At 46.2% G+C, this 288358-nt stretch overlaps 4 protein-coding genes and 1 pseudogene across 7 annotated transcripts; 1 reads left to right on the top strand and 4 right to left on the bottom strand.

The window, feature by feature from the left end:
* Positions 1-30474: 30474 nt before the first annotated feature.
* On the bottom strand, positions 30475-42351 carry LEPROT (leptin receptor overlapping transcript). Its single transcript, XM_053590321.1, has 4 exons — positions 42198-42351; positions 38721-38796; positions 34660-34846; positions 30475-32935 (listed from the first exon to the last, which is right to left on the bottom strand). Exons 1-4 carry the CDS (start codon positions 42211-42213, stop codon positions 32822-32824), a joined length of 393 nt encoding a protein of 130 aa, XP_053446296.1. The 5' UTR covers positions 42214-42351; the 3' UTR covers positions 30475-32821.
* A 4913-nt stretch (positions 42352-47264) lies between these two features.
* On the bottom strand, positions 47265-47430 carry LOC128586832 (uncharacterized; annotated as a pseudogene).
* A 547-nt stretch (positions 47431-47977) lies between these two features.
* DNAJC6 (DnaJ heat shock protein family (Hsp40) member C6) lies at positions 47978-203832 on the bottom strand. Of its 3 annotated transcripts, none has more exons than XM_053590316.1 (19): positions 203638-203832; positions 105809-105959; positions 102971-103020; positions 102716-102864; positions 94785-94907; positions 90312-90445; positions 86910-87104; positions 85293-85410; positions 83493-83572; positions 81928-82121; positions 81760-81840; positions 79126-79560; positions 72131-72265; positions 69930-69998; positions 66956-67075; positions 62087-62350; positions 55813-55955; positions 53272-53448; positions 47978-50276 (listed from the first exon to the last, which is right to left on the bottom strand). In XM_053590316.1, the coding sequence occupies exons 1-19, from the start codon at positions 203750-203752 to the stop codon at positions 50175-50177; spliced, it is 2835 nt and encodes a 944-aa protein (XP_053446291.1). In that variant the 5' UTR covers positions 203753-203832; the 3' UTR covers positions 47978-50174. The 3 variants fall into 3 exon arrangements, with proteins under 3 accessions (XP_053446291.1, XP_053446292.1, XP_053446290.1); XM_053590317.1 differs by lacking the exon at positions 203638-203832 and adding an exon at positions 194439-194629; XM_053590315.1 differs by lacking the exon at positions 203638-203832 and adding an exon at positions 157845-158058.
* Positions 98646-99062, top strand: LOC128585343 (60S ribosomal protein L23a-like). Its single transcript, XM_053590320.1, has one exon. It carries the CDS (start codon positions 98646-98648, stop codon positions 99060-99062), a length of 417 nt encoding a protein of 138 aa, XP_053446295.1.
* Positions 203833-214538: 10706 nt separating the features above from the next.
* Positions 214539-283904, bottom strand: AK4 (adenylate kinase 4). 2 transcript variants are annotated; one of them, XM_053590318.1, is made up of 6 exons: positions 283396-283904; positions 282955-283199; positions 244103-244222; positions 224821-224993; positions 221276-221394; positions 214539-220122 (listed from the first exon to the last, which is right to left on the bottom strand). In XM_053590318.1, the coding sequence occupies exons 2-6, from the start codon at positions 283097-283099 to the stop codon at positions 220008-220010; spliced, it is 672 nt and encodes a 223-aa protein (XP_053446293.1). In that variant the 5' UTR covers positions 283100-283199; positions 283396-283904; the 3' UTR covers positions 214539-220007. The 2 variants fall into 2 exon arrangements, with proteins under 2 accessions (XP_053446293.1, XP_053446294.1); XM_053590319.1 differs by having other exon boundaries at positions 283745-283839.
* Positions 283905-288358: the final 4454 nt, after the last annotated feature.

Raw genomic sequence — 288358 nt, 5'->3', positions numbered from 1 at the left:
TATCTGGTAAGTGAACAATAAATGTTTTTTTTAATTAGTAGATCAATGCATAATAAAGAAACATTTGGTGAAAGAAGAGAGACGGAGCTAAGATAATGACAAGGGTGATGGAAAATGAGGAACAAACCGAAAAACATAGTTGAGACAAAAATCAATGTGATTTAAAATTAAATTAGAAGTGGAGAAAGAATCTCTGATTTTGAGGTTTGGAGCCTGGCTGCTTCCACTCCAACCTGTGCACAGGAAAGGGATTGTTATTTTTAATCTTTCCAGTGCAGGTATAAATACCCACAGTACCGGAGCACAATAAATTAATAATAATTTGACATGAAAATGAATGTACAGAATGTAAGTGTCTTGGCACAGTAACTGAGAGAATGCCAGGAAGGCTGTGTTAACCAGTGTGATGAAAGTGTGTCAAACGGTCTGTGAAGCTAGTGTATGAAGCCCCATGATCATATCAATGTACACAGCTATGATTTAATAAAAAAAAAAGAAAGAAAATGAACGTACAAATTATCTGCCTATATTTTAGAAATGGCTTTTAAAATAGTCTAAGCGCTCTGGATGCTTCAATGATTGAGCAGCTTAGGTCTCACCCAGTTGTTCTCAGCAGAAAATATAAAAAGAAAAAACACTAATTAAGTAGAAAAGCTGCCCTGTTGCTCCCCTTGCAATGTTAGGAGCAGCCCCTTTTACTTTAAGTGCTCCTAACAGGTACCTTCTAAAAGGCCGGGGCTCTGGTGAAAACAAAACTCAATGTTCCCAGCTCACTGTGTTTGGTGTTTCTGTCTCTGCCCTGGCGGATGGGAATAGAATCAAGATGATCTACATACTTCCTGCTGTGACATCTGGCCATTTGCTAAAACAGATATTTGCTTTTTACACCATAGATATCTTGAGTTTCCCCTGGGCATAAAATCATAGGAGAAAGAGTTCTCTCCTAAGTGACAGAAACTTAGAGCGTGAATTCCATTGACAAATCTGATCACACTTCTCTTTGAAACCTTAAACTAAAGTTCAGACAAGGGATGATGATGACTGGCTACCTTAATAGTAAGGTGTTACTAAGATTGTCTTTCTTTTTCAGAGTAACACAAGCATGTGAGATTTCTCTAAAGTAGAGGGAGGCACAAATAGACACAGACCTGCTGGCTGGAAATGGGGCCTCTTCTAAGAGCTCTTTAATCTCCTTGGTACGTTCTGTGTATGTAGGAAAATAAAGGCCTGGACCCTGACCATAGGAGATTTTAAGTATAGGACAAACTTGGACCACTTCACATCTGACCTGGCAGGAACAAATTCTCAAGGCCAGGAGATCTCTCTGCCAGCAACAAGAACTTAGTGGGCATAGTCAGGACATAGCCATGCAGACAACTGCACACAGTTCTCTTCTGGGGTTGTAATCTCACAGTCAGAACCAGCCCAAGATCCATCCAAGCCCCTGCTTTCCCAGTAACATTGCCCACTGTTGTCAGATTCCTCAGCCTTCCCTGCGAGTTTGATCCGATGTCCCACAAACATGACAAATTATTGACACTTCTGAAATCATCGACATAGTCACAGCCCTTTCTAATTGTTGGTTTCAATCTGAGAAGACTCAATTGGGAAGGAGCCTGGCAGACAATTCCCTGGGTCATCCAGGAGGGCGGAGACCAAAACACCAGCTCTTCAGCTTCGAAGCCTACGACAGCTGGCAGCTAACAACTCTTTCTTAGGGCCAAGGATAAAAATACACAGGGTAGGACATTTTCCATAAAATGGCTAAGAAGGAATGAAAAATCACTGGAGAATTATTGGAGGTCTTAAAACACCTTGTTCATCTTGAAGAGCTTCCATTTCTAATATGTCTTCTCCCTAAATACTATTCCTGCCATAGCCCGGATGGAATCTGGTATGATTGAAAAGGGAAAAGTTCAGAAACCTCAGTAAATTAGGAAAAACAGACTCTACACCAAGAAAACAGAAACGTAAGAAACACAAGGGAATTTGCTTTCATAGGAAAAAAAAAAAAAAAAAGCCGGGTATAGTCCTCATAGGGAAATTCATATTATCCCCAGGATAGGGCTGTAAGTAAATTGCTGTTACCACCATCACATTTTTCAGATTTTTAAAGCTAACCTCAGGCCTGCCAGAAACATGCCCTATGCTCTTATAAAATGCTATTCTGCTTGGCAAGTTGTTTTCTGTGCTTCTCTTGGGGGACATGGGCCATGGAACCCCCAGGAACATTCTCATCTGTTGATCATGTGACGGGGTGCCAGGGACTTCAAAGTGTTTTACCAACATGAAGTCTTTTAGCCCTCACAACGACTACTATAGCTTGGTGGTATTTTTCTTAAAAATAAGGAATTAAAAGAACTTTGCAAAGGTTATGTGAGCTGAAAGGCAGCAGAAGCAGGACTCAACCCCTGATCCTGGCCTGGGGTGGTTTCTCTACTGACAGAGCTGGAGGATGCTCTGGGCTTGAATCTGGCTTATCACCCTGCATTTGGGCGATGGAAATAAATGTGCCTTCTTTATAATATCCCATCATATCCCTGAATCCGAATCTACAATGATGGGGACTAGGGGAGCCCATGGAAATTGAAATTGCAGAAAAGTCACTTGAAACTGGGGGTTTGAATGTTGGGTAATTTGGTTCCCATGAAGAGTGAGCTGGTGGAGCTGAATTAAAAGCCCAATGAGAGGACAAATTTAACTTTCAGTTTTATTCAAGATTTGTGAACAGAGAGCAGCGTCTCAGTCACGTCCACTGGCCTGTAAATGTTACCATGTTTGTTTATTGAAGTGTGGTCAACCCTTCCTTATTGTTGGATTCTGGGTGGAACTCGGGTTTTCTCCAGCTATATGTATGTATCTGGGTACAAATGTCTATGAGATGTGTTTATATGTAAGTATGTACAGAGCCACACAGAACACTCCAGTATCTCATATTTATTTATTGCACCGTCAACAGCCTAGAATCTAAGAGGGAGACAAAGAGTGGGCAAAATGTTCTCTGCGCTCAGAATAGCTACGACGAACATCATGTGCTCGGAGTTCACCACCCTACATTTCACTCATTATTGCTTACAAGCTCGGTATTTTGCAGACTGCTTATGTTTTTGTTCCACTGCTGATAAAAAGTAAATAGAAAGAAAAGATTGTTAGAGATCACCAGTCCTCAGCAGCCCCCAAAATGACAGTTGACAGATATATAATAAAACCATTGAAAAGTACATTCAGAGACAGTAGCTACTGATTAAACACCTACTGTGGACTGAATGGGTGAATGAGCAAACCTTTCCGAATAAATCTCAGATACAGTTGGTTTATAGAAGTTCATGTGAAAAGGCCCAGTGCTGTAGTCAACTGTGTGTAGAATATTAGTCAAGAATCAGTGCTATGTGTGGCTGAGCAAGCTGTTTTATTCAGCGATAGTTTGATTGCAAGACACAGAATTAACCTAGGCAAGCTTCAGTAAAGACATGTGCATGCGTGTCCCCATCTGTCCGTCCTTCAGAGTGGGACAGTCATTACCAGAAGGATTCAAAGATCTCACAGAAATAAAGACCAGCTGACTGTCATGGAAACTGGAGCCATGGGCAGGGCAGCTACAGCCACCTTGCCTTCCCCTGGGCTAGGTGTCTCTCATCCGCGTTGGTTCGGCCTCCATGGGGCTGTTACCTAGTCACACCCTCACTCGCAGCCTCAGTGTTACACCTGTTAGCTCGTCTCCCCAGAGAGAGATCTGAATTCCAAATTCCTAGGAGAGGAATTTGATTGGCCCCAATGCTACCCGTAGTCAACCTGGTATAGCCAACTGTAGCAGGGTCAGACGTCGCATCCCTTCCCGCCTAGAGTGTCCATTCAGCATTTATCCAGACAACCACCTGCTTAGCTGTTTACATGTAACACATGGAACCACGTGGAGCTCACATTCAAGAAGAGTGAATGGGTCGATCATGTTTTAGGCTTCACGTGTGAAAGAAACAGAATGCTTCATTTCAGTCACTTTAGTGCAGAAAAAATTATCCAGTTATCCATCAAAAAATGTAATGAGTATCTGCTATATTGCCCTACAGCACATGCCCTACAGCATTTATGGGGCTGTGGGGGAGTACAAAATGAGAGCTAACTCTTGCTAATGAAGGAATGTCCGTTGCAATCTTCAAATGTTTGTCATGTATACAGCATGTATTTTAGTCTATGCTGCTTCAGAAGGCAGAATTCAGATCAGAGAAGGAAAGCTACATAAGGGAAGGGGAAGAATGATCTATCTAACGCTAGTGGGGTCCAGAAATGGAGTGGGAAAACTCCAGGAGATTGCACACACACCCCCACCATGGCAAGTCGTGTTAATAGAAGGAATACTGTCAAGTGATTCTGAGATGGCAGAAAGGGTTTAACTTAGACTAAAGTCTCTTTTAATTCTAAAATCCAAAATGAAGCTTCAGAGAGTGCAGTCTAGAAGCATGATAACACCGTCTGACACTAGGTGACCCCAGAGAGGGGCTTCCCAATAGCTAACTGCATCACTCCCACCCTTGTTCCTCGTGGATGTACTCTGTATACAGACGGCATCGCAGAAATGCCAGAGACCCACAGTCCAAAAGAACATCATATGAGCAAAGTAGCAGGCTGACTACACAAATGGATGGCAGAGGCCCTGCAGGGTCTGTTATGACTAATCTGTTTCCAGAACAATACTTAAAAGGCACAGAAGTTCTAGCAGAAAGAGAAACAGGCTGACGTCTCTGGATGTGTGTATGAGTGTGTGTGTCCGCCTGTGGTGGCAATAAAGCATTTATGTCCAGGAGCTCGAAGATCCTCCGTATCCCAACCCCCAAATAAGATGCAGTGCTGGCCACAGAGAGACACATGAGAGCCGAGGGTGTCACATGCGCCTGGGCCCCACGGGGCTGAGGGTTTGCATCCTGGCTCCCTCTTTTCACTCTACGCTTTATTCTCACTTGTGAAGGAGAAGCAATCCCACCACCTGCACCACACGGTGATTATAAGGAGAAAAGAAAGCGCACAGCACAGCACGTGACCTAGTGCAGCGCCCAGGCCGTAGTGGGCACCCAAAGTCACTGTTATAAATTCACATAAGAATAAGTATGTGTTGGCTGCTCTGCCTGAATTTTCCCATTATTTTTTCCTGTTTTACAGATGAAGCAAAGTTTTATGGATGAAGAAGTTGAAACTTAGATAAGTTAAGTGAATTGTTAAGTCAAATAATGAGTGTTAGGGCTGGAATTTGAACCCAGGTAGTTTTAATCCAAGAATTTAAATCCGACTAAATGCACCCTGCCTGCGCGGAGTTTCACACAAGCAATCTGGGAGAATGACCTCTCCAGGCCTTCAAAATCCCTCTTCCTGCCACCCCGCCAATCATCTCCAGTATTGCAGGAAATCAGGCGGCCTTTTAGCCGTCACCTCACATCGCATTTTTCCCCATGTCTCTGGTCAATACAGTTCCCCATAAGGGAGCTGAGTCAGGATGGGCGGCCGCATGGCCCAGCCAAACGGAGGACCCACAGGGCCAATGACTGCAGAGACCTCGGTGGGACCCAGGTCTCCTGAGTCATGACCCTGGCGCTTCTCCATGAAACTTGGCCCCCCCTTAGCTTTTATAAGAAGCCCTCATGCTCTTCTGCATATTTACTTCCAAATTTTTATTTTTAGATCTACTGTTTCATTTGGAAAGAAACCCCAACATTAAAGAACGACTTCAAAACAATCTGCAGGTGAATAATGCTTTGAGCACTAATGATACCAAGAAGCCTTCAGTGTATTCAGCTGAACAAAAACAGTCATCCAGTGTTCTCTACCCCAAATGGCCCAAGTAACTTTAAAAGCTACTCTGAGGTGTGGATTGCTCTGAGAAATGACTAAACAGCCCTGAAAGCTGCACTCCGCTGCTCTTTATAACAGATTAGGCAATCGGGGTGGCAGGAAGATGCTGGCTGGAGGGGCCCGGATACAGCCCCAAGCCAGCTCCAGACTTGTGATGGGGTCGAGGCACGAGCTCAAGTGCTGGAGCGATAGCCGGGCACCAGCTAAAAAGATTCCTGTTGGACCCTTGTGAGAGCAGGTGGTCCCCTCAGCCGTCTCCTGTGGGTGGCACCTGCTGCTACCCGGGTGTGCCCTGCTTTAGTGGCACAAGGCCCCTGCTCCCTATAACTCCCCCAAGATCCTTGGGGGTGAAAGGTAAATGGTGATGCCCAGAGATGAGACAGCAGAGGAATGTTCAGGCAGGTTTATTGAAAGAGGAGGATGATCCACCTAGGCCGTGCAAAGATGGCTTCTGTGCCCGGGGGCAGTTAGAGGCCCCTTGTACAGGGGGGCTGTGGGGGGTTGCCTGTCAGGTTAAGGTCTTTGGGTGGAACTTCTGGGGGTGGGGCTAGCCAGAGCCCTGTGTCCTTGTCTTAGGAGGAGAGGAGGGGGAGGGGAAAAGTTTGCATATGGCTGTGTTAGGACCCCCAACAGGAAGCATGTAAGCGAAGTCTCAAATCCACCTGTCAAACATAATTCTCTGAGACTGCACCGCCTCACACTTCCTGTGGGATGGAAAGCAGCACGGTTTCCTGGAGTGTTTCTGTGACAGTTGCACACACACACACACACACGTGTCCATCACTGCACAAAGAAGCATCCAAGTGCCTCTCCACGACCGGTTCTCTGCTGCAGGCCCCAACCCCTGGACTGCAGACAAGGGCCAGTCTGCAACTGTCAGGAGCCGAGTCTAGGGCAGCTCCTTATGAGAATTTAACATCTGATGGTCTGAGGTAGAGCCATGATGCACTTCAGTCATCCTCAAATCACTCTCTTCTCCCCATTCGTGGAAAAATTGTCTTCCATTAAACCAGTCCCTGATGCTGAAAAGGTTGGGGACCACTGCCTTAGGGAACAAGACGACGAAACTCTCTGGCCTTCTGGGGTATTCTGGTGTCAGGAAGGTGGGAGGCGGGTGGGAAATAAGTACAGCGGTCTGATGATGCAGTTCTCGAACTCATCCTAGAAAAGGTGATTTGAGGGGGGGTCTGGGAAGTAGGCACACAGCTTCCCAGGGAGTGGGGAGAGGGCACTCGAAGGTCACCGAGGTGACGTCCGGCAGTGAGGGCTAGCGTGCTTTGTCTTGGGTGAGTTTGTGAACTTAATTTTCAGACCTCTTAAGTATCTCTGAGGGAGAAAAATAAGTTAATTAAGAGGTCACTAATAAATACAAACAAGGCATTCTATGACGAAATCTTATACAGTGAAGGGGATGGGAGCGGAGGTGGGTATAATTTAAAATTAGGTGACCAGGGAAGATCTCCAGATAAAGCACATTTACCTGACATATTTAAAGGGAGACTAGACAGATTTTCAGGGATCATTTCTATAGTTTGTTACTACTATATTTAAAAGTTTGTAGCTGTAAGGTGGTGCCTGTGGCTCGAGGAGTAGGGCGCTAGTCCCATATACCAGGGGTGGTGGGTTCAAACTCAGCCCCAGCCAAAAACTGCAAAAAAAAAAAAAAAAAAGTTTGTAGCTGCAAAAACAGAAAAGTGCATGCAATCAACATAAAGTGGTATTTGTAATCATCTTTAGAGGATTTGGTTTGCAGTGATTTTGTGTGTGCTGGGTCCCGTGTGCCTGTGTGTTTATAATTAATTGGACTTTTTTGAGGACATACTCAAGCATCTCTATTTTTTGAAAGATATTCCAAGCAATTCTGATACATAATCAGATATAAAACTGTTTCCATCCCACCTTACATTTTCGATTCTATGCTCAGAAAGACCCTGATAATTCTGGGTGTATTGAATTTAGTATTTTAAGTTATGTATTATTTTTAAAAATTTTTGAAATTCTCAACAATTAGATTATTAGAGTCACACATCAACACCTTGTGAGAAATACTAGTGAGAGCTGAGTGATGTGAACAAGTGAAGAGGTCAGCATTGTGCTCTGTGAACCTTATTTATTGTGAGAGGAACCTGGACAACATGCTGTTTGGTCTTGTCCTCCAGAGGGACAAGGATACAGGGAAAGGCGGTGGATGGAGGTCGGACGGCAGATCGGTGGTGAGGGGGAAAGCCCAGGGCATGAGCTCGTCTACCGGCCCACTGGCCCTGTCCGCTCCATGAGTTCTGAGACCCCAGCCCCTGCTGAGATTGTGTTCACTGCTCTGTCCCCGCACACGGAACTACACGTTCCACAAAAAGAGACGCCTATGTCTATTGAGTGGTCCAAGTGTTTTAACCACAGCTAAAAGCATGTTCATTCTAGATGAGTCCTCAGGCAGCTTCTGTAACATCAGCTGCAATTTTAAAGAAGAGGTACCCAGAGCCATGTTGAGAAAATGAGGTGACCAAGAAATATTCAAGCTATAAAAATAAAATGCCATAATTTGTTGGATTTGTATTCAATAACAACCCATTCATCTGGTGGGGTTAAGAAATGAGTAGATTCTAAGAATGAAAATATCCTTTTGGGCGGCACCTGTGGCTCAGTCGGTAAGGCGCCTGCCCCATATACCGAGGGTGGTGGGTTCAAACCCGGCCCCGGCGAACTGCAACAACAACAACAACAACAAAAAATAGCCGGGTGTTGTGGTGGGCGCCTGTAGTCCCAGCTGCTCGGGAGGCTGAGGCAAGAGAATCACTTAAGCCCAGGAGTTGGAGGTTGCTGTGAGCTGTGTGATGCCACGGCACTCTACCGAGGGCCATAAAGTGAAACTCTGTCTCTACAAAAAAAAAAAAAAAAAAGAAAGAAAATATCCTTTTAACAATAAAGTTTTTTATTTTAATAAAGTAGGATGGAAATTTTTTTAATTTTATTATTTATTTATTTTAGACTATTGAGGGAGTAGGTATGTCTTGTTTACACACTTTGTACAGATTGAGTCAAAGTTATAAATGTACCCTTCACCCAGAGAGTGTACTCTACCTGACAGGTGTGAATAGTTGTAATTTTTATTACAAACACCTGTGGCTTGTCAAGTACTGCCTACATAGCAATGATCACACCACTTGCCTTTAATGAAATTACGTTGGTTATGAAGCAAAAGTTGTAAGCAGACAAAAAATATCTTTGTCTAACTCAAGCAAACAAATAAATACCTTATTAGAATGTTTTTAGAGTAACGCCCCAAATTAACTGATAATTGGACAACCAATCTTAAAAAGATCAGGGACCGTGTGGTTCCAAGGTTGCCTGTGGAAGGGAAGAATCCAGACCCGTAAAGGACAAATTAGCCCCACAGTTTGTGTCACTGTCTCACCACCCAAATCCCTGCAAGAAGGTGACTGGCTAGCTGGGATCGTCCACCCTCAACAACCCAGGGGAGGGATGGCAGCTTATGTGAAAGTCCCTCTGGAACCAAAAGCAACTTGGGCAAGGTGGTTTCCAAAGGAAAGTCACAGTGCTGCCTCCAGAAGAGAGCAGGAGGGACCCTGAGTGTGTGGAAACAGAGTCCTGCGTGAGAATCAGCCATCACCTGAACGCCAATGCCTTCAGCACTAAGTTCCAATTCAAGGTGTTCCCGGAACCTTCTCAACTGTTCAGGGCTAATTTTCCCCTTTACTTCATGGTCTCGGCTTCTGTACATTTTCAGTTTGTAATGTTTATAATTCTTTTGTTTCTCTTCCCCTTTTAAAAGGATGGTGTTCTTGCCACTTTCAGCCCTACACGAGGCAGCCTCTGTCACGCTCCTCCTTCATGGGGTGGTGGGTTGGAGACGAAGGAACCAGCCTGTTAGGTGGGTGTGCATCACTGTAGGTCCCTGACCAAGGCGTGTGACACACACATAGATTTGTGTTGTCTACATTGGCTGCTCAGAGACTGCTGCTAATGTTTAGTTGTTTGGCTACTTAGTGACTAGACAGGGAGCTTCTCTGCAAATGATAGGCCTCCAATTATAAGAACACAGTGTTCTTTTATAATTATTATTAAATGCATTTTCCCCATTTCAATGAAAAGAAGAAAGGAGTAAACATTTTCTCAGTTTTAAAAGAGTAAAAATGAAGCCACAGAGATCTTGGGTGCGTTGGTAGAAAGATTAACACTGCACCCAGGGGTCCTGGTTTCTATTCTAGAAGTTAGTCACAGAGTCAGCTATGTCAATATCAGGAGATCTACAGAATTATAGATAAGAGGAAGCTTAAAACTCAAGGGATTAGGGTCGGATACAGCTGGTGTTTGGCACAGACAGAAAAGCACACACGGAATCTGCTAGGTACCTGCTGAACACACGCGGCCCCGGATACCTGCTAAACACACACGGCCCTGGTAACGGCATCCACGGATGGAACAAACACTGATTTCCTTGTTCAATCACTTTTAGCAACAACTTGATTGAAGATACTTAAAATATGCTTGCTATTTTGCAAGTGACACAAAACTGGAAAAGATTGCTAATATATAGAATGACAGAACCAAGACTCTGGCTGGAACTATTGGCTAAAATTTAATCTTGGTAAAACTTAACATGGATTGTCCCATGTTGATTTTAAAAGACTTACTGAACAGACCATTGCATAATTAGGATTATTAGATGAGGACTTTTTGCTTATCTGTGATGGCGGAAACCACAAAAATTATCCATGAACTTTTTTTTGCTCACCAGCTCTCCTTCGCGTTTGTGTATTACTGTGTGGCCCAAGACAACGTTGCTTCTTCCAGTGTGGTCCAGAGAAGCCAGCAGGTTGGACACACTGAATTGGCCCCTCTCTAAGGTCCCTTTCAGAAACAAGTATCTGTATGAAACCGATGTGCTTTCCTGTCTACGTTCTGGCTGACAGCAGGAGGCCTATGTTTTGCTGCAGATGGTAGAAAGCAGAGAAATGCCCCCACCAGCTTATTCCTCCCGTGGGGCTCAGGATCACCTTTTTCATACGTCTGCCTGATGTAGTGAAGGACTCTGCAATCCCAGGTCCGGGGCACTCTCCCAGGAGTTAAGCAGTCCTTACCAGGGAAAGTGACTTTGGCATTGATCACACTCTCAAAAGAAAGGAAAGAAAGAAATATAGCCACAGGTAAATGACCCAGAGAAATAGGGTTAATTGAATAACAAAAAAATAGGGAAAGACTGCTTATTAAAAAAAGAAGAAGTCTCCTTATTAACGTCTTTAGGCACCCCACCTTTTCTCCTGAATGACAGTCCCGTTTAAGAATTACAGTTCTAGGCTCTGGCGCCTGTGGCTCAAGCAGCTGAGGTGCCAGCCACATACGCCTGAGCTGGTGGGTTTGAGTCCAGCCCAGGCCCACCAAACAACAATGACGGCTGCCACCAAAAAATAGCCAGGCATTGTGGCGGGTGCCTGTGGTCCAGCTACTTGGGAGGCGGAGGCAGAAGAATTGCTTGAGCCCAGGAGTTGAAGGTTGCTGTGAGCTGTGACGCCATGGCACTCTATCCAGGGCGACAGCTTGAGGCTCTGTCTCAAAAAAAAAAAAAAAAAAGAATTACAGCTCTGATCTGGGTTGCATCATTTTAATGCCTCACAATAGCAGGCCCTGGGTGGGCTTTCCCCCTTTGCTTCCTATTTTAAATGGATGTTTGGTAGTACTTCACAGCTACGTGAGGTTTTAAAGACCCAAGTTGCTCTTTGTCTTATCTTTTGAACTAGATTTACAGTAGTGTATTTATTTACGAAGGTGGGGAAAGAAAGTTCTACTGTGTTACTAAAGTTTGGAAATTCATCTGGGACAATAAACAAAAGTAATTACAAACTCCCTGCCAAGTCTTAGGGAAGTGTTTTCAGCACTTTGTTTATGGGCCAGAGAGATGAAACACGCCTCTTTGTTCTCCTTGACGTATTTCTGGCCAGACTAAAGTGATGAGGATTTCTAATATCAAAGGATGTTCCATTTCTATTTTGGACTTTGGAAAGTTTTCACAGCATGAAATTTACTAAAATCAAAGTATACTCTGTCCTGCCTGTAATCTCTTTCCCTCATCCTGGACCACTTTCCTCTCATAGTTCAGATCTTTGCTTTAAAATATTATTTCTTCATAGAGCCTTCCTGAATACACTATAGATTGTGTTTGTGAGTAGCTCTTTCCTGAAAACATGATTCTCTGTTTGTCTATCAAAGATTTGGTCAAAGGTCTATTGGAAAAGCAAGTCAAAAAGATCATTATTTTGACTGGCCATGTGGGCAGAAACACAGAGGTCAGCAGCCTTGCAAACACTGCAGACGTGAGCACTGACCCAGCCCCGCTGCCGTGGTCCCCAAAACTTCTCAGGATGACAATGTCGTCAAGATAATGTTTTGGGAAATAGTAAAAATTTAACTCAAAACATGGGCATATTTGGCCACTAGTAGTGGTTTCTAATCAGTTTGCCTCAAAAATGTGCCCTTTTTCCCATACCCTGAACCCCACAACCTGTTAATGTGCATTCCTGGGGGCAAGGACCGAGTCTGTGGCAGTCCTCAGCTGGTGTCTGCTCAGAGAAGGCACTTGGGAAAAGTCATCAGGTGAATGAAGGGACTCCACCTCAAGTCTGGCTGTCCTCCATGACAGCCAATCAGGAGTCACCAAACTCAGAATGAATGAAAACTGACTCCTGCAGGGGAAGTTTGAGTATGAAACTAGTAACTTTGGAGTCCAGCATGTCCTGATTTCCTGGCATCTTGAGTATTGTCTTTCTTTCCTGCTATTTATAAGAATACCTTGGAGCGTCCTGTGGGAACTGCCCTCAGGGGCTGTGTTGTAAACCACAGGAGAGGGACTGGCTCATTAATTTCCCACTCCACTGCCCCTGAATAATCATCAATCATCTACTGGATTCACCATATTTGACTTCAGATAATTCTTGATGAGCATTTAACATTATCTAATCATTATGAAATATTCTGGACACTTTTGGAATAAGGGTAAGGTGTCCCCACACATTGAGTTCTTGGACAGAGTAAACATCCATTCATTATCAAGGATTTTTTCATTGCTTAACTTTTCATGTAGAGTTTCATTCCCATCACATAAACATAAAAAAGTGATGGTGCAGTGGGAGTAGTTATGTCAGCCGCTCTTGATCTATTAAAATGACAACATTTTATAATTTTTTTCTTTCTTTTTTTTTTTAGAGACAGAGTTTTACTCTGTCGCCCTGAGTAGAGTGCTGTGGCGTCATAGCTCACAGCAACCGCCAGCTCTTGGGCTTAGGTGATTCTCTCGCCTCAGTCTCCCAAGCAGCTGGGACCACAACACCTGGCTATATTTTTGTTGCAGTTTGGCCGGGGCCGGGCCCAAACCCACCACCCTCAGTATATGGGGCCAGCCCCCCACTCACTGAGCCACAGGCGCCGCCCCCAACATTTTATAATTTCCTTATAAATCTCAACAGCAAAGTCTTAAGTGACATTGGGTATCAGTGGTGCGACTAATGTCAGAAATGTCCCCCTCTTTGCTTATTTGCGAGAGAGCCAAGTTTTGGGAAGGGCCCACTGGGGATTTACTGTTTTCGCTTACAACTTTGTCAAGGTTGTTGGTAGTAACTCTGATTAATACGTGTTCTTTCGTTCAGTGATACTGAGACAAAGCGGCACACCGGGCGGGACCAGAGCCAAAAGCTGGAGGTCACAAAACACTACCCTTCAACTCAGTGTTGAGCAAGCCCAGCCAACAATTAGCAAATTCCTGCTTCAAATGTGTGGCTGCCAATTTCTTGGCCTCTGATAACTTGTGTTTCACCCCAGGGCTTGCCAGACGCCCTGGAGATGATATCTGATCTCCCAGTGAGGTGGGAGCAGTTATTTCAGCCTCTCTTGAGCTATTAAAATGCAACATCAGCACAGTAAGGTTTGAAACATGCTATTGTTTAGGGAGGAATGTGTTCATCTAGTGGCCCAGTGGAATTTGAGTTTCAGATAAAAACCAGACTAGAATTTAGGGAAAGGATGCCTGAAAGCCAACCAGACAGGGAGGGAAAAATTTCCCACCAAAATAAACCGTTTTCACTTTGTTGGCCCCATGCCATGCTTCAGAAGCTTTCTGCCTGAGTCTGGCCTAATCTCACATCAAATGTCACTGCTGTGTGCTGTGTGCAGGGCAGCAGCTCCAGATCAGTGCGATAATCCGCAAAGGGCCAAGAGGTGCTGACAGAGGAAGGAGAATGGGGTGCAGGTGCCCACAGCCTGTGCACATCGTGTAAAGCCAGTGCCCACGGGAGCTTCCTGGGCCCAGACAGGCCGACTCAGCCTGGTTAGAGAGAGTGTACGTGTGTCTCAGATGACTACCTGGGCATGTGTGTACACACTCTGGCTAATTGTGGTCTGCGGCCACTCTCTCCTGAATCTGATCATTCTAACTAGACTCAGGGAGTTGATTTTCTCTGCCTTGATTTTTCTGGCTGGAAAGTTCAGGTGCAAACATCAAATGTCTCATTATACCTTCTGCTTTCCACCCTGTGCTCCCTCTGGAGAACTGGGGATCAGCCCAGTGCTCCCTGCAGCACATATTCTAGGCCTGTCATAACCCGGCTCCAGCCTCACTCTCTGGCCCGGTAGCCACTTCTCCTGTGCATGCATCAACTCTAATCACCCACCTCAAACACAAGTTGTGACGTCCCACTGTGGACCTTTGTTCATGCCACTTGCCCTGATGTCCCCGCCTGCTCCTCTCCACGTGGCCTCGGCTCCCAACTCCTGAGGACACGCTCAGGCCCTTGCTCTCGCAGACTGATCAATTTTGTCATCGCTCAGGCCAACCCCACGCTGGTTCCACTCCTGCGTTTACTGTTTACTACACTAAGTTCACAAGTACACAGAAGTGGAGTCCATCCAATTCCCATAAGCACAGAGGGGATGGATTAGTGAAATGGGTGTGTGTGCCACACAGAGAAATGGAACTGGAGACCACAATCTTAACTGAAGTATCTAAAGAACGGAAAAACAAATGGCACATGTACCCACATCACCGGTGAGCACAAACCTGCACGGAGGGAGTGAGACTTGCAGGGAACAAGCTGGGGAGGGCTGATGGGAGGGGCGGAACCCACCTGACAGGTACGGAGAGCACCATGTCGGTTGTGGCCACACTCACAGCCGTGACTCAAGCACTACAACCTCAACCTACATCACAAAAAACATTTGTACTCCTGTAATATTTGAAATTAAAAGAAAAAAAGAGCAGGGAATTACGCTCTGCCTCTTAGAGGACAGAGCATCTGTGTGGATTATTTGGAATTCTTCTGTACAGGAGATCTGTGTGTTCTCCCTTCTTCACTATTGAATCAATCATCTTGTATCAGCAGGTATGTGGTTATAGGCATCTGCCTTACACTCTGGGTCACGTCCAGTGCAACTGTGCTGGTCTTGTTGCTCACACGGTCCCCTCTGGCCATAAGGGACAATCTCCGTTACCATCTCCGTTGCTGCCCGGGGCTCTCTTGCTGGGCTTGCTCTGCTCCCCCCTCCCACGTCAGGATTATCTTCACATCTCCTGCCCTGTGCTAGAATTGGCCATTTCTCCTGGAAGCCCTGGGGAATGGCATTGGGATGCAGGATCTAGGTGTCTGTCTTCCATTTTATTTATTTTTACTTTCTCAGTACCCACTTTGTAATTTTCCAAAGTATTTCAAAAGATATCTTTTCTGTGCAGAGTCCCATGACTAACTTCTCCAGTAAATCTCTCTGTTACATAGTGTATTGTTTTAACACATTATTTTTGGGGAGCAGGGGGAGAGTGTCTGCACACAGCAGGGATCCAGATCCACAGAGAGATGACACATCCTTTTTTTGTTTTGTTTGGAGACAGAGTCTCACTCTGTTGCCCTGGCTAGAGTGCCTAGTGTCAGCCCAGCTCACAGAAACCTCAGACTCCTGGGTTCAAGCGATCCTCCTGCCTAAGCCTCAGCCTCAGCCTACCAAGGAGCTGGCTCTACAAGTGCCCACCACAACGCCCGGCTAATTTTTTTCTATTTTTTTAGTAGAGATGGGGATCTTGCTCTTGCTCAGGTAGGTTTCAAACTCCTGAGCTCAAGCAATCCACCTGCCTTGGCCTCCCAGAGTGCTGGGATTATAGACGTGAGACACCGCGCCCGGCCAGGAAAAAGAAAATTTTTAAAGAAAGCACAGGAGGCAGGTGAAAACCTTACCTATAGAGAAGCAAGGGCAAGGATCACGTGGGGGTTCTCCTCAAAAACCACGCACACGAGAATGCTGCAAGAAAAAAATACCACCAACCTAAAATTCTGTATTCGGTGAGGTGACTCTTCAAAAGAGACATGAAGACTTTATCAGACCAGAAGGGACTTTGTGGCCAGTGCACCTGCCTCAAAGGAAGTATTAAAAGATATTCTTCAGAGATAAGGAAAATAATATAGGGTGGAAACTCCAACCTACATAAAGATGGGAAAAATATTTGAGGAGAAATAAATGAAGATGCTAGGAAGCAGGAGGCTACAGGAACCTCCTGGATCTCACAGAGACCGCACTCCCCCCCTCACCCTGATGTGTTCCTCAGTAGGGATTAAGTTTTTAAATTTTCTCATTTAGACTTGAGCTTGGGGATTACTTACAGCCATCAAAGCCGTTCTTAGCCCTGTGGCTGCTCTAGGGGAAGGGTCCCACTCACCCCCGTCTCCACCTCGTGAGTCAGTAAGGCCGCTTGGAGTCATCTCTGCAGTCGTGACGCTGGCAAGTGTGTGCTGCGCACCATTCAGGCTGCTCGCCGTGTGAGTGGTGTGGCCCCCAATTCACCAGGCATTCATGTGCGTATTACATGCTGCCTGAGCCTACTGAAGCCACTGGAAGGGAAAGGAAGTTACAGACCTTTCAAAACAAATTTATGCCACAGACTTCCCAGACCAGGAACAAACATACCATCAGCTGCAGTGTTGAAACTAGAGTCGTTTTCTTTACCTGTGATTTGGACTCTGCTATACTAGTGATGCTGAAAAGAAAGAAAAAAGATACCTAAAATAAACGAAAATAAATGTATACGGAAACAAAAGGACATTTCCTATAAAAAGATTTAAAATTAAGCGTAGAAACATTGAAGAGACTCAACCCCATGTTGTTTTGGTATTAAATCTACATATTTTATACTTTACACCCTCATGTGAAGAGAGTTTCACCTGTGGCTGTGAGCAGGCTAAAGGTTTACATGTAACTGAGAACTCATTAAGTGTTCTAGTTTAAGTTGAAATTTCCTTAAGTTTATTTACAGAAATGGAACATGTAAAAAAAGGACTCTAAATTCAATATTTTTATGAATTAGGAATCTTTAATTAAAATTGGTAATATATTGAAAGATTTGCTATTAAAGAAAACCTTTTCTTTTTTTCCTTTTGCAATTTTTGGCCAGGGCTGGGTTTGAACCCACCAACTCTAGTATACGGGGCTGGCACCCTACTCCTTGAGCCACAGGCGCTGCCCTAAAGAAAACCCTCTTTACTTAATGTGATCACCAGAGGCTCCAGAGAAAAACAAGTATTAATTGATCCTGGCAGCAAGTTTGACATGGTTCCACTCATTCATTATCTTGATATTATAAAAGACTTTAAGAAGGAAGATAAAATTATAGCCATAGGACATACGAACAAGAGATGCTATTTGGGGTTAAAAAGACAAAAAGAGGTGGGCTTTCCTTTTATATAAAGAAAACTCTAACTCTTAGTTGTTTTCATGTTTTTAAATTTCCCATTAATGTGAAGATCCGAATGATTAGGTTACATTGCTTGTGTTTCTAAGGTAAAGATCAAGTTCTAGTTGAGCCCTTCTCCAAGGGTGTGTGCTGCACACCCCCACCCTGTGCCCTTTAGGTGAGAGCTCACCAGCCCCTCCCTCCCCCCTCCCCCACTTGAACATACTTGTGTTTATCTATTGGCTTCATATTAGTATTAAGCACATTGGACACTTGCTTTTCCATTCTTGTGATACTTTACTAGGAAGAATGTGTTTCAACTCCATCCAGGTAAATACAAAAGATGTGAAGTCTCCATCTTTTTATGGCTGAGTAGTATTCCATGGTGTACATATAGCACAGTTAATCCACTCATGGGTTGATGGACCCTTGGGTTGCTTCCATGTCGTGGCTTAGTTGACCTTCATTAAATTAATTACTACTGATTTTGTTCCAAAATAAAATTAGCACAGCCAAGAGCAGCATTGACTTTCTCCACAGGTTGGTAAAGGACTTTTTGACTTAGGCTGCCCAGCGAACCAACAGTTTGTTCTCACAAGTCTTCCTGCCCTGTGACCAAAGGAACATGGCCCCGCCTTCTTTGCTGCAGGCCTGGGGTGGCCAGGCTCCCCATTCCCTCCAACTCCTCCTGCAGCCTCACTCTCCCCAGCCCCCTGGCCCTATGTCATAGTATCTTCACTTTATTGTGTAAAACCTTCCAAACCCCTTCCTCTGTCCCAAGTCCCTACTCTTAACACTCAAGTGGTTTATCTGAGTTTAAATAAACAAAAACCATTTCTTCTTTAGCCATTAAATGGCAACATTCCATCTGCTCCATGAAATAAATTCAATAAATTTAGTCCAAGGGCTGACACTTATAAATCACTTTTTTGTTATGGATAGCTGAAACTTAAGAAAGGGTGAGTCTTGGCAGCAAATTATGCCTAAATTGCCCCACAGTCAGCTCCCAGGTTGTACACAGGGCAGTCCCTGTGCCTGTCAGGCCCCAGCCCAAGGCACCGCTCAACCCTCTCTCCACACCAGCTGCTGACATCCTCTCTGCCAGACCCCGGCCCAGGGCACCGCTCCACCCTCCCGCCACACCAGCTGCTGACATCCTCTCTGCCAGACCCCGGCCCAGGGCACCGCTCCACCCTCCCGCCACACCAGCTGCTGACATCCTCTCTGCCAGACCCCGGCCCAGGGCACCGCTCAACCCTCTCTCCACACCAGCTGCTGACATCCTCTCTGCCAGACCCCGGCCCAGGGCACAGCTCCACCCTCTCCCCACACCAGCTGCTGGCATCCTCTCTGCCAGACCCCGGCCCAGGGCACCGCTCCACCCTCTCCCCACACCAGCTGCTGACATCCTCTCTGCCAGACCCCGGCCCAGGGCACCGCTCCACCCTCCCGCCACACCAGCTGCTGACATCCTCTCTGCCAGACCCCGGCCCAGGGCACCGCTCCACCCTCTCCCCACACCAGCTGCTGACATCCTCTCTGCCAGACCCCGGCCCAGGGCACCGCTCCACCCTCCCGCCACACCAGCTGCTGACATCCTCTCTGCCAGACCCCGGCCCAGGGCACCGCTCCACCCTCTCCCCACACCAGCTGCTGGCATCCTCTCTGCCAGACCCCGGCCCAGGGCACAGCTCCACCCTCTCCCCACACCAGCTGCTGACATCCTCTCTGCCAGACCCCGGCCCAGGGCACAGCTCCACCCTCTCCCCACACCAGCTGCTGGCATCCTCTCTGCCAGACCCCGGCCCAGGGCACCGCTCCACCCTCTCCCCACACCAGCTGCTGACATCCTCTCTGCCAGACCCCGGCCCAGGGCACCGCTCCACCCTCCCGCCACACCAGCTGCTGACATCCTCTCTGCCAGACCCCGGCCCAGGGCACCGCTCCACCCTCTCGTCACACCAGCTGCTGACATCCTCTCTGCCAGGCCCCAGGGACAGACCCATCATCATTGCTGGGCGTTGTCGGTGTGTCACGGGAAAGCAGTGCTATTAGGACATAGTTTGTTGTTTGGAGCTTACACACATTCTTTGCCACTTCATTGAAAATATGTTTTCATGAGACCTCATCCCATTCCACCTACTGCCAGCTAAATTTATCTCCAGAGTTTAACGATATAAAGTGATTAATTAGGGGGCGAGCTATTTCCTGAGTGCTCTGGACATGACTGTGCTTCCCCGACTCTGACTCACACGCTGCTTCAATCGTCTGTCCCTGAACAAAATGCATTTATTTATGTTTTCTGTGGTTTGTTGTTCTCCCTTATTTTTTCATCCTTTCAGAGACCTAATCACAACTGATTTAGAAAAGCAAAATTGTTTTTTCCTCTCTTTATAAAATAGTTTTAATTAAAACACAACCAGAGCAATTCCAGTAAGACCCTAAATCATGCCACTCCCCCTCAATTCCCTCTTGTGGTCCCCCTCTCTAAGTAAACGCCAAGGTCCTGAGAAGACCAATGATACTTATTTGCCATCAACAAGCTGCGGTGTATGTATACCATGGAATACTATTCAGCTATTAAAAAAGTTGGAGACTTCACATCTTTTACATTCACCTGAATGGAGTTGAAATATATTCTTCTTAGTAAAGTATTGCAAGAATGGAAAAATAAATACCCAGTGCACTCCATACTAACATAAAATCAATATATAAATAATTACATGCTCCTAAGAACAACAAAACATGAATATAGTCCAGTTTGGGGGTAGAGGGAAGCGGGAGGGGGGAGAGGGAGGGTGTACAGCAGAAGGAGGGAGGGTGTGAGGCGGGACCTCACCTAATGCGCACACTGTGAGGGTGTGTAACACGCCCCCCAGGTGAGGGGCTCTTCTACAAATGGAACTTTACCATGGAAGTGAGAACAAGGTAACCTAAAAATTTGCACCCTCATATTAATTTGAAAAAGATAATAATAAAAATAAAAAGACCAATAACGCCCCAGAGGATCTGCCCAATCCCCTCCACACCACCCCACCTCCCTCCGTGCCCGCCCTGAAAGCTCGCTGCAACCAGCAGGCAAGCTCCAGCCTGCACTGGATTCCTCTCTGGGGAATCATCTCCCACTGCCTAGGTAACTGGTACCACAGCCTTCAAACACCCTCTCTCGGCAGGGCTCCTGAGGATTGTGCTCTACACAGAAGCCACTGTCACACGTGTGCATGTTCTAGGCCCCCTTCTTCCTTCTTTTTGCCTTAGTATTCCCACCAACATATCACACAGATTAAATACTTATGCAGTTTATTCTTGGCTTCCCTACAAAAAAGAGGGAATCTCAGGGCGGTGCCTGTGGCTCAGTGAGTAGGGCGCTGGCCCCATATACCAAGGGTGGTGGATTCGAACACAGCCCTGGCCAAACTGCAACAACAAAAAAATAACCGGGTGTTGTGGTGGGCGCCTGTAGTCCCAGCTACTCGGGAGGTTGAGGCAAGAGAATGGGCTAAGCCCAAGAACTGGAGGCTGCTGTGAGCTGTGACGCCACAGCACTCTACCGAGGGTGACAAAGTAAGACTCTGTCTCTAAAAAAAAAAAAAAAAAGGAAATCTGCATGGAGTGGGGTGTGTCTGTTTTATTTTATTTTATTTTTTTTATTTTTATTTGGTGTGTCTGTTTTACTCACCGCTATATCTCCAGCACCTAGAGTAATATCTAGTGTGTGCTCAATGAATTATTCTTGAAAAAATGAATACATTTTTTTAAAGAGTTGAAAGAATAAATCTACGAACAGTCTCCCCGTGTCTGTTCCATCTCACAGTGCACATCTCTGCTCAAGAACCTTCACCTCTGCGCACCTGTTCTAGCTGCGTCCGCAGCTCAGTCTTGTGCCTCTATCCTCACCCAGTTCTGCACAGCATTCCCCATTGTCAATGTTCATTACTCAAATATTTTTTGCTTTCAAGAACTATTTGCCTTGCCCATTTGAAGGTAAGCTCCATGAGGGTAAAGAACTTGTCCCCAGTCTCCTCAGCTTAGAATATGTTGGGTTTTTTCTAGTTAGAAATCACCTGGCTGTGATGTGTGGGTCTGTTTCTGGCCTCCTGATTCTCTCCCATGGATCTGTATGAGGCTCCTTTCCTTCCACATAACTAACATGCAGCTTCATAAGAAGCCAAAATCAGGGAGTACATTAATCTTTCCTAAAAATTTTGCTGGGATTTTGATTGTGATTGCATTAAAACTATACCTCACTTTCAGAAAAAAAAAAAAAAAGGATGCTCAGTCTTTTTTTTTTTTTTTTTTGTAGAGACAGAGTCTCACTTTACCGCCCTTGGGTAGAGTGCCGTGGCGTCACAGGACTCACAGCAACCTCTAACTCTTGGGCTTACGTGATTCTCTTGCCTCAGCCTCCCAAGTAGCTGGGACTACAGGCGCCCGCCACAACGGCCGGCTATTTTTTTGTTGCAGTTTGGCCGGGGCTGGGTTTGAACCTGCCACCCTCGGCATATGGGGCCGGCACCCTACTCACTGAGGATGCTCAGTCTTAATAGTGAAATAACAGAAAAATTATTAACTCATAGTTTTCAGCAAGGGCTGAAATCAATCATGAATCTCTCTCTGTTCTCTGCTCTTTCCCTCCCCGACTTGCCAGCAGGCTCCCTGCCGGAACTCTGCTTTTACAACATGTCAAAAGAGCAGACAGAAAGGAAATGGGAATCTTTCTCTTTCAAAACTGCTTTTAGAATCTATTTTATAGCCTCAAGTATTCCTGAGTCATCCTGGATGAACAACAGACTGTGAGTGTCAGGCCTCAGACCCTGCCTCAAATCCTATCTCACACAGTAGAAAGATCCCCGTGATAACGGCAAGTCAGCTGTTCATCGTGCAACCACTAAGAAAGTGGCTTTTCCTTTTTTCTCTCTCTCTTTCCCCCCTCTCTGTCACTCTTTCCTTCCTTCCTTCAAAGAAGACAAAATAAATTTGATACTTTTATATCCTAATCTTGGTCTCGAGAACTTGTTCCTCAACCCATGGACTGTGTAGTGAGCTTTCCACCCTAACGAGGCCAACGTCTTAACAATAAATAGTCCTTGAGGGGGACATGTATCTGAAGATCCCAGAAGCAATGGGGACCATGTCCTATTCCCAGGTAGCACCTTGAGAAGGTGGCAAGGTCCCAAAGGGGAGTGTCTTTGTGGTGTCACATCTCAGCAGAGACGCCCTGCCGAGATCATGAGGTCACAGCAGTAACATGATACATCGCAGCCAGAGCTGAAAGGTTGAAAACTTGCTCCTTGGATCAAGAATTGCATTACCCTAGGTTTCAACAGCAAGAAAAATAGAGTTGAATTTCTCATCAGTTCAATGAGATGGGTGGCGAGGAGACAAAGTACTAGTTTGGGTCCTCCATAGAAATAGGGCCAGCAGGGTATATGACAGATGGACAGACAGACAGATGGATGGATGGAGAGACAGGCAGAAAAATGGACAGATGGATGGACAGACAGAAAGATGGATGGATGGATAGACAGATGGGAAGACAGACAGTAGGATGGACAGATGGACAGACAGATGGATGGATAGATAGGAAGACAGACAGACAGAAAGATGGATGGATGGATAGACAGATGGGAAGACAGACAGTAGGATGGACAGATGGACAGACAGACAGATGGATGGATAGATAGAAAGACAGACAGGCAGAAAGATGGATGGATGGACAGACAGATGGACAGAAAGACAGACAGATGGACAGACAGACAGACAGATGGACAGACAGAAAGATGGATGGATGGACAGACAGATAATGGACAGACAGATGGACAGACAGCCATGTCAAACCAAACAAGCCACAGAGGAAGAATTTCTCCTTGGGTAAGAAGACACACACTTGAAAACGAATTAAAGGACACTTTAATAAGAAATCACATGGCCCTAAATTGCCAAGAACTAAAAAGCAGAAGGAAAACTATATAGGTCACAACCTAATCTTTTTAATCTAAACAAAATAGCTTTTTAGTTAACACTATTTAATCTTACTACAGTAACTCTTCTCTGAGAAACTCTATACCAGTTAAATTCCTATTTGATAGGAGGCTGAGGCAAGAGAATCGCCTAAGCCCAAGAGCTGGAGGTTGCTGTGAGCTGTAACGCCACAGCACTCTACTGAGGGCAACAAAGTAAAAATAAATAAAAATATTCTGATTCCCTAATATATGTTAGCTGTATTTATCCTGATTAAAATATTTCTCAGTCCAAATTAAGAAATACAAACCCAAATCAATTTGACCTGTGAAAACACATGAAATTAAACTCTTTTAATTGCTTGTACTGCCCAGAAGCATATGAGGCTTGGCAGTCTCGACAAGCTTTCAAGCACTTAAATAATCACTTGGGTTATTTTAAATACAACAGAGTTTGTAATCTGACTGATTGGCTTTACAGAATAAAAGAGCCCCTAACAATGGACTGCAGTTTCAAAGAGTAGAAAAAAGCAGAGAGAAAAGAAAAATTTCCTGGCTTTCCTGGCTTTCCTGGTCCTCAAAGTTGGGACCCCATCGGAGCCTGCGTCAGGCCATCAGGGCCCTGCACTCACTCTGCCTCCATCCTCTCTCCTTTACCACAATGTGACCCGGCCAACATCCCAGCTATTGCATTACTTCACCTCCTAAATCAATAGCTATTTTATTTATACTTTTCTCAACTATAGATGTCAAGGTTAGTTTTTGAACTAGTTTTTGAATAAAACTAGATGTGGTGTGACAGCAGTTCAGAGGGGCACTTAAGTCAAAGGGAAAGAATAGAAAATCCAGAAGGAAGCCCTGGGAGTATAAACTTTACTATGTGGTCATATCTGAAATTTAACCAATCATTTCACAAGCTGGCATACTTAGCTAAAGATAGTGGTGATACAGGATTCCACCACTCAGGGCTGGACAGGCACCCCACCATTCTCTAGGCCCAAGTGAGCTCAGAGGTCAGACCCGCATTTCCAGGCACAAACAGTTTGCCTTTTTCAGGACACCCGTTGGGCTCTAACAAGATCACGAACAAAGCAGCCTGAGATGGTTTTTTGGGTGGTTCCACCTTGAGTAGGGAGCGCACACCCTAATCCCTTCTCACAGACAAAAACTGTAAAGGACCTGACAACCTTGCCCTAGTGGAGGAAAAACTACATTCATCCATTTGTTAATGCACTCATTAACTCTGAAAAGATGTTTTTCCACCTACCAAGTCCTGACCAAGTGTAATTCTCAAGACCTAATACCCCTAGATAAAAGAGCCCATCTAGAGACTCCTCAGTTCTTTCCCCTTCCAGAAGCTCTGGTGCTTTTTACTTCTGTATTCCTTTCTGTCTAATAAAAATCCCATCTTACCATATGGAGGTGTATAGCCAGTACTGCAATCAGTTTGGAACTCTTCCATCACTCATAAATCTGTACTACATTTTATCAGCTGACAAACATTTGAGTTGTGTCTGCTTTTTCTATTAATTTTGGGGGGATTGGTTGTTTAACATGAAATTCACATACTACACAACCCACCCTTTCTGTGTACAGTGTGATGGATTTAGTGTATTCAAGGAGCTCAGCTCTGATTCCAGAGCATCTTCAAGCCCAGAGAAGCCCCCCACCCAGTCCCTCTTCATCTCCTTCCCAGGCCCTGGCATCCATGGACCTGCATCCTGACCCTATGGGTTTGCTTGTTCTGGGCATCTCACGTAAATGGATCATACAATACAACCTTGTGTGCTGACCTGTGTTCAAGGCTTGACGTGCTGTAGCCTGTATCCGAGCTCCGTTCCTGTTCGTGGTTGAACAGCCCCCTTGTAAGCACACACCACGTCAGCTGTTCGTTAATTAATGGACGCTTGTGTTGTTTCTGCTGTTGGGCTGCTGTGATATTTGTCTCTCTTGAATGTATGCCTGGGGAGGGGACTGTGTCATAATAACTCAATGTTTCACATTTTAAGGGACAGACAGACTTCCTCCAAATGGTTGAGCTATTTCACATTCCCACCAGCAATTTACAAGGGTTCCAAGGTCTCCTACCCTGGCCACCACTTGTTTTGTCTTTGGTGACAGCCGTGGTGGTGGGTGTGCTGTGCTGCCCTATGTGGGTCTTTTTCTTTCTCTTCCCTCAGGTCTCCAACTTGCATCTCCCTGATGGGTGATCATGTTGAACACTTTTTTCTGTGCTTACTGGCCATTTTCACCTCTTCTTTGGAGAAATACCTGTGCAGATCCTTTGCCCTTTTTCAACTGGGTAATTTGCCTTTTTATTATTGAAGATGGGAAACCACTGAGCAGAGAAGGGACATGCTCTGACCTGCATCTTCCAGGCTCACCCTGACTGTTGAGGGGGGTCTGAGGAGAGACAGGGCAAGGCAGGGCGAGCAGCGAGGAGGCCAGTGCAGCCAGCTGGACACAGCGGTGTCCTGAACCACAGTGGTGGCAGTGGACGGTAAGCGTTTTCACTGTGAATACATTTTGGAGCTGGAGGCGGCAAGATCTCCTGATGGGCTGTGTGTGGCAATGACCACTGCAAGGCCTTGGGCCTGAGAAACTGGACAGACTGGGGCATGATCACCATGATGCTTAGGAGGCATCCTGGCAGCTGGAGAATAGTTCTGGGCACAGAGAAGTCCAGGCCAGAGGTTAAAATGCAGGCGTCAGCTGCCTACAAAAGGCCTCTGCAGCCAGGAGAGATGGGGGAGTTCACCGAGACAGTGAGTGAAGAGCAGGAAATGCTTTTGTTGAACAAAGGAGTTTACTCCCTAACGCATATTCTTCTATTAGGTAAATTTCAAGTTAAATCTGTGGGAAATACGTTAATACTGCAGCTACTCGGTCATCACTCACAGTCATTTCTTACTCCTGTGTCTCAGGTCAAAAAAGGCCCATCTCAACACCACGCAGGTGTCTGCCCTGCCACCTCCACCGTCCCCTCATTGACATGAGCTGTGGGGAAAGAAGAGATGAATGTCGGCGCCTGTGTTTGGTGGGGGGGACCCTCTGCTTCAGAGGCTGTGCCTAGATGGTCCCACTATGACAGAAACACCAGGCCAGGCAAAGTGACATGGTCTACACCATACACTGGTGGGACTCGGGCATCAGTGCCCAGGATCAGGTGCTTCTGACTTGCTGCAGATCCCAGCCTGGTATCTTGAATAAATCAAGCGTCTCGTTAAACCCAAGTTTAAAGCTTGACTCACCTCCATCTGTGGTGAGGCACACAAGTAGCAGGGCTGTGGCAGAAGCTGGAAGTGCGGAGAGGGCCTGGGCCGTGGGCGGGGGGACCAGCGCACAGTTTGGGGGGTGGGCTGTAAGAATCACAGAACTTCACAGCATATGGTGACATTGTTTGTTTCTCATGGAAGTGTGGGAGAGTTCTGGGCATGTCAGGGGACCAGCGCACAGTTTGGGGGGCGGGCTGTAAGAATCACAGAACTTCACAGCATATAGGGATGTAATTTGTTTCTCAACTGCAGAAGAAACAGGAGTGTTGAGGCAGAGGCATGGGGGGCACTTATGCTTTAAATTAGTAAGTGGAATGATTATCTAGCTAAAGTTGAACTGATGATTTTATTATTTAATTATTCTAAGGGGAAAAATGAACATACAAGTCTAAGTAAATATCTAGTAATTAATTTGGAAGTGTGTAAACAGATATAATTATCTAATTTTGACAGAGACATAATGATCTGTCTCCGAGCGTGGTCTTCTCCAGACAAGCACTCGGGAGGCCACTCTGCCTACACGGCTACTGTGGGGAACACGAGTGATTGTTTCAAAATAGATCATCTGTTAATTTTCCTTGGAAATTGTTTTCTCTTATGGTCATTTCTTAGTTATGTTGGTATTTACCAAATTTCTATTTCTATTAAAAATTCAACTTTAAAAAATTTAACTTTACACTTAGCTGGACAACACAAGCAAAAAACCCTCAATTCCCTAATCATCTGTCTAAATCCACCTGTGACCCATCTGGCCTACTCCAAATGTTTCATGCATGAGGAGGACGTATTATTATTCCTTAAGTATTATTTTCTACTACTGTGTTATGCTCTTCAGAATACATAGAGCACTTTATTTTTTGAGACGGAGTCTTTAGGCCATGGCATCACAGCTCACAGCAACCTGAAACTCTTGGGCTTAAGTGATTCTCTTGCCTCAGCCTCCCAAGTAGCTGGGACTACAGGTGCCCATCACAAGCCTGGCCAGGCTATTTTTTTGTTGCAGTTGTCATTGTTGCTCTAGCTGGTCCGGGCTGGGTTCGAACCTGCCATTCTTGGTATATGTGGTCAGCGCCCTACCCACTGAGTTTCTACAGCACTGCCCTAGAGTGCTTTTTTATTTTTTATTTTATTTATTTATTATTTATTCTTTTGAGACAGTTTCACTGTCGCCCTGGGTACAGTACCATGGGGTCACAGCTCACAGCAACCTCAAACTCCTAGGCTGAAGCGATTCTCTTGCCTCAGCCTCCCAAGTAGCTGGACTACAGACACCTGCCACAATGCCTGGCTGTTTTTTGGTTGTAGTTGTCATTGTTGTTTGGTGGACCTGGGCTAGATTCGAACCTGCCAGGTCCGGTGTATGTGGCGGCGCCCAAGCTGCTTAAGCTACAGGTGCCGAGCCTAGAGCGCTTTTTTAGAGCATCAGGTTTCCCTCTGTTTCCAGTCATTCTCTGCCCCACGAGCGTCAGGCACAGCCAGGTCTGAGGGGGCCTCTGGTGTGTGTGACGACATCCCCCGACTCTCCCCTTCAAGCATAGTAAGCCGAGGCGCAGAAGTAGCCAAATTCACATTAGGACTGTCCAGGCAACACTGGCCAAACAAGTCTCTCGGTCTCCTTTCCAAATTTAATGTATCTCAAGAAAAATAAAAACATTTTCGTTTAACAATGTACATAAAAGCCTTGGTTAGGGTGTAAATGGCAAGTTTCATTGGAGGAGTGGTCGTCACCACACACACGCGCGCGCGCGCGCGCGTACACACACACATACACACACGTCACACATAGAGCCCCTGCCGCAGCCTCAGGTACCTTTCCCATCACACTTGACTTGGGGTCGTGCATGTCACTCTTTCACCCGGACAGCTCGGCTACTTGAAGGCAGATTATAATTCAATCCTATTACACTCTAGGATTTTTGCAAATAAAATATATCATGAGGCAGAATGGAAACAGGAGAACTAAGGATTACAACTGACGTTCAGGTCAGTTATCACAGGACTGATAATTTCCCACATGTGTGCGCCTTACTATGCTTGGAAAGTGCCAGCATCCTCATAAACACTTTGGTTCTATAAGAGTACAAAATCCAAATTTTGCAATCTTTGAAAAGGCACATTTTAGTGGCACTGCCTTAGGATTTCCCTGAAAGCATAAGCAATGCTTTTAATATAATGAACCATTTCAGTTTGCAGAAGAGTCTTCATCAAGGAGATTATCTCAGAGGTGAAGATTTCCTGAGGACTGTGAGAAAACTGTGTGGGTTCCTAGGTGGAGGAAAAGTACAAATCACAAGACCAGCTAAGAACTCGCACTGGGCAGGTGACGAGATGTGACAGGGCTGCCATGTCCCCAAATATTTCTATCCTTTTATAAACTGCTGAAATGTTTTCATTGTACTTGGAAACACTGCCCTTCTTAGTGATCAGCAGGTTACGAGGATGGCTCTTAAAAGATGGGTGGAGGGAGGGTGATTGGTAGGACCACACCTACGGTGCATCTTACAAGGGTACATGCGAAATTCACTAAAGGTGGAATATAAATGTCTTAACACAATAACTAAGAAAATGCCGTGAAAGCTATGTTAACCAGTTTGATGAAAATATTTCAAATTGTATATAAAACCAGCACATGTACCCTGTGACTGCACTGATGTACACAGCTATGATTTAATTAAAAAAAAAAAAAAGTGTCAAGAGTTTCAGACCTTTCTCAGGGATGAGAATCACCAGTCATTATTTCTCTCCATGAAAAAGTCTGGTGGCTTTGCTTCTCAGCATCACATGGTAGTGGCTACTTAGAAGACCCCACCTGGGAGAGGAGGTAGTGACACTCACAGGCACACACAGGGGCATTCAAGGTGGAGGATGGTGCAAAAACTGAAGAGAGAAATCTTGTTCTTAGGGGAAGAGGTGGAAAGCTGCACTGGCCTTCCTCCAACCTGCTCACGTGACCCCGTTCCAAGAACCCAAACTGAGGCAGGTACCTTCAGTATTAGGGCAGCTACATTAAGGTTTAGCCTGCAGTGGGAGGCCGGGCCTGGGAACTCAGTCACCAACCCAGACTGTCCTTTCTGTGGGAAAAAGTGTTTTCAAGTCTGCCTGTTCTCCGGGTGTTTGGAACATGCTAACAAATTGCTTCAAGACCAACTACTAACACACACAACTGGATGGGTCTCCAGCGCATTATGCCAAGTGAAAAAAGGCAATCTCAAAAATGTCACGTGCTGTATTATTCCATTTATATAACATTTTTGAAGTGGCAAAATAATAAGACACAAAAACAAACCAGTGTTGGCAGGGGCTGGGCCTGGTGGTGGACGGGCAGGTGTGGTGGCTACATGGATTTACACTTGTCACAAAATCATAGAGAAACAGACATGTTTACCAGTGTTAGTTCCCTAGTGTTGACACTGCACCTTATCTAAGAGGTAACCGGAGACGCTGGGTAAGCCCCTCTCTACTGTCTTAGCAACTTCCTGTGAACCTACTTCAGTTACTGACTTACTTATTTCAATTAAGTTATTTCTGTTAAAAAGAGAACACCTTCATAAGATTACTTACTTGCAGACAGTATGTGAGGTATTTTCTCAGTTTTAAAACATAATCAACATGCTTTGACTCTCTCAATACATCTATGGAAGAAACTGAATCTTTACATAAAGAAAAAAAAATGCCCAGCCTTTGTATCACCAGGAAGAAACTTTTGTATTGCACACTCACATGTAATAATGTTTCCTACTGACATTTATTATTTAAATGATACTTAGGCACCACAGAGTAAATGTCTCCCAGCAAAAATCTAATAATCTTCAAATCTAACATCCCTTCATGTAAGTGCAGGGATATAACTCTGAAAATACAATCAAGAGTTAATGCTTTAAGGCCATATATTGAGGATATTTTAGTTATTTGAAATGTGTATAAGCAACAAAGACACTTTTGAAAAATGTAGCATAAATTAATCACAACTGGAACCTTAGAAAAGTTATTACACACCAACCAGACATTTAAACTGGCACCTTAAAACTTATTGCTGTGATTCTGTTGCAGGCTAGGTTATTGCTCAAAACTGCCCATTTCAAAACATCAACAAATTCTCACTCTTTTGTTATCTTTTGAGCAAGGTGACATCACGATAAAACTTTTCAATTAAACTTTTCTTCTATGTTAAAAGTGAAATTTATTACAATACAATAAGGGCAATTGCCATTATTAAAAATGCTGGTTAAAATTACGAAGTATCTGAATAATGTTTCTAATATAAATATTGGAAATAACAGCTCTGACAATTTGATATGTACACAGAACACTGAGAACATAAAATCCCGTACAAGGCCACATATCCGCTTAGGTATCACTTTTACCTTCTGGTCCCGGGGTCACAGTAGCTAACTACTCAGATCACCAGGTCACAAACCTGGAGGTTGGAGCATTCTGAATGTGTTTAATCATCATGCTGGTCTAAAAATGTTTAAAAACCACTGGTTATATTCAGATCCAGTGGTTCTACTTCTAATTCTTCTCTTTTTCAATAGGGGGCTGGACAAAAAGATGAGTTAGAAAAACTGTGACTACAGGACCGGACATGACACGTAATCCCTATGACGGCTCAGAAGGTGGCATAAAGTCACAGATGAATGTCCAGGACGTGAGAGACAACGGCTACGTCTACGTGCGTGCTCGTTGAGCCGGCCCGCCCCCTGCTGTGCGCTCACTTGGCTCTTCCTCTTTGGGATGGAGAGTCCAGGGCACATAGGAACTGCCGAGGGTGGCCCGGGCAACGAGCTGCGGAGAAGGGCCAGATTATAAGGGGACATTTGAAAGTTTCACCTCTCTATCCTCCCAACCCCTGTTAAAGCAGGAGCTGGTGCCAGCTCAGCCCCTTCCCCTCCTCCCACAGCAGGCCTGCACAAACAGCTGCTGCCTTCAGAGGACGTCTACCGTCACCATCCCTGCTGGGGACACCCACGCCTGCTGGGGACACCTCTGGGGGTATGCTGTGGTATGTCTTGCTTTGTTTTTTTAACTTATTTTTTATTATGTATTGACAAATGATATTTATGTATATTTATAAGGTACAAAGTGGTGTTACGGTTTTTGAATAAAATGTGGAATGATTAAGTCAAGCTCATTAACATAAACATCACTTGAAATATTGAACATTATTTGTGATGAGAACATTAGAAATTTACTCTTAGCAATACTGGACACGTACAGTACCGTTGCCTCCTGTACTCGGCATGCTAGGTGGCTGGCCTCACAGAGATCAGACTATTCCTCCCATCTAACCAAGGTGTGGTGCCCTTCCAGGACCATCTCCCCACTCCGAGAGCAGTTTTCACAGATTGGTGGAACAGCCCCTATTTTGTAGATCTGAACACTTCATAACACAGGAGTTTAACCCCACCCTCAACATGAGGGCAGGTGAGACATTTCTTACGAGCAAGCAGGTGACATGGAGAGGTCTGCGGTGCAGTAGGGACAGGGAAATGCTGCTGCCTCCTCGGTGATGGCGTCCACATGCAGGGCTCACCGACACGCCAGTGCGAGCTGTTGACTCTGTGTCTCTGACACACTCTGGGAAAGATCTGTGCTCCTGGTCCAGGATCCCGCTCGGAGAAACAAAGGTCTATGGCGCAGAGGGAGCCGCCTCCACCTTTCCAGCCTGACACCTGCCTCCCGTCACCTGCCACTTGTCACTTGCCTCCCATCACCTGCCTTCTGGAGCACATCCCCTGCGAATTCTGGCCTGCCGCAGCATCTGTGAGTCTGTGTTAATACACTTCTGAGAGCACCAAGACTACACGAACAGCAAAAAGTAACATAATTCAACTTTAGTAACACAATCTAAACTCCAGAGGTCTATTTACGGAGAATAAAACTGATCTTTTACTTATAAAGTATTCCTTAAAGAGAACATGATATAAAGATATAAAAAAACCAGCATATTAAATTTCATAGTAAAATGCCACATGTGCACACGTACACCTAAGAAACTCAATGCATTCTGTCAAACTAAGGTACTACTACCAGTCCCAGCTGAAATCATCTTCTCTTCCAAATACAAGGAAAAAACCTTGAATTGTAAGGAAAATGACTGCATTCCCCGCCAGCACAAGGCCACAGGCTCCCCATTTGATCTGAAACACAAGAAAAGAAGGATTAAATCCTTACTTCCTTCACATTGCACTATTTGCAAATCTCTGTTATTTTCTGCATTAGAAATATCCAATGAAATATCACACAAAGCTGCTAAAAGGCTTAATAATGTAACAGGCAGAAACAGTAAATTGTTCAGTAATTAGACTAATTACTTCTGTGATGCTTGTTAATTAGGTCTGGTATAACCACTAACATTTTCCTTATTAGCCATATTTCTCTTGTTATTTTTAATTGACCGTGATTGCCTTAAGTAAAATACAAGTAGTAAGGTTACAAAACAGTCCAGATATAATATTGGGTACGGAAAGTTCTGCATATATCAACTTCTTTCATAGAAAATACAAACTGGAGAGTTAGGGATTCACTTGTTTCTTTTTTAGACAAGAAAATGACTTTAAATAATATTCTGCATACCAATGAAAGTAGTTTTCCAGCTGGGCTGAGGGTTCTGCAGAGGCTCAGCTGGGAGTGAGAGTACCCTCTAGTGGGCATTTCTGTTTTAATTTAACCAGCAGAAAGACCAAAGTTTCTTTACAAAAGAAGATGGCAGTATCAAAGGGAAAGAAATTCTGTATAAATATTTACAGTAGCACTTAAGAAGTGTTATAATAAAGAACAGAATTCATGACACGGAAGAATAAAGTCACGACAATCTTGTGTTCAAAACCTTCGATGCTTCCTCCCTGTGTAAATAGAGCTCGCCCCGGCGGTGTCCAAGTCCCTGTGAATCAGGCTTCAGTCTTTCTAGTTGTGATTGTAACTGCTTGCTTCTGGCCCATCGTAGCAGCCTGTCCTTCATTCCACGTACTGCATTTTCACACCGGGGTGTCATTCTACATAATGCCTTCCCCACTTTAATCCAAATACCCTCATCCCTCCAGGCCCACATCCAGGGCCACCAGAACGTCTCTGCATTCTGATTGTGTTTCAGTGACTCCGAGAGGGTACTGACCATCGAACTATTTTTATGTTCCTTAGGAGCAGAGCTAGTACCTGGCTTTTATTTCTGGTGTTTTACAAACAGCAGATGTTCTGAAGATGTTCATGAATAAACAAGGTCTGTGCATATCTCATCTCCAATGCCCCAAATAAGAGTCCCATAAAATTAAAACAGAATGTAACTTAGTTAGGGGGATTAAAAACAGATAGTGTAAAGGCAGTGAGCATCAAAGAACTGAATAAACTGTAACAAAATACATTGCAATGTATTTTGGAGAAAAAAAAGAAAATTTTTCTATTGGATGTGAAGATGTCATCTCATTCATCACACCTCCCAGCTGCTACACAGTTGTCCTTGAACATATAACTACTGCACTGAGTTGAGAATTGAGTCCAGGATCCCATTTGCAGAATAAGATTTTGATAAGACCTTCATTTGGTAACTAGAAAAGTATTGCCAGTGTGGTCCCTGTGTTATGCTATTAGAGTTAAGAGGCAGGGATTTACTTGAGAACAATTCCAGAGAACAGATTAAAGTAGAAAGAGCAAGAAATGACGATGGTTGTAAGAGAAACAAGAAAGCATTCTGCCAACATGGCTGAGATGGCGACAGGCAGATCTAAGTGGAGGAAGTGAGGAGACCAAAGGGACAGCCAGCTCCTCGCAGAGACTGTAAGCAATGAAAATGGAACTGAGGTCTAGACGGAGGCCTTGCAAGTAAACTCAGCAACCAGTTGAGCAAACAATAGAAAACAGAACTTACCACGGCCACACGAGCAAGAATAACAGGAAACCCAAAGGCAGAAACAACAATTCCAGTAGTGAAGAAATACGCCAGTTCCCGGCAGGCGCTGCTGGTTGCATCAGAGTCATATGTGACTCTTTTGGCAATGAAATAGGGAAGGGGGGAGATGGCGTGGAAAATCAGGACGAACAGGGGCCAGTACACGCTGTCAGGCGGATCCAGGCAAGACCCAAAGAGAAAAGGTACATTTTAAACAGTTATATTTTAAATGAAATATTACTATTTCAAAATCACTGTAATTTTAAATGTCTAGGTCAGAAAATTAGTCATGAATATTAGAACGTAAGATGATTTCTACCAGGAATAAGTAAGTAGTGATAATTTAAATTACTAGTCCCTTAACATGTCGGTAGATCACGGTGTAAGAAACAACCATATGACGTAGAATTTAGAAACTTCACTGTTGTTTATATTACTAAGTGGCAATTTCTTTAAAGACAGAATTTTAACTTTGTCATCCCTGCTTTCCCTCTAGAACACAGCCCTGCTGTGGGTTTGCACAGACTCAGTCAATCAAGACCTTTTTGGTACACGCACTCTGAACACCTTCCCATGGCTTAGAATTAAACCCAAAGTCCTGCCCTGGCCTACACAGACTCACACAATGTGGTACTGTCTGTTTCTTCCCTTCATTTGTTTAATCTGTAGCCACCCAGCCTCCTGTCTGTTCCTGGAACGCTCTGAGCCCATCACTGCTTTCGGGGCCTTTGCACAGCTGTGCCCTCTGTTCAGAATGCTCTTCCCCAAACTTACGTTCGCCAGCTCCTGCCTACCATGTGGTCTGCACAGACAGCCACCCACCTAACAGTGGCTTTCCTGACTGCTGCTCGAAGGTACCCCAGGTCACCCTCAAACCCCGTTTTAACTTTATGCACAGGGCTTGTTCCCATATGAGATTTCCCTGCTTATGAGAATAGGATCTGACCAATCTTGGGTGTCACCTCTTCTCTCCAGGGCCAGAATGGGTAAGGGACTGTATTGATTCTTGTTGAATGAATGAAATAATAAATGGATTCTAGGAGGAATACATGAAGATAAGTATGCTCACTAGCAAAAACTTTAGATGCATGCACTCTGAATTTTATTATAACAGATAACAATACTCTAATGCAAAGATAAAACAAAACTCAAATGTCAATGATTAGCATTCCTAAAAAATTGCCATCTGACGTCCAATCATGTTTTCCCTAAGTATTTCAAAAATAATTTATATATTTTTTCCTCTATTGGCTACACATATTTTTTTTTTTTTTGAGACAGAGTCTCTCTTTGTTGCCCTCAGTAGAGTGCCGTGCTGTCACAGCTCACAGCAACCCCAAACTCTTAGGCTTAAGCGAGTCTGTTGTCTCAGCCTCCCAAGTAGCTGGGGCTATAGGCGGCTGCCACAACACCTGGCTGTTTTTTTTGTTGCAGTTGTCATTGTTGTTTAGCTGGCCCAGGCTGGGTTCAAACCCGCCAGGCTTGGTGCATGTGGCCGGCGCCGTAACCACTATGGGTGCCGAGCCTATCAGCTACATATTTTTTATGCTTCATTTCTTAAGAAAAAAAAATATTCTCTCCTCATTTCTATGTATACCACAGTGATTCCTATCACCACAGTATTAGGATAATCCAGACCAACACAAATACTGGTAACTACAAGGAGGACTTGGGGTTGGGCGTCCCATTTCAGATGCAGATCTAGGTAACCAAAAAGAAGAAAGGAAAGTCTCCTTCATCCCAAGGATTTAGGATGGAGACACTGAGTTTGGATTCCTAATTTTAAACTACAGGGATTATGACACGTTCAAGAATCACCAAAGGATGCTATGGAGGAGGCCCTAGAGCAGTGGTTCTCAACCTTCCTAATGCCCTGGACCTTTAACACAGTCCAAAGGGGTCACGACCCACAGGTTGAGAACCGCTGCCCTAGAGGCTCTCCAGTTCAAAGCTAACTTTTACCCCTGAGGACAGGAGATGCAGAGAAGGGGAGAGGCCTGGAACAGGCCCAGAGGTCACCGGGAACGCCCACAGCCAAGCGTTCTTAATTCTCCCTGGAACACAATGACACTTTCCCAAGAAACAATCTGCGGGGCTCTATGTTCCTGCTTAGAGTAAGCCACTGAATGTGTACCATGCAGTGGACACGGAGGCCAGGGTTGGAAAACTTTCTGGAAAGGGCCAGAAGTAAACATTTAGGATTTGCAAGCCATAAACTCTTTGTTTCAACTGCTCAACTCTGCCTTTTTAGTTCAAAAGCAGACAAAGACAATTCATTAGCAAATCAGCAGGGCTGCGTCCCAGTAAAACTTTCCTTACAAAAACAGGAAGCAGGCCGCTAGGCCAGTGTGCTGGCTTCTGACACAGATGATGATCCTGGGTCACTGGCATTCTGTACACGATTAATTTCTATTAGCAGTAATGGGCCATTTCCTTACCTTACAGAGACACGGAGTGTAAGAGATAGTTTTAAACATCTAGATTCAGAGTTGGTTGTAGAATAATGGAGAAACCTTTGGTCAAGACACTCAGATCAAGCCCACTTCCATCCTTGCCACTCACTGCTGAGCGGTCAGTGACGTCTCCACCTGCTCTGGCTTTGGCTTCCCAGGTAGAAGTGAGGACACTGACAGCTCAAACCCACGGCACTAGCTGTGGAGGCTCTGGGCAGATGGACGCTGGGCCCAGGAGGGCCCCTCTCATGCCTAAGCAGGTCTGAGTGCCTGGCCAGGACTGGAGGGGAGTCTGAATGCAGCAGTGTGGTGAAGGCTGCTGCAAGCCCCAGTAGTTGACCATGTCAGTCACCTTTACCCAGCCCACCCCCGGGGAGACATCCATACCACTTTATTGAACCCTGGCATCAACTATAAAACCCGACCGAAGGCAGTCGGTCCTGCCTTCCCATCACTCTCCTTCCCTTTCCTCTGCCACAGCCTGAACTTTGCGTGACGTGTGTCCACAGCCCCGAACCTTCTCCCTGACAGCACCTTCCTGTCTTGTCCCACATTTTGGCCAGAATCACTTTTTAACATGACCCCTCCTCCCAAGCCTGTTCTAAGACTCTCAACCTGCTCCTACCCTACAGCCTGAGTGGAAAACCGAACAACCCCCATGCAGGGCACATAGGGCCTGGGACAGCTCTCTGTGCAGGGCAAGCAGGGCCCAGGACAGCTCCCCTCCCCCTGCAAAGCACCAGGGCTCCCCTCCCCGTGCAGAGCACATAGGGCCTGGGACAGCTCTCTGTGCAGGGCCAGTCCTAAACCCCCCACGCCCAACTACAGTTTATCTCTGCCAGCAGGAGCCACGTGTGGCTTCAACAGAGCTCCATGTGTTTTCAGGTCCCAGCCTCAGCACATGCCTGTCCTCTGCCCGATGCCTCCTTCCCTGAGAGCTGCACGGCACCTTCTGTTACGTTTACAGTCTGTCTTCACCACTGAAGTACCGGCTCTGAGAACAGGATCATCATCCTCTCCTTTCTTAATCCCCAGTTCCCACACCGTGGCTGGCACAGGTAGAGCTCAAATGACAACTGTGGAATAAACAACTTGCTGAATATTCCATCTGCCTGGAATGCCCTCCCCAGACTCATAAGCCTAAGAACTCCTATCTATCCACCAAGTCTCAACTCAAACACAACCTCTGCAAGGCAGCACCTGAGTGTCCCCAAGGCCCAGGGGCACCTGCCGACTCTGGGGGCTCACATGTCTCCCCGTACCTGCCGACTCACTACAGACCACCTGCCTCCCTCCCACCCACACCCAGAGCTGTAGCTCCTGCAAGACAGGACTTGTTCCTTCATCCTTGCACCTCAGCTGGTCCTGAGTAGGTGTCACACTAATGCTTATTAAATAAATCAGTCAATTTTTAGAAGAGCTTTTTTCTGCACAAATATAACTGACCCAGGAAAGGACACTGTTCATAATCCCAGCTTCACTATCTCATTGTTCAGTACTTAGTGCTAATTTGACCAAGTCTTCAACACCCACACCAGTTGTGACAAAGAAACAAAAAGAATAGTTCCTTTTGAAAAGATAACTTACCCATAATTCTCCAAGGCACAGCCCAGCAAAAGAAAAGTCAGCCCTATGGCCCCGCTGAAGGATAACGCCACAAGAGCTGTGAAAACAAAAACAACATTTGAAGGTCCCAGACAAGTGGTCACCAGGGGCTGTAGGCTGCAGAGAAAATGGAGAATGACTAATAACAGGTGCAAGGTCTCTTACGGGGCTGAGGAAGGGTACTGTAGGAATACAGCACCGATGGTTTCACGACCTTGTGAATACACATATACTAAAAACCAAGAAATGTTACACTTCAAAAAGGTTAATTTTATGGCGTACAAATTCTATCTCAAAAATTATTTTTACTAAAAAAAAGTCCTCAAATTGAAGCAAATGTAGCAATTTATTATTATTTCATTAATTGATGTTACCTTTGACTAGCAAATGACTGCTGCTCTGAACTACCTGTCTGTCCCCACATTCAAGTGCTGAAACACTACGCCCCACTAGAAGATGCCATTAGGAGGTGGAGCCTCCAGGAGGCAATTAGGTTTAGAAGAGGTCTTGAGGCTGGAGTCTCTTTCACTGGACAGGGGTTCTCAAAAGAAGAGGAGACCAGAGCTCTTTTTGTGTTCCACCAGGTGAGGACAAAAAGGGACCGTGGCCATCTGCATACCAGGAAGCAGATGCTCAGGACACCAGGTCCCCAGACACTTTGATCACGGCCTTCCCAGCCGCCCAAGCTGTGAGAAATAAACTTTACTGTTTAAGCCACCCAGTCTATAGTCACCCAAACTGACTGAGACAACTACCTATTTGTACTACTTTAAAATCACAAGATAGAGAAAGATCTGAAGTGATCCCACCCCCAGCTAATGTGGGAGTTCCCCTGTGCACCTGACAGAGGCCAGCTGGCCAGTCCAAGCAACTCCTGTGAAGGGACGCACACTCTACCTGGGACAGGTCATTTCACTGTGACTGTGATGGTCTCTCAGTGTTGGAACCTCCTTCCTTACCTTACATGCAGAACTGCCACTCTATAAACACGCCTTTGCCTCCCAAACTGCAGCACTTCAAATATTTGAAGATTGCCTTCATCGACTACAATTCCCAATTAATCAATATTTATTCCCTGCATCTGCTGGACACTCATTTCTGAGAGGGTAGGGACATATCTGTCTTGCTGCAGAGTAAGACACAGGCAGAACATCAGGGCTGTGAAAAAATCTTGACCTGAATCACAAACATGGATCAAATCTTAACTTTGCCACCAACTGCTTGTGTAACTCTGGGCTGAAGCTGAACCTCTTTAAACCTGAGTTCTCACCTGTAAGATGGGAATAAGGGTGCTACTGTATTGAGTTTATGGGAATTAAATAATCACATTAAGTGCTTGGCAAAAGGAGGTGATCAGTAAATAAACAGGAACTGATGTAGGGACCTCCGTGCAACATTCTTTGATAAAAGAGTAAATATATACTTTGCTATAAAGTACAGATCAAAAGCACAGGACACTATATTATCCAAATTTTCTTTTGAAAAAATCCATAATACAATGAATCATCAATAAAACTAATGAACACATTGTACTGCTTCCTTTTACTTTGAGAGGAAATGTAGGGGAACTTTTGTAGAAAGAAATCAAAGAGCTCTTAAGAAAACCTCTGGGGCGAGGCATGGTGACTCATGCCTGTAATCCTAGCACTCTGGGAGGCCGAGGCAGGAGGGCCGCTGGAGGCCAGGAGTTTGAGAGGCTGCAGCCACACCTGGCTGTGTCACCGCCTGCAGCTGCTTCACAGCCTATGAGCTGTTCTGGCACGGAGGCTCACCAGCTCTGCCTCCTAAACTGCTCATCAACTTCAACCACGGCCACTAACCTAAGGGCGCTTAAATTCCTGCCCAGAACAAGGCATGTTCTTTGACGCTCCCTGCCCAGGGTCAGCATTATTATTCTCTCCACTTGGAATACACTCCACCTTCACCCCACGCCTTGCCAGGTGAAGCCTTATTGATCCCTTCAGGTTTAGTTGAGAATCGCCTCTTCCATGAAAACAGTTCCTCTTTCTCCCTGTGCCAGGGTCAAGCAAACCCATCTGTATTAGTCTCCTAAGGCTGTGGTTATAAAGCACCACAAACTGGGCAGCTCAGAATAACAGAAACTTGTTCTCTCCTGGTTCTGGTAACCAGATTCCCGAAATACAGGTGTCAGCACCCATACTCCCCTGAAGGCTGTAGGGACCACCTTTCCTCGCCTCTCCCTGACTCCTGATGGTTGCCAGACATCCTTGTGCTCTCAGCACCTGCATCCCTCCAATTTCTGCCTCAATCTGCACATGGGGTTCCCCGGGTATCTCCATGTCCCACTTTCCCTCTTATTCTTGTAGAGACACCAGTCACTGGACTAGAGCCTACCCTATGCCACTATCTACCATTTTAACATCTGCAAAGAACCTATTTCCAAGTAAGGGCACATTCACAGGTCGTAGCAAATTAAACTTGAACATAAGACACAGGGGAAACCAAATTACTTTGAACTCTGTCGTCCAACAATAATATCTTCCTTACCTTTTTATCCCATGTCTCTACCATGCAACAGTTGGAAGCTGAATTATTTGCAAAATGCTCCCTTCCCTTAGTCCTTTTCCATTTCATACACTATCTTCCTTTTAGGACATAACAATTTCGAACACATTTTGTAGTTTCTAGTCATGCAGAACGAAGGTGCTACTTCCATCTGTTTTCTGCACTGGCTTCAAAGGCTGTTACACAGTGGACACCGTCCAAGTAAGCCACGTGCGTTAAACTGATGTCAAATATAAGAGCCAGTCAGGAATAAGATACTGCTTATCTACTGCTCAAGGCTCCTGCCCGCAGATAAATTCACAGTGAGCACACAGGTACACACGCGCATGTACACGCACACCGTACACACGTTTACAGCCGATGTTGATTAATTGTGGGTGCACAGTTTAAGGATGATAGAAACGCCAAGGCAAAACACAAGTTATGTACTCTGTTGGAAAGACAAGAAAGGGTACAGCGCCCTCTGCAAAACGGGCTGCACACACACACATCGCACACTCACCGCACGCACGCACTGCGCAGCCTTCGGCACAAAGGTACAGTGGGTACAGGGGGAGAGTGGACACCGAGGTCAGCAGGGTTGAAGCCCCGCCCACTCCAGCGCCACGTCGCGGGGACAAGACACTTCCGGGCGTGTTTGTCCCACGGCTGCCAGCCGGAAACCTCCCGAACAGGGGGGATGCGGCCCCAAACCTGAAAGGACCGCAGACAAAGCGCCTCCAGAGACCGGGCCCTGCGGGCAGGGCCAGGAGGAAGGGCGGAAGGGACGCAGGACGGAGCGGAGACCCGGTTAGACGCGCGGGGCGGGAACCGTGGAGGCCGGGGGCTGAGGCTCCCCCGCGCCGCAAGGAACAAGGAGGGACTGTGGGAACCGCTCCCGCCGGCGTCCAGGACGCAGCCCAGGCTGACCCGGAGCGTACGGCCGGGATGTACCTTTCACTCCCGCCATGTCTCCCGCGCTGGGCCGCGGCTGCTTCCGGCTCCCACCGCAGCCAAGCCAAGCCCGCGGGCGCCGGGTGGACCCGGTGCCCTCCCTGGTCACGCGGAGTCCCGCCCTGCCGGCATTGAGCCCGCCCACCTCGGTTCTAGCCGCGTCTCCGCCACTCAGAGCCCGCCCCTGCCGACCCAGAACTCCTCCCCCAACACGCAGAACCCCGCCTTTGCCGATCCCAACTCCACCCGCGCCACTCAGAGCCCCGCCTCTGCCGGCATTGAGCCCGCCCATTCTGGGCCTAGTCCCGCCCCTGCCACGGAGAGCCCCCGCCCCTGCCGGCCCATAACTCCGCCCCTGGCATGAAGAGCCCCGCCCCTGCCGGCTCATGACTCCACCTCCGGCACGCAGAGCCCCACCCCTGCCTGCCCAGAACTCCGTCTCCCGCCCGCAGACCTCTGCCCCTGGCGGCTCAGAACTCCGCCTCCGGCACGCATAGCCCCGCCCCTGCCTCCCCAGAACTCCGCCCCCGGAACTCAGAGCCTCGTTCTTATTGGTCGTGATCCCCGCCACTCAGAGCCCACTGATCTGGTCTGGGCCTCGCTACTCTAGCCCGGTCCTGGCTGGTTTAGAACTATACCCGGGTTGTAGAACTTGTCACCCGAGTTCACCCAGCGAGTTCCAGCGTGCGCGGCTCTCTGTGTCTGGAGCGTCCGGCGGTCCCGAACCCTTCCAGCTCGGCCCTGCTGTCTGCGAGGACCTCGGCACTGGCCCAGAGTCGGAGGAGGGGCAGCATGATCTGCCCGGCGGGCGCCTTCCGGGCCTGTGGGGCGTCTGCGGGGCGGGGGTCGGACCCAGGGAAAAGCATCCCAGGCGCCTCGTTACCGCTCCGACCCTGCCCCCTGGCGTCGGCTCTCTGCTGAAAGGAGCGGTTTTTCCTTGGTGCCCTGATCTATTTGCAGAGACAAAGACCACAAAAGCCTTTCTATGGCTTTCCTGAGCCTTATAGTGACCACTTTTTGTACGTTGGGCCTCAAAGCCTGCAGGTAGCCATGGCCGGCGGCCGGCCCCAGAGCCCCTGCGCTCGCCTTCCTGCGGGGTGCGCACCTGATTGGGCAGCGTACCTGAGTGGGGCGCGCACCTGTCTGTCCGGGGAGCTCACCTGTCTGGGGAGCAATCCGAAGGCTCCGTCCTCGGGGAAGGCTGCAGAGAGGGCCGGACTTGACCGTCGCAGCTGTCTGGGGCCATTCCCTCGGTCCAGCTGAGAACTGCTCCGAGGTGTGCCACGGTCCCTTACTCTAGTTTTTTCTCAGTTTTCATCAGGACTGAAAGAGAAAGAGGTCTGTGGGAGGTCTCTTTAAAGTGCAAATTCTCACCACCGCCACCTCGCCGGCTCTTTGCTCAGTTCACTGTTTCAAAAATTGCACACTGAGCATTTGAGTCTGTTCCTGTCCCAATAAGTGAGTAATTATGTGTCCTAACTCTCCTCACAGCGAAGGGGGCACTCACTAAAACATGACGCTGTGCACACCTGACTCCCCGCGGAAGCTCGGCGACCTGGGTCTCCACTGCAGGGCGCTCTGTGGCCTCAGTCTGCACAAGGTCATTACAGCGCGTGCCCCTTTGGCTTAAGGATTATTTTGAGCTAAAAGCAATTGAGAAGCAGATGGTACAAGAAAAGCCCCGTGCCTTCCCCTTACCTGCCAAAAAACAGGACCTAAATATACAAAGATGTCCCCGCAGCCGACTGGACCAGGAAGGGCAAAGGACTACTGGACACAGCCTTAGACCCAAGGAGCTGACACAACGAATTTTACTACTTAGCCTTTGTCTACCGCTGGTTTCCACATGTTTATCTTCCTACAACTTGCTGCTCCTGCAGATTGAAGGTCCTTTTTCTATATCTTGCAATTTCTTTCTTTCTTTCTTTCTTTCCTTCTTTCTTTCTTTTTCTTGAGATATGGTCTCACTTTATCGCCCTGGGTAGAGTGCCGTGGCCCCACACAGCCCACAGCAACCTCCAACTCCTGGGCTTAGGCGATTCTCTTGCCTCAGCCTCCAGATTAGCTGGGACTACAGGCGCCCTCACAGCAACCTCCAACTCCTGGGACTACAGGCGCCCGCCACAATGCCCTGCTAATCTTGTAATTTCTTTAAAAACGTATCTATCATTCCTCTGTCAGGAATGTAAGCCCCACCGCTAACCTGACTTCTGAGTTGTCTCTGGGTATTCTTGCGTGTTGCCTGCACTGCTCTCACGTCCATACACTTCTGTTTTTCTCTTGGAAAGCAGATTTTTCCCTCCCCTACAAGAGCTTATTGCCCTGTTTTGAATATCATATTCCAGTACCTGTTAAAGCACATTAACTAACTGCTGGGAGCTAATCCCTAATTTTAGCTCCCTGAGTACTACACAGCCAGCTCACCAGGAAGGACTTTCCTCACCTTAATTGATAAGGCCATTCTATAAGGTTAATTTCCCCGTTTTCCCTCCCATTCCCAAGCAGCCAGTTTGTCTCCAGATGGTGTAAACAGGGTTTACTGGAACCTTCCATGTTAGCCAGTCCCACTGAAGAGAAATGATTTTGGAAAAAACTGACAGCACATCAGAGACAGAGCTTGGCTGAAGTGCCCCAGGCTTAGCAGTAGAACGCTGAGGAACCACAAGAATGCTTGCCTCTGCCCACACTAGCCATCCTTCCCAGGTCGCAAACACTTTGGAGAGAGAGTCAGCTATCTTCCCAGGGGCTTCAACCGTCTAAGAAAATCTGCTTTTCATTTGCCAGATGTTGCACTGAAAATATTTTTCTTCCACTTACTCATTCCACATGTTCTCAAGAATAAGTCATCAGAAACAGAAATTAAAACCCTAGAATCAGATCCCCTCTCCCCAGCTTGCCTTTACTGTGCTGTTTGGATACATTAGACCTGTAGCCTCTGTCACGCTGCCCAGAATAACAGTGGACTTCTGAGGATGAATTCTAATGGCCTCTTTTTGCTTTGGATAATCTCACACTATGAGCTAGGTTTTACTGGTCTCTGTTTTACAGATGGGAAAACTAGGTCTCAGATAGTGACTAGTGAGTGTGGAAGCTGAAGTTAAACCCCTGTGGCAGCCCATATAGCCTATGGCTAGGAGGAGTGAGAGTTGTAAGAAATACCTGTATAGCTCAATAATGGAACACTGGTAGAAAGGGTATGGAGAGGGATTTAGCTCCTAACAAGCATGAGAGCTCGCGAGATGAGAGCAGTGGTGAATCGGCAATCTCTACACCTGTGGTGTTGAGAGGCACGAGATCAGCCTTATATTAGGCTGGAGGAGCAGGCAGTCAGGAGCATGTGCATTCTATTACGGACCCGCTTACTCTGACTCTGTCTCCTCTTCTGCCTGCAGAACACCAGCACGGGGTCTCTCTGCTGAAAATTACCAAGCTCTGCTAAAGACTAAGATCTATCTTTGTAAGAAGACTGCTTTACTCTCGACACTGTCTCTCTCTCCAGCTAAAGTAGAGAGCCCTCAGGCACTTAACAGACCTGAGCAAGGTAATTTAGCAGTCTGCGTCCGGAACCTAGTTAAGCCTGGCCAGAGATCTGGCCAGTCCTGGGCCCTGGCAAACCCCAAACTGTTCAAGTCTAAAGTCGGCTGGTCAGCCTTTGTACTATTCTCCACAGCGGGCCTTATGCAGGAAGAAGGCAAGAATTCTCAGAGTAACTAGAAGTAACAGTGACCTCTTAATAGGACATCAAATCCACTTGTTGATATGATTTTCTCCTTCTTATCTATTCATATCTTGCATACAGTATATTTAAAATATTGGCTGAATTAACAAATATTAATTAGCTTACCATAATAGAATCACCTTTCTCTATCCCAAGGACAAGATCTAGCCTCAGACCTCAGGGCTGGATAAATGTATCCATGTTTCCATTTTCTTAGGTAGGATTTACAAAGCCTGCCTCTGAAAGCTTTATTTTCTAATTGAGTGAGAACATATATATGTATATAGATACAGTAGCTGCCAGGGACATACACACATCTCCACTGGGCGGGCTGTCAGTCAGCACAGCAAGGGGCAGCCCCTTAGTGCAGCAGAGGGCGGGCTGCCGGTCCGCACAGCACTGGTTGAAATCAGCAGGGTTAGTTTTCCTTCCTAACTCTCCATCGCCCTTTCCTTTCCCACAGTTCTTCCCTTTACAAAACATACGCTGCGAGTTTCTTTGCCATTTTATGCAGACAGTTCTGTCAGGTCAAGGAGACAGGACCACGAGCCGAGCCACAAGGTCCCTGGGCTGCCTTTTCCCGCTCCCGGATTCACTCCCCACAGGAGGTTTCAATGTGACTCCAGCCCCAACACTGACCTGCAGTGATACACTTTATCTTATTTACTATCTGTAACAATAGTTACTACTTACTGAGTACCCCCTTGGTAAGAGTTTATTTAGACAATCTCTAATCCCTCCCTTGCAAAGTTGTTAGAATTCTACTTTAAAGGTGATAAAATTAAATTTGCTAGGCATGGTGGCCAGGAGGCTGAGGTGGGAGGACTTCTTGAAAAAAGGAGTTTGAGACTGGCCTGAGCAACACAGTAAGAGCCTGTCTCTAAATAGATAAATATTTAAAAATTAGCTGGGCACGATGGTGCACAACTATACTCCCAGCTACTCAGGAGGCTGAGGCAGGAGGATCACTTGCCAGTAGACTGAGGCTTCAGTGAGTTGTGATCATGCCACTGCACTCCAGTCTGGGAGACAGAAAGAGACCTCATATCTTAAAAAAAAAGAAAAAAAAATCAAAAAAGGACTCAGTTATGAAACTTGTCCAATGTAATAGTCTATAAATTAAAGAAACAGGATTCAAACACACTCTTTTGCAAACCAATAGGTAAACTACACCCAAATACCTGGTTTATCTTTAGAATAATCAAAACCTGTTTAAGCTTGACTTACATTCCCTGATGGGTGTTTCTAGCAGAGAAGCTGATCTGTGCTGAGATAACTGTTTCTGGAAATTCAACTTTTTTCTTGTTTTGTTTTTGGTTTGTTTGTTGGGGGGGAGGGGGCATTATTCCTGAAGGTGCTGAGTCCCAAGTGGCAGCAAAGCCAGCTCCTCTGCTCTCTCCCTTCTCCAGAAATCCACTTAGCGTGCATACTGTCTTTGGATAGAGGACATGTCAGACATTAAACTGATAAGAACAGATATTACATTTGGTGTTAGCTAAAAGGCAGGGAAGCTACTGAAACACAACTTTTGCATTCATTCCTTACACACGGTTTCACTGGCAGCATGAGGGCCCAGATTGAGTCCTCTGGCAGATGGGGACAGCACAGTGACGGCTCAAATGCTTTTGATCTGCAGCTTTTGTTTCCAAGTGAACATGCTGCTCTGTCCTCAGAAAATGAAAATATCTGGGACTTTGTTTCTAATAAAATCTCAGATTCCTGGGATCAATCCCTTTGATATGACATATAAGTACACTTTCAAAAATCCATCAACATTCTAGCTGGGAGACTGGGATTCTATGTCCATTCTTCTTGAAACATAATATTCACACAGCATAATCAAAAGTGCATGGGTGCAGAAGTGTGTGTGTGTATGTCAGGGCAGAAATGATGAGTATATGAACCCAGAATCCTGTCAGACTACATTTCAATACAGATGTTATTACACACTTTTCACATTCTCCCCTTACAACTTTCTATAAATGTGAATCCCGTTGGAAGATGTAATTCAAGCTTATCATCATATTCCTACAGGTACAAAAATGACAGAGGCTTCTACAAATATTTTTGAGCCTTTTAATATACATTACAAATATTTTAGACCAATCACATTTTGTTGTAACATATTTACAAAACAAAAAATATATTACAATAAATATGAATGAAACGGTGGATCTGACCAACAACAAGCTCTGTCACAACCAGATATTTAAAAGGAATGCAAAAACCTGTTGGTCTGCATGTATTAAGAGTTTTGAGATAAAGAGGAGTCCAGATTTATAATGTATCCGGAAAAGAGATGTGGGGAACCCCCAAATTTAAGTTAAGTAAGATTCTTTCTCATTACTAATTACATAATGTCTAATGATGTTTTACACTGTGAACATTGATGAATGTTTCAAACATGATACAAAGCTAATGCGGTGCTATCATTTCAGAATGTACATGACACCCACAGAATATCCTCTTAATAATTATCATTATATACTGTAGTTCACACAGTATCTACAAGTGTGAACGAGAAAAAAAAACAGGTCACAGCAACATGTCTCACATTCCAATTTTAAATAAGACAAGCATATACTGGATCAAACATTATTTTATAATACGTTAATAAATACAGTTTGTTATGGTTACCTTGAACAGTTACAACTATATATTTCAAAAGAGAACATGTTATGCAAGTTTCAGATTGCCAGTAAAATAAATAAGGAAACTTTATAACAAAAAAAGAGAGACCGAGAAAGATCTATCTGGAACCTAAATTATTTTTGACATGCCGCTTTTCCGGTGCTATTTGCCACAAGAAAATTAAAACAGAAACAAAAAAAAAAACTGATCAGTCTTTAAAAACAACTTTTCACAATATTGAGCATGGACCTTTTAAGATTAGCATGGAAATCTCCTTACCCCCTCTGCTTTGCATATATGTATGTATACAGCGCACACTGTGTGTGTGTGCACCAGAATCTACCAAAGTCACAGGACAGCAAACTGCTCACCCCTCCAAATGAGAACCAGATGAAACACTCATGTCAAATCCAACCAGGGTAAGGTCTGGAAAGCTTTCATTCTTGCTTTGCAAACACAAATGTCCCTGTATGAATGTTGCTCCTGTGAATCCCCAATGACTTTAAACACAATAAACCACACTGTAATAATCCCAGGGGTCTAGATATACATGTGGGGAGATGAGACCTGGTTCCTCGAACCATCTGATGAGCTCTGAGGTGAGCACAGCTCCCTCGCCGCAACCCAGCCTTTCTTAGACTCAAGTTCCATATCACTGTCTTCTGCTCTCTAACCACAACCACTCAGAGAACCTGAGAAGGCCAAGTCCTGACTCCCTACCAGTCCTGAGAATTGTAAATGGACTGAACTGCTTCGCAACCTGTTTCCAGCTAAGAACGTTTTCTTGGCTAAACAAAAGGAAGAGCAGTGAGCTTTATGGCAAAATCAGAAGTTTCTTCCAAATCATGTTTAGAGTTGTTATGGTATGAAGACTTCTTCTCTAAGCAACCATAGTTTTCCAAAGGGTAAGAAAGATAGCCCAACATCTTGACCAGGGATAGAGGTTTCCACATCTTCAGGATGCCTATTTTCTTTAGCCAACATTTTCACTATTTTTTTGCTCATCTAGAAGGAGTTGGTGGTAATCACTGTACTGTAGTGTAATCACTTTCCACGATTCAAATTCTTTTACGTTTTTTGTCCTCTTGACCAAAAAATGTACACAGTATTATGCTAAAAGCCTTAGTAAATTTCCCCTAAAAAAAAAAAAAAAAAATCCTTGGTGGCTATGTTCCTAGAGCCTGCATAAAGCCACTGCTGAGATTACATCTTTCCAAGAAAATCTAAAAAGCATTATTTTAAACCATCGTATCATTCCATTATCATAACTTTTGCTCATTAATCCTATCCTCAGACAATGAGATGGGTGTTACACCTTCCAGGTGGAGCCTGCTGCTCTCCATCTCCCCCAGACAGAATGCTGAACGGCTCCCCAGGACCAGCGTGGATGCCGCCACTCGGCACGGCCATCTCACTGAAAGGTCCTCTCCTGTTTTGGATATTTTATGGCAGGGACTTGGAGAAACCAGACATCCACACTGTTCGTCAATGAGAAATTAATTCACAAGATATTTTACAGCTTAGTGCTGAAAACACGTTACTGAAGTTTAGGTTCATCTTCAAAAACCTCAGAACTGTGACACACACAGCGTCAGCAAAGTCTGCAGCACAGGTGACGAGCTCATGGTTTAATACAAGGGCTTCTGGCCTTGGTTTTCAAATTCAGACCAGGCATCGTTTAGTTCCATGAAAATCATCTTTGCATACTGTTCATAGGGCTGCCCGGTAGCCTATGGAGAGAATAAAAACACACATTAGATACCACAGAACGAAATTTTATTTATGTTAAAATTTTCATCGCTAATATGTGCCGTGGTTGAAATGCTTTTCTATTTGGCCATTTCTCTTTTTACTGCCTAATCCATATGGCCCTGTGACGGCCCTAAAATGTGCTCACCCTAGATGTTCACACAGGGCAGTAGAGCATTCAGGGGGCAGCAGATGACGCCTCTCTGTTCTTCAGAAGTATCTATCGAATGACAAACTTTACCACAGCCTATCTCCACTGACTGTATTTCTAAACCCCTGTCTTCTCATTTCTAAAAAAAGTTAAGTTCTTTGTGATCCACAACAAAGGCATAGAGTTTGTAGATTTTTCTGGGTTCTTGTTTCTCATTTGATTCATCAAAATTCAAGGACTAACATTACTTCTCATTAACTCATCCATTCAGACTAGTCACAACAGTGTGAAGGGATGAAATCAAATTCAAGTGTGTGCCCCCAGGTGGTACTTCCCTCCAAGCTTTAAGTCACATGATTGGGACAGTCTCTATGACACAGAGACGACTCGCTTCCATCGGAGCTGTTTCTATGTATTGAAACTGTCGATATTAAAGTAATGCAGAGCTACAATGTATAAATAATAATCAAAAATCTAATTTCTTGCTAATAATATTGCCTATACTTGAATGAATTAAAGGTAGGAAAAGAGAGTGGGTGTAGAGGAAATAACATGTCACCCTGCCCACAAGATAATCATCCAGGGGGCAGGTCACAGGTCCAGAGATGCAGGGAAGCAACTTATTCCAAGAGTCCTGGCTGATTATGTGTGTAGCATACAGACCTCTATGGGAGAAAGAACTTCTGACCTTCGTTTTTCTTGATGCGAGATGTTCACTTAATGTTCTTACAAGCTAAAATGGATGACCTAAAATATTCATTCCCCCACAACTTGTCCATTCACATAAATTATATTAACATTTCAGTGCCAGGGAGATTCTGCCCTTGAGGCTTTTATCTCTGTCCACACAGCTGTCCACAGCTCTCATGTGCACACTCGGTGTCACTGGAGTTTCTCTGTCATGTGCACACTTGGCGTCTCCGGGGTCTCTTGTCATGTGCACACTCGGCATCTCCGGGGTCTCTTGTCACGTGCACACTCGGTGTCTCTGGGGTCTCTCCATCCTGTGCACACTCGGTGTCTCCGGGGTCTCTTGTCATGTGCACACTCGGCGTCTCCGGGGTTTTCTGTCATGTGCACACTCGGCGTAACTGGAGTCTCTCCATCCTGTGCACACTCGACGTCTCTGGGGTTTTTCCATCCTGTGCACACTCGGCGTCTCCGGGGTTTTTCTGTCATGTGCACACTCGGCATCTCTGGAGTTTCTCCATCCTGTGCACACTTGGCATCTCTGGAGTCTCTCCATCCAGTGCACACTCAGCATCTCCGGGGTCTCTCCATCCTGTGCACACTCGGCATCTCTGGGGTCTCTCCGTCATGTGCACACTCAGCATCTCTGGGGTTTTTCCATCCTGTGCACACTCGGTGTCTCCGGGGTCTCTCCATCCTGTGCACACTCAGCGTCTCTGGGGTTTTTTCCATCCTGTGCACACTCGGCATCTCCGGGTTTTTTTCTGTCATGTGCACACTTGGCATCTCTGGAGTCTCTCCATCCTGTGCACACTCGGGGTCTCTGGAGTCTCTCTGTCATGTGCACACTTGGCGTCCCTAGGGTTTTTCTGTCATGTGCACACTCGGCGTCTCTGGAGTCTCTCCGTCATGTGCACACTCGGCGTCTCTGGGGTCTCTCCGTCATGTGCACACTTGGTGTCTCTGGGGTTTTTCCATCCTGTGCACACTCAGCGTCTCCGGGATCTCTCCATCCTGTGCATACTCGGTGTCTCTGGGGTCTCTCCATCATGTGCACACCCAGCATCTCTGGGGTTTTTCCATCCTGTGCACACTCGGCGTCTCTGGGGTCTCTCCGTCATGTGCACACTCAGCATCTCTGGGGTTTTTCCATCCTGTGCACACTCGGTGTCTCCGGGGTTTTTCTGTCATGTGCACACTCAGCGTCTCTGGGGTCTCTCCATCCTGTGCACAATCAGCGTCTCCGGGTTCTCTCCGTCATGTGCACAATGGCCACGTCTCTAGGGCCTCCATGAGGACCCTCTGATGCACAGCCAGTCCAGATTTCTGGTGGGGGTGTCCTTCCTGAGTTCTTCACATTGGGTTCTGGAATGTTTCCTTGCTAAGTGGAAGGTTTCTTTGTTGAGTGGAAACCGTCTCACTAATGTCACCAACCGCAAAGTTTTTTCATACTAATCCCAGCTATACTTACTGTTGTATCAACTAAAGTGAAAAGTTATCTTCTGTCCAGCTCTTTGCTCATCCTTACTGTCATAAATCAGGGCACAATTCACTCCTAAGCCTTAAAAGTTAGTCACTTAGTGAATCTCCCACCTCTCTAAATAAAGCCCCTAATAACATATAAATTATTTTTGCCCACTTCATAAAGTATAACTATTTGTTTAAATATCTGATTTTAGCCCATGGACTTAATTTTATTAAGTAAATGGCTTAATCCTATGGTCCCCAACCCCCAGGCGGCAGACTGGCATGGTCCATGGCCTGTTGGGAACGGGGTGGCACAGCAGGAGGTGAGCAGCAGGCGAGCAAGTGACTCTCACAGTATTCACAGCTCTGCACCACTCACGTCACTGCCTGAGCGCCGCCTCTTGTCACATCAGTGGAGGCATTAGATTATCGTAGGCCTGGATACCCCACTGTAAACCACACATGTGAGGGACCTAAGGCGTGCCTCCTTATCAGAATCTAATCCCTACCCTGCACTGTCCATGAAAAATGTCTTCCATGAAACCAATTCTAGGCGCCAAAAAAGTTGGGGCCACTGGCTTAATCAACCAGCAAATTGTAAGTAAGATGTGTGCTCCTAAGTAATAAAGTGGGGGCCAGACAAGCCATGGGGCAGGTGGCGCACTCACCTTGTCGGGGTGCACCACCAGGACGGCCCTCCTGTACACCCTCTTCACCTGCTCCGGCGTGACCAGGTCCGCCATGCCGACCGGCTTCCACTTGGTTTCCCCTGCCCACAGCACTGTGTGCATTGTGGAAAGGAGAGCTCTGATATTTCTCTCTTTGCCTTCAATCCATTCCAGAATCTGTAAATGCAGGGAGAATTAAGAATTTCAAATGCCTTCTAGTGACGCTGGAAACCCTACCTGCTCCAGCAACTACAAAATACTTGGGGCACGGTGAACATTCCAGGCTGTTTCCTGCTCCTGGAAGGCTTTTCCACCCCCACATCCTCTACCTGGTTGTTCTGGTTAACTCTGCTGAGGAATTTCACAGTTAGACTCTGAGAGTCTGAATCCCTTCCTCTTTGGGCCCTCAGAGTTGATGTCTCCCTCCCAGAGTATAAACACCAGGAGGGTGCGCACTGCATCTGTTCCCTGCACCAAATTAATATCCTTCATGGAAAAGCCTTGCATGTGTGGTATCACAACAGGAGCCACACTTTACTGTGCTGTCTGTTGTCCATCCTTCCCTGCATCAGGCACAGCTGTGCACAGAAGGTGCCATTCCCTGTCTATCTATTGTTTCTGGGAAACCGGATAATACACCTGATCCAGAGTGGAACTCAGAAAGGCTGAAATGAATCCATCCGTCCAGTCGTGCATCCACCCTTTGACCATTCATGGTTTGAATCTTCACCATCTGAATGAATGAGGTAATAAGCTAAAGGATCTAACACCACGTGGGCATCTAGCCCCTAACAGTAGTGCAGTGAGCATCTGTTGTGGGGTGAGTGGGTTACTCAGGGTTCAGGACAGCTCCTCCCCTAAACCCTTAAATGCCCTGCATCAATTAATTAACCAAACCAGGTTTAAAGGAATAAGTAACTTTCTTTATGGAAAACTTTCATATTTCACCCCCAAACAAAGGCTGGCAAGATGGAGTGCAAACTTTTTGGAAGGAATATTCAGCCTCTGTGATGTTTTATGAAGTGAAAATAAGCAAATGAAGGATCTTAACGTTGTACTGAAAAATGTATCAAAGATTCTGTATATCTCAACAAACATGGGAGTCTGTCAGGAAATTATGGAGAACAGTGATGTATTTTTTCAACATGTGTAAGACTGGCTTACTGTGCAAGTCACCCTGCTTTCCAGAAATTTTCATGCAAAGACAGAGCTGGTCTGCTTTCCTCAAATTGCCAGGTCACCATACTTGGTGTTTCGGTGTGCAGGAATCCACCCTTCCATCTGTGAAGAGCATTCCCATCCCATCAATCTTTACAAACTCTACAAGACCTTACACCATCTGTCCACATAACCTCTGTTTCTAAGTGAGTCCATGCTCACCTGTCCACGTCACATCCTCAGCTATGAAATAATGTTTGTTTCCTCAGCTATGAAATGACTGGGTTGGACTTGCTGACTTGCAAACTTAAAAAAAAAATGCAGAAACATAATTCCCCCTCCCCAAATCAAATCTTCTGTAGGCTTCTAGAATCAAAGACAGATTAAAAATAATAGAACTAATCTGGTTAAGAGTGGAGAGGCAGTGGGGAAGCCCTCAGGCTTCTTCTCCACTTTCCCAAAGTCCAGGTCTCATGTTACAATTCCTGGGGACATAAATATGTGTCCATCAGCACACAAAAGATCATGGTGGCTTCTTTCAGTCTGACCTGACAAAAAGCTCTCAAGGCAGAAAGAGAAAATCTTTTTTTGTTGTTGTTGTTGTTGCAGTTTGGCCAGGGCCAGGTTCAAACCTGCCATTCTTGGGATATGGGGCTGGCGCCCTACTCGCTGAGCCACAGGCGCCACCCAGAAAGAGAAAAATTCTAATGACTTATCATTAGAATACAAATACCATTTGAATAACAAACTCATTACTCACATGAACAGCAAACACGGGAGTCTATATTGCTATGCCACAGAATAAAATTTATTTCATTAGAGAAATGAAATGGCAGGTGCCACTGTCTCCAAAGCTACTTTGCCATTAAAGGACATTACTGTATTCCAGTCGTAGCTTCAGGGATCAGTCGTAATATAGCAATTGCCAAAAATCTAAAACAGTACTTCTGTAAGTGCTGTGGTCTGAATGTGTGTGTCCCTGTGGAAATCGTAGGCTGAAACTCTAACCCCCTCGGTGGTAGTATGAGGAGGCTGGGCCTTTAGAAGGTGGTAGGGCATGAGGGCACAGTCCTCATAAACGGGATCTCGTCCTCAGGAGAGAAGCCTGAGAGCTCTCCTCTGCCCTGCGGGGCACGATGAAGGGACCACAGTCTAAACAAACAAGAGGCCCTCACAGACCCTGAGCTGCTGACACTCAACCCTGGACTTCCCAACCTCCAGAATCAGGAGGAGTGAATATCCGCTGATCATAGGCTGCCCGGTTCATTTTGTCACAGCCTGGATGCACTATGACACAGGTGAGTCTCATGTTGATGGCGCCACACACAGAACTTTGCCACAAGACCTTGTCACAGAATAATCACTGAGTCAGGGCTCACTCACTTTGAGTTTCTCAGGGTCCATTTCCTTAGCCATTTCCTCCTTTCTCATCTCAGCGATTGTTCGAGGCCCCTTTTTGTCTTTGTGAGCATTGAAACCCTGGCCAGATAGCAAGTCTTCAAAGTCAGCTGCTTTTTGTTTCCCTTCTGCAATATAATTTTGAAAATCGTTATAGTTTTCATCCTTAAACATAATATAGCATCAACTTTTCATAGCACTTAGAGTGTTCAAGGTGCTTTCACATAGGCTGAAACCTCCACACCTAGACTGTGAGTAGGGTGAGAGACTCTTGTATCCACTTTACAGATGAGGAAAACTAAGTCTGGAAGCCCTAAGAGATCTACCCAGAGTCCTATAATGTGAACACAGCAAGGCCAGGACTGCAGGCTGGATCATGAAGCTAAATCTGATTCCATTTCCAAGGTACCTTCCTTCCAGATGGAGGTGTTCATGACAGCCCCACTGTAAATAGTGAGTATCTGAGATGGAAGTTCCTGCCCCTCTGTAAATAGTGAGTATCTGAGGAGGAGGTTCCTGCCCCACTGTAAATAGTGAGTATCTGAGGTGGAAGTTCCTGCCCCACTGTAAATAGTGAGTATCTGAGGAGGAGGTTCCTGCCCCACTGTAAATAGTGAGTATCTCAGGTGGAGGTTCCTGCCCCACTGTAAATAGTGAGTATCTCAGGTGGAGGTTCCTGCCCCACTGTAAATAATGAGTATCTGAGGAGGAGGTTCCTGCCCCACCGTAAATAGTGAGTATCTCAGGTGGAGGTTCCTGCCCCACTGTAAATAGTGAGTATCTGAGGAGGAGGTTCCTGCCCCACTGTAAATAGTGAGTATCTGAGGAGGAGGTTCCTGCCCCACTGTAAATAGTGAGTATCTGAGGAGGAGGTTCCTGCCCCACTGTAAATAGTGAGTATCTGAGGAGGAGGTTCCTGCCCCACCGTAAATAGTGAGTATCTCAGGTGGAGGTTCCTGCCCCACCGTAAATAGTGAGTATCTCAGGTGGAGGTTCCTGCCCCACTGTAAATAGTGAGTATCTGAGGAGGAGGTTCCTGCCCCACTGTAAATAATGAGTATCTGAGGAGGAGGTTCCTGCCCCACCGTAAATAGTGAGTATCTGAGGAGGAGGTTCCTGCCCCACCATAAATAGTGAGTATCTGAGGAGGAGGTTCCTGCCCCACCGTAAATAGTGAGTATCTCAGGTGGAGGTTCCTGCCCCACTGTAAATAGTGAGTATCTGAGGAGGAGGTTCCTGCCCCACTGTAAATAGTGAGTATCTGAGGAGGAGGTTCCTGCCCCACTGTAAATAGTGAGTATCTGAGGAGGAGGTTCCTGCCCCACTGTAAATAGTGAGTATCTGAGGAGGAGGTTCCTGCCCCACTGTAAATAGTGAGTATCTCAGGTGGAGGTTCCTGCCCCACTGTAAATAGTGAGTATCTGAGGAGGACGTTCCTGCCCCACTGTAAATAGTGAGTATCTGAGGAGGAGGTTCCTGCCCCACCGTAAATAGTGAGTATCTGAGGAGGAGGTTCCTGCCCCACTGTAAATAGTGAGTATCTGAGGAGGAGGTTCCTGCCCCACTGTAAATAGTGAGTATCTGAGGAGGAGGTTCCTGCCCCACTGTAAATAGTGAGTATCTGAGGAGGAGGTTCCTGCCCCACTGTAAATAGTGAGTATCTCAGGTGGAGGTTCCTGCCCCACTGTAAATAGTGAGTATCTGAGGAGGAGGTTCCTGCCCCACTGTAAATAGTGAGTATCTGAAGAGGAGGTTCCTGCCCCACTGTAAATAGTGAGTATCTGAGGAGGAGGTTCCTGCCCCACTGTAAATAGTGAGTATCTGAGGAGGAGGTTCCTGCCCCACTGTAAATAGTGAGTATCTCAGGTGGAGGTTCCTGCCCCACTGTAAATAGTGAGTATCTGAGGAGGAGGTTCCTGCCCCTCTGTAAATAGTGAGTATCTGAGGAGGAGGTTCCTGCCCCACCGTAAATAGTGAGTATCTGAAGAGGAGGTTCCTGCCCCACCGTAAATAGTGAGTATCTCAGGTGGAGGTTCCTGCCCCACTGTAAATAGTGAGTATCTGAGGTGGAGGTTCCTGCTCCAATGTAAATAGTGAGTATCTGAGGTGGAGGTTCCTGCCCCACTGTAAATAGTGAGTATCTGAGGAAGAGGTTCCTGCCCCACCGTAAATAGTGAGTATCTGAGGTGGAGGTTCCTGCCCCACTGTAAATAGTGAGTATCTGAGGTGGAGGTTCCTGCTCCAATGTAAATAGTGAGTATCTGAGGTGGAGGTTCCTGCCCCACTGTAAATAGTGAGTATCTGAGGAGGAGGTTCCTGCCCCACTGTAAATAGTGAGTATCTGAGGTGGAGGTTCCTGCCCCACTGTAAATAGTGAGTATCTGAGGTGGAGGTTCCTGCCCCACTGTAAATAGTGAGTATCTGAGGTGGAAGTTCCTGCCCCACTGTAAATAGTGAGTATCTCAGGTGGAGGTTCCTGCCCCACCGTAAATAGTGAGTATCTCAGGTGGAAGTTCCTGCCCCACCGTAAATAGTGAGTATCTCAGGTGGAGGTTCCTGCCCCACTGTAAATAGTGAGTATCTGAGGAGGAGGTTCCTGCCCCACTGTAAATATTGAGTATCTGAGGAGGAGGTTCCTGCCCCACTGTAAATAGTGAGTGTCTGAGGAGGAGGTTCCTGCCCCACTGTAAATAGTGAGTGTCTGAGGAGGAGGTTCCTGCCCCACTGTAAATAGTGAGTGTCTGAGGTGGAGGTTCCTGCCCCACTGTAAATAGTGAGTATCTCAGGTGGAGGTTCCTGCCCCACCGTAAATAGTGAGTATCTGAGGAGGAGGTTCCTGCCCCACCGTAAATAGTGAGTATCTGAGGAGGAGGTTCCTGCCCCACCGTAAATAGTGAGTATCTGAGGAGGAGGTTCCTGCCCCACTGTAAATAGTGAGTATCTGAGGTGGAAGTTCCTGCCCCACTGTAAATAGTGAGTATCTGAGGTGGAAGTTCCTGCCCCACTGTAAATAGTGAGTATCTGAGGTGGAGGTTCCTGCCCCACTGTAAATAGTGAGTATCTCAGGTGGAAGTTCCTGCCCCACTGTAAATAGTGAGTATCTGAGGTGGAGGTTCCTGCCCCACTGTAAATAGTGAGTATCTGAGGTGGAAGTTCCTGCCCCACTGTAAATAGTGAGTATCTGAGGTGGAAGTTCCTGCCCCACTGTAAATAGTGAGTATCTGAGGTGGAGGTTCCTGCCCCACTGTAAATAGTGAGTATCTGAGGTGGAAGTTCCTGCCCCACTGTAAATAGTGAGTATCTGAGGTGGAAGTTCCTGCCCCACTGTAAATAGTGAGTATCTGAGGTGGAAGTTCCTGCCCCACTGTAAATAGTGAGTATCTGAGGTGGAGGTTCCTGCCCCACTGTAAATAGTGAGTATCTCAGGTGGAAGTTCCTGCCCCACTGTAAATAGTGAGTATCTGAGGTGGAGGTTCCTGCCCCACTGTAAATAGTGAGTATCTGAGGTGGAGGTTCCTGCCCCACTGTAAATAGTGAGTATCTGAGGAGGAGGTTCCTGCCCCACTGTAAATAGTGAGTATCTGAGGTGGAAGTTCCTGCCCCACTGTAAATAGTGAGTATCTGAGGTGGAAGTTCCTGCCCCACTGTAAATAGTGAGTATCTGAGGTGGAGGTTCCTGCCCCACCGTAAATAGTGAGTATCTCAGGTGGAAGTTCCTGCCCCACTGTAAATAGTGAGTATCTGAGGTGGAGGTTCCTGCCCCACCGTAAATAGTGAGTATCTGAGGAGGAGGTTCCTGCCCCACTGTAAATAGTGAGTATCTGAGGAGGAGGTTCCTGCCCCACTGTAAATAGTGAGTATCTGAGGAGGAGGTTCCTGCCCCACTGTAAATAGTGAGTGTCTGAGGAGGAGGTTCCTGCCCCACTGTAAATAGTGAGTATCTGAGGAGGAGGTTCCTGCCCCACTGTAAATAGTGAGTATCTGTGGAGGAGGTTCCTGCCCCACTGTAAATAGTGAGTATCTGAGGAGGAGGTTCCTGCCCCACTGTAAATAGTGAGTATCTGAGGTGGAGGTTCCTGCCCCACTGTAAATAGTGAGTATCTCAGGTGGAGGTTCCTGCCCCACTGTAAATAGTGAGTATCTCAGGTGGAAGTTCCTGCCCCACTTTAAATAGTGAGTATCTCAGGTGGAGGTTCCTCCCCACTGTAAATAGTGAGTATCTCAGGTGGAAGTGCCTGCCCCTCTGTAAATAGTGCGTATCTGAGGTGGAGGTTCCTGTCCCACTGTAAATAGTATCTGAGGTGGAAGTTCTTGCGCCACTATAAATAGTCAATATCTAAGGAGGAAGTGGAACCTGGGTTGGTACTGAAATCTGTGCATGCTACCACTTCCCTGCCCACACCTGGCTGGGGGTCTCAGTTAATCCCAGAATCTTTTCCTCCAAGTTCTCCTGCCCCCTCACAGTCTTCTCTCCCTGCCTCAGCATGGGGACGAAGAGCAGAGACTGTGGATCCAGACTCTCCAGGTTTGAATCCCATCTCTGCCACTTAGAGACATGACTTTAGGCAAGTTGCTCACCATCTCTATGCCTCAATTTCCTCATCAGTAAAATGAGGATGGAGTGAATAACATTACCTTCTAAAGTGGTTTTGAGAATAAATGAATGAACATCTTAAGTGCACAGAATGGTGGCTGCCTAGCTCAATGTCTGTTAAATTAAAACAAAATAGATGGACAACAGAGTCATCTGTACAGTCAATGCCAATTAACCAAAAACCATTTCTGAGATGAAATTCATCTGTAGTCTCTGTACTAAGACGTTCTGAACACACACTTGAAGAGGCTTTGGAAATATTTGCTGATTAAACTCATTCCCTGCACACCTTGAAATAAAAATGGGAGATGGGGATTCTGTGAATTGTGCAGGGAACACCCCTGCTTTCGAGTAACAAAGAGGACATTGCATGTTCCTGACAACAGAATTCCTGCATGCAGGTGCTGAGAGATGGCACCTGTGTCACAACCATCAGTGTGTAGCAGCTAAGAGCAGGGTTGAGGCCAGATTGCCAGGGCTCAAACCTCACTCTGTTGCCTACAAGCCACATGAACTTAGGAAATTACTTCTTTGACCGGTGCCACAGATCCCCATCCACAACATGGGGCTGGTTTTGAAGAGATGCACGAGATGATACAGGTCCCCTTAGTCACGGAGGACACATTCTAAGACCTAGTGGTGCTTGACACTGCAGATAATGCTGGACCCTACACATATCACAGCTACTGAGTGACTAACAGTGGGGGGCAGATGCAACAGATCCTCTGGACACAGGGATGACTTGCATCCAGGCAGGACAGAGTAGGATGGCGGGAAATTTCACAAGATTTCATCATTGACCAAGGGTAACTGCAGAAGATAAAACCTTAGATGAGGGGGTTTCACTGAAAAACACTCAGCAGAGCACTCAGTACATGTCAGCTCCTCTACCAGGAAGAGGAGAAGTGCTTCCTCCACATTTCCTCCTTGTGTTCCTGTATATTTCACTGTCAGGAGCGGATTAATCAACTAAAGTGTAAAATGCATAAATGGGCTTTTAATAAACTCAATTCTAACCATCCCTGTTATGCAAACACATGTGCAATTTTTTTTGCTCATTGTCAAGAATCCCATCCAGAGTGTCCTGCAGCCCCAGGTGATGGCACTTCACAGGTGCCACCAACCAAAGCCTACAAAAGACCAAATGTCCAAACACGTGTTCTGCTCACTGGGATATGAGGGCAAATCTGAGCACAGTGCTTGAAAGGTCCTCACCATTCTTCTCCCACACCCTCTCCCAAAGGAATCACAGCTCTGCCTTCTCTGCACCTCCCTACCCACATCCCTTCAAAGTTCACATAGTGCCTACTCTGGACCAAGCACTGTGCTTGGCGCTAATAATGAAGTGCCAGGCAGGCCGCAGCCCTGCTAATGATGACGTGCCAAGGCAGAACACAGCCCCTGCCTTCCACCTGGTTCCAGTCTGGAGAGAAAGTAACACGTGAGCCAGTAGTCACAGAATAGGACAAATGTCAGGAGTACAGTCAGCCCAGGATGCTCCAGCGACAGCACAGAGGGACAGAGGTCATGGTGCATCCCTACAGTGGTAAAACTGCCTCAAAACCACTGGGATTGTTTTCTGCCTTCTTCAGACGGTTAAACATGGGCAGAGAGACAGCACTGCCGGAGGCCACCCTATAGCCAGCCCCCTCCCTGCATCCTCACCTGAATTGGCTGATCCTTTTCCACGCTCGCTCTGGCCCCCAGGCGCAGCTGAGAAACTCACATTGTAGTTGGGACGGTTCTGGGGAGAGGCGTGGGGTGCGCCAGGCTGCGGCTTTGACTGTGGCTGCTGCCAAGCATAGCCACCTCCCTGCTGCCACCCGCCACCCCCAGGCTGGGGAGATGCTTTCTGCGGTGAGCTGAGAGGTGGGAATCCTCCACCCAGTGCAGTTGGCGTGGTGGGTTTGCTGGCAAATGAAGAACTACCTACAGAAAAAAAAAAAAAGGAGAAAGAAGGTGAGGTGACTTTGGCCCCTAACTCTCGTGTCTCAAGATACTGTTTGCAGTGACTTTGGTGGAAATTTCCTTGACCACAGCACAGTTACCCTTCCTGATAGGCAAAGAAACTGCAGGCATATTTCCCTGAGGCATATTTGCCTGATGCCCACACTGACATTTTAGGGTGTATGTTAACAGCGGTCTTATCTTTTCTTCAAATGAACACACTGCAGGTCAGAATCATTATGTATCTTCCTAAAGGCAAATGGCAGAGCTGGGACTTGAGCCCAGACCTTGCTAGGCAGTTTCTATTTCTTCACTGGGACAAAAACTACTACCTGGCAAGAATGGGAACAGGACAAAGTAAGCTGGCTCACTAACGTGCCCCTGTAACTTTAGGATTAATCCTAGTGTGCCGTAAGGACAGGCATGTTTAGTGACCAGGGTGAACAAAGATGTGAAATTTCTAAAGTTCCAATTTCACGCTATTAGTTCTTCCCTCTCATTGCAGGAGAGCAAAAACAGCCACATCCTGACAACTTTGAACAGGACCAAGGATTTCATTCAAACTTAAAAAGAACCATGTTACTTCGTCCCAGGAATGTAAGTAGAATCCTCATTTCACGATCCCCTAATTTTTAAGCACTCACTGCGTATGTGCCAGGATGTTTCAAAAATATGAACACCAGCTGTGGCTTATGTTTCATGAGGCAAAATGTGACTTCCAAGGCCCCTTTCATGCAATCACTCCAGAGTAATAGTGTTAATAAAAATACTGGCATTTATACAGCTTATTGGAGTTTACAAAATATGCTTATGCACATTACTGTTGACCTACCAGGGGGCGATCACTGTGAAGAGGCGACGAAGGCCCAGAGAGGTTTGCTGATGTGCTTGTGATCACACAGCCAGTCAGCAGAGCTGACACAGCCATCCTCCCTCCAAACAGCACACACAATCCCCAATTCCTCTGAAATCTCTGTGTCTTTCCCTACAACTCACACCCTCCTGTCCTCTCTTCTTATTCTGATCCTGGAGCTCCTCTCTCTATCCCTTAGGGGAACATTTCATCATGATCACGGGACGTGGAGTCCACGTGAGCTGGGGTCAGCGCTGTCCTCACTCTCCATTCCGTCACGGTGCTGGCTGAGCACCTACTATGAGCTCCGGGAACAGAGCTGAGGAAAGGATGTGGAGAATCTCAGCTCTTCCACAGCCGGCTGACAAAATTCCCTTCTTTCAGCCTCAATTTCCTCATCTGTGAAACCAAAACTACGTCTATGTGACAAATACACCACACAGACACTGCAGCTACACCAAAGTCCTGCTCAGCCAGGTCACAGCAGCTAAGGGACATTGTGTGTTATGAAGTAATGCCCACTCATACACCGTCACACTTCTCGGCCCTGATCACACCAGCTAAGGGGCACCGTGTATTATGAAATAACACACGGTCATACGTAAGCATGGCCGGGTACACCATAGTGGCTCAATAGATACTTGGCAATAGGAAAAGGGAGTGACAGGCTTGTGCTCAGCTCGGCACTGCCCCCTCCTTCTGTCACTCGTACCCTGAAGCCCTTCTTTGTGTGTCCCTGAGAACGTCCTCCCAAGAGCACATCAACTCACACCTGAGGTTGGGCACTCATTCTGCTCTGAGGTTTCATTCTATTTTTAAGGATGCTTACTTTGTTCTAAATATACATATTTATTATTTTAAAATTTAGCAAACATAAAAAAGGCTAATGAACTAAAAAAAACCTACCTTCCATACTCCTGCCACACCCTCATGTGTTCATTCACTCATGGAACACCGTGCCACCTGCCAGGCTGCAGACAGGGTGGTGGCGAGGCCCACCCTGACCCTGCTTTCGTGCCCTCTACGACACTGGAGGGCTTTCTGACGTCTACACTCCAGCGCACTTTCTACTCGTCATCAGCAATTCTAATCGTTCCTGCTGTCGAAGCAGAGAACTGACAGCAATGGGAGGCAGCAGCTAAGTCCAGAGGCCACTGCTGTCCTCGTTAGAAGCTGAAGCTGCTTCCCAACCTGCGCTGCGCAGGATTACCTGTGAGCTCTTTGTTTTCAGGGCCTTCTCTCTGTAGCTCCTGCAGTAGCAGGCGTTTTAGGTTTGATTAAGGCTGCTCTCTCCCGTTATGTCTGTAAGTTCCAAGGAGCAGGAATGCTATCTGCCTTGATGTTTTTAATTACATCCTAAAAGCCTACAGTGTAGTAAATACTCAAAAATGCCTACTAAATGGGGGCGTTAATGATCAAGGGTGGGAAACCATTGCCTGGAGGGACTGAATGATCCCCCTTTCCACCCTTAGCCCCACCAACCTCTAGGAGTTTCTAAGAACTCATGTCTGGGAGAGATCAAATTCCCTCCCCCACTTCCCTTTTGACCCATTTATAGGTTCTACTGGTTTCCTCTGTTAAACATCAGGTGGCTCTTCCACCATCACTAAGTTCAGACAGTCACCCTCTTAGCCCAGCAGGAGGGTGTGGTGGCTCAGGTCTGTAATCCCAGCATTTTGGGGAGGCCAAGGCGGGAGCATGGTTTGAGCCCAGAAGTTTGAGGTTGTAGTGAGCTATGCTGATGCCTCTGCACTCTAGCCAGGGAGAGAGAACGGTGAGGGGGAGGGAAGAAGGAGGGAAGAAATCATCATTTTGCAAGCAGCATAGTAATAACTACTTAGCATTAATGAATGCTAAAACTATTGGGTAAAAGCTAGATGGAAAATAGAATATTCTCAAATAGGATTTTCTCAAACAGGATAGTCTCAAAATATCTACCTTAGATTACTTACTTACAAAAGGAAAATGGTAACTTTACAGTGAAGAAACTTAACAGATACCACCTTAACCAAGTGATTCAAGTTAACACCAAACTCAAACTGAGACTTGTCAACTGGCCTGTCCCCTTTGAATATCAGTACCTTGAAAGACAAAGAAAGACTGAAGAGTGACTCCAAGTTAAAGGAGTTCAAAAGACAGCTAAGTGCAACATGAGATGCTGAGTTCTAAAAACGAGCTTCCTATAAGGTCCCTCTTCCAAGAGGACTTCCCTCTCCCCTGCTATCCACAATAACACCCCTGCCTGTCCCTATTCGCCATCTCCTCTTCTCCCTAAGTTCTCCTTTTCCTCCTTGTTTCCTCTGAGCATGAGGGCTGTGAGTGTAACCCCCAGAGCTGGACTGCCTGGTGTTGGAAACCTTGGGCGTATCACTCAACCCTCTGTGTCCTGGTGTCCACATCTATAAAATGAGGATTGTAACAGGACCTACTTCAAGAGATGACGAAGAAGATGAAACGAAATATAAAACACTTAAAATAGTGCCTGGCACACTCTAAGGCCCCAGTAAACAGTAGCTGCTATTTTATTGTTTGACCTTAGATGACATATTTATTCATTTACTGTTTGTTTCTCCTCCTAGAACGTATACTTTATTAAGGCAGGAGTTTTGTTGTGGTTTATTTGTTTGGTTGGTTTTTATTAAAACAGTACCAGCTAATAGAAGGGTCTTATTAAGTATTTGTTGGGTGAATAAATGCATAAAATACAAAACAGCGAATGAGATTATATTGAAGTAAAATTTAACCTGATGTTATGTGTTACTTTAAAATTTGACACTTCCATTAAGACACAGAGAAGGGTGGGGAAGAAGATTGCCAGGTAAAAGCATTTGAGAGTTCCTAAAAGGGGCGGGGGGTTTAAAGAGTGCAGAAAGGAAAGTTAAGGCTCTGACAGTGTTCCTGGAAGCAGCGGCACCTGTGCTCATGTTCCCGCTGCCAGCCTGGCTCTCCACTCCTCTCAGGGGTTTCTGAGAGCACACATGGCCAACATGGCCAACGGGAATCTCAGGCTAACCCATCCTTACTTAACAGCTCTGGACTGCCCTAGAGGAGGGAGGAAAGGATTTTAGAACACAGCAGTCCAATGAACTCCTCCTTAAAAAGACTCCTTGGAGAAATAGGTTTGGGAAGCCTGGTTACTGTATCCTTGTTAAAAGTAATTAAAACTGCTGAACCCAGGGTTTCCCTAAGCCCCCTGCTCACAGAACCCTTATCTGATAACAACTATTAACACATGATGAGAACATTCAGGAATTACTATACAAAGACTCTGTTTTCTGTACAGAATTTTACAGAGTGGCCAGAGAGCACAGCGCTGGATGAGGCACAGGAAGGTGACGGGGTAGGGTCGCAGAGGCGCTGGCAGGGACAGGCCTGCGGCTTGACATCATGTGGCAAAGCCCTGTCATGACAGCCTGTCTCAAGCCGTTTCCCTACAAATCGCCTTAGTTGTAACCAAACTGCGTGCACGTGCTCCTGGAAGCTCTAATGTTACTCGAGCTACTAATCTAAAGTTGGGCTTTGGGGAAACAATCAATGTAGGTGATATATCTGATGCTTCTCTCTCTCTTTCTTTTTTTTAAAGCCAATCTTAGGTTTGGCTGAGGACAGCTTAAGAACACATGCTATTTTAAGTCCCAAGTAACAATACTAGTATGTAATAACATCCAAGATTTAGATTTGAGGCTTTGTAGCTACAAATAAATGTTACTTATATCAGTCTGCTGAGTTTGTACCTAGAGTTCCAAGGTCGGCAAAGGGGTCCAGCGTCTGGGGTTTGTTTTGGTGGGTGGGAGTCCCATGTGAGGACCCCGTGGGGCTGGTGGCAGCTGACTTGCTTCCCATCCCAAAGCCTCCTGAAAAGGAAAAAGGTCATTGAAAACAAGAGTCATTTGTCTGAAGCTGAGTTCTGAAATTAAGAATTCCAGAGCTATTGCTTATCTGTCTCCAAGGCAAATTAGGACAGGGTTTGGCAAGGTGTAAGAAGTTGCTAGCCCCTGTTTCTCTGACCTGGGTGAATAGTGGCCTGGAGCAAGGACAAGACACGGAAGGGACACACGCTGTTTCCTGGCCACACTTTAAACTGTTATTTCCAGTCTTTAACTCTCAAGTCACCTTCCTGTGGGACCTGCTAGTTCCTGAGTAACTTTGCAAATCTCACTTTACATCTTTGAGCTTCAACATTTTATCCCTGATTTAAAAAAAAAAAAGGAAACAATATTAAACTGAAATTTAAGGCAACAAATGAAAAATAGATATGACTATATCAAACTAAACACCTTTTGCAGCAAAGGTGACAATCAACAGAGAAAAAAAGCAGCAGAGTAAGAAGTCCCTACCTCCCCCCACAACTCAATCAACTCAGACTAACTGCCCCCAAAGGTAAAATCAACTCAAACTATCCTCTCACCACACATAAAAATCAACTCAGAATGGACTGAAGATCTAAACATAAAATCCCAAACAAAGAAGCTCCTAGAAGCAAACATAACGGAAAATGCTGTGCCGTTGGTCTGGGCAATCATTTCTGAATCGGACTTCAAAGGTACAGATAACAAACACAAAAACTGACAGAGTAGATTACGGGAAAGTAAAAAGCTTCTGCACAGAGCAAACCATCCACAGAGTGAAGAGACAGCCCACAGGATGAGAGGAAATATCCTCACACTGTCACGTGAGAAGGGGCGACATTCAAAATATAAGGAACTCAACTCAGCAGCAAAAAAAAAAAACAAACCAAAAACAACAACAAAAAACTCAATTAAAAAATGGGCAAAGACCTAAATAGACATTGCTTTATAAAAGATACACCAATGGACAACAGATATATGAAAAAATGCTGACATCACTAATTGCCAGGGAAATGCACATCAAAAGCACCATGACGTTTTACCTCACTCCTGTAAGAAAGTCTGTGACAAAAAGACACAACACGCCAAGTGCTGGCGAGGCTGTGGGGACAGGGGGCCTTCCACATGGTGGCGGGAAGGTGAGCTAGGGCAGCCTGTATGGAAACAGCGTAGAGTTCCCTTAAAATACAGAAAACAGAGCTGCCAGATGAGGCAGTAGCCCCACTCCTGGAGGATGTACATGTAAATCTAAAATCTCCAAAGGAGAGGAGTTGGAGCAGCGTCTCAGTGTTGGAGCAGCGTCTGAGCAGACACCGGCACCCCATGTTCACTTGGGCGCAGTCACAGTAGCCGACACATGGAGTGAACTTAAGTGTCCATCGGCGGAACAGGGGTAAAGAAAAGGGGAATACACACAAAGGAAGTATTCCTGACATCTGCAACTTTGCGGGTGAGCCTGGAGGACGTTATGTTACTTAAACATGCCAGGCAGGGAAGACAAACAGCCCATGACCTCAGTCACAGGTGGGAGTGAGAAAAGTCAATCTTACAGAAGCAGAGAGCAAAGAGACGGTCACCAGAGGATGGAGGGCGGGACGGGGTGTGACAGATGGTGGCTAAGGGATGCATAATCATAGCCAGCCAGGAGGAGCAAGCTCACGAGATCGGCTGTACAGCACAGTGACTACAATTACCAACGACATACCGTACTCCTGAAAAATGCTAGGAGAGGGGATGTTAACTGTTCTTACCACAATTGTAACTACATAAGGTAATGCACTTGTAAACTGGCTAGTTTAACCTCTCTGCAATGTATGTACGCTCTGAAATATCAAGTTGTACATGCTAAATACATACAATTCTGTCAATCGAAAAACATTTTCAATCAAAAAAGGAAGGAAATCCTGAGATGTGTTACAACTTGGATGAAACTGGAGGACAGCACGCTAATTAAACAAGCCAGTCACTAGAAGGGAAATACTGCACGACTTTTGTCAGACTGGAAGACGCAGCAAGCAGTGCAGGGCTGCCCAGCTGGAGGAGGCAGGGGGGGGGCTGCTGTGTGGCCAGCCCGTGTGACTGCAGCTCTGCAGCTGGCTGGTCACTGACTACTACGGGGGAAGGGTCTGCTGAGAGCCCATCACACTGCAGAGGGCCTCAGCTGACAGTGAACTTCCTAGAGTGCCGTGGTGGGGGGCATAATCTTTTAAAAAAGCAAATAGTAGCTGCTTCAGAAAGTAGCTGTTCTAAGCGGGTGTGTGTGTGTGTGTGTGTGTGTGCGCGCGCACCCGCTCACTACTCTTCCCTTCCTCCTCTCCTTCCCTCCTCTTCCCTCAGTGGTGTGAAGACAGCACTCAGCAAGCACCATAAACCCACGAGAAAGACCTTATTACTGACAAATCCAGCTCCTAGTCAGTCCTCTGTGAAGAAGGAAGAATATTCACACATATTCAGGATCCACAGATATAAGAAATTCTCATATAAGTTACTTTACTTAAACTTACACAACTATGTGGGATAAAAGATATTATCCCCGTTTTTCAGAGATAGATTTGCCAAAAAAAATCCAAGAGTTTCTCAGTAGTAGCAAGATATTTATATATATATATATATCTATATCTGATTCTGTTGTCAAGAGATTCATTCAGGAAATGAGACTTAGCAGATAACAGGGTGGCATGAGTGGTGCCATGGCACGTGGCGAGCACGGGGCCACACCCCTCCAGCTTAGGAGTCGGCAGGGATGACACAAATGACACGGAGGGCTACACTACCCTGCAGGTAGTTCACTTTACCTTGGCTGAAGATTATGCTTTGGCAATTGGTTAAATGTACACAAAACATAACCTGCTGACCTTACCTGGTTTGGCGTGCCAGTCCCAGCCTCCTGAAACATCTGGCTGAATGTTCACAGCAGGTGTACTAGAAGCTGCAGGTGAGAAGAAAAAGAGTGAGAACAGGAAAGCTTAGGACCAGCTTCCTTAGTCCACACAGGATAAAGCTAGCCCTCCGTGAGGCCTGTGGGGCCTCCCATGACCCACACGGCTTCATTCCTCTTTCTGAGTCCTCCCCACTCGTCTGCTTCCTCCTGTGGTTACTCATGTGCAGTTTGGGAGAAACCCTGGATTATTTGCCTCTGCTCCTGCTCACCTTTATTCTACCTCCATGTCCACATACTTTGAATTATAACTGAGCAATTGGGAGTCCCTTGAAAACAAGAACCATCTTACATGTGTCCCACCCTCCTACTTAGCACAGAGTCGGTGGCAATAAGAAAAGAGGGAAAACTTAAACTGCATTCACCTTAGCTCAGCATCCACAAGCTTCCTAGAGGCAGGACCCACTGAGACTGAAATTTTGTCTCCTCTGCTGTGGCATGAATTGAGAATGATGAGTTACTCAGAAAAGTTCTGGGCACCAACCGTGCACCACCCACTAAGCAATGTGTCTGTTGTTACTCAAAATAAACTAGCTACAGCTTCAAAACAGGTCATTCTGACCCCTCTCAAAATTCCAAACATCTAATTCAATAGAATGTTCAGCTTCAGAGAATCAGGTGTACCAGAGGAATATTGGTAAGTAAGTATTCTCTACATCTATAAAATCTACATAAGAAATAAGATGCTGTAAGAAAGAATTCCATTCTAAGGCACCTCTAAGTTTTGCCCATAAAAACCAGTAAGTGAAATACAAATACTGAACTGACTTTCCAAGTGGGATTTAAAACACCCCCTACCCCCACCAGAAGAATTACAAAAGTGCCAAGATTAGCCTTCTGAGCCAGTGCAGCAGAAAAAAGGTCAGTGTGGCCAGACTGGAGAACATGGGGCAGAGGAGGACACTGGCACAGGCCCTGGCCATTCTCAGAAAAACAACATTTTCAGTGAGGGAGCAGATGCAGCTCCTAGAGACATCCTCATCCTGCATCTTCCTCCCCCAGGTAACCAACGCACAATCCGGAGACTCCTGTAAGTGGGTGCCACTCATTGGGGGAGGGTTCCCGTTTGTTGTCCTGTGGACCCACTCAGAATGGCTTGGGATTAGAGACCAGGTGAAATTCACCCCAGTGGGCTGCTCCTGGTCAGACCACTTTTTCTCAGCAAGCTGCAGTTTGCCCCAGGGCTATACAGCTCACCTCCCTCTGCACGGTCATGGCTGCCTGAGGTTGGGGCAGCCTAACCACAGTCTCCCAACAAGCTCAGGCTGTCGGAAGCAACACATCACCTGCTAGTGTGGCCAACAATGTGCAGCCATTTCCAACATCGGGATGAGCCACCGTTCTCCGGCTCAAAGCCACATATCCCTCCCTGAAGCTCTGGTCTCAACCAACATGACTGAAGTGACACACATTGGTAGTTACAGATGGACATGATGACTGCTCTTCATACAACCTAAGTCTCCACACAGGCATGTAATTTGGGCTACAGGTGTAATTTTAAATTTACTAACAATCACATTTTAAGAAGTAATATGATACCAATGAAATTAATTTCAATAATGTATTTTATTTAACCCAATATATTCAAAATGTTACTTCAACAAGTAACGAACGTTAGTGAGAAACTTACGTTCTGTTTTGTATTGAGTGTTGAAATCAGCTGTGTATTCTCTACTTGGAGGGCACCTCCAGACAGACCAGCCACATCTGCCCTGTTAACAGCCACATATGACTTGTGGCTGGTAATTTTGTGGAATACAAATATATTTTGTTAATTTAAAAGCTATATTCTCCACATTTCAAAGATTTCTTCAAGGATGAATCCACCTTCCAATCATTTACAAGTGGAAGTGTTTTTTTCTTTCTTATTGATATACATGCCGTAACCAATAGTGATTTAAGATTATGTTCATGCAGCTGTAATGCAAAGTGTTCCAGTCAAACAAACAAATAAATAAGCAGGATGAAGTTAAGCAGGCATCTTTTTTGTAAGACACCCAGAGGTTTTACTGTGTTCATGTGAAGTATTAATTTCCAAAAGAAAAAGGCAAATTTTCCATGATGGTCTCCTCTCTGAGCACCTGCTCATATTTTGTGGGAACTGGTATAAAGCACTTCCTCACCATGCAGTGTAGGGGAGGGGCTCCTGGTTGGCTGGAGAAGGGGATCACTGGAAGCCTCGGCCGTGCTCAGGAAGGAGCCCAGCAAGTCCTGGCCTGACGGTCTGGGAGGTGCTGCAAATGGGTCGAAGGCGCCACCTGGAAAACAATGGCGACAATGTACTTATTTGTCCTAAGAATTCATTCATTCACCAAATACTAAAGAACCGTCAGTATCGCCTGTCCCTCCCCCAAACACATGAAAAATCAGGATGACACCTGCCTCCTGCTTTGGGCCTATCCTGGGCTTGAAACTTCCTGCACAAGTCATAATGACCCACGGGATTCCTGACCACATAGGAATAGCCCACCTCTGTAGACGAAGGAGTGGTCTGTATTTATCTGCTGGATAAACCACATCCAAAACTTCTCACTGGTCAGCAGATGTAAGAAAGCATTATGCAGAGAAACCATAGCTGGAAACATATCAAATCCTGTATCCTGTCTGAGTCTTAAAGTGGGATTTATCTGCTAACTAGCTTTCTCCCTTCTCACCATCACTGAGAGCACATTATAAATATAAATTTATATTAAATTAGAGGAATTCTGCAGTAACAAACTATTCAATACCATAAGACCGGAGCTCGAAATGCAGTATTTAAAACAATACTGAGAAGAAATGATCCTTACTTTACAATCTCAGAGATTAATATCTTTCAGTAAGTTTATATGATAGTTAAGAGTTGGTCCTGGGATTCGAATCCAGGCCTTTAACTCTAGACTTGGCATCCTTTCTGCTTCCTCCTGGGGAGCACTGAGGTCTTCTGCTAGCCTTCTGGGTACCTAGGACAGGCCAATTGATGTATCTGAGCCTGTGCCCTGTGGCATAGAGGTGACTGGTACAGATGCCCCTTTGTGATCTGGCACTAGGACATAGCCTGGAACTGTGATGAGCAAAATCAGTGGTCACATGAGTCACATAGTTTTAAAATGCGAACAACAGAATGGAGCAGGCAGAAGAAAGGATCTCTGACATTGAAGACAAAGATTTTGAACACTCCCAAATGCTCAAAAAGGAAAAGAAGTGGAGAGCAAAAATGGATCATTCTCTCAGAGAGCTCTGAAATAATTCGAAGAAAACTAATATTCACCTTATAGGAATTCCTGAAGGCAAAGAGGTTACTTTGAAAGGCCCAGATGCTCTACTCCATGAGATAATCAAGGAGAACTTCCCAGACATGCCAAGAGATTCTGAAATTCATATAGCAGACAGTTCAAAAGCCCAGCGAGACTCAGTCTGAATAAGACATCTCTGAGACACATTATAGTTAACTTTGCCAAAGTTAATATGAAGGAGAAAATTCTGCAAGCAGCCAGATGTAAGAAAACCATAACCTACAAGGGGAAGAATAATAGAATGACTGCAGATGTCTCTGCTGAAACCTTTCAAGCTAGAAGAGGGTGGTCATCAATTTTTAATCTCCTAAAACAAAATAACTTTCAACCCAGGATCCTGAATCCAGCTAAACTGAGTTTCATTTATGATGGAGAAATTAAATACTTTAATGATATTCACATGTTGAAGAAATTTGCCATAACTAAACCAACTCTCCAGGATATTCTCACACCTATCCTCCATAATAACTAGAACAATTCTCTACCACCAAAGTAAACTCACTCTGAAACTTTTGATCAAATTAAAACTTTCATAGTGGTGAAAGGATTAAAAATATCCTCTGGACCTTCAAAAAACTCAATACCCAAAATTCTACCAGGCTTATCAGTATTCTCGATTAATGTGAATGGCTTAAATTGTCCTCCAAACAGGCACAGGTTGGCTGACTGGATACAAAAACTTAGGCCAGACATCTGGTGCATATAATAATCTCATCTTACCTGAAAAGATAGATATAGACTCAGGGTGAAGGGATGATCATCTATATTTCAGGCAAATGGAATTCAGAAAAAAGCAGGTGTTGCAATTTTATTCACAGATACAATAGGTTTTAAACCAAAAAAAGTAAGGAAAGATAAGGATGGTCACTTCATATTTGTTAAGGGTAATACTCAACATGATGAGATTTCAATTATTAATATTTATGCACCCAACCAGAAAGCACCTCAATTTATAAGAGAGACTCTAACAGACATGAGCAACTTGATTTCCTCCAGCACCATAATAGTCAGAGATTTTAACACTCCTTTGGCAGTATTGGATAGATCCTCCAATAAGAAGCTAAGCAAAGAAATTTTAGACTTAACCATTCAACAATTCAATTTAACAGACATCTACAGAACATTTCATCCTAAGAAAAATGAATACACATTTTTCTCATCAGCCCATGGAACATCCTCCAAAATTGGTCACATCTTAGGTCACAAGGCTAACCTCAGCAAATTTAAAAAAATAGAAATTATTCCTTGCATCTTCTTGGACCATTGTGGAATAAAAGTTGAACTCAGTAACAAAAGAAATCTGCATACTCATAGAAAAACATGGAAACTAAATAACCTTATGCTGAATGATAGCTGGGTCATAGCTGGGTCATAGATTAAGAAGGAAATTACCAAATTTTTGGAACAAAATGATAATGAAGACACAATTTTTCAGGATCTCTTGGATACCACAAAGGCAGTCCTAAGAGGAAAATTTATAGCACTGAAAGCCTTCCTCAAGAGAACAGAAAGAGAGGAAGTTAACAACTTAGTGAGACAGCTCAAGCAACTGGAAAAGGAAGAACATTCCAACCCCAAACCCAGCAGAAGAAAAGAAATAACCAAAATTAGACAGAATTAAATGAAATTGAAAACAAAAGAATTATACAACAGATCAATAAATCAAAAAGTTGGTTTTTTGAAAAGGTCAATAAAATAGATGCACCTTTGGCTAACCTAACCAGAAAAAAAAGAGTGAAATCTCTAATTTCATCAATCAGAAATGGTAATGATGAAATAACAACAGACTCCTCAGAAATTCAAAAAATCCTTAATGAATATAACAAGAAACTCTATTCTCAAAAATATGAAAATATGAAGGAAATAGACCAATACTTGGGAGCACATCACCTTCCTAGACTTAGCCAGAATGAAGTAGAAATGTTGAACAGGCCTATATCAAGTTCTGAAATAGCATCAACTATACAAAAATCTTCCTAAAAAGAAAAGCCCAGGACCAGATGGCTTCACATCAGAATTCTATCAAACCTTTAAAGAGGAACTAGTATCTATATTACTTAACCTTTTCCAAAACACAGAAAAAGAAGGAATACTACCCAACACATTCTATGAAGCAAACATCACCTTGATCCCTAAACCAGGAAAAGACCCAACAAGAAAAGAAAATTATAGACCAATATTACTAATGAACATTGATGCAAAAATATTCAACAAAATCCTAGCAAACAGAATCCAGCAACACATCAAACAAATTATACACCATGACCAAATGGGATTTATCCCAGGGTCTCAAGGCTGATTCAATATAAGTAAATCTATAAATATAATTCAGCACATAAACAAATTAAAAAACAAAGATCATATGATTCTCTCAATCGATGCAGAAAAAGCTTTTGATAATATCCAGCATCCCTTCATGATCAGAACACTTAAGAAAATGGGTATAGAAGGGACATTTCTTAAACTGATAGAGGCCATCTACAGCAAATCCACAGCCAATATTGTATGAATGGAGTTAAATTGAAATCATTTCCACTCAGATCAGGAGCCAGACAAGGCTGCCCATTGTCTTCACGGCTCTTTAACATTGTAATGGAAGTCTTAGCCACCTCAATTAAGTGAGAAAAGTTGATCAAGGGTATCCATGTAGGGTCAGAAGAGATTAAACTTTCAATCTTCACAAATGATATGATTGTATATCTGGAGAACTCCAAGGATTCAACTACAAAACTCTTATAAGTGATCAAGGAATACAGCAGTGTTTCAGGTTACAAAATCAACACTCATAAATCTATAGCCTTCATATATACCAACAATAGTCAAGCTGAAAAAACAGTCAAGGGCTCTATTCTTTTCACAGTAGTACCAAAGAAGATGAAATATGTGTGAGTTTACCTAACAAAGGATGTGAAAAATCTCTATAAAGAGAACTATGAAACTCTAAGAAAAGAAATAGCTGAAGATATTAACAAATGGAAAAACATACCATGCTCATGGCTGGGAAGAATCAACATTGTTAAAATGTCTATACTACCCAAAGCAATATACAATTTTAATGCAATCCCTATTAAAGCTCTACTGTCATACTTTAAAGATCTCGAAAAAAATAATACTTTGTTTCATATGGAATCAGAACAAACCTTGAATATCCAAGACATTACTCAGAAATAAAAACAAAGCAGGAGGAATCACACTACCAGACCTCAGACTGTACTATAAATTGATAGTGATCTAAACAGCATGGTACTGGCACAAAAACAGAGAGGTAGATGTATGGAACAGAATAGAGAACCAAGAGATGAACCCTGATACTTACCATTATTTGATCTTTGATAAGCCAATTAAAAACATTCAGTGGGGAAAAGATTCCCTATTTAACAAATGGTGCTGAGTGAACTGGCTGGCGACCTGTAGAAGACTGAAACTGGACCCACACCTTTCACCATTAACTAAGATAGACTCTCACTGCATTAAAGATTTAAACTTAAGACACGAAAGTATAAAAATACTAGAAGAAAGTTCAGGGAAAACTCTTGAAGAAATCAGCCTGGGTGAGTATTTTATAAGGAGCCCTCCCCCCCTCCCGGCAATTGAAGCAACACCAAAAATACACAACTGGGACCTGATCAAACTAAAAAGCTTCTGCACAGCCAAGACACAGTAAGTAAAGCAAGCAGACAGCCCTCAGAATGGGAGAAGATATTTGCAGGTTATGTCTCCAACAAAGGTTTAATAACAAGAATCCACAGAGAACTCAAACATATTAGCAAGAAAAGAACAAGTGATCCCATCTCAGGCTGGGCAAGGGACTTGTAGAGAATCTTCTCTGAAGAAGACAGGTGCACAGCCTATAGACACATGAAAAAATGCTCATCACCCTTAATCATCAGAGAAATGCAAATCAAAACCACTTTGAGATATCATCTAACTCCAGTAAGATTAGCCCATATCACAAAATCCCAAAACCATAGATGTTGGCGTGGATGTGGAGAAAAGGGAACACTTCTGCATTGCTGGTGGGAATGCAAACTAATACTTTCCTTTTGGAAAGATGTTTGGAGATCACTTGGGGATCTAAAAATAGACCTGCCATTCGATCCTACAATTCCTCTACTAGGTACATACCCAGAAGACCAAAAATCACTTTATAACAAAGGTATTTGCACAGAATGTTTATTGCAGCCCAATTCATAATTGCTAAGTCATGGAAGAAGCCCAAGTGCCCATCAACCCATGAATGGATTAATAAATTGTGATATATATATACACCATGGAATATTATGCAGCTTTAAAAAAAAGATGGAGACTTTACCTCTTTCATGTTTACATGGATGGAGCTGGAACATATTCTTCTTAGCAAAGTATCTCAAGAATGGAATAAAAAGTATCCAATGTACTCAGCCCTACTATGAAACTAATTTATAGCTTTCACATGAAAACTATAACCCAACTATAGCCCAAGAAGAAGGGGAAAGGGAAGAGGGAGGGGAGGAGGGGGGGAGAATGGGTGGATGGAGGGTAATTGGTGGGACCACACCTACGTGCATCTTACAAGGGTACAAGTTACATTTACTAAGTGTAGAATATAAATGTCTTAACACAATAACTAAGAAAATGCAATGAAGGCTATGTTAACCAGTTTGATGGAAATATTTCAAATTGTATATAAAACCAGCACATTGTACTCCACGATTGCATTAATATACACAAGCTATGATTTAATAAAAAATAAAATAAAAATAAAGCATGAACGTCCACTATGATGCTATCTTGAATCCAGGGGACTTTTTTGTCCCTGACAGAGTTTTTTTCAGTTGGGTGAGGTGGGCAGAAGGCAGCCCTGGTGCAGGGTTCAGGGCACCTGAGCTCACGTCCAGGCTTCACAGCAGCTAACGCAGGAGCTTGAGTGGCCGCACCTGTGCCCTAACTGTGAGCCCCTCATACACAAGGATGCCTCGGAGCGGCCTAGAGCCTTCCGTGAAGGGGTCATTGCTCTTAACCTCCCTAATGTGCTGTCCTCGGCTAGTGGTGACAGCAGCCTGGGGCAGCTGATTCGAGGGGGTTCTTTGGAAGCTGCAATGGATTTCTGTTGACCTAGCTACACTGTCTTGCAAATGTCACATCACCGTGGCTGGACAGTGCAGAAATGGTGAGCCTGTGGTGATGGGCAGAGAGACTATCGGAGCCCAGGGTGCCAGCTCCCAGGCTGAGGCCACTGCTCTGTTCCAGGAAGCTGCACTGATGTTGAAAGTCACTGAAATAGCCAAGTGCCTCTCTGCACAGCCAATGCACACTCAGAAGACTACAGCTGCAGGAAGGCACTCGGGAAACTGAGGGAAGCTCTGGACCCCAGGGGCCTGGTTTTGAGCCTAAGCCCCATCAACTTCTGGTCACATACACTTGTGCTTCTAATTTAACTTAAGCCCCTATTTCCTCAAATACAGTGGGGGATGAGATAGCACTTATTTATTGGGTTTTTATAAAAATTGAATCATGTTTAGTGTTAAATTGCATGCCTGGCAAAGTCCCCCATAGATGTCAGCTGCTATTATAGATAATAATTCATTGATGTGTGTCTCCAAGCAGAAGAAAGTGAAGCAACTCAACTGACATCCTGAAAAAGAGGAAAATCACGAAGAGTGTGGAGCTCAAACGTCCAGGCTCACACAGCCTTACTGCTGTTTCTCTGTTCTGGACAGTGTTTCTATTTTCTCTTGCACTCTCTGTTTAAACGGAGACACAGACCTCTCAGAAGTTTTCAGGGAAACCAGGAAAGTCTGGCTTATTAGAAAAATTTAAACCTGTTTAGCCCAAAGGCTAAAATTCAATATGGAAGCCATTACCTTCTCCCACATGTAAAGTCGGGGACGCGGAGGCAGAGGCAGCGGAGCGGCGTGGCGTTGACTGGGTGGAAGCCGGTCTGCTGGGATGGAACACATCTTCCAGCCCTGACTGTCCAGCCTGGGCAGGGCCGGCTGCACCTGCGCCCCCAAACAGGTCACTCAGTAGTTCAGAATTGGTGGGAGGAGCCGCCGGTGCAGAGAAGTTCGTACTCACTCCAGAGGCTTCCAGGCCCAGCAGGTCCACGTCCTCAAGGGAGGGAGGGGCAGCTGGCTCTGGCTGCTTTTTGCTGGGCTTCTTGGCTCCATGAGGCTTGTCACCATTGGCATTGCCATGAGGACTGGAAAGGGTCAGAAGCTCATCGTCTGATTGCTCGCTCTCCTGATTCACCAGGGCAGCGTGGTCTTCCTCACAGAACGACTTGTCTGATTTCTGATCTGAGGAAAGCCAGCATGCCCTACATGGTTAGTTACTGACCACAGCACTGCAGGGCCTCAATATGAGTAGTAAAATACACTTGCAGAAAGAGAGAGACTGGCTCAGCCTGAGCAATGAGAAACCAGAGGTGTTTCCCAAGGTGCTGAGAATCCGAGACGCAGTCTAGCATGGTGGTAAAGAGCAGGGGACAGGAGCGAGGCAGCCTGGACTGGCCGCAGCTCTGAGCCTCAGTTTCCTTGCCAGCAAAATGAGGTCATAACTAGTACCTAACTCATGGGCTACTAAGAATTATATAAGATTATTATAAAGTGCTCAGGCCAATAGTAAGTGGTGCCTACAAGTTGACTTTCACTATTTTTTTCAGGCTCTATCCTAGGTTTTAGGGAAAGCATTACCTGCTAGTCCTCTGCTGAGACCTCTCACTGCCCTTTACTCTCCAGGTGTCCCACAGCCAAAAGAGCAGCCTTTCCTCCACCGTCTGCAGCAGAAATGACCACACCCAGGGACTGCAGAGTGTGACTGTGCTGATGTCCTCACCCAGCCTGAGTGTGACCTCGGCAGCAGGAGGGGAGGCCTCTGCAGGAGACAGGGATGCCCAGCCCTGCCTTGGTGCAGACCTTTCCATGAAAATTGGTTATTTAATGTCTGGGAAAGGCTTTCCTAAGTTTAGCATCAACCCAGTTGGCATAAAACTGATCAGAACAGATGTGAACGTGCTTAGAATCTTCATTTCTCTCTCTCAGGGTTATTCTTTATATGTCCACTGCAGAAATATTAATATATCTGATTATAAGTTGTTGTCTGAGATACTACTGAGGATATTAAGATAGGATTTACGTACTGTATTACCTTTTTAAAATCCAAAAATTTCTGCATTCTTAAACACAGCAGTGCTGAGAGTTTCAGATAAGAGACTGCATCTGTGCTAAAACCTACTTCAGGCTGAGAGTGGAACTTTGGGAGACTGAGGTAGAAGGATTGCCTAAGGCCAGGCGTTCAAGACCAGCCTAGGCAACATAGTAAGACTTTGTCTCTGAAGAAAAAACAAGTTTAGCCAGGCATGCTGGTGGGTACCTTTAGCTCCTGCTACTGGGGAGGCTGAGGCAGGAGGATTGCTTGAGCCCAGGAGTTGGAGGCTGCAGTGAGCTATGACTGCACCACTGCACTCCAGCCTGGGCGACAGAGCAAGACTCTGTTTCAAAACAAAAAGCCAATCTCAGACCTAAAATGGCAGTGGAAAGGTAAGAGTGAAGTTTTATTAAAACCCTTTACTGTGAGAAAGATAAGCGGTAAGGGAGACCAAGAGGGGCTGCTGCCTTCCAGATAGCACTGGGTTCTCAAGTTTGAGAAGCTGCTAATTCTACTTCTCAAAAGAAAATTATGACAGTAAGCCTTTCGATTCAGAGAAATTTTACGAGCAATTATTTCACCAAACACTGGGAACTTCTGGAGTGAACAGGAATACCACCTCACATTCAGACATCAGAGGAAAGCCTACTGGGAGATTTCAAATAAAACATCTCCAAAGCGAGCTTCCCACCCATTCCATTCAGAAAGTTCCAACAACTCAATTCTACATTGAACCTCAGAGTTAACCTCCAACAATGCTAAGGCAAAGATGGCCGATGGATGTTGATTGGGGTGTACCCAGTACACCAACGGTAGCAGCTGAAGTGTCACCGTGAGAAGTCTGAAAACATCTCATCCAGTGAGAGCCCTGATTCTGCTGTGGTTGTTCTGGCAGGTGGCAGAGACATTCAGGCCAAGCCTGTGCCCCGCTCACCTGTCCTGTTACTCTCTCAAGAAACACCAAGTTTTACATTTTAGAATACTCAGTTAAGGCCAGGAGACAGACTCCTTTGTCAATCTCTCTGCATTGTCAAGAGCCTAAAGGAAATCCTAGAAAATGCGTTTATTTGTCAGTCTAGGAAAAAACGCGACCCCAAACACAGTGTAGAGAGCAAAGCTACAACTCAGCGCACTGTGGCTTCTGCATGAGCATCAGGGTGCCCATGAGACTACAGTGCGTAAACGGCCTGATTTGAAAAAGGAACAAGTGGGGAGGGTGTGAGATGAGCACCGACTTATTGGGATGCCCTGCTCCAGGCTGCTTCCAGGGCTAGCCATTTTTACAGCAGAACCATGCAATTTAACCATCAAACCATGTACAGGTAACTTAAAGAAAAGCTTGTAAGTACCTTGCCAACAGAGAGAGGCAAAGAAACCGCTTTGCCCGAAATGCCTGGGGTTGTCTGGAGGGATGTCTATTGGAGCCTGTCCTGGAAGAGAAAAGGCCGAGCAGCGTCCATGAAACACAGAGGTGGGTCAGCGTGGCAGGAGCAGGGGCCCGTCCTGACGGAGCCTACCTCCTAGGGCCACCGTGTCCTGGTGCTCCTGGTGAGAGGAGAAGAGGACGCTGGGGTTGACGTCCTTAGCACAGTGATGCTCCCAGGGCGGTGTCAGGTCTGTGACTTTGTCGTGTGGCTGCAGCTCCACGTCCAGTGTCACCTGAAACAGCTGAGGGTATTTTTCTGGTACGTCACAAGCATCTAACTCCGGCCTACAGAGGGATTTAAAAATAACAAGGTTAGTGAAAAACAGTGACATCAGCAGGGTGTTCAGCACAGAAGGTGCTGTAGGCTCACTCTTAGGGCAATGCTGAGACAGGCTCTCAGGAAGACTCACTCGTACCCAGGTAAGTTACTTTACTTTTCTGCGCTTCAGATTCCTCATCTGAAAAAAAAGGAGACTAATCCTTGCTCAAAGAATTAGTCAAGTTGAAAAGTGAGGGGAGAAAATAAATAAAAATAAATGATAAAAGAAATAATTTGGATGCTACTCCATCTAGAAAGCAGGGTTGACCAGACCTGGTGGGCCACGTCTATGATCCCTGCACTTTGGGAAGCTGAGGCAGGAAAATCCTTTGAACTCAGGAGTTCAAGACCAGCCTGAACAAGAGCAAGACCCCATCTCTACTAAAAATAGAAAAACTAGCCCAGCCGTGTGGTGGGTGCTTGTAGTCCCAGCTACTTGGGAGGCTGAGGCAGCAGGATCACTTGAACCCAAGAGTTTGAGGTTGCTGTGAGCTATGATGACACGGCACTCTACTGAGAGTGACAGAGTAAGACCTTATCCTAAAAGAGAAAGACAGAGAGAGAGGAGGAAAGAGGGAAGGGGGGAGGAGAAAGGTGGTGGGAAAAGAAAAGAAAATAAAAAAAGAAAGAAGCGGGCGGCGCCTGTGGCTCTACAGAGTAAAGTACAGGCCCCATATGCCGAACGTGGCGGTTTCAAACCCAGCCAGGTCCAAAAACTGCAAAAAAAAAAATTCAGTGAGGCAAAGATTCCTTATTAAAAAAAAAAAAGAAAGAAAGAAAGAAAGAAGCAAGCTTGGCTGATGGGTTAACTGGTATGCACTGGCATGGTCCAATTGGTTGTCAAAATAGTGAAAAAGGACCACAGCTACCATCTTGAGCCCTTGACCATCTCTCCCCCCATTCTGGTCCCAGCAGCCTTCACTATGTCCCCAGCTCCAGCCACCCCCAAGTTCCTAGACCACACATCTGGCAAATGGGTCCTCCAGACCCTGCTTTAGTGCCATGGCCGGGCATCCAGTCTGGTGGTCACTTCTCCTGCCATAGCACTGGCCGCACTGCCGTCCCTGCTGGAAAGACAGGGAAAACCAGATGTGCAGTGTGCTGGGTCCTCTCTGTCCACTCTCATCTACTCACATGGAATTTCAGACCTTTCTATTACAAGTCTGTGATCTGTTTATGCTTCTAAAGACAAGCCAAACCCAGCTGATTCTATGCATCCAGCCAGTCTGCAGCCCATCCTGTGGGCAGGACGGGGTCTTGGGACAGCACAGCACATCCATGGCTCCGCATGTCCCACTGCATTGGGAGAGCCAGACCCCGGCCCACACGGCACTTACTTGGTGAACTTTAACACAGTGGTATCCGGGGGTATGAAGCCAGTGTGGAACTGGAGCTGTAATATCTGCGTGTTGGTCACCTGGAAACACACGGGAAGCACATCAGCGCTGAGCAGGGCAAAGGGAATCTGACCAGAAGATGAGGTCTAGGGAGGCAGGCCCCTTCCTGTTTCTACATCCGAATCTTTGTTTACCAAAGATCAGGTCTGGGGAGGCAGGCCCCTTTCGCTGTTTCTACATCCAAATCTTTGTTTACCAGAAGACCAGGTCTGGGGAGGCAGGCCCCTTGCGCTGTTTCTACATCTGAATCTTTGTTTACCACGAATATGAAACAATCTCCCACCTAGAATGGGCTCAGCTCCATCTCCAACCTCCGCCTGGGCAAGCCATGTCCTCGTCCCCAACTGTCCCTTGCCTTTGCACGTTGCTGGACTTTGGCTCATTACATTCCTCTACGTGGAAGGCCCTGCCGGCCCAAGGAGCTCACCCTTCGAATCCCATTTGGAAAGGCCACATCCTCCCTGGAGCCCTCTGGGCCACGTCGGCTAAAACAAACGGCCCTCATCCCCCCTGTGACAGTATCATGCATATCTGTGCCTGTGTGATTCTGCTCACGAGAATGAATTTCTTCATGGCAAAAAGTCTTATTCCAGTCAACCCCCAACACTTAGACAATGGCTGGCACAAAGCACATACTTAGCAAATATTTGATGAATTAAAATACAGTCACTTGCAACATTACTTCTAACAGTCAAAAAGTGGCAAAGTTCAAATGTCCACCCACTGAAGGAGAGATTAATACTATGCGATGCTGCCGTGTGATGGAAAGTGACTTGTCCACATACGGGTCACACACGGGCACATGCCACCCCATGCTGAGCCTCAAAAACGTCCTGCTGAGAGAGAGAAGCCAGCCACAGATGACCACGTATTGTGTGATTCCACAAAGCAAATCCACAGAGACAGAAAATGCACAAGCAGTGGGTGGGGGCAGGAGGAGCGGGCAGGGACTGCTGACCAGTACCAGGCTCTCGTGGGGGTCACGAAAATGCTTGGAAAATAGATAGCGGTGACCACTGCAAAACTATCTGAATATACTAAGAACTATGCATCATATACTTTAAAAGGGGGACTTTTATGTTATGTGGGTTTTATCTCAACAAAATATTGAACAGAAATCATTTAATTTCCCATTTCCCATTCTTAGTAGAACTCTGACCCCTTACGCTGACCCAGCAGGACAGGATGAGAAAGGCTGGAGCTTCTGAGGAACAGGGTTTGCTGAAGGTCAAGGGCTGCCACCTGCTGGCAGTCACCATGCCAAGGACTTTGGGAAATCACGGGCTCCCTGGGTCTCAGTTCCTCTCATGTAAGATAAAGGAGTTGACCATAGCAATCTGTAACGGCTCTTTCTCCTTCTTTTTTTTTTTTTTTTTTTTTGTAGAGACAGAGTCTCACTTTATCACCCTCGGTAGAGTGCCGTGGCATCACACAGCTCACAGCAACCTCCAACTCCTGGGCTTAAGCGATTCTCTTGCCTCAGCCTCCCGAGTAGCTGGGACTACAGGCGCCCGCCACAACGCCCAGCTATTTTTTGGTTTGCAGTTCAGCCGGGGCAGGGTTTGAACCTGCCACCCTCGGTATGTGGGGCCGGCGCCCTACCAACTAAGCCACAGGCGCCGCCCTCTTTCTCCTTCTAAAACCAAAGTCACTCAAGCCCACAGTGATTTGGAGGGAAGATTCAGAAATATCCCTTCTAAAGACTCAGACGCGTTTACCCCGTGACTACTAAGATCATACCTTCGCCTGCAGCCGGCTCCCGATGGTCGACCTCAGATGGTACATGGCAACAACCACGTCACCCTGCACGGTGATGCTCAAGGGAATGAAGATTTTTCCATCTTGGACACGGTATTCTCTTTAAACAGAGACCAAAGTGTGCATTGAAGAGAGTCCAGTCTGGCACAATCACACAGGCACAGTTCTCTGTGGCTCTGGCTAAGGGACCCACTGGTCAGGCCTGGACCCAGAGACCACTTCCTCCCCTGAGCACTGGCCACAGCTCATGCCCTGGCCCTGCAGTGGGACACTGTGGGTCTCACACCCATTGCTCGCTCTGCGTCACACCTGGACTTCCAGACAGTGCAATTTCCCGTGCCTGGTTCACAGACCCCTTGTCCTCCTCACATGCACCTAGCCCGGTATATTTGCCTTTTCGTAACCTTAAATTAATAGGAAAAGTAGCCAGGGACAGTGGCTCATGCCTATAATCTCAGCACTCAGGGAGGCTGTGGCGGGTGGATTGCCTGAGCTCACAAGTTTAAGACCAGCCTGAGCCAGAGTGAGACCCCGTCTCTAAAAATAGCTGGGCATTGTGGGGGCACTTGTAGTGATCAAGAAGGATCATTTGAGCTTAAGAGTTTCAGGGTGTGATGAGCTGTCTACCAAGGATGACAGAGTGAGACTATGCCCCCCTCCCCAAAAAATTTTAAAATTAGTAAAAGCAGAGGTGAAGGGAAGAAAGAAATCCAGTCAAGATCAGTACAGAAACAGAAACATGCTCTGTGAGAGTCTCAGATACATCCTCAATCTCAATCTGTTCCAACTAGTTCCACATTAGGTCACACCCACTGCTTTCTCTCCACACCCACAGCTCCCCGGCACTGCTCTTTATTATGGAGTGGGCACCTTCTTCTTCTTCTTTTTTTTTTTTTTTTTTTTTGTAGTTTTTGGCCAGGGGTGGGTAGGAACCCGCCACCTCCGGCATATGGGGCCGGTGGCCTACCCCTTTGAGCCACAGGCACCGTCCTCGGCACCTTCTTTAAATACATCACCACCTTTGCAACAGCTTACTCGAAACCTCACTCATCACCAACCATGCCCATCTCCATCTTTAAGGATCAGGTCCTTTGAGCCCTACCTCTGTCTTACCTCTCATACTTAACAGATACTTCGTGAATTAAAATATAATTACTTGCAACATTATTCCTAACAGTCAAAAAGTGGCAAAGTCCAAATGACCCTCAGTCTATACTAACAGTTGACTTGAAAGGGGGCTGTGGGAGATTTAGTTGTACTTTTCTATGATTACGAGTGATATTGAACTCTTTAAATATCCAGAGGATGCCAAAAAAATGTATGCACATTTTAAGCGATGGTATCTCTGTATTACCTTTCAAAGTTGCACTGAAGGTTCCCTCGCTGGTCAAGTGTGCCTAGACATGCTACCACATCCACCTTCCCTGCGATTACGCTTTTGGGGAATGACTGATTTTACTTCTTTTACCATGAGCATACACTTCTCAGCACCCCCAGATATATCAGCCGTTTCTCAGTGCCACAGTCTTGCAGGCAGAAAAGTGAATGACCCAGGAGGTGAGCTGTGCACCAGAAGGGAAGGAAAGTGTCCTGACTTACTTCATCCGCTCAAAATCTGTGCAGGTTGTATAGATCTTGGTTTCTCCAATCAGTACATCACAGTAAGGGCGACATCCGTTTCTCTGTTTGTTGAAAAATGGTATTGGGCTGACAGTGATGGACTTAATGGTGAGAGGCTTGAAGTGAGGGTGGTAGGGCTTGTCCGAGAGCAGGTCACACATGTAGCCCAGGTACCTGGAACAGAAGGTTGCCAGCCAGTTGGGGCCACCACACGCAGAGAAAGAGCGATCTTTTCAATAAAGACAGTGACTGTTTGTTCATATACACTTAGGTTACAATAAAAATTTACCCTGTTAAATTCTCAAACACTGGCTAGCAAAAGAGAATGCAGTCAACAATGTCTGAAAGATTTTACCTCCCGAGGTGGCTGTACTTCCCCAAAGAACTCATAATGGGTGTATTTGTTAAATCAAAAAGCTGATGGGAGTTTTACCCTAGCTCAATATTTGAACATTTATTCCTGTTTTATCTAGGATGTTAAATTTATCAGGTAAAACCCAACCTTGGATACATCTTAGAATCTTCTCATCAGAAACACTTTTAGTTCAAAAAAGTGAGACACTATAATTTAAATAAGAAAAGAGCTGAGTGTGGCAGTACCCGCATGATCCCAGGCTGAGTGTGGCGGTTGGTACCCCATGATCCCGGCTGAGTGTGACGGGACCCCGAGGATCCCAGCTGAGTATGGCAGTAGGTACCCCCATGATCCTGGCTGAGTGTGGTTGTACCCCGAGGACCCCAGCTGAGTGTGGTGGTAGGTACCCCATGATCCTGGCTGAGTGTGACGGGACCCCGAGGATCCCAGCTGAGTGTGGTGGTAGGTACCCCCATGATCCTGGCTGAGTGTGATGGTAGGTACACCAAGGATCCCAGCTGAATGTGTCAGTAGGGATCCCAGCTGAGTGTGAGGGAGTAGGTACCCTGAGAATCCAGTCGAGTGTGGTGGTAGGTATCCCCATGATCCTACCTGAGTGTGGTGGTACCCCGAGGATCCCAGCTGAGTATGGCGGTAGGTACCCCCATGATCCTGGCTGATTGTGGTGGTACCCCGAGGATCCTGCCTACTGGGAATGGGAGGAGGGGACATTGCTGAGCCTGGAGTTCAGGACCAGCCTGAGCAACACAATGAAACAAATCCACAGACAAGAAAACTCTGAAGAGGTCATCAGTGAACAAACGAGATTCTGAAGTGCTGGTGGACCCTCAGGTTGGTGTCCTTGGGAAGTCATGTGGTAAAAGACTGGAGTTTAAAGAATCAAGTCTTTAGTTTAAAAAAAAAAAAATAGATGTTGGGTGGCGCCTGTGGCTCAAGGAGTAGGGCACTGGCACCATATACCGGGAGTGGTGGGTTCGAACCCAGCCCCAGCCAAAAACTGCCAAAAAAAAAAAGATGTTGGGACTCTCCCCCATAATTGCATATGAAATTTTGTGAATCAAGCCTTCCTTCAAAGGTGATTATGCTTAATTTGAAAATGTGTAGGAAAACTGAAAATGGGAGACCATATTTTGAACACTGGTGCTGTGGTGCAGTTTGAATAAAATTTAGAAACGGCATTGTTCACTCAGCTTCACGATAACAGAGCATTCTTACCTGTACCCCGTCAGAAGCAGTTTAATACCAAAAGAAAGATTTCCACCAAGAGTAACACGGGCCCCTGTTGTTTTGTGCCTCAAATTCCTTCAGTGATTTAAACTTAAATTTCTCCATTAAAAAGGGTAATAAAAATGCATGGTGCTATTTCCACGTCTATTGTTACAGTTACCTCCTAAGATAATATTAAGATTCTGTTATGATTCTTGGTCCCATCATATATAGCCCTTATCTCATCTAAATTGATATTACCAGACATTTCAGTGAAAAAAAAAATAAGTTTATCCTGTGCACACAAGCTGTGTCTGACAGAACAGGTGGGGCTAGGTAAGTCAGTTTTCTAAAAGCGTTCCACTGCTTGTGATAGGGTAAGTTTCCTTTTTTAAAAGAAATCAGTAAGAGAAAAGCTAATGCTGCACTCCTGAGCATCTCCAGACAATTAAGAGCAAACCAATTCCATTTCATCCCTTCTCATGTTTTAAAGACTTCCTGCTTCATCAGGAGAGCAAACCCGTACCTTCTGGATCAAGCATTCTGTCTCTAAAATGATTGTCTTTATTTTAATTCGCATTCTAATTTATTTTAAATATCAGCCAACCCATGAGTGATTACCCTTCAGAGTCATACATATTTGTCTTATTATGAGTTCCAGGGGGAAATAATCAGCTGCCCGTATTGACACAGCAGCAGTGAGGGACAGCACTGCTCTCAACTTGGGGTGCGTTCCCCCTCTGATCCTGACAACCTTGTGAGGGCAGGTACCAGACCCCTGTGTTACCGGTGAAGAGACTGAGGCGCAGCCAAGGAAGCAACTTGCCAGGGCTCACACAGCGAGAGACAGAGCAGAACGTGAACCTGGGAAGCCCAGCTCCAGAACCAACTGCCCTCCACCTTGGGTTTCTGCTTCCTGGCCTGGCTGTTGCCCTTCAGCAGCAGCTTTTGACATTTAGCATTTATCCAACAAATGATTAGAGCCTACTGAGTCGGATCCTGACCTGTGAAGGTGAGTGGGACTGCCCTTGAAGCCCCGGTGTGCAGGGTGCAGCAATGAACTCTGGTGCAGGGAACGCCCAGTGCTGCATCCAGCCTCAAAAATTCGCTTTTCCTAGCCTTCCCATACACCTCTTTTTTTTTGTTGTCTTTCTTTAGCTTTTTTGTAAAAGGAAAAGGAAGAAATTGTGACCAAAAGAAAGAAAATGTAAAAGTTATCTAAAAAGATTTTCTTTATGAAGGCCACTTTTCAGATTATCTTTCAGAATCTATTTCCTTTTTCCTTTGAGTAAGAAGAGTGGATTTTAAAACTCTTTATTCTCTCTACATGTTTTCATTTCTTCTTATTAATTATGCCCCCACAGGGCAGACACGTCTGGCAAGTCTGTCTTCTGTCTGTATTTCAGTAAAGCCCCTGTCCAGGGGAACAGAAAGGGACTGGTCTTAGTGGTGAGGGTCAAGGATGATGTCCCAGCTATATCGCGGGGAATTGGGGGGCAAATCATGCCCTGTCCACGTCTCCACGTTTAATTTTTTTTAAATTAAAAAAAAAGAGTTTCTTCACCAGCAAAGTGAGGGAAGTAGACTAAAGTATTCTTCAAGGTTTTCTTGTAATTTCAAAACCACAGATTCTCATACAGGGGCTTATGGAACTGTATAAAAACCCAAGGTCCTATTCAATTCAATTTTTTCCCCATAATTCAGGATAATGCCAGCCAAGTTAAAAGTCATGAAATCATCTACGAGGCAAATTTCCAGCAGTGCATGACAGAAACCGGTGTCTGCCCTGATCACTTTACCTCCTGTGGGAAGGCGAGAGTCCAATTCCTGGTCGCTTTGCATACAGCAATCGAATCGCTGGGCCAGGAGAGGAGTAGAGATTACAGAAAATGAACATAGCACCAACCAGAATTGACGACGCTGCTCGTCCGTCCTGTCGAAGAAAGTGCATAAACCCATCCTGAGCATGATCAAACTGGCACTCTCCACTGACAACGGCTGTCTACACAATCAGGGAAAGAGGAGAGACCCTCTAACTAGGAGGAGCCTTTCACTTAAAAACTGTGTGGACTTGCAACCCAGAATCTGTTCCAGCTACATCAATCACAAAGCAACAAGCAAAGACTCATTATTAGGATAAAACACACTGTATTAACGTATGAAGCATACGTAAATTGATTTGCATATATTCACTAAAAAAAAATGTAATCTTCAAAGTAACTTTGAACTTGTAGCACCAAAAACAATAGCTGAGATTTCCCGGTTTAGGACCAGAAGTAAAGACCTCACAGGTGAGTAAGTGTTGCTTGTTGGGATATGCTCTGTGCGTGTTTCTCCCAAAGCAGGTTCCTAGAGTCATAAAATGAAAGTGTTGTGCCAGGAACAGTGGCTCACACCTGTCCCACAGCACTTTGGGAGGCCAAGGCAGAAGGATGGCTGCAGACCAGAAGTTTAAAACCAGCCCGGGCAACATCATAAGATCCCGTCTCTATAAAAACTTAAAGATTAGCCAGGTGTGGTGGTGTGTGAACATCGTCCTAACTACTCAGGAGGCTGAGGCAGGAGAATCACTTGAGTCCAGGAGTTCAAGGTTGCACTCCAGCCTGAGCAACAAAGTGAGACCCTGTCTCAGAAAAAAAAAAAAAAGAGAGAGAGAGAGAAAGAAAGTTTCACCTGATTCAGTCTTATTCAGTGTAGGAATAAATCTGTTATGAACTGAATGTTTGTGTCGCCTAACATTCGTATGTTGGAACCCTAGCCCCAGTGTGAGGGTATCAGGAGGCGGGGATTTGGGGAGATGAGTAGGTCATGAGTGGGGCTCTCATGAACGCAGTTAGGGCTCTCGTAGAAGAGACTGGAGAGCTCTCACCTACTTCTGCTTGTGGGCTGTGTAAGAACCCAAGAAGGCAATCAGGACGCAGCCCTCCCCAGACACCACGTCTATAGTCGCCTCGATCCTGGACTTTGAGCCTTCAGAACAGGGAAGAATGATGGTGTATATTGCAAGGGTACATGTCAAATCTATTATGAGTAGAGAATAAATGTCTTAACACAATAATTAAGTGAGGTGAAGGCTATGTTAACCAGCTTGATATAAGCATTCCAAATTGTATATAAAATCAGCACACTGTACCCCATAAATACATTGATGTATACAGTTATGATTTAATTAAAATTAAAAAAAAAAGAATCTCTGCTGTTTAAGCCACCCATGCTACGGCATTTTGTTAAAGCAGCTCAATAAAAGACAGCGTCCAAGAACACTTCTCACAGAGTGACCCTGCTCTTCCAGGGCACTGCCAGTGACACGGAGACCACTGGTGCTTAAGGGGCTGTCTCAGCCTCTTCCCTGCCCTAAGCATGCAGAGTTGAATCCTGCTCCTCCACAGCTTCCCTCAATGGCCCTCATCCTTTCCTTATACGAGAATAAAAAATGAACCTATTCCTGTCTCCCGGTGCCAGTCCATCACATACATGAAAGACCCTCCTTTGCATCAACACTTCTATTTCCCATTTAAAACAAACTCAGTCCCTCAGCTCTTCCTCATCTGATGTCCCGTTTTAACAGATAACGCTTAGCACACTTCTAAACTGACTCAGCTTGAAAACATCCACCTTGCAGGAAGGCCAAGATGTGAGGCGTGATGCATTCTGACCAAACTAGAGAGAAACTTCAGACCAAACTAGAGAGAAAATCTGATTTCCCTCAGTCTGGACTGTGATTTTGTTAATATAACCCCAGCCCAAACTAGCATGAACACAGCCCAATCACTCCATAACCTCTTACTCATCTCTCTACCCACCAAAACCCGGAGATTTCTTTTTTTCAGAGGATCTGTTAAGCTAAGAGACAAATATGTTTAATCTTTTAGAATCAGAATTCAGGACTTTACATTTATCTTGTATTTAATTTCACATTGTTAGTTTTTTTTTAAATGAAAGCCTACAAGAGCTCTTTAAATCCATATGTGACCCTGACAATTCTAAGAGTGCTGACAAGCTTGATTCCCCATCTTCATCAAAGTTGTTGATTAAAAGGCGACTAAGTTAAACCTTTTCCCAGCAGCTTGATCCATTAATCGCCTAACTTTGGAAGCAGACAGGCAGCCATAACTCAACCAAATGTATTAACAACCTAGCTCAAATTTCTCCATCCTGACCACAAGCAACTGAGAAATACCTTTCAGGACTCCAACAGACTCTCTCCACCACCTGTCAGGCCTGTTATGAAATGTTCTGCTGGTTTGATGTGTTTGTTCACAGTGAACCAATAGGGACTCTTGTTTTTTTCTAAGAGTTTAAAATAATCCGTACAAAAATTCGCTAGAGTTTTGCCTTGAATTACCATCAGACTCAGCAGCCTACAACTTTCCAGGACCAACCCCGTCCATCTCAGAAGGGTGTCTCCTTCCTTCATTTGCCTGGCTCCTCTTCCCATTTTTTTTTTTTTCTGCAGTTTTTGGCCGGGGCTGGGTTTGAACCTGCCACCTCTGGCATAGGGGGCTAGCGCCCTACTCCTTTGAGCCACAGGTGCTGCCCTCTTCTTCCCATTTTTTCAGAGTAAATAGCAAATCCATAAATGCTTCTTCCAGTGCTGGAGGCACCTGTCACATAATTTACATCTAAGGAGTGAATTAATTTTAAGGCTATGGGGGTGCCATGCCGTCTCACTCCCTATCAGCTCTGTCTTCATTATTGTGTTTACACTCTCTCTGGCTTGACACTATTCCTTCTGATAAAAGAAATAGAATAAAGGAGGGAAGATTATACTCTCTTCCTCGAGAATTTGTTGTCATCCATAGCCAAACATCATTTTCTTTAAAAAGATATTTTTCTTACTCTTAATTCTTTTTTGAATTTAGGCTTCCTCAACTGCTTTTAACAAATCTGTGTCTCTTGAATATGTGTCCTCTCCTTTCCTCTGTCATGCAGATCTTTTTAAAAGTTTCATTTTTGGGTTGGGCAGGGTGGCTCATGCCTGTAATCCCAGTACTCTGGGAGGCCAAGGTGGGTGGATTGCTTGAGGAGTTTGAGACCAGCCTGAGCAAGAGCAAGATGGCCTGTCTCTACCAAAAAATAGAGAAAAAAAAAAAAAAGCAGCAATCTAGCTGGGTGTTGTGGTGGGCACCTGTAGTTCCAGCAACTTGGGAGGCTGAGGCAGGAGGATCACTTGGGCCCAGGAGTTTAAGGTTGCTGTGAGCTGTGATGCCACAGAACTCTACTGAGGGTGATAGAGTGAGACGTGTCTCAGACTAGTACATGCTTGTTATTTTTCGTAACCTACTGGTATATTAACATATACGCATAAGAGCCCCTGCCCCCAGCTTCCATCCCGCTTCCCAACGGCGTGGCGTAGACATCCACCATGCCAGTCCTCTGTGAGCCTGTGGAGCTTGTACCTTGTGGAACCATAATCCTTTGTTTGCCTCTTTATTTCCTCTTCTTGGCTAGATTTTCATTCCTTGTAACCGAGTCATCATAGGTCTCTATCAAGCTGTCTTCCTTACCTGGCCATCAGGCATATGATAGGCTCCCTGAACTTTTAATACATTTTTGAGTGAAGAGAAAAATCACCAAGGTGCTCAAGGCTGCTGAGTCCCTGAAGTGCTCTGCTCCACTACACAATCTGTGTGGCTTAGAAAAGAAAGCTGCCTGGTCTTAACAATAGATTCCTATAAATACCAAGTGGTTTTACCTTATTGCCAAGAGTTTGGGGGGTATAACGTGGAAAGAAATAAAAATGTACTTCAACTTCTTCCCTGTTTTTACCAACTATCTCTCATGAAAAGACGGGTGGAATCATCACATAATATTATAGCAAAAACAAACAAACAACAACAACAACAAAAAAAAAACACCATGGTGTAAGGAGGGCTGGGAGGGACTCTCAGAGGTCCGTGCCAATCCCATCACAAACTGCTCAGAGTATCTCTATGACCTCTTATAAGGGCATCATTGTCTTTTTCTTTTTATTCAAAAAATAAACACGCCAATATATTTCCTTCAGTTTTGCTCACACAGAACTCAGGGAATTGTCCCTGTGCAGCCACCACTTCTACTCCTGTGCCTTTTATGACGCCACATTCTGGAGTCCCCACACCGTGTGTGGGCTGTGTACACATCTGTCCCTCAAGCTGGGCTCGAGCTCTCAGCCCAGAACAGGGAGCACCTTATGTGTGTGAGCCCAGCGAGTCCTACTGAGCTCAAACACGACCTGCCCCATTCTGTACAGGGCCACCCACACTTGGCCATCAACAAGAAAGGTTACTCACCAAGCAGTGGACGACACAGACATTTTTGGGATTCTGCAGCAGCCAGTTGTACATATTCCGACACACAGCAAAGAGGTTGTGCAGACTTGGGGCCTGTCTGATGGGCCAGCTGCATTCTGAGACCTGTGGGAACACAGCGAAAGGAAATGAATCCTCCCACCGACTTTCCCTTGCAAGCAGCTGGATGATTTCTTCTGGAAGTGACATATCCTCTTTTAATTCAGCCAGGGAGAGTTGGGATCAGAGTCCAATGTAAAAAGAAAAAGTGTTTAACACAACAATTTTTTTAAGTAAAGAATTCTGTTTCAGTAAAGGTATGAAAACAGGTTTTGAAATACACTTTAAATTAGACCATTTCAACTACATACTTGGATTCTTTCTATTATATATATAATTATATATAATCTATTACATACAATCTAATTTCTACTAAGCATAAAATACTTCGATCTCCTTAATACATGCTTAATTATAGGATTACAAATCTTGCACCATCCCTAATTTTATCCCAGCTCTCACGATGACACAAGAAGTCACACAGCATGAAGCAGAGGCCGACTCAGGCGTGGGTCTTGCGTTTTCCACTTTTCATGAAGGGACGCAGTTCATAGGGCAGACTTCAGCATTGCTGTTCCTTTACACACACATTTGCTTAACACACCATGGGGTGCCAGCTACGTCCTAGGAATGCTGGCTGGCCCTGATTCATGCAATGTTCATTCAGATGACTGTGGGGCAAGAGCAGCAGGGGACCTCCAGGTCTTGGGGACTGTGACAGGTCTGGCTCATTAAACAGTCTGATGTGCTTGGCATAGCTACTCAACAATGTAGGTGACCCAGCCACGGACGTCTGTCCATGCAGACTCCAGGACACCTTCCCCTTTTATCCAACTCAATTTAGAGATGTTTCTGGCCTAATCTTTATCCCCAGATACATTTCTTATTGATGTGCTCTCCAGAAATGGAAATGACATGTTGACTAAATATATAAAATAACATGGAAGATAAAATTTGCTGTTCAAAGAATCACAAAATATACATTTGTAGAAGCTGAGTTCTGTTTGTGTTGTTTTTTCTTCCCTTGGTAAACTTCTATTCATCCTTCAAAACCCTGGTCAAGTGCTCTCTTGTCTCTGACGGTTTCTCTAATATCCAAAGATAAAAATACTTAGTCATCTTTGCACTCTTGGCCATGTCCGTTTTTATCTATTACAACTTTTATCAGTAGATCAACATGGTCAGGGCCACATCCCAAATTCACCACTTGCTACCTGATAAACTTTAGGCTTCTGCTCCAAGCCTCAATTCTGTCAAATATAAGGTGTAAGAACCAAGTAGCACCACATAACAATGGTGAGTGCCACCTTCTCAGTGAGCTGCACTAAATCGACTGTTATATCTGTCCCTCCGTCCAGACAGAGGGACAGGGTTCATGAGAAGATGGACCATAACTGATTCGCTCTGTCGTCCACGGTCACGACCATTCACATGGCAGGTGCTTACGAGACATCTGTTAAGTTACTGAATGAGCAAAAGAATAAAGCTATGAACCTGTGCGGCAATCTCTTTTTATGAGGAGCTCTGTCTACATGTACAATATCTTGAGAAAGGAACAGGTGTGTCAATTTTGTTGGTGTTTTAGAGTCTAACAGAGTAAAAGCATAGGAAATTTGTTTCCCCAGGCAAATTTTTTTATTAATATTAAATCATAGCTGTGTACATTAATGCGATCATGGGGCACCATACATTGGTTTTATAACATGTTTACATGGATGGAGCTGGAACATATTCTTCTTAGTAAAGTATCTCAAGAATGGAAGAAAAAGTATCCAATGTACTCAGCCCTACTATGAAACTAATTTTTGGCTTTCCTATGAAAGCTATAACCCAGGCAAATATTTTTAAAGATTTCATAAACTGTGTGTGTATTATCCACACACACCCTAAATGTCAATATCTGTAATGAGTCTTAGCTAAAAGTTGGCTAAATTATTCTTATCACAATAGGATAATAGCTCCAGAATCATTAAATCAATCAAGTAAATAATATTAATTTAAAGGACTCCATAATTATACATTTACTTGATAATTATATGCCTTAAGCAAATATATAATTAGAATTTTTTAAAAAGCATGTGCTCTGTCTAAAAGGGGAAAACATGAAAGCATAAACAAAACCCCCCAAAAAAAACCTAAAGAGGAATTCATCAGAGCAGGCTGTTTTCACAGCTCTCCAGGGTTCCAGGATCATGCTGCATACACAGCACACACACACCACAGACATGCCACAGACACACCAGGCCCACGCCACACACTACACACACGCCAGGCCCACCCACCACACACTACACACACGCCATGCACACATCACACACACGCCACACACAACCACACACACGCCAGGCCCACCCACTACACACTACACACACGCCACACATAACCACACACACGCCAGGCCCACCCACCACACACTACACACACACCATGCACACATCACACACACCACACACACCACACACAACCACACACATGCAGGCCCACCCACCACACACTACACACACGCCATGCACACATCACACACACACCACACACAACCACACACATGCCAGGCCCACCCACCACACACTGCACACATCACACACACACCACATACAACTACACACACGCCATGCACACATCACACACACACCAGGCCCACCCACCACACACTACACACACGCCACACACAACTCACACACGCCAGGCCCACCCACCACACACTACACACACGCCATGCACACACAGACACACTACACACAACCACACACACACCATGCACACATCACACACACGCCATACACAACTACACACACACCATGCACACATCACACACACATCAGGCCCACCCACCACACACGCCATGCACACATCACACACACCACACACAACTACACACACGCCAGGCCCACCTACCACACACTACACACACGCCATGCACACATCACACACACGCCACACACAACTACACACATGCCAGGCCCACCTACCACACACTACACACACGCCATGCACACATCACACACACCACACACAACTACACACACGCCTGGCCCACCCACCACACACTACACACACGCACGCCACACACAACTACACACACGCCAGGCCCACCTACCACACACTACACACACGCCATGCACACATCACACACACCACACACAACTACACACACGCCTGGCCCACCCACCACACACTACACACACGCACACCACACACAACTACACACACGCCAGGCCCACCCACCGCACACTACATACACGCCATGCACACATCACACACACCACACACAACTACACACACGCCAGGCCCACCCACCACACACTACACACACGCACACCACACACAACTACACACATGCCAGGCCCACCCACCACACACTACATACACGCCATGCACACATCACACACACCACACACAACTACACACACGCCAGGCCCACCCACCACACACTACACACATGCCATGCACATACCACACACGTGGTACACACATGCCAGGCCCACAAGCCATACACACATCACACACACACCACACACAACCACACATGCCACACAGAGAGGGTGTGAGGGGGGATAGCAGGAAGGTCTGGGTGTGGACAGTGTGATGGTCACACAGCTCCGTGAGTATGATTAATGTCACTGAATTGCACGCTTACAAGCGGTTAAAATGATGCTCATGTTATGTGTGTTTTACCACAGGCATCTGTGACAGGAGAGGAAGCAGACGGCTGAACTCCCCAAAGCCCACCCAGATCTCATTGCACAGCGGAGCCACAGCCCCAAACGCAGGCTAAGAAGGTGCGACTCAGGCTCTTTTCACAAGATGGCGCCGAAAGCGAAGAAGGAAGCTCCTGCCCCTCCCACAGCCGCAGCCAAAGCAAAGGCACTGAAGGCCAAGAAGGCAATGCTAAAAGGCACCCACAGCCACAAAAAAACGAAGATCCGTACATCACCCACCTTCCAGCGGCCAAAGACTCTGAGGCTCCAGAGGCAGCCCAAATATCCTCAGAAGAGCGCCCCCAGGAGAAACAAGCTTGACCACTATGCCATCATCAAGTTCCCCCTGACCACTGAGTCTGCCGTGAAGAAGACAGAAGACAACAACACACTTGTGTTCATTGTGGATGTCAAAGCCAACAAGCACCAGATTAAACAGCCTGTAAAGAAGCTCTATGACATTGATGTAGCCAAGGTCAACACCCTGATCAAGCCTGACGGCGAGAAGAAGGCATATGTTTGACTGGCTCCTGATTATGATGCTTTGGATGTTGCCAACAAAATTGGGATTATCTACACCTAGTCCAGCTGGCCAATTCTAAATATATAACTTTTCACCATAAAAAAAAAAAAAAGAAAGTGTGACTCAGACACTGCACCTGGTGCCAGGACATCACTGTCAGCGCCGTACTTTTACTTCCTCATGGGGGACTGTGGCCGTGAAAAGCCCGAACCCTGAGGCTAACACTCCCGCAGCCCACATGGACCTCACTTTGGTGAGGCAACATCTCTGCTGCGCTGAGACCACACACGGCCCATCCTAGCCTCTTCTGCAAACATGGGGGAATGTGTCACCCAGAAAGGTTCTAAACACAAAAGCTAATCAAAACCCAGAATGATGACCCTCAGCAAAGTAAATCTTCCTGGACACAGCCTGTCTCTGCCACCACCACCCACCAACGTCCCCAAATACGCCAACAATCCCATAAAACATAAAGTGACAGAGCTCAGGTTTCCAGCCCAGAAATGTGCACTGCAGACAGAGCCAGACGCTTGCTCATCTGTAAGTAAACAGTCCCCACTTCTGGTCCTCACCAACACCAGTATTGGTGGAAGACTCTGCCCTCCACACCCATCAAAGTCAGGCCAAGTGCAGTCCTAGCACGCCGCTAAATGGAGGAGGAAGGAGTGCTTCCTGTCCTCCTGGACTGGAAGGTGGAGACAAAAGAAACCTTTCTAATCCTGCACCAGTGACTGACGTGCTGAGGGACTCACGGTGTGAGTGCCCCAGACAGAAAGGCCTCGGGGTCGCAGAGAGCTGAGGCCACACCAGAACGGACTGACATGAGACGTAGACTGTGGGGCTGTGGTCCTGGAAAGGAACGAGGGCTGAGGGGGACATGTCCGAGGACCCAGGTCCATTCTGCCAAATTCTGGGGTGACCTAGAAAGGGCTAGGGGTGCAGTGCAATCTTTTGTTTCAGGGGAAGGAAATGGAAAAGTCTGTGCAGGTGGAAATTCTCCCTCAGCAAAGTCGGGCTAACAGAGAAGGGGCCAGAGGGTATGGGGCTTTCTAGGGAGAAGCTGAGACAAGGAGATGGCGTGTGAAGGCCAGGTAGGGGTGGGGTGGGGGTCAGGGGTCAGAGGTGGAGAGGTAGAAGGGTAGGGGTCAGGGGTGGGAGGGTCAGGGGCCGAGACGTGGGGGTGCACCCCTGGGGTGGAGGGGTCAGTGGTAGGAGGTAGGAGGGTAGGAGTCAGGGATGGGAGGGTAGCAAGGTAGGAGTGGGGTGGGGGTCAGAGGTGGAGAGGGGCTCAGGGATAGGAGTCAGGGGTGGGAGGGTCAGGGGCCGGGATGTGGGCATGCACCCCTGGTGGCAGCTGGGGTCTCGGACAGTGAAGACAGCAGCAGATGAAGCCAGAGCAGCAGGCCAAGGCCAGTCACGAGGAGCCTCACAGGTCACATTCTACGATTTGCAGATGAGAAATGACAGAGTCACGCAGGCTTTGACACTCAACTGTTCCCTTTACCACTCCCCTGAGCAGGTGTTAATAATAATTTGTATTCACCCCTAGAATGCCGGGGGATACTCTACCCAACCAGGCTTAAGTGCCTTGAGAACACAAGCCAAACATTTATTTTATATCAATAGTGTTCAACAATTCTTGGTGTATTTATGCTTTTAAGAAGCATGGTTAGCCACATAGGGCACTGTTTTAGGAATCCAATAAAATAAACACGTTCCTGCTCTTCAAGAGCACTTGAGAGCAGCCTGGGTGAATGTTTCACATGCAATTCCTGATTCCTTTGATAAAGCGTTAAGTCTAATCGCAAAATCTACAGTTACACTAATAACTTTGAAGATATCTTCATAGAAATTGTTTTTTATAAATACTTTACAAAGAGACATTATCATATGTATGAGTGCTTCCATGATGATATTATATCTTTATTTACTTTCAGAGGGAAAATGTTTCAGAATACCATAGATCTTTGAAGATCAAATAAAACTTCCATACAACATTGTACAGGAGATCTCTCAGTCCTTCAGTAATGCAAATTATGGCACTGCCTTAGTCTTCAAACAAGAAAAATCAATTCAAAAGATTTGCATTGAGTTGGCGAAAAAAAAAAAAATCCACATTCTTGTTTGATGTTAATTCACTTGCTCTGAACTAGGTAATAGATGGAATAAGAGTTGGAAGGTTAGTTTATTACAGTGGATTTTAAGGAGCTGCATTTAAAGTCTCCATTACAGAGTGGCAATTTAGATCAAGCCGGCTCAGGACGGTTTACCAGCACCTCTGAAAAAGTAGTGCCCGCAGCAGCAGCAGCAGCAGCTCCCAGGAAGGTGAAGGAGAAGTGGGGTCCCCTCCTTCCTGCCCCTCCTGAATCACAAGTCTGCATGTAACAAGCCTGGCAGATGATTCCCACCCACATGAAAATTCAAGGCTGCTCTGAGAACATGCTGAACAACCAGCCTCTAACCTCATCTCCCACATCATGTGGCGTGTGGGCAGGAAGGGGGCTCAGAGCACATGGGCCACCTTCCCGCGTGCCCTGCAGACCTGCACACTGAGGCTCAGAGATCACCAACAGGAATGGACTTCAGAGCAGATGCTCCAGTGTCAAAGCTGAACCCCAGATACAGCTCACCGTCACCGGCACCGTTCTGCACAAGTGAAAACAAGTTTCACCTTCAAAGGGTCCACCTTCAAACAGGTAGTAAGCACGGTTCACTGACAGACCCAGATCGAAACTGCAAGTCAATTATATCTAAAGGCTACATTAAAAATATTTGAAGATGCTCTTAAGAGAAAAAAAGCCTGAATTTAGAAAAAGCCAAGAATTGAGTGGCTGCAATATCAGGCTTGATATCAGATACAAGATGCAAACCTAAGCCAGCTCAAATAGTTTCTTCACCAGATTGAAACTAGGAATATTTCTCTGCCTAGTTCAAAAATCTCTTTAAAAAGATCTTCCAGTTTTCCCAAGTAACACTGTCAGCCCAGGGTGATGGTTAATAACACAAGCCTCATGCCACTTGGACAAGTCACCGTATGCGTCTGTGCCTCAGTTTCTCCATCGACTTCCAAGGACTGAGACTAAGTGTGCACGGCACGGTCTCAGCAGGGTGGGACACTCTAAGAGCCTCTGTACTCACTGCTGTTACCAGGGATGGTGTCACCAAAGCTGCAGTGTGCACTGCTCAGGCCCCACCGAGGAGAGAGGCCCAGACACTGAATGTCAGAAGTATATTTCCATTAATACCAGTGTTGCTGTACCAGTTCCTGCCCCACCTGGATGCTCCCGTGACAGTAAGAGAAGGTCAGAGCATGACTACGTCAGGGTACAAGGTCAGCCAGCTGCCCCGTTCTCATCTCCACCTTGAGCCTCACAAATCTGTGCCAAGGAGCCACCAGCCAACCACAGCCCTGAGACCCCAACTCCTCTCACTAACAGACACATTTTCCTATAAATGTCCTCACCCAGGAAAACCTTCAGAACATCTCCTAACAGCCTAATGAATACTCAGTGCGTAGAAGGGTCCAGAGTTTAAGGGTTTTTCTTAGCTTCACAGGCCTCAGGGAAAAGCTCCGAGGATCTTCTGCAGGTGGGAAAAAGCTGTTAGGCCTTCCACCCCGTGGCCCCAGGGCTACCCAGGAATCAGCTTCTTACCCGGCTGTGAAACTTGGCAGTTCGGTAAGATTTGGGTGACAGATTGTACACCGTGTAGTGGTCAAGATGTCTGGAATCCAGAAAGCTCCGGATGTCGTCAACCTGATTCCGGAATCCTATGTCGACACTGTCCAGTGGGCAGGACATCACTAGGAGAGGCCACACAGAGAGAGCGGCCACGCAGGCCAGCGGCCGTCAGGGGCAGCAGTTGAAAGTTGAACCAAAGAAGAATTAATATAAAAGGAAGATGCTTACCAATAATTCTGGAGGTAATGTAAGTGAAGTCTAAATCTCCCTTAGTGTAGCTAAAATCAAGACAAAAAAGAGCATTCAATAAAATGATCCAAACATGCCAGCCGGCTCTCTCCCTCACCTGCACGTCTCACAGGGACACTCCTCACTGGCCTGGTGGGCAGCCGGCTCTCTCCCTCACCCGCAGGTCTCACAGGGACACTCCTCGTTGGCCTGGCGGGCAGCCGGCTCTCTCCCTCACCCGCACAGCTCACAGGGACACTCCTCGCTGGCCTGGCGGGCAGCCAGCTCTCTCCCTCACCCGCACGTCTCACAGGGACACTCCTTGCTGGCCTGGCGGGCACCCGGCGCTCTCCCTCACCCACAGGTCTCACAGGGACACTCCTCGCTGGCCTGGTGGGCAGCCAGCTCTCTCTCTCACCCGCAGGTCTGATAGGGACATTCCTTGCTGGCCTGGTGGGCAGCCAGTTCTCTCCCTCACCCGCACGTCTCACAGGGACACTCCTCGTTGGTAGGCATATTTGCTGCCTCCACCCTTCACTCTGAAAGGACTCATCACCGAGAGGAGACTACCCACGGGCTTGGGGACTAAATGCACATCCACATGGTGCATCCCTCTGCCCTTGCAGAGGAAAAAATTGCTCTCCCCCAATGAAAGGTTCTGAACCCAAGGAAGAAAGAGTGCAAAACAAAGGAAAATGGAATCCCCATTCTGTAGAAATCATGTGGTCTTTACTTCCACCTGGATGCAGGTGGGGTGAAACCAAGAAAAGAATTCCACACGTGGGTTATGGGGATCGGGGACGTAAAGGGTCAGGGAGGGCAGCAGTCGGCGGCCTTCCTATTTCCTGGGGGGACATGAACCTGACCCTGCCTGGGTGGGGCAGGTACACCTTTTTCTATCACCCAAACACTGCTTATTGTTAACACTGATAGTTCCCAATGTTTCTTTTTTTTCTTTTTTTGCAGAGACAGTATCTCACTCTAACCCTCGGTAGAGTGTGGTGGCATCACACAGCTCACAGCAACCTCCAGCTCCTGGGCTTAGGTGATTCTCTTGCCTCAGCCTCCGAAGTAGTTGGGACTACAGGCGCCCACCACAACACCTGGCTGTTTTTTTTTTGTTGTTCTTGCAGTTTGGCTGGAGCCGGGTTTGGACGACCACCCTTGGTATGTGGGGCCGGTGCCCTACCCACTGAGCCACAGGCACTGCCCATTTCCCAATGTTTTGCCTACGTGGAAATATCTCCCATAATTGTAAGAGGCTAAGGGGCCAGGAAGAAGAGATTGAGAAAGAATGAACAATTCTATTCTGCCACCAGGCAGGCCTGGGTGGAAATCCAAGATGAGATTTGATCAACACACCAGACTTGACTTTTGAATTCATGATTTAGAACAGCATATTGTAAATTAAAGTGACCCTAGATTTTCTAATATCCAAGAATATAAAATAATTCATATCAAAATAGCCGGGTGTTGTGGCGGGCGCCTGTAGTCCCAGCTACTTGGGAGGCTGAGGCAAGAGAATTGCTTAAGCCCAGGAGTTGAAGATTGCTGTGAGCTGTGTGAGGCCACGGCACTCTACTGAGGGCCATAAAGTGAGACTCTGTCTCTACAAAAAAAAAAAATTCATATCGCCTGCTTTTAGGAATGTTCATACAGTGAAAGCACAGAAAACTTCTCCCACTAAATAAATTCTAAAGGGCTGGTAGGTTGGAAAACAGCATTCTGCCCTGACCCTAAGCCACAGGTAGTGCTTACTGACACCTGCACACTAGCTCATTACTCTTCAAACCACCCAAAGACAAAAATCCTGTCACATCTAAAACTCAGAGAAACTAATTAACCTGCCTTAGGCCAAAAACTTAACAAGGGAGGATTTTGTTAGAACTCAGGATATTTGATTCAACACCCAGGGAGAGCAGCCACGGCCCTCTCCTACAGTAGTGAACTGGGTCCTGCCAATGGACTCAACTTGATGGCTGTCCTGACAGTGCTGAGCTATCAGAACCTACACAATTATGTCATAAAACTGATTCTTAGACCACATCAGCACTTGGCAGGTAACCAGACCCTTCCAGGGCCTGGTGAAAAGGTGTGCGAACCTGGTGACAGACCGTGTAACTCTGGAGGATGTGTCTGTGTCCACACCTGGTGACAGACTGTGTGACTCTGGAGGACACGTCTTTGTGCATAGCTGGTGACAGACCATATGACTCTGGAGGATGCATCTGTCTGTATACCTGGCGACAGACCGTGTGACTCTGGAGGGCAAGTCTGTGTGCACACCTGGTGACAGACTGTGTGACTCTGGAGGATGTGTCTGTGTCCACACTTGATGACAGACCGTGTGACTCTGGAGGGTGAGTTTGTGTCCACACCTGGTGACAGAACATGTGACTCTGGAGGGTGAGTCTGTGTCCACACCTGGTGACAGACCATGTGACTCTGGAGGATGTGTCTGTGTCCACACCTAGTGACAGACCATGTGACTCTGGAGGACACGTCTTTGTGCATAGCTGGTGACAGACCATATGACTCTGGAGGATGCATCTGTCTGTGTACCTGGTGACAGACCATGTGACTCTGGAGGGTGAGTCTGTGTCCACACCTGGTGACAGACCGTGTGACTCTGGAGGGCGAGTCTGTGTGCACACCTGGTGACAGATCGTGTGACTCTGGAGGGCGAGTCTGTGTGCACACCTGGTGACAGACCATGTGACTCTGGAGGATGTGTCTGTGTCCACACTTGATGACAGACCGTGTGACTCTGGAGGATGTGTCTGTGTCCATACCTGGTGACAGACTGCGTGACTCTGGAGGACATGTCTTTGTGCATACCTGGTGACAGACTGTATGACTCTCGAGGACGTGTCTTTGAGGGTGTCTTTCAAGTTGTCCTTCAAGTTACTGAAGAGCCTCCCTGCACCTCCCTTCACCATGTCGAACAGACCTCCCCCATAGCTGGGCTCCATGTCTGGAGACGAGGCACCTGCCAAGAGAAAAGAGAAATGGGGTGAAGGCCCCCGATACACCGAGCAGCTACGCCCTTCATCCCTGCACCAGGTAGATGTCTGAATAAGTCTGGGACATTGTTCCTGCAAGTCAGGCCCTGCTTCAGGCCTGAGAGGCTTTTGGTCCTGAGAGGAGACTGAAGTCAGTTCTTACTGAGCTCCAGGGACAGAAACCTCTGGAGCTACCCAGCCCAACACCGTCACCACCAGCCACAGCAGCAAGTGAGTGCCTGACGTAAGGCTGGTCCAGACTGGAAAGGGCTGTGCGTGTAAAACACAACAAATTTCAGATTTGGTGCAAAAAATGAACAAACAAAAGAATGTAAAATACTTTGGTCTTTTGATATTGATTACATGTTGATAGTATTTTAGATTTACTAAATTACATAAATCATACCATTAAAATTAAATTCCCCTATTCCTATTAACTTTCTCAGTGCGGACCCTAGGGAATTTGGCACTGGACATGTGGCCTGCATTGTGGGGCTCTCCGACCACTTCCGCAGCAGGGAGGGCAGAGGTCAGCACCAGCGAGGCTAGGGCCTCGGTGCCCTCCATGCAGCCCACTGTGCCAGGAGCCCCGTTCCACGGCTGCACCTCAAAGCCACAGTTCGCTCCCTCATGAAGACTTCTTCTGAAGGAGCATAACAGCTTTTAGGTCTTGGGATGCACCATGGTCACCGGTGTTACTTGCCAAGTATCCCTGGCCTCTTCCCGACAGCCTCATGACCTTGCACCCTCTGGGCCTGTGCTCAGCTCCCATCCTGGTTTTTCTGTCCCACCAGGCTGTTTGGGGCCCAACATTGCTGGGTGAGCTTTGAGAGGCATCCTGTGCACCTCGGGACTTGAGAGCAACCCTGACTCTACCCATCTCTACTCACTGGACACTGGTAGTACCTGCCCCTACCCTATGCCACCACCCCACCCCCAGAGTCATAACAACCACAGACATCTCCAGATATTGGCAAATAGCCCCAGGTGGGGCCGATCCCTCATAGGAAACCATCACTCCAGCCTCTGCTGTGCAGGTGGTGGGTGCACACTTCCAGGTACAACGCTGACCGTGTGAGTGAGTGCGAGACTCTGCATCCTTCTCTCCTCTCCTCCTCTCCTCCCCTCTCTCTCCCCTGCGCTCTCCTCCCCTCCTCCCTCTCTCCCTCTCTCTTTCTCCCTTTCTCTTACCCATAACAAACAGGAAGGTTCGAGACTGGCTGTTCTGCCCAGGACTCCCGGGTCCTTGAGCACGGAGCCATGTGGCAGAGCTCCCAGCTGACCTCTGATGAATATTCAGTATGACAGAGAAACACCCCTCTGTTCCTAGAATCCACCAGTATTTTGAGACCATTCATTGTCATGGTCTGTAAAGGCCAATGCCAGCCTGAGGGGATGGACACCCCAATTACCACAACTGAAGTAATTCAAATTGTTGTGTCTCCATCAAAACATCACATACTGTGTGCCCACAATACTTTTTAAAATAATATAAAATAAAATATTAGGATTCCAGGCCCCCAAAACAAAACAAGACAGGACAGATGCAGGAAGGAGGCTCTGTGGGGAGGAGGAGGCTGGTGTGAGCAGCGGCCAGGCCGGCACAGATGCTGGACGGTCGAGCACACTGCTCGTTCACACGTGGTTGCTCCCAGCCTGGCCACTCCTAGCTGTGTGATCTTGGAAGTCAGTCTTCCTAAGTGTCCTTCTTCCCGTGTGTAAAACAGTGATAAAAGTCGTGTCTACTTCACAAGGACAGTGACTAACAAATCTGGGAACTAGTACTCTGCTCTGCCACACCCTGAATTTCCCACATTGGTGATATTTTTAATCTTTGTTCACTTTTCAACTATATGATGACAAAGGGCAAGAATGACATCCATTCTTTTTTTTAAGAAAGATTACAATATATAATATTTTAAATGACTATAGAATAATAAAAATACTCAAGTATTAGAACACAATAACTAAGAAAATGCCGTAAGGGCTATGTTAACCAGTTTGATGAAAATATTTCAAATGGTATATAAAACCAGCACATTGTACCCCATGATTGCATTATTATACACAGCTATGATTTAGTAAAAAAAAAAAAGAAAGAACTATGATTAGGCCACTTACTGCCTGTTTAGTACTTTTCTAAGCATTTTACCTGTATTCATGTATTTTATCCTCATAGCATCCCTGTAAGTATATAATATTACTATTCCCATTTTATAGATCAGAAAACTGAGCACAAAGGTCAAGAAACTCATCTAAGGGTGTAGAAGCCAGTGAGTAAACGGCAAAACTGGGGCTGAGCCCCAGGCAACCCTTCCAACCACACACATCTTTCTTTTCCTGATACTATCCTTCATTTTATACTTACTATTAAAATTAATTTCTTTAAACTTATATTACATATGTTTGGATCCATAACAAATACATTATTTTCCGTGTTTTCAAGCTATATGTAAATGGTTTTCTGTTTGTATTGTTCTGCAACTTTTCACTCATCTTTGTTTAAAATGCATCTATTTAGCTTTAGTTCACGTAATGTATGTATCAATTTCCCATTGATGGACACGCAAGTTGTCTGTTATAACAAATGACATAGTTAGGAACACACACCTTTGATCACATATGGGAGACTCTAAGTCATATGCAGGAATGTAATTTGCTGGTAGATGAGGTGAGCACAACTTTGAATTTCTAGATACGACAAATCATCTTCAAAAGTCATTATACCAGGTTAACTCCCACAAGTAGAACATCTGAGCACAGTTGCACTCCATATTCTCCTAAACACTGGTGTCAACAAACTTCAAAACTCTTACCAATTTGGCAAATATAAATCCATATTTCATTTTGGTTTTACTTTGTGATTTCCCTGAGGACTAGTGAGATGAAAGGTCTTTTACTGTGTTAACTGGCCAGACAGCCAGTCTTTAAATCGCATTTCTGGGACCTCCTGTACTCCAACCGCTCCCACATACACTTGTCAGTGCAGGTGCCTGGCAGGTCCTCCCTCTGTGCTCACAGGCACTACGGACACCCCCCACAGACGCCCGTCAGAGGCAGAGCCCACACGTGCACCAGGTCCCCTGCTTGGACCTGTGATGGCACAGCCTCACACAGTGGAGACAGGGAGAGTTTCCTATTCCCATGTTACAGATGAGGAAACAGAAGCTTGAGGAGGAAAATGAATGCACCTAAGATCTCAGCTGACAACTGGGAGCAGTTCGCACCTGGATCTGTATGAGTGATCCCAGCACCTAAGCCAGTCTGTCGTTTCACACTGTGCTACAGATCCAGAGCCCTACCTGCCTTGCAGGCACTGCCTCTCCCCCACCCACTTCCCTCCTCCCTCCCACCTGCACACCTCTCATCTGGCCGGTCCCAGCAGCAGATTCCCCTGCAATAAGCAGCCCCTCGAAGCCACTGCATCTGCCAGACCAGCCAATCTCATGACAGGGCAGCCAGAGCCAGTGTCCCCTACTGCCACACAGCCCTGAGTGAAACCCCATGAGGGGCCTGTGGGCAGCTCCACAGAGAAGAGCCAGCACCACCAATCTGAGAATGTTCTCTTGTGTTCTGTTTCCCTACAAGACAGGGAGCATCATTTCCCTTTAAACATATCTCCATTTAAAAGCCTGTATTGTGCTTTCATTTTAAATATGGTGAGGATATAGCAGCATAAAAAGTTTATCCTCCCTCATCTTCACCCAAGTCACCACTTTAGCTCGGATATCACATTGATTATCTACATGTCTCCTAACTCTCAACTTCACACTGGAACAGAACTCTGAGGCACCAATGTATTAACAGACGTGAGTTTCCTCAAATATCCCTCCAGCTGCAGGCCCTGCTCACTGGAGACCTCGGAGGCCAACGAGCCAGGGCCAGTCTGCGACCTTCGCATGCCCAGACTACATGTCGGACGATCCAGGACCCAACAAGAAGAGGGGCGTTATCTGACACTGCAGGGACATCAAGGTGGATATTCTGGCTTCCCCAATGAGCCACGTGAGTGCCAAAAGAGCAGATTCTGCAAAGAATATTTTAGTCTTAGCTAGTTGAAAGAAAGGGCAGAGAAGTTCTAAAAAATGACAGATTGGGAAGGGTGCAAACAGAAAGGGACATACAGATGGAAAAGCCGTGACCACAGAGCAGCAGGATCAGCACAAGGTCAGTACACCAAACCCTGGACACCAGACCTGCAACCACAGTGCAGGACATTCAGTCACCAAACCCCGGACACCAGACCTGCGACCACAGTGCAGGACAGTCAGTCACCAAACCCTGGACACCAGACCCACAACCATAGTGCAGGATGGTCAGTCACCAACCCGGGACACCAGACCCACGACCACAGTGCAGGACAGTCAGTCACCAAACCCGGACACCTGACCTGCAACCACAGTGCAGGATGGTCAGTCACCAAACCCAGACACCTGACCTGCGACCACAGTGCAGGACGGTCAGTCACCAATCCTGGACACCAGACCTGCAACCACAGTGCAGGACGGTCAGTCACCAAACGCAGACACCTGACCTGCAACCACAGTGCAGGACAGTCAGTCACCAACCCTGGACACCAGACCCACAACCATACAGCAGAGCCACAACCAGATGGCAGAGCCCTCACAGCCTGGGGAACATTCAGAGAATGAACCCCCAACTGCTTCTCCTCCGCTCCCAAAACAAGCATTTTCCTCTTTTCCTGCTCCCTCTGCCAGAAGTCATGTAGCCCTTTCTTTGTCTAGTTAACTATGCAGAGATCCTGGAGATCTCTCCCTTCTTTCTCCTTGTCATATGCTAACAAAGTTAAGTCGTAACCACTAAGTCACACAGTTCTTCCTTTGTTTTGTTAACTACGCTGGGATCATCCTGATCTTTCCACAAAGTTGAGTAGAAACCATTAACAAGATGGTTTGTCTTTGTTAAAGTCATTTACATTTTCCTATTGTACTATGTCTTTTGTTTATGCTATTTCCCCACATTGTCTATGCCACCTCCCCCTGGACAACCTGTACAGATACTATAAAATAAAGCTGATTATATGCTTTGGGGCTGGCTGCAGCCATCAGCTCAGTCCGTCCTCCGGTCCCAGCCTTTGTTTCCGTGTCATCTTTTGGGCTGTATTTTCCTCTTTCCCCACCAATTCCACTCTGGTTCACTTCCCTTCACCATGCTGGTTCACAACAGCAGGGTCAGCCACCAAACCCAGACAGAAGGGTCATTTCTTTTCTTTCTCTTTTTTTTTTTTTTAGAGACAGAGTCTCACTTTGTCACTCTTAGTGGAGTGCTATGGCGTCACAGCTCACAGCAACCTCCAGCTCTTGGGCTTAGGTGATTCTCTTGCCTCAGCCTCTCGAGTAGCTGGGACTACAGGCACCCACCACAACGCCCAGCTATTTTTTTGTTGCAGTTTGGCCAGGGCCAGGTTTGAACCTGCCACCCTCGGTATATGGGGCCGGCACCCTACCCACTGAGCCACAGGCACTGCCCCAGCCTGCTCATTTCTAATGACGTAATAAACAAGTTTCCCTTGGGACTCCTCTGCTCATGAGCCTGGAGTCAGTATCCCACTCCCCCAAATTGTAGGAATTCACCACGTGCATAACCTGACAGGCCTTATAGGTACAGTGACACAAAACTTAATTCTCCTGGGTGAGAGTTTCTGCCTCACAACTCTGCAAGTTGGGGGTTTGATCATTTATTTACATCCGGCTTCATTCTCAAAGTGATATGAGGCGGCTGAACAGTTATTTGGCAGTTCTATAATGAGGACAAGCACAAATGTCACAGTGGCCCCACACCGCCTTCATGGGGACACACGGGCAGAGCTGCGGCCACCGTCCAGGATCACTGTGCTGACTTGTTAGCTGAGGGAGAGACACTCAGACTGGGAGGGACGGAGAAGCCGGCAAGGCCTTGCCCAGGAGGATCTGAAAAGCACAGTGGTATTTCTGCCCCGTATGTCTGCCCTGCTCAGACAATATGAGAGGGTGGACACTGAAGTTTGTGAACCCATCCTAGCGCTATGTGCCTCATTGCTCATATCACTACGGTCATCTCTGAAGTATCCCTGGGGGAGCTGTGCCCCGATGCCAGTGCCCAGTCCCCACTTCAAAGCAATTCTGGAACTCTTTTTCTGAAACGGTCATCAGAACTGTTGTGGGATGAGGTCTGACTATTCAGTTCGTGAACTCATCCCAGGAAAAGTGCTTGGAGGTGACAGTAGGGATACACAACAACAAGGCATGGAGAACTTTTTCTAGGATGAATTCATAAACTTTACTCTCTGACCCCGGGCTGTGGATAATTCCACTTGGTGACCCCTAAGAAGGGGCACTCCCCACAAAGCACTGTCATCAAGAGGATAGTTTACAAATATTTAGCAAAAAAAAAGATCTTCATCAATGTACTATTTGTAATAGCAAAAAGCTATAAATGACACATTTATGCAATACTAAGGGAACTGGTTAAGCCACCGAAAGAACGCCATATAATTTAGTATTAAACTCCATGTCTACACGAGCACAGATGCTCAAGGCAAAGGGCTCGGTGAAAAACAAACAGGATTCAAAACACGTGCAGTGCAATCTTGTTTGTTTGGTTTTTTTTTTAATCTTTTTATATTTTATCTTTTTAGAGACAGAGTCTCACTCTGTTGCTGAGGTAGAGTGCCGTGGTGTCATAGCTCACAGCAACCTGAAACTCTTGGGGTCAAACGATCCTCCTGCCTCAGCCTCCTGAGTAGCTGGGACTGCAAGTGCCTGCCACAACACCACAACACCTGGGCTAGTTTTTTGTTTTGTTTTGTTTTTTCTATTTTTAGTAGAGACAGGGTCTCACTCCTGCTCAGGCTGATCTCTAACTCCTGAGCTCAAGCAATCCACCTGCCTCAGCCTCCCAGAGTGCTGGGATTATAGGCATGAGCCACCACACCTGGTCCCAATCTCATTTTTGTAAAAGAAAAATATTTGAGTTTAGAAAGATTCAGAGGATTTAATAAATACAAAATTATGCTAACTCAAGCTTACCAAATGCCCACCATGGGGGGGCCACCGACCTACACTCTCCCCATGTAGTAACGAACTTAATCTCTGCAGCCTCCCTCATCTTCCGTAAGAGGAAACGAGCAGGACCTTCGGTGATTCACCTAAAGTCCCACGGTCAGTGAGCCAGAATGGCACCCAGCTGAGCAGGTCCCTGTCGGCGATGTGCCCAAAGTTCCCCCGTAAGCATGGCCGGCACCAGGCCGGCTGCCCCGCATCAGGCTGTTACCCACTCCATTCTCAACACAAGCACAGTCATTGTATCCGGTGTAACTGGGAGAACAATGAGTTATTTTTGTTTATATGATTGCATTTCCTAAATTTTCTACAGTTTACATTTTTTACTTTTATGATTCAAACCACACTGTATAAACTAAATAAAACAGCCACGTGTTATACCATTAGGGCCAACGTGCCTTTCCTGAACATCTACGGAGACCACCCTCTGCCAGGGAGCACCTCAGCCAGCCTGGGAGGTGAACTAAGGCTGCCCACAGGTCTTCGGCAGGGGTCCCCAACACCAAGCAGCCTGGGGGCTGACCAGAGCGTCCCTCTGCACTTGACTTTCCAGGGCCTGACTTCCTCGTGGTAACTGTCTCAGCCTGCGAGCCAAGAGATGGAAAACCCTCTTGGCAACAGCCGCAGTTCTTGGGACATCAGTCTTCCTCAGTGGATCCTCAGAAACTCACCTCTTCTCTCGCCAGAACATCACATAGTTCTTATAGCTGTGAGTTTCTGCCCCACCGTGTTCAGGGCCAGCCCGTGGGGAGGTGACTGACATGGGGCCTTGGTGTCACCATCTGATCACACACATCCCTGGTCAATGGGGCCTCTTCTCTGTGGTCATTTAAAGCATCATGATGTTGAGAAGGCCTCATCCTCATTTCTACAACACTGGCAATGGCCTTGACACTACCATGACTGTGCCATTGACCCCGCTCTGGGAAAGTGCCATTGCCCCCCACAAAGCTTGACAGTGGGTGAGAGCCGGAGTCACACTGCTGAAGGCCTCAGCAGCCTTGTTCATAGCAGACTCTGGGCCTCTCAGCTTCCCAGCAGCTGGAGAAATGGATTGCAGGGGGGGCAACAACCAGACACACCCAGAGCAGCCCCCACTTTGGCTTCCAGACAGAACCTGCTTGGACGTCAGTCCCAGTGCACCCAGCTCCACGGAGCTATAGGGAAAGGGATGGACTTTGGGGACACAGGTCTTAGACTGTGCCTTGGTTTTCCCTTAAAAATTATGTGACCTTGAGCATGTCATTCCACTCCCCCAGGCCTCCTTCCCCCAGAACACATAAACCAAACTAATTAGAAACAAAAACTTCCCGGGGCAGTGCCTGTGGCTCAGTGAGTAGGGCGCCGGCCCCATATGCCGAGGGTGGCGGGTTCGGACCCAGCCCCGGCCAAACTGCAACAAAAAAAATAGCAGGGCATTGTGGCGGGCGCCTATAGTCCCAGCTACTCAGGAGGCTGAGGCAAGAGAATCGGGTAATCCCAAGAGTTAGAGGTTGCTGTGAGCCGTGTGACGCCACGGCACTCTACCCGAGGGCGGTACAGTGAGACTCTGTCTCTACAAAAAAAAAAAGAAACAAAAACTTCCCCACACGCCTCATAGCACCAATGTGATCAAACAAGACCGTATGTGACGGTGTGAATTTTACATACAGAGATCCTGAAATGACCAGGGATTTTCATTTTAGTTCTTAGAAACTCAGCTTTCCTGGTACGTGAGTCCCTGGATTGCCTGCTGTGGAAAGGCCAGGAATACAACTAGAAATTAACATTGCAGAGAAAAAAATAAAACTGAGCAAAGCAATCAATACTCCCTATGCCAAATAAGAGGTCAGGCATGGGACAAAGCCACCATATCAACACCTGGGCTTCAGTGGCCAGCAGAGGTCTGGGTGTCACTTGTGCCACTAGCTAAACAGTCCAGAGAAGTGAGTAACTGACCAAAGCTGTGCCCTCCTCACCAGCAGAGCAGAAATGTTAACGGAACGCCACGCAGGACTTTGTGAGGGTTAAATGTGACAAGGTTCCACAAAACCATCAGTGTCGATGCAGGTGTGTGGTGAGGATTTAATAGTTAATAACTACCAAGTGGCTCAGGAGACACAAGGGCAAAGCCATGGAAAACTCTTCAGCAAGAAAGGCCACTCAGCTTCAGGGCAGCAAAGCTGGACTGGAAATGTGCCCACAGGGGCAGCTTCTCTTCCCGGCACCTCCAGCCACAGCACATGCCAACGCTTCACTGTCGGAGGCCAGGACAGCCGGCGTCTACACAGAGGGACTTCTTGACAGCTCCGAAGTTTTCATTCCCCATCATTATGGGGTTCAGTGCCTGGTGGAGGGACTTCTGAGCTGTTTGCTAGACGATTCTTCAGGTTCTCACAGGTTGAGTGGCAGTGGCTTTTGAAATATTACATTTCTGCACTAGTGGCAAAAAATATGAGCTGTTAAAGGTCTAAGTCATGTGATGACCCTGTATGGCAGTAGCCTTGGACACAGAAAGGTCAGCAGCTGCTTGACAGGCTGAGCGTCAGATGCAGGGCTGGGCAGCACCTATTGGGGGCTCTGCGCATCCAGCAAGCACACAGGGCCTGGCCACAGAGCGGATGTGCCAGGGAGTTGGACCTTCTGGGTCCCTGGAGCATCACAGCTCTTACCAGTCAGCAGGACACCCAGCCCACCTCGGCCTACAGTGCCATGACAGGGTCTTTAGAATAATTAACTTAATGGCCTGCTGCCATTTCCTGTGTCAAACCATGGCCCAGAAATGGGGATCATTTAGCCAATAACAAGAATACTCTTGAGGATGTCCAAAAATCCACAGGAAAATTAGAGATTTGAGTAATAAATGATTTCTGCTATAAGTTATATCAGTGGTAAACAGTGAAAAATGCACTTGTACATGTCTATGGTTTACATTTTACATATATTTTGATTTCTATATTAATTGTGTTAGCATGCCAATTATTAAACATTTTATTCTCACTACGGGGACCGTACAATCAGTATGCACACTATTTCTGGACTCTTCAGGACATCGATGGAAGAGCCCTGTAGCCAGGGGAGAATCACAAACCTCCTAGGTCCCTTCCACTTCCACTGTTCTTTGACAGTGTCATTGCATAGAGGCCATCTGCTGACCACCCTCTCCTGATGAGGCCCCCTGCTGACCACCCTCTCCTGATGAGGCCCCCCCTGCTGACCACACACTCAAGACTAGACACTTTGCTGACCACCCATTCCACATGAGGTCCTCTGCTGACCACCCACTCCAGAGAACACCTTCTGCTGACCAACCACTCTAGATGAAGCCTTCTGCTGACCATCTACGCCACACAAGGCTACACAGTCTCAACAAACTGCTAACTTGTACTCATAGTGAGCACAGAGCCACAGAGAGTCCACTTGGGAAACTGAGACTTTGGTGAGATGAATCTAGCAGTCATGGCAGAATGAGACTGAGCCCAGGTGTGCCTGGACCCAAAGTCTCTGCTCTTATTCGCCTCCCCATCCTGACTCTCTCAAGAGGGACTTTGTCCCTATTCTCCCATTCGCTCTGTTCCTGCACCCGAGGACTCGAGCAATCTGCTCACGTGAGAATTACTCTGGAATGAGCCTGTCCCCTGAACTCTGGTTCTTCAGTAACAAGGATCACACAGTAAGTATGCAATAAACATGTGTGGAACCTGGCTGCACAGACAGCGTGGCGGGGACAGCGAGGAAGACCAGATGGCTCGGTCAGGCAAGGACTGGGCTTTCCTAACTGCAGACATGGCCAGTCTCGCTCTGCCTCGCCCCCCTCCCAGGCTCCTGATAGCAGCTGCGTCTTCCAGCACCCACTGCGTGTGCCTGTGTGGAGATTTCAGAAAACTGAGTTTTATTGCACAGAAATCTAACATTTGATGAGAAAACCAGGGAGAAATTTTACCTTCAGAGAGATAAGAGGAGCCAATTAGAAAACCAAAACTAGCTCCTCTCGCCCCAAAGGATCAACAGCATGAAAAAAACAAGAGTGGAAAAAATGGAAATGCCCCCAAAGGGAAACCACACTGAAACTCAAATGGCACTGTGCACACTAGCGGGACTGGTCCTGGGGAGTCCAGCCGGATGGATGGGGTGCGTTTGCTCCTTTAAGGATCTAGGAAATCGGCCTGGAGTGGCCAGTCCAAATTCTACCCAGTGAACTCCCATATAAAACAATCCATGGATATTGCTGAATTTGATTGCTTTGTTTATACCCATATACAGCAAATAGAGTAAGTACCACAATGAGCCGGGGACAGGGGGTTACATAGGGAGCCGCCTCCTCCAACATCTGGGCCAAATAAAGAGGTTCAGGCATTGTGACATAATTGAAATCAAATCTATTCAATAAGATCAGAACCCCAAATAGAAACCTGGAGAAACAAAAAGAGCTCTGCCCACCACGAAGATTCCCAGTTCCAGGAAGGGAACTTTCTCTAACCCAAGCGGTTCTCAACCTGAGGGTCACGACCCCTTTGTAACAATGAAAATACATCGCAGCATAAGGAAGGTTGAGAACCACTGCTCTAACCAAAATATCAGGGCCTAAAGTGCATAAAATGGAGCATGGCATTTCTCTCTTAATGACTAGCCTGAAATAGAGAATGTCCCTGTCATCTGACCCTGTCCACGAAGAAGGACAGAGATAGCAGAGGGTTGATGGGCTGCTTTAAGAAAACAGCAAAGAAAAAATGAGGCAACATCTTCTTTTTAACATTTTGGCTACATTTAATGGGGACGTGGAGACACTAAAGGGCAGTGGATGGACTCAGCTCCCACAGGACCTTTCGTGTCCCGGTGGGATCTCAGAGCCAGCATGTTTGTCCAGGTTCCACAGGCCCAGGAAGAGGGTCTCAAGCTCCTTCCATTCCACAAGACTGTTTTCTAGAACTCCCAACAGGAACTCTGAAGTCCCCACAGCAAGTCAACTTTTCAGAAAAAGATCTAATTGCTGCTCTCCAGAAGAACCACAGCAACTGTCTGAACAGACACTGCTTATTGTTTATAAGATCGGGGAAGGTGCAACTCTAACACACACCATGTGTATGCACACCCCAAAGTGACGTCTCCACATGCTCGGAGCCAGGCTAGCACACAGCACACCACAATTAAACAGAAAGATATTTTGTTCCTATTTTTCAATAAGAAACCATGTCTGAAAGAGGCCAGTCCACTCACTGAGGTTGCTCAGCACATACACAGATGTCCGTCTGATGCCAAGAGCCAGGCTCTGTGCACGTCGTTAGGCACGGCTGGGTACACGTGGTCAGACAGGGGGGAGCCCTCCTCAGATCATGAGAGGAGGCGACTCGGACTCACAACCCTTAATACTCAATCAGGTGTTAGCCACGTCACCCTGGGCCTCAGAGGGGAACACCAGGAAGAGAAAACGCCCGCTCCGTAGTCAAAGGCTAGGCTTAGTTTTTTTAAAAAGGAGCTTTATTGACATATGTGACACTGACAAACAGTAAATTCTACATTTCTAAAATGTAAACATTTCATCAGTTTTGACATATATATGCATACGCACGTATGTGAGATAAATTCCTCAGCGTGTTTGATCACTAATCTACTGTGAGCCAGGATCTCTGAACACTCTGAACACTGTGTGTACACAGCCAGTGAGAACTCAGAGAAAGACTCAGCACTGCAGCCAATACACACACACCACACACTGCTGCAAATACACACACACACCACACACTGCTACAAATACACACAGACACACACCACACGCTGCTACAAATACACAGACACACACCACACACTGCTGCCAATACACACACACCACACACTGCTGCCAATACACACAGACACACACCACACACTGCAGCCAATACACACACACACCACACACCACACGCTGCTACAAATACACAGAAACACACCACACGCTGCTGTAAATACATACAGATACACACCACACACTGCAGCAAATACACAGATACACACCACACACTGCAGCAAATACACACAGATACACACCACACACTGCTGCAAATACACAGATACACACCACCCACTGCAGCCAATACACACAGATACACAAGACACACTGCTGCAAATACACAGATACACACCACACACTGCTGCAAATACACACAGATACACACCACACTGCTGCAAATACACAGATACACACCACACACTGCAGCCAATACACACCACACACTGCTGCAAATACACACAGATACACAAGACACACTGCTGCAAATACACAGATACACACCACACACTGCTGCAAATACACACAGATACACACCACACACTGCAGCCAATACACACAGATACACACCACACACTGCTGCAAATACACAGATACACACCACACACTGCTGCAAATACACACACACACACACTGCATACTCAAAGCGATCTTGCAAGAAACATTTCAGAAAAGCATCTTCTATCCTTCCCCAGATGTAAAATGCCTAGACCTCCTGGATAGGAGGGACCCTTGCAGGATGCCTTGCCAAGCAGCACTGCTCTGAACACTCTCTATCTGCTGCAAACAGTTTACATCAGCATTTCTTAAATGAGATCAATCAAGCACAGGTCCCAGAATCATCTAAGGTCCTTACCTAAAATGCATGTTCCTAACGTCCACTTCTGACCATGGGAGAGTAAATGGCATTGGACTAGCCCGCCTGTCCAATACCTGTGACAGCTACAGGAAACATTGGGTTTTAGGCATTAAACGAAGGCCACAAAGGACCAGGATCTTAGAAAGGAAGGAAGCACAGAAGGTGGGCCCCGCGGCTGCCCCCACCCCTGCCTGGAGACAATTTCCTGCTACTGGAAAGGGATCTGGAGCCCAACCAGAGAGGGGTCTTGCTGAGCTGTGGAGGCAGAGCTCAAAAATATAAAACCAGCTAGGAAGAAGCCAGGATGTACAGGGGAGGGCACAGTGTGGGGTGGGGAGTGCTGGGGGGGAGCCCAAAGTCAGCTTGGAAATCCACCCGGAGTCATTTGGGAAGTTGGGGAGACTGCCCAGGCAGAGTTGAGAACCAACCTCCCCTATACCAGAGGCCACGCACACTGGGCGTGCTGAAGTTCTCACCCAGCCAGAGTGGGAAGGCCCGCTGAGCACCTCAAACACAGCACTTCTGTATCAGAAAAGCCACATCCAAAACCAGAAATACAAGCCAGATCTTAAAGGCTATACCCCAGGACTAAGTTTAACAACACCCTGTGATTAAATTTAAAACCACAATTCATTTTCACAAAGAATAAAAGCAAACCTCACAGGACCAGAAGGATATGCCGCTAATTTAACTGTCTTCCAGAGTAGAATTCAGTTATGTTTTAAAGGAAAATTACAATACAGACTCTAAAAAGTAACATCACAATGCCTATCGTGCAATCAAAAACAACTTAGCTTGTAAAGAGCAGTGAAATCGACCAATAAAAAGGTAGTGAAGAGGGAGAGGACAGGGGAGGGGCGGGGGCGCTGGTCAGCTCCCAGTGAGGGACACTACCTAACAAACGCAAACACTGTAACCTAATCACCCGTACCCGCACATCAATCTGAAATTTTGAAAAAGTAGTAAATGGAAACAGGTCTTCATCTTCCCCAAGTATTGGAAATAGCGAAAACTGTGCAGTACAGTAATATGCTTCAAAGACTGAAGCAAAGAGATGGTCTTAATAGGGTAACAAGAAAGAATGTCAAAAACAATTCTAGACTTGAAAAGTATAATATCTGAAATGAAAACTTTGCTAAATAGGCTTAAGAACAGATTAGAAACTGCAAAAGAAACAATTGCGAACTTGAAGACAGGTCGCTAGAAATTGTTCAATCCAAAACACGGAGCCAAAAGAAAACTGAAAAATTAAAGTTTCAGTGACCGGTGAGACAACACTAAGTTGTTTACTATCAATTAAGTAGAATCTGAGAAGGGAAGGAGAAAGAAAATGGGACCAAAAAAATATATTTTATTCCCAACATTTGGTGAAAAAAATCAACTTAAAAATCAGAATATCTTGGATAATTTGGATAACTTGCATAATTCTTGTTAGAGGGGCTGTTACAGACACTGTAGGATTTTCGGCACACCCCTGGCCTCTACTGACCAGCATACAGCAGTATTCTCCCCTCCTCAACCCTGAGCATCTGAACATCTCTCCAGAAACTACTGAACGTTTCCTTCAGAACTCAAATTGTCTCTGCTTGGGAATTACGGTTATAGATCCAAGAAACTCAGCAAACTCCAAATGAGATAAATAGACAAACAATCCCCTTAACTACATCAGAATCAAACTGCTGAAACCGAAAAGAAAATCTTAGCAGCAGAAAGATAGATTACATGCTGCAGACAGAAGAAAACAATGTAAATACTGGCTGACTTATCTATCAGAAGCAATGGAGGCCCAAAGATAATGGAATGACTTATCATTACCAAGAATTTTATAGACAGCAAAAACATTCTTTAAAAACAAGTTTTTAGATTAAAAAAGCAGGAGAATTTGTTACTAGATAGATGGCCTGCATTACAGGAAATAATAAAGGAAGTTCTTCAGGCTCAAGGGTGATGTTAACAGATGGAAACTTGAACCACCTGGGTCTACAGAAAAAGAACAAAGCACCAGAAATGGTAAACGTATGGATAAACATAAAAGACTGTTTTTTCTTCTCTTATCTGAAAGGTAATTGTTTCAAGCAAAAATAACAGAATCTATGGTGGGTTTATTGCATAGATGCAAAATATGTAACAAAATAAGGATGGGTGGAAGGTAAGTGCGATTTACTACTGTAACATTATTTTATTTTACTCTAAGTATATAGTGGTGAGTGAAGAATGCATATTGTAATTCCTGGAAAAAAACACATATCAACAACAAAAAAGAGGGGGCGATAGCCAAAAGCCAGTAGAAGAATTATAATTTTATATTAAAAATACAGTAGACCCTCCATAGCTGACCCACCACCCTACACTGACCACCTCCTTAAGGTGACCTAAAGTTCATAGACCGGACATGCACCACGTGTCCCTTGTGGTGACCACCTCTGTGTGATGACCAGCTTGTTTCAGCCTCTTTGATCACTCACGGAGGTCCTACTATATGTGGTTAATCCCAAGGCTGAAAAAGAAAAACAAAAAATGGAGAGACAGTGAGAAACACAAACATCAAGACAGTGGACTTAGTCCCAACCATATCACGATAAATCTAAGGAGATGAAATATAATTATTAAAAGGCAGAGATTATCACACTGGATAAGAAGCAGGACCGAATTATATGCTGTCTACAAGAGATGCACTTTGATTACAAAGTCAAGACCTGCTGATAGTAAAAGGATGAGAAAAATTTATGCAAAATAACAAGCAAAAGGAAGCAGGTACACCTGTATCATCCAATTAATTTCAGGACATGACATGTTCCAGCGATAAAGAGTAATGTTTCATAATAATAAAAGGCTAAATTATTCCAAAAGAAATAATATCCCTGGGCAGTGCCTGTGGTTAAATGGGTAGGGTGCCGGCTCCATATACCAAGGGTGGCAGGTTCAAACCCAGCCCCAGCCAAACTGCAACAAAAAAATAGCTGGGCGTTGTGGCGGGCGCCTGTAGTCCCAGCTACTCAGGAGGCTGAGGCAAGAGAATTGCTTAAGCCCAAGAGATGGAAGTTGCTGTGAGCTGTGACATCACAGCAAGCACTCTACCTAGGGCGACAGCTTGAGACTCTGTCTCAAAAAAAAGAAAGAAAGAAAACAAAATCTTTGCATGTATGACCATGACTATGTGGTTGAGAGAAGGGGAAGAGGAAGGATGAATTCACATTTCTACTTTTAAACAAAAGTTTTCATTCTGATATTAATATACACATTATAGGTACATTGTATTTGTTATATTTTATATATTAAAATATTTTACATACTTTTGCTATATATTATATAAGACAGAGCTTATTGATAATCAACATAGAAAATCTGGGCACATTCTAGGACAGAGAGAAGGGTCGGGCAGACCGGACGGCACACGCAGCCTCCGTGGTCGGCGTCTGGGAGCCCACACGTCCTCCCGTCCTCAGTTCCGTGTTTCTGCACACGTGCACATGCATTGTGGTTCTGTGTTTGGACCTGGCATTTTCCCACTTACCAGTGAGCAGCAGTCTTCAAGTCACAAGCACTTTCCTCTGACATCCCAGGAGAACTGCATCATAATTATTAGCTGGTTTTCTATTTGGATGTGCTGTGTGTTGCTATGAAAGTGCATATACACAGGGTAGAACTCCAGTGTTTATTCCAGCTTGAGGGTGTGCATGCATTTTTGTGGCCATGAGAAAGAGGACAGCTTTATAGCGAGGGTGGTATCTGAGTTGCAGTTTAAGGGGAAGTGGGCTGACGTGCTTTTCAGACTGAGGGATGAAGGCAAGCTAAGGTGCTGAGATCAACCAGTCAAGGACGGACATGAAAGTGGGAGGGTCACAGCTGAGCAAGGCATGGCTCTGCTGGGTCGGGGTGGCGGCTCTGAGGAGGTGGGAAATGTGCCCGAGCCACTGCCTGTAGTGCACTGGGGCCTGGGAACTATTTCCTCAGGGACAGGAGGGGACTTTGGGGGCTGGTTATTAGGGCAGGGTGGAGGGCATCAAGGTGGGGGATGTCAGGGTGGGGGGCATCAGGGTGGGGAGTGTCAAGGTGGAGGCTAAGGTGGGAGATGTTAGGGAGGTGGGGATGAACCTGGGAAGGGTCATGGTCCTCAGATCTCACAGGTTTGAAGGTTAAGCCAAAGAGTAAGAACTTTCATCAGACTTTATGTAACTGCCTACAGGGATTTGGTCCTGACACTGACAGAAAAAATGACCAAAAAATGGATATCGGCAAATCCCCAGAGGCCACCTGCAGAGCAGAGTGATGTTGCCTCAGATGAGTGGATTTCCCAGGGGTAGCACGTTCTTTGGGGCAAATTTCAAAAGTTAAGAATTCCATCCCAGGTGGCGCCTGTGGCTCAGTGGGTAGGGGCCAGCCCCATATGCTGAGTTTGAACCCACCACCAGCCAAACTGCAACAAAAAAAATAGCCGGGCATTGTGGTGGGTGCCTGTAGTCCCAGCTACTTAGGAGGCTGAAGCAAGAGAATCACCTAAGCCCAGGAGCTGGAGGTTGCCGTGAGCTGTGTGACGCCACGGCACTTTACCAAGGGCGATAAAGTGAGACTCTGTGTCTACAAAAAAAAAAAAAGAATTCCATCCCAAGGCTGTCTTGAAGGAAATTTCAAGGCAGCCCTTCAGCATCTAATTATAAAATAAATATATGACTGAGAGGCTCCTGTAGGTAGTCTCCATAATAAGTCACAGCAAGCATAAAAATGCTGACTGCGGTAGAGCAAACTTGGACTGAGGATGCGTGTGAACATGAACTACACAGGGAATGCAGACAGTCTGAAGGTGAATCCTGGGACAAAAAAAAAAAAAAAAGAACCCACAGCAAACATTCGGGAGAAAATCTGCTCCCTAAGTGCAAAGAGAACCTGCCACTCTCTGCTCCCCTGGTCTCGAGGCCAAGAGAACCTGCCTCTTTCTGCTCCCCTGGTCTCGAGGTCAAGAGAACCTGCCACTCTCTGCTCCCCTGGTCTCGAGGCCAAGAGAACCTGCCTCTCTCTCTGCTCCCCTGGTCTCGAGGTCAAGAGAACCTGCCACTCTCTGCTCCCCTGGTCCCACACCCACAGTGGGCCCAGCTGACAGGGTGGACAGATCTGTGGAGACCATCTGACAAATGTCTGCCCATGAACTTCTCTTTTGGAACAACCAAATATCAAGCAGATTCAAAATGAGTGTGAGGGGCTGGCTTCTGTACTGGCCAGAGCTGGTAACTCCCTCAGTCTGGACTCACACATGGAAGACATGGACGAAACCCCAAAAGCCAGAGGCATGCCCTGACTGCCGGGTGCTTGCTGCCCCCTCTTCAGACTCTCTCCACTCAGAAATGAGCCCCCTATGCTTACTTTTCCAAAAATGTCTTGACTCAACAAGAAACACTCCTGGAGAAACAGAAAAAGAAAAAAAAGCATATGGTCCTAGCATGACGTGAGTAAAAGAGTGTAGGGATTGCCAAGGAGCAGCCATGCACCCACGCCACAACCCGCCGTCCCTACACCTGTGTGCAGTGGGTAATCTCTCTGAGCCTCCGTTTCCTCAACTGTAAAGTGCGGGCCCCATATACACAACAATGTTTAAACGAGATAATAGTGGATAAGCATCTGTCACCTAGAAGACGATCACAAGTAATGTTTGCCTGTGCATGCCTGCCTCTGCTCCCAGGTGGGAAAGGAGAGGGAGCCTAGAGAGCAATACACACACACACTCGCATGCACACGCATGTGTGCACACATACACACGGTGTGCATGTGCACAATATGCACTCACATGCATGTACTTACGCACGCACACACATGAACACACGTGCACAGTACACACACACACACGCCCACATACACACACTCACATGCACACATGTGCGCAAACACGCAAGGAAAGGACAGCGAAACTGTCTGCATCAAGGGACGGCACATCCTTCTTAAATTCAGTGGAAAGATCACTTACTCGCTGCCTTTATGCAAAGGGAAAGCCTCTGACACCTTCCTAGGTGATCATCACCAACACAAATCCATCACCCGTCAGCATGCACCATCCAAAGCACAAATTAGTAAACGGTGACTTGAGGCTGTGGTACTGAATTAACAAGAACATTGCTCACAATGGGGAAATCTCATTTGTATTTCACAGGGATCTGAAGTGTACGGAGATCAGGCAGCGGGACATAACCCTCAGATGGAAATCCTCACACACAGCTCCATCCTGCCTGAGGCCGGCTTGCCAACCAGAGGGCTGGGGTCCTTCCCCAGCTCCTGCATTAACTAGCTACTCAGCCTGTCTTTCTGGTTTAATTATGCTTCAATAATCCTGACAAGATCAGCTGGGCCTCACTGTAAGTCATGACAGTGGAAATCCTGAAATAAAACCAAGATTAATGCTCTGACCCCAATCTTGGCACAGAGGCCCATTAACTGGAAATCGGGGACTTAATTGAATTCTGGGCACAGCACTGCCAGCTGGATTGAGTTTTCTGAGGCCTGTTTCTTCACTCACATGAAGATGGCTGAAATGCACTAAGGACAAATATTGGGCGTTGCTGAGCAGACAACTGTCTCCCTGGCACACTAGTTGCCCCACCATCAGAAGAGCCTCGAGTCATGCTCCAGAGGCTGTCGCCCTCGTTCAGCCACACTCACTCCCTGTCTGCTTCATGCTCAGGGATGTGACATGGCCTCTCTGTACCTCGGTGAGATGACACTAGTCAAGCTGATTAAACACATGTAGGTGCTCGACAAGGAGGAGTGCCGTCAGCATCCTCATCACACTGTCTTTGCCACCACATTGTTGAAGGAGTTGGAGGGAGGACAGACCGTGCAGCGTCTCTCCTGCAGCTGCACCTGACTGCTGCTCACATGGCACCACCAGGGACACAGGAGAATCTCCCTGAGGTCAGGCGGTGTCTGCCTCGACTTGGCATTTGCCCAACACAGATTCCAGGACAGGGGTCCCCTCCTGCCCAAAGAAAATGCAGTCTAAGACCTTCCATGGAGGCCCGAAGCCACAGGTAATACCAAACCCAACTGCCCTCCGTCCCCACATTTCTGCTCATGTCTCCCTGTCACAAATTTAGCGTCTTTTCCACTAAACTAACACAAATTTCCCTTTCCCTCTTCACGGACAGGAAATTCATTCTTACTGTAGATCTTAGAACCTTGGCATATGCTTTCTTTTCCTTTCCTTATTAAGTCAGAACGTCTGTCTTCCAGGATTCTCTTGGCCTCTCTGAACGGCCAGCATCACCATTCCGTGATTTGGGGCCACTGGGAAGTGAAGAAGGGTGACCTGAGCACAGGTGCCGAGACGTCATGACAGTCCAGCTGATCCCTACACAGGTCCCGAGGGACTGACGGGAGCATGGGAATGCGGGACAGAGGGACAGCACACATCTCAAGCAGGACGGAGTGGGACAGAGCCAGATTTCATCATGCAACTCAGAACAATACTCAACTTAAACTTATGAATTGTTTATTTCTAGAATTCTCCTAATATCGTCAGGTTCCAGTTGCCTGCAGATTACTGAAACCACAGAGGCAGGGAAGGGGTTGGAGGATAGGGTCGGGGAGGTAACCACTGTCTGTCTTTTCTGTCTCCTGCAGCTTGGTCTGCGTGTTCCATCTGCTCAGGGGACAAAGATTTACATGCACAAATCTTCACCATCCCTGAGAGACAGGTGTTGTGGCCTCTAGGGCAGAGGAGGATAGAGGCTCTGAGAGCAGCAGGTGCCAGGCACTGCCTGTGACAGACACAGGAGCCGAGACGTTGGGGTGTCTCCTCATAGAACTAGGTGTCCACAGAGGGTGTACAGGGATGGGGGAGGCGACCAGGGTGCATGGTCCTCAGACCCTCCAAATGCTTGAAGGTCAGACTAACCTTCAAAGGAGTAGATAAGGTATTTAGAATTATTGGGAGGGTGTGGGAATTGCTCTTTTAGAAGCTGCAACACAAAATTAATTGAGAATCAGAAAAGGAGCTCAGTGAGAAGGCAGTGCTGAATCCCTGCCTATACTGGGCTGTGCTTAATTCACACCCGAATCCTGCTGGCCTGCACCCAGAAAACACTTAGCAAGAGATACAGTCCAAAAAGGTCACTCAATTAAACTGAACTGAATCTGTCAAGAAACCAAGAGTTACAATTCACTGCCAAACCAACTGCAATTGCACTGAAATGCAAGGTGATAGCAGCGGTAGCACTGTTCATCAGTCACCTGACTACTGGAGACTGGACGACAAGCTTTGTGTGTATTATCGTGGTCAGCCCTCACCATCTTGTTGCCAGGCAGGCACCCCCCTTTCACAGGTGAGCAAGCTGAGTACCGGTCTCCAGCCATGTGGGCAGCTATCACAAGATGCCCTAGACTCAGCGGCTTATAAACTATAGAAATGTACTTCTCACAGCTGCAGAGGCTGCAAAGTCCAAGAGCAAGGCCCAGCAAATGTAGTGAGGCCCCTGCTAGACTCACGGACAGCCACCTCCCTGTGTGCTCACGCAGTGAAAGAGGCAAGCAGGTCCTCTGGGGTCCTCCTCATGACCCGTGCATGCTGGCTCTGCCCTCATGACCTAACTACCTCCCAAAGGTACCACGTACAGATGTTGTCACATTAAGGATTAGGTTTCAGGATGTCAATCTGGGGAGAGGGGGACACAGACATTCAGTCTATAGCAGATCCTGAGACAAAAATCTGGATCACACTTAGAGATCTAAAAATAGATCTGCCATTCAATCCTACAATTCCTCTACTAGGTATATTCCCAGAAGACCAAAAATCACATTATAACAAAGATATTTGTACTAGAATGTTTATTGCAGCCTGATTCATAATTGCTAAGTCATGGAAAAAGCCCAAGTGCCCATCAATCCACGAATGGATCGATAAATTGTGCTATGTGTACACCATGGAATAAATATTATGCAGCCTTAAAGAAAGATGGAGACTTTACCTCTTTCTTGTTTACATGGATGGAGCTGGAACATAGTCTTCTTAGCAAAGTATCTCAAGAATGGAAGAAAAAGTATCCAATGTATTCAGCCCTACTGTGAAACTAATTTATGGCTTTCATATGAAAGCTATAACCCAGTTATAACCTAAGAATAGGGGGAAGGGGGAGGAGAGGAGGGAGGATGGGCGGAGGGAGGGTAATTGGTGGGATTACACCTGCGGTGCATCTTACAAGGGTACATGTGAAACTTACTAAATGTAGAATATAAATGTCTTAACACAATAACTAAGAAAATGCCAGGAAGGCTATGTTAACCCGTGTGATGAAAATGTGTCAAACGGTCTATAAAACCAGTGTAGGGTGCCCTAGGATCGCATTAATGTACACAGCTATGATTTAATAATAATAAAAAAAATCTGGGTCACACAGCAGCTCTTCCTGGGTCTGACTCCCCTGCAACCTGTGTTCTCCCGACATGCTGCTTCCTATAGTGTCAGTTAAAAGCTCAAAGCATAAAGAGAAACCGTCCAACCCCAAAGCCCTGCAGGAGAACAGAAGAGCCAGCCCTTGGCCCTGTGTCTGCTCTGTGCGTGATCTAAGGATATTTTCAAGAACAGACACCCAGGAGGGGGAACTGCGAAGCACCCACTACTGGGAAGAGACAAATCAAGGAAAACCACCTTCTATGTCTTGAACAGGCAGAGGAGGGAAACCACTGTCCAGAGATGCCCGTGGTCCCTGGTGCACACCTGGTTTCACAAAGGGCTGGTGGTGGCAGCTATCGACGCTCTTTCCTAAATTAGCTTTTCCTGCTGACCCGACTCCGGCCTACAGGTGCACATGGTCTATGCCCTCAGTAGCTGTGCACAGACTTTGATTCTCACAAAGTTTAACAGGCACATACTCACATTCCATGGCTGGCAGCAAAGCGCAGGACCCAACTGCAAATGTGCTTTCCATCTCCCCAAAGAGCCCTGGTACAGACTTGGAAACCTGCCTGTGGTCAAGTCCCCGTGAGATACGGAAGCACATTAGAGCCGACGGGCCAAGAGTCACAGCCGTTTTTCTTCGGGAAGGTTGTGACTGAAAGAGCAGATAAGTCATTAGCAGTGTCTCATGTCCCTCGGTGCCTTTTAGACCCCAAGGGACATGATCAGGGCTCGCCAGCTCTGAGGTGTCAGAAACAGACACTGAGCATCATGAAAACGGGCTGATGGGCAGGCTGAGAGCAGGTGGCTTTATTGTGAACACCCAGAATGGTAAGTGTGGATCAGCAGATGCGTGTTCAGGCTCGGCTTCCAAAGGAGACGGGGCTACAGCCGGCTCATGGCTGGACGAGAGAGCTGCCCTTTCAGTGTCTGATGTCACATTCACAGGACCCCGGGAACAAGTGTGTCCCTGTGCAACGTGGCCATACAAGCACTGTGGCAGTGTGGGGTTAGGCAAATCTTTACTGGCTCCCCCATGTGCCAGGTTCAAGGGAGACGCCTCACACACATTGTTTCATTTTACCCTTAAAAGGATCCTGCCTAAGAGGTTCTCAGTCCCACTTTAGAGGTGCAGAAATGAGGCTCAGAAAAGCCACACCAGACTCCCATAAGCTAAGAGGCCTGGCAAACAGTGGCACAAGGGTTTATAGAATTAAGCTTCATGTCTGGCTCCACACCACCAAGACATTGCAACAAAATAGCCTGGGGTGCCTGTTTAAAAATGCAGATTTCCAGACTTTTTCCAAATCATAATCTTTCCCAGTGGACCCAAAGTCTGCATCTTTGATACCTCTCAGAAGCTTCTGATAAACAGACAAACGTAATGACACAGCCACCGTGCTACTCACACACCTGGCCAGCTGGGGCGGGAGGCACAGAGGAACTGCGTGCCTGGGCGTTTTTTTTTTATCCACCAGGTGCTCATACAGGCTATCATGTTTATCAACAGCAACCTGCTGAGGGGTGTCATCAAGCTCATTTTACAGAGGAGGAAGTTGTTAGTTGTCAGCAAAGTTAAGTGACAGGATGAAGGTCCTACATGTAACAAACATCAGGGTCAGAGCCTGAACCACAGCTCTGTGGCTCTGCGTGCCAAGCCTGCTCCCGCCACAGTCCTCATTTTCCCTGTTTGACAGAGGAGTAAAGTCTTGGTGTGTGGTGGCCGTAGCGCTGGAAGGGTCCAGAAGGACTTGCCCCGTGCAAGTCAGGTAGCAGAAATCCACACTGGGGGTGCCCAGCTCCTCCTCCAGGAGCCATGGCAGCTGTCCTGACGGAAGCCAGAGCCTGGACTCCCCAAATGCAATGTGGACGCAGAAGGGTGGGGTGACACCCTCCTCCCCACACACGTACTGTGGGGAGCCCCCTTGCATGAGTCCATCCACATGGGCTGACTCACCAGGGTGCCCTGTGCAGGACGTTGTTTCCTGGAGCAAAGGGCTCTCATTCTCCTCTGTAAAATGAGGAGGTAGAACTGGCTGCTCCCTAAGGTCCCACAGACACCAGGTGACTCCATGATGCACAGAAGTTGTATAATGGGAGTGTTAAATGTGAGTCACGCAATTCACTAACAGGGCAAGGGCTGGTCGGAGCTGTAGCAGACTGGACATAGAGCTGACGTTCGTTGTTGTTTTTCTGAGACAGAGTCTTGTTCTGTTGCCTGGGATAGAGTGAGGGGCACCATCATAGCTCCCTGCAACCCCAAAGTACTGGGCTCAGATGGTCCTCCCAGCTGGAGCTCAAGTTTTAGCTGCTGTTAATGCTGGCATCCACAGAACAAAAGCATTCAAACCCCACCCTGGCCCCTGTTGTGGACTTCTGCCCTGGAAGCCCTGGGGAGGGCCGTTATCACACAACCTGGCCAGCTGCAAGTTCCTTCTTTCCTCTTTACTTGGCATTAATCTCAAGTGACCACCTGCTGACTGACCCCTCCACGTTGGCCTTGCTCACCTTCAAACACATGCATCTTGTCTATAAGCTCCTAGACGGCCAGGGGTTGAGTTAAAGGACCCTGCATGCACCACGGCAGCACAGAGCTGGACTCAGAGCAGCAGTAGAAGGAGGCTAGTATTCTGTTACTAAAAACGAATAGTGATTAAAGTCGTCTAACACCTGAATACCCCCGACTAGCAGCTGTTATTCTAAATGCTTCTCAACCCTATGAAGTTCCTGCCCTAACTGTCTTGTGTGCTACAGATATTGGGACAGATACAGAGGCCATGTGCTTGGTGAGGCCACTCAGGTCATCAAGGGTCCACAACCCCCTGCCGACTCACAATGCCTGCAGAGTAGCTGGGCTGTGAGGCTCTGGCGTCACAGACTCAAACGCCAAACATTTACCGGGTGTCTCTTTAGTGAAGCTGTGTGACCTTTCCTTGTCTATGCCTTCACCTGTGAAATGGGTTGACACCATCTACCTAGGGGGCTTTCTGAAGAGCCTGGTGCTGCCCCACCTGCTTCTTTACTCCTGTGCTGTTGAGCTCCCACTGTATGCAGGCCTGTGACAGGTGGCAGGAAGAGAGAATAAGAACACAGGACCCCTGCCCTCCAGCTGCTCGCAGACTCCCGACCACAAAGCACAAAGTGAGTGTATTAAGACCCCGGTAAGGACGAGCCTTTTCCTTACTTGGTGATGCTTTGCGCCTGAGGGTGGGAAAGCTGAATGGCATTTGTAAGGAGGAATTGAGGCCCAGGCAGTCGATGGGGAAGAGCCTCAGGCCGGGGCTTCCATTCAGTGATCCAGCCATACACCTGGGTGTCAGCCTCAGACCCCACACCCAACCTTTCAGAAAAAACCGTCTGTGCTACCTTTGAATTTTATCCAGAATCTTAAGATGTATACAGAGCTCCTGCTTAGCCAAGAGAGAGGAGAGGGGACACATATATTTACAAAATGAAAAGAGAAACCCAAAACTTAAAAAAAAAAAAAAGAGTCAACTACACTGGGGTAGAGAACTGGGTATAGGAGGATGGGGAGAGAACTGGATTTCTTTTTATAGATTTGAGCTTTGAACTATGCAAATACGCTGGATAATTACAAACAAATTTTAAAGCCAGCCCCCAAAGTGAAAGCAAACAAACCTACCTAAGTATCAAATTGCTGATGTAACTACACAGAGAGAAACAATAAAGTAACTGTCTTAAAGTAAAAGCGTCTCTTCCCCTAAAAACCAAAGACATGATTGCAAGAGGGACTTTACCTAACAATTGCAATCAGTGTAACCTGGCTTATTGTACCCTCAATGAATCCCCAACAATAAAAAAAAAAAAAAAAACCAAAGACCAAAACCTGCCTTGCCCTCCTCTGCTGGTGGCATGGTATTGTGTGCTGTGACTGTCTACAATGGCATAACGCAGATAAGTAATCACAATGCTGTAACTGAGAAACTGAACTTTTGGCACCAGAGAAAGCAGCAGCATTATGAATTCATAATCTATTTTATCTTTTTAAAAATTTCTTTCTAGGGTGGCGCCTGTGGCTCAGTGAGTAGGGCGCTGGCCCCATATACCGAGCGTGGCGGGTTCAAACCCAGCCCCGGCTGAACTGCAACCAAAAAAAGTTGGCCAACCCTTAAGATTGAAGCAGAAAGTGTACAAGATGAGTCTGGGACACCTTGTGATGCCACAAGGCAAGGTCAGAGCTTAGCGGTGCATCAAAAAGACCAAGGAGCCAACTTAAGAGGCTCCCACTGGCTGAAGGTGGGTCTGTTCGTGGTCCATTCTGGATAAAATCCAAAGGTAACACAGACACCTTTTTCTGAAAGATTGGGAGTGGGGTCGGAGGAAAGGGTGACGGCTGATGCCCAGGGGCACCGCCCCATCACAGACAGAATGGACCATCTAGAGTGGGAGTGAGAAGACAGCTGTCCCCAGTGTCTGTGGGAAGTCGGTCCCAGGACCCCCAATACCGAGATCTGAGGGTGATCAAGTTCCTCACATAAATGACATATTTGAATATGAGCTATGCACACCCTCCTGTGTACTTTAAATTCTCTTTAGATCACACATAATATGCATTACAGTGTAAATGGTGTGTAAACTGTGGCTGTACTGGTTTTTTTATTTGTATTTTTATTGTTGTTTTTATTGTTATTCTCTATTGTTTGAGGGTTTCTTCCCCAAATATTTTCAATCCCCAAATTGGTTGTTTGAATCTGCAGATGTGGCTATGGAGAGCTGACTATAACATAAATACGTGGCTAAAATATGATTTAATAATAATAAAATAAAAGGAAAATGGAAAGAAACTTCATTAGTCACCTTTGCAGAAGGTGAGGGAATCCCCTTTTTTTATTTTTGAAAGCTGGCAAATAAAAAGAAAGAATGAAGCCTTTTTCCTTCCTTTGCTATATGAACTGTGCTAAGAAAACCAAGTGTCTGTTGAGGACAAGTTTTTCCTCAGAGAAGCATTCCAGCTCCCAGACAGAGTATGAGTGACAGAGTTTGTCGTCTGTAATCTCCCCAAAATCATGGAACTAGGCAAGGATCACATCCGCAGCAGAGACACAAAACACAACCCGTGAAGAAAGTAGCATGAGTCTACATCTGAAGAAGCCTCCACATCTCACACCAGGAACACAGGGGACACAGAACCGGCTGACCACCGCGTGTGTGCAGTCCAGACTCCGGGAAAGTACTGTACAAATCGATCTGTTTTTAAAAAGAAAAAGATCATAAAGGAACAGAAAAGAGAAAGCTTTAAAACAAACCTACTTCACTGTATGAACATTATTTGGCTCCTGGTTCAAACAAACTGTAAAAAGGCAAAACTCAAACTCCCACTCATGAGAATTAGCAAACTGTGCACTCGGGTAGTGAGGAACGTAGCATTAAGCACTGTGCCTGTTTTAGATGGGCTGAGCACAGCGTGACAATACTTTGTAAAGGAAACCCTTGTGTTTTAGAGGCACGGTCACCACTTAAGGACATGATGACATTGTTGCTGGGCTCTGCTTCTCCGAATCTGGAGGGCAGGGGAAGGTAGAAGCCCTGAGCCGGCTCATGAGAGCCCTGCCGAGGCTGAGTTAACAAGACAGGGTTTGACCTTCCATTTGTGCTGTGTCCTCTTCCTACTGTTAGGTGTATTTGGATTTAGAAAGCCACACACGTTTATATCCGTAGTACTGTAAACATGATGTCAAGCATTTATAATGCATTTTGACACACACGCAGATTGTAATTGACCTTCTCTCTCTATCTGTGGTGCTACCAACCTCGTCTCCGCCACAATCCTCTCTCCCCGCAACTATCACAGTGGACTCTGCCCCGTCTCTCTGCCTCCACTCTTGCCCCCCTCAGGTCTGCTTCATAGAGAGAAACAAAAGTGTTCCTGTAAGAAATAAGGCAAATGGGCAGCTCCTGTGGCTCAGTGAGTAGGGCGCTGGCCCCATATACTGAGGGTGGTGGGTTCAAAGCCGGCCCCAGCCAAACTGCAACAAAAAAATAGCCGGGCGTTGTGATGGGCGCCTGTGGTCCCAGCTACTCGGGAGGCTGAGGCAGGAGAATCGCCTAAGCCCAAGAGATGGAGGTTGCTGAGAGCTGTGACGCCACAGCACTCTACCGAGGGTGACAAAGTGAAACTCTGTCTCTAAAAAATAATAATGATAATAATAAGGCAAATGTTTCTCCAATGGTTTTCCATCTCCCTTAGTGAAAATCAAACTTCTGACTGTGGCCTGCACTGTAGGAGCTGGCTGGGTGCTCTGGTCTGGCTCCGGCCTCTTCCCGTCTCTGCCGCAGCCACCGCTCCCCTGTCCAACCCGTGCTCACCTCGGGGTCTCTGCTTCCTCCACAGTCCCTGGGAGAGCCTCAGGGCTTGCTCCCTCACCTCCCCACATCTTTGCTTAAATGCTTCTTTTTCAGAGAGGCTTTCCAGATCACCCTGTATGTGTATGAACGTTACTTGGTACCTGGTTCAAATAATGTTCAAATAATTCCATAGACTACTCCATTTTTTTCATGGCCCTTTTTATCCTGAGTTTTTCTCTGTCTTCACCTACTAGCAAAGAAGCTCCATAAAATGACAGGCATAGTTTGATTTGATTCCTGTTATTTCACACCCTAGCTCAATAAACATCTTTAACATTGACCTTAAATTGTGAATTATAAATTGATCGGCAACGCCGTGGGCACTGTTGAGCACAGGTGGTATGCAGGGAATGCTTGTGTACCCGGTCACACCCCCTGGATTCTATCTGGTAGGTGATGGGAAGTCTCAAGTTATACATAATAGGCCTTCAAATCTTAGTCATACTCTTTCTTTCTTTCTTTTTTTTTTATTCACCAGAAGTCTTCTTTTTTATTGTTGGGGATTCATTGAGGGTACAATAAGCCAGGTTACACTGATTGCAATTGTTAGGTAAAGTCCCTCTTGCAATCATGTCTTGTCCCCATAAAGTGTGACACACACCAAGGCCCCACCCCCCTCCCTCCGTCCCTCTTTCTGCTTTCCCCCCCATAACCTTAATTGTCATTAATTGTCCTCATATTAGTTATACTCTTTCTTACCCCAACCATTATTACATCAAGAGAAATACATACTTTCTTGATATTTATATGGCACATACATTAAAAGGTTTATCTCTTTCTAATTAAAGAAGCTGAACCACTGTAATTCTGGCTGACCAGTTAAGACAGCTGTTTCCTTCTGCGTTAGAATAAAAAGAGCCCGTTCAAAGAACTACGGATATAAACACACGAACGACATGTTTCCTCACAAGGCTCTTTGACTAAAAAAGCCCTACAAACATCACTAACTCTGGTGAGGAGCCATTATTTAGACAGAATCTGCTGAGTAACTGAAAAATCTCTCTGGTTCACTGGCCACAAAAGACCCAAAGGGAACAATGACTTTACAGCGTGGGGAACTAAAGGGTGAGAATGTTTGATAGGAAGAAATGTGAGTCGCCTGGTTTCTTTCCCCTCTTCCCACAGCAAAATCCAAACCCAACCTGCTTGTCTGCACACCAGCTACTGCTAGTAGCTTGCTCAGTTCAGGCCAGTTCCCCCTGCAGCCTCCTAACTGTCCAGCTACCTGACTCGCCGGCCACCAGGGAGTGGAATTTCCTTAAATGTAAATTTAATACTCTCTCCCTTCCTTGCAAACTTTTGGGGGCACAGTGACAGGGTTTGCAGAGCCTTTAATGTCCCCAGAGCTGCTGTCCTCCCCCGTGTCACCCCTGTGCCCCTCCCTTATCCACCCTCCAGCTCTGCACTCCAGACCCCGGGAACATCTTGCAGTTCCCCCAACAGCCGCTGCGCTCACTTCCTTCCAGAAGGCTGCACACATTTTCCTCAGTGTCCCCTGCGTCTCAGGGGCATTTCTGCTATCTCCTCTCTGGCAACAGTGTGAGTGTGCACGCTGCCTGTGTCACACTCAGGACTTTACCCCAGGAAAAGCCGTCCTGTAAGAGCTCGTGTCACGCACCACCTCGCCAGGCTGTCAAGCTCAGGGCTTTGTGGCCTCTGTCCTCCGAGTCCTTCTGTACTGGCTACACGGACCCTGGCAGTTTGCATGTCTGCCTAGAAACTTCTGTAAGGATAACCTCATCCAGGCATCTTTCTCTCTTTTCTTTCTGCGTTTTCTTTCTTGTTTTGTTGTTTTCTTGGGTTTTTAAAATTATGATTATTTTTTTAATTTCAGGTTCATGTGAGGGTACAATGTTTTCTTGTGTTTTTGAGACAAGGTCTCACCTGTCACCCAGACTAGAATGCCATGACGTCATCCTCGCTCTCTGCAACCTTCAACTCCTGGGCTCAAGTGATCCTCCCGTCCCACCCTTGTCAGTAGTCAGGACTACAGACACGTGGCATGAAGCCCAGCTAATTTTTGTATTTTTTGTAGAGGCAAGATCTCACTATGTTGCTCAGGCTGGTCTCCAACTCTTGGCCTCAAGCGATCCTCCTGCCGTGGCCTTCCACAGTTCTGGGGCCCCAGGTATGAGCAACCATGCCCAGCCCCTTCTTTTTCTATTGACATAGTTTGTTATCACCCTCTACAAAGAAGGGACGGTTACATTAACCTAGCAAGATTGCCACCTTTTCTCAATTATCTGTCTAAGAGACTCAAAATACATCTTCGGTGGAACTTCTTACAATGAATGAGTCAGATACAGATGTAGCAGAAGCCTTGGTTAGTTTGCAAAATAATTTTATTTATTTATGTTTATATCTATGCTTTCTACTTAAAGAAGTTACACGAACAACCTACAAATCCTTAATAATGATTTTCAACATATAATCAAACACAAGGCAATATTAAAGACTGAAGTTTCAAAAAGAAATCAAATTGTCACAAGGAATTCTGGGTCAAGGGACGTTTTATTATAGAAAGCACAATTACAGTTATGATGAAACAGAATTTGCAGTTATTTCGTTAAATGTTTAAAACAATAACCATAGAAGATAAAACCCAAAGTCATATTGTTCTCATGATGGCGCTAATGCTTTTTTAAGATTTTAAAGCTGCTGTTTTCAGGAGTTTGGACTATTTGAATGATAATATCTGGGTGGAGTTCTGACTCTGTCACCTACTTGCTACATTGTGACCTTGGACAAGTCACTTAATTCCTTTGAGCCTCAGTCTCAGAAGCCACATAAGGAAGATAATTGCATCCAGCTCAGAAGGCAGTAGTAAAAATGAAATAAAACAGTGTCGTGGAGGTACTTTATAAACTAAAAATAAAGTATTGAGATTTTCTTTTCATGATGAGGGCCAAAAAGCTATGCAATTGGAAGAGAAAGCTCTTTCCAGAACCTTGCTTCTCCACCCAAGAGTCCATTTGTTCCACCACACTGTTATTTTTATTGTTACTGGAAGCACATCAGAAGGCTCCCTGCTGAGCCTGGCAGTGAACAAGTCCAGAATGTAACATTCAATCCACACAATTAATTTTGGGGACTGCATTCTTTTCGTTTGTTTTTTTTTTTAAAGAACCTCTTGGCATGTTAAAATCCTCAGTGTGAACAGGTGCATTAACATTGGATGAGGAAGCCACGTGTCCAGCCTGCATGACTGGCAGGCTGTGGGCAGCGGTCACACACATGTGAAGCTCCACCCACACCCTCAGACCACTACCATCACCTCAGAGCACCGCGGCCCCCTCCCACAGAGCATCCTTCCAGCACCCTCCAATTTTTCTGTAAGTACCAATTGAAATTCTGATCTAATCATCTAATTTCTAAACTTTTAAGTGCCTGAATGGATTTTAAGAGGAAAGGACAGTCTAAATACTTTTATAAACCATGCTAGTATCAAAAATATCACTGCTTTCTTATGTTCACACTCCTAGAAGACCTTGAGAGAATTCTAAAAGGAAAATTGTCAATTTTACTACCGCCACAAAGGTAGTAGCATCATCATAGCTCACTGCAACCTTCATCTTCTGGGCTCAAGCAATCCTCGCCACAAACCTCCTGAGTAGTTGGGACTATAGGCACCTGTCACAAAAGGGTTTTCCGAAAGGATTTTAATGAAGCTACAGAGAATAATACTCCATCAAAGATGTCGATCATGCTTCTAAGCACACATCAGCAGAATCTGTTTGACAAGAATGAAGGAATGTGCTGCTGGCATCACTGAGGCCTGTCCAGAAACAGCCACCGGTTTGGGCTTCAAACAAATTCTAAAATGCATAAGGCCCCAGAGTGTGAGGAGTTTATTTCTCACTTCTTTTCTATTTCCCCATTCAGGGTATTTGCTTGTGCTGTTCCTTTTACCCAGAACTTCTTTCTGACTCTTTGCATAATTCATTTCTTCTTCCGCCTCTAGGAGATCCATTCAGAAAGGAGCCCATCACTCAGTCCACCAAATGCTTGTCACTCTGAAATTCCCAGGTTTCCAGGGCCCTCCCTCTGGTTTATAAATCCTGACTTGGGGCCTGGAATACAGACACATCCTCCTAATTGAGTGGCCCTTTGTGAACAGCTGTGTGCATAACCCACCCATCACACTGAAAAGAGAAAAAAACAAAAACACTAAATTTAATAAAGCAAGGCTATCAAAACATAAGAGCCAGGAAAGGTCTGTGGTCAGTCAGAGCCTACCAGCTCCAGGCAGGTGCAGCAAGGCGGCAAACTCAGGCCTGAAACCAGCCCCACGCTGCTGAGGGGCTCCAGAGCACGAGGAAGTGGAAGTCCAGGCCTCCAAAGTGATGGACACGGCTGCAGTAAACTCAGGTCTCCCTCTCGGTATCAGACCGGCACGGAGCACACCCAACACTGCCACTGGTGGAACGTTCTGGGACCGCTCCCTGCCTCAGCTTCCCCATAAAAAGAAAAACAAGGCACCAAGCACCACTGGCAGCAAAAAGGGCAGGAACAGCAGCCTCTGACCCACTGGTCAGCAAGGCTCCCACTCAGCAGACAGGCTGTGAGCCCATCCCTGCGACGAGAGGCCCAGGGCCTGTTAAAAGGCCCAGGGCCTATTAAAACAACGGGTGCTGCTCAAGTTATAGTGACAAGTATACGGTACCATTTAAGGGAAACAAGAGGGCTTGATGGAGTGCTAACAGGCAGCAGAGTGGGGGGCAGCGACCTCAGAGGACAGCGGAGCCGGGAAGCTGAGTCATCGCGCTGAAGATTGGGCATGTAAATTGCGATTAACAATAGTCCCTATCCCCCGTGATTCCTCTGAGAATTAAAAAAGATGATGCATGTTGAAGTGTTTTACACATGTCTGGCCAATAAACAATAAGTCCAAATTAATGAGAGGTATTTTTACCATTGTGACCTCCTCAGCAGAGGTTCTGAATTTCAGTCTTTCACAGAATCCTGAGAATTTCTGGGAGGTCCTGCTTTGCCATTTTTCCTAGAACTTAAACTTCATGAGCCTGAGAAGTTGGAGCTAGAGAGTCCTGACCAGGCCTGTTTTCTGGAGCTGGAACAGAGAAGGGAGTGGTAGAAGCTGCTACTTGCCAGGTATAATCTATGCTCCCCTTCTTCCTCTAAGGAATATTTTGCTCTCAGAATAGAAGACTACATTTCAGAGTTCCCTTCAGCCAGGTATAACCATGCGATTAAATTCCAACCACTGGATGTGGGTGGAGGTGAGAATACAACTTCCAGGCTGTTTTTCAAAGAGAAGAGAGACCCTTCCCCTTCACCATCACATTGATGTACTGGTCAGCCCCTAGACAAGGTGGAAAGAACGAGCAACGCCCCAGGGTAGACAGCAGCACAGCAGGAGGGGCTCAGGACCACCTCGCAGAGCAGCACGTCCACTCCAGATACACTTTCATCATACAGGCGAGACATACGCTTCCATCTGTTTAAGGTCCAGTTACCATGGTCTTTGTGACATGCAGCCAAGCTTCCATCCTCATGAATATTGTAAACAGTGTAGATGAGGGAAAAGGTGGGCAGAACATGGCAGAGGGTCACACCATGTCCCTGGTACGGAGTGGGGCCTCTTAATTATTTGCAGAATTACACATCCTCTGTCTGACTCCAGGCGCTCAGTTCAAACTTGGAATAATGAGGACAGCTGGAGGATTCCCACAAGGAGAATGACCAGGGCAATCAAAGGTCAAGAAAACCCATCTCACAGGAAAGACTGAAAGAGCCAGAGGAGCCAGATGAGCAGGAGACATGGTCGGGTTTCAGTAAGCTGAACACTTCACACTCAGGTTCCCTCATTGGTGAAACAAACAGGTAAAGCCAGAACAATCCCTTCTAGCTATTCCAGGAGGGATCTACAGATTCAGAAAAATTTATGTTGCGTTGAAGGGCAAAACTATAGACCACCTAGATAGTGAGACCACTTCCCTGAGAGAGTGATGCAGAGATTTCTGCTGAATTCAAAGACAACTTCTGGCGATTCTCCTGCACTGGAGCAGAATCGCTGCTTCCCACAGTCCAGACCTGCCCCCCTGGGAGGGTCCCAGCGGGCATGGGGCCGGCCTGGAGGAAGGGCTAAGTCTCGGAAGAACCTGGGGCTAAAACAGCTTCCTGGAGACTCGGCTCCTTCGTACAGAATGGTCAAGAAAGTGGGCTTGGAAATGGACAGTCCTGGGTCTGAAACTGTTTATCCGATTGCATCATGCTAAAAAAGTTCCTCACCTTTTTTTAAGCCTTGGTTTCCTCATTTTAAAAATGAGGATAGTAAAACATGACTTGAAGTTTATTTTATTAAAAGAGATAGTAGCACAACACAGGTTCCCAGCGGCTCATAGCACTCATCACAATCAAATCGCTTTGTAAACGGAGGAAGAGAAAAATGTGCGGAAGTCAGAAGATAAGAGTGTAGAGGGCTGGAATTTGTGGACTGGGAGAGTAATTGCACAGCTGACATAAACCAGGGCTTGCCACACATGATACGGGGAAAGGACTCTCAGCCAACCTCACCCGCCCGTCCAATATTTATTATCGTGAGCAATTACAAAATAAGAAAAGTGCCTCGATGAGGAGAATTCAGAGTATAATTCAGGCCCAGGGATGAGCCACCTGGCCTAGACTTGGGCTGTCAGATGAAGGTTTCCAAATGACAGTGAGCTTGAGAACCGCAGGACTGAGGCAAAGGCATGTGGGGGCGAACGGTGGGGCGCAAGCTCAGGCTGATGATGTGTTTGGAGGGGGGTGGAGAATCATAAAGTCTCTCCCACTTTCTCTCTAAAGCTCCCACGTTCTGAGTGACCACTAAGACTGCTAAGTCCTGGCCAGGCACAGTGGCTCACACCTGTAGTCCCAGCACTCTGGAAGCTGAGGCAGGAGGATCCCCTGAGCTCAGAAATTTGAGACTAGCTTGGGCAAGAGTGAGATCCCATCTCTTCTAAAAACTAGAAAAACTATCCAGGTGTTGTGGGGGCACCTGTAATCCAGCTACTTGTAGTTCACTGTAGCCTCCAGGTCCTGGACTCAGGTGATCCTCCTGCCTCAGCCTCCTGTAGAGAGGAGGTCTTGCTCTGTTACCCAGGCTGGTCTTGAGCTCCTGGCCTGAAGCAAGAGGATCACATGAGCCCAAGAGTTTAAGGTTGCTGTGAGCTATGATGGTACAGCACTCTAGCCTGGACAACCAAGCAAGACTCTCTCTCTCAAAAAAAAAAATGAAGACTGCTAAGTCCTTAACAACTAACTCTAAGATTCTACAACTATGGCTTCAGATAAAAAAGCAAAATAAAGTAAATGCCCTACCCACTGGGGTTAAGTATTAGATACTCTTTGAAAAATAACAATGTGTGCACATGTCTCGGAAGGGCAGCACAAAGGCTCTGCGTGGCTGTGGAGCTGTTCAGTGGCTTGATTGTGGCGGAGGATTCAGGAACCCACATGAGATAAAAAAAAAAAAAAAAAAAAGTATATATGGGCGGCGCCTGTGGCTCAGCGGGTAGGGCGCCGGTCCCATATGCCGGAGGTGGCGGGTTCAAACCCAGCCCCGGCCAAAAAAAAAAAAAAAGTATAGAATTTAACACACACACACGTGCACATTGCCCTAGTACAAAAGAATCTGAGTAGCCAGGCGTTGTGGCGGGCACCTGTAGTCCCAGCTACTCGGGAGGCTGAGGCAAGAGAATCGCTTAAGCCCAGGAGTTGGAGATGGCTGTGAGCTGTGTGAGGCCACAGCACTCTACAGAGGGCCATAAAGTGAGACTCTGTCTCTTACAAAAAAAAAAAAAAAGAATCTGAGGTGGTGTAAATCAATGTCAATATCCTGGCTATGATATTACTCTACAGTTTTGCAAAATATTACCACTGGGAGAAATGGGAAAAGTTTACAGGTATCTCTCTGAATTATTTCTCACAACTGCGCATGAATCTATAACTATGTTAATAGAAATTTCAGTTACAAAAGTTAACTACAGAAAAAAATACATTACATGCTGGATGTTGTGGCTCAAACCTATAATCCCAGCACTTTGAGAGGCTGAGATGGGAGGATGCCTTAAGGCCAGGAGCTCAAGACCAGCCTGGGTAACAAAGCAAGACCTCCTCGCCATATAGGAGGCTGAGGCAGGAGGATCACCTGAGTCCATGAACTGGAGGCTGTGGTGAACTACGATTGCAAGGCTGCACTCAAGCCCAGAAAACAGAGCAAGACCCTGCCTCAAAAAAGGGAATATAGTTAAATGAAATTATAGTTATGAATTATAAATTCATTAGTAAAATTTTAAGAAAATACATTAAAAATGTTAAATTACTAGCACTCTATTACCCAAGTATTCTCATGCAATATTTTGATATTCTTTCAGACTAGTATATAACTTTACAGTGATTTTCCTATATATATATAAATATGTGTCTATGTTTAATTTTGCATATAGTTAAAACTGTGCATATAGTTTGTTTCTTATTTATTCCACTAATTTTATTTTGAAGATCTTCTCATCATATTAAAAATTCCTTGAACAATTACTTTTTGATGGCTATTTGATAACACCGTAGAGACACATGGTAATTTTCTGAACCAATCCCCTATTTGGGACATTTTTTACTATTTCAAAATTGTTTCTATTATAAATAATCCTGCAACATTGCTGAGAAATGGCTGCCAACATTGCTGAGAAGGAGGAGACCAAGTCCTCAGACAGGAAAGGTCAGGTCAGAACAGGTCTCAGAGGTTCCCTGAGCCAAAAACCCAACACAGACACACTCCCACATGCAGCCATGTCACAGCCACAGAAACCACGTGTTTGCTTTCACGTTAAGTCAGGACAACACACGACTTCAAAAGTCCTCCCTTAAAAAAAAAAAAAAAGTCCTCTGTTTAAAATAGAATAGAAAGGCAGGGGCTGACGGCCTTGTCCTCAGTCAGGTTTGACTCTGCAGATCAGGTAGGAACAGCACAGATGAGGAGAGCCGTAGAGGGAAAACTAAGGCTCAACACGACAGGTACTGTTCACATTCCAGGCTCCACGACCTTGTGGAAGCAAGTTAGCTGTTTTAATTTTGTTCTTCATCAACAAACATACCGCCTCCTGGCTGGGCCGGCAATAAATATCATCTGAGTGAGTGAGTGAATGTGTACACCTGGCTGCTCACTGCTACTCACCCACGGTTCTCCAAGCTTCTTGTTTGGAACAGATAAGCCCTTGAATGCTTTTTCGCCCATCCTTTTATCATTCTGCTTCTTTCTTTGAACACACTCTTTCCAACTTTATCTGAAATATTCAAATCCCACCCATCCTGCCAGAGCAACCTCCAGCACCACCTGACTAAGGTCTGTCCCTGCCTCCTGCCCCCCAGCAGAGCACCCCCCCCCCGCCCGGCACAGGTGTGTGGGAGTCACTCCTGTATGTACCTTAGCCTCCCTTTAACTAATTTTAAAAATTGTTTTCCCTTGAATATGTATTACCAACACAATGAAAAGTAATTAAAATTCATTTCCAGTAACAAAAATAATGCACAGATATTTATGCCAATCTCAAGCAAACCAGAGTCATCATTCCTCACCACGAGACTAACAAAGATTAAAAAGTTTGATAATACTCAGCTTTGACAAAGATGGGAGAAAACAGCCTCACATACTGTTAGAAATTTAAGTTGGTCTGAGTCCTTAGCAACATAGTGAGATTCAGCATACGTGAACTGCTTACCTTCTTTCTCTTAATAAGTCACTTCTAAGAATTTTCCTCACGGGTATACCACACACACAATATGCAAGAAAATATATTCAAAGATACTTGCTGTCTATCAACAGAGGAATCGGGACAGTGAAATTCAAGTACATCTTTAGTGCTAATGTAGAAAGTTATCCAAGACACGTTGTTAAATTAAAAAAAAGAAGTTTGTGTTTATCCAAGTTCAAGTTCTATGGTAGCAGGTAGAGAGGCTCCAGGACATGCATGTGTCACACGTGAGAGGATCGTGTGCCTCTGTGGTGTGCAGGCTTCTGCGTGTGTCTCTGTGGTTGTAGACAAGCTTGGACATGCAAAAGCACTTTTGCAAGTATATTCAAGAAACTATTAATATTAGTTACATCTGGAGAAACTGGGAGAAAGAAAATGGATTTATATTTTCATTTTTATACCACTCTCTGGATTGTTTTGAATTTTCTTTTCACAAACGTGCATTACTGCTATAAACTAAAATAGGTTGGAGGAGGTTGGTTTTTAGGAGCCAAGCGGCCTGGCTCCTCACACAATGGCTTGAAAACAAAGGAAGACATGCGATAGAGCTGTCTTCTGTTAAACTGCGAACGCTCACAAGGTCAGGCGGCGTGTGAGAGTTCCAGCCTCTGCGTGCCAGGAAGAGGCATAATGGAGGCAGTTCTCTCCTGGCACATTCAGAGACAAAGCCAGGCTCCTAACCCCTGTTGGGAGATTTTAATGGCTGAACTTTAAGAATAATTATAGTAAAATACTATCATATCTTTAGGGCAACCCAAACCAATTTCTCTTGCAGTTAAAACCCAATTTTTCCTATTCTATCCCCCCAGCTTGTCTCTTCCTAAAGTAGCTGATACCCCTTGTCTATTGGGTGCCCAAGATCTCAACTCTGCTCCTTTGCAAATCTCTGTCACGTCCCAATATGTCAAAAGACCCGGGTTTGCTGCCAGCTTGGCTGTGTCTACACATGCTGAGCCTAACGCAGCTTCTGTCTGACATATTCTGTTACCGCACCCACTTCACAGGTCATGAAGAGCCACACAGCAGACCAGGAGAAGGCTTGTCACTGGTGGGAGATGTTGAAGATGGGGGAAGCTGTCACAGGTGGGAAATCTCCATACACACCTTCCTCTTAATTTTGCTATGAACCTAAAACTGTCGTTTAAAAAAAAGTCTTTAAAAATTAATTAAAAAAAAAAAAAAAGGCTGACCCTGAATGTTGGACGGTACTATTGCTGATCTCATCTATGGTATATTAAATCCTATCTGCAGCCTGGATTGCTCTGAGGCCACATCAAATTCTTCCTCACTGCAACTGGCCAACATGGTCTCTTAAAACACAATGCGGGCTTCATTGTGGTCATCGCCCCAAGCCCACCGTCAGTTCCCTCCACTCCACATGCCTTTCTGCAGAGCTGACCCCTCGCCCAGGTCTCTGTCTACTGTACCTAGGACTCAAAATCCTGACAGCCCGCAGCCAGTGTTTTTTTGTTTGTTTTTTTTTTTTCTGCTTCTGTTGTCAGGTACCAGCCCAAATGTCTGACCTCAGAAGGGCTTCTTCCTGACCTCCCTCTGCAAGGTCAGCCCCACAACCTGAGCCATCTCTGCTTGCTGCAGCCCTCGCCAGCCCTCCACGTGCACAGACCATTTACCTGGGCTCACTGGCTTGTGCACTAAAGCTTCAGCCCCGAGGTGCCGCGGCCTTATCTGCCTCATCCTACATGGCACCCCATGGCCAGGACGGTGCCAGCACACAGCAGGCAGCAGGACACATGTATGAAACGGGAGGAGTGAAGAGTTCCTACACAAAGGCTTCCGAGGCTTCCTCACCAACAAAGCAGGCAGGGTCAGTATGGTTTTTCTCATTTGACTGCCTTGCCCAAGGTCACAGCTAGTAAACGACAAAGCCAGAGCATATATTCGGAGTCCCTGACTCACAATTCCCTGGTACCCCCTGCTCAACAGCATCCGCAAATTTGAATGTGGGATAGTTGAAAATAGAACAATTTATCTAGGCTTCAGCAATCAGGGAGGGGAGAGAAAGATCTGCCTCCTTGCAGAGGTTAAGGCAGGAGAGGCAGGGAGGGAAAACATGGGGAGCTATTATCTTGCACTCCCTGGGTGCAGCTCAGTAAGTAAAATTCATTCCTTCATCTAAATGAGATGCAGCTGCCTCTGGGACAGAGCCTTATGAAACCTCCCCTGTCCACGTCACAGTGTGGAAGGAACACTTTGCTAATTGAAGCAGCGAGTGAAATTTTAGGTAAGCCAGATGCAATCACCCAAATTGGAAAGTGACACCAGTCTTCACACCTAGTGAGCCGCACAGAGCAGGCTGAGAGCGGAGCCAGGTGCGTGTGCCCCAGACCACAGTCGTACCCACACCTTCCTACGGCATGGGCCTCCCAGCCCCAAACATGCTAAGTCGCTGAGTGGGGAGAAGACCCAGACCGGAACAGGAAGCAGGAAAGAGAAGAGGGGGGCAGAAAAGCAGCAGAGCCAAAGGAGGCTGAAGATGGGGGAGAGGGGAGGGCAGGAACACTGCAGGGGGAGGCCCTGGAGGGAGGAGGAGAGGCAGGGGGAGCTGCCAGCTGCTGTCCTGCTGAGATTTCTGCTGCAGTGCTCAAGTAGCTAAATGCTGGTATAGGACAGTCCTTGGGAATTTCTGGAGTCAGGGTTTGTTCTCGGTGCTCTGTTTCCATAGAGACCAAGAATTTCTGCTTTTGATAATCATCTTGCAAGAGTCTCAGGTGTTTGATCTTTCCTGCAGTGCCTCCTTCACCAAAGAACCACAGCTAAGTCTTGCCTGGTAGGAATGGGCAGAGGGTGGGCTGCCACCCTACACCATCTTGGCCTCCAGCCTGGACTCTGCCCAGTGCCACAGAGCTTCAGTTCTAGTATATCTGAAAGTGACACCAGTCTCACCAGAGTAAGTCTCATGATCTTACTCCTGCCCCCAAGCAAACACGGCCTGCCTCCATCCTCCCCTCACCCATAGCACTCCTCTCAAGGGGTCTGCACAGCCCAGTGGGCAGCCTCCCCAGGAGCTGACAGCCTGCTCAGCCACCACAAGGGTGTTCCTGGTGAGCTTCCAGCCTAGAAAACTGGCTGGTCAAATTCCCATCTTTCACTGAGACCGGAAATACTCCCTTCTCTCCCCAGGCTTCCCCGGCCTCCCACCTCATCTGTCGTTCACCTGGTGCATCGCTGGCTGCCCCTGTTTCCCCTAGTCCCACTCAGGCCGTCTACTACACCCAACTGTCCTCCTCGCCCTCCAGGTGAAAGGCCTCTTCCCACCCACTCTTCCCTTCCTGCTAAGGCAGGCAGTCCTGTGGTCCAGGAATCTCTGGTGCTGTGATGCCCTAACTCCATCTTGCTAAGGACTTTCAACACTCCCCCTTTAAAACAGGAAGCTCAGCTGAAAGAGTTTAGTAGTAACTGCAAAATCCTGTGAAACCCTGCTCACCTTTGTAAGCACTCCCCTTACCAGGTGTTGGCTCTTATAAAATTTGACTATGGTAAAGACTCCCCCTCTCCTACTGAAAACCCCTTATAAAAGGTTTCTAGAGGTCAAGAGACTTTGAGGCATAAGCCTGCTCTCCACCCGGCTGATCAACAAAGGACCCGTGCTTAATTTGGACTCAGTGTGCTGGTGTTTCTCTATTCCACTCACTTCAGGTATAACAGTGCAGCTAGGACACAGAGTGAGACTACAGGTCCACCTTTCACACTGCTGTGGGTCCCCGTGGGACTCACATGCTGCCCCTGTCTCTGGGGTGCAGTCTAACTTGGGGCCCTGGCTCTTTTACTTTCATGGGCCCATTCCTATATTAAAAGAAAATAACTATGTATTTTATGACTGCAGTGGTAAAGAAATGAATTAATTCATCATTATTATACTTATTAATTTTACTTATTCTGTGTATCAACCTATGTAACAGAATATGTAGCAACCTATGTAACAATGTATAGCAACCTATGTGATAAGACATGTAGCAGCTTATGTAACAACATATGTAGTGATCTGTGTAACAACCTACGTAGCAACCTATGCAGCCTGATGTGCAGGAACCCAGACAGCAGGCTTGCAGAGACAAAGTGGCAGTTACTGGACATTAATGATCAGACTTCAGACAGCTGTGGAACTCCAATGAAGGGGTGGGGCTTGGAGGAGGGGCGCATGTTCTCACTAAATAGCAGTGCGGAGGTTGCTTAGGGGCTTTTCCCCAACACATATGGGAAGGCCCACCTCCTGCAAGCTTCGAGCTTACAATCCATTGTCCGGCCTGCTTCTTTGGTGACGGCACTGACATTCTGGTTTTTAAAAGAAATTAAAATTTAAGGACTTTTGTAGGCCCTAAAATTATTATGGTCCCTGAGCACTGCAGGTGGTGGACCAGCTAGCCCTACCTCAGCCATGTCCCCAATCTTCAGTGGGTCCCCAGTGCTACAAAATGAAGTCCAGCCTCCACGCAGGCCCACCCTGACCTGGGCTGACCTCTGTCCCCAAAGCCACCTGCTATAGCAGTTCCCACTTCCCTGGACCTAAAAACAATTTTGTCAACAAACCATATGCTATGACCTACTGTGTCTCAGCCCTCAGAGCAAAACAACTTCCCTTTCCTTCTTTCCCTACTGAGGTCTGGTTCCCACACATGCTCCCCTATATGCCCAATAGCACTTTAGGTGTCCACCCTATGCCAGGTATTCATCCCACCTTCTGGGCACTTCTTTCACAGCATAACATTTCTAAAATCAGGGAGTGGCTTACAAAGCTGGCCAAACACCTTTGCCAGCCCCCAGGCAGAGCCCTGAACCACAGCAGCCCCACAGAGCTCTTGCACTCACAGACCGGCACTGCCCAGGAGGCACTGGGTCAGCAGCTGCTTCCTCTGTGCTGGGGTCTGCATTGTTAACACCACACACATTTGAATTTTAACTCAAAGTTCCTCTCCCTAGTACCTTTAAAATTCATGTTCTGATGCATTATGGATATAAACAGATATTTTGGACCTACACTATGGCCTGATACGTGTCAGAAAAAGCAATGAAAGGCAGTAGAAATGCCAGCTCTCTTGGCACATATTATAAAATGGTCTAAGTCCTTGAACCGTGAAGAACTTATTCCTCAGATACTGTGCCACTCTGTGAAAAGCTTCCCAGTAAATTTCAGGAATAGCTGCTTAATATACAATAACTACAATTTAGGGTGGCGCCTGTGGCTCAGTGAGTAGGGTGCTGGCCCCTTATACCAAGAGTGGCGGGTTCAAACCCAGCCCCAGCTGAACTGCAACCAAAAAATAGCCGGGCATTGTGGCGGGCGCCTGTAGTCCCAGCTGCTCGGGAGGCTGAGGCAGGAGAATCGCAGAAGCCCAAGAGCTAGAGGTTGCTGTGAGTCCTATGACATCATGGCACTCTACCGAAGGCGGTAAAGTGAGACTCTGTCTCTACAAAAAAAAAAACAAAACTGCAATTTAGTTTTTTCCAAAAGCTACAAATTTTGCAACATGGAAATGCACAGTCTAAACCCCCAGATTCTTCAATCTACCTCCAAATTATAGCTTTTGTCCAAAAGGTTTCAAAATGATGAACACTGATTACAAAAAGTATAAGTCACCACAATAATTTCATACAACTGCAGATAGCCAAAGCTGATACCAGGAACTCTTAATATTAAACCTGAAAATAGCTAAGATTTGGAGTTTGTGATACTGATTAAGAAATACACAGATCTGTAGAAAAAAGTCATCTATTTAGCAAAGTATCTCGAGTTGAAGAAAAAGTATCCAATGTACTCAGCCCTACTATGAAACCAACTTATAGCTTTCAAGCTATAACTCAACTATAGCCCAAGAAGAAGGGAAAAGAGGAGAGGGAGGACAGAAGGAGGGAGGATGGGCGAAGGGAGGGTAATCGGTGGGACCACACCTACGGTGCACTTTGCAAGGGTACATGTTAAATTTACTAAGTGTAGAGTATAAATGTCTGAATAACTGAGAAAACAATAACAATGTCTGAAAAACAATAACTAAGAAAATCGGTGAAGGCTATGTTAACCAGTCTGATGAAAATATTTCAAATGGTATATAAAACCAGCACATTGTACCCCATGATTGCATTAATGTATACAGCTATGATTTAATTAAAAAAGTCATCTATTGTTAGTTTATAAAAAAAAATAGACATTTCTAGATTTTTTCCTTACAAAAAGTTATTTTTATGGTAAGTCATACCATAGATTGCATTTTTTTTTTGGTCAAGACAGCAGTCTCTTGGTAAGCTTATTATTTCCTCACCTTTCTGCAAGAGAAAACTCTTAGGGGTCTAGACTATGTGTTAATCCTCTTTCTGTTGTCCTTGCATATGAAAAATAAATGCTCATTTTAAGCTGGTGTAGTTTTCTGGCAACACTTTCATTTCTTTCAAGCCTGGGCTTATTCCTGTTAAAATCTAGCTGTTTGCTTATTTTTAGGTTTAGATGGGCATGTTTCATTATAAATGCCCTTTTAAAAAATTCAAACTCCATTCATGCTTTTATTTATTTAACAAGTAGTTATCAGGCTTTTAACAAATGCCAGGCTGTGAGAATACAAAGGTGAGTAAGATCTAGCCTCCTCTGAACTTTACTTATAGTCTAGAGGGAGAGACAGGCCAGGCAGCTCAGCAGACTTGCTGAGATGAGAGCTGCCTGAGAGGGCTGCTGAGGAGCCTGAGGATGACCATTGCTGAGAATGACCATCACACGAGAATGATCATTGCACGGGAATGACGATCACACCAAAATGACCATCGCATAAGAAGAACTATCCCATGAGAATGACCATAGCGTGAGAATGACCATCACATACGGTCTCTCGAAACCAAGTGAGAGGAATGAGTGGGAGATAACCTGTGAACCCAGACAGCTATGACACCACCTGGCCTAAGCTGAGGGAACGACGAATGCAAAGCGCCGAGACAGAGGTGGGGGTGGGAAGGGTCGCGCTGGGAGGGAAGGGACTGAGGTTCATCGGGCAGATTTCAGAGGCACCACAGTGGCTTATGGTGTCCAGCCAGGGACTCTCTGGACTTCCTCCTCAGAGCAGTGGGGGTCCCTTTTCCTTTGCAAAATACCTGTAAATGTATAAAGTGGCACCAATTACATTGCTCTCTCAGCACCATTACAATGCTCAGATTCTTCTTAACTCAGATATTTAAGTTAAGAAGACGTATTTGTCTTGTTTCATGACAATAAAAATGAAAACATTTTTTGATCCTTTCAATCACTTCTATTTATCCTCTCCTCAGAGAATGAAGCAAAAAAAAAACAATCACCACTAAATTCTTCACTTGCAATCTTATGGGCATTTCTCTCTGACATTTCACTCAACACAATGCTACAGCCTGCGCAAGCTTCAGAACTTACTGGACGTCTCTGTGCCGTGGCCTCGTCAACTGAAAGAGAAAGTTTCCTCCTTTTTGTAGAAACGGGGTCACAGTGTTGCCCAGGCTGGTCTTGAACTACAGGCCTCAAGTGATCCTCCTGCTTCAGCCTCCCAGACTGCCGGGATTCCAGGTGTGAGCCACGGCGCCCAGCCATGTAGTGTGTCAAAAGTCCATCCAAGATTACTTCTGGGGCAAGAGACTCAGGGATCAGGGAGAAGGGAGGGGACTTTACTTTTTTCATTTCATTACTTTCTTTTTTTTTTTTTTTTGTAGAGACAGAGTCTCATTCCATGGCCCTCGGTAAAGTGCTGTGGCATCACAGCTCACAGCAACCTCCAACTCCTGGGCTTCAGTGATTCTCTTGCCTCAGCCTCCCGAGTAGCTGGGACTACAGGCACCCGCCACAACGCCCGGCTATTTTTTGGTTGCAGTTCAGCCGGGGCCGGGTTTGAACCCGCCACCCTCAGTATATGGGGCCCGTGCCTTACGGATTGAGCCACAGGCGCCGCCCATTTCATTACTTTCTATAATCTTAAATTCCTTTTTAACCAAGAGCATGGGACTTTTATTAATAAAAAATTATGAAAAATTCTGTTATGCAAAGTCAAATAAATTATTCTCAAAGCTTAAGGTAATTATATGAAAATCACTTTTAAGAAACTGTGAGGCATAGGTTCCATGAGCCCAGAAAAGAGCAGAATTAGAAGAGAGAGACAGTTTCTGCTCACTTCATCCAAGGCTGCACGTGGAAGAGCGTCAGATTTGTTTTGTATTTAGGGAGCACAAAAGCTGATTTTGCCCAAATAAAAGAAAGGACTGTACTGATGAGAACAATGTAGAGACACTGCCCACAGGAAGGGGCAGCCACATCCCAGGAGGCCTGGACCCTTCACACAGGACCTTTCAGAGACTGGGAACCTGGCTGTCTCTCGGCATTTGAAATCTGACACTTAGATGGACTCATCTTGCACTACCATCCAGCAACTAGTATGCTCTTAAATGCTTACCCAGAAACATCCAAACTATAGCCACACATTCAATAAGTTAGATAGATCAACTTTACCTCCAGCCTACATACCCTTAACTAGGCAGGTAGGTATTTGTATGAAAAGATGATTAGTAAATATATGCCGACTGTGTTTCAGTAAAGTATAAAGTTACCCAAATAAATATTTCATAATGTTAAAACCCAGTTCCAAATGTGGATGCTGTGTTTAAACACTATCTAGAATGGTATTTATTAAAGGTAATTTTCTTTTTCAACCAGATTCATATTACATAGTATTTAGCATTCTCCATTACCCATGCCTTTTTTTTTTTTTAATTGAGACAGAGTCTCACTTTGTTGCCCTTAGTAGTGTGCTATGGCATCGCAGCTCACAGCAACCTTCAACTCTCAGGCTGACGCGATTCTCTTGCCTCAGCCTCCCAAGTAGCTGGGACTACAGGCAACTGCCACAAAACCTGGCTTTTTTTTTTTTTTTTTTTTTTTTGGTAGAGATGGGGTCTCACTCTGGCTCAGGCCGGTCTCCAACCTCTGAGCATAGGCAATCCACCAGCCTCAGCCTCCCAAAGTGCTAGGATTACAGGCATGAGCCACCACGCCTGGCCTACCACTCCTTTTTTACACTTCATTTGTATCTGTTTCCAGACTTCAATGGGATTGCTCTATAGGAGTCATTATGAACTTGGTAAATAAGCCTGACGCTGGACACCTCAGTGACTCACATAGGAGCTCTCCCTTTTGTGGGTGCTGTTTTCCCTGAAAAGTGGAATAAGCACTAGAGAGACAGGCTTCCAGGCTAATGAGCTGGGGTGGTTGTGGTGCCTTTAAGACATGGCAGGATGCCCTTTATATGACAACTGTTATTTGTTTGTTTGTTTGTTTTGAGACAGAGTCTCACTTTGTCGCCCTTGGTAGAGTGCCGTGGCATCACAGCTCACAGCAACCTCCAGCTCTTGGGCTTGAGCGATTCTCTTGCCTCAGCCTCCCGAGTAGCTGGGATTACAGGTGCCTGCCACAACACCCAGATAGACAACCATTTTTTATATAATAATTCAAATGAAGAGAAAGTTTCCCAGGGAAGTCGGGGAGCGCTGCAAGACACCTCGAGCTAGGAGATTGTCTTGGTACCTGCCACATGTGCGTCTGTTGACTCAGAAAGTCCTCAGAACACCAGTCCCTCTTTGATCTGAAAACAGAGGTGCCAGTCAAAGCAAAATCAAATTGTTTCCATTTCAACAATCCATTGGTATTATACCTCACGGAAAGTAGTTTAGTTTAATGGAAAGAAAACTCAGATCTCACAGCTGGAAGATCCAACTCTGGGTGTTACTAACCAGCTGCTCTGCTTGGACAGGTCTTCTACCATCGCTAAGAATAAGTTTCTTCAGGCTCAGCGCCTATAGCTCAGTGGCTGGGGATCCAGCCACATTGCGCTGGAGCTGGCGGGTTTGAACCCGGCCCGGGCCTGCCAAGCAACGATGACAACTACAACCGAAAAATGGCCAGGTGTTGTGGCTGGTGCCTGTAGTCCCAGTTCCTTAGGAGGCTGAGGCAAGAGAATAGCTTAAGCCCAAGAGTTTGAGGTTGCTGTGAGCTGTGACACTACAGCACTCTACCAAGGGCAACAAAGTGAGACTGTGTCTCAAAAAAAATAAGTTTCTTCAATGATACATTGGGAGGGCACAGACAGCAGAGTGGAGCAAAGGAGGCAATGTGTTTTCATGTTGTTTTAAGCCTCAACTAAAGCTCTATGTTAATAACAGTGATTACGAGTCCCCTTTTCTAAATAGGCACAGACGATGCAAAGTTACTAGGTTTCTAGCTAGTAACAATAGCACAAGGCTTTGATAACCAATACTCTAAGCAGAGATGCTTGCTGTGTGGCCTATTTAAGAAAATTCTGGAGAAATGACCTAAGTGCCCAAGTGTTCCATCTACCATAAACAGCCATACAAACATCAGGTATTGTTACCACTAAGCTTTGAATTCTCCAGAGAGATGCTGGCGTATTTCCTTTCTATTCATGAATACTTCCTTCGGAGCAAAACCCCCATAAAGCACTTTTCCAGCACATCACGATATATCAGGTGATAAATGGGCAGATTACTGTGGTTTTAGAAATGATTCATGAGTTTAATTAGATGTCCTAAACAAATGGATACATTTGCACTGCAAAGGACACACTTTGAGGATCTTAAAAGAAAGAACTATAATTAGACAAGAAAGATAAGTTGTAGTAGCAAATGAATCTCACTTTCAGACCAAACAAATAGCATCACTCCAAACCGCATTCTCAGTTGAAAATGTATATCAAAGTGTCACAAGATACACTACACTGCTGTAATAGAGCCACCACATCCCCTACCCAGATTCTGGAGGGAATGGAGGGTAGAGGAGGAGAGAAGACCCCTGCAGCCTCTTCACACAATGCTGGACTTCACTGAAGAATCAATTCTTGACAACAGCACTTTCACGATAATAATATTCTTAATGAAAACACCTTCCCATTACAACAGTTCATCATGGTAATGCATTCTCCCTCTCTCAGCCCATTGAAAATGTCTGATTCAGGGAGAAAGAATCAGTCCTCAAAAATCCAAGACTGACCCGAGGCTGCTCCGCTAGCGCTGCAGCCCCTGCTGACTAACACCCCAGGAGCCAGAGGCTCCACCGTCCACTACCATGTCCCCTGCACAGGGCTCAGCATGGTGCCTCGCACACAGCCGGGCCCAGGAAGAACCTACACGTTGAGCTCATTTACAAGGCAACATACTGCAAAAACCAATTCCAACTCTTAGAATGACAACCCCTATAATACATGAATTTCATATTTCTTTCCTCTCCCTGCAGCAAGGCTCCTCCACACTGGTTTGGAAGTGTTCACTTCTATTTCAAATGCTCGCATGCCCACCATGTTCCAAAAACGATTATGGTGGCATCATTTAGAGTTTGTGAATCTTTTTAAGATATAAAAGTGACCACATACAATCAAAAGATAGATCACATTTTTGATACACCACAGGTCTGGAAAACCATAAATTGCATAACCACAAACAACATAACACCACAGCCCTGAAACCACGTAGGGGTGGGGAACCTGAAGACCCACGGCCACGTGTGGCCTTTCCTCTAGGTCCCCAAGTGTGGCCCCTTAAAACAGAATCCCAACTTCACAGAACAAATACCTTTATTAAAATTTGGATTCAGTCACAAGCCCACACTCAGGGGCGCAGAGGGCCACAGGTGACCCCACGCTTCAGATGCTCCACCCTCCACCAATTCCTTACTTAACTTTGATAAGAGCTTGGGATGGGTAAAATTCATTGTCAGCCCAAAACATTTGAACATCATTTCATTCCACTTCAGATGAGGAAAACAGAAAATGAGAGCCCAGGGAGAGCCATTACCCAATTAAATTGAACAAGCATTGTTTGCAAAGTGACACTGAAGTTCAGTTTGGGTTCATTACTGCCCAAACAAGCTGACAGGCATCTGTCCTCTGCAGGCCTCAGCTGTCCAGCATCAGACTTAGCAAAGTGGAGCCTGCCACTGACCACTTCAATTATAAATTATCTCTCGTAAACAATCCTCTGATCCTAGTTCACTGGAAAGGTAAGCAAATAGCTACAATAGTACTCCGGGTCCACCATGGGTACATTAAATGACTGCTTTGCTATAGAAATCACTAAATGATAACAGCATTTTCAAGAGAGGACTCTAACTTGCTGAAACGTTTTATGAGAGATGGCTGCAGAGCCAGACACCAAGTTTAGAGGCATTTCCATTGTCCCTGCATTTTGAGGGTGCATAAAATTTCAGCCCACTCAACACAAAAGAAAAAATAAGATGAAAGGCAACAACAGATTAAATAAATGTCATTGCGCAGAGCCTAAAGGCTGGGTACAAGGGCTCTGGATCCCAGCTAAAATCTGCAGGAGAGGTGACAGCAGGCGCCGTAGCAGAGGGCTGAGCTAAGATGTGACCGAGCTCCACGGAACTGCGAGTTACATCAGCATTGAGAGAGTAACAACTGAACGAGCCCCGTCCCACCGGCTGCAGAAGCATTCCACGCACTCGCCGCCTCGCCCCTCCCCTCCTGCAGAAGGAGGCCGCCCTCCCCGCCCGGCCCTCCCCTCCCCGCCCGGCCGGCGTGTTCCGCGGTCTGGAGAGATTAAGAGGCGCTCGCCCGGTCACTGGGCCTCCGGCTGAGCCCACGTCTCCTCTCCGGCCGGCCTGGAGCCCCACACCCCGCGGCGAGCGAGCCTTCGCCCGCAGCCCGGCCCGCTCCCCGGCCCGCCGCGCTACCTGAGCTGTCCGTGGTGCTGGCGCGGGCCGTGGGCTGCCGGGCGGGGGGCTGCCGCGCCGGACTCCGCGCCCCCGCGCCCGCGCGCTGCCGGCCGCCGCCCGCGCCCAGGTCCCCGCCGCTGTCCACCAGCTGCAAGGACTCATAGCCGTCGCTGCCGGTCTTTTTGCGGTAGCTCCCGAGGAGGCTCATGGGCAGCGAAGAGGAGGGATCCACCTGGGGAAGGAAGGGGGGGTGGCAGGTGGAGGGGCTGGAGGAGGAATCGAGAAAATCAAGTGCCCGACATGACGCCGAGAGGAGGGGAAAGAGGGAGCGGCCGCCGGAGAGGAGCTTGCGGGGCGAGGCGGAGCCGCCGCCCAGGGCCGAGCGCGGGGAGGGCGCGGGGAGCGCGGGCGCGGGGAGGGGCCGGCGGGAGGGCGCGCGTCCTCGGCCCCGAGCCGGCAGGCCCCGCACCGGCCCAGAGGCGATCCTAGGGCGTCGCCGTCGCCCCCACGCAGCAGGGCAGCTCCAGGAGCGAGAAGAAGAGGGAGGGAGGACAGGAGGGGACACCGGAGAGGGGGTCGGAAAACCGGGCGGAGTGGGGGAGGGGACTGCGACCAGGCGGGAGGGGTGTGTTTCCGCGGCGGTGTCCAGGAAGGGGCCAGGGGCTCGGACCAAGGGGTCCTGGCAAGACTCGGGCACGCCCATTTCATAGAACTCAGCCTATATTGGAGGGGAGATTCAGCAAATTGAAGCCATCCCGACAGAACCCGTCCTGAGAACCGACCGACTAGCAACTCAACTGAGCAGAGAAAGAACGCGTGTTAAGCGCCCGGCTGTGCGTGACAGCAGCAGTTTGCCCAGGGCCAAATGGGGATGACCCCTAAGGGACAGAGCAAGAGTTGAATGTCCTCCCACTCGAGGGAGTTAGGGTCCATTCACCTAGTGAGGAGATGTGACCGTTTAAAACTATTTGTTGAGAGATAAATTAGGGAAAGGACAAGGTTAAGTCAGGTGCAATTTCAGACCTGCCCTCTTTTATCTCCGGACCCCACGAAGGACTGTTCTCCTCCAAGGGCTCCACGGCACGGCTGGGGAGCAAGACAGACAAGGGTTCTCTTCCCATCCGCTAGCATTTCCCTTTATTCTTTCATAATTCCAGGCAAAGGAAGCGGTCACTCGTTATCAGGAGAGAAGTTATGAAGGAGCCAACTAAGCTGAACGGTCAGAGCTCCCTTCTCGCAGAGGTCCTTTCAAGGCTGTGCCCCTAACTTTTCCTTGGTTACTGTGTATTCTTATTTTTAAAGAGGACCCCAACATGGTGTAAATTTTGGGCCTTACAAAATCTATATAAATTTTGTAAATTCTCAAAATGTAATTACCAAAGGTTTGTTTTCACTTGAAATAATAAGATTCCAGAAGAATCCCTCATTGTCATCATCTCAGGTGAAGATCAGGTGAAAATCTTGGTTAAAAATCATCACTTTTGCCTGACGCGGTGGCTCACACCTGTAATCCCAGCACTGTGAGGGGCTGAGGAGAGAGAATTGCTTGAGCTCAGGAGTTGGAGACTTGCCTGAGCAACAGTGAGACCCCGACTCCTAAAAAAATGGAAAAACCCAGATAGGTGCCTGTAATCCCAGCAGCTTCCGGAGGCTGAGGCAGAGGGATGCCCAAAGCCCGAGTCTGAGGTTGCAGTGAGCTATGATGCCATTGCACTCTGCTCGGGCATAGGGTGGGACTCTGTCTCAACAACAACAACAAAAAAGACATCACTTTTTTTTCCCTTTAGGACTTGGAAAGAGTAAGCAAGTGAGGAGTCTTTCAAAAGTCACTTGACAGTGTTTCCTCACCAAAATAAGAGAAAACATACATGTGTATGAAATTCGCATGCATCCATACAAAGAAAGCCTTGCTTTGTCCTCACCTTACATGGTTGTCTCTTGCTGCTGTTATTTCAGTTACCTGAAGATAAAAAATTGAGCTCCGGCAGCTAAGGGGCTTCAGTCTGGACCATCTGGGTCTCAAGGAGTTTCCTAGAAGCTGTAGCCCCACATAGGTCTACAAAAAAATTAATTAACTGGATTGAGATTTGTTCCTGTACAAGGATCACTCAAACACAGATTCTTGTAGGAAAAGAATGAATCAGGAGAGGTCAAGAGTAATGTCTCCCAGACCCTTCCAGTCCTGCTGGGAAGACCTAACCCCCTGACCAGCTGCTTTCCCAAGAGCATGAGCTGAGGAAGGTGTGGTGTGGCCTGAACCACAAACCACAGTTAATGCTCCTTTAGGACACCATCAAAGAACTTGAATGGAGGGGAAAATTGTGAGAGAAATTTAAACTCAAATTTTATACTTTCAATTTTCCAAATCTGTCAGATTGAACTATTTTAGTTACTTGACTAAAATAATAACTCAGTAAAATCTAGTAAAGAAATCTTTTCCTGTAACACTTTATATCGTCTTTTTCTACACCCTTCCGTTTCGTTTAATTCATTACTGACCTACAGGGAGAGACAATACCTAGTGCCCATCACGTGCCCCCACAAATGCAGGATTTACGATCACCGGACTAAGAGAATTTAGACAGAATCGTTTTTGAGAAGTGAAAATTATTATTTTCAAAAGGAATGCTCAGTTATTTTTGCTCTACTTCAGAGTTGCAGACATACTGCAAGAAGAAATTACAGATGAGATATACGCCTTTGCCCGGGTATCTTTCTAGATCTGTCTCTCAAGTTTGCAAATTTAAAGAAAAGCATGAATTGGTTACAAGGATCATTGTATTTTTCATCTTTATACTTAATATAAATAAAATCAATCAGAATAACTATCAATAATTCTACAGAATTAGGGCCATAAAGAGTATATTAAGGCCAGGAAAATACAATAACTAGATTAATTTATAACAATTTAAAAACTGATGTTTGAGTCCTAAATTGGAAAATGCACCAATTTTAACACTGTTTTCTTTACTACCCTAAAAAGTAAATTCATGAAGAGTTCACTTATCCATGAACGTTTACTGTCCTACTTACTACCCTAAAATGAGCACAGCACTATCATTACGTGGTTGAAGTAAGAACTGAATTAGTACTATGTGTATATAGTGAGTATTTAACAAATGCCCCCTGTGGTTTTTGTTCTGCCTCGAGTGCAGGTCTATCCTCAGCAATCCATTTCTGATGTAGAACAAGTTCAATAAAGGCTATCCCCCCACCCCCCACCCCCAGGAGTATGCTAATTGAAGTTGTCTATGTAATTTTGAATGAATTTGGGCTTCAGGAAAGGAGGCACTGGTAAAACCTCAGGTGAACATTCAGAGCCTAACTCTCCTGTTTCTCTGAGATGGAGACTGTTCCATATTTTATCTCAAGAATGCCACATCACAAGGACAGAGGGAAGGATTAGACGCCCTCTTTTCTGGAGAGCGTTCTTTCCCTTTGCCTTTTCTCCTGCTGACTCTGGTTGCTTCAGATAATCAGAGAACTCAACGAAGATTATCAGCACAGAGGAATGTGCCAGAGCCAGGGGCTCTTCCTCCAGCCCTCACACACACCCATTCCAAACAACCTCAGCAGACACCACCCCTCTTCTGTGGGCTGGGAGGTAGAGGTCCACCTGCTGTGACCAGCTTGGGTCATGATCTGTGCTTTCGATTCCCAGAAAATACAACACATAGATTAGGGCCGAGGTCCCCATCGTGCCTCTGACTGAATCCTAGTTCTCCCGACTCCTGGCTCTATGACATTGAGCAAGTTACTTAACTTCTCTGCCTCGCTTTCTCTTCTGCGACAAGGCCTCAGTGAAGACTGAATTAGCTCACTGCATAGTGAGTGCTTAACAAATGCTGTGTGTTATTACTGTGGTTGTTCTGCTACTTTTATATGGATAAGTCATTTTACTGAAAACAGGGTCTCTCAGCTATAAAATTAAGCTAAAATCTGCCCTGCCTACCTAAGAGATGTGTTGTCATTATGACGTAAGGATGATACGAAAGCACGCTGTATGATGGGAAGCAGTCGCTCCGACTCGAGTTTCTGGATGTTTGCGTCTTTCCTCCTGGACTCCGACTTCTTGAGCACAGAAATCCAGGCTGTGCTGATGTCTGCATCTCCCACGGCTCCCAGAAGAGCAGCGCACTCTCATTAGATTCTGAATAAACTTCTACTGAATTCATAAATTAATAAACAAAAATGTCTTTATCACCTAGTTCAGTCATTTTTAAACTATATTATAATATAAATTATTTTCATAAAAAATGAAATAGGTTATTAAAAAATATGGTTGTTTTGGAAAGTGGCAAAATACTGTTGCATGACGTGCTCTTGGGTTTCTGCGATGTGGTCTGTGGGTGTCACTTCTGCTTAGCAGTGACATGTGCGTGCTGTCCGTACCTGCTCTTCTTACTGTGGTCCTGATCATAAACATCTCAATGTCAGTGTTACAGCTCAACCTCTGGCACTGAGAGGTCCTAGTGTTCCCACTTGGAGATGTCCTATACACCCTGACCACTGGATTCACCTGGGGCAAACGGATAACAGAGGGTTTGGGCAGTTAGTGAGGCTGGAGTCAGTGTCCAGTCGGCCTCGCTGGACAGGCAGTGAGGCTGGAGTCAGTGTCCAGTCGGCCTCGCTGGACAGGCAGTGAGGCTGGAGTCACTGTCCAGTCAGCCTCGCTGGACAGGCAGTGAGGCTGGAGTCAGTGTCCAGTCGGCCTCGCTGGGGGACAGGCAGTGAGGCTGGAGTCAGTGTCCAGTCGGCCTCGCTGGACAGGCATTGAGGCTGGAGTCAGTGTCCAGTCGGCCTCGCTGGACAGGCAGTGAGGCTGGAGTCACTGTCCAGTCGGCCTCGCTGGACAGGCAGTGAGGCTGGAGTCACTGTCCAGTCGGCCTCGCTGGACAGGCAGTGAGGCTGGAGTCAGTGTCCAGTTGGCCTCGCTGGGGGACAGGCAGTGAGGCTGGAGTCAGTGTCCAGTCGGCCTCGCTGGACAGGCAGTGAGGCTGGAGTCAGTGTCCAGTCGGCCTCGCTGGACAGGCAGTGAGGCTGGAGTCAGTGTCCAGTCGGCCTCGCTGGACAGGCAGTGAGGCTGGAGTCAGTGTCCAGTCAGCCTCGCTGGGGGACAGGCAGTGAGGCTGGAGTCAGTGTCCAGTCGGCCTCGCTGGACAGGCAGTGAGGCTGGAGTCAGTGTCCAGTCGGCCTCGCTGGACAGGTAGTGAGGTTGGAGTCAGTGTCCAGTCGGCCTCGCTGGACAGGCATTGAGGCTGGAGTCAGTGTCCAGTCAGCCTCGCTGGGGGACAGGCAGTGAGGCTGGAGTCAGTGTCCAGTCGGCCTCGCTGGACAGGCATTGAGGCTGGAGTCACTGTCCAGTCAGCCTCCTGGGGGACAGGCAGTGAGGCTGGAGTCAGTGTCCAGTCGGCCTCGCTGGACAGGCAGTGAGGCTGGAGTCAGTGTCCAGTCGGCCTCGCTGGATAGGCAGTGAGGCTGGAGCTGCTGCCCCATCCTGTCTGTCGCAAAATGTGTTCTGACCAGATTTCTCACATGCATTCCTTTAATATCCTCCTTTAATTAATACGAATCAATGAGCAGTATTGAAACTTAACTTTGGCAACATGCCTCAGTGTCATAATTCAGACTCTCTGCTTATTGATGAGGCTACCGATACACAGAGTACAAGGCGTTTGGACTGAGGAGCAGGGGCCATGTGTGGGTCCCCAGGCATGTTTCACGTGTCCTGCTCTTTTTTAAAAAGAACTGGTTTGTTTAGATGCCTTTTCAGAGGAGACGTGGGCTCTGTCTGTGAGCTGTGGTTTACCACCACGTCCAATGACAACACTAGCCTCTCACTCATCCCAACATCAGTCAGCCCTCCCAGGCATTTGAATTTGACACCTGCAGTGTTGTGGCAAAAGCTGAAAGAGCATCAGCACCAGTGCGATGCCAAACGCCGCTTCCCTGGGCCATGGATCAGAGGACAGGAAGGCAGACCACAGAGGCCTGGCCCTGCTCTTACCCAGAAGCTCAGCCTGGATTCCTGCTCCTTCTTTGGCAGTAAAATTGAAGGTGAGAACTACATGGTCCCTTCAGTTCTCTGATTTTCTTTCTGAAAACTTTAGTTGTCATTTCTCTTTTCCTCCAAATGATGTCCCTAGGGAAAACCCACAGCCACGGAAGTGTTCCAGTTTAGTTTGCTGGTCTGGGTTCATCAGGGTTTGGCTGTAGAGAGGCGTGCGTGACGGGGAGCAGCCGTCAAGGGTAACACCCAGAGCAGCTCGCAGGAGAGGAGGTGCGGCAAAGGGCTGAGTGCCTGGTGACATTTCTCAGAGGGAAACCCAAACCAGCCTGCAAAGCTATGAGTGAGCTGTCCGTAGCAGTGCCTGATGGGAGAGCCTGGTCTCCGGAGAAACACGCCCTCCCTGAGGGCATCCCGAGGGCTCTGCTTCCTCGAAAGTCTGCAGGTAATAAAAGTAACTGCCCCTGGTCATTTACCGTTTGCTGGATGCCTCACCTACCCTAACTCTCACATTCCCAGTAGCCCTGCAAGGTGTGATTCTTATTTTTAAGCAAGGAGGATACATATTTTGTCCGAGGTTACATAGCTATCGGTTAGGATCCAAACATCCAGCTGTCTGATGGTGGTCTGGCCACTGCCCCCGGCTGGGGAGGCATTTCCACTACTCAGAGAGAGAGCTGGAGGCCATTTGGCCTTTCCTTAGATCAGACCTGCCTCCAAAGTGTGGTCAGTGACAAGTGTCTTGGCCCTGGAGGGAGCTCAATCTTGCTTCCCGCCCACGTGGCGGGTTCTGCTCCCCAGCTAATGCACCTTCCCGACAGGCAATCTGGTTTGTGAACAGCTGGCTCGGAGGACTTTTCGTGTCATGCTCCTAAAAATTTATAGTTGGCCACTCTTGGCCTAGTTTGAAATCACTAGAGAGTAAAAACTATTTTCATAAAAACAGGCTCCTAACTTTAAAGACAGTTTGACCTCTACTGTGTTTGCACACGTGTGTGTGTGGAAGAGACATGAGGCGTGTCAGAAGGCCACAGCTTAGGAGTAGAAATCACAGCTGCGTCTGAGTCCTGGCCCCACCATATGCAGTTGCCTGTAATCTGCTTAACCACTCACAGTCCTGTACCCGCTCCACCCTGGGGAACCACTTGCCCTTCCCCATAGAAGAATCAAATAAACAAGGCACAGGAAAGCACATAAGAAACCCCAAAGCCCTACTCACATGCTGCATTTCATCAAATCTAAGAAACCATACATTAAAGAGGAAAAATATGCTACTGATGAAATTACGTCACACTATCAATGTTAAGATGCCTCAAGAGCCCAGAAATGTCAACATGTTCTTTGAAAAACTGATTTAGAATAATGTAACAAATGTTATTATTTGACTGTCTGCTAGCCTGAGAATGTATTTACCAATTTGCAGGTCAGGAGTTTTGAGCAGCTCTAGATAATGAACGACAACACTCCTTGGGTCTCCCGGCCCTGACCCAGTGCTCACAAGGAATTGGCACACAGGAAGCAAACACCTGCTGACTGAAGGAAATGCTGCGCCCCCAACTACGCGGAGCATGTGGCAGACCCTCTGTGGGTGAATCCATGCTTAACTCACGGGAAATTCACCCTGGGTCTCTTCTGTGAGCTCATGTACACAAAATTGGGCTATTTGCTGGCCCAACTTTGCCTGTGACTTTGGAAGGCATGTTCATGGTATATATGACCACGTCTGTCTTCTCCACTTGATGCTACCATAGTGGTTCACCTGAGCCTGGGTAACTTACAGGACAGAGATTTATTTCTTATGTTTCTGGGATCCACAAGTACAACACTGAGAGCCCCACATATGGTGAGGGACCTTGGGCTTCATCAGCCCACGGCTAAAAGCACGGGCAAGGGAGGGCGGGGAGGACAAGGAGGGTGGGGGAGGGGAAGGAGGGCATGGGAGGATGGGGGTGGGAAGGGCGGGTGGGGGAGGGGAGCGGGAAGGCAAGGAAGGTGGGGAGGGTGGGGGTGGGCAGGGGAGGGAGGGAGAGTGGGGGGGCAACCTCCTTTTATCAAGATCCCACCGCCTGATGAAAGCATTAATCTGCCTGGATTAATGGCCTAACCCTTTTAATGATACCTCTCCTTAATACTGTCACAACAGCCATTAAATTTCACCGTTAAGTTTTAGCTGGGACACTCAAACCACAGCAATGTCACACTGACATCACTATTTCAAGAATAACTCATGGAAGTGTCTGTCCTTGTCACCTGTCATTCTACAAGAAGGAAAACTCCAGTTTCTCTAATGGACAAACACTGATAGACTGTCCCGGCTAGCCCCATGCTCAGTTGCTTCCAGCTTTGCAGAAAACAGACTGAAATCCTGGGGGTGGGAAACAGCTCCCAAAGGCCATCCAATGCTAAAGTAAGTCTCCCTCAATCCTGACCAATCCTGTAACTGGCTCTGAGTTTGTTATGTATTATACAATTTTATGTGCAAAATCCTTGAAATGTGGACACTCTCCATAACTCCACTGTGCCCAAGAAGGTGCCATGCCCCCAACTACACAGAGCATGTGGCAGACCCTCCGTGGGTGATGCACATGGCAGCTGCCACCTTGGACACAGCAGGGCTGGCTCTTGCGGTGCTGAGTCTCCAGGCAGAGTCTCCAGGACACAGACGGTTGCCACCCACTTGACCACATCTAATTGGAGAGAAGAAACATGCATTTCCTGAACACTAAGTTCGGGTGTGGATGGTCTGCTGAGAAGGGTCACCATGCTCATCTCCTGCCCGCGGAGACAGAGCTCTGGAATTTGACAGAACGTGGGCTCTGCTGTGGGTGCCCCAAACCCTCCACCTTCAGTGCTATGTGCCCCTCAGTAAGCACGTGGCCGCAGAGGACAAAGAATTTATTTTCAGCCTCCTTTCAGGTCTCCTACCGGCCGCAGGCGAGTTTCCTGTAACCTGCTTGGTACGCACATGGGACGAAGTCGTAGCCACGCAGTAAAACAGAAATGATACATGCAATTCCTGGAAAGCCCCCTTAAAGGGGTGGGTTCACTTCTCCCAACCCTTCTGCCTTTCTCCATCAGGGGCCTTGGACATGAGGTGACCTCAAGAATGGAAGACCTTTGCAGTGGGGCAGTAAGACCCCCTGGGCCCAGACAGCATCCAGGAGTGATTATCTCTGGGTCACTCAAAGGTGAGAGGGAAGCAAACTGCTTTGTTCTGAGCTGTTCTGTTGCCATTTTTACATTGCTTTTTTTCTGTTAACGCGCATCCAAACTAATCCTAACTGAGATACAACCAGAAACCCACCCACTGGACTTCAGATATTTATGTACCTCAACTATTACCAGGAATTACATATCCTTGTAGTTACGGTCAAATTACAGAAGTCATTGAGCCTCCACTTCCACATCCATAAAACAGTTGCCTCTAACTAATTGGGCAACTATTGTAACTGCATGACATGAAATACCTAAAGAGCTTAGCGTAGTGCTGGGTGTACAGTCAGGCTTCCATGAAGGCTTCCTACTGTGTTTTCTCACCATTGTCCTTCCACCCTGCTGAGTCTGTTGTGTCTGATCCCAAAGCCAGCGATCTCGCTATCTCACCCTGCTGACCAGAGCCCGCCTCCCGAGACAGAGCCAGTCCAGAGCCGCAGTGCCCTGCCCACGCCATCAGCGAACGTCCCAGTTGGCCTGTCCCTCCTTTGGGTGTAGATCTTTCCTTCCATTACCTACATAATCTTAAAGCATTCTGGAATATTTTAAGCCACCAAGTTGATACTTAAAATATTTAAAGCATTAGTGTTCAGACACTGTTGTTCTGAAACTATTTGCTTCAATATAGCTTAATGAGAGAATCTGACTCACTGTCTACTTGACCTAAAAGTAAATAAGGAATTTAGGTAACAAGTGGGAGCATTTAATTACTTTATTTATTTATTCTTTTTATCTTCTGTTATGAAAATGTTCAAAAACATACAAAAGTAGAGAAAATTAGATAATGGACCCTTTTGTATCCATCACTCAGCATGAGCAGTTATCAAGACGTTGCCAATCTTGTTTCACCATACACGCCCATAACCACCACTAGGTAGCCCTGAATCATTTCAACTTTAAATATGTCAGCGTTTATCATTTTAATTTGGGGCGAGTAACTATCAGGCATCATCCCTACCAGAAGCAGGTAAGGTGCATTCCACTCACTCACTGAGAAGATAAAGCCATTCACCAGCTCCTACCAGGGGCCGGTCAGAGGAGCCCAGGAGCCTCCCATTTCCTTACTTACCCACCTGTCCCCACCCACCCCAGCCCCACAAAACTCACCTCTATAAGCACTAGTTGTAATCTCAGGTCTTGCTGCCCAAGAGATCTGGAAATTAGCATGGAATTAAGGTTTACCAGAATAGGAAAAATTTATGGAATATTACAGTTGGAAGGAACTATAAAAGGTAGACTATCCCTTTCAATTTACAGATTAAAAAATTGAGACAAAGAAGTGAGCAAATTGGGCGGTGCCTGTGGCTCAGTCGGTAAGGCGCCGGCCCCATATACCGAGGGTGGCGGGTTCAAACCCAGCCCCGGCCAAACTGCAACCAAAAAATAGCCGGGCGTTGTGGCAGGCGCCTGTAGTCCCAGCTACTCAGGAGGCTGAGGCAAGAGAATCACTTAAGCCCAGGAGTTGGAGGTTGCTGTGAGCTGTGTGAGGCCACGGCACTCTACCAAGGGCCATAAAGTGAGACTCTGTCTCTACAAAAAAAAAAAAAGTGAGCAAATTGATTCACATGTGAGCTTTCTAAAGTGCAGACCCAATTATGTGATAGTTTAAAGCTATTCAAGTGTTTCCCATCGCCTCAGTCCAAAGTGTTCAATATACCAGACCCTTCATGTGCCAAGTCCAGCTCCTTTCACCTCCAGACTCAGCCACGGAGCTTTTCTGTGATGCCCACCCAGCAAATTCCAGGCTGCCCTTCAGATCCTTGAAAAGAAACCATCACATTTCTCAAAACCAGGTTTGACAGGACGCCATCGGCCCACAAAACACTGTGTCTTCTGATGCAGCCCTTCCAGCACGGAGTTACCTGTTCACAACCAGCTCTGCATTACTGGTCCACACTCCTGGCGCTGTGTTTCCTGTCCACATGTCCAGCTCCCCACCCTGACTGTAAGCTCCACAGCTTCAGGGCCATGCTTGCTACTCAACTCCAAGCCAAGAACATGGCAGACACCACCTCACGGAGATGTGGCAAGAGAATGACCTCCCAGAAGGAGAGCCGCACACTGGCCAGCCCCCGGGGACGTTGGCCTACGCAAGTGTTACTGTTGAGGCCACACAGTGCCTATCTACATACAGGGGACACAGTGGTCGGCACTCCGTCACATGACCTGGTGGGAATTCAGCCAATAAAGTTCTCGCTTACTGCTATTTTCCATTTCTGCTAGATCAAAGTATACAACCTTAGATGTGTGGCCTTTTGAAAAATTATTTTAGTTGAAAATTTTGACCTTATTTTTGACCCGAGTAGGAGATTTATGCACTCCACATCATTTTTCTGAAAGATTTCCTTTTGTCCACAGGTTACTTGAGAATAACAGAAGGTGGCTGTTTAATCTGAATCTCTGAAATCACTGTGCCTGGGCAGTACACAGAACCACGTGTTGGTAAAAAAATAAGAAGTTTTTCAAAAGGCGCAGAAGATTGCAAATTACAAAAATAAAACGTCCCAGCAGTGATGGGTATGTTTTAACTCATCAGTACACAGACAACTCAGGGCTTTTCTGCCTCCTTTAAGGAGCAGGCTCTGAGACTGGAGAGCACAGGGCATAGTTTTCAATTCCAGGACTTACTGAGTATTACCCTGGGCATCTCCTTTACCATCATAAATTTCAGTGGAAAGCTACCAGGTAGGAGGAAAAATATCACAAAGAGCTAATTCAGTAAAGCTTAAGTCGACACAAACCCAACTCACTAGAACTCTCTGGTGTGCTGGCTGACAGCACGGGCGACAGGGATGGATAGACCTGGGATTCCAGCCTGGATGTCTGAACATGGGCAAAATACATAATTCTCTGAGTGTCAGTTCCCTCTTTCCTGAGAGGTGGCCCTGCTGACAGACTGCACAGATTAAGGCTGCTGGGGTAGGCACAGCATCCACTTATCCTCTCGTCAACCAACAGCACCAGCTGTTTTTCTGGGGAATTCTTCTCTATAGTTGGAGGCAGGGCTGCCACAGACCAGGTGTGGGCACCTGAAACCAAGCTAGGTCACCAGGGTCTTCCTGTGGAACTTCAAAACTGAAAACCAGAGAGAGCAAGTGTGAGTCCTTCCCCTAGCACACGGATGACACAGGGGAGTGGCACATGTGTCCGTGCTTTCTGACATGTGGGGACTAGTGATCTGGGAACATGATGTTACCACAGAGGGACAGGTAAATTTAAGAGAGGAAAGAGAGGGTAGTAAGAAAGACGGTGTTAATATTCTAGGAATCCAGGAGGTCTGGGTGCACGCCTACCCTTTCTACAGTTATGAACCCTGTTTTGTTTTTTTAAGACAGTCTCACTATGTTGCCCTTGGTAGAGTGCCGTGGCATCACAGCTCACAGCAATCTCCAACTCTTGGGCTTAAGCGATTCTCTTGCCTCAGCCTCCCAAGTAGCTGGGACTACAGGTGCCCATCACAACGCCCGGCTATTTTTTATTGCAGTTGTCGTTGTTTTTTAGCTGGCTAGGGCTGGGTTCGAACCCACAGCCCTCAGTGTATGTGGCTGGTGCCATAACCACTGTGCTATGGGCACCGAGCCTATGAACCCTGTTTGAATTCAGTTCATTCACCTCGGAGCTCTCCATTCACAATCAAAGAGCCCACTTGATGTGGGACTCAGCCCCACGCCTGCACCACTGATGTGGGACTCAGCCTCACGCCTGCACCATTGCAGCTTGGCACTCGGAAGGCATGCACGTGATTGGACCATCACTCCCTATTACACATAAGGAGAAAAAGTTAAGATGCCTATAAAAGCCTACATCAGAAATTTAGTGAAAATAATAAGCTTCATGCTATTACTTAGAGTCTTTACATAGTCAACTAAGCCTTCTACACTTCTTCTGGCTACAACTAACATTTATTCTGTACTTTGTTTTACAGAGAACTTCCAAAAAGCATAACATGGTCCAGTAGAAATATAATACAAGCCACAAATATGAGCCACATATGTAATTTTTTAATTTCTAGTAGCAGAAAAAAACCCAAGTATATTCAAAGAAATAAAAATAAATAGGTGAAATTTGTTTGAATAATACACGTTCTTTAACTCAACAGGTACAGTCCGGAGTGGCCATAAAGTGTGTGTATGTTACACATGAACTTTACAGCCACCCTATACACTGCCACTTCCACAACAGTCAGCGTGACATGGTATTTTATATTTTTTCACACTAAGTGTTGGAACACTATCATCTACTTCACACAGCACACCTCAATTTGGACCAGCCACATTTCAAATGTTCAATCACCACTTACAGCTAATAGCTATTATATCAGACAAAATGTCTTAGTCAGTCCTCACAGCAACTCTAAGAAAACTGAAGCTTTTGTGATTATAGATGAGAAAATTGAAACTTAAAAAAATTAAGTGATTTTTTTTCACAGTCGACAGCTACCCGTGCACAGCCCGGGCTCCCCCCTCAGCCCCTATCCCCTGGGTTGCTGTTCCTTATCTGACCTTGTTACCTGCAAAGGAAGAAATGATGTTCAGCACAATCCAAACCATCAAAACACAATGACACGGCTTCACCAATAAAACGAGAAGCTTGAGCAGGGGAGCTGTTGGTGCAAGGACTGCATTGTCCGTGTCTTCTGTGAAGTTTATAGGTCAGTCTTCCAGAGAAAAATGGGCATCGGATCTCCACCATCATTTTCTCTGGATGTTGGCACAAAATCCAATCACTGAGTTTTCTTTGCCAGAACAAATTTGAACTGTTTAAATTTTTTGCTTTGTTACAAATTAACCCCACGAATTACCAAGAAAGTTAGACAAAGTAGCTGCGTGGACGTGCCCAGCACAGCACCTGAAACTTTGCCGGTTACCTCTGCATTGTAGGGTTAACATGTTTTCAAGGAAAATCTAATGCCTGGGAAAATACCTAACAGATAATATTAAGCCACACTAACATAACATAAATTTGATTCTAAAATGTAAATGGCAGTCTTCAAAAAAAAAAAAAAATAGGAAGCATCTGCCTCTATATGTGCATAGACAAAACAAAGGAAGGAAATGCACCAACATTAACAGAGGCGTCCCCTGACAGTGCGTCAGCAATGATTCAAAGGGTGTTCATTTTTGTATGTGCTGGAAAACTGTTGGCACAAATGCCGCCACTCACACCACCTTGCAATGATGATTTTACATTTCTTCCTACCATGAAATCGAGTACATTCTTCCCTCCTTACATCTAGGCTGGCTTATGACTTGGTTTGAACCACAGAGAGCGTTATGGATGGAATATTTGTGTCCCTCTCCCCAACCAATTCCTGTGTTCAAGTCCTAAACCCCCAGCATGATGGCATTTGGAGATGGGGCATTTGGGGGGAATTAGGTTTACATGAGGTCATGAAAGTGGGGCCCCCATGATGGGGTTAGTGTCCCCACAAGGTGAGGAAGGACCAGAACTCTCCCTCCACCATTTGAGGACCAGCAAGAGGCTGTCCACACGCGAGGAGGGAAGAAGGCCTCTGTGGAAACTGGGACCAGCAGCTGACCTTGACTTTCCCAGCCGCCAGAACCCTGAGAAATAAATTTCTATTGTGTGAGCCACCCAGTTGAGGACATTTTGTCCCAGCATCTGTGAGCCCCAACACCAGCCGAGGCTTCTCTGCTGTAAGGGGAGGCTATGGAGGGGATGCCCTGGACACCCAGCTGATGACCAGATGAGCAAGGGAGCCCTCAGATAGTAGTTGGGCTTGGCCTGGAGAGAAGTGCCCACCCGGGTGCACCTGAATTATGGCCAGCAGGACCCAAAACTGAACAAATGAGTGTTGTCTTAAGCTGCTAAGTTTGGGGGCAGTTTATTATACAGCAAAACCTAATTGATACTTATGTGTTTTCCAGAGTCCATACGCTGAAAAACATGAAGTTCAAACAAACAAACAAAAAAAAACTGTCTTAGGAAGAAAGGGAGGGAGGGAGGGATAAAAACAAACAAAGATCTGAGTTCAAATCTGCCCCACTACCCAATAGCAGTACCAGCCCAGTTAGCCAAACTTGCCAAACTTTTTCTGATATTAACTACCTCACTGATTTGCTTTTTAAATTAAAAGTGAAAGCATTCACGGTGCCCTGTGGAGCACCTGGCGCTCCTGGCAGGCTGCGCACCTTGAACCTTCTCTGTCCTCACACTCCCAGAAGCGCCCACGTCCCACAGCTGCACTTTCTCCCACTCAGGTACGCAGTGCCGCAGGTCAGGTTTATTCTTAATTCATCTTTATCTCCTTTCCCAGGCAGAACAAGCCAAGTGACTTGCAATCCATTTAATTAGGTCCCTATGCACCTTTAGCTTTACGGAAAATGTTAAATGATAAGAATGCTATGACTTTGTTATTTTTCCTTGAATATTTTATTGTGAAAATTCCAATCATACAAAATGTTGAAAGAATTTCACCCAATAATACCTACATATTTAATACCTAGAGTCAATAATTAAAAACAGTTTGCAAGTTTGCCTTAATGCTGAACTTTTTTTTTCTTGGAATTTTTTTTGGGGGGGAGTACCTGGGCTGGGTTTGAACCCACCACCTGCGGTACATGGGGCCAGCACCCTACTCCTTTGAGCCACAAGCACCGCCCTAATGCTGAACTTTTTAAAAACAAATTGAAGTACAGTGTTATTTCACCTCTCAATTTCTCGTGATGTATTTCTTTCTAATAATAATATTTTCCTACATAACCACAAAATTAATGATAATTCCCTAATGTCATCTAATACCCAGTCTAGGTTGAGCATAGTAGTGCACTATAGTCTCAGCTACTCAGGTGGCTGAGGCAGGAGGAGTGCCTGAGCCCAGAGTTTGAAGCTGCTGTGAGCTATGACCATGTCACTGAGCTCTCGCCCAGGTGATATAATGAGATCCTATCTCAAAAAAAAATTTTTAATAAAAATAGTATCTAGTCTGGGCAGTGCCTGTGGCTCAGTGGGTAGGGTGCCGGCCCCATACACCAAGGGTGGCAGGTTCGAACCCAGGCCTGGCCAGTTAAAACAGCAGTGGCAACTGCAACAACAAAAAAATCCAGGCATTGTGGTGGGCGCCTGTAGTCCCAGCTACTTGGGAGTTTGAGGCAAGAGAATTGCCTAAGCCCAAGAGCTGGAGGTTGCTGTGAGCTGTGATGCTACTGCATTCTACTGAGGGCGACAAAGTGAGACTCTTTCTCACAAAAAAGAAAAAGAAAAAGAAAAGAGGGCGGCGCCTGCGGCTCAAAGGGGTAGGAGGCTGGTCCCGTATGCCGGAGGTGGTGGGTTCAAACCCAGCCTGGGCCAAAAAAAAAAACTGCAAAAAAAAAAGAAAAGAAAATGTTTCCTAGCTCTGTCCACTGAAGAGGGGAGGCCCAGAAACAAGGACCAAACTATAGCATTAAAAAAAAAAAAAATAGTACAACCTTTCTGGAAGGAAGTATGGAGAAACCTCAAAGCACTCAAGCTAGACCTCCCATTTGATCCTGCAATCCCATTACTGGGCATCTACCCAGAAGGAAAAAAATCCTTTTATCATAAGGACACTTGTACTAGACTGTTTATTGCAGCTCAATTTACAATCGCCAAAATGTGGAAACAGCCTAAATGCCCACCAACCCAGGAATGGATTAACAAGCTGTGGTATATGTATACCATGGAATACTATTCAGCCATTAAAAAATATGGAGACTTTACATCCTTCGTATTAACCTGGATGGAAGTGGAAGACATTATTCTTAGTAAAGCATCACAAGAATGGAGAAGCATGAATCCTATGTACTCAATCTTGATATGAGGACAATTAATGACAATTAAGGTTATGGGGGGGGAAGAAGAAAGAGGGATGGAGGGAGGAGGGTGGGGCCTTAGTGTGTGTCCCACTTTATGGGGGCAAGACATGATTGCAAGAGGGACTTTACCTAACAATTGCAATCAGTGTATCCGGCTTATTGTACCCTCAATATATCCCCAACAATAAAAATAATAATAATAAAAAATACAAAAAAAAAATAGTATCTAGTCTATATTCAAATATATCCAGTTGTCTCCTAAATAACTTTTATTAATATAATCATTGACTTTTTTTTTTTTTTTGTAGAGACAGAGTCTCACTTTATGGCCCTCCGTAAAGTACCGTGGCCTCACACAGCTCACAGCAACCTCCAACTCCTGGGCTTAAGCGATTCTCTTGCCTCAGCCTCCCGAGTAGCTGGGACTACAGGCGCCCGCCACAACGCCCGGCTAAATCATTGACTTTTTAATAATAGCTTACATTTCGATAGACATAATGCTTACAACAATACTTTGAGGTAAATATTATTATTCTGCCTGTCTAATAGTTGAAGAAATTAAGTTCAAATGCTAATTGCTTTGCCAAAGACCACACAGAGAGTTTGTGCACTGTCTTATTTAAGCTTATGTAAGTGTTTAATTGTTTTCAAGATATGAGGTTGATAAGTGAATTAAATTAAATTATACATTCAATTTTTTTTAAAGCAGTACACTCTAAACAATGAAGCTTTTAGAAGAAAGTATAAAGCGATAGGTACCTCATGACATCGAGGCAAACAAAGATTTCTTAAACAGTACCCAAAAAAAATAATCATGGAGCAAAAATTAATAAAGTGGTTGTGTGAAAGAATTTCTGTTCAGTCAAAGCAGTCTATAATAGACATACTCTTATTTGACAATGTGAATGTTTCTTTGCATTATTATTGCTTAATATTTCAATGCAGCAATCATCTGATTTCTTTTCTGAATGTATTTATCTTTGTTCGTTCTTTATGAGGTTTTTGTTTCTAGTCCTTATCTCAAACATTGTATTGTTATTAAATTTTAAGTCTTTTTAATTCTGTGAAGGCAAAAAGTGGAAACCTAATAAATACATGTATATGTTAAAAAAAAAAAAAAAGAATTTCTGTTCACCAAAAGACATCATTTAGAGAGTCAAAAGAAGCCACAATATGAGAAAAGACTTTTTACAATACACATATCCAGACAATTCATAATACAGATCATTAAGAAAATCTACAAATCACTAAGAAAAAGTCAGGCAATCCGATGGAAAATGCAGTAGAAGTCATAATTGGGGTTTTCACAAGACTATCTACAAATGGCCAGTAAATTCATGACAAGTCGCCATGTAAATTCATATTAAAACCACAGTGGTAGACATGCCAACCAGAATTGCTAAAATTTAAATCACTGACACTGTCAGATGTTGGTCAAGATATGGAGCAACTGGAAATCTCCCATGCTGCTGACGGAAGTGACACTTGGTGTGACCACCTAGTGAAACTAATGAGCAGCATCTACTGAGGTTCATATCCACACCCTCCTGCCTAGTAATTCCACTCTTAGATACATAACCAACAGAGTCATGTCCACACACGCACCAAGAGACACACGCGTGGAATGTGCATGGCAATACTTTTCATATAAACCAGAACTAGAAGTTACCCGAATGTCTGTCAAATTGAGAAAACTGAAGTACGTATTCCCTCAACAGAGCACTATAGGGAAATACGAAGGCCTGAAGTCCAACCACAGTGCAGACAGGTCTCACGAACAACGTCAGGCAAAGGGGCAGAGCAAAGAGCATACAATGAACAGTTACATTTACATAAAACTCAAAACCAAACAGAACCAGTCCCGGTATCAGACCTCAGACCAGCAGTGACCTCTAGCAGAGCCGAGGACTTCTGGGGACTTCTGGGTGACGATTAGCAGCAACATCCTGTTGCTTGATTTAGATTTAGTTACCCAGTGTGTAACTTTTCAGACTCACCAACCTGTACACTTGGAAGTTGTATATACTTTTCTTTGCTTAAAAATTCAATGTTCTTTGGACATAAACATACTCACAAATCCTTATGAAGAATTGTGAAAGTGAGTTCATCAGTTTGTCCCCTGAGAAGACTTAAGTATGCCCGTCTGTGAATGTTCTTACCTACTTTTCCATGCTGCCAATTTTGCTTTTTCTAAATGCTGTCGTTAGTCATAAATTTCTCATGTTAAAGTTAAGCTTCTTAATTTTGCTTTTCCTTCAAACTTTTTAGTCCTTTCTTGTGAATACAGAGAAAACCAGCAACAAATTATAGATGATAAAAAGAGAATCCAGAAAGCTAAACCCTAATCCAGCAAACCAAGTCACAGCACAGGGTCCCCTGAGAACTTGGGGTCTGAAAGCACACCCACCTCTGAGGGGTGGCCGGGGTGAAGAGTCAACCCACAGGGAGGATTGGCTACTGATCCACTGACAGTCACAGCCCCTGGGCCCCTCCCCTGCCACTGGGCAGCTGCTTGTCCCCAACAGCAAACTAACAGTGGGTCAGGAGTCCTGCCAGAGGGAGGAACGGGCAGAGTGAAGGCTGATTTATTGCACTGTGAACAGCTGAAGTAAGTGTTTACATTCCCAATGCTCAGACTCCCGGCTGCTTCCCCGCACTTCATGGGATACACTGGCTTTCCCTCAAAGACTCTAACTGGCAGCACAGACAAAGGCAGTGAGTGGAGAAGAGAGGATTCTTCATGCAGTCTCCTGAAGCTTAATGACAATCTCTTCCCCTTGGCACCTGTGGCTCAAGGAGTAGGGCGCCGGTCCCATATGCCAGAGGTGGCGGGTTCAAACCCAGCCCCGGCCAAAAAAAAAGACACCTCCAGACAATCTCTTCCCCCAAACTAGGAAGATCAAATGAATGAAAGGAAATGCATTGTAACAGGAATATAAGCACGACTCAAGAGCCACTGAGGAAGGACCTTTAAGAAGAGGTCGGGAAGTGAGGCCAGGATGCACCCCAGCACCGGCCACCCCAGGGTTCTCAGACTCACACACCCATGTGGAGGATCTCACACGTAAGCTCAACATCCCGCCGTGCCTTCCACCACACTCCCTCAACTGCCTGCATTTTTCTGAATGGGCTTTAATTTCTTTTGAGATGATTTTCCAGCAATTCTACCATCACAAATATCTGATTGTAAGTGTATCCCAGCACATTAGGACTTCTGGTCTACCCCAGTGATGCCTGTTCTCACCCATTGCCTCAGGGATTTTAACAAAGGTCAGAGATAACTTAAAAATAATAACTTTAAAAATGTAATTTTCAGACAGGCATTAACTCTTACAGTGTGACAATTTCTGTGTTTATCTAAAGAGGCAAAAAAGCATAGAAAACATAGATTGAGGGTCAAAGAAACCTGTTTTCTGAGTACCCACCACCTGATTTCTGGTGTGCTGAACACACCACCTCCCAGCTGTCTGACTTTGAGCAGGTAGCTTTACACTCTAATCTTTGGTGCCTTCCTCAATAAAAACGAACACAGTAACACCTCCCTCTCAGGACTTGTGCCAGTTAAATGGGGTAACATATGCTAAACACTTAGTATAACGTTAACACATAGCAAAAGGTGAGTAACCAGCAAATTTATTGTTTCTTAAATGAATTGGCCTACTTTATATACTATGATTTTAAATTATATTTATCTTCTCGCCAGAGTTACATCAAAATCAGCACCTTCCTCCCATCATTTCTCTTGTCAATTTCTGCATTTATAAAACAAGATGAAAGAGACAACCCACGAGCTTTCCAATCCCAAGAAGTGATCTGTAGATAATCAGAGCAAAGGCGGGAAAGAGGACCACCATGCGACCCGTGTAACCTGGAATTCTGCCACTCAGTGGCGAATGCTGAGGACTCACTGACAAAACGCAGGTCAGGTGTGCAAGAGAAGAATACAGTCCTCAGTAAGAGTCAGGTGAACTCAGCACACGCTCCTCGACCTTCCACGTTGGAGGGCAGGGGAGGGTGACAGACGGATTAAATTATTCACAAATGTAGTTGTGCTTCAATTTAGTACCAGGCCCCAGATTACACAAATACCCCCACCCAAAAAAAACACCTAAAATACAGCAGAAAATGAGGAAAGTACCATGGAAGAGAGGGAAGCTGTGGGTCGGTAAGAAGAGGAAAATGCCAGGAACATCGCAGGGAGGCAGGGTCGTGTCACATCACCGAGACCTGGAACAGCGCTCAGCATTGTGTACAATACAAAGCAGACATGTGTTAGGGCTGGACATCCAGTTCAGGCAACAATTCAGAAAAAGCTGAGGGAATATACTTTTTTCAAAAGGATCTTCCACAAAGAGTAAATTCCAACTGACCAAAGACTGATGTGGGAGGGTGTCCTTCTAAGGCAGGACCAACAACATCAGGCCAAACAACCAAATCCAAACAGCACACGTGGGCCCGGGCAGCTGCACACTGGGAACAGGGGCCAGTGGAAGGCAAGGCTGGGCAGCAGGCAGTGGTCACGCCGAGAACATCCTGCCCCATGTAAGGAAGGGACGGGAGTGACACTGCCAAGCAGGAGGCCAGTGCATCAGAGATGGTGATGATGCTGAAGATACCGGAAAGCAGGAGCAGAGCAGACAGGGAACCCCAGCAAGCTGATGATCACAGCCACTGCCACCTCAAAGGAGCTGGGCATGGAGGTGGAGCCAGGTGGCATGCAACAGAACAAAATAAGTGATAAAATAATTTGGTCCCCCAAATTTAGGGGATGACACCATCGATAGGAACGTGAGGAGGAAAGGAGCCCAGAGCTTCAGCAGCAGCCTCTGAATCCCACCACATGCTGGAGGCCTTGAGGAGGCTGCTGAGCATAGAGACTCTCGGGCCCTGCAGACCTCACATCATCCTGGCTAAGAGTGACCCTGGAGGGACGTGGAGGGACTGGACCATGCACACAGTGCCGGCAGGAGTGTAAAGCAGAGCCGCCGTGCTGGGAAGCAGTTTGGCAGGTCCTTCCAAAATTAAAACGGAAATATAATCCAGCAGTTTCTGGAGCATCACCCAGAGAAATGAAGACTCACTTTAACACAGGCACTTACATCTGTTCACAGCGGCTCTGTTACTAACAGCAGATCCTCTGGAGGATGGACACTCGAACAAACCTTGGGCCTCCACACCATGGGACCCTTCTGGGCAGCAGAAAGGATGAGCTGTCGGCACAAAACGGCTTGGATGAACCTCAACAGAATTATGCTGAGTAGAAAAGCCAATCTCAGGACGAGTACTTCACGATTTCATTATGGCACAGTCATGAAATGACATAATTACAGAGATAGAGAACAAATTAAATTGCTGGGGGTTAGGGACTGGGCAGAGGAACGCCCACAGGGGTGGCCCGAGGAGCCTGCGGAGGTTTTGATTACAGCAGCAGTTGTTCAGGATGACATACAGTGGCACGCGCGCACACACATACACACTTACACACACAGAGAGATGCAAGTAGGCCCAGGGAACCCCAGAAAGCTGTATGGATTGTGCAAATGTGAACTTCTTGGCTTTTATATTGTACTGCAATGGTATAAAACCCTAACATTCAGGGAGGCCCGAGGGAGGGACATAGAACTTTACTGTACATTTCTTTGCAATGTTGGATAAATCTATCATTTCAAAATAAAATGCTTTTCTTTAAGTCACCACTGCAACAAACCGAGTAATGTTCACCGAGTGGCTCCACAGCAAAAACAGGAAGTGTAATGTGACCAGACAGAGCTCTGACTTTAAGGAACGCGTAGTTTGCACATAGGCCCCGACATTTCTCTTTTCCCTCTCTTAAGAACTGGAGGACACAGTAGGTCATCCCCTGCAAACTTCAGCTGGCTGCCTACATTCCCTCAGAACACGAGGAAGCAGAAGAGGAAAGGTGACCACAGCCCAGCAGGCGAAGCCCAGCCCTGCTGTTTGTACCCTCGCCCCCTTTCAGGTGACCATCAGCATGTTGGTCTACTGAGGGCCTAGGCTCACCCCACCCACCTCAGCCAGTGAAGTCCGGCCCTAATCCTCTCCCGAATCTGGACGGATTGCACCATCTGGCCAATGAGGACATCAGTCCCTTGGCTTTGGGGGAGGGAGGGGGATTTAAAAAGTTCTCACATGCACTAAATAGAGCCTTTTATTAAAAAGCCAAAACACTGAAATTGTTTCTGCATCTCGGTGAACATTGCAAAGCATTTTACTGCCATGGGACTTCTAATAGTCTGATCAACCATTTTGCAACTTGGAAAAAAATTTTCTGAAATGCCAAAATAAAGAAGAATGCAAAAAAAAAAAATGGAAGCGAAGTACTTATGCAATGCTACAACATGGATAAACTTGAAAATATCACACTAAATCAAAGTCACCTGATGCAAAAGACCACAAACTGACTCCACATTGAAAGTGTGGTGTCCCCACAGGGGTGCACAAGGACCAGAAGTTGTGGCTGTGGATTGAGGGTTCAGGGCAGAGAGCGGGGCTCTGCAAACATCATGGGATCAGACAGCAGTGAAGACAACCATCATCACAACCTTATAGCTACAGTAAAAACCACTGACTTGAGTACTTAGAGGACAAATTCATGGTATGTGAATTAGAGCTCAATTAACAAAAGAAAAAAGTACACTGGGATTTCATTGAAAATGTTAAACTTAATTTTTTTGGCCATATAATTTTTTTCTGAGAATAAATCTACCCAATGTGAAAATATCTCCACATGGGGAGGGTCTGGAGAGTGTGGAGAGGGGAGGGGAGAGTCTGGGGAGAGTGGGGAGGGTAGGGAGAGGGTCTGGGGAGAGCATGGGGAGGGCGCAGAGCCCAGAAAGCCACTGCTGCAGGGAGGAGTAGAGCCAAGAGGCAGATGGGAGGTGAGCAGACCCCAGACAGAGGAGCAGTTGCTGAAAACTCAAATTCTAGCCTTGGAGGAAATAGAATGAATCCAGAATGCCTCACAACCAGTTCCAAGCTACATATGTGTGAGTCTCCATTTGCATGTGTGTGAAGGGGGGTGGGGCACTCTACCGGCAAAGATCTCACAGACCACCAAGGCTTGTAAGAAAGGTTTTTATTGGTGAGGGAGGGATGCTGCAGAGCGGCACTAAGGAGGAGAGAAAAGGAGAGAGAGAGGAGAGGTAGAGGGGGAGGGGGGGAGAGAGAGAGAGAGAGGAGAGAGAGAGAGAGAGAGAGAGAGAGAGAGAGAGAGAGGAGAGAGAGAGAGAGAGGAGAGAGGGAGAGAGAGGGAGAGAGAGAGGGAGAGAGAGAGAGAGAGAGAAGAGAGGAGAGAGGCGGGGGGGGGGAGAGAGAGAGCTATGTAGGTTCAGTTAGGGGAAGTCTTAGAGTGGTGATGGGAGGGTAGAACAGCCAATAAAGAGTTACTGCCCTGGCCGGAAGAGGCGTTAGGGGCAGGCCATAAGTTTGAAATTTTCATCTGGTAGTTGTAACTTTAAGAGTGAGATAGCTAATCTTGGTCTGTAGAAAGCAGGAAGGGGCTTTTCTGGGGGAGGGGCTTTCTCTGGGGCAATTACCTAACTGTGTGTTTGCATGTATACATATTTAGAAGCATGTGTTAATATTCTGGTTTTAACATGACATATTAATATTATGCTAGTATTTACTATCAACATATTAGTAATTATCTATCAAACTATGTAATATATATGTTTTAATATTTCAACTCGGGATTCCTAAACCAAATCAGAAATACTTTCGCTCTGTTTTCAGTAGGCCAGCCCCTGCAGGGGCGGGAGGGGAAGGCGGGAGTCCCCACTGCTTCTGTTCCTTGCCCCTGCACAACCTCCTAAATACTGGTTCCCAGATTTCCCCAATTGTGTCTCAGCAGCAGGGGTCACAGCTGGATTCAATCTCTGCACAACCCACCCTCCTCCCCACAACCCCAGGTGTGAGTTTATATTCCAAATTAAACCACAAGGCACCAAACAAAAGTGGCCTAGAAAAAGAATCAAGCAAACCTCGTGCTGGGCTTGTTAAATTTCACAGGCAAATGTTTCCCTGTTTTCTCAGCACATGTGGTCAAATGATTCTCAGGTGACGCAATAACCATCTCTACGTTCACCTGAGCTAAAAGTGTCTGTTTTTTAACTGGCCAGGGCAGAAGATGGAGGAGGAGAGAAGAGGGAGAAGGGTGGACTGCCTCGGGCATTCTGGGCTCTGATCAGCAAGCTAGGAAGCAGCAGCACCAGGAGCCTGTGTGGTGAGGTCCTAAGCCATGGTCCCCCCTTCCCAAGCTCACCTACAAAATGAGGAGTCTGGATTTGCTGGTGGTTCTCAAGCTTTTTTGCCCTTGGCACTCCAGTTTGCATTTAACATTAAAAGGTTAGTTCATTGTTTTATTTTTATTAATGTCTAACAGACACACTGAAAAGTGGACACTGTGTTCAGCTGAGTGATTTTCACAAGCTGAATGTGCTGACAAACTGTCAACCAGACCCAGGGCATGACGCTTCCAGTATCCCAAGGCCCCCCTTGCTTGAGCACTAGAGTTGGAATGAGGGAAGACATCTGAAAGACTAGAAAATAAGTTCTGTTTGTTTGATTGGTCTTAATACAAAATTTGGGGAAGGATGAAAACCATCTCCACAATTTCCACACTGCACCGCTTAACTCTAGGTCACACCCTAGTGAAGCAGCTCTAGGAATTGGTCACTGCCCTGACCAATTCCTAGAGCTGCCATGATATGGACTTAAAAAGGCAAGAGACTCAAACACACCAGTGCTCAAAACCATGGGATGATGGAGTGAAGGGACCCAGCCTCATCTGGAGGGCAGTACCCACTGTGACCCTGCACTTTGGGAAGGACGTTGGGAAATTCCCACTCAGCTATGGCATGTGGCCAAACTTTCTGAAACTTTTTGTAACTCAGTCCTGCAGGTTATTCTAAAAATTTTAGAATCATGTTAAACTTGGGAGGTAAAAGGATAATTTCTAGTCATAAAATAACAAGCATATGAAACATTTGGATCCTTTATTATCCACATAAGATATTTAAAATGTCATTGCTATCTTAATATTTTAACCTCCTGTTTTTAGTTTTTTAACATAGTCCACATTTTAAAAAAAACTAGGTGGGTTCTGCTTCCTATTATAATGGAGTGAGCTGCAGCAGATTGTTCTGCTGAGGGCAATTAGAAAAGCCAAAATAAAACCGTAAAACATCTTTCTAAAGTAATGGAAAAGCCAGTAAGAGACGGTTTGGGGGATAGACTTTGGCACCTGTCTGAGCCTTGCGCTATAGCTCCACTCTGCTCACAGTACCAAACAAGAGCCTTGAAAACGATTAACTTCAGAGAGGGCAGCTCTGCTGTCTGCACAGGGCCCGGCCCTGACAAGCCAGCAAGGACTGGGCACTGCCCAGATGAAGCCCCAGACTGACTGCTCAGAGGTCTTTGGCCTCATTTTAATGCTCAAGTCATGACCAAGTGCGGAGGTTTACCATGCTAACGAGACATCAACATATGAAAAACATGATCGCTGGACAGGCAGCTGCCAATAAACCGCCTCTCTGCACTCTGATTTCAGTGCTGGAGTTAAACTTCCTCTCTCTCCCCTTGCAAAATTCTTTACTTTATCCGGAGAGCCATCTGGATGCTCCTCAACCAGCCCTGTCTCCCTTTTCTCCAAAGAAAAGCTCTGCCCCATAAAGCCCAGCCTATATAAATTCCTTTTTCAGTCTTGTGCCAATATCTATTGACCCAGGGACCAAGAATTGTGAAGTCAGTAACGATCTGCCAGGATTTGGGAACTTAGGTCTTGAAAGAAGAGGAGGGTGACTAACCCAAGCCCAGCTCTGTGTAAACCTACTTCCCCTGTGCTGAGCCTCCAGGCAGGGACAGCTGCTCAGAGACAGGCCTGCAGAACTTCCTTAAGTCTCATGGGGCTGTAGAGACAAAACGGGGAGTTCAAGACTAGAAAGACATCCTAGAGGATTCCGAGAAGTGAGCCTGACTCCAGTTTTCTCGTTGAAGTGTCATCAGCTCCACTGTACAGGGAAAGGGGTTAAGAAGCAAAGGAAAGGCCAGGCATGGTGGCTCATGCCTGGAGTCCCAGCACTTTGGGAGGCTGAGGCAGGAGGATCCCATGAGCCCAGGAGTTGGAGGCTGCAGTGAGCTGTGATGATGCTACTGCACTCCAGCCCAGGGAACAGAGGCAAACCATCTCAAAAAACAAAGAAAAAGAAGCCAAATCGAAAGCAAATGAAAAGCACAACAACCATTTTGCAGAATAGTGTTTTCAACAGACTCACAGTATGAAGGAGACAAAGATTGAAGTTTAGGACCTGTCAAGGGGAAGGGTAGTGTGAGGCATCCCAGACTCCCAGCCAGTTCCCCTGGTGACCTCAGACCAGGAGAAACCCGAAGTAACCAAACCTTAAAAGTCTGCAAAAGCCTTACCTGAACGAGTGCTTGACTGGATTGGAGTGATCTCCTTTCTATCTTGGCAAAGAATAGGATAAATACTCTCAGCATCTAGATGGTGTCATCCAGAACATCTCCATCCACAGTGTTTCCTTTTTTGCAGTTTTTGGCCAGGGCTGGGTTTGAACCTGCCACCTCAGGCATATGGGGCTGGCGCCCTACTCCTTTGAGCCACAGGCGCCGCCCACAATGTTTCATATTTAACTTTTAAAAATGATAGGCGTATTAAGAAAGAAAACCAAAAACAAAAGCAGAAAGGTAAATAGACTCACAAGTGGCCTGTACACTAAAGTCATAACATAGTTTTAAAAATGACTGTGTTTTGTATATTCAAATGACAAGACGAAGAATCTATTTTTAAAAGAATCTAATAAAATTCTAGAACTGAAGAATACAAAATAAAATTTAAACATCAATAGATTGTATAGCAGCAAATTAGACCCAGCAAACAGAGCTAGTATGTTATAAGACAGGCCAGTAAAAAATACCCAAACTGAAAAAGACAGAAACGGCTAAGTATACAGGAAATAAAGAAAGGATAAGGGGCAGGGTGAAAAGTTCTAACAAGAAAGTATCTGAAGTCCTGGAAAGAGAGGAGAGTAAGGAGCAAAACAATATTTAAAGAGATAGATAATAGCTGAGAATTATGAAAATTATCCCCCCAAATTCAAGACATATATATTCAGAAAAGGCTGAAAACCCCAACCAGGATAATTACAAGAAAAATCCCACCTAAGAAAACTGTTAAAAATCAAATATAGAGAGAAAACTATTATAAGCAACCAAAGAAAAAAGACACATCAACCAGCAACACCAAGACCGACAGCCAACTCTTCTGAGCAAGGATGGAAGCCAGAAGATGAGGGAGTGACACTGAGATGCTGGGGCACCTGCCTCCCAGGACTCACACACCTGCTGGGCACCTGCCTCCAGGACTCACACACCTGCTGGGCACCTGCCTCCCAGGACTCACACACCTGCTGGGCACCTGCCTCCCAGGACTCACACACCTGCTGGGCACCTGCCTCCCAGGACTCACACACCTGCTGGCACCTGCCTCCCAGGACTCACACACCTGCTGGCACCTGCCTCCCAGGACTCACACACCTGCTGGGCACCTGCCTCCCAGGACTCACACACCTGCTGGCACCTGCCTCCCAGGACTCACACACCTGCTGGGCACCTGCCTCCAGGACTCACACACCTGCTGGGCACCTGCCTCCCAGGACTCACACACCTGCTGGGCACCTGCCTCCAGGACTCACACACCTTGTGCAATTGTCCTTCAAAAGCAAAGGCACAATTAACTCATTTTCAGATCCCTAAAATCTGAAAATATTCTCTAACGCAGATATGCCCTACAAGAAATACGAAGGGGAGTTTTTTTAGGCAAAACAAAAAGATCCTGGAGGGAACAAAAAAATTCAGGAAGAAAGAAAAGCAATGTATAGAGTCTACATGCAGTAAGTCTACACGCACCCCGATTTTACAAAATAGCAATTTTTAGTGTCCTGTGGGGTTTAAATATATACATTTAAATGATATAACAGCAAAGGCAGAAGATGGGTTGAGGGAGAAGACGAGTATGTGGAGTTGAAGTGCTGTGAGATCCTAACATTGAAACATGACTAAATAAAAAGGCAGCATCACAATTACACACACACAATGAAATGAAAACGAATGTGAACTAACACACAAGCAGAGAAGAAATAGGGAAAGTTAAAAATAATGATTAATCCAAAAGAAAGCAAAAAAGAAGCAGTGCAGAAAACAGGTGGGACACAAAGAGGAAATGAGTGGCAACCTGACAGCTATGAACCTTAACACTTCAGTAATTACATTAAATGGTTTAAGTGCTCACACTGAAGACCCAGATGTTTAGAAACTCAGTTATGGTAGGTTATAAAAGATACATATTAAATATTAATATAAAGGCATGGAAAATTGAGACATAAAAATGGGAAAAGATCCCTATATATCTATTAACCTGAAGAAAGCTGGTGTAGCTACATTAATTTTAAAGGTAGACTTTAAGGTCAAATACACTACTAGGAATAAGAATAGATACTTCCGGGCGGCACCTGTGTCTCAAAGGACTGGGGCACTGGCCCCATATGCCGGAGGTGGCAGGTTCAAACCCAGCCCCGGCCAAAAACTGCAAAAAAAAAAAATAATAATAATAGTTCCCAAAATTGTAACAATGTAAATTTACACAGTATGTAACCGATGACATGACCTCAAAGTTAAATAAAGCAAAAATTGGCAAATATAAAAGGAGAAGCAGGTGATCAAATCATGATAGAGTTTAACACTCTCTTAGGAACCAACAAAATTTTTAAAAAGATCAATGAGCATATAGAAGATATGTATTACAAGATTAACAAACTGAAACAATTAGCACATACAGGACATGAAACCAAGCAACTCTGTGTGCACGCCCCCTGTACTGAGCACACTACATACACGTGTAAATACGGCCACATGCAGGGCCACAGGAAACTCTCAGAAAATTTCTAATCATCCAACGTATATTGACTGCAATGACAGTAATCTAGAAATCAATAGCAAAAAGACAAATAAAACCTTCCCAACATCTTGGAAATTTAGAAGTATGTTATGATATTACATTGTGGGGGAAAAATCAACCACAATGAAAACTATAAAATATTTTAAACTAAATAATAACAAAATATAATACTTATATGATGCTGGAAAAAGCTATGTTTTAAAAAAATGCTTAAATGAAAAAATTTTAAAGGCTGAAAATCAAAACCACAAACTTTCATCTCAAAAAACTAAAATAATTTGGAAATTAATGGCAGCCACAGGGAAATAACAAAGAAAATAATGAAGATAAAAGTAGCAACTCCTAAGATGGAAATAAATGCATAACACACACAAAGAAAACAGAATTGAAATACTATAAAGATTAATAAAATTCATAAAACCTTGGCAATATGCATCAAAATAAATGAGAATCGATAGTATAAAAAAATAGAAATGTCACAATCAGGAATAAAAAATATGGTTACGACGACACAACCTAAAGACATTCCAAAGATTGTAAGAGGATTAAAAAAATACCCTATGCTAATAAATGTGAAAATTCAGATGAAATGGTAAAATTGTTAGAAAAATACAGCTTATGAAAACACAAAAAAATAGAAAATCTGAATAATTGTATGACTATTAAACAATTGAATCCATATTTTAAAATCTTCTGGCAATAAATTTCCAGACCTAAATATTCATCAGTGAATTTTTTCAGACATTTAAAGAAAAATTCTAATCTTATAAAACTCTTGCAGGAAACAGACAAAGAGGGAACATTTCCTAATTCATTTACGAGGTCAGCATTCCTTGATGCCAAAACCTGGACAGGGCAGCACAAGAAAAGAAAATTACCAGTTAGTCTCTCTCATGAGCACAGATGATCCTCTACAAAATACCAACAAATCAAATCCAGCAACATAGAAGAAAAATAACAGCACAACCAAGTTGGTTTTACTTTAGAAATTCAAAGTTGGTTTAGCACTCAGAAATCAAAGTAATTCATCCTATTAACAGAATAAAACAGAACAATCACATGATCATTGTAATATAGAAAAATAATTGCTAAAACTCAGGACTGATCCACCATTAGAAATTTAGCACACTAGGGATAGAAGGTAACATTCTTAATCTGATAAAAAGTACCTATATAAATCTCACATCAAATGTTGTACTTAATGGTGAAAAATTCACAGCATTTCCCCCGTGATCAAGACAAGACAAGATAAGGCTACTCTACAGTACTTCTATTTAACATTGTAAAAGAAATCCTAGTTACCTCAATGAGACAGGGCAGGTGAAGTGTAAAGATTGGAAAAGAAGGAATAAAACCATTATTATTCACAGAAAACCAACTGTTTACCTAAAAGTCCCCCAAAATCTAAAAACTATTAAAATTAACAAGCACATTTAGCAAGGTGATTGAAATAAGGTTGACATATACACATCAATTATATTTCTATGTGCTAGGAACAAACAATTAGAAAATGGATTTTAAAGTGTCACAGAGGGTAAAACGCCACATGAGCTCACTTACATGTGGAATTTAAAAACACTAAACTCACAGAAGCAGCAGGCAGAACAGTGGCTACCAGGGCTGGAGTCGGGGGGAAGAGAGACCTGGGTCAGCTGCACAGTGTCAGGAATGCCTTCTGCTGCCCCTGCACCGCGCAGTGGCTGGAGTCAATGACATGGTGTGTGCATCCATGAAAAGGGAGAACTTTAAACACTCACATCACAAAGAAATATTTGGGGTGGTGGATATGCCAGTCAGCCTGATTTGACCATCCCACCACATACACATGTACTGAAACATCACACTGTGCCCCATCAACATACACAGTTATTATTTGTCAAGTAAACATAAAATAAAACTGGAAAAATATTAATTTTGTTAAAGTCGATAGAAAGCAAAACTTGAATTTGATTGTCCCGCTGAAACAATATATACAAAATTCAGAAACAAACAAACAATAAAATGCTAAGTGCTAGTTACAGTAGCAGGAAGAAAACAATGAGCAGTGACATCACTTCAAAAGAGGCAAAGCCCTTCTAAGTGTCTCTGCCCTTTACGAGGGTGGTTCATGCTCAATTCAATCCCATTGTACGGAGGGCCGTCCTTCCTAACGGAGTCAGAAATACCTTATTGAACCTATAATCTCCAAAGGGTTAAATGTTGACTCAGACTCTTTTAAGGGGGTTTCCATTTCGTTTTCATATTAGTAATAGGTAAAGCAATTCTAATAATAAATGATGTTGACAATTTCATTAAAAACAGTAATTTTACAGAATACAGAGCTACTTATCTTTAAGCTCTTACCTACATGTGAGTGCTTTTGGAGGTAAAAAGACTTGGGTTTGCATTCTAGCTCTGCCAGTTACTAGCTATGTGTCCCTGTATAGAACTCTTAATCCATTTTTTCTTTTTTGAGACAAATTCTCCCTCTTTCGCCCTGGGTAGAGTACCATGGCATCATCATACCTCACACCAACCTCAGACTCCTGGGTTCAAGCTATCCTCTTGCCTCAGCCTCCTGAGTAGCTGGGACTACTACGCCTGGCTAGTTTTTCTATTTTTAGTAGAAATGGGATCTCACTCTTGCTTAGGCTGGTGTTGAGCTCCTGAGCTTGGTGGATCCACCTGCCTGGGCCTCCCAGAGTGCTGAGATTACAGGTGATTGGCTTCGTACTCCATTTTTCACATGTAAAATACCTACTCCCTCGCAGTGTTGTGACAATGTATAAAGCAGCTTGCAGTTTGGCCAATAAACAGGAGCTATGACTGCTATTATTATAATTAGGTGTTGTGTTTGCCAATATCTACTTATTAACTTACTCAGCTATTTTTTCTTTTGGCCTCATGCATAATTTTCTTTTCTTGGCTTCCAAAACATTCTGAGATATGCTGGGTAAATGTCATACAATGTCTTCTGTACTTAAAAACCTCACTGAGCGTCTGTGGCTCAGTGAGCAGGGCGGGTGGCGGGTTCAAACCCAGCCCCGGCCCAACTGCAACAAAAAAATGGCCGGGCATTGTGGCAGGCACCTGTAGTCCCAGCTACTCGGGAGGCTGAGGCAGGAGAATCGCCTAAGCCCAGGAGTTGGAGGTTGCTGTGAGCTGTGTGATGCCACGGCACTCTACCGAGGGCAATAAAGTGAAACTCTGTCTCTACAAAAAAAATAAATAAATAAAATAAAAACCTCACTGAACTGTCTTGAGTTGAACTAAAAAGCGGAGAAAAAAAGAAGGCAGTTATTACACCCCAATTAAACAATAACTGAACCAGGCCTGTGACGGCAGCTTATAAAAATTCACATCCAACTTCCTGACCATTTATTTGCCCTTTTCAACCCCTGAAAATGTTGCCAAGTTCTCTTTTTTAGTCTTTACAAGGAAAGTTGACTTCCAAACAATACATGATGCTTTAATTCTTCCTCTGTGGTTCTTTTCCACACACACACTTTCAATGTTCAGTGCTTTTATGTTTAATATTCTCCTCACCAACCAGCCTTTAGTACCCGCAAGTAGGTCTCATGGTCTGACTGGCACAGGCTTGTCTATACATCTGTCACCTCGTATCTCCGCCTCATCTGTCTCTGTCAACACATATCTGTCCCCCAGCCCTGAAGGGATTCCTTGATCTCAAAGCAGTTGGCTTGGCAAAGGCTTGGGAGACCTCAGAAAGTTAATAATTAATAATCTCTTTGGGGTCTTAGACTCCTTTGAAAATGTAAGGAAAACTCTCTCTCTCTTTAAATACATTGGTAAATTTGTATGTATATATTTACAGATATGTTTATGTGTAAGTAGGTCATTATGATTATGAAAGTTTCGAGATACACAGAAATCATGAAAAGTAAAACCCATCCAGAAACAGATGAAGCCCTCTCAGCAACACCTATGGACCAAGCAAGTTGAAACTTGCCTGGATGAACCAAAAAGGGTGCTGTGTTTCTTGGAAGTGAAATAATGGACATAAGACAGTCTGTCTGAAAACTTTCATAGTGACCATACATGCTGTATATACATACAAAACTTCAGTTCACAGACTCCTTGAAAACCAAGTAAATAAGGTATGACTTATTTCAGTGTTCTTCAAAAAAAAATTTTTTTTTGACTGAAACTCACAGTAAAAAAACAGATCTGACTCAGAATACAGCCCATACCTACATATCACACAAATCTAGAGCAGAAGTTTCCGGAAGCAGTGACCTTTGGATAATGGCTGCTCACGTTTTCTATTCTATTCCATGTATCTAAATTGTTGCTTAAGACTCACTAAATTGTTTTCTCACCCCACACAGTCTGAAAAACAGTAATCTAGTTTAAATTCTCCCCATTAGAGATAAAGAATCAGAGACCCAAAGAAATAAAAAGTTCTGTCTGCCATCATTAATAACTTAAGATTGAACAAACTGGAACCTGCGTACCCAAACCCCCAAGGCTCTTTCCAATACAAAGTGAAATGACAATTCTAAATATGCCTCAGCACCTGTAGCTCAGAGGCAAGGCACCAGCCACATATACCCATTGCTGGCAGGTTTGAATCCAGCCCAGCCCTGCCAAAAAGCAATGACAACTACAACCAAAAAATAGCCGGACGTTGTGGCAGGCGCCTGCAGTAGGCGCCTGCAGTCCCAGCTACTTGGGAGGCTGAGGCAAGAGAATCACTTAAGCCCAAGAGTTGGAGGTTACTGTGAACTGTGATGCCAGTGTACTCTACCCAGGGCAACAGCTTAAGATTCTGTCTCAAAAAAAAAAAAAAGAAAGAAAATTCTAAATACCTACTTTCCTGAAAAAAAAAAGGCTGGAAATCTGGCTCAGAATCACGCTGCTACGCTGAAATCCTAGGTTTCAGTTCCAGCAATGGTGAACGTTAGCCTCAGCCAGAGCCTCCGACTCGCATCTTTATATTTGTCTAAATCATGTCCCCGGCCTAGCATGACTTGGCAAATAAGCAAACTTCTTTCCTGCTAGAAACCCTTTCTCCAGGTTCTGAAAATAACACAGGAAAGCCCACATTCTTAGAGTTAATTTTAGATACTTTGATCACACACACACCAGTGTCCATGAGAGTGGCTGGGAGCGGAGAAGCTCCTCCTTGCGCCCACCAGGCCCAGGCCGCCGAGTTTCTTCCTCCTCACTAAGGCTGCTTAATTAAAATTTAAACACACAAACCAGAAGGATCAATACATGAATGTGGAAGACCCAGAACCTGGGAGATGTTAATACCCAACACCAGCTAGCCAGCCCTTTTGAAAACCCCTGTTAGGAAAAGTGAGATGGCTTAACAGCCATCGCTGCAGTTTAATAGATTAAAATACCATTTTCCCTACTGGCATCAGGTTGTGTGCAGGGTTTTTTCCCCTTTTCCTTTTTAAAATGTGGAATGCAGGTGTGTGCACGCACATAGGCATGTTCACCGCTGCCGGTCACAAGTCACAGTCCCGAGCGGCAGGCTTCTGGGGACTGGACAAGGCCATGCCAGGCTGCCGTGTGCGCAGCACGGCTGGGGCCTGTGCGGTGCAGCTGCACAGATCACCCAAACAGCCTAGCTGGGCGCGGGAAGGGTGGCGAGTGACCCGCCGCGGCGCCGCGCGCGCGCCTCCACCTGCTCCCGTACCCGGGCCGGGCGCCGGGGCCTCCTGACCGCGCGGAGCAGCGAGAACAGCGGGGAAGGAGGAGGGGCGGGGGCGACGGCGCTGACACAGACGCTCCGGGCAGATACAGAGACCGAGGCGAGGAGGAGACGGCGGCCCCCCGGCAGCCCGCGCGGTGGGAATGAACCTCCGCACCCGGGAAATAGGACCCGGACTCTCGCAGCCTCTGGGGACCTGGGAGGGGTCTATCGCTCCTCCCCCAATTGCGGCAGAAAATTTAAAGAGCCTCCAGAACCCCTGTAGAACTTAAAATCTGGTTGGGTTATTTTCATGGAGCGCTCCCCTTTCCTGAGTTATCATTGAAATCCTACCCTCTTTCACCCCCCACCAGAACTGAAGTGGGGGGTAAGGGGTGCTGTGCCCTGCCCGCAGGGAGGCGGCCGGGGTGGGGGAGTTTGCACCCGGCCTCTCTGCAAGATAAACAGTTCTGAAGGTCAGGACGCTCCCCACAGGGCCCTCAAGAAAAGATTAAGGTTCATTAAGGGATTCTCTACCAACGTTTATCTTGAGAACCCAAACTGTTTAAGTCCCAAGTATTTCACATATTCCAATCCTAATAATGCACAGAAAACCTACATATTCATTATTAACTACTGGGAACACCCCCGAAATACAATTTCCAAAATTCTGGGAGCTATTATAAGGAATCTGTGAAATGGAAATGCGTGTTACTCAGCCAACACTAAATGCAGAATGCAAAAATATAGTTATATTTAGTACTACGAAAATGGAAGACTGGATGACACAATATTTGGAAACTAGAAGCTAGTCATTTTTAAAAGTCATCATATTTATTATATAACTAGAATGCAGAAGTCACACACGCTCAGTAATGCCACATCGGCCGCAATACAAGTGAACGCGTCTGTGGAGGGACGACTTGTCCCCGTCGGACCCCCCCACCCCCAGGAGACCCCATACCTTTATTTTCAGAATCCTTCATTCTCTGCTGCCTCCCTCTGCAGGAAAGTCGGGCCGATTCTGCGAGCCTGACTTTGGATTGTCATTCGCAGACGGCGGTCTGGGCCAAGTCCCCAGCGGAGCAGCGCGGGCCGCGGCACTGCGCGCAGGTCGGGTGCGGGGTGTCGCGGCTGCCGGAGGATGGGGATGCAGGCGGGCGTCAACACCAGCTCCAAAACGCGGCGCGGAGCCGGATCCGGAGCTGCAGCGCGCTGGCGCCTTCTGTCTCTGCAGTGGTTGGGCTCAGCCTGGAAGGGGATGTCTCTGCCCTGCGCCAGGTGGTTTGGGGGACACCTCGACTTTGCAGGCAGCGTAAGAGCCCTGTATTCTGTTTGGTCTTAGATATTCATTCACTTCACACACATTTCTTTCGCGTCTACGGACCTGACTCCCTGCTGAGCACTGGGACTGGACGGTAGGAGGTCAGTCCCCGGCCTGCTCGGTAGACACGCGCACACTGCGGCGCGGGGACCCGTGTCTGCCCGTGGACAGCTGACGGAGCCCACTGCACCGGGGCACCAGCTGATTCTCAGGAGGCTTTAGCGACTGAGCCAAACCATCTGAGCCCTCTGTTGGAGGACCAGGAAGATTCAAGAAAATCTTTCAGTCATTCAGTCGGACCTTGCTTTCAGTCGTTACACAGCTCAGATTCATCCATCCACCCCTTCAATCACTCACAGAACAAATGGTTATTCCTGCCAGGCCCCTGGTCTGGTGCCTACTGCATTCTGGTGGGAGGATTCAGATGCGCAACATATACACAAACATAAACATACAATTAATGGCAATAAATGTGAAGAAAAATAAAACAAGGTAATGAGGTAGGTAACAGGGGTGCCATTGGAGACAGGGTCAAGAGAGGTGACATTCAACTTATGTTACTGAAAATGTGGGCAGTGTTTATTCCCCATTATACAGAGCAGTAAAACAATATCCAGAAGGACTAACTGACCCAATCCAGGACCTAAGTTGGGAGAAGGGCAACAAAAAGCAGCATATGTACCTGTTACCGGCTAAAGGCAGTGTTGACATAAAAGCTTGCTGAGCTAGGAACCCATACCTGCCCTGTAGGAGCTGTGCATGCAGCGGATGACTTACCCACTCTGACAGCAGCTTCACCACCTGCACAGCAGTGATAGTCACAGCTGCCCTGTGTACGTACGAGGCTGCTCTGAAGACCACAACGACAGATGGGTACAGCACAAACACCACATGAATGCAAGGCACAGCCATCACCTGCTTGGCCAAATGCAAGAGGACAAATTCCAGTGCTCACCTATTCATTACTGGAGTCCAATATTAAATACTGATACATAGCAAAAGTTTTATGGCACTAGGGCCCTGAAGTCAGTCTAACTTCCACAATTTGAAGACTCCCAGAAAGTTTTGGGCAATTTTAAGTTTTATTTTGTTGTTTTGTTGGGGTTTTTGTGTTTATTGTTGCTCTCATCTTTCCTTGGCAGTGAATAATTACTTTCTGGCCCTCCTTGACAACTTCAGACCAAAAAGGAATGTGTACCTTAATTATCAGCCACCAAATGAGCTGTTGGCCCATAAACCACATCCAAGAAACAGGCATCTTTATCTCCAAGGACCAAGTCCAAGGTAGCCAAAGTGCCCAGTGGGAGCACTTTTGGGGCTGAGAGAGTGAGGGGGTAGGTGGTGGGAGCCCCCATTCCTGGGCACTTTCTTTCATTTGGTATTATCAGTAACACTCACCACGCCAGGTCCTGCCCTGAACACTGGGAATGACACAGCACCAAACACACCCGGCTGTGTCCTCAGGAGCTTCTGGCCTTGCGTCAGGAGGTTTGCACAAGTTTGCTGATTTACAGATTAAGGCAAAAGAAAGCCAAAGGTTGGGCTTGACCAGTAGGACAAGGGTTCTAAAGGAGAAGGGGATGGGTGCAGACATGGATCTGCCACTGACCGGCCCTTAAGGGGTCGAGGTCAAGGTCGAGATCAAGTGCCTGCACCTTGCTAAGTTTCTGTTTCCCAGTCTGCAAAATGAAGCAACTTGGAAGCTACGTCGTCCAGTGGGGTGAGGCCAAATGAGCTACTGCCAGGAAGAGCATGGCACAACGCCGGACAGTAAAGGCAGGCCCCATAAACACCGTGAGGCTGGTGTTAGTCTGCGACAGGTCAAGCTGCCCCTTTGAGCCCCAGTTTCCTCATAAAATATGGGAAATAATAACTAGTCTGTAGGGTTGCTGTGGGAATTACATGAGGAAGAATCTAAACTCCGAGCTTACAGGGTCACCTAACCACCTGTCAGTGGCCCTAACAAAGAAGACCAATGCTGGGAGTTAGGAGGGCTGGGAGTTAGGAGGATGTAGGAGAAAAGAAAGAAGTAATTACTTTTTCAAGAGTGTAGTCATTTTTAAGGATATTTGCCAAAATACAATAACATTGTATTTTGAAAAGTTTCAAGCATGCAAAAGAGTTGAAGGGATTGTACCGTGAGCCCACGTCCAAATACGGTATTTGCTTTATCACGTGTCCATTTGTCTATCCATCCTTAATGACCTTCTAAAAAAACATCAAGATGAAAGAGGTTTGAAGTCTTCATCAAATAAAAAGAGGCTTTACTTTCCTCTGGCACAGTATTAACAGAAGGCTGAGACCTCCTGACTCTGTGGTCTTTTCAAGCAGGGCCACATAAACCTCAAGGCTATAACCAGTTAAGGAATAAGGACACAGCCAAGCCTCAGAGCTTTCTGCAACAAGGCTGAGTCGCTGGCAGGCCTCCAGCTTCAAATAAACTGGTACCGATGACCACGGTAAGCAGCAGGCAATGGATGTGATGCCCTGTGTCAGTGACTGGGCTCTGCTGGCCACCGAGTGCCTGGACAACACCGCATACCCTGTCTTGTTAGCTGCCACTTATGAGTCACTGGACCAGTGAGTCATGCTTAGCAAACGAGGTCATCTTGAGAGCAACACCAAAGAGAATTTTCAAGAACAAAGAGCGAGACTCTGAATTGAAAAAGAATAAGGCTTTTTACTGTGCCAGCAAAACAGAAAGGAAAGGAAAAAAAACGCTGCTGTAATATTGCAGGTTAAACTTCCTCAGCTACAAATTTTACTCTGAAGAAAAACTGAGCGGGGGAGTGGGGGAAGCTTATACATTCCTTTAGAACTTTTCAGGCACTTTATTTCCTGATAGGTCCATAAGTAAGCAGAAACTCAGAATGCACATCCCACACAGGCAGACCAAATGATCTCTCAAGGACTTCTCTCAAGCCTGTTCCAGCTTAGCCATTCATTCCCAAAGCATGCGGGCATGGGCTAAAGGAGAGTAGCTTCACCTGCACCACTGGACCATGTCTTTCTCCTCTGGTTCACTCAGAGCACACAAATGGACATGAAAGAAGACAGACAGACAAAGAACACTGCTTCGTGGGCTGTAGGTGCAATTTATGATTCGGCTGACCACAGAAGGGGGCTTTGCAAGAAAAGCTTAGTAAACTACCAGAAAGGGGAAGGAAGTTAATATATGGAGTACCCACTGTGTGCCAGGCCATTTCCATATTATAATCATCATATATTTGTTGAGAACTTTTTTTATTTGCAAAATAGTGCCTTTAATGCAAGGACTCTCACAGCAGACTGCCTGGATTTTAACCAAAACAGAGGTTGTCAAACAAGGTTACTGTAAGAATAAAATAAAATCATGTACTGTTTAGGACAGCAGCTGGCACACAGCATGCAGTGACACGTACCTGTTTACTCTTGCACTAAATGTGAAAAATGAAGCAGAGAGAGGCGAGATGATTTACCAAAAGGACACCCTGAAACACAGAAAGTCGGGAAGCTTCCTGTCATTTATTTTTCACAGTAAGCGTGTGGGGGAGATGATGTAGGCCCACAATCCTCCTTTATTGGTGCAAGCTTGGACACCCAAGAGGGGTCTGGTTAACTGACTGATGTCACAAGTTGGCAATAGAGACTTGAGGTTTAAACCCACATTTGCTGGCTATAAAGCCCCTGCTTATTGCACTGGGCTCAGTGGTTCTCAACCTTCCAGCAAGCATCAGAATTGAGACCTGTCTTGTTAAAACAGCGATTCTAGCCATACCCCAGAGTTTCTGATTTGGTAGCTCTGAGGAGGAGGTTGAGAATTTGCACTGCTAATGGGTACCCCCAGCGATGTTGATGCTGCTGGTCTGGAGGCCATGCTTGGAGAAGCAGGGCTGGACAACTGCATACCTGTACACACAACAGGTGAGAGAAGCAGGGGCAGGGGCCCAAAGATTGAAGGTCAGTGAGGTTTCCCCACTCTACAAAGTCTGGTCCCCCCCCAAAGCCACATGCCGTGTATTTACACAGCCCTCCTAGGCGACAAAGGGCAGCTCCTGTTGTGGCATGTAGTGTTGTGTTGTGGCCTCCCATTGTGTTAATTTTACATCTTGAAATGGGTCAGATGTATGATTGCAAACTAGTACTGCCTCTTTGAAAAGTCATATGGAGAATCCTCAGAGAGCTAAAAGTCAACCTCCCATTTAACTCCACAATCCCATTACTAGGTATCTACCCAGAAGAGAAAAAAAATCATTTTACCAGAAGGACATTCGCAGTAGGCTATTTATAGCAGCTCAATTCACAATCACCAGAATCCGGAAGCAACCCAAATGCCCATCAACCCATGGAATCAATAAACTGTGTTACATCTACACCATGGAACACTATTCAACCATAAAGAAAGATAGAGACTTTAGATCTTTTCTATTTACCTGGTTGGAGTTGGAAAACATCCTCCTATGTATCACAAGAAGGGAAAAGCAAGCATCCCATGTACGCGGTAGGAACATGAAACTAGCAGCTGGACCACCCACCTCCTGGTGCCTCTCAAGGGAAGGCCTGCCCCAGGTCAGCTGGAGGTCTCTCCCTGGCCAATGGGAAATCCCAGCCAGGTGGCCACCCATGGCCCCGGCAGCCCAAGCCCTCTGCCAGATCTGATTTGATTTCTGTCACACACTCAGGAATAGGTTAAGCAGGTATCATTATCTCCATTCAATGAGATTTGATTTTAGGCACATAGAGCTAAAAAAGAGCAGTAAGGTACTAAGCCACTGGCCTCCTGCCAAGTGTTCTGTCCTCCTGTCCTGGAAAGTACTGCCTACTGATGGAGACTGACTTTAGCTCCAACTTGTGTCTTCCCAGGGACTCTCATAGCTCAAGAAGGCGTTCCTTGCCCTACCAGGGTTTGGGGAAGGTAATTTCTGGTAGGAGGAACTCTCAGGGCCAGTTATTTACCATAATTTCAAGGGCTTGAGAAGTCCACTGCTTACAAAATGCTTCCATCATTTGTTTAGCCCTTTTCTGTAACCTAAAGGCTTTGATGTTCAACTACAATATGGTTGTCTGAATAGGATGGACGCATGTGGAAGGTTAATCTCTCCTTGGTACAACTTGTTCATGGACAATTGTCCTGATTCCATATATTTTTAAAAGTTGTTTAGACATCTAAACCAACAAATAGTTAGTATCCAGAACATTGAAGGAGCTCCTATAAATGGATAAGAAAAAGAGAAACCACCAAGTTTAAAAATGGGAAAAATCATCAGTAGGATTTCACAGAGGTTCACGCAAGAAGGCCCAGTACTCATGTGAAAATATTCTCAGCTTCATCATTCATCAAGGAAACTCAATACAAAACAAGCATGGAGTACCATTTCACACCCTTCTAACTGGCAAGCATTGAAAAGTCCAGCAGGCCTCACGACTCGTACTGGTGATCCCAGCCAGGGCACTGCAGCAGTCCTGAGTCAAGAATCAGGGTCTCACACTGCTGTGAGCCGTGAATTAGCACAGATGTATGAAGATCAACTGGGCGATGTCTTTTAAAATTAAAGAGGAACAGCTTGGACACAGTGACTGTCCTTCTAGGTACTTAACCTGTGGTTATAGTGATGTGTTCCGAAAGTAAATTTCAGTCACATTCTTTCCGGACACTACATATGAATGAAAGGACTCGTTCAGTCAAGACATATTTATTCAACTCTGCTATGTCAAGACAGTGTAAGCATGAAAAGATGCCAGGAGTCCCTGAAAGGTATGCTTCTTGTCCCCTGCGGCTTCCTTGTGAAAAAAAGATAAGTGAGAAAGAAAGTGCAGAACTTCTGGCCCACTGTGGGTGTTTCCTATAACTCGTTGAACTTCCCCTCCTATGACTAACCATATTTAAAACTAAACATATTTAAGATGTGATCATGTGGCTGAAGATGTACTAGAGTAATATCAACAAAAATAACAACTAGCTTTTGTGAGCCTCTCACACCCACAATATGAGATCCCTGATTCTTTACTCAACACGGCTGGGGTGCCCTGGCTGGGATTATTTAATCAGGAACTCATTTAATCATCATAGGAGCATCATGACTAGAAATTATCATCCTCGTTTTTCAGATAATATATAATTCAGTTTTAGAAACAGATTACCCTGGCCAAGATCACACAGCTTATTAGTAGCAGATTCAAATCATACAGGGCCTGACATCAAAGCTCGTGGTTCTCAATGCTCAAAGTGCTGCTGACATCATCAAGAAATTCAGGGTAACTTTAGAAAGCTAACATAACTGGGATGCAGATTTCCTTACTGCATAATATTGATTAATCTTACCTTTCCCCTCCATAAGCATGGAAACTGGAAGGTGTCTGTGGTCAAGGGGAGGGAGGTGCTGCTCAGGGAGCCAGCCCTGAGCCAGCCACTCCACCGTGCATGACTCCTGCAAGTCAGTCTGGGCCTCTTGCTTCATCTTTCTCATAGATAAAATGGGGGAGATAAATCACATCCCCCCCCCTTCCTGCTTCCAGGGATGTTGTCAAGTTCTAAACAAAATCATATATACATAGTCAAACTATTCTAAAAGGTAGAAAGTGGCTCGGCACCTGTGGCTCAAGCAGCTAAGGCTCCAGCTGCTTATACAGCCCGGGCCGCCAAACAACAATGAGGGCTGCAACCAAAAAATAGCCAGGCATTGTGGCGGGTGCCTGTAGTCCCAGCTACTTGGGAGGCTGAGGCATGAAGATCACTGGAGCCCAAGAGTTTGAGGTTGCTGTGAGCCGTGATGCCACAGCACTCTACCCAGGGGGACAACTTGAGGCTCTGTCTCAAAAAAAAAAAAAAATTAAATAAATAAAAGGCAGAAAGTGCTGCACAGTGTCAGACACTGTGAGGGCTTCACCCCCAGGGCGTGGGGGAAAGAAAAATAGCAGAGGAGTGGACAGGGCAGCAAACACCCCGCCAAAGGGAAGGCAGGGACAGCCTGGGATCACCCATGAAGGGAAGACCGGGGGCAGTGATGAGCCTGGGCAGCTATGGCTGAACGCCAGCACCGGAATGGAAGCAGAGATGGCTGTGTGTGCAGTACAGCCCTGGTTTTAAAAATTGTAAAACCAGGAAACTTACTCTAACCCAAGTTAGTAAGATGACACTATCCTCACACAACACTTGGAATAACACTGTGCCCAGGGTTACCCTCAGGGAACACTTGTTGCAATCATTAACCTCACTCAAGCTAATGAACAGGGGTAGTCAGCCTTTAGCCCTAGTCAGCAACAGTTCCTGATGACAGCAAGGAAGTACTGTTATTGGTTCATTGACTAAAAAAAGGAGAAAGACGTACTTTGAAAGCCGGCAAGAGAATAATAAGGAGCTGCAGAGCCCCCTCACCATCACTGTGGGGAAGCTTGTTTATAATGCAATAAATAAAAATTTGAATGGTAATTTGGCCTGTGTCAAATTTATTCTTGTACTGCTTTTTATGTTGTGCTAACACTCAATAACTGTGAATTCATTTAATTCATTAATTTAGTTAATCCTCAAAGCAACCAGTGGGAATGGAGGGAGTCTGTCTTCTTCCCAGGAAGGACTCGGGTGCAGTCCAGCTCCTCCCTGCGTCAGGCCGGCCATTTTAGAAACCAAGGCCTGGCAGCCTCTCAGAGGAAGGATCCTCGAAAGGACCAGTCAGAAGACACGCAAAGCAAGCGCTGTCGGCCACGTACCAAGCCCCACACTCAGCCCACCGGCTGCAGAGATGAGGTCGGGGAGAAGGCAGGATTGTGCACCAGACGGACAGTGGCCAGTACCCAGAGGACGTGAAACACTGACCAGGATGTCACAGGTGGCAGGAGCCCCAGGAAAGGCCTCAGCCGGGAGACACAGTCTGGTCTTGGCAGATGGTGGGAGGGGCCAGGCTGAGAGATAAGCACATGGTCCCTGGAGGCAGAGAGAAGCCGTGAACCAGCAGTTCCCGTCACTTCCCTGCTTGGAGAAGGGGAATGAGGTCTGAACCCCCTGAGCCTGCCCAGACCACGGCCCCCGGACCAGCTCCAGCACACTGGGCACCTCACTGCCCCGGGCGCCGTGCAGGAGTAACTCCCAGGGGCCTCGACGTGCCCAGCGGGTCCACCGGCCACACCTGCCGGCTTGTTGGGCCTGTTTCCCCTCCGGGCAGACGGTTTGATCCTTCCAAGGGCACACAGCCCCCTGGACTGGGGACGAGGCCTGTAGGCGCTCTGCCCTCCTCCCCAGAAGGAGTTCCAGGAGCGAGGCCTGCCCAGCCCTGGCCTGGACCTGGCTGATGGGACTGTGGAGCGAATGAATGGGGCGCCTCAGTGATGAGACAGGTGTGCTAACGTTAAGGCCCTGGACCGAATGTGTTTGGGAAATAGTCGCGTGTAGAGCTTAAGAGATCAGCACGGACAGGGTGGGAAGGAGGCGCTCGGATGGGAACCACCTGGGGGACAGCCCTGGGGTCGGATTCCTTCCCCGACAGGTGCTGCACTGCGGGCACCGGGCCAGGTATTGGGGGAGGGGACGCAAACCTGACTAAGACAGTCGCCGCGCCTCCCTGGATGCCCAACGTTCACACCCAAACGCACGAACAGGGACCGGGGTCAAGGGACGGTGCTGTGAGCAGGCCCTGAGCTCCGCCAGAGAGTCCCCGGAACAGGTCAGGGACTGGTCTTCCCCGTGGCCGAGGATCGGAGTAGGGGGTCGCGCCGGGCACCCAGGCCGCGCCGCCCGCGTACGAGTCTCCAACCCGAGAACGCCACCCAAAAGGCCGTCCCCGGCCGCCGACCCCCGCATCGCCCTGCCAGCCGGTGACAGGCGCCGGCCGCGGGGCGACAGGTGCCCGGGCCGCGCCACACTCACCCCGCGCCGCCTTCCGAGCCCAGCGCGCTCTCCACAGCCGCCGGGTCGTCTTCCAGGGCCGCAGCGCAGAAAGCAGCCTCTGGCTCCGCTCGCCGCCCTTCTCCGCCGCGCTCATCCGTGCGCCGCGCGCTCCCCGCCGTGCCGTCGCCGGAGGGTCACCGCGCGCTGCCGCCGCCTCCGCGACCGGTCTGCCGGGCGCCGGGTGGCCCCGGCGGGGCGGGGCCCCGGGGCGGGGCGGGGCCGTGGGGACGGGGCGGGGCCGCGGCTGCAGGTGCTCGGGGCCCACTTGGCACACGCGGGGCGGCCGCGGGAGTCTGCGTATAGTAGGCGTCCTTAGTCACCACTGTGAGCCAGAGGACGTGCTCCCATTTTACCTCCGAGTCACAGCGTTACATCCGAGCTCCGAGCAGCGAAGTGACCTGCCCTGAGACCACACAGCGCTCGGTGATGGCTCCCAGGCTTCGCTACTGCCTCGGAATGAATCAGCATTGAGCTAGAAATATCTTTACAGCCTGGCAGATATTCTTGTTGTCCTCATACAACTGGTTATGACTCACCCATGACCTTGGGAGACCCTCGTCTAAGTCCAGCCACTTTTATATACACGCGGTTAAAGCTCAGAGCAGCCCTCTGGTGTGGGAGGCGACTACCCATGGTCCAGATAAGGAAACTGAACCCGGAGAACTGAGGCCCCTCCAATCCACCCCACACCACTGCTGCTCTACACTTTGCTTGTAATTGGGAGGACCTAAGAAGGATATAAAAATCAAGACCCCTTAGCACTGTCTGGCTGCAGGAATAATACCTTGTGTTGATGGGGTGTGTTTATGGCAGATTTTACACATGTATCTTATTTAACCCTCCCGAGAATATTAACAGGGAGAAACAATATCCAAGCTTAACAGTTTGGGAAACTGAGCGTCAGAGAGGCAGGTCCCATACCTAACACCTCAGTACAGTTTGAATGTTAGGGCAAATTATAAAGTTGCCATTTTTATAGGCCTGAACAATTGAGTATGAGACAGAGCTTCACCATGTGACCAAAACTAAACCCACTAACAGAGACAGTTGAAACTGAATGCTCCCGTGCTGGAAGGACACTTCACCTCTGAGCACTCTGGCCCAAAGTGCACAACCTGAGTCTAAGGAGGAAACTTCACATAAACCCCAAATGGGGGGGCAGATTATTAAAAGACGGAGGGAGTGCTCGTTTTTTCAAAAGGGTGTCATAAAAGAAAAAGGAAGGCCTTAGAGATGGTTTAGATTAGAGGCTGCTACGGAGATATACTTCAACCTGACCATACACACTGCATCTGGCTTGGGAGGTTTTTGTAAAAAAGGCTCTCAAGCTGGGAGGCCTAGTTGGGAGGATCGCCTGAGGTCTGGAGCACAACACCAGCCTGAACAAAACTGAGAACTCATCTCTAAACAAAAAAAAGAAAATAGGCTGGGCATGGTGTCCCACAGCTGTAATCCCAGTTTCTTCAGAGACTGAGGCAGGGGGATCACTTGAGCCCAGAAGCTTGAGGTTGCTGTGAGCTGTGATGATGCCACTGCAGTCCAGCCAGAGCAACAGAGCAAGACTCTGTTTCAAAAAAAGAAAAGAAAGAATAAAGAAAAGAAAGACTTTAAAGGACATTACTGGTTTCATTTAAAAAATATATGGGTGGAGATTAGATAGTATTTATCAAGAATGAATTTAATGACATTGATAGCTATACTGTGGTTATGTAAGAAAATACTCTTATTTTTAGAAAAGACACCCTGAGGTATTTAAGAATAAAGAGCCATGATGCATTTAACTTACCTTCAAGTGACTGACAGAAGAGGAAGGGTGTGTGTACATACAAAGCCAAGAGGGAGGAATCACTCTCCTCAATACTAAGGCCTGCTATAAACCTAGTTTCCAAAACAGTGTGGCAGAGGGAATAGACACAGACGCACAAATAAATACAGCTGGTTGTCACAAAAGTTTAAAGCAATTCAGTGGAAGAAAGACAGCTTTTTTAGCAAGTGAGCTGGAGCAATCTGACATCCATAGGCAAAAGAGAAAACAAAAGGAAAAAATGAACTTTGACTTAAACCTCACACTGTCTATAAACATCAAGTCAAAATGGATTGTAGATTTATGTGTAATGTGTGAAACTATACAACCTTTGTAAAGCTATGGGGAAAAACTTTCTAGGATCAGAGCTATATAAAGAGCTTGTAGGCTTGTTACCAAAAGCATAATCTGTAAGAGAAAAAAAATTAATAAATTGGACCTTATCAAAATTATTTTTGCTCTGCAAAAGACCCTGTTAAGAAGGTGAGAAGACAGGCCACAGGCTGAGAAAAATATGTGCAGGCCACATATCCAACAAAGGAGCAGGGTTTGGATCCTGTAAAGAATTCTGAATGCTCAACGTTGAAAAACAAATGCTCCAATTTTAAAATGGACAAAAGACATAAACAGATTATTTCATGGAAGAGGATGTGCAGATGGCAGATAAGCATATGAAAAGAAAGTCAGTGTCATTAGCCACTAGGGAAACGCAAATTAAAACAATACCATATCATGATACACCTAACAAAATGACAAAAATGAAAAATAGTAACATCACCAAAAGCTGGTGAAAACCCAGAGGGACAGAAACTGGACCGCGCCTGATTACAGGTAGGAACGTGAGATGGTACAGCCACTCTGGAAAAGAGTTTAGCGGTTCATTCTGGAACTAAACACACACCTACCATACAATCCAGCAAATTTTCACTCTTAGGTACTTATCCCAGAAAAATGAAAACGTGTTCACACAAAAGCCTACACATGCATGTTCACAGCAGTTTTACTTTGTAATAACCCGAAACCAGAAACAACCCTGATGTCATTTAATGGGTCGATCGTTGGACAAGCTGTGATACATCCATGTTGGGGACTACAACTAAGCAATAACAAGTAACAAACTACCGACACACGTAACAATCTAAATAAATCCCCAGGGAATTAGGTGCCAATCCCAGAATGTTACTTACTGTATGTTTCCATTTATATAACATTCTTGAACTGGCAAAGTTATAGAAATTAAGGACGGAATAGTGGCTTCCCGGCAGGAAGCTGACAGATGAGACTGTATCGGGGCAACAGGCAAGACCCATGGTGATGGAACTCTTGATGTCTTGACTGTGTTGGTATCAACATACTGTTAATAGTCGTGATAATAGACCATACTTTGCATAATGTTACCGTTAGGGGAAAATAGCTAACCAGGTACATTGGACATCTGTATTATTTCTTATACCTGCATTATCGACCTACAAGTATCTCAAAATGAAATGTTTTGATTTTTTGGTAAGTTCATAGTTACAATTCTGTGTGGTTCAATCCAATAAAATGTTGTTGAGCCATGATTCAATTTAGGCTCATAATTTCATAGCTACATTCGACTTCCCCATGACCCTAGCTCAATCAAGGAAGCCCAGAATCACCTGCTAGGTCTCAGCGAGGAGGTATGGAGGCCCAGGCCTCTCAGGAAGGGTTGAACTGCTCTCCTTGTTTAGAATAAGACCCTTAGTGGTTTAGATAAGTAACACTGTAAAAGGAATATGGGGACAGCCGTATTTTACTATTTATCTAATTCAGAAGAATAAGCAGATGGACATATGAAATGAAGAAGGGGTGGCTCACGCTGGTAATACCAGCACTCTGTAAGGCCAAGGTGGGTGGATCCCCTGAGCTCAAGAGTTCAAGACCAGCCTGAGCAAGAGCAAGACCCTAAAAATCTCTTCTAAAAATAGAAAACTAGCCTGGTGTTGCAACTGGTCCCAGCTACTCAGGGGATAGAGGCAGGAGGATCACTTGAGCCCAGGATTTTGAGGTTGTTGTGAGCCATGATGCCAAAGCATTCTACCCAGAGTGACAGAGTGAGACTTCTTCAAAAAAAAGAAAGGGAGGGAGGGAGGGAAGGAAGGAAGGAAGGAACGAACGAACGAATGAACTGGGAGAGACTGGAAAGAAGGAGACGCCCCATCTCGTCAGTAATACCTGAGTTTCCTTCTACACTGGTCTTCTCTGTAGCATCCAGACTGAAGAAATGAACCCCTAGAGAAATGATCTAATCAGCAAAGCTATTTAGGAATGGTGACTCCATGTGACCAGCCAACACTCTAGACAAGGGTTGCAGTCTCTGCTCCTGGCGTACAAGGCCTTGGGGTTTGAGCACCTGCTATCTAGTCCCAGTTACCCAAACCATCTGGGAGAGGTTGGTTATGTCCCTTCCCCGCCTGCTTACTATTTAACCACCATCACTACCTCATTCCCATGAATGGAAGGGCTTTAAGCACAAGACGTCCTAGGTGTCCCCTTCCAGAATCCTCCACCATCCTTTCTCTGTGTCCTGACTATAACTAACAGGTTCTTACCTGTCAATAGCCCAGTGGGCCTGGCTCAGAGACCCACCTTTCTTCCATTGTTCTGACACATCCAGTGGATTCAAGCACCCGGGGCCCCACACCCCCCACTTCCCTGGTCAGGGAAAGATGAGAGGGACGTTCTTCAGCTGCCCTCAGTCTCAGCATCATGTAATTCAATGGCTTTCATCCAGCTGGAGCTGGCAGACCAGCAGCCTCTGGTCCCCCAGCACAGCCCGTTCTGGGCCTTTGCCAGAGCCCCTCAAGGCCCTGGGAAAGAATGTGGCCTGAGAGGTTCCACCAAGTGGAAATACCCAGATGCCCCAGGACACATTCATGAGCATTAATAAGATGGAATTTCATCGAAAATATCAAAAATGCAAAACAAATAAGTAAGTCTAGCTCAGTGGGCAAAGAGAAAAAAAGAAGAAGAAAAACACTGAATTCCATTCATGTCATTGTGTTTTCAAAGCTAGATCCAGAAATATGAACATGACACTCCTCAAAGTCGATGGGATACAACATTGTGTGTGTGTGTGTGTGTGTGTGTGTGTGGACAGTAGCTAATATTAGTAGAAAGAACCTAGATTTTGCAGCTAAGTGGAGTTATGGCTCTGCAACCAACTGACTACATGACCTTAGCTAACTGCTTACCTTCTCTAAGCCTCAGTTTCTTCATCTGTCAAATGAAAATAATAAATGGGATCAGCCTCACAGTTACAAGTTTTACTATTATATGTAAAGGTAGAATAGCAACATAATGAAGACCCCATCTGTACATAAAAATAATTTCCTTTTTTAAAATCAGCACGATGGCATGGTGACATGTGCTTGTAGTCCCAGTTACTCTGCAGGCTGAGGTAGGAAGATAACTTGAACCAAAGAGTTTGAGGCTACAGTGAGCTATGACAACCCCACTGCACTCCAACTTGGGCAACAGAACAAGACCCTGTCTCAAAAAGAAAAAGAGAGAAATGAGAAGAGTCTGATTTTTGGCAAAGGTGGCATCCTTCAAACTGCATGATTTCAATATATCATTGAAATCTGGAATGCCTGAGGGGCCTTATCACTCACCCTCCCTCGCAGAAAGTTTCAGATTAGACTAAACTGTGTAATCTGAAATCGGCTCAAGCACCTCTGGAGCCAGGAGAACCAGTAATTCTGTTTTGAATTTCAGTTGTCTCAGTGGCAATGCCCTAAGACCACTGCTGGTGCAGGAGACACTTAAGGGTGATCTCCACTGAAAGTTTTTCAATCTGAAGCTCTCCAAATTCACAAAATTAAAGTGCCATACCTGCATAAATGCCCCCCAACAGCAACACTTTTCATCAGTGGCAGCTGGTGTGGGAGGAGGGGAGCTGCTTCTGCAAAGTGTTTTAGGATCCTGACCAGTGGTGGGTGGGGGTGGGGAAGCCCCTGTGGCTTAAAACAACAGCAATCACTTCTTTGCTAAGGATTTTGCCATTTGGGCAGGGCTTAGAAGGGGCATAGGTGAGCACGGAGTTTCTCGGGGCTGGAAGACCCACTCCCAAGTGGCTCACCTACGGGGCCAGCGAGCTCAGCCGTGGCTGCAAGGCCCACCTCACAGCACAGGCTCCAACCAGGGGAGGCCAAAGCTGCGCTGCTTTCCTAGATCCTTAGCTGGAAAATCCTTCAGAATTAGGTCCTGAACATTCTGTTGGTCAGATCAGTCACAGAGTCAGCTATTCAAGAAAGGAGTCAAACTCCATCTCTTTTGTTTTGTTGAGACACAATGTTGTCTACTTGCCTGTCCATTCTTCTGATGCTTTAGTAAGAAGGTGTTTCAACTCCACCCAGGTAAATACAAAAGATGTGAAGTCTCCATCTTTTTGATGGCTGAATAGTTTTCTATGGCATAGATATATCACAGTTTATTAATCCGTTCACGGGTTGATAAAAAGAAGCAGTATTCCTTTTCTTTTTTTTAAGACAGTGTCTCACTCTGTTGCCCTGGGTAGAGTGCTGTAACATCATAGCTCACAGCAACCTCAAACTCTTAGGATTGAGCAACCCTCTTGCCTCAGCCCCCTTTGTAGCTGGGACTACAGGTGCTTACCACTATGCCCCACTAGTTTTTTTATTTTAGTAGAAAAGGAGGTCTTGCTCTTGCTCAGGCTGGTCTTGAACTCCTGAGCTCAGGTGATCCACCTGCTTTGGCCTCCCAAACTATAACAGTATTCTGATCATATTTCTTACACAGTCAAAATGATTACCTGTACAACCTATATCAGCTATGTTTTCTTGGTATCATATTGTAAAACACAGCTTTTAAAAATGTTTATGTTAATTAAAAAAAGAGTATCTGTGACATTAATATACTTAATGATTAAAATTATAGTGATGAAATTTTAAAGAGAGAGTGTCACTCTGTCATCCTGGCTGGAGTGCAGTGGTGTAGTCAGGGCTGAGCTCCATGCAGAGTGGCCCTGCTGCCTCCCCTCCTGAGCAGCCAGCCCCGCTTCTCAGTGGGACAAGCAGCGCACACACAGGTAGGCAGACTGGCCAGCAGGTGAATGTTCGGAGCCTCATGCTCAGAGCAGAGGTGTGGCCCTGAACACACACTCCTCACCATGAGGAAGACAGGCTTTTGGAAGTCCATGGAATGAGGCAGCAACACAGAAGGGGCTGCCATGCAAAGGCAAAGCAATATCACAGGTCAAAATCATAAGACGCCTAGAAGCCCCTTCTGAGTACCTCTCCCCCATGGATGAAGTGGAGGAGAGCACCGTGCTTGGCGTCCAAACCATGGATGGAGTCCAGTCTTCTTGCCATGTCAATGTCCACACACAAAGCACTCCACTTCTCTGAGCCCCACTTAAAGTTGGGGATCGTAATCTGTGCCTTATGCTGTCACGACATGCAGGAAGAGTCCTCCTTGCTGTTGGCTGAAGTTGGGTGACTTAGTCTAAGAGTAGAGGAGAAATGATGTACACCATTTATAGGACCAACCTCTGAACCCTCTCACACAAGCTCCCACACTTTCTCAGTACACATCAGTATGCTGGAGGCAGAAACCCAGTGGCAGACTGAGGCCCTGTCTTAATGGATGTGGGAGACAGAGGGAGCCTCCTCCCCAAGTGCTCATGCGGGAGACAGAGGGAGCCTCCTCCCCAAGTGCTCATGCGGAGCAAACCCCTCCCTCTTCTGCGTCCATCACTCTGGTCTGCAGCGTGCACCAGAAACACCCTTGCTCTCCCCTGCATTGAGATTCTGCCAGTGTTTGTCAAAGTAGTTAGAACAGCCTCACTAGTACTCCTATACAGCTGGGCACTGAAGGAGAAACGTCTGACTGAGCGGCAGCCCTGGCAAGGTGATGGGAAAGGAACCCCTTCCAGGGACGGTCAGCTGGAGCTGCACACCAGCCTCTCCTGAGGGGTAGCACAAAGCAAATAAGATCATTCAGCAGGACACATTTCTCTGAATTACATTTACTATTTTAGGGTTTGCACCCTCACTTCTACTTATCAACCATACACTGTTAATGAAGATGGAGAGATCTGAATTGGGAAGCCAGAGTGAAAGGGGTTACAGTGGAGAAAGACATTAGCAATGAGTGTTGAGAAGGCTTCCTCCCCGGAGCTCAGCTGAAGGCCTGAGTTGCCTTCTGCTGTGGTACTGACAGTGTGCACACATTTTCTTCCGTGTAAAAACTGCTTTGAGCAGAGACGGTGCTAGCTCTTGGAACCCAGCCATAAATAGCTGCGGTTCCTTCACTCAAGGAACTTTGGTTCTAATGCAGTGGTTCTCAGCCTTCCTAATGCCGTGGCCCTTTAATACAATTCCTGTGGGCCGTGACCCACAGGTTGAGAACTGCTAGTCTAATGGGAAAGAAAAACCCTAAGCAACCAAACACCCAGACAAACCCGCAGTGAGTGTGACGGGCGTGGGAGCAGGTGGGAGCACAGAGCACTGGGGCTGCTGGAGCGTGTCTGGAGGAGGCCGGCCACAGTCCCTGAGAGGCAGAGTCTCCCTGAAAAAATGACCTTTACTTTGAAACCTGAAGGGTGACCAGGAGTTGTCCAGGGTAGAGTCAGAGGATGACTATTGTTAATCAGAGTAACCAACACTTTTGTGATACTTACTTTGAGCTGGGTCCTGGTCTAAGTACTTTACATATATCAAGGCATTTAATCCTTCCAGAATCTCTCTGAGGTCAGTGTTATTACTATTCTGACTATGAATGAAAAACTGAGGAATAGAAATGTTAATGTTGTTCACAAATGGCTCAGGAAGGATTTGAACCCAAGCGGTCTGGCTCCAGAATTTATATATATATATATTTTTTTCCATTTTGAAACAGACTCCCACTTTCTTCTCCAGGCTGGAGTGACGTGGCATCACCATAGCTCACAGCAACCTCAAACTTCTAGGCTCAAGCGATCCTCCCACCTCAGCCTCCCGAGTGAGTAGCTGGGACCATAGGCACCCGCCACAATGCTCAGCTAGGTTTTTCTATTTTTACTAGAGATGGGGTCTTGCTCTTGCTCAGGCGATCCATTGGCCTCGGCCTCCCAGAGTGCTGGGGTCACAGGGTGAGCACCAGGCCCAGCCAGTTTGCACCCTTAACTGAGATGGTCTCCTGGGACTTGGTACCTTCCAGGCAGCCACAGAGACCTGTGTGGCCAAAGCTTGCACCAGGTAAAGCAGGAAGAAATGCACCTCATCCCGGACCCTTTCATGCATGGGGTTGGGGGGAAGTTCTGACATACACCGAGAAGCCGTAAAATCTCCTGAAATCCCACAAGCCATCCTGGTGTCTGTTTTTCCACATGAATTTGGTGATGGGGAGGCAGTCCTGCCCTGCTGGCACCTTACACAGCCTCTCGCCCTGAGTTCTATCTCAAGAAGCTCTGTGATCCCTGGTTGATGGGCCTCCAGATTCACTGCTATTATATCTACAAAGCCGATACTCTGGGGATTCAAGACAAATTAGACTGAATTATAAAAAAAGAAGAGAAGCTCTGTTTTTTGTACTTTGTTTTTTGTACTTTCTGTATGCCCAAGTTGCGAATTTACTATTCAACACATAAACATAATATACAAATAAAAGCCTTTTTACATAAATGGGATCATGATACACTAACGTATATTGTTCATATTTTTCATTAACAGTACATCTGAAAACAATTCCAAGGCCCAACATGCCATATATAGACGGCCTCTAACTTAATGTCTGTCACTTAGCCACACTGTCACTGTTGGGTGTTCAGGGTCCAATTTTTGCTGTTTGCTTCAATCGTAACTTCAAATGTATATCCATATGAGCACATGTATTTCTGTAGGATAGATTCCTTGAAATAAAATTATAATATCAAAGGGTATATGAATTTTTTATTTAGATAAATACCAGCTATTTGACCTCCAAAATGACTAACAATTTACATGTCTATGAGGGTATGTGAGTTTCTCTTTACATTATAATCTAACAACCCTAGAAGATATGATTATTCTTTTTTTTTTTTTTTGCAGTTTTTGGCTGAGGCTGGGTTTGAACCCGCCACCTCCAGCATATGGGGCTGGTGCCCTACTCCGTTGAGCCACAGGCGCCATGATTATTATGTTTCACTTTTGAGAGTTTTAATAGTTAAAAATGGTATTTCATCATTTAATTGGAAGTTCGACAACTTCTCATGTTTATTTACGATTTGTATTTCTTTTGTGAATAAGCTGTCTCTGTTCATACCTTTTACCCACTGTTCTACTGAGTTTCTAACTGATTTGCAGGAGCTCTGTGGCAGGTATGGATATCAATCTTCCTTGCGTTTACTGTGAAATTCTCCTCTACGTCGGTCTCTTCTTTTAACTCTTTAGGTTATTCCCAGGCATATAAAATTTAAATCTTTAAGTAGTCAAGGCTGTTGATTTTTAACTTTATGACTGCCTCAATTATGAATGACGTTTCACTTCAGTATTATAATAAATGTTTTATATTTTACTTGAATACCAGAACTCAGACTAAAAAGTTTAAGTTCATTGAAAGCTTTTTTTCAATATTCTCAATGACTTCTGTTTACCAGGTCTTGTCCTCATGCTGGGCCCTGTGGCCGGCCGGGCTGCACCCCAGGCTCCTGCAGAGGGACTGCAGGAACCAATGGCCAGGAGGAGCCTTCCTGGGCCAGGTGTGCACTGGCCCCAGAAAGACCAAGTATTCGATCAACAGGGAAGAGAAGAAACCTCCTAGAAAGACAGAATGATGAGCCCCAAAGAGCAAAGCATGTCCACAGGGTGATCTGGCCACACGTCCACTGTGGGCAGCAGAGTGAGACCCTGTTTCTAAAAGATGATAATTTAAAAATGGGACTGGGTGTCATAAACCCTGCTTTGCCATAGACGATCACCTTATCCAGGTCACATCATGTTCTTCTTTTTTCTCATCTGCAAATTGGAGATAATACTCTTGGTGATGAAGTATTTACACAGTGGCATAAATCAGAGTATCTGTGAAATTTTATATTGTCAATTATAAAAAGCCATATAAAGATTAAATGAATTCACTGGTTATAAGCAGAAAAAACTTTATTTCTATCAAATTGTAAAGTATTAATCAATCTTCAGGCAAGATAACCAAAATCATCAATAATACAATTAACAGGATAGCACATACAGACCAGACTGCAGGTTTAGATACTTTGAATTAAGCACATACACCAAAATTAAGAAGGCCAACAACTGCCACCCAGAGGAAAAGCACTCTGACTCATTGTAAACACACGACTTCTGGGGACCTCGGGCTGACATCTCACAGGATAGTAAACCAAAGAGACAGTTTGTCACTGGGTTACAGAACTGATCTGAGCTTGAGAGGGGTCACAGTGAAATGCCATTATAACTGAACAACTTCCCCCAGAGATCTGCTCATCTCAAAAACAAGAATATATAAAATTCAGTAGTACAAATTCTCATAAAACTAGAAAAGTTCTCTAAGTCCTAATATCCTTGGAGCTTACGTGAAGACTGAGTTTTCATGTTTCTTCCCTTTACTCTTCTCTACATTAAATATAAAATAGTTTGCTTTTTTTAAGTATGTTTCTGACTTTATAGCCAAAGCTTTAAAATGAAGAAAAGAATGGTTTTATAAAAGGAGTTACACACATTGGCTGCAGGGAGAATCTTCACAGAGGTTAAGCAGGAAATCTCCTGTTTAAAGAGCAGCATTGCGCTTCCCAGAACAACCCAATTAGGACCAGAGTGAGCAATTCATATCTGTGCCATACAAGAGCTTTCACCTTTTTGGAAATGTTTTACTAAATCTCTGTCACACACAAAAATGATCAAATTGGGGAATTCCCTGAAGCATACAGATAATGGTGTTTATTCTGGTAAGAACTGTGCGATTCATTATGAGAAAGACAAGGTCTGGTGCATATAAACAATGACGATCACAATGTGTCTCAACAGATGCAGGATGCTGGGTTTTTTCATAGTTGTACAGTTTCATGGTTTCATAACGTCTGGGTCCTGCACACTTCTCATCTGGAAACAGGACTGGGCTATTTATGGACAGGGGTGATTATGTGTGGCCAGACCACATTCTCACATTGAAGTAAGTCTTCACTAGTGGGCTCATCTTTGGAAACACCAAAAAGACTATGGAGTTGCTAAAAATGGAAGAGGGTTAACAAGAAAGCAATTCATACAAGGAACAGGCAAAATCATGAACTGCCTCTCGCAGAATCAACTGCAGAAAGTGCAAGGTGAGAAATGAAAGTCACCAGGGGGACACAGATGCCTGCTGAACCCCTGTAACCAGCAGGGTGCACACATGACCTGCGTCACGCACCCTCTGTGCCCACATGACCCACCCACACACACCTCTGTGCACATGGAACCTGGCCACACACCCTCTGTGCACACGGGACCCGTGCCACATGCCTGTGGCACACCTCCAGCAGCCACCACGGTGACCCACGGAGCCCCTCCCTGCCTCAGCAGCAGAGCGCCAAAAGTGAAATTCTAGGTTGGGCGAACATGCTGGTTTATCCACTAATGAGAATGGGAAGCTCAAATAGGGAAAGGTCTGAAAAAGGCTCCTTTAAATTTCCTGATTAATCCCGTAACTACATGAAAACACATTTTAAATAAAAGGAGGTAAGTTAATTGAGATAGTGCTATTGACTACATTAGGCAGTGCTGAGGATTTGATCAGACAATGCATGCGATGTGCTTCGGTGGAGTAAGGAACAGGAACTATATGGTCAGTCACACACTTGGAAATACGTGATCAGTGTGATTTGAGCAAAGACCCCAGCACACTCAAACTCCTCAGACACACAGAGGGAGTCAAAGACTGAGCTCGGGGCGCACTAAGAGTGTGTGCAGGCATCTCTGAAGACATTTTAAATGGTAGGAAAGGCCATAGAAGCACCTTTCTCCACAAGCCCCCCCCCTTATTTATGGCTGTTCTTACCTTTTCCCTTCCCTGTCAAAGAGAGGGGCAGGGCACACCTTGGGTGATGCTGGAGCTCCCCTGGGTTTGGCTGCTGGGAGGTGGCAGGGTGTGGCCCCTCGGACATGAGGATGAAACAGGAGGGAAGCCGCCCCGAGGTTACTCCAGGATTGTTGCACAGCAAGCAGATGGTGGACAACGTGGTACCCAGTCTCATTAATGTATAAAATAACACAGGGACAAAGGTACACAAGTCCAGAGTCATCTGTGCGAATGCTCAGGCAGCACTGTGCACCTGCCAGCACTTGGAAGGGCTCCCTGACCATCAGGACCTTGTCCGGAGAGGGAGTGAGAGAGGGATTCATCCTCATTTCAAGGAAGAAAAGTGAGCAGAGTCTGGAGTACAGGCCCGTGTGTGAGAACCACAGCTGGAGTGGCGCAGGGCTGTCTAGGGGCACAGTGCAGTGGACATCAGCGGATGGGTGAGGGACATAAGCTCGTCCTCCGCAGATAAGCCTGGCCCGAGCCCCGCCCACCAGGATGGCCTTTTATTCTGTCTGCCTGTGAGGGCTGGGCAGGGACTATGGGCTCAGACTGTCCTCTAGCAGATTCTTTCACTTATACAAGAGGGGAGGGGAGGGAGTATTCTCACACAGAATATTCTTGATCTGAGGCTACAAGCAGAACCCAGCAGGCTCGGGGGTCCAGGTTTCTGGGGACAGGACACAGGTATTTAATCCAAGAACATGCCCATCTTGTGAGTCAGGAAGCTCGTCTGGGTCCCGGCTACACTGTTCATCGGCAGCAGAGTCCTGGGAAGGATGTTTCACACCCCAAACCTGCCTTCTCAATTTATAAACATGCAATCATGCCAACCTCACAGGATGTGAGAAAGGGCAGATGACGTGCTCCTTAAGGGTCTTAGAGCTGTACACTGCACTCAGCAAGCAACTATTCAATAAACAGTACCTGTCAAGTGCTTGCATTAGGGTGGGGCCATTAAACATAGCAGCATTTCCAAGTTCTAAGTGAGAACTTAGTGAAGTAAGTTGGTAAGTTAGTTCCCACTTAGTAAGTGGGAGCCTGTGAAGATAATGGAAGCAGATGAATTCAGAGCTGGGGTGGAGTCTCAAAGACCATCCAAACTGTGCCCTTCTCTTAAATGTGAATGAATGGTTATGTGTGGCGATAGAAGGAAACCAAGAAAAAAATGTCCCTTTGACTTTGTCAAATTTTCAAAATAACTCTTAGAAAATTACTTAAGGGAAAACTAGAAGGTTTACAAAAACCAGAAAGACTGTTTTAAGGCCTCTGACCATGAAAAACTAGCATCATCTTTCAAAGTCCATGGAAAAGATGCTTCTCTATTATTGGTCTCACCTAGCAAAGGACCCCTCACCCGCTGGCCAGCTGCAGCAGAATCAAACCCTGTTGCATCTCACCAAGTGACTCGGTGTTGGCTACAAAGTGTCTGTTTAGCTGGAAAAGAAGAGGGAGGGATAGGGGGAGGGAAGAGGGAGGATGGAATCAGGGATCAGCCTCGTCCCATTCCTTCCCCACAACCCAAAGGCAGTCATCACACTATAAGGTCTGCTAAAAGCTTGAAGATTTTTCTGCTTCCAATAAAGCACATACTTTCCTCTTTTGAACACATCCACAAAGTTATTCTATCCACAGAATAACTTTAACTTTCTACCTTTTCTAGTTTCCAGAAATGGCCATTTTCCTCATATCAGACTTGTTTTTCTCTGTACCTGGTTCTCAAGGAAGCCTGAGCTTTACCTACACATCCAATACCCACCTTGCAACCCTATATTCTAAAGTGCTCAGAGCCGACATGACACGCTGACTCTCCACAGCCCTGCACTGGGCCATTCTCACTGCATCAACCTGAAAGGCAAATGGCCTTACTTTGCTGTCATGGAGACAATGAGGGGGACTGGTCTAAACTTCCACTGAGGTACCCAGAGAACATTCCCAGGAAGGGACCAGGGAGGGGGCCTGGTGAGAGCAGGGAAGGAGTGTGCTCGCACCACACACGGGACACGTAACACACACGGCCGTGAAGGGACGCCTGCAGGAAGCGAAGTGTGTCTCAGCCAGGAAGTGCTCTTCTCTTCCTCCCAGTGTGAAGGATTAGACAGAAGTCACTTCCAGGAGCTGTGAGGTTGCCCGCTGGGTACAGTCAGGATGCATGAAGAAGGGATGTGTATTTTTAAGGCAGCAGGAATAAACTTCATTGTCCTTCCTAGAGGACAGCAGGAATTACTCAAGGTGGCCACCACGTCTGGAAACCAGACAAATCCTGTAACGCATGGCTTCTTGCTATCCATTATAACAAATGACAAAATATTAGTATCTATTCTAGACTCTGTGGCCACCCCATAGAATACATCTTTGGAACAGAAAAAAAAAAAAATAATAAAGATTTTGTTCCCCATAATCGTAAAGCCAGCATACCCAGTCTGGCACAGTTCATGCGACGTTGTACTCAACCGCACAGGCTCCGTTCCCCATGACAATGTTTGATACACTTGGGTCACGCACAGGAGAAAAACACTGTCAGCATCGATAGCAGCATTTTCATAGAACACGTTGTTGTCCTGAATAATAAGCCTAACTCCTCCGTCAGTCCAGTCATCCCAGATGGCCTCACTACTTCTATAGGCATAAGATACAATCATCCAACATTTGTGTAGATACATAATTCCCTTTTTTGAGGCTTCCCAAAAGACTTTAGGAGGGCTCCCAAAAGACTTTTAGGAGTTTGATTTTTTTTATAATAAAAGAAAGAAGCAGTGTCCTTCTCTGAGAGTCAGACATCCTGCCCGGCTCACTCCCTAAGTCATGAGGAGATTCTGTGCAGCAGCCCCTCACTCTCGGCTCTCAGAAGGTCATTCAAGGGATAACGGCAATGATCTATACTATTTAATAGCCCAGGAAGAGAGAAAACAGATGTAAAAATACATAATCTTGAAATCCTCTCATCCCAGGATTTTTGAAAAGGAGATTGTATGTGAAGGATGGACGCAGGGTGGCAGCCACTCCTGCCAGGTCAAGGAGCCATGGACACAGCCACCCAGGACCAGAGAGACAGCTGTGAGAGGGACTGACTTCAACTTCACCTTCCCAGGGGGGCACAAGCCAGAGAAATCCTGGATGGGGCCCTGGTCATTCTCAGGTTTACTGGTGCTATGGTTCAACCATTTTTAGAGGGATGGAGACATCCAGAGACACCAGCCACTATCACGAGTAAGAGGAGTTCTGCAGTGACAACATGACTGCCACAGTGAGAAAGCAAGTTATAGGCCATTGGAAATCCACCTGCACATGCACACAAGGGGCCTGAGCCGGGCACAGAGACACCTCACACTCAGGGAGGTGGCCGTTCCTTTGAAAGACAGGGGAGCCTCTTCACAAATCCTTTCTATTCATTCGTTTTCAAATCAGTTCATCATTTAAACTAAAAAAGATGCTGCAAGCTATTTTGGCTAGCTTCTAATTTGGACACAGCACCAGTACTAAGCACACAACTGAACGGACGACCACAGCTCCCTGATTCTTCCTCTGGGAAGGCTCAGTATGCTTCTTTGGACTGAATAGGTGTGATCTTGTTTGAGAACAGCGTGTAAACATAGGGCCATATTTTGTTAGTCTCCGTCCCAGAAAATTGGTGGAGCACTCCTCGGCTCCTGAAAAACAAAGTCCAACAGGAAAAGGCGTTTTAGGTTCCTTTAAACACATGAGGGCAGGAAGATCCTAACACAACGAAGGTCCTTAGCACGCGTCACCAAGTGCCAGGACAGCCCTTTTCAGACGATGGATGAACACTTCCTGGGCAGGGCCCTAACCCAGGCTGCAGCATCCGCAGTCTGCTGTGCTCCTGATGCCAGGTTTTTCCCCTCTCCTTTAAAACATATCAGAGAATGACATTATAGGGGCAATGCAAAATGTGCTTTACAAAAGCAAAGCATTAAAAAGCTTTGATACGGTGAAACCCTTAGTCCTTAGAACAAGCAGCTGTGGGACACAGGATGTTTTATAATATAATTAGAAAACTCTGACCTAATGGTTTGCTAAATTATTTGGGGACTACAAGGTCAGGAGATGATTATAGCAGAGGCTGTGAACTGCTGTTCTGAAGGCAGGGAGCATACAGTTTTGTTTGGCTTACATCCTATTTAAAAAATTTGAATTTGTTGCCAATACAAAATTGGCATTTTTCACCCCACACAGAAAGCCAGATTTCTGTTTCTCCTGAAAAATGGGAGTTGTTAGCCACAGTGGGCCTGGCTGCCCGTGATGTGGTGACAGCTGGGTCAGGCAAGGGACTGTCCAGCTCAGCGGTTCTCAGCTGCCCCATTTAACGCCCTCCCCCACCCCCCCGTATTTCCAATGCCTGCCTGGCCTTACAGCCATTAGAATTTTCAATCTCTACTTTATGATTTTAGCTTATATTTGTTAAATTCCCCACAGACATGTCAAAAAAGGACATACCCAGTCCCTTCTAACCTGCTACCCCAATCAGGTACTTAAATGTGGAAGTGTGGAAATACGGACCATCACCTCCACCACTTAAAGAAGAAAATGAAAGTCTAGAGGCAATTCTATATCTGTCACAGACAGAGGCGATGAGGTTTACTCCCTTAGGCCCGGATAGTTTTGGGATAAAAGTACTGAATTTTATCTGCCATCAACATCTCCCAACACTTCACCTGACTTCTGGGAGGTGCTGGGTCCTCTGTCTGGCTTCGGGACGCACTTCTGTGCTGACCCGAGGTTCTGTCCGGTAGCGCCACACCTTGCGGCTGGCCCTGTGCAGTGAAAGCACAGAGGTGTGCTCACCTGTACAGCTCGATGATGGGCTTGGCCACATCCTTGTACTGCCTCAGCCTGGCGGCAACTGCTTCCGGCTTATCATCCTCCTGCTGCACCAATGGCTCACCCGTGAGGTCGTCAACCCCCTACAAACACCAGAGAAACCAAATAACACCAACAAGGTCGGGCGGCTCTGCAGGTATGGTCTCTCCTGCGTCACACTATGTGTTCACCTTTGCTGACGGTGGTGATGTGAAGGCAAAAGAAACAGCAGCCTGACAGAGTGTTAGTTACCTTGTTTCCCGAGAGCCAACGTTAAGTCTGTGTCAACTGCTCAGATCTTTTCAAACATGTTTCCAGTGTTGTTAATAAATGGCCCTTCCCCAGGAACAAACTTTAGACAATGTCGCCATGGCTCCCTAAATATTCCTACAACTGCCTTGCTTTCCATAGCCTGAGTTTTTTTTTTTTTTTTTTTTAGAGACAGAATTTCACTTTGTTGCCCTGGGGAGAGTGGGGTGGCATCACAACTCACAGCAACCTCCACCTCCTGGGCTTAGGTGATTCTCTTGCCTCAGCCTTCCGAGAAGCTGGGACTACAGATGCCCCCCACAATGCCCAGCCATTTTTTGGCTGTTGTTGCAGTTTGGCCGGGGCCAGGTTTGAACCCAGCACTCTTGATATATGGGCCTGGCACCATGCTCACTGAGCCACAGGAAAGAAGCAACCTGGTTTACTTAGGAAGGGTATTAACATAGAAGAAGACCTTTCAGCGCTGTCTCTGCCAGATTCCGAACTCCATCCCATAGCTGCTTAGAAACTTAGCTTACATTATTTTCCTAGACCCAATAATGATACATAAACATGCGTTAAAGTAGGTATGACTCAAATATCCATGATGATCATGGACATTCTGAGAATCAAAAAATTATAATTAAAAAAAAAAAAAAAACCCGAATTTGCCCTGAGCTTACAGGTTCGAGACAGCATGAGTCTCTAAAATAGCCTGGCATTGTGGCAGGTGCCTGTAGTCCCAGTCCTCGCCTCAGGGAGGCTGAGGCAAGAGAATCACTTGAGCCCAAGAGTTTGAAGCTGCTGCTATGACACCACAGCACTCTATGGAGGGTGACAAAGTGAAACTCTGTCTAAAAAAAAAGCCCCAATTTTCAATGTGCTTCAACCTCCTCAGAAGTGATACCTCCTTACAAATTGCAAAATAGACATATTTTTATTTTGCCTCCCATGTCCCTGGCTATTATTCTCCAAGAGAGATAGTCACAAGAAATAAATTTGCCACAAGGTAGGTTAGAATGGAACCAAAATGCTCAGGCAACCCAATGGTTAATAAGAAACCAGCTATAAATTTGAAATAGACTAAAAATTCCATGACAGCTCAGGACCCTGGGTGTGTGGCTTATGCTCACGGTTTATCAGTGAACCCCATAATTAGCTCCTGTGTGGTCCATGTCTATTGACCTGACCCAATAGCAGAGGAGATGGGAGAAAAGAGTGTATCCACCCACATTCCTCTCTTCTCCCACCCATGAAGCTCAGAAGTCCACAGTTGAGCACCTCCCTACACTGACCAACCCTTTTTTTTTTTTGATAGTTTTTTGCCCAGGGCTGGGTTTAAACCCACTACCTCCAGCATATGGGGCTGGCGCCCTACTCCTTTGAGCCACAGGCGCCACCCCATGACCACCTTCTTAAGTTGACCTTATTTTCATAGATGGGCATACACCACATGTCTTTGTCAGCCCAGAAGGCCAGGTTCCTTATGGTGACCTCCATATGCTGACCGGTGTGTCACAGTACCTTGGGTGGTCACCTACAGAGACTGTACTGTGTGTGTGTAGACCTTTTGTGGGGGACAGAGTCTCAGTCTGTTGCCCTCGCTAGACTACAGTGGCACCACCATAGCTCACTGCAACCTCCCAAGTAGATGGGACTATAGGTGCACGCCACCACACAAGGCTAATTTTTTCTATTTTTTGGTAAAGACAGCATTTCCCTCTTGCTCAGACCAGTCTCCAACTCCTGAGCTAAACTGCACTCCCACCTTGGCCTCCCACAGCGCTAGTATTGTAGGTGTGAGCCACCACTCCTGGCCTATTTCCTAATTATATATTTAAAAGAAGACTGAAAAAAGAGACTAGCTAGTGCCTCACTAGGACTTTACTAACACAATGGTACCAGGAGTTGGGAAATCATTTGTAGCCACTTGAAGTAATTTTCTGTACTAATTACTGACTCTATCTGAATTTAAGCCTAATCTTTTCCATAAAGGTTAACCCAGGAAGCAGCGCCTGTGGCTCAAGGAGTAGGGCGCCGGTCCTATATGCCTGAGGTGGCGGGTTCAAACCTAGCCCCAGCCAAAAACAAAAACAAACAAACAAACAAAAAAAATGCTATTTGGGCTGTGCCTGTGGCTCAAGGAGTAGGGCGCTGGTCCCATATGCCGGAGGTGGTGGGTTCAAACCCAGCCCCGGCCAAAAACCACAAAAAAAAAAAAAAAAAAATGATTAACCCGGGAAAGCACAATGTCATTTCTTCCACATGTAGGTAATAAGAAACGCTACCGCCCAGTGCCTGGATTTCAGCATTACCAGCCTGAGTTAACACCTTAGTTCAATCTGTCCTTATCAGATATATGAACTCCTTACCAGAAAGAACAATAACCCTTTTAAGTGAATTTGTTCAAGTATTTTTGTATATAGATCATTACATATGATTAATTTTAGGTAATTGTGTCAAGGTTGTACTTTGACTTCTTTTTAAAGGCAACCTTGTCATTCCTTTAGCCCTGGCCAGCCACAGTAACCCTCCCCTCACCCAGCCTCAGCCTGGGCCCTGGGCCAGCCCTGACAGAGCCTCCACCACTTTCTGGTCTCATAAAGCCAGAAAGCACATAAACACACAGACAAAAACAAAGAGGTGTGCTCACCATTTTACAAAAGTGAGATCATTCAGCTGTTTGCTTTTCTCATTGAACAACACCATCAGGAAATTTCTCCATGTCAAAAGAGTATAGTGCAAATTCATTCTCTTTATTGACTGCCTTATATTCCAAGATGGTAGGCCTGTTTCCAAAGGTATTTACCAGTCTTCTATGGCTGAATATTCATGGAAGGAGGCGGCTGCTTTTGGATTTTGGCCACTACAACAGCATTGGAATCAGCAGCACTGCCTGCTAGTGCCCTGTTTCCAGGGGCTGTTCTCCCAGATGTGGGCTGATGGAACACTCACTTAAAACTCTTCACGCACATGGCTGTGCTGCCCTAGAAAGAGGCCAGTGACACTTTATCTAACTAAAGTGTGACCTGCTTCTCTCAGGCCCTTGTCCACAGGGCCTGCTACGCCTTCTCAGTTCTGCCCAGTCCAAAGCACCGAATCCTGACCTCACGCACATTTCCCTTCTCTGACTACTGCTCAATGTGAACATTAAAAAAAAAATTATTGGCTAGGTAGATTTTCTCTTTTTTGAATAGTGTGTTCATATGCTTTACCCACTCCTCAACTGAAAAGGTTTGCCTTTTTCTTGTCAGTTGGCAAAGCACTCTGGATGTTCTTACGTGCACGTGCGGGGGGTTGAAGTCCAGGTTGTACACCCTTCCACTGGGAGGGTGAATCCAGCGTCGGCTGAGACGATCTTTAAGTGTCTCAAATGGAATGTTCAGAATGACCACGAGATCCAAGTCACAGATTTTGTCCAGGGCTTCAGCTTGTCCTAATGTCCTAGGAAAACCTGGACACCAAACACAAAACAAGTTGAATGCAGGATTATTATGCAATTCTAATTAGTCCTGGAAATATTTTCAATGACAGAATTAAATATGCATATAATATCCAAAAAAAAAAAAAAGCTTTAAGCAAGAATTTATATTGACCTCCACAAATTTAACATTAAAAGAATATATGCTATTTTATACCTAACTTTTGCAAACTTGTATGCAATAAATATGGATACTTTTTGTCAAGTATACCTCAATAAAGCTGGGGAGAAAATTAAATGAAAATAAAATTTTTAAATCTAACTTTTAAAAATTATAGTCCCCAAGTGACGGGACTATAGGTGTGTACTGAGACAGGAGAATCCATTGAACCCAAGTTTTCAAGTTCAACCCTGGGTGACATGGCAAGGCTCAGTGACTCACATCTATAATCCTAACACTCTAGAAGCTGAGGTGAGAGGATTGTTTGAACTCGGAGTTCAAGACCAGTCTAAGCAGTATGGTGAGACCCTGCCTCTACCAAAAATGGGCAAAAATGAGCTAAGTGCGATGGTACACACCTGCCGTCCAGCTACCTGGGAGTCTGAGACAGAAGGACGGCATGAGCCCAGATGTTTGAGGCTGTGGTGAGTTGTGACAACGCTACTGTACTCTAGTCCAGACAACATAGTGAGACTCTGTCTCAAAAAATAAAAATAAAAAATAAAACCACTGCTTTTAAACTTTGGATACTGCAAAACTTACCAATTCTTACCACTTTTCTAACTATGGGGAAATAAACAACAAAATTAAAATGTGGGCCCAGGGGCACCTCTTCCTTTTCTTCTCCAAGCAGAGGCTCTGGGTGACCTCAAGAGTGGAGCATAATCGCAGCTCAATTTACAATTGCTAAAATGTGGAAAACAGCCTAAATGCCCTTCAACCCAGGAATGGTTTGGCAAGCTGTGGTATATGTATACCATGGAATATTATTCAGCCATTTAAAAAAATGGAGATTTTGCAGCATTTGTATTAACCTGGATGGAGGTGGAACACATTATTCTTAGTGAAGCATCACAGGAATGGAGAAGCATGAATCCTATGTATTCAACTCTGATATGAGGACAATTAATGACACGGCGGGGCACAGGGGAAGGGGAGACCAAACTGAGAGAGGAGGAGGGAAGGGGTGAGGGAAAGAAATAGAAAATAGTAACTAATTCTCACATAAACTGGACTTAATTTTGACCAAAGTACATTACTTAAACGTTAGTCTTTAATTCAACTTGTTAATATGTTGTTTAGAATATTGCATCCTCATTTGTAAGTGAAATATGTTTGTAATTTCCCTTTATAATAATATATTTTTTCCAATTTTAATATCAGGTGTATCTAGATGAAGTAGAATGATTTTGAAGTGTTTCTTCTTTTTCTTTTCTTTTTTATTTTTTTGTGGTTTTTGGCCAGGGCTGGGTTTGAACCCGCCACCTCCAGCATATGGGACCAGCGCCCTACCCCTTTGAGCCACAGGTGCTGTCCCAATTCTTCTTTTTCTATTGTCTATAAGATTTGGCATGATCTGTTTTTTGAAATTATCTTTTATTTTTATTTATAAATATTAGTTGTCTATTTTTTGAGACTTCGGAAAAAAAATTAGAAGTGAACTGATGACTCCATACTGAACTTCAGATTCAAAGCATTCTATGATAGACATACTCTTATTTGACAATGTGAACATTACTTTTTTTGCATTATTATTATTATTGCTCAATATTTCATTACAGCAATCATCTGATTTCTTTTCTGAATGTATTTATCTTCGTTTTATAAGGTTTTTGTTTCTAGTCCTTAAACATTGTTATTGTTATTAAATTTTAAACCTTTTTAATTTTGTGAAGGCAAAAAGTGGGGAAAAAAAGAGTGGAGCATAAGACTCCAAATCATATTTTCCCCCAAGAGTGACCTGTCTGACATGTAAATCCAGGCTCAGTGTGATGGGACTATGCAGCAGCATCTTTTCCCTAAATAAATCACTCCAGTCTGCTATGGTAAATCTTTAGTGTATCTAACACCACTTTTTAAAAAATATCTTTATATACAGTTAGGTTAAAAAATCAGAGAGACGGAAAGCTGAAAGTTAAGTATCATAAAGTGTACAACATCCAGAATCCCATTGGATAAGAACCCCAGTCCTGTTTCATACCATCGTCATTACAAACACCAAGACAATTTAAAAATGAGTATTTGTGGGTTATAACACTTGAAGTTCAAAGAGCTTTCCCGGCTGCAGAAATCGTAGGCTCAAATGTGCATGTGCCACTCCAAATTACGTCCAGACCTGTGTGAATCTAAGCTGGTTTCAAAGTCCTTATTGAAATGAACATGACAAATTCTAGCCCGACTATCTCCCACCCCGACTATCTCCCACCCCTGTTGCAGGTGGCTGCTGCTTGCTGACTGCATCAGACCCTCCCTCTTGCCTGTGAGCCACCTGCAACAAGCTTCCTCCTCCTGTACCATCGAGACGTGCCTTTCCCAGAATAGTCCACTCTCTGCTAAAACTTCCAGATAACAACTAGAATTAGAAAGGAGCCTGTAGCCAAAACCACCACAAGTATCTCTGAACTCCTCTAACCCTTTGACACATTTTCTGAAGCAGTGCCTCCCAAAGTGACCCTCACTGGAGGACAGAAAGAAAGTATTAGAACTTTATTGCATATTTTCCTATTCTTATTAAACCTCTATTTGGAGGTACATTTTACAAGGAACATCGTATTGGTGAAATTGCACGGGTATGAAGTCCACAAACACAGATAATCCATCCATACATTGAAGATGTAAACCCAACCTTTTTACTGAGATCGACCCTTTTAAAGCCCTGAGTTCTCAGCATCACTAGTTGCTTCCCTGACAAGAAACCATTATTCTTCATCCTTTGTTTAGAGGTTGAGAACTGGAAAAAAAAAAAAAAGCACTAGTTAGCAGTAAGAAGCTCTGAAAGAGAACAGATCATCAGCTCCTGCAACAGATGAAAAACCATCTCTTGCTGAGACCCTCCCACACAGAGGTGGCAGGTGCTCTGGGCTCAGCTGCGCTTGGGCTCCCTCTGCAGGGAGGAAGCTCAAAGTGCAGCCGACAGTACCTGCCTGCTGGGCTCACCAGACCCGCTGTCACCATCCTGAATCGCTGATTCTGGTGGCTGAGAGGTCCTGATAGGACAACAGCCCCTTCTCAAATCCTTCCCACCCCCAGAATAGGAGTAAGTTTAAGGAGCATTGGAAACCACGGAAGCCTAAGGAATAAGAATGAAAGTTAAATTGGAAGCATTACATTTTAAAATGTTAATACTGCTTAGATGCCACCGAGAGAACAGTTTAGAAGGAATAACTACAGAAGTGAGTCATTCCACAACATCAAGGTGCTCCGTTCTTGGGGTCATACCAAGATCACCAGGGAAGATTGAGAAGAAAAGACACGTAATTGCTGGGTGCTCAGGTCTGCCCCAGACCTCCCAGAGTACATCTGAGAGTGAGATTAGGACTTGGATATTTCCAAATAGTTATCCAGTGATTGTAACATTTACACTTGGTTGGTAAAGAATCACTAAACTTCTAGAGACAGCAGCAGTATTATGACAATACTCAGTAATGGTAAATATTTGTCATCTGCATACCTTTCTGGTCAAGCATAACTCTACTTCTAAGCAGGTGAAAAGAGCAAGTCTCCTTTACCTCATTGGAAGAGAACTGTGAAGGAAAGTCCAAACAAGAGGGAAGCCTTCCCAGCTTTCCCTGGCCCCTAACTTGGTGACTTGTTGTGACATTCCTGTCTAGAGAAATTCATGCACTTGTCAGTCAGTGCCTGACTCTCAGGGAGGGTGGCTGGCAGGCCCATTAGTGCTACAGACGACTCACGTTAAAGATCTGGGAGCCAGGTGCCATGTCAACAGTGAAGGGCAGCAGCCATAGGCAGACACACTCAGGACTCAGAACACGTTAGCTACAGGCACCAGCTCTGGACTCAGACACACGTGGAGGTCATCCCAATCCCACCTAGCCATAACTGTGAGAATTCTGGCAAGATTCATACCCTCTCTAATCTCTAATTCCCTCAGATGTAAAACAAGGGTGGATTAGTCTGTTGGGGCTGCATAGCAAACCATCACAGACTGTGTGGCTTAAACACAGAAATTCATTTTCTCACACGCCTGGGGGCTGGAAGTCTGAGATCCAGGCATCAGTGGGGGTTGATTCCCGAGGCCTCTCCCACTGGCATACAGACCGCCAGCTTCTCTCAGTGTCTCCACTGGGTCTTCCCTGCACAAGTCTGTGCTCAAAATTTTCCTTCATATGTAATGTGTAGGTCACTATGAAAGTTTTGAGACACGCTGTGCTGTGCTGTGGTATTTCACAGTGGACAGCGTCCTCTCTGAGTCGCCTGTGCAAGTTTCAACTTGCTCGGCTTATCAGTGTTGCTGGGAGGGCTTCACTTGTTTCCATCCTCACGGATTGTACATTTCTCGATTTTTGTGTATCTCAAAACTTTCATAATGACCCACATCAGTCGGAGTGAATGGGGGCCCACCCCAGTGACCTCCTCATAACTTAATTAGCTCTTTACGGAGATTATCTCTCAATACAGTCACACTCTGAGGCGTTAGGGCTTCAGCATGTGAATGAGGGTTGGGGGTGGGAGAGACACACTCAGGCTAAAACAAAGGGCACTCCCTACTGCAGTTCTGAGGATTAAAAGGGAGGATTCTAATGTTCAAGATGCAAAGGGTCAGGCACACACCAGGTGCTCAATAATTGGGAGCCGTTGCTCTTGGTAGAGTTCTCTAAGCAGGTCTGCTGGCTTCCTGATCCGACCAAAGGCAGCAGGAAGGAAAGACACACACCCCTCAACCCATGTTTAATTTTCCAAATTTAATTCCTTTTCTGAGATTTTTCTAATAGTTGTGGGAACAGCTGGTGCCCTGGGCTCTCTGCAGCAACACAGCTCAGCACCGTGGCGATCGGTCAAGCGGCACGACAGACCCAGTTCCCACCAGCCAGTGAGGGCCACCACGGCACAGCGGGTGCCACCCCGTGAGCCTCCCTCCCTGGGCTTCCAGTCTGCCCCTTTCCTTGCCTACCTCATGTGTTAATAGTAAAGCTTCTTAATCTCCCCTCCTGATCAATACCTGACGTTGACAAGTGTTCATCTGGGCTACAGACGGGTAAATTCAGCAGAGACTCCGTCTGAAGCTGTTGATGACACATGCCCACCGAGGCAGCCGCAGTGTGAACTGCGTACGCGCAGGTTGTGAACACAGTAACTAAGTAAATGAGATGAGGTATACATTAACCAGTGTGATGTAAGCATTCCTAATTCTATGTGAAATCAGCACACTGTACCCCATAAATGCATTAATGTATACATGATCTATGTGTTTATGATTTAATAAAAAAAAAATAAAATAAAATGGGGGGGGGGGAAGAATCCAGATCCAGAAGGATGCCCCAGACAGGACGGCCACGCTGGGGAAGACGTGGCCGCACACGAGATGGCACCCAGCTGGCAGCTCAGCCAGCACAGCCGGCGGGCTTCATACTGTGCCGTGCTGCTCAGGACGCATGTACACAAGCCTGCTTAACCTTAGTGCCACCAGAAGAGCAGGGCCGAGTTGCCACCTTCAGTGGCAAGTTTAGATTCAGGTAAGTTTAGATTCAGTAGGGCCAACAGTGGAATTCAGACCTGAGTGTCCCTGGCTTTCTGCTGAAGACCTCGTCCTACTGCACTTCTGCTCTGGGGTATTAAAAAATAATTGTTAAAAAAACCTTCAGATGTTACCCCCATCTATTTCTTCTACCAAAAGAGCTGATTGCTGTGACAGCTCCCTGGTCACCACAGTCCCTAGTCTGCTACCTACATCACAGGCAGAAGAAAAGCTAAGATCTCACAGGCCTAGGAAGTCCTTCATACCTGGCCAGCCCTGCTACCTCCCCCCTTCTCTGTCCACCTCACTGTGCCGCCACAGTGGCCTCCACTCTGGTGTCCCTGTGGCCCCAGTCACTGGAGGGTCTTGGTTGGAGTTGTGTGGTCAGGGCGGGCTTCTCACGCTGTCCACTCACATTAACTCAACTCACACTGCACCTCCACCACGTGCTGACACTCAACTCACACCCTGTTTTTTCTTCATAGTATTCATCACTATTTGTCACATGACACTTGATTTCTTCTTCTTCTTCTTTTTTGAGAAAGAGTCTCACTTTGTCATGGTTGGTAGAGTGCTGTGGTGTCCCAGCTCACAGCAAACTCAAACTCTTGGGTATAAGCAATTCTCTTGCCTCAGCCTCCCAAGTAGCTGGACTACAGGCATCTACCACAATGCCTGGCTATTTTTAGAGATGAGGTCTCACTCTGGCTCAGGTTGGTCTTGAATCTGTGAGCTCAGGCAATCCACCTGCCTCAGCCTCCCAGAGTGCTAGGATTACAGGTGTGGGCCACTGCCCAGCCCTGACACTCGATTTTTTATTTTTGAGTGTTTTCTATTCCCACCAAAATGTCAACTAAATAAGAGCAGAATTTTTAAGGTTTGTGTTTATTTCTATATCCTTAGTGGCCAGAATATGTGCAATACAGTAAGCACTGAATGATAGTACAGTAAACTCTCGATAGCTGGCCACCTCCCTACATTGACCACCTCCTCAAGGTGACCCAGTTTTCACAGACTGGACATGCACCACATGTACCCATCAGCACAGCAGGCCTACCTCTTTATGGTGACCACCTCCACGTGCTGACCAGTTTGTTACAGTCCCTTGGGTGGTCCCCTACACAGGTTCTACTGTATTTGTTGAATGAATAAATAAGTATCTCAAAAATCATAACTCCACAAGGTAGGTATTAAACCCATTTGAAAGATATAAAACCCAAGGCCGAGAAAAGTTAAGTGACATTCTCCAAATCACACATTTAAAAACCTAGATATAAACCAAGCGCTATGTCTCTAGAACCGCAGACCACACCACCCCACAGACTATGAGAAGCAAATCTGCGATGAGGAGAGAGGCCTGGTCCTGACATCTGTGTAAGTCAATTTCTAAACTCACAAAATGACTTGAGGAATCAAACTCCCGGTAGCTCCAGAAACCACCCAATCCAGTGCCATAAAGACATGAGTGGTGTTCCTCCCACTAACACCAGCAGTGTTCTACGCCTTGCTGTTGTCTTTCACGACAGCTTGGAGATTTCTTTGTACATAGTTCACGTCCCTGTCTCGCTCTCTCCTGACTGCAGAGTACATCATTATTATTATGCCCCATAATTTAACGGTCCTCAAGGACGGACCTCTGAGTTGTTCTCAGTCCCCCATCATCACACTGGATGGGAAAAGCAGCTCAGCAGACAGGAACACAGGCGTCAGGACACCTGCCTACAGCTGAGGTCCAGCAAAGCCGTTTCCTCACTTGGTGACCCTGGTTTCTTGGCCTGTGTCTATAAAATGAGGATAATCGCACCTAATTCAAAAGTCCTTGTGAGACATCAGCAGACTACTGTACTGCATGTGGTCCCAGAATAGCGCTGGCTCAGGGTCAAGTGCAGGGGATGACGTGGGAAGAGGCAGTCCTGAGAGAAAGTACCGGCTCTGGGAGACTGGAGGTAAGAAGGCAGGAAGCACATTTGGTAACAAGAAAGATATGAAGGATAAAGATGGATTTGAGCCTTTGTCAAAGGATGAAAGGGGCACTGGGGAGAAAGAATAATACCACCATCACTCAACATGAGGTTTTCCCATAGAAGAATAAGTCCTCAGTAACATAAAAGAAAAAAAGAAAGACACATCCTCAGGGGAAATCAGGTTGTATCATTCTAGAAGGCGGAGAGAGTATCCTGCAGAGTTAGCATGTGCATGTGGAGAGGAGGGTAGGGAAACTGTAAGGAAAAGGGGATTCCAAAGGCTTCTGTGATGGAGAAATCACTAACGGGAAAAACAGTGGGGGTTACCAAAGGAGAGGACAGGAAGGGCGGCTCACCCCTCCAAAATCTGGGGTGCTGTGTCACAGGCCTGGAGTGTCCCAGGTTCTAAGAAGGGCTCTCTGTCCCTCTGGTGAGGCACAAGGGCAGGGGCTCCATAGAGTGAGGAGAAGCACGGATCTGTCCACAGGACTCTGCCGACTCAGGTCCTGACTTGGAGGTTTCCAGGCAGAAGCTATAACAGTGCCCTAAATGACAGATCCTGTGAGGTAGCACGGCAGCTCAGAAGCATTACCCTGATTTATGACCATGCCTCATGCTGGGCAGCGCAAAGCATCAGAGTAATTCAGGTGCCCCTCTGACACCAGTCAGCTGCCAGGACCACAACGTCACATAAAGCACTGTCACACCAGCATATTTTAAGGTACTTTTAGCAGAGCGTCATTCTCCAGCCATATGTATTTTTAAAAATGAACAGTGGGACACAGTATGAAGACTAGCTGAGGCCTGTGGACTGAGGGAGATCCCTGTCACCAGGACATGAGATGCTCACATTGACTCTGGACAGGAAGAAATGTGGGCATTTTGTTCAAAAACACACTTAGTTAATATGTGATATCTACTGATCCAAGCTTTCTGCTGGAGATTTAGGATATTGCTTCTTGAAAGAAATCCCTACCATGAATGGCAGGTTAAAACATGATCCATGGAAAAATCTGGTAATGGAAAATCTATATCTAAAGAACAGCCATTATGAACCTGAGAGTATTTTAATGCATATATTTAAATGTACATATAAGGTGTTTGAGCGCATTCTAAGGGAGTATCCCAGTCCATGAAGAGGCTTGGCAAGGGGCAAAGAACCTCCGGGCGGAGGCACCTTCTGGGGCACGTGCCCCTCTGAACACTGCTCAGCTGCAGCTGCCTCGAAGGCCGGGGCTCTGCTTGCTGCTGAACCCCTTAGGATGGGGAAAGGTCCCCAGTGGGCAGGGATCCCTGGCCAAGTGGACTAGACGTACACTTAAATTTTGTCAACAGGTGGCAGCATCCATGCTTTTCCATTTAGAGAGAATTGCCAGTTGAGTCTTGCTTTTACATGTACCCAAAGCAACCCTCACAGACAGGCTTTCTGAATGACGGGTTAGCAGATTCCAGCTTCCTTAATTAGACAGCCTGTTCCGAGTGAATGTATTCCATTCACTGTTGGAGAGGCGGAGGAGCTAAAGCCAAAGAAAGATCACGTGTGAGCACACACAGCTCACTTCCCTCTGGCCACATGGCAGGGGCTGCTCCACAAATGGCTTCCTGAGCTTCCATGCCAGCACAGCCCCCTCCCGCTCCCCTACCTCGGCCTAGAAAAGCTGCTTTGTTCGTTTCATTCAAATGCCCAATCCAGATGGAAAGCTGAGATTTGGGGTGCTTAAATTTTTCCTAGAATCTGCCGTGCCGTGCCGTCCCTTACCATGGTGCTCACTGGTTGTTCCCCCAGATTCCCCCACTGCACAGGTGCAGGGGCTGCTGCTGACTTGCTGGCTGGTGGTGTGTCCCCAGCAGTGCTGGCCCCTGGACCTTGACACCTGCTCCTCCCACCCATGCCAAGTGCCTGGCAGAGGGCCACTGAAGTAGGAGGTGCCACACGGCAGTGAGTGGGAGGACAAGGAGGCGCCTGTCTCTCCAGTGTGGAGTGACTCAGGGTCCACCAAAGCCCCGGGTAGCACAGCTGATGGAATTGAAAGGGCAAATCTAAAGGGAGACCTCCAATGTCCATCAGGGTCTGGCAACTTGTGAAAAGGCCGTAGGGTGGCAGCCCCCTTCCCATCTCCAGGAAGACCCGGAGCCTACACGGTCAGTCCTGACTATCCATCTCCTCCTGGCCGTCGGGAAAGTCACAAGTGCTGCTGCTGTTCCTCACAGCCAACCGCTGAATATAGTCGGAAGCGGGCGGTTTGTCTCCCACAGGCTTCCCCAGCCCAGAGCAATTCACACCATACATACCACCAACCAGAAGCCTTAGTAGCAGGTTAAAATTAATCCCTCAAAACCTGCTTCATGATGGCCTTTCTCTCTCCCATCTTGTCTGCTTACACAGTGTTTATCTGCACAGGCATCTGAGGCCTCCATACTCTGTTCCACCTGTTTTTATCAGCAGATGGTGACAGGCAGCTACAGCTGTGCTCCAGATGTTGGCAGCTGCCCGCTCACACTCCACGGTCTCACGGAGCTCTCAGGCTGCACTGTGCAGAGGGCCTCGGACAACTTCCTACTCACAGAGAGCGTCCTGGGACCCCAGACCCTCAACTGTTAGACATCCTAGAGTTTAAGGAATTATACTAAGTTGGCCCTGCCCTCAGGGAGCTTTCAGGTTAGCAGAAAATGACTTAAAAATGTAGATGTGCTACAATCACTACTTAGTGATTCATGGATAAATAGAAGATAAAATGCTCCAGACAAGTTGGCTTTTAACCACAAGTCTCTGACTTCAGAGTGCCTTAAAGAAACACAAGATGAATTCCTGTTCAGCATGAATCCCTAGGGAAATTCCTACATGGTGGGAAGAGCCTCTGACATCGCATCATCTCGATGATTTTTCCTATGTATGCCCACAGATAAAACTACTGGCTTGTAACCTTACTCCTAAATTTGATTAAAGCTGCTGGAGCCCTTTCCCCACTGAGAGAAGACTGCCACCCACAGACCCTGCATCAAACCTCTTCTGTTCAAGAGCTCAGCTTGCTTGCTCTTTGAATGCCAAACTCCATGAACAAATCAGGGAAAAACTAGTCCCACTGTATCCCAATTAAGACAAAAGGAACTTGTAAGTGATTTCACCAGAGGCCCATATTTCCACCCCAAGGAAAACAAGAGGCCAGGTGACCCTGTTCAGGCTCAGCTGAGGACTGTATGTAAGACCTGTCCTCACTACATGCCAGGCACTGTTACAGGGACTGGAAATCAGAAATGCACCCAACCTCTGCTTTCTGAGGCCCACGCTGGGGTTGAGGGGTGGGGAGGAGCTAAAAATCAAACATGCAGATGTCACACTAGTGACAGCACGGCATGTAATGTCACACTGTTGTAACATGAGAAGAAACAGTGACGTGGAGAGAGAGAATACTCCAAGAAAGCCCCTGTAAGGAAGGGATATCTGAGCAGCGACCTGTGCTCAGCACTCCAGGTGGATAACCAGAGCACAGCATTGCTGGGAGAGGACGGAGGTGCACAGGCCCACAGCACAGGGGTGCCGGGCACCAGGTAGAGAGCAGGAGGTAGGTAACGGGTATAAACAAGTTCTGTTCTCTCTTGCCCTCAAAATAAGAGGTCTAAGCATGCAGGAAAGCAGAAGAAATCTCAGAAACAAATGTTTAAAGAAAGCATGGAAAGGACAAAGAATATTCAGTGTAATATCCAAAATAATTGAAATATTCTTAAAATAGAAATACTGAACAGACAGACCAGACTTGGTGGTTCACGCCTGTAATCGCAGCACTCTGGGAGGCTGAGGCGGGAGGATCCCTTGAGCTCAGAAGTTCAAGATCAGCCTGAACAGGAGTGAGATCACATCTCTACAAAAATAGAAAAATTAGCCAGGTGTGGTGGCTCACCTGTGATCCCAAATAGTCAGAAGGCTGAGGCAGGAGGATCACCTGGCCCAGGAGTTTGAAATCACAGTGAGCTGTGATGACACCACAGCACTCTAACTGGGGTGACAGAGTGAGACCTGTCAAGGAAAGGAAGGAAGGTGAAGGGAAGGGGAAGAGAAGTGAAGGGAAGAAGAGAACTAGTGCACAGAATTCATTTAAATGTTTTAAATATAAGACAAAAAACTAGGGAATTGCATTTACCGAAGAAAACTATGATAAATGTTAACAACAAAAGCCAAGAAAAAGTGGGAGGGAAGAAGCCCAAGAAAAGCTAAGAAGTGTAAGTGTTTTCATCTCCTCCTGAGGAAATGCATCCTGTCTACATCTGAAATGTGAATTTAAAATCAAACAAGTATCAGTCTTCTGATGGCTTTTATGATCTTACAGAGCTCCCACGGGCACTAACGTCCTTGGTGACGAAGATCTGAGCTCAGTAATGATCCCTTCATTGCTGCTGTTGTCAAACTTGAGAAACATTTAATGTTTCTTTAAAAAGCACGTGAAGCGTGATGCCTTTTTATACACTTCTACCCACAGATACACCACAGTGCGGTGTCCAGAAGGATGCTTTCCATTGCTAACCCCGGCAGTTTCTGGCTGGTAGGATTTTAGGTGATTTACTGCTTTTCTTTGCATTGCTCCATATGGCTCGAATGTTTTAGAGTGACTGTGCATCATGAAAAAGATAAAATTAAATTCTCTGAGTTTCCCACATCTCATTCTCCTTTTAGCTGTAATCAACCTGTTCATCTCTCTGAAATCTGGTTCTCCGACAATCAGACTTTTATATACACTGTTCTTTTTTCTATTACTAGGCAAGAATTAATGGAAGACAGGTATCTCTAAATTTAGGAGATAAAGCCAGTTTAAAATTTAAACTGTTAAAAATCCACTTAATTTATATTAGTTGGAAAGTTAAAAATAAGTTGTTTTCACCTTTAAACTCAAAAAGTTTTAAGTTTTATTTTTAACTTCCTTCTAACTCATTTTTCATATTAATTTTTTTTTTTTTTTTTTTGTAGAGACAGAGTCTCGCTGTACCGCCCTCAGGTAGAGTGTCATGACGTCACACAGCTCACAGCAACCTCCAACTCTTGGGCTTACATGATTCTCTTGCCTCAGCCTCCCGAGCAGCTGGGACTACACTTCAGCCCTGGTCAGAGTGAGACCCCATCTCAACCAACCAGTCATTGTATATGGCCTGCTGTCAGCTTCCCAAGGAAGCTCCTCCTCGCCCCCAAAGGAGAGTCAGTCACATTTCCCTGCATGCTGCCTCTCACCAAGCACCCTTCACTGCTGCTCCCAACACCCCACTGTCACCACCACTGTTATGTGGCTCTCCTGAGCTTTGGAGTCAAGAAGTGTGCTATTCCCTCCTGGGGCTGACCATGCCTCATTCATTGGGACACACAAAAAATGTATACTCAATCTTTTTTTCTCTGAACCAAGCTTCTCTTGGGTTGGCTCGAGTATCTGCATACATGGGCTTCCCATATGGTCCCTAATGGCTTCAGACGTCAACATCCCGTCAGTCTCTAAGAACAGCACAGCATAAACCAAGTCACCACTGTCTGTCACAGTAAGGTTGTTCCTTATCCCAAGGGAGCAGATGAATTAGAAGAAAGCCACCAGAAATGGACATGAGACAGGATCTCAGAAAGGAGGCGAAGGCACCCCTGGCTTTACTGACTTCTCCAGGCCGCTACTTGGAGCTCAGATTGACATCAAGGGTGCTGAATGTAGCAAAAGTCACAAAGATAAGGGCAGCGCCTGTGGCTTAGTCGGTAGGGCGCCGGCCCCATATACCGAGGGTGGCGGGTTCAAACCCGGCCCCGGCCAAACTGCAACCAAAAAATAGCCGGGCGTTGTGGCGGGCGCCTGTAGTCCCAGCTACTCGGGAGGCTGAGGCAAGAGAATCGCTTAAGCCCAGGAGTTGGAGGTTGCTGTGAGCTGTGTGAGGCCACGGAACTCTACCGAGGGCCATAAAGTGAGACTCTGTCTCTACAAAAAAAAAAAAAAAAAGGGCGGCACCTGTGGCTCGGTGAGTAGGGTGCCGGTCCCATATGCCGGAGGTGGCGGGTTCAAACCTAGCCCCGGCCAAAAAAAATAAAAATAAATAAATAAATAATAAAATAAAATATTAAAAAAAAAAAGTCACAAAGATAAAAAACATAGTTCTTATAGTTTGGATTTAAGTCAAAGAAATGAAAGATGACCCTCAGTGTCTAGGGTAGCAAAAATGCTGAGCACCACTAGGTCTGAACACCAGGAGGGCCAGGTCCTGCCCACCCTCTGCTGCTCTGCTGGGTGCCCAGGCACTGCCTGGTACAGAGATGGTATTCAATAAAGACTTTCAAAAGTTATGAGTGCTTAGCACCAAAAGAAGTTCACGCAATCCCATGGGACCATTAACAAAGACGTGCACGACCAGGCTGTGTGCTCTTTGAGTGAAGGGCAGCATGAAATATGACTATACTTACATTCCAGGTCATATGTCACCCAGAAGTCTCTTCATAACCTAACCCCACTGAGAAGTGATCTTTCCCGTTTAGAAAACTGTTACCAGTTTAAACTTTACTCCAGTTTAAGAGATACATTCTTTCATCTTACTGCCCCCTTCCCCTGGTGCAGTCACCTGAGAGATCTCTCTTAGAGAGCTGATGATATCCAATATTTAACAATCATATTAGCAAGTACACATATTTTCTTTAATCCAAAAATCTGAAATGCTCCCAAATCTGCACCTTTAGGGGCGCTGGCATGGCACTCAGAGGAAGTGCTCGTGGAGACACCGGGTTTCAGGGTTTCACACGAGGGACGTCCACACGGTGAGTGTAAGGCGAACACCCTCAAATCCACAACAGCCAAAATCCATAACAACTCTGGTCCCGAGCACATCAGATAAGGGGTATTCAACCTTACGATTCTTTCTTCCAAGATGATAAAAATCGTCAAATCTGCTTTGACACACAAACCTAAAGACACACCATTCTGGGGACACTATTATGACTATCTGGCTACAGAAACAAATTTTAAATCAATTAACACAATAGTTACTGATTCTTCAGGAAAACCAAACACACAGTAAAGAGATGCCTTCATCAAACTCTACCTTCAAAGTACAAAAGATTAAAAAGAGAAAAAAAAAGAGTACTGACAACACAGAAACTGCAAAACACCTGAGTTCTTCAGCAGCTACCCTGAGCTCCGATCACGCATCCCAGGGCTGCCCAAACTCTCCTCAGATCGGAAAAAAAAAAATTGTCAGACATATTCACACTGTCCTGTGGTTCTCTGTTCATGCTGCGTTCACACGTCACCCAAGAACACCAGGCCTTACCTGGGAAGAGCACTCCATTTATTTCTCAAAACACCTCCCTGCACCGTGGTGGCCAGCACCTCCCTCCCGTGTCCTTGACAAGCTCTCTGCCTCTGCTCTCTCCTTTCAACATACCTTTCTCCTTTCCCTTCACTGGCACTAGCCCAGGGCAAAGTCGGTCACGCCTGTAGTTACTAACTTCAGGAACGTCCAAGACCTACCAGTGCGTCCCCCATGAGATGCATGTTTCACCTGGTGAACAGATAGAGCCACAGTGGGAGGGGTGGGGGGGGGCAAGTCACGGAGTGTCAGTGACTCCAGTGGGGCTGGAGATTTTAACTGTTCAGCCCCTGTTGGGCTGCCAGAGGACCCTGGCTTAGTCGACACCTTCTGTGACCCTCTTCATTTAATCACTCCACCTGCTTCAAACCTTCCATTCAAAACACCAGAGTATGCCCCACTGCCTCACTGATGATCTAAGAAAGGTTATCTGACAGTAATGTTTCAGGACTAAACATTAGATGATAAAAGACTAAGATAATCTATTTTTACCCTCTTACACAAAGAAAAAGTCTGGTTCGCTTTTACACAAAGAGAATTCTTCGGTGATCTCTAAACAAATCATATATTTTATTCTGGAACCATACAAGGGTAACAGAAAAAAATTAGCCTTCGCATTTCCAAAAAGAAGAGATTCAGAAGGCACCGTCTGTTTTTCTTTTTTCTCTGTAGACATATGCTGCCCAGTGGGATGTGACGCTCTTCAGAGCTACAATTCAGAATGAAAAATATGGAGGGGACGAGGTCGGAGCAGTCACATACCAATCTAGTGCAGTAAACACACTTGCGAATCAGGGCAAAACACTTTGGCTCCAATAGCTGTAGTTGAGTTTCTAGACACATATCCTTTAACTTGGCCACCAACCAAGGCCTCTGGGTGAGTATCTCGTCTGAGGTCACTTGCTCTCAGGGAAAACACACATAGACACTGCACACACTCAGGAACTGAGACTTCTGCTAACAAACCACAAACAACACAGAGTCACCTTCCGAAAGCACAGTGAGTGATCACACCACTCAAAAGAGCACCATTAGCACAACCATGGACCAGATGACGACTCTGATACTAGAGGCATCATTATTTATTTTTTTTATTTTATTTTATTTTTTAGACAGAGTCTCAAGCTGTCGCCCTGGGTAGAGGGCTGTGGTGGCATCACAGCTCACAGCAACCTCAAACCCTTGGGTTTAAGCGATTCTCTTGCCTCGGCCTCCCAAGAAGCTGGGACTACAGGTGCCTGTCACAATGCCCGGGTATGGTTTTTTTTTTTTTTTTTAATAGTTATCATTATTGTTTTAGCTGGCCCGGGCCAGGTTCTAACCCTCCAGCCTGGGTGTATGTGGCCGGTGCCCTACCCACTGAGATACAGGCACCGAAAAGGCATCATTATTTCTAATAAAGAGGTTTTAATCATATTCCATTTATAATTCTAAAATTTAAGGCCACATTCTATGAAACCAAACTTTTTTTTTTTTTTCGGTTTTTGGCCTCACTTCAGCCATATGGACCAAGGGATGAGTCATCTGTCATCCAGAATTCCTCCCTCAACCTTTCCACACTCGGCAGGGCACCCCAGCAGGCATGTGTCCATGTGACAGGAGTTGTTTAATGCTGAATACCGAAGCCAGGCACTCCTCAAAAATGCCACATTTTGCCAAATGGATTCATTCCAGAGCTTTAAAGAAAAATTGCAACTGAAAAAGTGGCCAGATGGGCTTTAAAGGAGAAAAACAAAATAAGTCATTTCTGAGACTGACGCAGTTCACTAAAAAGAGGCGGTGACGTCACAGAGCTTGGGTCATTTGGCCCCGAGAGGGATGGTCACAGCAAAGAAAGCCCTGGAAAGGCACATAAAACTTTCCAGCACTGAAATGGACCTTTCAGCTCTACATGGCTAAATTTTTTTTTGGCCGGGGCTGGGTTTGAACTCGCCACCTCCAGCATATGGGACCGGCGCCCTACTCCTTGAGCCACAGGTGCCGCCCGACTAAATATTTTTAAAGTATTTTTGAACTTAACATTTCAAAAATGGTCACCCCCTAAAAATTCAGGAACCTCCCAACACCCACAATAAACAGCACCCGCTGTATATTCCAGCTGTCCTTCTAAGCACGTCTCACATATACATACCACCGGAACAAACTCCCTTCTAACTCACTTTCAATCAGATGGAAGTGAGGTTCCCGCCAAGGCTGCACACACTGCCAGCAGGTGGTAAACCAGGCAAGGGCCCTGGGCTGTGTTCCCAATCACTGTTAACACGAACCCTCCTTCCAAAGGAGTTTAGCACAGATGAGCCTTTTCTAACACAGGTTTTTTAAGTTCACAAAGACTATACAAATTCATTTTATAAGAAGAGAAGCCCTGGGTGGCGCCTGTGGCTCAAGGAGTAGGGCGCTGGTCCCATATGCCGGAGGTGGTGGGTTCAAACCTAGCCCCGGCCAAAAACAAAAAAAAAAGAAGAGAAGCCCTACAACTAAAGAATTTGAACTAGAGAAATTGCCATTAGGTAGTTGCAAAGCCCTAGTTTATCAGTCACAGGAAATGCCCACGCGGGGAATATGGGGATGTCCCCCAAAAGCTCGCGCTGACATTTGCCCAACCATGCTGGGAATGGGGCCTTCAAGATGTCATTAGGTCACGAGGGCTCCCACAGCATGAATAGGTCAGCACCATTGGGCAGGGAGGGGCTGGTTAGAGCAGGCTCCCAACAAAAGATGCGTCTGGCCCCCACTGCCCCTGTGCTGTGACACATGTGTGCCTTCTCACAGCCTGCATCTCGCCCCACACCTGGCACCAGTCTGGGTCTCAGATTTCCTGGCCTCCAGAACTTCGAGAAATAAATTCCTTCTCTATATTTACCTAGTCCAAGGTACCCTGTTATAGCAGCAGAACAGAGTATGACAGGGGGATAAATTTTGTTGAGTTAAATGTAAGGTCTAGAGAAATTAGCATGGGGAAGAAGGGATGTGGGGGGAAATGAACGGATAGAAGGCATGAAAGACAGCCCAGGGCTTCGGTAAGTAACATCGGGCACAGTGCCTGTAACTCAAGACCAGCATCTCCTTCCCACCTCGCTGCCTGAGCTCACATTCAGGCCTGCGACATCCTGAGTCTAGGTACCCCACGGATGTCCTCCATGGTCTGCAGTCACCACCTTCAGCCTGCCTGGCACCTGCTCTCTCCCACTGTAAGCAGAGCTTGTCTGGAAGACAAATCTGACCGTGTGCCCCATCTAACAGCTCTCAGTGATCCCTACAGCCTACAATTCCCAGTTCCATCACCTTTGTATAGCGTCAGAGGCTACCTGCCCCGTTTACGCCCTGCCAACCTCTGCTCACAGGCTCAGAAAAACACTAGGCTAAGTCATTCCACTCCTACCCTGTTTGAGTTGCACCTCTGCCAAAAAAAAAAATCCACCCTCCCTACCTCCATGTATACCCCCCCCCAGGAATATCCATCTATTCCCCACTGTTCATAAAGTTCCAACACCTCCTCCCACCAACAGAACAGGTAATTTTCTCCTTTATGTCCTCAGTCTGAGACTGGCACCAGGTGTGACACTGGCCATGTATGTCTGCATCTTGTGCAGTGTCAGGAACTGACTCTTTGCACTTCTTTACACAGCCATGTCCCCCTTACAAGCAAGGACAGCATCTTCCTATTTGCTGACAGTGCTGGATTGATAAAATATCCTTGCATCTCTAGGCAGAAATTGAGAACAGACTTGCGGGCTGAAAAGTGTATGTGTTGCTAAACTGCTCTCCAAAGATTGCCCATTTTATATTCTCAAAATACATGTTCCCTATATATGCCAAGTTAGCCCAACAGGTGAATGAGGATGACTCCACAGCTCCACTCTGTGCGGCCTGTGCAGACTGAAAGGACCTCTGCCTGCGGGCGAGTGACACTTTAGATGCTGGAGCCAGGGAAACAAAGAGCACTACAAAATGGCAAGGGCTCGCTCCAAGTTCCCGGCTCTTGCAATAACAGTCTGGGACAGAAGAACTAAGACTGTAAGACCCCACAGGGGGTCTCTATCATGTGACCGCAAGAGAATATCAAGCAAGTGACATAAAGAAAAAGAGGCATTTTCCAGTTGGAAAGAAATTTGGGGAGTATGAGCTGGTCCCCAAAACCCAGCACACAGAAAGTTCTGCTCACCATCCAGTAGCCAGTGTTGGCTGCGCCTCTGCTCCAGCTCCGACATCATCAGACGTGTGATCACGTGATCTGGAACCAAAAGACCTTTCTCTAGGTGCTGCTTTGCCAAGTCACCAACTTCTGTTAAAAAACCAAAAAGAGACACATTCAGCAAAGCTTCCAAAACAAGACAACAAAAACCTCGTTTGTGACAGTTTTGCCTTCTCTCTCACCCTCCCTGCTCTGGGGCAAAGTTGTAAGTAGTTACAGATAGACATTTTTACATTTTAATATGTTGACTTCCATAAGGGCAGCACTGTTGATGATTTAACCCGTTCGTCTTGCAAGAAATTATAAAAGCGGCTCTTAAGGTGCATAGCCCAAGAAAGGAAGGAAGGAGAGAAAGGAGAAGGGAGGGAAACATACAAACTGGGCAAGAGAAAATAAAAGTAGGAAACATAGTTGGAGCCAAGTGGCCCCCACGGCAGAGAGAATCCTGCACACGTCCCAGTCCAGGGATGAGCCCCGAGTGGCGCTGGGCCCTTGAGGGTTAACAAGGGGCCGTCCCCAGCCACCGGCACCGAGATGAGGAAGAGTTCTAGTGATCGACAGAAAACAACTGTGCATAATCAAATAACTGTCCATGAGCCTCGACATCAAATAACAACTCTGTTCCTTCTCATGAGCCCCGGCAGACGCAGGCAGCACCTCTCTGACACAGCCATGAAGGCAACTCAGTATTATCAGTGGGATAACACGTTCATAAAATAATTAATTTTTTAAAAAACTTATCAGAGTAAAACCACCTCTATCTTAATTTGAAATAACAATTTTCCATATGTGAATTTTTTTTTTTTTTGGAGACAGAGTCTCACTCTGTGCTATGGCATCATCACAATTCACAGCAACCTTAAACTCCTGGGCTCAAGCAATCCTCCTGCCTCAGCCTTCCAAAGTAGCTGGGACTATAGGTGCCCACCACCACCCCTGGCTGATTTTTCTATTTTTAGTAGAGACGGGGTCTTGCTCTTGCTCAGGCTGGTCTCCAACTCATAAGCTCAAGCAATCTACCCACCTTGACCTCCCAGTGTGCTAGGATACAGGCATGAGCCACTGCCTCTGGCCTCATATGCAGAAATTGTTAAGTTGGGTTCAACAGAGCAAATTATCAGTTTAAATCTATACATTTTTAGGAACCGGTTTTTTTTTATTTTTAGAGACAGTCTCAGCTTGTCGCCCTTGGTAGAGTGCTGCGGCATCACAGCTCACAGCAACTTCCAGCTCTTGGGCTTAGGCGATTCTCTTGCCTCAGCCTCTCGAGTAGCTGGGACTACAGGCGCCTGTGACAATGCCCTGCTATTTTTTGTTTGCAGTTTGGCTGGGCTGGGTTCAAACCCACCACCCTCAGTATATGGGGCTGGTGCCCTACTCACTGAGCCAGAGGCACCACCCAGGAACTGACTTTTATAAACAAAAATGGTGTCCTCTGCTCTCCAAGAAACTAATAATGAACTGTTACAAATCACATTCGCTACAGGCCACAAAAGTCAAATCCCAAAGGCCGGGTCACTAACTGACCCCACCAATATTTTTTGTATGTTATTTACATTTTGTATGTTCTGTTGTCCTGCATAAACAAATACACAAAACAAAACATTAGTGGGTCAGTCCCTGTTAAGTTCTTATAAAAACATAAAACAGAATTGTATTACTGGGAAAAAGCTCAAGAATCTCTTGACCCACTTTCCGTTTCACATGTGCTTCCCCATCTTAGCTTATGCCGCTAACCCCAACTTAAGCACTGAAATGTGGGCTGCAAAATGCTCCATGACACTCGATCACCACCACCAGATGAGAAGCTCCAGCACAGGCCCCACCAGTGTAGACACCAGACACGGAGCCAGAAGGGACACCGGGGACAGCCAGGCCCAGGGTGTGGACCCACCAGGCTCACTCAGCAAGTACTCACTGACAGCGTGCTACTGACAGGCAGCGTTCTGGAGATGTGGCAGGGAGGAAGCAGAAGCTCCAGCTGGCTGGTGTCCGAGCAGCATGCTTTCACTGACAGCAGCAGCAACAGCCCTCAGCTGAGCACCCACTGAGTCACAGGCAGCAAGCTGTACTAACAGGCATCATTTCAGCCAGGCTGAATTACAGCTCATGCCTGTAATCCCAGCACTCTGAGAGGCCATGGTGGGTGGATTGTTTGGGATCAGGAGGAGTTTGAGACCAACCCCAGCAAGAGGGAGACTCTATCTCTACCAAAAATAAAAAAACTAGCCAGGCATTGTGGTGGCACCTGTAGCCTCAGCTACTCAGGAGGCTGAGGTGGAAGGATCACTTGAGCCCAGGAGTTTGAGGTTGCTATGAGCTGTGATGCCACAGCACTCTAGCCTGGGAGACACAGTGAAACTCTGTCTCAAAAAAAAAAGGGAAAAAGACATAATAATGATACGCATTATTTCATTCATTCTTCCTAAGATCCTCACCTCAGACAGAGGATGATACAACATTTGCTATGACAACTTAATTGAGATAATTCCCACACTGTAAGATTTGCCACAACTCAGTGGCTTTTAGCATATTCTCAATGTTGTGAGAACATCACCATTCCCTAATTTCAGACACCTTCATTGCCCCAGAAAGAAGCCCTGTGCATTAACTCCCCATGTCCCCCCCCTCCAGCTGCAGCTGCAGCTCACCCACTCCCTCGCTCTACAATCTGCTGTTCTGGACATTTCTCATCAATGGAATCATAGTGTGTGGTCTTGAGTGTCTGGTTTCCTTCACTCGGCATCACGTTCCCAGGGTTCATTCACACTGGACCACATATCAACACTTCATTCCTCTTCATGGCTGAGTAACGTTCCACTGTATGATGAGACCACTTTGTTCATATCTAGACTGGTTAACAGACATTGATTTGTTCCCACTTTTCTACTCTGTGTATGCTTTGAATAATGCAGCAGTGGGTGGTCACGTACAAGGGTTTGTGTGAACATGCATTTTCAGTTCTCCTGGGTAATAAGAACTGTATAGAATCTGCCTTTTATGTCAGCAGCCACTCTGGAAAGGACCTGGGAGGGGCCGACAACCCAGGTGCTGTCCTCCTCTGCTACGGTTAGGCCAGGCCCAGTGCCCTGTTCCCATCTCACCTACCAAACGTTAAGGCGGATATAAATGGTAAATACACATCTTCCGAGGTGAAGGCCAAGGTGAGTGCTTTGCATTATTTACTAGAACTCCAGACCTTAGTATCATACATGGACATATTTATTCATTCCCTTTCTTGTCTCCTATTGGGATATTATTAGCTCAGTGAGAGAAATTAATAATACTTTGCTTAATGCCATATCCTCATGCTTAGAATATTGTCTGGCATGTATTAGATGCCCCATAAAAATATCCTGCAGTAATAACTCCATAAAAGCACTTTCTTTACTCTTCCCTTCTTTCTTGTGTCTACTCTTCACTCCTCTCTCCTTGCCTCCCTTCCTCCCTTCCCACCCTCCCTCCTTCCTTCTTCCTTCCTTTCTCTCCCTCTCTCTTTTCCTCCCTCTCCCTGTCTATGAGATCTTGTTCTGTGCCCAGGCTGAGGCAGTAGTGTGGTCATAGCCCAAACTTCCAGGCTCAAGTGATCCTCCCAACTCAGACTCCCAGGTAGCGGGGACTACAGGCACCTGCTACTACCACATCCGGCTAATTTTCTCAGAGATGGAGTCTTAATATGTTATCCAGGCTGGTCACAAACTCCTGTCCTCAAGCAATCTTCCAGCCTCAGCCTCCAGAGTGGCTGGGATTACAGGTGCAAGCCATGATACTCTTCAATAATTTCTTTTACCTGGCAAAAATCAATCTGATCTTCCCACAGAATTATTACAAAACCATCACCATAAGACTGAATACGGCCCAACCTTGCCAGACAGCAACTCCTCACAGGAGGGAGGAGACGAGCTCAGCCTGATCAGACCACCTGAGGGGCTGGCCAGATTTCTCAACCCAGTTTTACTTCTTCAGCATTTCAGAACAGGAGCAGAGATGAGTGGTTTGGGTCAGGGACACTAAGGAAACAGGGAGAGCACATGCCACAGGGCAGGGCTGCTGAGTCCCCCTGGAGGAGTGTCCAGCAGCGGCAGCTGAGGACAGCCCGGCTCTGAGAGGCACTAGACAGGGGACGCAGGATGGGCTCCGAGGGGTGTCTAGCAGATGTAGAAATGCTACTCCAGGGCCCAAACCAGCTCCTCATGTTGTGGGCCTGGCACAAACTGAGCACGTGGAGCTCCTTGTTGGGGACAGAGAGGTCAGAGGACAGCAGCAGAGCGCAGAGGAGGGCAGGGCCTCGTGAGTGCACGGCCGTCGCCCATAGCAGGGTGACCACTGCGTGTGGGTGGCGTGGCAGAAGCAAAAGTGGCCATGACAACAACCCAGTCACAGATGAAACCCTGGATTAAAGCAGGAGAGGAAGAGAGGCCTTTCCAGGACTGAGCAGGGGCCCTGAGCTCATCTGCCCACCCGGAGTTCAAATCCACCCTGCAGAAGACAAGGGCCATCTGCTCCCATTCACTAACTAAGAGAGAGCCCCAAGGCCAGCACCCTTCCCAGCTATGTCTGAAAGGCTGGCCTCCCCACTGGAGCAGGACGGGCACCTGTCCCCTCACCCTGCAGAAGAGGTCCAGGGCCGCCTGTTCCCATTCACTAACTAAGAGAGAGCCCCAAGGCCAGCACCCTTCCCAGCTATGTCTGAAAGGCTGGCCTCCCCACTGGAGCAGGACGGGCACATGTCCCCTCACCCTGCAGTTGCTGCCCCAGGCCGAGAACCAGGATGCCTATGGCCTGTTAGGTACCACACAGCATCACTGCCCAAACCCCGCCCCCTGTCCCATCCCCACCTTCCAACCCCCATCTTACAGAAGACAGAAGCCCATTCCAGAAAATGGGACTTTCATCTATCTGTCCTTGCCAATTTGCTTGGCAGAGAAAGCAGTGTCACCAAGGCAGATGCTGGTATGTTTCATAAAACACATACCCACTCCAGTTTCTCAGGGGGCATTCCAGGGAAGGACTGTGAACACATGGACACTGTCCCACACAGCTTTTGTGACCTTAGCATGTACAGACACACACAAACACACACACACACACAATGCAGAAAGTACCAGGTAGCTTTCTTTTTTTTTATTGTTGGGGATTCATTGAGGGTACAATAAGCCAGGTTACACTGATTGCAATTGTCAGGCAAAGTCCCTCTTGCAATCATGTCCCGCCCCCATAAAGTGTGACACACACCAAGGCCCCACCCCCTCCCTCCGTCCCTCTCTCTGCTTCCCCCCCATAACCTTAATTGTCATTAATTGTCCTTATATCAAAATTGAGTACATAGGATTCATGCTTCTCCATTCTTGTGATGCTTTAGGTTGCCAAAAATAGGCTAACACCTTTGCATCGTTTTTTAAAAAATAAACCCATCAAGTGTTTATGAGATTAAACCAAACACCAAGGATTAAGGCCACATATGGAAAAAACTTTCTTTAGAAAGAGAAAGATTAAGGCTCAGATTATAAAACAGTATATATTTAAAAATTACATGTATGTATATACATAGAAAGAGAGACACGGTGTCATCCCTGATGTAAAGTATATTAGACGAAAATCAACATTCCACCTGTCTTACAGCAATATAAATTGTGTGGCAATGTATCTTAATAGCCTATTCCAGTCAATTGCTACTAAATATAAATTCAAATAGATATTATCTTGATAATCTTGAGAAATAAACATTTAAACCAGATCAGATAATATAAAAATTTTCCAAATTTAAGACTACTTAATTATGTATTAAAGATAACACCACATTAAAAATTATAAGATAACACAGAACTTAAGACTATCTGTTATGTCAGTCTTCTCTCTAAAATTCATGTGTCTAGAATATGGAAAAGATATTTTACTAGCTTCCATTGCTTCACATTGAAGCATTAAATTCAGCAATTAAACAGACACATTGTACTCAGGACAACAGATATGCCACTGCCAACAGCCAAAGGGGAAGGATGCAGCTCACACTGAGAATCATCTATGACTGGTTAAAAAGAAAATTCCTCTTTCTAGATAAAAAGGACAGCCAGTACACAAATGACATTTCTTTAGAAAAACCACAAGAACACACAGGTGTGCGCAAACACACACACACACACACACACACACACACACACGGTGACATCAAATCCACCCTACAGCCACCCAGATGCTCAGGACAAAACAGTCAGCAGAATTGTGCAGAGACTGGATGACTCCCAGACAGAAACAGAGCCATGAAGACTCAGAAGATGAAACAGACCCTGCCACGGAGCTGGAGAGGCACTATTAGAGAACACAAAGTTGGTTAGATTTTGGGTTAAATACCCCCCAAATCTACTGAGTATTCATTCAACTGATACTACGCCTCTGCCATGGGCCAGGCCCCATTCCAGCCTGGCCTGTGGCTTGTCCCAGAACAGAACTTGTACCTAAGCACTAGGACTAGGGGCTCACCCACCAAAAGCGTAAGAGCAAAATTTAAATCTGTGTGAGGCAGAAAAGTTAGTTGTAGTTATCACAGTTAAGTTACAGAGTTTCGTTGTCAAAAAAGTTCCATGGGAATGGGCCAGGCACAGTGACTCACACCTATAAGCCAAAGGAAGGTCAAGGTGGGAGGGCCAGCTGAGTGCAGGAGTTTGACATCAGCCCAGGTAACACAGGGAGACCCCATCTCTACCAAAAAACAGAAAAATTAGCCAGCTGTGGTGGTAACCACCTGCAGTCCTAGATACTCCAGAGGCTGAGGAAGAAGGACTGCTTAAGCGCAGGAGTTTTGTCAGCTATGATCACTACACTACACTCTATCTAGGGTGAAAGAGCAAGGATCTGACTCAAAAAATAAATCCATATAGATATTCCCCCCTCAGAAGGGTGGTGCTGATGGGATGTTAACACCCGTGACTTGACTGCAGTGATCTGGACAAGTTTTCTGAAGTCTGGACCATGAGTGAATCTGCTTCTAAAGCCTCCAGAGATCACTCCTATCAAGCAAAGAGAGATGGGGGTCTCCCTCTTGCTCAGGCTGACCTCCAACTCCTGGGCTCAAGCAATCCTCCCACTTCAGCCTCCCAGAATGCTGTGATTACAGGCATGATCCACCACACCCGGCCCAATCAACTATTTTATACAACTACCAGGAAGAGAAGAGTGAAGATTTAACTTAGTTCCTATCACATAGTAAGGTCTCACTCTGTTATCTGAGTTAGACAGAGGTGGCATCATCAGAAAAAGGAAAATTAGGGCAAGGAAACAGATAAAAGAAAACACTCATGAGGAAGAATCAGCAGAAAAATCCTGGCAACATGAAAAACCAGTCCAGAGCAACCCCCCCTCCACCACCACCAAAGGACCATGAGGTAGCTACTTCAAAGGATTCCACCTATAAAGAAATGTTAGAAATGACAGAAGGGGAATTTAAAATACAGATGATGAAAACAATGAAGGAATTTGCTGAGAAGTGGAAAATAACCAAAAGGAAATCCAAAAACAGAATCAAACAAGAGATGAACAATATGAAGAATATACAAAGGATTGACAGAGCTGAAGGAATTAAAGCAGTCAATTAGGGAACTTAAAGATGCAATAGAAAGTATCAACAACAGATCAGACCATGCAAAAGAAAGAATCTTAGAGGTAGAGGACAAAGCTCTTGAGATAACTCAGAAAGAGGCAGAAAAGGAAGAGAGAGAAAGCAGAACGTTCACTGACAAAATTAGGGGACTTTATGAAGCGTTCCAACACACGAGCTATAGGTATCCCAGAAAGGGAAGAAGAATGCCCCCAGAGGAATGGAAGCCATACTAGAGAATATTATAAATGAAAATTTCCCAAATATCACCCAAGATTCTGACACACTCCTTTAGAGGGATACCGAATTTCGAACCCAGGTCGCCTCAACTCAAATACAGCTTCTCCAGGACACATTGTGATGAGCCTGTCCAAAGTCAAGACAAAAGAAAACATTCTGCAAGCTGCCAGGAGTAAGCGCCAGTTGACCTACAGGGGCAAATCCATCAGGGTGACTGCAGACTTCCCTAATGACACTTTTTTTTTTTTTTCATTTTTACTAGCTTTATTAGAGATAAATTCTAGCTTATACACTCAAATTTGTATTATAAAATATAACACCCTAACCTAATGAAACTTTTCAAGCCAGAAGACAATGGTCATCTACCTTTTAATCTACTTAAACAAAACCGTTTCCAGCCCAGAATTCTGTATCCTGCTAAGTTAAGCTTTAAAATTGATGGAGAAATCAAATCTTTTACTGATATGCAAACATGAGGAAATTTGCCACAACAAGACCAGCTCTACAGGAAATACTTCAACCTGTTCTACACACTGAGCATCACAATGGACCACCAGGAAAGTAAGCACGCAGAAATTAAAGGACAGAACCTAAGCTTCCACACTGATGCAAAAGATAAAACTAAGCAATGGACTCTCACAAAATAAGATGAATAGAATGCTACCACACATGGATTATCTCAACAAATGTTAATGGCTTGAATTACCCACTGAAGAGGCACAGACTGGCTGATTGGATTAAAAAACACAAGCCATTCATCTGCTGTCTGTAGGAAACACACCTAGCCTCAAAAAATAAATTAAAACTCAGAGTTAAGGGTTAGAAGGCAATTTTTCAGGCAAACAGAATTCAGAAGAAAAGAGGGGTTACAATTTTATTTTCAGATACAAGTGGATTTAAAGCAGCTAAAGTCAAAAAAGACAAAGATGGACACTTCATATTGGTCAAGGGAAAAATACAACAGAGACGTTTCAATTCTAAATATTTATGCACCCAACTTAAATGCTCCCAGATTCTTAAAATAGACCTGAATTACTCTGAGCAATGTAGTACTCTATAACACCATAATAACAGGGGACTTTAGAGCTGGACAGATCCTCTAAACAAAAATTAAACAAAGATATAAGGGACTTAAATGAGACCCTAAAACAACTGTGCTTGATAAATATATGTAGAGCACTCCATCCCAAAGTTAAAGAATATACATTCTTCTCATCAGCCCATGGAACATTCTCCAAAATTGATCATATCCTAGGACACAAAACAAACTTCACCAGGATCAAAAGAATTGAAATTTTACCTTGTATCTTCTCAGACCACAAGGCACTAAAAGTGGAACTCAACTCCAACAAAAACATTCAACCCCACACAAAGGCATGGAAATTAAACAACCTTATGCTTAATGACAGTTGGATGCAGGTAGAAATAAAAGGAAATCCTTAACTTCCTTGAGCATAACAATGAAGACACAAGCTACCAAAACCTGTGGAATACTGCAAAAGCAGTCCTGAGAGGAAAATTTATTGCTTTAGATGCCTACATCTGAAAAACAGAAAGAAGTGCATCAACGAACTCACCAGCCATCTTATGGAATTGGAAAAAGAAGAACTATCTAAGCCTAAACCCAGCAAAAGAAAAGAAATATTCAAAACTAAATCAGAGATTAATTAAATTGAAAACAAAAGAATCATTCAGAAAATTAATGAAATAAAGAGTTGGGTTTTTGGAAAAATAAATAAAATAAATAAACCTTTGACTACACTAACTAGAAGTAGAAGAGGAAAATCTCTAGTAACCTCAATCATAAAGGGGAAATAACAACTGATCCCACAGAGATACAAGAGATAATCTGTGAATACTATCAGAAACTCTATGCCCAGAAATTTGACAATGTGAAGGAAATGGATCAATATTTGAAAACACACCCTCTCCCTAGACTTAGCCAGGAAGAAATAGATCTGAACAGACCAATTTCAAGCACTGAGATCAAAGGAACAATAAAAAATCTCCCAACAAAAAAATGCCCTGGTCCAGATGGCTTCACTCCAGAATTCTATCAAACCTTCGAAGAAGACCTTATTCCCATACTACAGAAATTATTCCAAAAAATTCAGGAGGAAGTCATCTTCCCTAATACATTCTAGGAAGCAAACATCCCCCTGATACCAAAACCAGGAAAAGACCCAACTAAAAAGAACTTCAGACCAATTTCACTCATGAATATAGATGCAAAAATTCTCAACAAAATCATAGCCAATAGATTATAGTTTATCATCAAAAAAGTCATACATCATGATCAAGTAAGTTTCATCCCAGGGATGCAAGGCTGGTTTAGCATACATAAGTCCATAAATGTTATTCACCATATTAACAGAGGCAAAAATAAAGATCCTCTCAGTAGATACAGAAAAAGCATTCGATAAAATCCAGCATCCTTTTCTAATTAGAACACTGAAGAGTATAGGCATAGGTGATACATTTCTTAAACTGATCGAAGCTATCTATGACAAACCCACAGCTAGTACTTTACTGAATGGAGTAAAACTGAAAGCTTTTCCTCTTAGAACTGGAACCAGACAAGGTTGTCCTCTGTCACCTGTACTATTCAACATAGTGCTGGAAGTTGTAGCAATACAATTAGGCAAGACAAGGAAATAAAGGAAATCCAAATGGGAGCAGAGGAAGTCAAACTCTCCCTCTTTGCTGACGATATGCTCTTATACTTAGAGAACCCTAAAGACTCAACCACAAGGCTCCTGGAAGTCATCAAAAAATACAGTAATGTCTCAGGATATAAAATCAATGTCCACAAGTCAGTAGCCTTTGTATACGCCAATAACAGCCAAGATGAGAGGCTAATTAAGGACACAACTCCCTTCACAATTGCTTCAAAGAAAATGAAATACCTAGGAATATACCCAACAAAAGAGGTGAAGGACCTCTATCAAGAAAATTATGAAATCCTAAGAAAAGAAATAGCACACAGCTATGATTTAATAAAAAAAAAGAAAAAGAAATAGCAGAGGATATTAACAAATGGAAGAACGTATCATGCTCATGGTTGGGAAGAATCAACATTGTTAAAATGTCTATACTTCCCAAAGCAATCTACAGAATTCAATGCCATCCCTTTTAAAATACTAACATCGTACTTTCAAGACTTGGAAAAAATAATTCTTTGTTTTGTATGGAACAACAAAAAAAAAAAACCGTATACCTAAGGCAGTTCTTAGGTATAAAACAAAGCCAGGGGTATCACCATACCAGACTTTATGCTGTACTACAAGGCCATAGTGGTCAAAACAGCATGGTACTGGCACAAAAATAGAGACATAGACATTTGGAATCAAATAAAAAACCAGGAAATGAAACTAACACCTTACAGCCACCTAATCTTTGATAAACCAAACAAGAACATATACTGGGAGAAAGACTCCCTATTCAATAAATAGTGCTGGGAGAACTGGATATCCACATGTAAAAGACTGAAACTGGACCCACACATTTCTCCACTCACAAAAAATTGTTTCAAGATGGATGAAAGACCTAAATTTAAGGCATGAAATGAAAAAAATTCTCAAAGAAAGCATAGGAAAAACACTGGAAGATACTGGCCTGGGGAAAGACTTCATGAAGAAGACTGCCATGGCAATTGTAATGACAACAAAAATAAACAAATGGGACTTAATCAAACTGAAAAGCTTCTGGACAGCTAAAGAGACAACAACCAAAGCAAACAGACAACCTACACAACGGGAAAGGACATTTGCATATTTTGAATTAGACAAAAGTTTGATAACTAGGATCTATAGAGAACTCAAATTAATCCACATGAAAAAAGCCAAGAATCCCGTATGTCAATGGGCAAGAGGCATGAATAGAACTTTCTCTAAAGAAGACAGATGAATGACTAACAAATATATGAAAAAATGCTCATCATCCCCAATTATTAGAGAAATGCAAATCAAAGCCACCCTGAGATACCATCTAACCCCAGTGAGAATGGCCCACATCACAAAATCTCAAAACTGCAGATGCTGGCGTGGATATAGAGAGAAAGAAACACTTTTACACTGCTGGTGGGACTGCAAACCAATACAGCCTTTCTGGAAGGAAGTATGGAGAAACCTCAAAGCACTCAAGCTAGACCTCCCATTTGATTCTGCAATCCCATTACTGGGCATCTACCCAAAAGGAAAAAAATCCTCTTACCACAAGGACACTTGCGCTAGACTGTTTATTGCAGCTCAATTTACAATCACCAAAATATGGAAGCAACCTAAATGCTCCCCAACCTAGGAATGGATTAACAAGCTGTGGTCTATGTACACCATGAATACTATTCAACCATTAAAAACGTGGAGACTTTAAGCCTTTGTATTAACCTGGATGGAAACAGAACACATTATTCTTAGTAAAGCATCACAAGAATGGAGAAGCATGAATCCTATGTACTCAATTTTGCTATGAAGACAATTAATGACCTAGTACATGGTGGGGGTGGGGAAAGGGGAGAGCAGAGAGAGAGAGAAGGTGGGAGGGGGGGTGGGAGAAAGGAAGAGCAAAGAGAGGGAAGGGGGAAGTAGGATTGGGGTCTCGGTGTGTGACACTCCTTTTGGGGACAAGACACAAGTACAAGAGGGACTTTACCTAACAAACGCAGTGTAACCTGGTTTCTTGTCCCTCAATGAATCCCCAACAATAAATAAATAAATAAATCTATTTAATTATGCTATGAAGTACAAATAGGTTACAGGTCACAAGGAGGGAAGATGAACTAGACATAGGCGTGTGCTGCTTTGAAACCACAGGACCGCACGCCTGGGCTTAGGCAGAGCTCTTCCGGCAACTCCTGCATACACAGCACCAAGAAAAGAACTTAGGACAGCCCCAAAGATGATTCAGAAAATTTCTTCAAACATAACACCTGCCTTATATCTAGGTCAATCAAATTATATTTTTTAAATGATAGCTTTAATTTGTTATTTACCGCAAATTTCCAAAATACACTGAAGCAATGTACCCACAGAACCCACGACCCATGCAGAGGTGGGCATGAGCAGTTTTACTCAAGGAGTTCAACCTTCAGTTTAACCTTGGAAAATAAACAGCTTCAAATTTTACTAGGCTACTGAAATTCTAAATGTCATTTTGCCTCTGGCATAAATCTCAAACTGGTATTTTTTCCCTTTAAGGTGAGGCATCAAAAGACAATTTAATATTCAGTAGCTTCTCCCTCATGCACCTTCTCATAACCTCAGACCACTGCTGCCCACCCGGCAGTCAAGAGCGGCCGCACTCGCACGCCTGGCTGCACAGCACCCTGCTTCTGACGCCTGGACAGGGCGGAGCATCTCCCTCCAAGATCTGGCCTCTGTCTACATCGGGAGCCTCATAGCTTGCTCTTTGTCCACCTGCTGTAACCCCCACCGCCTGTATCCCCCATCTCCACTCTCCAGCCCCCAGGTCTTTCTTCCCCAGCTGAGCTCAGGGCCCCAGCACACACTCCCATGACACGGGTCCCTGCCTGCTCACACATCTGCACTGGGACGTTCATGCCGGCCTTCCCTGCCATACCACAGAGGGCCGTGTCTGTCTTATGCGTCACGGTCTCTGATGCACAGTAAGCCGCATCTGATACAAAGCAGATGTGCCTCATGCCTTTGAAGACTGACTGTGCCTTCCGACTCCATGCCCTGGAGGCCCAGGGCTAACTGTACCATTTTTTGACAATGGTAGCTAACTCTTAACAGGCCAACCAGATCTATTTATAAATATTTCAGCTACCACTCTGTATGACAGATTAAGAATTCACATTGGCAGCCTGAGCAATACAGTAAGACTCTGCCTCTACAAAAAGTAAAAATGTTAGCTGAGGATAGCAATATGTGCCATCAGTCCCAGCTACTCTAGAGGCTGACACAGGAGGATCACGTGAGGCCAGGACTCTGAGGTTCTGTGGAGCTGTGGTGACACCACTGGCTTTTATGCCCAGGCAATAGAGCAAGACCCTGTCTCCAGAAAAAAAAAAAGAAAGGAAAGAATTTACATTGGGACATATCATGTTTCTCAGGACTTCTAGCTGACAAGTACGTTATACAAGTGCAGATTGTATAACACAAGTGCAGATCACTGGCCTTGCTATCACAATTAAGTCCTTCATTTAAAAATATTTTCTGAGCAACTCCTCTGTACCTGGCTATAGCACATGTCACTAGGTGTTGGGGAAACCATGAGGGAGCCTCCAGAGTCATCATATCTGCTTCTGACAGCTTGGCCTATTTCAAAACAAAGGCAAGTTGTAAGAATGGTTTCCTATCTTTTACTTGGCATAACCCCCACATAAAAATAATGAATGCTTAATTCTATGAGGTTTCTTTTTTGTCTGAAGAAAAGTAAAACAGACAAAATTAAGCAATATAATGTTGAGGGCTGCGCACATCTGACAAGGCATGTAGTGGAGGGGAGAACCACCACCTTGAAATGCAGATAGTGTGGGCGCAACACAATTGTTACCCTTTAAAACACACCCCCGCACACCCATATCCTCTTTTTGTTCTAATTGCCTATAAAGTGAGAGGAAACTGGGTACAGAAGACAGAGTTGACAAATGTTCACTAAGCAGCAAATTCCCAAGATGCCTGGGTCACTCGCCAGAAAAGGGGAACTTCTCAGTGTTCTGTCCTTGGCTCAAACCGAACATGCTGATTCTCTCAGACCCCAGAAAGCAGCCTGACTCCTCTATAGGACTGGGAAACCGTGCTCACCCCACATCATCCCCTCCCCAGAGCATCACCGACAGTGCCTAACACACAGCCTGAGAGGCCGGTCACAAATGAGCTGCAGGCTTGTGATTCTGCAAACTACAAGTTCTTCATCTCCCTATTTGCAAAAATATTTTGCCACTGAAATAGTTATCTGGAAAAGAAAAAGTAAGTGAAAATCCTTATAAACTGTCATCTTTGATATCACTGTGATCAGTCTCTTATAGTGACAAAAGCTTCAGGCCAGCACTGTGGCCCAGGCCCGCCACCCAGCACTCTGGGAGGCTGAGGCAGGAGGATTGCTCAAACTCAGGAGTTGGAGACCAGCCTGAGAAAGAGTCTCTAAAAACTTTAAAAAAGTCTTTCTTACAAAAGCTAGATGTCAAGATCTATCTTTGTTTCTATGAAAGAAACTCCTAAATTTAAGGCATTTGATACTCCAAAGACTAATTTCAGATGTCCAGCATCAACCCTTCAAACATCCTCCACTAGAAGCCAGGCCTCTCCTTCACACCAACGGCACACTTTTGGACATAGCTTGACACTGCTGTGGTCACGTTGGAGAAAGTCCAGAGTCCAGCATGGTGGCCCAGAGCACAGCTTACAGATCCCTGCTGGCTTGTGATTTATTAGGAAACTTTTTGGGCAAAGCTTGCCTGTGTCACACTGACAGGAGAGGAGATGGGTGAAAGACCGGGGGAGCTGGGTTTGGTGGTCGGGCCTAGGGCAGCCTCTCACTTGTACCATACAACTGTCCTGGGAGCCAGAGCCATTTTGGTCAGGTGAAGACTCAGAAAAGCCTTCTCAGGGCGGCGCCTGTGGCTCAGTCGGTAAGGTGCCGGCCCCATATACTGACGGTGGCGGGTTCAAACCCGGCCCCAGCCAAACTGCAACCAAAAAATAGCTGGGCGTTGTGGCAGGTGCCTGTAGTCCCAGCTACTCGAGAGGCTGAGGCAGGAGAATCGCTTAAGCCCAGGAGTTGGAGGTTGCTGTGAGCTGTGTGAGGCCACGGCATTCTACCAAGGGCCACAAAGTGAGACTCTGTCTCTACAAAAAAAAAAAGAAAAGCCTTCTCATTCACACAGTCAGAATCAAATGCTATGTGTAGCCAGGTTTCCTTCAAATGCCATCTTAGAGTCTAAGCCTGAATAACTGAGCAGACTACTGAATCAAGCAAAGCGTCTGATTAGAAGACACAGTGGACGTTCAGTGCACATGGTCAGTGGGTTTCACAGCCACCCCCTCGGTCTGCACCAGCTGGGGCAGGAAGGTTTTTATCACAGGCACATCTGGATCCCAAGCCTGATCCCCGCCAAGGAAGCATCTGTCTCTACAAGTGTATGCTCGCTCCTCCCGAGCTCCCAGACATTCTTCAACGCCCACAACATGCATGTGAGTCAACTCCTAACCATTTCTCAGAGTAGACTCCAAAGCACTGTCTAACAGAAGCTACAAAAAGTAGCTGTAAGAAAACAACTCGTCATTTTCAAACCAACAGGCAGATACCCAGGGGTCACTCAAGTGAGAGGCTGCCCTAGGCCGGACCACCAAACCCAGCTGCCGGTCTTTCAGCCATCTCCTCTCCTGTCTGTGTGACACAGACAAGCTTCGCCCCAAAAGTTTCCTAATAAATCACAAGCCAGCAGGGATCTGTAAGCTATTTCTAAAGACATAACTTATTTACTGTAAAATTTTGAAACCATAAAGGCAGATGTTAACCCTATTCACTTTGTTCCTTTGGACATCAATCATCAGGCTGAAATGCTCGGGGTCAAGCCGCTGACCGCCTGCTTCTCCCGAGGGAAAGAGCCTCCCGTGGTGGTGCACACTATCTTCCAGGCCTCTCCTCTACCATTCATGGAGTCTTAGGCTACCATACTTAGCTCAGGATGGGGAAAATTATTCTTGGTATTTTCACCAAAGGAAGTTGTAGCATTGTTACAACTTTGTAGAATTTGTATACATTGTTAGAATTTATATAATCAATTTTCACCTAGGTCAAAGGCAGGTTAATAGTAAAAAATAAAATTATCATTTAACCTTGATTGGAACCCAAAAGTACAGATGTGCCATCTCCTTATCACCAACTGTGAGATTAAAAATGAAAGAATGTATAATGTGATTTAATTCCTGACATCTGCAGTTTACCAAGGGGCAACACTGTTTTAGAACCATTAGAATGGCTTCATTAGGAGGCAAAGAGCAAATATTACACAAGGAACAACCTCCCGTGGGGAGTCGGGAGTCTCGGCTGAGTCCTCCTTCCGAGTCAGGGCCCACAGGGCTCTGGATACACTTAAGTGGCCACTCAGCATGGTCACAGCTCCCCTCGTCCGCGTGAGAATTGGGCCACTCCAACCCGTTACCTCAGTGGGACAGTGTCAGTTCCCCCGCATCTGGCTTCGGTGCTGTGTGAAGGGCATCTGGCTTCGGTGCTGTGTGAAGGGTAGAGGACTGGCCTCCCCAGGATGCCTCAAACCGCAGCAACTTCCTTTAGGCCCACTCTCCACTCTCCCTGAACCCTGGGGCTGCTAGGAACCATTCACTGGGAACTGGGTGGCACAGCAGGAGGTGGTGACAGGTGGGAGAAGTGTCACCTGCATCGCAGCTGCTCCCCATCTCTCACATCACCACCTGAGCTCCGCCTCCCATCAGGTCATGGTGGCATTACATTCTCTTAGGGCGGTGATTTTCAACCTTTTTACTTCATGGCATGCTTGAACCTATAGTTAAACTTCTGTGGCACACATAAATGATGATGACCAAAAACAAAGAGTGAAAAATGAATGTACTCACTGTGCTTTGACCTTCTTTTGAAAATAACTTAATGATATTTTAAAACATTTGCAGCACACCTAAGATCCTCTCTCTGCACACCAGTGTGCCATGGGGCACCAGTTGAAAATCACAGTCTTAGAAGTGTGAGCCTGCTGCAAACTGCGCATGTGAGGAATCTAGGCTATGAGAGGGATCTACACTATGCAAGGGATAGAGGCTTCACGAGGGTCCAGGCTGTCTGAGGGATCTAGGCCATGTGAAGGATCCAGGCTGTGCAAGAGTCTAGGCTGTTCAAGGATCTAGGCTGTGTGAGGGATCTAGGTGTGCAAGAATCTAGGCTGTCTGAGGGATCTAGGCTGTGTGAGGGAACCGGACTGTGTGAAGGATCCAGGCTGTGCGAGGGATCTAGGTTGAATGAGGGATCTAGGCTACGTGAGGGAACCAGACTGTGTGAGGGATCCAGGCTATGCAAGGGTCTAGGCTGTGTGAGGGATCCAGGCTATCTGAGTGATCCAGGCTGTGCAAGGGGTCCAGGCTATGCGAGGGTCTAGGCTGTGTGAGGGATCCAGGCTGTGCAAGGGTCTAGGCTGTGCTAAGGATCCAGGCTGTCTGAGGGATCCAGGCTGTGTGAGGGTTGTAGGCTGTGTGAGGGATCCAGGCTGTGTGATGGATCCAGGCTGTGTGAGGGATCACAGAGGGATCTAGGCTGCAGCTCCTCATGAGAATCTAATGCCTGATGGTGTGACGGGAGCTGAGGAGGTGACGCCAGCACTGGGAGGGCTGTAGATATAGATTTTCAGTAGCAAAGAGGTCTGACTGCAGAGACCATAGTACATCAATTGCTTGCAGACTCGTATCAAAGCCATCCCCACCCCTCCCATCTGTGGGAAAAGTGTCTTCCATGAAACCAGCCCACACCCATACCCCTCACAGCTTGGGAGGCTGAGGTGGAGGGATCACTTGAGCCCAGAACAACAAAGAAGTTTGTTGTTCCAGCCTGGGCAACAAAATGAGACCCTGTCTTGGGGTAGGGGGGACACCGAGGTGAGTCTTTCTGTTTTCATGGGCAGCCCAGAACTGACCATGGCCCCATCCCAGACATGGGAGTGAAGTCAGGACTAGAACTCAGGCCTGAGTCTCTGGCTGGTGTTCTTCCCTGCACACATCCCAAGGACGCCTCCTGGGAGAAGGGCCAGTGCAGTGCTAGGCCTCTCTGCTCCTTCCCTCTAGCCAGACTGGGTGTTTATACTTGCTTAGTCTAATGTTGTACCCTGGATCCAGAAAGGTGTTGGCAGTAGGTATGTCTCTACAATAGCCAAGATAAAAAGATGCATCTACACCAGCCATGGTTGTGGGCAGGGCCGGGGCTGCCATTACTGAAAAAGGTGACCCAACTCCAAGCACAAAGGATGTCCAACAGAGCCTTCATCCTTGAGCTTTCTCCCCAACTAGTAGATCCATTATGATTTGACCCCCTCATACCAATTCAAAGTACAAAATAGTGCAGCAGCCTCATTTTTAAAACTAAGTAAGTCATGAAAGTAAAAAATGATGGAGTTTCATAGGCCAAAAAATGTTGGACATCCTAGGAGCATTTTCTTGGCCCAAGATAGGAACACAGGCATTTATAAACATGCCGTGAACATCTGGGATAGTACCACACACTGCCTTATATAAGCAGCAGAGTGGGAAAGCAGATTGGAACGGTCGCAACAGAAGTTGGGCAAGGCAGCAAATAGGGAAAAGACAAGTAATATAAAGGGTTTACCAAAGTCACAGAGGACACTCAGACCCAGAGCGCTTAACTGTCTTCCCGAGCTCACATCCTGCAAATCTGTCCTGGTCTATGCCAGGCGAGGTACTACTGTCAGTCATTCCTGAGGAGCAGGGATGAAATCCCACGGGCTCCCTAGACACGTTCTCACTCTGCATAAACCACAAGGCAGCCTCCCCGTTATCCGGTCAAAACCCACAGACTAGCCTCATTCAGAGGACAGGGAGGAATTTCCCTTTTGAAGCAACACAAGCAGTAATTCCTGCCCTCACGGAAGGCCCAGCGTGTGACTCTGGCTCTGCTGTGCACCTTGCAGGCTGCTCCCTGAGCAAGGTCTTGATTGCAGATCAGGCTGAGCGGAGCTGCTATTCTCCAGGCCATCTGCTCAGAGAAGACGAGCTGCTGCTGCAGGGGAGAATCAGTCTCCCCCTCACCCCCACCCGTGTAACTTTGGAGAGAGCTACAAGAGTGCCAAAAATGTGCTCACAAGCCTCCAAGGGAAGCAGAAGGGAGACGGCAAATGCTCTCCCGGTGGGGCCTGCCTGCTCAGTTCCCGGCAAGGGCAAGCAGCCCTGACTGGGCCAACAGGCCACGACCCTGTGTGCCCTTTATCACCCGAAAGAACGGTGGCAATGACAGCAGAGGCAATGTTCACTAAACACTTACTAAGTACTGGGTCAGTCATCCCCAAATTGCTGTCAAGACCACTACTGTGGTTTTTTGAAACTAAAAAGTGTTTTGTGTTTCTCACAAAAAAAAAAAAAAAAAAGAAAAGAAAGAAAATACCATAAATCTTAAAATGTGTCCACCTTGTGCTTACAAGATGAATCTAATTCCTACTATGAGTCACACTGGAAATAAATAAAAATTATTGAGCCAAGGCTTTATAATCCCTTATATGCATTAGCTCATTTAATTCTCACAACAACCCAAGAGGTAGGACCATTATTATTCTTAGTTGGTAGCTAAAGAAATGAAGAAGAAGTGTTTGAGGAGCTTGCTGGGCTGGCTGGCTTCCCAGGCAAAGTGGTTTCAGAGCCTGTTCTCTGCCTCCAAAGCCTTCCCTCACCTCCCAGCAATTAGCCTCTTCCTCCCACACTTCCCTCAGTCCCCCCTGGTGAATGGAGAACACCTCAAGGGCAGGCCTTGCTCAGCTGGGCCTGGGACAAAGGACACCAATATTTTTTTTAATTGAGTAAATGAATAAATAAGAACAGAAAAAGAAAAAAGGAAGAAAGAGAAGCAAAATCAAAGGCAGCAAGAAAAAAATAATTAAAAAACCCCTAACACCTTAGAGTCTGTCCTTGCCGAAGGGAATATTCAATCTCTACAATGTTCCTTTCTCAGAGGCATGGGGAGAAAATAAGAACCTCTTCCTAAAAATTTAATCAGGTTAAAACGAAACCCCACAAAGTGTCGAAACTCTGGGGATGCTGTGTTCAGGGGAGCAGTTTAATGCGTCTTTGGTGAATCAGCAAAGGCAGGTGAGGGCTCGGTTTGTTTGAGGGACTGAGGGTGAAGAAAGAAAGACTCCTGGATTACACGGCAACAGGTGTCATGAGACAGAGACAGAAAAAGAGCAAAGACTCCAGAGAGAAAAAGACAAAATGTCAGCAAGTGGGACGATAAGCCCACAGGAGGGTCTGTGAGCAATGGGTGGGCTCTCAGGACACTGAGTGTGTGGGGACAGCGGTGGGCTCTCAGGACACTGAGTGTGTGGGGACAGTGAGTGGGCTCTCAAGACACTGAGTGTGTGGGGATAGCAGTGGGCTCTCAGGATACTGAGTGTGGGGGGACAACAGTGGGCTCTCAGGACACTGAGTGTGTGGGGACAGCGGTGGGCTCTCAGGACACTGAGTGTGTGGGGACAGTGCGTGGGCTCTCAAGACACTGAGTGTGTGGGGACAGTGGTGGGCTCTCAGGACACTGAGTGTGTGGGGACAGTGGTGGGTTCTCAGGACACTGAGTGTGTGGGGACAGTGGTGGGCTCTCAGGACACTGAGTGTGTGGGGACAGCGGTGGGTTCTCAGGATACTGAGTGTGGGGGGACAACAGTGGGCTCTCAGGACACTGAGTGTGTGGGGACAGTGGTGGGCTCTCAGGACACTGAGTGTGTGGGGACAGTGGTGGGCTCTCAGGACACTGAGTGTGTGGGGACAGTGGTGGGCTCTCAGGACACTGAGTGTGTGGGGACAGCGGTGGGTTCTCAGGACACTGAGTGTGGGGGGACAACAGTGGGCTCTCAGGACACTGAGTGTGTGGGGACAGCGGTGGGTTCTCAGGACACTGAGTGTGTGGGGACAGTGCGTGGGCTCTCAGGACACTGAGTGTGTGGGGACAGCGGTGGGTTCTCAGGACACTGAGTGTGTGGGGACAGTGAGTGGGCTCTCAGGACACTGAGTGTGTGGGGACAGTGCGTGGGCTCTCAGGACACTGAGTGTGTGGGGACAGTGAGTGGGCTCTCAGGACACTGAGTGTGTGGGGACAGTGAGTGGGCTCTCAGGACACTGAGTGTGTGGGGACAGTGCGTGGGCTCTCAGGACACTGAGTGTGTGGGGACAGTGGTGGGCTCTCAGGACACTGAGTGTGTGGGGACAGTGGTGGGCTCTCAGGACACTGAGTGTGTGGGGACAGTGGTGGGCTCTCAGGACACTGAGTGTGTGGGGACAGCGGTGGGTTCTCAGGACACTGAGTGTGGGGGGACAACAGTGGGCTCTCAGGACACTGAGTGTGTGGGGACAGCGGTGGGTTCTCAGGACACTGAGTGTGTGGGGACAGTGCGTGGGCTCTCAGGACACTGAGTGTGTGGGGACAGCGGTGGGTTCTCAGGACACTGAGTGTGTGGGGACAGTGAGTGGGCTCTCAGGACACTGAGTGTGTGGGGACAGTGCGTGGGCTCTCAGGACACTGAGTGTGTGGGGACAGTGAGTGGGCTCTCAGGACACTGAGTGTGTGGGGACAGTGAGTGGGCTCTCAGGACACTGAGTGTGTGGGGACAGTGCGTGGGCTCTCAGGACACTGAGTGTGTGGGGACAGCGGTGGGTTCTCAGGACACTGAGTGTGTGGGGACAGTGCGTGGGCTCTCAGGACACTGAGTGTGTGGGGACAGTGCGTGGGCTCTCAGGACACTGAGTGTGTGGGGACAGCAGTGGGCTCTCAGGACACTGAGTGTGTGGGGACAGTGCGTGGGCTCTCAGGACTCCAGTTTAACTCCAGTTCTAGCTGCCTGTACGACTCCACTCCCTCCTCCCAAACCTTTGATACAACCACTTAGCATGGCTAGTATTAGGGAAAGGGGACGAATGAGGGCGGTGTCCACCACGGATGAAAGCATGCAGACAAGGGCACCCTTCCAAGGAAAGCCTGAGAAGCAGAAGTAAAAAGTCGCAGGGAAACGTGAAGCTGTGGAAGCAACCTGGCTGCAGAAGGTGGTGCTGGGCACCCACCAGGTCTCTCTAGTTTAACAGGTGACGCTGGAGGGCAGGGATGCTGACATCCTGGTGAGCAAGGTATCTGTAATAAGGGCCAGCTGGGCACCACAGACTGTTACCAGGGGCCAATAATCACCTAGCAAGAGAACACATCCGTCCCCACGGGGCACAGTCACAACCATGCCACACATCGTGATGGCTCAATGCCAACGACCAGGATCTGAGGTTCAAAAATCGTCTCAAAACTCAGTCCGAGCTGCCCCAGAACGAACGGCCCCAGAGCGTTGGTTGTACAGCAGAGGGCAGAGCTGCTTTCCGAGCTGCCCCAGAAGGCAGAAGGAGTAAAAAAGGACAGAAACGAGCCTTGGATTTCTTCTTGAAACTCCGGAAGTCTTAACTCACTAATTAATCTAGAAACGAGCTGCTAAATTACCCAACCGAAGACATTAGCCTTGCCAGCTTGCTTTCTGGGTAGGACAGTCTCTTCCCACGGTTGAGTTCCTGGAAATCGAGGGTGTTCCCCCATAAATCAAACTGCCTGCAGTGTTATCAGCGCCTCAGTTTCAAGCCCTGAGCTTATTCTGCACCCAGGTCTCTACATGTCCTTTCCTTCCACACAGCTATTCCAAACAGCAAGTCCGTGCGCATGGACGCTCCACCGAAGAGACTAATTTTAGAGTCACATTAAAATCTTCACACTTTTTCCATGAGCCAAATGAAAAGAAAAAAAACAAAGCAGGCACATATAGTTCAGCAGCTGCCACAGCTGCTCTCTAAAAATTGGTACAAAGAAGGTGACACATTTTCAAAAAAAGAATTTATCCTCCACCTTTTTCCCCCCCCCAAAAAAATGCTAAGCCAGAAGACACCTGCAGTCTCTAAAGATGATCAGCTTGGTATAGCGGAGACACCTCACCGTGGCAGCAACAGTGGCCACAGCCAACAAAACAGTCATGTTTTAAGCTCATTCCACATCCCAAGCATACAACGAGATTCCACTCCTTTGCAATTCAGAAACATGACAAGATGTTCAGGTGGATTTAAACCTACTACTGTTGTGGTGGTTATCAGTCTTATTCAGTCCCACATATTTTATCCAAAGCATCACCAATACCCAGTTTACAGGACCCTATGGGCTCTTTCAACAGCAGCTATTTCTGCAAACCTTGTACACAAAGAAACGTCAAATAAAACTATAGAAAAAAAAAAAAGAAAAAGTTAAGACAGATAAACCACTGCAATAGGAACGACATCCTACCAGGAGCTGCTTCCCCCAAACAACACCTGGGCCAGCAAGAACAAAGCTTTCAATAGTGAATTCTGCATTTTTTATTTTTACGGTTTGCCTTTCATTGGCCACTAACCATGTAACAGATTCCGAGATATAACTAAAGGCAAATAGGAACAGAACTAGCATCACGCGAAGATTCTATCATCGTAATTTAGCTTCTAGAAACACCACTTGCCAGGCCCCGGGAGTTCCTGGCTCCTGTCACTCAGGACGTCTTCTGCCAGCACAGCCGCCATCTGTGGCTGTCTTTCACAATCCCAGCCTCAAGGAGAGGCAGTGTTCAGAGCTGTTTGGTTTGGCTGGGCTTCTCTGTGCATAAAAGAAGTGCACACATTTTTTTATTTTCTGGGGTTTGGGCTCCTGCAGCAGCTGAAGCATGACGTTCAAATCTCCTCTGATACAAGACACCTCTAATATCCTAAAACTTGTCTTCGTCATGAGAGCTGGACTGACACTCTGACAGGACCTAACAGACACATGTGTCCTGGGGGGAGAAAAGAATCTTTCTATAAACTTTTGAAAACTTGTTCTCTTTACAAACCTGAACCCACAGTAATCAATTAGGACCAACAAACACCAACACACACTTCATACCACCTGGGCAAAAACCTGTAGAATCACCAAAAAAAATCACAACCAGTGATCAAATAATTAAGATTTAATCCAATCTTCTAAAATACCAAAATTAATGCCAAAAAACTATGATGAAAAACTACCAAAATTTTGGGCGGCGCCTGTGGCTCAGTGAGTAGGGCGCCAGCCCCATATGCCGAGGGTGGCGGGTTCAAACCCAGCCCCGGCCAAACCGCAACAAAAAGATAGCCGGGCGTTGTGGCGGGTGCCTGTAGTCCCAGCTACTCAGGAGGCTGAGGCAAGAGAATTGTGTAAGCCCAAGAGTTAGAGGTTGCTGTGAGCCGTGTGACGCCACGGCACTCTACCCGAGGGCGGTACAGTGAGACTCTGTCTCTACAAAAGAAAAAAAAGAAAAACTACCAAAATTTTAAATAAAAACAGGATCCCACCCTGTACTTGCCTGACGCAGTCTCACTCATCTCACCCTAATCCCAATCTTATCAGATCTTGAGATTTTGTTCATTTTATTACATTCAAATATTACTTACCTTGACTGCTGGAAAGTTTTGGGTGCCCCTTTAAATTTTTCACCAGAGGACAGTGCCTTTATTTGCCTCAGCCTAGATCTGACCCTGCCAATACATCTTAACCTGTTTAATATTCACAAGAAAACCCTACGGGGTAGCTACCATCACTCTCATTTATAAATGAGAGTACTGACTATTTACCCTAGATCCTAGAGCCTGGATGGCCAAGGCAGACTCCAAACCAAGCCCTCTGACCCAGAGCCTCGGCTCTCTGAGACGGGGTCTTGCTCTGGTGCTGGGGCCAGGATGCGGCAGCAGGATGACAGCTCACTGCAGCCCTGAACTGCTGGACACAAGAGATCCTCCCACCTCAGCCTCCCAAGCAGCTGGGACTACCAGGTCTCTCTCAGGCAGGTCTCTAACTCCCGAGCTCAAGCAATCTGCCCAGCTCGGCCTCTCAGAATGCTGGGATGACAGGGGTAAGTCGGGCCCCCATTCTTAAACACACCTCTACTCTCTCTCTGAGCTTTGCATCACTAAGACCCTTGAAGAACTTTCAGGATAGTTCTTTGAAAATAACAGTATGTGAAAAGCAATCTAAATAAACTATAATTAAAGCCACTTTGGGCAAACGTAGTCACGTGTTGTTCAGTGCAGATCCAGGATGACCTGTAATGCTGAGGGTGCGTGTTAATTCCACCAGGCCCCAGCATTTCTGTCCTGCCATGGTTTCTGGACAGCCATCCTCAGCGTGAGCCAAGGACAGGCTCTCTGACCCCTGACTCAAAGGACAGGACTACAGGTCTGATTAGCCGGTCCATCCTGGTCCTAGAATGACCCTGGCATACACCTTCAATGCCACAGGCTCTTCTGAGGCTACCTGAGCTGAGTGCACACTGCGGGACCATGTTCAGAAGGGTTCCCAATAGCACATGTTCACTCAGGTAGAGAACAGACCATGGGGAGAAATCTGCTCCAGCTACCCAGCCCCCACTCACACGGCTGTCAGTAGTGGCCACTGCAGTTTAAAAGGGTCATGGTGAATGGCTGAAAAAGAATCTAGAAATGATATCAGGGTAAGAATGGTAGAGGGGGGCGGCGCCTGTGGTTCAACGGAGTAGGCCGCTGGCCCCAGATGGCGGAGGTGGCGGGTTCAAACCCAGCCCTGGCCAAAAACTGCAAAAAAAAAAAAGAATGGTAGAGAGTACTAGGGCTATTTTTTAAGGGGGAGAAAGACAACTTAAGTCAGGGAAGTGGTGCCTAGCAACCACTTTCAATTATCTGAAAAGCTAGTGGATTTAATTTATGTGACACCAAAAGACTGAAGTTGGACAAATGGATGATAGTTTATGGATGGCAGTTTAAAGGAGTCTGCTTTCATCTCAGTGTAAGAATAAAAATCTTTCAACAATTGGACCTATCGAGTGATGAAAGAGCCTGCTTTCCAGCGGTGAGAAAGAGCCAGCTGCCAGGGGCTACAGAAAAGACCTGGCACAGAGTGGCCGCCTGTACAGAATGACATAAAATCCTTCCACTTCTAAGACCTTAAGAAAGAGAACAAACAATTAAACGTAACACGTCCGTCACTTGGCACAGTGTTTAGCCCCCAGGAATCCAGAAAACAAAACTGAGTTCAGTGGGAAGGAGGTCTGGCACTTCCGTCTGCTCTGAGCTGGATTCTTAATTTTTTAAAAACTAAGCCACTGAAGAATTTCAAGTTAAAAAAATAAATCAATCCTAGAAAAAACTAAATTGTTTCCTGGACAGTATTTATAGTCACCATTTAAGAAAATCGTGAAACAGGGCGGCACTTGTGGCTCAGTCGGTAAGGCGCCAGCCCCATATACCGAGGGTGGCGGGTTCAAACCCGGCCCCGGCCAAAAACTGCAACCAAAAAATAGCTGGGCGTTGTGGCAGGCGCCTGTAGTCCCAGCTACTCGGGAGGCTGAGGCAAGAGAATCGCTTAAGCCCAGGAGTTGGAGGTTGCTGTGAGCTGTGTGAGGCCACGGCACTCTACCAAGGGCCATAAAGTGAGACTCTGTCTCTACAAAAAAAAAAAAAAAAGAAAATCGTGAAACAGTATTCATATATGCAATCAATATTTTATAGTCTTCCTGCATATCACATTGGCTGTTCTTACCAGGATCTACTGGGAGGGTCACACAGAGAACAGATACTGCATAGAAGCAAGAGAACAAGCGGAGCAAAGCACAGCAAAAGTGGAATCAGATCTATCAGCAGCCCCACACATTAAAAGACCTTAAGAAAGATCTATCCAATCAGACAACTTTGAAAACTATCCATCTGAATAACAACACAATTTTTAAAAGCAATTACAGATCCTGCACCCACATAACTTTAATGCAGGTATTTCATGTGGACAAGTTGAGCACAGCAGCAGCTCCAGGGAAAGTAGATCGGAGAACACCACGAAGGCAGAGGGTTTGTAAGCAGCGGCAAATGTGCGCAACCTTTGCTGGGTGGTGCACACATAGCCTGAACCCCACTGGGCTGAGCCAGTGATCCCATTCAAAGTACCACATTCGCTGAGAAAGACTATAAATGAAATAAGAACATTATGACTCCAGAGAGGAAGGGAACAAACAATAGAGAAAAGCCTCCTACTTGCCAGATATTTGACATTTGACCCCATCTGACCCTCAGAAATATAGATTAACTTCCCCCAAACCTAACATAGCCAGTAAGAGGCTGAGCAAGAGGTGTGCCTGACTCAAAGCCTAGCTATCTTTGCTCTAGGACATATGGTCAACTCCTCTGCCTACCACACCAAAGCCCAGTTGACACCTCCACCCAAAAACTTCCCACCGGTGCATTTTAAGCTCCTCATCCTCTTTAAGCATGGACGGCCCTCCTTATGTTAAAGAACCACTTTCTCCACAATTATTCAAGTTCAAAGGGCCACATCTGGCTCAGCCCTGGACCACCGCCACATGTAGTGACATCAGCCCCTCACGCACTGACATCAGGCTCGGCCATCCCCCTTCCTCAGCCCACCGCACTCTGCTCTTACCAGCTGCTTTCACCCTAGATCTCAGTAAACTGTTCAGCATCATCTGAGCCGTGCTCTAGTTTCTCTCCACTAACAACTGCCCCACACTCTGCTGTGGAAAACAGTGAAAGTCATGCCACCAAAGAAGTCCTGGGCCCACCTTTCCAGCTTCCTGGCCCACCACCCCGCCCACCTTGTGCTGTGGAAACACCATCTTCCCTCATGCTGCCCTCTTCCCTAAATCTTTGTCCCTGGTCCCACCCTCACTCAGAGCTCAGCTCAAACACCACCTGCTCAGAGATGCCTCCAGCTTTACATCTTCCCATTCGGCCGTCGCCGTGTTGTCTGCATGGCACGTACAGAAGACGGCGGCTACAAGGAAGGCCAAGGGGTGCAGGTGTCCTTTGCCCTTGTTCATGGCATGTTTCCCCTTCTTCCATAATCAGCTATCAAAACGTGTCGGACTGCGGGGTCAAGTAACACATTTACTATTTGCATGGCAAGAGACTACAACTGAGGTTATGAAATAAAACATTTCACTGGGAAAGCATAATCAATAACAAGGTAGAGGTACAGTTGGGTGTAAGAGAATTTCAGAGAGCAAAGTGACCCACAGCAGCAACAGCCATGGGAAAGCTTCATGGGCATGGTAAGAGTGAAGACGGCCTTTGAGAAATGAGTGTAAGTGTGAAAGGCATCCCAGGCACAAGGTGGCTCTGAGCAGGGCAGCCTTCCTGCTCCACCTCCACCTCGACCACACACCACCACCCACCACCCACCACCACGCCTCACGGGAGTACCACGTGAACCCCAAAACTTGGACCACAGGCCGTGGGGGCCTCAAGGGCAGAGAACAGGCTTTCCTCTCACACACCTCACACACCTGTGCAGGGACATCCGTCACAGGGATGATGAAGCAGCCCCAAGCTCACACGTTCCTCCAGAGCTCTCTCCATCACCACGGAAAGCCTTTTCTGTCTCCTGACAGTAACATGGCTCCAATTCTAGGACTTCCGCTTCTTACATGGGGAGGGGTGGAAATGAAGACTTCCTTTTTCAGGTTTTTCTCTCTCTCTTTTGTTTTTTTTGTAAAGTTTTAGAGACAGAACAACAAAAAGGACATACTTCTAGCCCACCTTTATTTATTTATAGTTTGTTTTGTTTTGTTTTTTTTGAGACAGAGTCTCACTCTGTCATCCTGGGTAGAGTGCTGCGGCATCACAGCTCACAGAATCCTCAAACTCTTGGGCTCAAGCGATCTTCATGCCTCAGCCTTCCAAGTAGCTGGGACCACAGGCTCTTGCCACAACGCCTGGCTAGTTTTTCTATTTTTAGTAGAGATGGGGTCTCACTCCTGCTCAGGCTGGTCTCGCTCAAACTCCTGAGCTCAAGGTATCCTCCTGCCTCGGCCTCCCAGAATGATGGGATCACAGGCGAGAGCCACCACGCCCAGCCTAGTCCACCTTTAAGGAGGCTACTTCTGGAGAGATTCCCTGACATCCCCTGTGCTATGGTCTGAATGTGCCCCCCAAATCTGTATGTTTAAACTAACCCACCACTGTGACAGAGTGAAGAGGAGTCGATTAGGAGTCGATTAGATCGTGGGGGTTGCCCACGATCTAATCCCTTCCCCTCAGTCCCATCCTCTCCCACCCTCTCTGCTGAGTGAGGAGGCACAGATCAGCCCTCACCAGACACCAAATCAGCAGGGCATTGCTCCAGGGCTTACCAACTTCCAGAACTGTAAGGAACAAATTCTGTTGTTTCTAAATGACCCAGGCTCAAAAGTGGACAGAGATACGCTGATCCCACATGACACTCACAAGACACGAGCATATCACTGGGTTCATGAGCACCAGGAAGGGGCCTTTTGCCCTGGTTAAAGTCCCAGGTTTGAATACTAGTCTTTCTTTAATTAGCTGTTTGACCCAGGGCAAGTTACTCAGCCTCTCTGTTTTTCTGTAAGTGTTCACAACTGCTCCAGAGATCTGTGCAGACCAGAAGCACGCAGACGTAATTAGCCACCCCAGGGCCACAGGTACTGTGCCTGCTGCAAATGGGTGTCAGGGTCACAGGTCACTTAAAAGAAGGTGCTGACTGGAGAGCAGAAATAGTTGATTTTTAGCTTCTTGGAAATTTGATGAGCAGGAATGACTCTGCATTATTTTGAAATTATCTGGCTAAGAATTATCCTAAGTGAGGATGCTTGCTGCTAAACCTGTTATTTAACTAGAAAAAGAACTCTTGGAACTCTACTTTAACAGTTTCAGAGGCGAAACTGTTAAAATATAACATCAGCTATCCAAATCCAGCTTTATGAAGCTGTGCAAACGAGACCTTTTGTACTGTGTCTTAAAGGCCAGTCTGAGAACTACACATCAAATGAGAAGGGAAAACACAGAGTGGCCCAAAAGCCTCTGCTGCCTACTTGTGTCGTAAAAAATAGTTTGCTAAAGGAAAATACACAGTTGAGATATTTGATCCATTGTCCATTGTCAAAGCACATTGTCTAAAACCTTACAAGGAAAACAAATTTCCAAGTCCTTAACTCCTTTTACAACATACAACCAATACACAGATTACCCAAGAGCAAACTAGCATAACATAATGCCACTTAGCAATTTACTTGGTGGATTTTAAAGGTTGCGAGTAATTCAATATATTTCTTACAATGAGTGAACTTATAGCTAATAGTTTGAAACTCAATTTACTAATTTCATGATTGCCTTCTATCACATGAGTTCAGGAAGTCTGAATCAGAAGTCTAAGGCTGGGCACAGTGGCTCATGCCTGGAATCCCAGCACTCTGAGAGGCCATGGCAAGTGGATTGCCTGAACTCAGGAATTCAGGACCAGCCTGAGCAAGAGGGAGACCCCATCTCTAAAACTAGCCAGGCCTTGTGAACAGCACATGTAGTCCCAGCTACTCAGGAGACTGAGGCAGGAGGATCACTTGAGCCCAGGAGTTTGAGGTTGCTGTGAGCTATGATGCCACAGCACTCTACCCAGGGAGACATAGTGAGACTCTATCTCAAAAAAGAAAAAAAAAGAAGTCTAAAAGCTTCATCAACAACTATGATTGATGAAGCTACATTTATGAGCACCACACAAGAAAATACAAGTAATAGGAGCCACAAAAGGAGGCCCAGAGCAGGCATGGAGACCCTCTCCTGTGGCCTAGAGATGAACACAGATTAAATCAGTGTAACCTGGCTTATTGTACCCTCAATGAATCCCCAACAATAAAAAAAAAAATGATAATATATAAGACGCAACCAAGCTATAAAAAAAGCAATGGCCTCTTGTGGACCACAAATAAGTTCTCCAAGAAGGTCCCAGGTGCTGTGGCAATGCCACCTCAGTCCCTCACCTGGCAGCTGCTCTCATTTGCCCAATCTCAGCTCGGAAGTCACCTCCTCCAGGAAGCCTTCCCAAACCCACCACCTCCTAAGTGCTAGACAATCTTCCTCTTCCCACATACACACATGTTGCAACCTCAGTTACTTTATTTTCTACTCATTTGCCTGCCTCCTTCTCCCAAAAATAACTTAGCTGCTCCTTCAGGGAATAGACCTTGTTTCACCTCTTTGCCCACAAGCCAACACTGCCTGGCACACAAACATTTGTTGAAAGACATACTTACTAGGACATTCGGTGCAGCAGGCTTTGTATACCTAGAGACTGTAAATAGCCTAAATTCCCGTCAACAGGATGCTGGCCAAACTGGAGGTTCTCAGAGTGTGGTCAGAGGCCCCTGAGGGAACGTGGACCTCTTTACCCGTGTGACTGTATGAAGCCAAATATTCTGCAAATAGGTTAAAAACAGCACAGCACAAAGGATGGAGTGAAGAACCAGATATGAGAAGCCAAAGATCTGCAGATATGCAAATGATACTAATTTTCTCATTCGATTTTATTTTAGAAAATTGCTATTTTTCATAGAAATATGGTAACATAGATGGATTTATGATTGTTTAGATAAAGTAATTTTTTTTAATTTCTCAGCTCTAATTTCTAATATGTTTAACATCTAAAATTCTACAAACCAAAGGTTCTTTGAAGTTATCAGTAATTTTCAAATACGTTAAAATGTACTAAGGCTGAAATGTTTCAGAAAAGCTGCTAAAGAAACTGGTACATCTGTACAGGAAAAGAAAATGAGGCCATCTTTTCAAAAGAATGGAATAGATTGATACATGCTGATAGAAACCAAAGTCTAAGTTATACTTCTAGGTAAAAAATAAGTGCAAAAGAAAACATTTGTTTTCTTTTAAGAGGCATTATTATACGCAGTAGATATATGTATAAATTCTTTGGATGAACACCCAAAAAACATTAAAAGCAGCCAACACATGGAAATGAACTGGAGAGTCAGAGAGGAGAGAGAAACTTTCTATTCTATTCCTGGTATGTTATTTGAATACATCTTCAAGAATTGCCTTTTTGAAAAATAAAAAGTAGAACAAATGATAGTAGAAAAGTAAAACAGTACGTGGGTACTGAGCTCACGTTAAAGCACAGCATTTGATGGCACTAGAAAATATTAAAATGATATGTTATTAAGTAAAGAAAGCAATTTCCAAAACAGTAATGCTATATCATACCATGATACAATACAGCAATGACATAGGGTGTCCCTAAAGTTGTCAGCATATGGGCAAATCTACAAACATTCACAAAATAGTCTCAGCACACTGGGCACCTCTTTGTAAAATTTTTTAGCAAATATTTTCAAAATAAAGGTACATTTAGTTACAGTCTTACCACTTTCCCTATGTATGGTTACTTTTGGGACACCCTATGTAATTCAAAGAGTGTGTATGTAGTCCTGGAAGAATATGGAAAGATATGCTGTATATAAAAGTATTAATAGTAACTTTTTCCTTCCAATTGGTGGATTATAAGTGATTGTCTTGATCTTTCTCAGCTTTTGAGAACTTACACATATTATTTCTATAATCAAAAAATAAAACAGAAAAATAATTTAACTTTACATATGCATAAATGTATGTACATCTATATTTAAGTAAAATACTTCTTAAGCCAAAAATTACAGAATAAAGCAGCACCTTTCAGCTACCATGAACTTTCTGGGTGTGGTGGCTCACACCTGTCGTCCTAGCACTCTGGGTAGGCCAATGCAGGAGGATTGCCTGAGCCCAAGAGTCTGATGCTACAGCACTCTAGCCTGAGCAACAGATGACACTCTGTCTCAAAAAAAAAAAAAAAAAAAAAAAAAAAAACTTGACTGGATGTCTGTACGCTAAGCTTAAAATTCTCTTCTTCCCCTAAGGTTTAAAACCTATTTTGGCTCAATAGTTTTATTCCTAGAAACCTATCCCAAGGAAAGTAACCTATTGGTCTAATAACGTGCATACAGTGACATTCGTAAGGTTTTTAAGCAGCAAATAATGGAAATAAACCAAATGTCCCCACAAGAGTGGTTAGACACACTCTAGTTCAACTTGGGCAGGCAACTCAAGGCCAAAACCCTTAGCCTGGCCACACACCTCCTTGACCAGCAGGTCCAGCTGGCTCTGCCTCTACATCTATCTCAAAGCCCTTCACTCCTCCCTCTCTTTGTCCACCACCCAGTTCAAGCCAAAGTCCAATCTCCTCACCCACACTGTGTCCCTCGTGCTCATCCTCCGTCCTCCTCCACAAAGCATGCAAAAGGTCACCTTTCAGATGGCTAATCCAGGCATGTCTTCAAATTTAAAACCCTTCCATGGCTTTCCAGTGCCCTTACAATAAAATCCATTCCTTACCAGGATCCTCAAGGTTCTGCCTGATCTCCACTTCCCTTCTCACCAGGCTCTAAACATTGCTGTTCTCTGGGTCCTAAGCAAGCTAACTACTCTCACCAGAAACACCATGGTGTCAGATTACAGCATGCTCGTTCAATACGGCATAATGAGGGAAACAGGCACCCCCCAGAGAGGCCCTTCTTAATCAGCCTAGGACAGTCACCTTGTCCCATCCCCATTTCATGTCCTTCACACTTCTCGTACTATGCCATTTACCTAGACACACTTACCTTCTCTCTCCTGAATCCCCACATCCCTCCCTACGGACACCGCTCTATGAACACAGGAATGTGTGTGTAAGTACTCAAAAAATTATCTGCTGAATGAATGGGATTTATATAGATATTTTAAATATTTTTGAAGAAGATCTAAGAACCATGGAAACTCTCTATATATATCTTAGTGGGAAGAGAAAAGGTTATCAAATAATATATTACCAAGTTTGTTTGAAAAAGGAGGCAAATATACAGAAAATGAATAAATAACTTCTGTTAGCATTTTAAAGTGCCAGAGTGGTATTAAGGGTAATTTTTACTTTTATCATTTTACATTTTCAAATTTTCTACAAGCTATGACCTGGATCAGAAAAAAGCTACTTTTAAAAAATGATCATAGTGGAAGAATATGCAAGGATTCAGACAAGCACGTAGCTAAGGCAACTTACTGTCATGGGACAACTTATTCAAGATACAAACAGCACCATTCAAATACGTGCAAAGGCCTTCAAACAAAGAAGCACACACAAGTGGAGGGGGACCTCTGGACTGGAGGGAGGCCTCAAAACCAGCCAGACCCCTGCTCCAGCTGGGTCATCCTGATTCTCACCAAGGTAAGGGCAACATGGACTGCAGCACACTCTAGAAATCCTGTAACAAGCCAAGACCCTGTGTGATCTGCAGAAAGGTTAACTCCTGCAATGTGCTATTAATCACGCCACTGCCCTCTAGCCAGGGCAACAGAGGATAAGCTGTCGAAGGAAAGAGAGAGAGAGAGAGAGAAGTTGAACTCTTGAAGGTTGTTTTAGATACACTGTAGAACCCTAGCTCTCAAGGCTTTCTAATTTCTCCATCCGCCAATTCTCAAAACTTTCCCCTCTTACATAAGACACACAATTATACCTAATCAGCACACACACACAAAAAACAGAGCCCTGTGAACTAGGCCATCTTTTCAAAGAGAGGCTCAGCCCATAAACTACTTTAAAATGCCAGTCCCATCTGCAAACCCCCAGCAAGAGGTGCAGTTAATATTAATTAAGAGCAGAAACAGGCTTATTCTTGAACATATTTTTTCTCAATCAGGTCCAAGGTGTTTCCAGATGGAGATTTGCCAATTTTCCTGCCCTTGAAGACAGTAGATCCAATATAGAATAATGTGAAATTTTTTTTTTTTGAAAGAGTCTCATCATGTTCCCCTCGGTAGAGTGCTATGGCGTCAGAGCTCACAGCAACCTCCAGCTCCTGGGCTTAAGCAACTCCCCTCAGCCTCTCCAGCAGCTGGGACCACAGGCGCCTGCCACAACGCCCAGCCATTTTGTTGTTGTTGTCATTGTTGTTCAGCAGGCCCCGGGCTGGGTTTAAACACACCAGCTCTGGTATATGCGGCCATTGCTCCAACCACTGAGCCTAGAATAATGTGATTTTTTAAAAGTATCACTGTTGGTAGCCAGGCGTTGTGGCGGGCGCCTGTGGTCCCAGCTACTTGGGAGGCTGAGGCAAGAGAATCGCTTAAGCCCAGGAATTGGAGGTTTCTGTGAGCTGTGTGAGGCCACGGCATTCTACCGAGGGCCATAAAGTGAGACTCTGTCTCTAAAAAAAAAAAAGTATCACTGTTGGTCCAATCCTTAAAACAGGATTTTCATATCCTTCAGATGTGACCCAAGAAAACAATCTATCACTAAATATCAATATTTTAATGGGACTCACGCTGCTGCATGTCAGCCCTATGTGCTCACATGTTTCATACACTGCTCATGCCATGCTCGTGTGTGTCCTCATACAAGTGCTGGATGCTCGTACGTGTGTTCAGACTTCTCATACGTTTGTTCATGTGTGTGCTCATACAGGTGCGTGCACGCTCACATGTGCGCTGGGGGGTGTGCACTCATACCTATGTTCTCATAGTATAACCTACAGACTCAGAGAAAAGCTCACATTCCTTAGGTCAGACTACAAAACCCAGATCCTGGCGATCTAACCGAATGCCCCCTTCTGTTTACTCTGAGCAAAGATCCACGGGCAGGCTTCAAATAAGGTATCCGATAGGCCTCAGCCTGTCCTACTTTGGGCAGCCTGGGAAGGGCCTGTGGTGACAGCTGTCATGAAGCCATCTCAAGTATGTATTAAGTACAAACTTTTACCATAAAGCTAATTAAAACATATGGACTCTATGCCTGTAGGCTGTTGGACTTCTTTGGGAAGATGTGGACGGAATATGTGACCCATGTTTCGATGCATGCCTTCAACACAAACTGAACTCCTGATATGCAGACCCTCTGCCAGGCCTCTGTCCTCTGGGCTTCAGAGTGGGAGTCAAACCATGGTGTAGGCAGAAGGAACAACAAGGACACAAGATTATTTTAAGCAATGCTGTTCTCCCTGGGCCTTGAACACCAATCCATGCCAGGTACTTGGCAGATACCCCCCGGATAAATTAGTATGTTCACCCTGCGTTGTAACTGTACTGACAGTAGCAACCCAATCAATAAGACACCCAGAGTAAGAGATGAATCCTGCCAGGGCAGGTGAAAGAAGACTGCCCAGGAGCAAGGCATAGGAAGCACCCTTTCCAGAAGGAGCAGCTTTTCAGCAGGCAGCGGCTGCAGGAGAGGGGCTGCCACCAAGATCAGGAGTGAGCCCAAATCCAGGCTGAGCAGATGGCCTCAACTACTTCCCAATCCAATTTCCTACACAGTTCTATTTCCTGGGTTTGTTGTGGTGCATCAACTCCTTCAAACTTTCAACTATAAAAGGTACACACAGAAGGCGGTTGTGCTTCTCTGGAGGGAGTTAGCTAAATGCAAACAGCAGGTAACAGAAAAATGAATACTGTGGAATGTTTTACTTACCAGGCAGTGAGCCTGTAAGACTTACTTAGACTTTCTAAGAGAGAAAAATAACCTTATAAGAACCTCCCAGTCCACTAGAAACAAATCATTTTTTAAAAAATTTTTGTTATCCTTTATTTTTCTTCCTTCCCCATGAGCAGTTTTTAAATTGGTTCATGCAAAAATTACTTGATTACCAGTAAATAAACAACATTTAAATATTTCGGTCACATCTTACTGAACAGTGAAACGGGAGGGAGGAGATGAATGCATTTGAAAAGCGGAAACTAAAATGCAGTGCAGAGCAGAGGTTTTATTTGTTTTATTGACACAGGTTCTTATTCTGCCTCAGCTTCCCAAAATAGGGGACCAGGGGCACAGGCTGCCAACGCTGCCAACATCTCCCTTTTTTGTAGATACTATGTTGCTCTGGCGGGACTCCGGGCCTGGAGCAATCCTGCCTCTGTCTCCCAGAGTGCTGGGATAACATGCCTGAGACATCGCGCTCCACCAGGGAAAAGTTAAAATGAAAACAAGGTGAAATGGCAAATGGAAAGTTTTCATAACTCCTAAGAAGCCCTTACCCATCATATCTCCTTTAAAAATGGAAAGGGCCACTAATCAGTGCTGGTTGGGGGTGGACGGTAGGAAGACCTTCATGTCGGTACAGGAAATGATGGGGGTACCCCCACCCTGGCTGTGTCTCCCCCGTGTCCTCCCTACCAGACCCTCAGAGAGCCAGCTTGCCTTCCCGGGTGCTCCCCTCGGACTGCACACCACACTCAGCACTCCCAAATAACTATCTGAACACAGTGTTCAGATCAAAACAGGCCCACTCCAGGTAACAACACCCAAAGAGAAAATTCAAGGGTGATCCGCTCACAGCGCTCTCTGAGACGTGGGTAACAGCTCCCTTTGACCACCAGCCAAAGAGGACGTGAATAAAACTCTACCCTCCCCCCCCCCCCGACACTTAACCCCTTGCTTCCACAGTCCTCTTTTGCTTTAAAATGCAGTCCTCCACCCGCCTCTTCAGACAACCTGCGTTTCAGAAATGCAGGTCTCGGGATCATTGAGTCCGTGCTGGGCAGTGACGCCCCTGGAGGCAAACACAAGACCCGTTCACCGTCCAAGTTCGAGCACAGAAGCTGCACGCTGCACCCGCGTGCACCTGCGTCCCAGGAGGGCCACGTGTCCCGCAGCCGCGCTCCCGCACCTCCCGCCTCCAACCGCTAGTTCGCTTGGCTGCGAGTGTGATGGGGAAAAGGACGAACTGGACACCGACAGGCTGAGAGACCGGCCGATCCAATTCCCAACTTGACCAAAGCCAGGGGAGGCTTTTCTGGCCCAAGGGAGGCAGCTTGAGAGCCCATTTCCAGGGAAGCTGGATTCGAGGTGTCGTTTTATAAGAAATAGCCCATTAGTCAGTCACCCAGCCGCCCAGCCCCGGCCTGGTAACCTGGAGGGAGGGGGGGTCGTGGGGGAGTTTACTTTACAAGGCGACAATGAGTAGACAGGCCTCTCAAAGCCACCCGGACTCACTCAGCCCGGAGGCCCGAGGCTGCGCGCCCCGCGGCGCCACAGGTTCCGCGCACAGCGGCCAGGCTCCCACAGGTGGGCGGCGCTCCGCCCGGGGCCAGGGCCGGCGACCGCTTTGCTTTAGGAGACCGCGTAGGAGGCCAGCTCCGGCATTTTCGCCACACGGCTTTCCCCTCCGCCCGAGGTTGCAGGCGTTCCTCCCGAAGCTGGGCAGCCGGTGCCGAGCGAGCCGCAGGCGCCTCCCACCCTCCTCCCCGCCTGCCTCGGCCTCCTCCCTGGCGCGGTTAAGCCGCGCGCCCGCGGGCCGCCGACTGCATGCATCCCGGCACGTACGAGCCTGCACGGCCGCACGCGGGCGGGGAGGCCGGGAGCAGCGGAGCCCGGCCCCTCTCGGGCCCTCCGGGTCGCGCGTCGGCTAGTCCCTGCCCTCGCCCCTGCAGCCCCTCACCGGTCTTGGCCTTGATGTTCTCCCGCAAGAAGTGGCCGCTGGAAAGATGCTGGAGGCCAAAGTTCTGGGCGATCCTCTGGCACACAGTGCCCTTGCCCGAGCCGGGCGGCCCGAGGATGACCGCGCGCAGGAGTTTGGAAGCCATTGCTCCTCGAAGAGGGTGGCCCGAAGGCAGCCCCGGGGACTCGGCTTCTTGGCTCCTACCTCTGGCCGCGTCCGCTCGCACGGGGACTGGCCGGCCGCCCCTGTAGAGAAAGGAGAGACTTTTGAGACAACCCCTCCCCTACCCTCGGCCCGCGCCGGGACCGACCGAGAGGCGGGGTGAGGCGCCACGCCGCCCTCCCCGCCCCTCGCCCCAGGCAGAGGCTCCAGAGGGCACCGGAGCCCCCGCCCCGCGCGGTCAGCTTCGGGAAGGTCGGAGGTCGGCCGGGCCAGTCCCACCTCGGTCCTTTCCTCTGTGTCGCTCCTCACGCCGCGTTCCGAGAAGGGGGCCGCACAGCCAGGCGGCCGGGCATCCCCGAGCCAGTCTCTGCGAGCCGGGAGGCTGGGGTAGGGGAGCCTGGAAGCGCGCCCCCGCCGTCCCACGCCCCGGGCGGTCTCGGGGCTGAGCCCCGTCTGGCCACAGCACGTGGGCACCGTGTAGTCCGCGTCTTGGCCCCACCCCGGCGACTGTCACATGCCCTGGGGTCTCCGCGGCCGCCGCCGCCAGCTCTCACTCGGAAGGCCCGCCGGGCTGGGGTGAGAAGCCGGGGCCCGCGCCCGCCGCCACAGCGCCCAAGTCAACACGCACCTCGCCGGAGGCAGCGCTCCGAGAGGCCTCCGGCCCGGATCCCGCAGGGCGGTGCCTTCTCCGCCCGCCTCCCTCCCAGCCCGGCCGGACGCGCGGGGCTCGCTCCTTACGTAAGCCGGGGACCGACTCCGCCGGCCGCCGCCCCCGCCCTCCCAGGCCCACGTGCTCCCCGCGACCCAGTGGGGCTGTGGGGGCGAAGGGAGGTGGAAGCGCCGCAGAGGAGAAAAACCCGTTTTATTGCGGTCGCCTAGGGACTCTGCCCACTCTGAAATGAAGGAAAAATACAACTTGTTGAGCGCCTACTGTGCGTCAGGTTCGATGCGCGGCGACTTCATTATGCAACAGCCTTCCCAGGTACTGCGTGTGCCCACGAGGAAGGCGGGCTCGCGGCGCGGCCATCCTCATTGAACAGAGGTTTACTGCGCGCCTATTATGCGCCAGGGACGCTGGTTCTAGGGGCTCAGGGCATAACCCTGGACGAGCGGTCCAATCCTGCCCTCAGAAGTTAGGTTCCAGCGGAAGTTTTACACCCACGACTGACTCTAATGCCCATGGCCCTAAGAAACAAAGAAGAAAGACGTGGCGCTCCCCTGTGCTCAGGGCCTTACAAGGAACTTCGCGCCGGCTGCGCGGGTGCTGCACCTACAACTCGCCAAGTCCAAACGGGGGCAGGCTCTCTCTCCCCTCGCCCGTTGCATATGCCAGTGCAGACTCTGCTAAGCCTGTGCCCGCCTTACACACGAGCCTTCAGTTTCCCACCCCACTGGTGCGTTAACCACCCATCAGAGTCTCGCTTTGCGACATTCCATTTCCCAAGCAGTTGCCAGAAACCTTACCAAAATAAAAATCAGTTTCTATTATTTCCTCACCTCTGCTGTTATCGCCCCTTCAGGATAAGGTAAAAGAAAAATCAACAGGGGCGCATAGGTGCCTTCCACGCACCCTTCCATTCTGCGTCCCCGGCCACCGCCTGCCTTCCTCAGGCCCCCTGCCTTTACGGACCGTAGCAGAGTCTCAACTCCACCTCCACAGACCAGAGAGGCTGAGACACAGGTAGTGGGGGAAAGGCCCTGCTCTCAACGCCGCAGCTCCGGGACCAGAGCCTGGCCTGATAACCTGCGGCTCAGAGCGTCTCCCCCACTAACTCTGCGCACAAAATTGGCCAGACAACACACCAAGGCCAGGATATGGTTTGTTCCATTGGCTCATCTCCCTTTGAAATATCGGAGAGCCTTAGACCGGACAGTGGAAACCAGGAGAAGCGCTTCTCTGGGGGGGGGGGAGGGGAACTTAAATCCTCTCTTCACACACACCCCACCCCCGCCAGCTGTACGTGTGATGTATAGCAAGTACTTCTTTGGAGTAGTTCTCAGACGTGGAGAAGTCTTGTTATAACAAATTGCTTAATTGGACCAGGAAGTGGGGATGAAACCAAAAAGCACTGCTTAGCCCCAGAGTCTGTTGGGCGTGGGGGCAACTTCTCCCAAGTTCCCCGGTGGCACTAAGGCTGCTGATGGGAGGTGCCACTTGGAACCCTCTGCTGCTGTGAACCCAGGCTTAGTGTCTCTGTGCCCGCTGCATGGCCCATGGCCCTTAACCTCTTTTCTTTGTAAAATGGGGAGGTTGCATTTAGTACAGCCTGAAGATCCCTTTGAATCTATTGAGAATTGATTCTGTAAGTTCCCACAGGACATGTGTGTATATGGCTGCAAGCCCACGCAAACTGGATGAACTCTCACCCCTCCCATTCTGTCCCCTAGTTATTTAGGCCTCATTTGAAATGTCTTTACCAACATCACCTTATAATGTCACAGAGCAGGGCTGGAACATGTGATCCTGGGACTTTATGCTTTTGGCAGCTTTAACTATGAAAGAGTTGTGACATAGATAAACACACAGGGGAAACCCAGCCAAGATTGGGACCTAGCACTTCACGAAAGAGCCCCCTCCGTGGACCATCTCTGCACACAGCCACCTTGAAGTCTCTCGACTCAGCTCTGACTTGCAAGAGCCTTAGAAAGAAACAGACTTTGGAGCCAAACATCCCTGGGACCACGGCAGACATCACTTAAATTGCAACCGCAGCAATCACTAACTCTGCAAGTCTTATCGTGTGAACGTTGGTTTGCTCAGACCAAGCTAATACCCACCCCAAAGGCTTGTGGTGAGGCCTAAATAAGATCGTGTGTATAAAGGACTTAGCACCGCACGGGGCTTATAATTAGTATTCAGTCATTAACCATAGGTCACTTATTTAGCTTCTCTGAGCTCCGTTTCTGAGTTGACAGGAACACGTGAGATAAGGTCCTCAGTAAATGATAGCTATTCTTGTGACGTGCAAGGGCTGTCCAGAAAGAGTCCTGTCACATGTCTCTCCAAAGTAAGGTAGAGATTACTATTCCTTTTCACAGATGAGAAAACTAAGGTTCTGGGCAGTGCCTGTGGCTCATTCGGCAAGGTGCTGGCCCCATGTACTGAGGGTGGCGGGTTCAAGCCCAGCCCCGGCCAAACTGCAACAAAAAAATAGCCGGGCGTTGTGGTGGGCGCCTATAGTCCCAGCTACTCGGGAGGCTGAGGCAAGAGAATTGCTTAAGCCCAAGAGCTGGAAGTTGCTGTGAGCTGTGACATCACAGCACTCTACCTAGGGCGACAGCTTGAGACTCTGTCTCAAAAAAAAAAGAAAGAAAACTAAGGTTCTGAGAGATTGAGTGAACCCCCCACGGTAACAAGGCTATTGGGGTGCAGCAGGGATGGCACACACGCTCCCTCAGGGGCTCCGTCTCTAGTCATTTCCAGGCTCCTTGCACAGTTTTGCCATAACCTTTACCACCTTGGCTCTTATATGCTTATCATGTTCCTTTATATTGACTCAATTTGTTTAATTTATTCGAAAAAGAAACTGTATAGAACTCACTAACGGTAAGTGAAAGGACACACTAAGATAAATAAGAAAAATCAAATAAGGGTCCCAAATAGCAGCTGGAACCTGCCGCTTGTTGATTTTCTGAGCTTAATCCCTGTTTTAAAAAATTAGGAAGGGGGAAGAGAGTTGTTTAGCAAGTTTAGATGTTTAAGACATACAGCATGTAAGCAAGACTTTCTGCTGATCTATAATCACGTGGCTCAAAATAAAATTAGAAAGGGAATATTTTGGGCGGCGCCTGTGGCTCAGTGAGTAGGGCGCCGGCCCCATATGCCGAGGGTGGTGGGTTCAAACCCAGCCCCGGCCAAACTGCAACAACAAAAAAATAGCCGGGTGTTGTGGCGGGCGCCTGTAGTCCCAGCTGCTCGGGAGGCTGAGGCAAGAGAATCACATAAGTCCAAGAGTTGGAGATTGCTGTGAGCCCTGTGACGCCATGGCACTCTACTGAGGGCAGTAAAGTGAGACTCTGTCTCTACAAAAAAAAAAAAAAAAAAAAGAAAGGGAATATATATATATATATATTTTTTTTTTTTTTGAGAAAGGGTCTCATTATTTTGCGTGGGCTAGAGTGCACTGGCACCTTCACAGCTCACAGCAACCTCAAATTCTTGGGCTTAAGCTATTCTCTTGCCTCAGCCTCCCAAGTAGCTGGGACTACAGGTGCCCATCGCAATGCCTGGCTATTTTTTTGTTGTAGTTGTTCAGCAGGCCCCGGCTGGGTTCAATCCCAGCAGCCCCAATGTATGTAGCCGGTGCCCTAACCATTGAACTACAGGCGTCGGACTAATTTATTTTTTTAATTTTCTTTTTCTTTTGAGACAAGTCTCACTTAATCACCCTGGGTAGAGTGCCATGGAGTCATAGCTCACAGCAACTTCAAACTCTTGGGCTCAAGCAATCCTCTTGCCTCTGTCTCCCAAGTAGCTGGGACTACAAGGGCCTGCCATACCACCCAGCTATTTTTTTCTATTTTTAGTAGAGAAAGGGTCTCACTCTTGTTCAAGCTGGTCTCAAACTCCTGAGCTCAAGTAATCTGTCCACCTTGGCCTCCCAGAATGTTAGGCTTACAGGTATGAGACACCATGCCCAGCCCAGGCTATTTTTTAAATTTGTTTCTTTAGAGACAGGGTCTCTCCATGTTGCATAGGCTGGTCTTGAACTCCTGGCCTCAAGAGATCCTGTTATGTTGGCCTCCCAAGATGCTAGGATTGCAGGTGTGAGCCACCATGCCCAGTTACCTTTGAAATTTAATTTGACCCACCAATTTTTTTTTTTAATTTTTTTTTTCTTTTTGGCCGGTGCTGAGTTTAAACCCACCACCCTCAGCATATGGGGCTAGCACCCTACTCCTTGAGCCACAGGCACTGCCCTGACCCACCACATTTTTTTAAATTGTGTAATCACCCAGACCACGGTTCATGGATATGACACTGACCCTGCCTCTCAAACCATTGTTCCAGCTGTCACATATCTTCATCATCTTTCTGTCATGTCATGTTCATTTCTGTTGTGCTCGCTGGAGACTACAGGTTCCTCGAACACAGAAGCCCCGTCCTGTTTGTCTGGGCTCCACACAGCTTGGGAATAAGTACAGCCCTTGGAGGACGCTGAGCACACACTGCTGAGAGGCAGGGCTGCTGGATGAGTGGTGGAGGCATTTCTCTCCTTGCCTTCTGGGAAGCTTCTCTAGA

The sequence above is a fragment of the Nycticebus coucang genome, chromosome 5 (assembly GCF_027406575.1).
Source record: "Nycticebus coucang isolate mNycCou1 chromosome 5, mNycCou1.pri, whole genome shotgun sequence".
In the NCBI taxonomy this organism is placed as follows: Eukaryota; Metazoa; Chordata; class Mammalia; order Primates; family Lorisidae; genus Nycticebus; species Nycticebus coucang.
This window is presented reverse-complemented; position numbering and strand designations above follow the sequence as displayed.

Excerpts from the sequence above, each read along its gene's own strand:
- DNAJC6 (XM_053590315.1), bottom strand. The coding sequence starts at position 158,034 with ATGAGCCTCCTCGGGAGCTACCGCAAAAAGACCGGCAGCGACGGCTAT. Across the intron at positions 69,999-72,130 it reads CCCCTCCCCTACACTGCATG|CTTCTAGTACACCTGCTGTG; the intron begins GTGAGGAAGTGC and ends TCTCACCTGCAG. Across the intron at positions 53,449-55,812 it reads TGGACCCTGAGAAACTCAAA|ATTCTGGAATGGATTGAAGG; the intron begins GTGAGTGAGCCC and ends CTGCATTTACAG.
- AK4 (XM_053590318.1), bottom strand. The coding sequence starts at position 283,099 with ATGGCTTCCAAACTCCTGCGCGCGGTCATCCTCGGGCCGCCCGGCTCG. Across the intron at positions 224,994-244,102 it reads CCAACACTGGCTACTGGATG|GTTTTCCTAGGACATTAGGA; the intron begins GTGAGCAGAACT and ends TTTGGTGTCCAG. Across the intron at positions 221,395-224,820 it reads TCAACCCCCCGCACGTGCAC|GGGGTTGACGACCTCACGGG; the intron begins GTAAGAACATCC and ends TGGTGTTTGTAG.
- LOC128585343 (XM_053590320.1), top strand. The coding sequence starts at position 98,646 with ATGGCGCCGAAAGCGAAGAAGGAAGCTCCTGCCCCTCCCACAGCCGCA.
- LEPROT (XM_053590321.1), bottom strand. Across the intron at positions 34,847-38,720 it reads TGTGCCTTGGAGAATTATGG|CGTGTACTGGCCCCTGTTCG; the intron begins GTAAGTTATCTT and ends TCCGCCTGACAG. Across the intron at positions 32,936-34,659 it reads TTCTTGCTCGTGTGGCCGTG|ATCAAATGGGGAGCCTGTGG; the intron begins GTAAGTTCTGTT and ends CTTGTGTTTCAG.